The sequence below is a fragment of the Rhinatrema bivittatum genome, chromosome 16 (genome assembly GCF_901001135.1).
Source record: "Rhinatrema bivittatum chromosome 16, aRhiBiv1.1, whole genome shotgun sequence".
Classification (NCBI taxonomy): domain Eukaryota; kingdom Metazoa; phylum Chordata; class Amphibia; order Gymnophiona; family Rhinatrematidae; genus Rhinatrema; species Rhinatrema bivittatum.
In genome coordinates, this window is record NC_042630.1 from 33,018,656 (window position 1) to 33,300,354 (window position 281,699).

General features: G+C 48.4%; 9 protein-coding genes, 1 long non-coding RNA gene and 1 pseudogene across 16 annotated transcripts; 4 read left to right on the forward strand and 7 right to left on the reverse strand.

Moving 5' to 3' along the window:
* The window catches only part of LOC115077487, a 4,631-nt pseudogene extending 3,904 nt beyond the window's left edge, over positions 1 to 727 (reverse strand).
* Positions 728 to 8,761: 8,034 nt separating this feature from the next.
* MEX3A (mex-3 RNA binding family member A) lies at positions 8,762 to 19,689 on the forward strand. Its single transcript, XM_029580454.1, is given in 3 exon segments — positions 8,762 to 9,136; positions 18,614 to 18,786; positions 18,788 to 19,689. Coding segments are annotated over 3 exon segments (1,422 nt in total). The 5' UTR covers positions 8,762 to 8,766; the 3' UTR covers positions 19,667 to 19,689.
* Positions 19,531 to 62,308, reverse strand: LOC115077968 (ras-related protein Rab-11A-like). Of its 2 annotated transcripts, XM_029580453.1 has the most exons (6): positions 62,106 to 62,308; positions 53,680 to 53,875; positions 53,049 to 53,242; positions 51,800 to 51,880; positions 42,705 to 42,869; positions 19,531 to 19,662 (listed from the first exon to the last, which is right to left on the reverse strand). In XM_029580453.1, exons 1-5 carry the CDS (start codon positions 62,143 to 62,145, stop codon positions 42,730 to 42,732), a joined length of 651 nt encoding a protein of 216 aa, XP_029436313.1. In that variant the 5' UTR covers positions 62,146 to 62,308; the 3' UTR covers positions 19,531 to 19,662; positions 42,705 to 42,729. The 2 variants fall into 2 exon arrangements, with proteins under 2 accessions (XP_029436313.1, XP_029436312.1); XM_029580452.1 differs by lacking the exon at positions 19,531 to 19,662 and having other exon boundaries at positions 41,099 to 42,869; positions 62,106 to 62,306.
* An 11,883-nt stretch (positions 62,309 to 74,191) lies between these two features.
* Positions 74,192 to 92,379, reverse strand: RAB25 (RAB25, member RAS oncogene family). Its single transcript, XM_029580881.1, has 5 exons — positions 92,189 to 92,379; positions 83,346 to 83,541; positions 80,785 to 80,981; positions 77,896 to 77,976; positions 74,192 to 76,154 (listed from the first exon to the last, which is right to left on the reverse strand). Exons 1-5 carry the CDS (start codon positions 92,226 to 92,228, stop codon positions 76,018 to 76,020), a joined length of 651 nt encoding a protein of 216 aa, XP_029436741.1. The 5' UTR covers positions 92,229 to 92,379; the 3' UTR covers positions 74,192 to 76,017.
* Positions 92,380 to 101,703: 9,324 nt separating this feature from the next.
* On the reverse strand, positions 101,704 to 104,390 carry LAMTOR2 (late endosomal/lysosomal adaptor, MAPK and MTOR activator 2). The gene is made up of 4 exons (XM_029581964.1): positions 104,215 to 104,390; positions 103,583 to 103,745; positions 102,756 to 102,845; positions 101,704 to 102,015 (listed from the first exon to the last, which is right to left on the reverse strand). The coding sequence occupies exons 1-4, from the start codon at positions 104,280 to 104,282 to the stop codon at positions 101,959 to 101,961; spliced, it is 378 nt and encodes a 125-aa protein (XP_029437824.1). The 5' UTR covers positions 104,283 to 104,390; the 3' UTR covers positions 101,704 to 101,958.
* Positions 104,391 to 104,929: 539 nt separating this feature from the next.
* UBQLN4 (ubiquilin 4) lies at positions 104,930 to 127,265 on the forward strand. Of its 2 annotated transcripts, none has more exons than XM_029581962.1 (11): positions 104,930 to 105,034; positions 105,922 to 106,073; positions 107,048 to 107,295; positions 109,166 to 109,428; positions 110,303 to 110,461; positions 120,043 to 120,271; positions 121,432 to 121,571; positions 122,624 to 122,707; positions 122,887 to 123,002; positions 125,259 to 125,433; positions 126,161 to 127,265. In XM_029581962.1, exons 1-11 carry the CDS (start codon positions 104,930 to 104,932, stop codon positions 126,311 to 126,313), a joined length of 1,824 nt encoding a protein of 607 aa, XP_029437822.1. In that variant the 3' UTR covers positions 126,314 to 127,265. The 2 variants fall into 2 exon arrangements, with proteins under 2 accessions (XP_029437822.1, XP_029437823.1); XM_029581963.1 differs by lacking the exon at positions 104,930 to 105,034 and adding an exon at positions 105,124 to 105,519 and having other exon boundaries at positions 126,161 to 126,313.
* Positions 127,266 to 132,919: 5,654 nt separating this feature from the next.
* LOC115078894 lies at positions 132,920 to 154,814 on the reverse strand. The gene is made up of 2 exons (XR_003853164.1): positions 154,644 to 154,814; positions 132,920 to 133,017 (listed from the first exon to the last, which is right to left on the reverse strand). It is a non-coding gene; the product is annotated as an uncharacterized LOC115078894 (long non-coding RNA).
* A 34,357-nt stretch (positions 154,815 to 189,171) lies between these two features.
* GPATCH4 (G-patch domain containing 4) lies at positions 189,172 to 200,469 on the forward strand. Of its 3 annotated transcripts, none has more exons than XM_029580909.1 (8): positions 189,172 to 189,324; positions 190,066 to 190,228; positions 190,861 to 190,934; positions 191,646 to 191,738; positions 191,998 to 192,105; positions 193,413 to 193,516; positions 194,197 to 194,247; positions 199,065 to 200,469. In XM_029580909.1, the coding sequence occupies exons 2-8, from the start codon at positions 190,150 to 190,152 to the stop codon at positions 199,492 to 199,494; spliced, it is 939 nt and encodes a 312-aa protein (XP_029436769.1). In that variant the 5' UTR covers positions 189,172 to 189,324; positions 190,066 to 190,149; the 3' UTR covers positions 199,495 to 200,469. The 3 variants fall into 3 exon arrangements, with proteins under 3 accessions (XP_029436769.1, XP_029436770.1, XP_029436771.1); XM_029580910.1 differs by lacking the exon at positions 189,172 to 189,324 and adding an exon at positions 189,496 to 189,817; XM_029580911.1 differs by lacking the exons at positions 189,172 to 189,324; positions 190,861 to 190,934 and having other exon boundaries at positions 190,082 to 190,228.
* Positions 200,470 to 203,114: 2,645 nt separating this feature from the next.
* NAXE (NAD(P)HX epimerase) lies at positions 203,115 to 208,403 on the reverse strand. The gene is made up of 6 exons (XM_029581378.1): positions 208,011 to 208,403; positions 206,541 to 206,649; positions 206,059 to 206,169; positions 205,128 to 205,241; positions 204,497 to 204,644; positions 203,115 to 204,308 (listed from the first exon to the last, which is right to left on the reverse strand). The coding sequence occupies exons 1-6, from the start codon at positions 208,241 to 208,243 to the stop codon at positions 204,106 to 204,108; spliced, it is 918 nt and encodes a 305-aa protein (XP_029437238.1). The 5' UTR covers positions 208,244 to 208,403; the 3' UTR covers positions 203,115 to 204,105.
* A 1,542-nt stretch (positions 208,404 to 209,945) lies between these two features.
* TTC24 (tetratricopeptide repeat domain 24) lies at positions 209,946 to 224,330 on the reverse strand. Of its 3 annotated transcripts, none has more exons than XM_029581572.1 (12): positions 224,045 to 224,329; positions 221,795 to 222,588; positions 221,031 to 221,246; positions 218,270 to 218,398; positions 217,368 to 217,489; positions 215,757 to 215,876; positions 214,879 to 214,967; positions 214,094 to 214,266; positions 213,234 to 213,369; positions 212,651 to 212,733; positions 211,658 to 211,706; positions 209,946 to 210,994 (listed from the first exon to the last, which is right to left on the reverse strand). In XM_029581572.1, the coding sequence occupies exons 2-12, from the start codon at positions 222,555 to 222,557 to the stop codon at positions 210,904 to 210,906; spliced, it is 1,971 nt and encodes a 656-aa protein (XP_029437432.1). In that variant the 5' UTR covers positions 222,558 to 222,588; positions 224,045 to 224,329; the 3' UTR covers positions 209,946 to 210,903. The 3 variants fall into 3 exon arrangements, with proteins under 3 accessions (XP_029437432.1, XP_029437434.1, XP_029437433.1); XM_029581574.1 differs by having other exon boundaries at positions 224,054 to 224,186; XM_029581573.1 differs by lacking the exon at positions 218,270 to 218,398 and having other exon boundaries at positions 224,054 to 224,330.
* Positions 224,331 to 227,055: 2,725 nt separating this feature from the next.
* IQGAP3 (IQ motif containing GTPase activating protein 3) lies at positions 227,056 to 269,757 on the forward strand. Its single transcript, XM_029581205.1, is given in 39 exon segments — positions 227,056 to 227,517; positions 227,750 to 227,837; positions 228,085 to 228,241; positions 228,379 to 228,456; positions 229,289 to 229,365; positions 230,633 to 230,700; positions 231,414 to 231,527; positions 236,613 to 236,791; positions 237,579 to 237,666; positions 237,763 to 237,926; positions 238,141 to 238,228; positions 238,445 to 238,608; positions 239,099 to 239,259; positions 239,841 to 239,965; positions 244,198 to 244,361; positions 245,450 to 245,540; positions 246,289 to 246,456; positions 247,032 to 247,174; positions 247,764 to 247,934; positions 248,389 to 248,472; positions 249,328 to 249,372; positions 249,374 to 249,400; positions 250,063 to 250,132; positions 250,770 to 250,978; positions 251,315 to 251,467; positions 255,582 to 255,745; positions 256,262 to 256,486; positions 257,228 to 257,368; positions 258,227 to 258,311; positions 258,500 to 258,732; positions 262,955 to 263,087; positions 263,447 to 263,549; positions 264,294 to 264,441; positions 264,818 to 264,905; positions 265,627 to 265,839; positions 266,626 to 266,792; positions 267,129 to 267,230; positions 267,664 to 267,772; positions 268,315 to 269,757. Coding segments are annotated over 39 exon segments (4,947 nt in total). The 5' UTR covers positions 227,056 to 227,471; the 3' UTR covers positions 268,429 to 269,757.
* The last annotated feature ends 11,942 nt before the right edge of the window (positions 269,758 to 281,699 follow it).

A 281,699-nucleotide genomic window follows, 5' to 3' on the forward strand; every position in this document is an offset into this window, starting at 1 on the left:
GCAGGAAGTCAGGCTCTCCGGCCAGACATTTAGGAAAAGGTTCTGTTTTGGGAACCCAAAATAATTGAAGATAAAGTAAATTGTCAGCATTTGTCACACATGTTCTACACATATTTTATGATTCTTCATAAGTTTAGGAATTTATTGTCAAATTCTGTCTCACCAAGTGCCGTTCACTGTGAATGTCTTTAGATCTCTGCAGCTACAGGAAACATCATAATTATTATTATATGATTTGGCTTTAGAACCAACTCACTAGAAAATCTTTACAGCCCTCAAGAAACTGGACAGAATATACTCTCTGCAATAAATGTGTTTCCTGAAACCTCTTATTTGTCTTGTCTGTGTGCCTTGACTAGCTTGTAAGCTCCTCTGAGCAGGGTCCTCCCCTTCTGTGTATCAGTACAAGGCTGAGTACCTCTAGTAGTGCTACAGAAGTGATGAGGGAACACCACGTTAATGTTCTTGAAGCCAAAGGTCGGAGGCTCTTACTGATCCTGACACACAGGCCGATACAGTAAAAATCACGGGAGAGCAGGCACTCGCCCGCTGTCCCAGCACGCGCACAGGTCACTCTCCTGTGAGCGCAATTCAGAAAAAGAAATTATTCAAATTAGGGCCCGCGGTAAAAAGAGGCGCCAGGGACACTAGCGCGTCCCTAGCGCCTCTTTTTGGACAGGAGCGGCGGCTGTCAGCGGGTTTGACAGCTGACGCTCAATTTTGCCGGCGTCGGTTCTCAAACCCGCTGACAGCCACGGGTTCGGAAACCGGACGCCGGATAAATTGAGCGTCCGGTTTTCAACCCGCGAGCTGCAGGACGATTTTACATTTATTTTTTTTTAAATTATTTTTAACTTTCGGGACCTCCGACTTAATATCGCCATGATATTAAGTCGGAGGGTGCACAGAAAAGCAGTTTTTACTGCTTTTCTGTGCACTTTCCTGGTACGGGCAGAAATTAACGCCTACCTTTGGGTGGGCGCTAATTTCTGAAAGTAAAATGTGCGGCTTGGCTGCACATTTTGCTTTCTGTATCGCACGGGAATGACTAATAGGGCCATCATCATGCATTTGCATGTTGCGGACTCTATTAGTTTCGGGGGGGTTGGACGCGCATTTTGGACGCGCTATTATCCCTTACTGAATAAGGGGTAAAGCTAGCGCGTCGAAAACGCACATCCAAACGCAGGTTAACAGTGCGCTCCACTGGAGCGCACTCTACTGTATCGGCCTGATTGCTTGGCTTCTTGTGCTGGCTTTACTATCCAATCTTCTGTTTGGTAATTGATGATTGGGGACTGGTCCCAATGAGAGAAGTGCAGAAGCTTTAGAGAATTAAAACGAGGAAGAGGTGTCACTTAACGGAGAAAAGTGAAAAAAAGATCCAGTAAGTTCTCCTCGGTGGTGTGCAGACAGAGCTGCCTGGGTTGGAGTTGACCAGGTTCTCTGCAGCCTCTCATTCATTCTGGCTAGACTGTCAGCTCCAGGGCGCAGGGACTGGCCCTTATGGGTGTCTGTACAACCCTGTGTGTGAATAGCACAGAAAAACATGAAAGATCATCCACATCTCCCACTCAGCTTCACCGTTGCTTCCTGCCCCTCAGAGATCCTCTGACCTTATCACACGAAGGTTGATGTGATCCTCGTCACCACCACCTCCACAGGAAGGCTGTTCTCTGCATCCATCAACTTTTCTGTGAAGAAATATTTCCTTAAATTGTCCCCTTTTTCCCCTCATCCCATGACTCCTTATTCCAGAGCCTCCTTTCTTTTGAAGAAGGCCTACCTCCTGTGCATTTATTCCTTTCTTCCCTATCTCTCTTTTTCTCTCCAGGGTGTACATGTTTAGATCTTTATGTCTGTCCCTATATGAGTTATAATGAAGACCACTGGCATTTTAGGAGTCACCCTCTGGACCAACTCAATCTGATTTATATCTTTTTGAATGTGAGATCTCTCACCAGAGACTTAAACGAGACCATATCACCTTTTTTTTTTTTTCCCTGCTGGCTAATTCCTCTCCCTATGCACCCAAGCATCCTTCTGGCTTTTTACCATCATCTTGTCTATCCGTCTGACCACCTTAAGTTCACCTCCGGATCCTGCTCTTGTTCTGTGCACAGAACACCTTCACCGCATTAATACCTTCACCGTTCCCTTGGGTTTTTGCAACACAAATCCATGACCGTGCATTTTTTTTTATTTTTTTTTAGCATTCGCTTTTAGCTCCCAAATTCTAGACCCGTCCTCTCGCTTCACTATATCCTTCCTCGTGTTTCCACGCTTTCCAGGGAGTCTACGTTGCTGCAGGTTTTTGGTATCATCCACAGAAAGCTAAACCTTTCCTGATAGTCCTCCTGCCATATCACTGACGAAAATGCTGAACAGATCCAGTCCGAGGACCGATCCCCGCAGCCTACCAGTGGCAACTCCCCCCTTTCCCTCAGAGTGAACTCCGTTAACCCCCACACTTTGTCATCTCCCAGTCAGCCAGATCCTAACCCAATCAGTCACCTTAGGGCCCGTAGCAAGGGCACTCGGTTTGTTTATAAGTAGGGACCATAGTTTTCCCATTTTTATTTCATTTTTCCCAGGAATCTCTCAGTATTTATCATAACGTTCAAAAAAATGGGGGAAAGTCATTGGGAAAAGGGCAACTCATTTTTTCCACTGATTTACTCCCTTTTTTTTTTTTTTTGGTTCATTCTCATAAATACTGAGAATTTCCTGGGAGAAATAAAATCAAATCTGAAAATGAAGGCCACTATTTATAAGTCACTAGGAAATGTGCAGAGGACAAATAATTTGTTTCATTTGTTTTTTTTAAATAATTATCTCTTTATTCGATTTTCCAAATTTAAACATAATACACAAAAAATATGTTATTTCACATAATATAAGAAAATACATGAGAGACTCATAATCCAATAACCCAATAAAAAACTAAACATACTCAATCATATTTCTCTCATATGAACCAATAGTGTGGGGGGTCCTATTTACCTAGGAAATAAAGCGAAAGTAAAAACTAATCCTGAGAAGGAGCGGTTTCTAATTGACTAGCCTTGATGCCCGTTAAAACGGGCGAGATTTGCAGTGCTCCGGCCGTCCCAACTCTCTCCCCCCTTCCCCGGCAGCGGCGGAGGGACGGGCTCAGGCTTTGTCAGGCTGACCTCCCCCCCCCCCCCCCCCCCAGCACCACGAAGGGGCCGGAGGCGGCGGTGGGTGGTGGCGGCAGGAGCTGCAGTGGCGACCGAGGGGGATCTCGCGAGGCGTCTCACGGCCGTCCCAGTTCCCTCCCCCCTTCCCCAGTGTCGGAGGGACGATCCCGTGCATGCGCCGGCCGTCCCAGCTCCCTCCCCCCTTCCCCGGCGTCAGAGGGACGATCCCGTGCATGCGCCGGCCGTCCCAGCTCCATCCCCCCTTCCCCGGCATCGGAGGGACGATCCCGTGCATGCGCCGGCCGTCCCAGCTCCCTCCCCCCTTCCCCGGCGTCGGAGGGACGATCCCGTGCATGTGCTGGCCGTCCCAGCTCCCTCCCCCCTTCCCCGGCGGGACGATCCCGTGCATGCGCCGGCGGTCCCAACTCCCTCCCCCTTCCCCGGCGGGACGATCCCGTGCATGCGCCGGCCGTCCCAGCTCCCTCCCCCCTTCCCCGGCGTCGGAGGGACGATCCCGTGCATGCGCCGGCCGTCCCAGCTCCCTCCCCCTTCCCTGGCATCGGAGGGACGATCCCGTGCATACGCCGGCCGTCCCAGCTCTCTCCCCCCCTTCCCCGGCGTCGGAGGGACGATCCCGTGCATGCGCCGGCCGTCCCAGCTCCCTCCCCCCTTCCCCGGCGGGACGATCCCGTGCATGCGCCGGCCGTCCCAGCTCCCTCCCCCCTTCCCCGGCGGGACGATCCCGTGCATGCGCTGGCCGTCCCAGCTCCCTCCCCCCTTCCCCGGCGTCGGAGGGACGATCCCGTGCATGCGCCGGCCGTCCCAGCTCCCTCCCCCCTTCCCCAGCGGGACGATCCCGTGCATGCGCCGGCCATCCCAGCTCCCTCCCCCCTTCCCCGGCGGGACGATCCCGTGCATGCGCCGGCCGTCCCAGCTCCCTCCCCCCTTCCCCGGCATCAGAGGGACGATCGCTCTGCCTTGGGGCGTCAAATCAGCACGTCCATCGGAGCTATCTCTTCCACGCATGCGCAGCCCATCGGACCCAGCCGCTCTCTACTGCGCATTCGCGGCACATCGGTCCGGGCTCCCTTATAGGTATGATTCTCTATGACCATTACTTCTGGTGATTTTTGATTCATTCTTAGACTAGTTTTATCCCTTAAGAAATTCTCCAGGTGAGATGGCTCATTAAAAGAGAACTTTTTACCCTGGTAACTGACAAAACATTTTGAAGGAAATTTTAAATAAAATGTGGCTCCAATTTCCAGGATTTTGTTCTTTAACATAAGGAATTGTCTCCTACGGATTTGCGTAGGTCTAGACACATCCGGAAACACATACATTTTTTTTGGCCACAGAATTGCAAATCCTTGTTCTTAAAGAATTTTCCCAATACAATATCCTTATCCTTCGCCAAAGAGAAGGATACAAATAATGTTGCCCTTCTATTGATAATATCCATAGATTCTTCTAGGAAGGTTGATATCCCTAAACTTTTCTCCTCCAGCTGCCCAGTGTTGTTAATAGGGCGAGCTGGGAAATAATACATTTTAGATACAAGTGGTATATCCTTATCTTCATATGCTAAATTTTCTTTTAAAAATTTTACAAACATTTCACTTGGTGATAGCAATCTAGTGATTGGAAAGTTGACAAATCTTACATTTGTAATTCTCAATACGTTTTCCAGGTTTTCTATTTCAGCATGTAAAGAATTACTATCTAGGATATTCATACTCGCTCTCTCTTGAAAATTCTGGATTTTCACTGCTACTGTTTTTAGAGTTGATTCTACTTCATTCAATCTTTTCCCTTGTTCCAATATAGACGACCTATTAACATTAACTAACGAGGATAAAAAGGTATTAATTTGTACTAAGTTGGAATCTAATTTCATCAAAACCCTCCACAAGTCCCCCAAAGTCACATTGGCCGGATCAACAGAAGCAATCTGTGATTGGTCCATGGTAATTATCACATTACCATCCTCTGCTTCTAAGGGATGTGCTACAGAGGAGGAAGCTGACTCTACTACAGTCAATGGAGATTGCATTTCTTGTGCACTCACATTTCCTGTCGTGGTCTCAACTTGAAGATCTTTATCCATGTTTCCTGGTGGTTGTGGAGGGGTCGGTCGGTTGCCTGGACTTAATGAGGCATCAGAGATGTCTCGAGTAGAGTCCATACGCGGCATTTCCTACCGATTAATATGAGCGTCCATGGGACCTGTTTTTACAGTGGATGGAGGCTAGGTAACAAAGCGTGCTTTCCTTTTCCGACCCATAGATTTGAAACAATAAGGTGTAAAGAGACTTCCTTAGAGTCTTTTCCAGCCAGCCGCGGTCAAAGCCGGTCTAAGCCGCGCACACCCCTTTGGCGCGCGCGGCTTAGGCAGCGCACCGGCGGTACTGCGTGCCGACGCTCCTTGGGTTTTAAGGACCCGGTCCCTAGATGATGATGTCAGGAATGCTGAATCAGCTGGTTCTATTCAGGCTCACCTCTGCTCTCACCACTCTCTCGGAGGGAGCTCAGCTGGCTCTTTCCCACAGTCTCAGCGTTCCGCACCAGGACGGCTTTCTCTCACTCCTTCTCGTTCTCTCACAGGGCTCCATGTTTTGTTTTGTTTTTAACAAACATGTTTGCATTTTTATTCATTTAAAAAAAAAAGTATTTTCTATTTGCAAATGGCACATATTATTTGAAACAAACCGAAAAATTGGCTCATTTGACCCATTCATTTTAAATGAATACACATCCCTGTAAGACACCTATGCATAACTGTGTCAAAGGCCTTGCTGGAATCCAATTATACTACATCTAGCACTCTCCCCTGTCTAATTCTCTGGTCACCCAGTCAAAGAAATTGATTAGATTCGTCTGACAAGGCCTCAGATCTTTTAATCCACTGGATTCCAGAAACTACAGTATCCTCTGTTTTAGCAACTCTGCCATTATCTAATTGGCCCTATAACTTCCCAGCTGCCTCCTTACTTCCACTTTTGTGAAGAGCAACTAGGTCTGCCCGTCTCCAGTCCTCTGGAACTACTCTTGACACTATACAGAACTTCTCTAAATTACTTTAAAAACTTTTACTTTTATCCGTCCAGCCCCATCGCTTTATCTTCTTTTGGTTTTGCTAGCCCCTCAGGAACACAGTCTTCTGAAAACTGATTGAGGTTTACCTCGCTTCCATTCCTATTTGTAGCAGTTTCCTGTGGTCCTATTCTAAACCCTTTCTCAGTAAACACTGATCAGAAAATATTTTAAGTAATTCCACTTGCTTCTTGTTAGCTTCTATATATTCCCTTCTTTCACCTTAGAACCTTACAATCCCACTCGTGCACTTCTTCCTGTTACTATGCATCTAAAAACAGTCTTCTCCTCCTGTTTTACTGCATTTGCTGTTTTTTCTTCCATTTGTATCTTTGCTCTCCTGTCCACTTTCCCAGCTCCTCTTAGCTTTTCCAGATATTGTCGTCTGCTTTCCTCTTTCTGCGACCTCTTGCAGTTCATGAACACTAAACCTTTTTTTTTTTTTTTGCCTTACTTTTTCGGCTACTCTTTTTTTTTTTTTAGAAGACCACAGTGATCTCTTTTCATCTTATCTTGATTTACTTTCCTAACAAAAAGGTTTGTTATCATTACAATATCTCCTTTCAGTTTTGTCCACTGCTCTTCTACTTCCCTTAGCTTATCCAGTTAATGACCCCTTGAGGTGCTCCTCCATCCTAACGACGTTAGTTTTCCTGACATCTAGGCCCCTCACCTTTGAGTGAACCTCCACTGCCTGGGCTCTGATACTGAACCGCACCATCTCCTGATCGCTAGGATCCCAGGAGATCCTTTCCGTGACATCCGAAACACTCTCCCCCCCCATTTGTAAGCCCGAGGTCCGGTGTGGTCCGCTCGTGTTTTGCTTTTTGTCAGTAGTTGTCGGAACAGTTCCTCCTGCAGGCAGTCCAGGATCTCCCTGCTTTCTAGAAGTCCATCACAGCCGGAATGTCCCAGTCAACATCCTGCAGATTGAAATCACCTGGCAAGCTTGTGAAAGTCTTCAATTAAAATCTCTATCCATTTCTTCTGCCTGCGAAGAAGGTTTATACAGCAATATAAAGAGATGTTCCCTCTTTCTCGAGTAACCACAGTTTCTTGCCTTGTAAGCCCTGCACTTCTGTTGTTTTAATATTATTCTTTATGTATAGCGCCACTCCTCCCTTGCTTCCTATCCTCCTTCCTGAATAGATTGTAGCCCAATATAACTGTATCCCAGCCATGGGTCTCTGTGACCACCAGTATATCCAAATCAGCTTCTTCCATGACCGCCTTTGGATCTGGGACGTTATTTCCCATACTATGAGCTTTCCATATATTGCCCTTTTATTCTATTTCTCTATAAATGTTCAAAGGTTTACTTACCTGAGTAATTTTACTTACCTTAGGGCTTCCTCCACCCATCCCCGACAATCCTAGCTTGCTTAAAGCCCTCCTCGGTAGGTTTTTTTCAGTTCGTTTTGGAAGATGCTGCTCCCTTTCCTTCCACAGATGAACTCCATCTCTGCTTACCAGTCCGTGAAACATCATCCCGTAGTCCAGGAAGCCGAAACGCTCTCATCAACACCATCGGTGCATCCATTCAGCCGATGTCCGGAACGCGAGCTTCCCTGCCTGGGCCTTTATCGTTGACTGGGAGGACGAGGGGGTGAGAATCCCACCTGCCCCACCTCTCTGCCTCACCCTCTCTCCCGGAGCCATGAAGCCCCTCTAGGTGCAATCTGTGCGGTACCGTGTGCAGTGCCGGGGCCAACGCAGACGAGCAGCAGCGGGCAGCAGTCCGTGGGCTTTAATGATTCTCGGCAATCTCTCCGTAATGTCTCGGATCTTGGCACCTGGCAGACAGCGCGCGCTTCCCCGGGACAACATGTCTGGTCGGCAGATGGATCTCTCCAAGCCCCTCGGAAAGCAGTCACACCATCCGCTACTATCCTCAGCTTCCTGGCTGCAGTGCTTGTAGCAGCTACAGAAAGAATAAGAAGGGAGAGCAAATGTGCTGTGTGTGTGTGTGTTTGGAGAGGACCCCTATCTTAAAGAGAACCCCTCGAAGAAGATCAGCCTCGCCACCCCCACCACCGTCCTGGGATCTCAGATGGGTTTCTATTTCCATTCATTTCCTTACATTTTTTGTTGTTGCTGTCGCGCGCACATGATCCCCGATCGCTTTCTCTGCCGGGGAGAAGGAGGAGAGAAAGGGAAAGGAAAAAAAAAAAGAAAAACTACAATTCCCAGAAGCCCTGAGGTCAGCTTGCATGCAGCAGCCAGGGAATTTAAAACAAAAGAGTTGGCTGCGGGCTGCCTGGGCTCCAGATCCAGGCGTGGTTAGAGCAGGCTGGGGGTGGTGGGGGGCTGGTGGAGAGGAGGTTGTGCGGTGGTGCTGGGGGGGAGGAAAAAAGGATGCTTTATTTGTCACCCCCCTGCAAATGATCTGGAAGTGGCAGGCTCGGGTTACAGAAGCAGAGGGGGCTGGCCAGTAGAGGGAGGTGGGCGGAGGGTCCCTCTCTCTCCCTGGCTTCTTTCGTTTCGCTCTTTGTTCCCCGAGTCTTTGTTAGCCATGCCTAGCCTGGTGCTCTCAGAGATGATGGAAAGGAACGGGGTCTTTGGCGATCTGGGCACGGGTTTGGCCAAGGACCGGGTGCTGGAGGACGATCGCGCCCTGCAGCTCGCCCTGGACCAGCTCTGCCTGCTGGGGCTGGGGGGGGAGGCGGCCGAGGACGGCGGCGGCGGCAACAACACCACCAGCAACAGCGGCAGCAGCAACAGCGGCAGCAGCAACAGCGGCAAGAGCGCCGGCCCGAAGGTGCAGGAGGGCAAGCTGTGCGCCCTGTACAAGGAGGCAGAGCTGAGGCTGAAGAGCTCCAACACCACCGAGTGCGTGCCGGTGCCCAGCTCGGAGCACGTGGCCGAGATAGTGGGCAGACAAGGTAAGCCCCTGCCTTTGTCTCTGCCCCTCCACTCCCCCCCCCCCCCCCTTCACCATCCCTGCCCTCCCTCTGCACCCACTTTGATTTACAACTCTGCCCGCTTCTCTCTCCCCCTCCTCTATGGAACAAGGGATGGGCTGTGTGTATGGGGGGGGGGGGAGGACAAGAGCAACCCCCCCCCCCCGCAAAGTGGTAAACTTTTCATGCCTTGGACCACTCCTTCCACCCTCACCCCCTCCTCTCCACTTCCTCTCCCTCCCCAGGCCTGGCTCCTGCTGCTGGATTTGTTTGGGTTTGTTTGTTTGTTTTTATTTCTGGGACGAGTCATCACCTTAAGGTGAAAGAACAGATATTTCTTTCAATACATTTATTACCCCCCCCCCTGCGGTTAATAAATAAATAGATAAATATTATTAATAAATACATTAATTAAAAAGACAAGTGAAGGGAATCAGCCCAGAAACAATAGATTAGGTGGAAGTGAAAGAGGGGAATTTGAATTTTGGGGCTGAGATTTATTGGAAACAGGGATGCGATATTCCTCCCTCTATTTTATTTTATTTTCTGGTTTCCTTCTATTTTATTTATTTATTTATTTATTTTTACAAGACTCTGCAATGTAATTCCCCCCCCCCCAAAAAAAATAAATAAAGAACCAGAGCCACATTAAAATCCCAAATGCTTACTTTCCGGCTGTGTAGGCATTGTTTTCACTGAATAAAGGAGGCGAAGCTGGGATATCCCCCTCCCCCCCCCCTCCCCAAATACCCTTCCTTCCATCTTTGTTGGGCTTCGTTTTTCTTTCCAGCAGTGGGGTTAGGAGGTGGGTAAAATCCTAGGGAGACCCTTCAAATCGCAGATTCCCGAAAGTTGCATGGCCTCCTGCAGATCCTGGGACCCCCCAGAGATGGGAGGTCCCAGGAATTCCTGGAGCCCCGGGTCCGCATTGGCAGCGCTGTCCAGCACTTTCCCCCACCGATGCTTTTGTCCCTTTCTCTGGGAGGTAGAAATGATTAAGAGGGAAGGAGGGAGGGGACGAGAGAGAGAGAGGAGAGGGGGAGGGGGAGAGGGGTTGAAGCAAGACACCACACCCACCAGCTTCCCTGGGCTCTCCGATCCTTTCTGGAGGAGAAGCAGCATGGGTGGGAGGGAGGGAGGGAGCCGCCGGGGGGGCTTTCCCCCTTCTGGAATCTCAGGACTGATCCGAAGTTTGGGGTGGGGGGCAGGGAATTCCTGAAAGTGCTCTGTGGAAGGAAGAAGTCATTTGTTGCCCTTTTGGTAGTGAGGTCTTCGGATGAGCCCTCTCCGGGAGGCGGGAGGCAGGACTCAGAACCGGAGCAGATGGGACTTTGCTTGACACGGGGGGGGGGGGGGGGGGGGGGGGGGGGGGTGTCTACGGTGGCGGGGAGACGAGATGCAGAAGATGAAGGGTCCCAGGGTTGGTACATATGATCTGAACAATAGACCCGTTAGAAGAGAGGGGGGTGTGTGGGTGTGTGTGTGTGACAGTGTGTGTGTGTGTGTGTGTGACAGTGTGTGTGTGTGTGAGACTGTGTGTGTGTGTGTGTGTGTGAGACTGTGTGTGTGTCAGTGTGTGTGTGTGCACTTCCTTTGGATGTTGCTGGGGAAGAGGGGGGGGGGTCCTGGAGGGATTCCAGGATAGTAAGGGAAATATGAATGTGTGTGTGTGCTGGTATAGGGGAAATGTCAGGCTAGCTTGCAACACCCCTTCTCTTCCCCCCATTCCCCACCCCCACTCTCTTGTCATTCCTGCACTTGAGGTAAAGGAGCCAGCCAGGGAGAGGCCGTATGCGCTGAAGTGAGCAGACATGAGGTGGGACATCTCTGCTGGCCGCTCTGGCACATCTCATGCATTCAGCTGGAAGGGATTTTTTTTTCCACCCCCCCCCCCCCCCCCCCCCCCCCGGTTGAAGTGTGTTTTATTTTGTTACAAGTTTCTGTCCCTGTAAAGAAACCAAGCTGAATGAAAGATGTGGCTTTCTGGGTCTTGGAGAGCTGTCTGGGTGGCTTGAAGCCACATCCTGGAAGGGCACTGCAGGTGCTGGGTCCAGCCTGCTTTGTGGAAGGCTTGGGTCCTGTCCAGAGCAGTTCCTCTTACAAGGAACCGTTTTTAGCTTCGCTAATTTACCCTAAATAGAGAAGTTTTGCTCCACGTCTAGAAAAGGCCCCTTGTGGGGGAATTGGTTTCTAGGCAGAAGAAGGTGTGAAGGCGGTAGAGGGGATTGGAACTCCTCTCCCTGGAGCTTAATCAGGTGTAGATCTCTTGTTTGGATCCCCCAAAGTATTTCTCTGAAAGTGCCCAAATTCCTGCTATGGGGACATCTTTAATGTGTTGCTTTATCTCCCTAGGCCTCCCCTGTACCTGGGAACTCAGACCAAATTGGTCGCGGGCCTTTCCACCCTGGAGGTGGCCGCACGCCTGCTTTTGAAACTGTACAGTTGGTCTCTTCGCTGGGCTCTCCGGTGGATGAAAGGAGACAGATAACTGCAAATTATTATTATTCTGTGAACATCTTTTTCAGAGTCCCACTATGTTTGCCTTGTAGCCTGTCATAAGGCGGCTTGTGTCTAAAAAAAACATCTGTTTTGTTGCCCAGAAAAAAACAAACAACCAACCCACAAGTAAAACTCGACCTCAGTGAAACCAGAAACAGCCAAAAAAACTGAGGAAGAATATCATGTGTGCACTCTTACAGTACCCGTACAATGCATGGAAGGTTTATGGGAGCCATGGCTAGTTAGCTGACTTCCAAAAATTGTCAGGTTAAAAAAAAAAAAAATTGTCTCCAAGGTGTCCAAGATGGCCCTGGAGTTGTTGTATTGAACCTGCTGGTTCAGGTTCTCTGTGGCAGGAGCTGGGAAAGGACCTCCAGCCTCTGCTGCTCCTGCTTTTTTTTTTTTTTTTGCACCCAAAGACTTCCTGGTGGAATCTGAGTCGCAGACAGATCTGTCCCCTTTTTTCCCGAATTGCCCAGCCAAGCTCTGGAAGTCCTTGCAGGTGTCTTCTTAATAGTACTGTTACTTTTCAACTCCAGCTTTGAGGGGCTGGTGTGGGTGAACAGCTGCTGTCTGGCCTCCTTGGAGGAGCTGCTCCTAAAAGGAGGAATCAGCTGTCTGACGTGGGCCCTGCCCATCAGGCCGGTGTAGAGTTCCTTCTGCAGCTGCCACTGGCCCAGTCTATTACCTCCCACCCCCTGCCCGAGTGACTGGGGGGGGGGGGGGGGAGGGACTGGCCCACCTATACGATGGGTTAGCTCTGCCCGTTCCCAGTTTAGGGATTGAGGTGGAGAGGTCAAAGCTCCGCCTGGTCCATACTTGTGTACAGATACTGTCACGCCCCGTCCCCCCAGGGTATCCGTGTGCAGTTCAGCATCTTCACGGGCCTTCCGTGGCCAGAACCAATCCCTGGTAAGGGACGTGAGCTTCGGCTTAATTCTGGTGAGGGCTTTAATTGGCCAGGAATGGGGGAATTTCTTTCTGATTGCCCAGAAAGTGGGCTGGAGCAGTTTGGCTTGGATTGTTCTTGCAAGTGGAGGTGCTTATAACCTCATTAACCAACGCAGCCAAAGCCGGGAGGGGGTGGGGGTGGGTGGGATCTGTGCAGACTGAGGAAATGTGTGCATGAGGTGAGGCGAGAGCCTGTGTGTGTGTGTGTGTGTGTGTGTGTGGTGGTGGTGGTGAGGGGGATTTGGAGAGGACGAAGAGAGAAGGCCCAGACAAAAGAAATTCGACAGGGAACAGGTTTCTGGCCTGGGCACGCTGCTCGACCATCCCCCCCAGCCTGGGACGTACAAACCTTCTGGCAGAGAAAAATACGTGACTTGCGGAGACCACCCAAGGGGGGGCCCTGCCATGCTTGATCCTGTCTCACTGGGTTCCTTTGTTTCCATTCCCGTCCCTTCCCTCCCCTCTCCTGTCCCCAAGGTGCCCAAACCTCTCTCCTCTGATACTCCTCTCGCAGATCCTGTATCATCTGGCTGTTTTTTGTAATATGGTGAAGCCAGGTGCTGCCAGCCTCCCTGGCACTGCAGGTGCTCTGCCCTCCACTCCTAGGACTAACACATTTCATTTTCTCTTCCCAGCACCTTTTTTATTATGGCCTTGCCCTCTGATCTTTTTTTTATTTTTTATTTTTTTTTAGAACTCTTTTTCCCAAGTGCCCTCAACTGCCCACGCCGTATTCAGGCTTTTATGTGTATCAGTGTAACGTCTGCATTGGGTTATGATGATCTGCTCTTCAGTTATCTATGCTGTATTCACGCTTCACGTGTATCGGGGCCACGCCTGCCCAGAGCTGTGATGAAAATCCTCTCTTCAGCTGTTCATTTTGTTTTCATTCTTTACGTATATGTGTGTGCAACACCTGCATGGGGCTGCGATGAAGGTCCACTCTTCAGCTATCCATGCTGTGTTCATACTTTTATGTGCATCCATCTGATGCTCTGCTGCTGATCCACCCTTCAGCTATCCATCCTGTGTTCATACTTTACGTGTATCCGTGTGACACCTGATGAAGATCTGCTCCTTAACTGTCTGTGCTGTATTCATGCGTTACAAGTATCAGCATGAGGCTTGTCAGAGGAATAGGGGTTCTGATGACAATCAGTACAGCACCTCCCACCCATTTAATCAGATTCCTTTAAGGGGGATCAGCTGCCTAGAAAAATGTTTCAAAGATTGTATACACTAATTAATAGCTCCACAGGATTTTGCTACAAAGGAGAGAGTTTGAAAGAAGCAAAAATGGAGACAATAGTCTGTGAATTAAAAGTCCACTTGGTCTGAAATATTTCTGGATATCACACCACTGGCTGCTCTTTGACCCCCTCTCTTGGATAGCCTATCAGGGAGCTGCTTCAGGATCATGCTGATAGGGAGGATGGGAATCTTCTCTGGGCACGCTCCCCCCCATCTCAGAAAATCATTTTTCATTTTAAAGTAACTTTATCTCTGACTCATATAGTGCTGCACTGAAGCACTATACACCCTCGGCAAGCCTTCCGTTTTTTCTTCTTAGGCCACAATGTATTCCAGTTTATATTCTGCTGTGTCAATTATTCAAAGCAGATTACATATTTTACATACATAATAACATGACTGCACAGTTGATAAAATACCATTAAAAATAATTCAGAATAAAGTAAAACTGTTTTTAGCAAATAGTGCTTGACATACAATGTCCTTAACTGCAACACTGAATATATATATATTTTTTTTAATTCCTAGAGGTGTTCATTATAACATTACTTCTGGAAAATAGATAACAATTAATTGGCTACCTGTTTTTCTGGTACCTGTTTTTTGGATATCAAATTAATTTTAAAAAGGTGTAAACATTTTAAGCATCTTTTAAAATTTGTACCCTCTGTATGTGTGTGTGAGTGGTGGGGAATGGATATTTTATAAATAAAGAAACCTTTGTCCAGCTCTGTTAAGTTTGATTTGCTGTTTACTGATGACTCGGGGAACGATGATTATTGTTGTGGGGGGGGCTGAATTCCCCCTCCCCCCAGTTCTCCCCTGGGATTTTCAGGTTTGGTGCCTTGGTAGATCGTGGAATAGTAAAATGAGTCTTGCTGCTTTCATTTAACCCAGATTTAATTGTTTGCTACCTTAAAGGCTTATTTTTTTGCTGAGGGACATCTGCAATACTGGTAAAATGTAATTTAAAAAAAAAAATCTGTAATTTTAGGAAAGCTTTTTGGTTTATAAATGCTGCATTTATTTGAAGGGAAAAAAATTGATTACACCCCTCTCTCTCTTCCATATCCACCACTGGAACATAGTTAGGTTGAAACGTGACCCCCACAGACTTAAAACTTATCAACTTGCTTCATTCTGACTCACGCAGGCCCTTGGTCTTCTTCCTGGCTCTCTTATCCTTTTTACATTTGCCTTTGCTTTCCTGCATTTGTTTGAGAGAAAAGGCACGCATCTTTGATTGCGGCCGGGCCCCCTAACTATTCTCTTCCCGCCGAGGTCAGGGAAGGTTGCAAACTTTGGAGGGCATATTTTCCTGATGACAATCAGCACAGCAGCACCTCCATTTGCTTCCATTCCCCCAAGCTGTGCAAAAAAGGCTACGGCGGCAGCATCTGAAATTTCCCGCGGATTTCTTCCGAGAAATAAAACCTCAGGCAGGTGAGAGCTGGCCAGTCCTCACCCCCCCTCCCTCCCTTTTCCTCCAAGCCCACTTGCTGATTTCACAGGTGTGATCGGTCAGGACCCTGCTGCTCTTCCCTTTTTTGCATCCAGCAAAAGGGTCCTTTCTGTGCTTCCTTTGAATCCCCTGCAAGCCCCACTTCAGCAGAGTGAAAAACTTTCATTCTGGGAATCGCTTCGGAGCGGGCAGACACATCCGAACACCTGCGGGGAATCGACATATATTTTTCTCCTGCTTAAAAATAAAAAATGTTTATGCAGGCTGGTTCAGATTTGGAGGGGGGGTGGGTGCCTCGCTCTGTCCTACAGAGATTTGCCACTGTGCATCGTTTTTTTTGCTTCGCCTCTACCTAATTTTGCAGAATAGAGGCCCTGGTGTTACTTACACGCCTGCGCTATTGGAGCCCGAGAGCAGGTTTTATTTGCGGGGGGGGGGGGGGGGGGTAGAGTGAGGGGCATCCCTTGCGGTGACGGTGACGATAAAATGATTTTGACTTTTTGGACCCCTGAGGGAGACTCCTTCTAGGGTAGAAACATATTTGGGGATGTGAGGACTTTGATAGGAGCATTATAATTCAGCCGCCCGGTTTGCGGCCTGGATTTCCGTGAACCCAGGCTTTGGCTGGCTAGCGAGGGCCTCTCAGAGAGGCAATGAACTTGTGAGGGACCTGGCGCTGATCCTCAATCAAAGTTAAGACTCTAGGGCACAACCGAGGAGCGGATTCAAGGAAATTCGTTGTCATTTTTACTAAGAAGTGCGCATCTCGAATTGAACGTTTATGCGTCAGGATCCAAACATGAGGGCACTTCAGAGGCTTGACCTTACAAGTGGTCATATGCAGTTAATTAATAAAAAAAACAAAACCCTGGCTCAGTGGTCTTTATTCATTTATATTTAGTTCCGGCATTTTCACTGGTGGTTCAAGGTGATTTGCATTCAGATACTGAGGGTATTTCCCTGTCCCCAATCTACGTTTCTGCCTGAGGCAATAGAGGGTAAGATGATTTTCCCAAAGTTGCAAGGAGTATTACTGGGATTTGAACCCCTGGCTCTTAGCCTCTGCTCTAACCACTAGGCTACTCCTCCACTTTGCTTTGTTGGATGTCCAGCCTCTACTGGGTGGCATGAGCCTTCATTCACAACCTCCTCAGCACTCCCCCAATTTTTTAACTTGCTTCTGCTACCCACTAGCCCAATGACAGTCCTCAGCCAGGGACCTCAGGCCATAGCTCCCTTCAGGACCCAGTGCCACACACCCTGAGTCTAGTCATTGGGCATCACCATTGTGCGACATCCAGGGCTCCGCCTACCTAAGCCCATTTGACTTGAACTCTACCGCCGCAAAACCCCCAACGCTGACCGGTCCCCAGGAGCAAAAGCCAAGCCGAAAATTGCTCACAGTTTGTGTATGTACCATCACCTAACATAATACATTCTGTCACCGTCCTGAATACACAGGTACAATAATGCTTCCTGGAATTAGTGTTCCATATTTCCCTCTGGCAGGGACATTCCGCCACACTGCGTACTGCTGCCAGTGCAAGTCTAGCCTCACTGGTTTCTTTGGAAGTGCTGATTTTTTTTTATGTCTAACTGATCAGAGCCTCAGGTGCAGCAGCACCCAGACAGACTGGAAGTGCAGCAGCACCCAGACATGCTGATTTTATAGAGAACATCCCAGCACAGTTATATAAAAGGGGAGACAGATATCGCAAAATAGAAAGACAGTCAGGCAAAGACTGGGAACTAACCCCCCCCCCCCCCCCAGGATTCATAATCTCAATAGAGAACACCAGACGGTGCTAGGATGGGTAACTAAAAGGAAGAAAATCCCAAGCATTTAGCAGTAGAAATGTTGCTTTTCTCCTATCACCCTAAAAGACTGTTTTCCTGAGAGAGGCTTTGAGCATTATATCAGAGTTTGCAGAGCATGAACAGCCTGTGGGGCTGGTTAATTGGTGGAGCAGATCCCAGGGAACTGGGCAGAGGGGGGCAGGGGGCAGGGAGCCGAAGGCTGCCCCACGATACGATGGCAGGAGTGTGTGTTCAGACAGGATCCGGTCATGCCGACTATCCCCTTCCCTTGCTGCATAATCCGTCTGCTGGTGCAGTTCACACGGGGACACGGCCGAGAGCCGGCTGTCGCAGCGTCCCATTAGCTTCCCTGAGAAGTTGCTGTTGCCTGGAGAGCACCGCTTAACTTGTAAGGGGAAAATCCTCTATGGCGGGTTTTTTTTTTTTTTTTTTAATGGGTTCCTGCAGTTATACGTGGGAGCAATAATACGCCGTTGGAACAAAGAGCACATCATGGGAAGCTTTATCGCCCCATCACCTGAGGTTTCACCTGGTGTCTCTGTTGCACCTGGCCGGGATTGTAACCCCCCCCCCCAAGAGCTCCCCAGCCCACATCGCAGGCAAGCAGGAGGCTTGCTGCGAGCATTGTGCAGGTGTGTGTGTGTGTTCGTGTGTGAGCGTCAGATGTGTGGATGCGGATGTGAACTCTTAAACACGTGTCACGCGTGTGTTGTCCCCCCCCCCCCCCCCGCAGCGGTCTGTGAAGAGGCGTCACGTGTTGGTATGTCGACCGTGGTGCTGATAGCTGGCGAGTTTCTGCAAAAAATGAATTGGGCGAGCGAAGGTTCAGCCTTCTTCCGGAACTATGGCATTTTGCCCATGGCTTTGTTTTCCCGGGGATGCCTTTTCCAGGTGTACTGGTCACGTGTCCTTCAGAAAGTCTAGCCACTCCTCATTCATTCACTTTCTGTAAGAATGATAAAAAACACAAACACTCCTTGAATCCTGCTTTTTTTTTTTTTTGGGCGGACATTTATTTGTATTTATTGCCCGGCCATGATTTAGTGGGAGTTCTTCGGTTAGTAATCTGCCTGACACTATAATTCTAATAAGTAAACTTGTTGGGGGTCACTTCCACAGGGGAGGAGAGAAGCTGGAACAAAGTTGAGAAAGGGACTGTCCCCACGAGATCACACCCAGTCAGCCGCAGAGCCCAGATTGGGCCTGAGGCATGGGATAAAGTGACTTGTCTAAGGTTATACACACAGTGAGATGGGGCAGAGCTAGGATTAGAACTGAGGAACAGGGAATAACATGATTTCTTCGGGGGTCCCATGCAGGGAGTCAGTGGCAGAACCGGGGATTAGAACTGAAGCACGGGGAGATACAAGTGAAACCCATTCGGGCCCTGAAACTTAAAGACCTTTGTGCCGGCATCAGTGTCCGATGCTTTACTAAAGTCTTGTTTCTTTGTTTCTTTGTTTTTCCTTTTCTCAAAGGCTGCAAAATCAAAGCCCTCCGAGCGAAGACGAACACGTACATCAAGACCCCCGTGCGCGGCGAGGAGCCGGTCTTCATGGTGACGGGCCGGCGGGAGGACGTGGCCATGGCCAGGCGGGAGATCATCTCTGCCGCCGAGCACTTCTCCATGATCCGGGCGTCCCGAAACAAGGCGGCGGGGGGCGGGGGCGGGGTTCAGCAGCGCCCCGACCCTCCCAGGCCAGGTCACCATCCGGGTCCGGGTGCCCTACCGCGTGGTGGGGCTGGTGGTGGGGCCCAAGGGTGCCACGGTGAAACGGATCCAGCAGCAGACCAGCACCTACATCCTGACCCCCAGCCGGGACCGGGACCCCGTCTTCGAGATCACCGGCGCCCCGGGCAACGTGGAGCGGGCCCGGGAGGAGATCGAGACGCACATCGCGGTGCGCACCGGGAAGATCCTGGAGTACGGCAACGAGAACGAACTCCTGCCGGCTGGCAGTAGTAGCCCCGAGCCCGGCTACCCGGCGGACGGCTGGAGGAGCCAGCCTGCCTCGGGCTGCAAGCCGCTGTCCACCTTCCGCCAGAACAGTCTCGGGGAGCCGGGCTACGAAACACCGCGGTTGGGCGACCAGGCTGAATTTGGCTACGGCTACCTGTTCCCGGGCTACAGCACAGGCAAACAGGACGGCGGGTACTACGGGGCGCAGGAAGCAGGATCCCCCGCCGTCTGGGCAGGACAGGAGAACAGCAGCCCCGGCTCTGTGTTTTTCTGTAAGCAGCAGCAGCAGCGGTCAGGCTGTCAGCGCTCGGCCTCCAGCCAGGACTCGTTGCCCCGGCGCTGCCCCGGAGAGGCGCTGGCCGGCTTCTCCAAGCTGGCAGGCACCAGGGGTTCGGTGTCCGGCAGCCGGGAGTGCATGGTGTGCTTCGAGAGCGAAGTGACAGCCGCCCTGGTGCCCTGCGGGCACAACCTCTTCTGCATGGAGTGCGCCGTCCGGATCTGCGAGCGGAACGAACCCGAGTGCCCCGTCTGCCACTCCTCAGCCACCCAAGCCATCCGAATATTTTCCTAATTAAAAAAAAAAAAAAAAAAAAAGGAACACTGTGAAAGTGATGCCCAAACCGTAATAAAGAAAGGGGAAAAGATCAAAAAAACAACAAAACCATGCAGCTTTTTTTTTTTTTTTTTATGAGCGAATTTTGTTTTCAGAAAGGACTCGCTGGGGCCTGCCCCCCCTCCCCCGTATGCATCGGGGCCCGATAGGGAACGGTTTGATGGATCCTGAGAGGAGAGACGGGACCTCCCCCCTCCCCCCCCCCCCACCTCGGCTCATCCATCAGGGTGAGGAGAAACGTGTGGGGGAGGGGGCGGAAGTGGATCCAACTTTACATTCTGGAATTGATTATTATTATTATTTTTATTTTTTAAAGCCTTGTACGTTCAACAGTTTTAAGTAGCAGCACAGAGCTCGGGCCCCTTCACTCTGGGAATCCTGATTTCTACGAGGAAACCAATCTATTACCTCAACTTGAACAGCGGCAGCATTTGGGTTTGGTTAAGAATTGTAATATTAAAACCATCGCGTCAGGTCGAACTGAAGAAGCAGTTGGGAGAACGGTGTTTGCTGACATGGAATTTGTTTCTATGCTTATATATATATATATTTATATGTATATATATATATAAATTCCTCTTTTGTGTTTTGTGGTCTGCAGAGAAGCAGAGATCTGGCAAGAGGTTATTCAGGGCTTTTATTTAAGTATTGTTATTATTTTTTTTTAAGCACACACATAGCATTAAGAGAGAACGTCTGAAAAGAAAACCCAAATGACAGTCCTGATTCGGTCAGCGCCTTCTCCTCCCTGTCTTTTTTTTTGGGTTTTTAAAGGGCTGTGCCGACCAGCGACAGATGCGAAATCCGGGCGTTGGAGGGGGTGGGGGGATGGGCATCCTTCTCCTGTCACGTCGGATGCTGGTAGCCACCCGGACTCCTTGAGCTCACCCCCCCACTTCTGACACTCCCCATCTGTTGCCCCCCCCCCCCCCCCCACAACAGCCAGAAAGGAAAATGGTAAAACTAATAACACAAAAAGAATCCCCCAGAAACATTTTTTAAAAAAAAAACAAACTCCTGTTTTTATGAAATGACTGGACCAAACCAACTTTTCCAATATATATATATATATTTTTTTTTTTGCTCATTTCCTGAAAGTCAAACCCTCAGCTGGATCAAATACTTGCATTCTTACATTTGACATCTGAAAGATTTCCGGTTGGGGGGGGGGGGGACACCACATTGCCTGCTTGTGTCATTTCAAGACTAGAGGATTTTGCAGGAGAGGCTGAGGGGCTGGGTGGTGATGGGGAGGAGATCTCAACGTGCATAGAGATATATAAAGCATCTTCCAAGAATAGACCGAGACATACCAGCTTCTTGAAGCCCTACCCCAGCCATGCTCAGATGTCCAATGCCTACCGTTACCTTCAAACGGTGGGACCACTCAACTCCAGGCACCTTTGGCCAAAAGGAAGACTCCATTTCTTCCCATTTTCCCTGATGCCATTCCATCATTGGTGCTTTCCATTAAAGACCCCTTCTACCCCCCCCCCCCTCTCCCTAGGCTTTGCTTCTTTGAATGCCAACTTTCTTGGCAAAATAAGGAAGACCACTTGTCATCTGGCCATGAGTGTAGCTTGCCCTTCTGGCCTGAGGAGAAGTTTTAGGCCTGAGTGGTTCTCGGTGACTCTCTTAATTTGAAGTGGCGGGTTCCCTCTTTCTGCCGAGAGCGGCCATTTTTATTTTTTGTGACACTGGCTCATCCCCGGTGGGGGGAGACATCATGGAGACAGGCCGACATCACTGACTGCTGCTGCTGCTGGCATGAAATGGATGCCCCCCCCAGAAGAACTGCTTGCGTCTAAAATATATTGACTGAGCAATTGTGAACCTTCCTTCGTCTTGCCCATGAAGGTTGCTTTTTTTTTTTTTTTTGGATATCTGAGCGTTCCCCCCTCCCCCCATGCCTCCAAATCATCCCATTGCCACCCGGTGCTGCAGGAAAAGATGTGGGCCTGCCTGAGATGGTGTTCCACTCGTAGTCTTTTTTTTATATGAGACGTGTAGCGCTATAACCTCTCGCGCCTATTGCTGGATGGGAGTGGGAAGAGCTGCATTCAATCCCATTCCAGGAAACGGTGTTGATATGTATTCTGTTTTTCAACCTTGAAAGCGTTTTGCCATAGGGCAAGGGGAGCCCACGTTTTCTCTGGCCCAGCTCTCAGAGGCACAGAGGTTGTCTAAAAAAACAACGTATGACCTTGTTGGGGGTTGGTAGGAGCGGAGGGAGTTTGCTATGACCAGCACTTGTCTTAATAATGTTGCAAGGGCCATCCTGCATCTTGGTGCCCCGATTGGGGCATATGCTGTATGTGTTTGGGGGTGGGGGAAGGGGACCGGTTTCTGCTCTTCCCGGGGAGAGTGGAATTAGGATGCGCTTAACTGAGGGGCATTTGAACCGAGAACCTTGATTTTCCTGGTCAGTCTATTTCCCCCGCAGGCCTTGGGATGCGTTGGGGGGGGGGGTGGGGGGTATTGCTGATGGTCAGTGGCATCTTACGTCACCGGATTGTTCAGCCTTTCTGGGGCATTTATGGGGAGAGGGGCAACGACGTGCCAATGTTAGCAGCTGCAATAAAGGACTCTGAGAGATGGGGGCAGGGGGAGGTCAAGCATTTTCAGGGGAGAAGCCAAGCAGCTACCAACCCTGCCCCCCCCTCCCCCCAGCATGTCCCATCTGTGCCCCCCGCCCTTCGGCTTTTCTCCTGCATACATCCCACTTCTCTAAAACAAAAGGATTCTGAACAGAGCCTTAGCCTGGTCAACGAAACCTGCACAATCGCAGGCCCACAACCTGCAACACAGATAACACAACACATCGGAGATAAAAGAGCCGTGCAAGTGGGGAGGTGACGGCCGGGCAGCACCCGGGCTGACCGTGCACCTCCTTCGCCATGCTGTCCATTTTTTTAAAATAGGTGTTTTCTGGTGGTCTTTTAAAAAAAAAAAAAAAGCCAATGTAGCAGTTTAAAGCTGATTTAGCAGTATTTCTACCCTGTTTTTGTTTCTAATGTAGCATTTTTTATTTTTTTTTTTTGTACAAAAAAAAAAAGAAAAATAGCAGAAAAAATTTCATACGTAGACAATAATAAGAGCTAGGACAGGCTGAAGAGCTTCATGCCGGGCTTCTAGTGGCATGAAATATTGGGGGGGGGGGTTTCACCCTGGGACTGGCATACGTTTGCTGTTCCCCCCCCCCCCCCCCCCCCCGGGCCCTGTTGCTTTTCCAGTGGTAATGAGTGCGATTCTGGGAGTAACCCCGCAGAACAGCTGTATACAGAGGTTGCACTGTAGTTCAGCGAGGCCTAGCACATAAAATGTGAAATAAAGGTTTCTGTGTTTTGGTTTCCCTTTTCAAATGGCTTAAAGGAGACCAGTCCGGTGACTGGAAGGCGTAAAAATAAAACTGCCCCAAGTCTAAAGGAGCTGAGATCGGTCAAGCCCCCTTTCTTGCCCTAACCTGTATTTAATTATGGAGGGGACATTACCGTTTGACATGCTCAGTGTTCTTCCATTGGGGTTGCTGCTCTGTTGTTCATTATCGGAGCCCTCCCTCCACCCCCGAGGAGGGTGGGAAAGGAGATTTTTTTTTTTTTTTAAATCAGTGAATGCGGCCATCAAAAAAAAAAAAATGCCCATCTTAAATTTCCAAATTAAAAGCTTACAGGGTACAGAAAAAAGTAACCGTAACATACTATTGTATATTTTTCAAAAGCCCGTATATACCTGCGTAGGGAGGATAGCTTTAAAAGCTGCGCGCGCTCCTATACGCCCGAATAGGGACGCAGCAAATTTACTCCTGTGTTCTGTAACCTGCACGAATATGATCTGCACGGGTTGTAAGATACACACGAAAATAGGCGCTCAAAACATCTGTGCCGCATAAGTTCAGGGTTATCTGGATAAGTAGTGGAAAAGTTGCTTCATATCCAGATAAGTCAGAAAAGTGCCACTTGTCCAGCTATTTACTGCATTTCAGACTTACCTGGTAAGATAGCCAGATGAGTCTGAAATGTGACACTTAAGCTGGACAAGTCTTAAAATGCAACTTTATCTGGCTAAGGGGGTCATTTTCTATGCGGATCGCGCGCTATAAGGGACGTTTTGCACGCGAAAAGTCCCTTATCGCGTGCGATCCCAAGATCAGGGGCGGAGTCAGCCCCGGAAGAGGAGGAGTCGGGGCGGCACCGGGGGCTGACGCCGCGAAGACTTCGCCGACAGCGAAAGGTACGCTTCTTTTTCGCTGCCAGTTTCACGACGAATAACTACACCTTTTTATGGTGTAGTTATTTGGCGCGACGCCAGCAGCGATTGCACCCCCACGGAGGTGCGATCGCTGCCGGCTATCACAGGTCCGCCCCGCCCCCCGTTACCGCCGAATTCGCTATGCCTTGCGGCATTAGAAAATCCAGCCCTAAGTCAGATAGCCAGATAAGTAGCGTTTTAAGGCTTATGCATTTACTTAGCACTTTTTCAGACTTATCTGGCTATCGTACTTGACTGGATAATTATAAAATGCGCTAATCGGATAGACAAGCAGTGCTTTTCTGATTTAGACAGATAAGTAGTGCCTTTGCCACTTCTTAGCCAGAATGCACACAGATAAATGCTGCTACTTATCTAGCTAACTCCAAATTTGTCTGGGTAAATGGCACCAAGGTGCTACTTAGCTGGATAAATCAGATTTTAACTGGAGAAGTGTGCACAAATGATGCACCAGTGCATTTGATGGGTGAATACATTTTATGCACATAACTTAGCCGCATTTACCCCCCTGTAAGTTGGCTATTACACACTTAAGTCAGAAGATTTTCTTAACGTGTACCCAGCAATCAAACGACCGGCTTTATCAGTTAGTTTACCCAGTTCATCTGCAGGCCATCGAGACCCTCTTGGCTCTCCGGCCTGAAGTTTCCCTCAGATTCACCACCCAGTCATTTTTTTTTTCACTTTTAAGATGTTTATGATCATCTACCCCAGATATTGAGCAGGAGTAAATATACGTGAATAAGCTGCCAAATTTTGATGCGTAAATTGCTTAGAAAATAGCAACGTACTTATGTAAATGTTGGCCCCCTCCCCAGAATGCCCCAGCCTGCCCCTTTTTTACACGGACCCTGATTAACACGTGTATGGTGAGAGTTCTAAAATAGCATATACTCGCATATATGCCATCTTACATGCATACGTGCTGATTTTTTATATGCACTAATTTGCAAATATCACCTTTTAAGTGCACTTAATGTGGGTAAAACATTAATTCAGTAGCATATATTGTAGCAATTTTCAAAGACTTTGAACATTGTTACAATATGTCCTACTGAATTGTCAATAGGAGTTACTTGTGTCAAGTGTACTTAATATGGGTAAAAGGGCTTTTGAAAAGTGCTGCAATGGTATGTTACATTTATATTTTCCTTTGAAAATGACCCTATATGCAAAAAACCAGAAATTCATTAGAATCAAAGATAAAGGAGATCTCGGAATAAGAACAAAAGAGGAAGCCAGCAAGCCAAGAAGCAGACCAGTGGATAAATCTAAAGACCCTAACTAGTAGGGTCTCATGCCTGCAATCATTAATGATCTGTTTTGTGGCAGCAATGGGAAGGCTCCTGGCCCTGATGGATTTCACATTATCAGCTTAAAGTACTATCATAAAAGGAAGGGACAACTTGCTTTTTTCTTCCAAAAAAGTGGTATGTTTTTTAAGCCATTTTAGAGGGGGAATACAAAAGACAAGCTCAGGGGATGGTGTGGGAGACTAATAAGAAGGGAAAACATTATCACAGAACAAGTCAGATATAATGGGGGAAAAAAATTAAATTACTGTGATTTCATCATCTTTAAAATTATATAAATAATAGTGTACTATAAGGCGTTAAAACCAAATTTAATTTATATTTAATAAAACACTATATCAAGACTTCCTTTCTCCCAATACATAAAAAAACAAGAATAGTGTATTTTTAAGGCTGCAAAAGGGGTTTGCATTTTTTTAAATGTAATATTCATTAAATATTTCTGTAAAGACAAAGATAGGTAGCAAATAAAAAAAATCGTCTTGTGTTTTTTTCCATATGTTTACAAATTTTAAAATAGAGAACAAAAGGTTAGATAAAGATGGTTAAAAAGAAAAAAAATCATTTCTTTATAAGTTAATATTCTATTTTAATAAATGCATTTATTACCTGGAAATGTAGCATCAAGCTGGGGCAGCTGAAATACTTTTTATTAGGTAATTTATTAAAAGAAAGGATATTTTATTTTATAATAAAGTGATCCTTAAGCTTTAGGGAATTTTAGAGTATATGGCTAGGGTGGGTTGGGGGAGGTGGGGGGGTTTGAGGGTGGGAAACAGAGCCACCATGTTTGTTACCAGAAAAAAAATAATGAACAAAGTATGTTAATATATATGTATATATATTTCTTTGTTTAGAAGCTGAAAGGGTCATTGTGAATTGCTTCCATAGACTGCCCTCTCTGGTGAATTCTACCTGAGAGATTTCAGTGGTGGGGTAGATGTACAGTCATTGTATCTCGAAAAGAAGCAGAGTTTAAGCCCCACCACCTGCTTATTTCTAAAGGGATATTTTGTTCTTGTTCACGACTTTAATTCTGTCTTTCTGCGCCAACGTTTAAAGGGTAACGTGTAAGCCTTGTTTGGCGAGGCGTTTTCTGTCCGCTCTGTGCCTCAGGCAGAAATCTAAACACCCTTTTATAGGAAAAAAAAAGTTTTATTATACATCCCTAAACGATGTATACGTGCGTAAGGGAGTGAAAAAAAAATACCAAATAGATTGTAGCCTTCTGCCTTTTTGTGGTTTTTTTCCTCCTTGTCCTTTTGAATCCAGCCATTTTCACGTTGCTGGATGGTTTTTATCCATGTTTTCGTAGTGTAGGTCATGGAGGGTGTCGGCCTCGGCTCTCTCCCACCCTAAGACCCTCTTATTTTGAGAAGAGAGGTTTGTGCCCACACTGGTGGGCGTGCCATTGGGCGGGACGAGGAGGAGCTGAGAATGTACATATTTTTAAACCGTTTACAGTGGTGCCTCTGGCCGTGCCCTTCGGATCTGAACTGGCTGTGCGACCCTAACCCAAATGAGGGGTGTGTGTGTGAAGTCCTTAAGCGCGGTGGTTGGGCAGCAGGGTTTGACTTGGGTTGTGCACAAGATGGGTGCCAGATGGGCGTTTCCCTGACTGCCTTCAAGCCTTTTCTGGCAGATCCGAATGGAATTTGTGATTTATTTTTTTTTACAAAATGTCTTTTCTCTTTTGACATGATGTGCAAGGCTCCTGCGCTCTCCAAGCTTAAAGTGCCCCCCCCCCTCTCTTGCGACCTTAACGCGAGATAAATTCATCAAGATGGCTGAGACCCGATAAGAGGGTCAGTGGCTTCTCGCTGGGCAGCCGGCAGTCAGCTGGAAGGAAGAGCTCCCTCACCTGGCGGGTAGCTGCTTCTGCGTCCCTTAGCAGTTGGAAAGGGGCCCCTGAGTGAGCAGCAACAGCAGCCAATCGGGGCACTGCAGACTGAGTTGAATCTGTATTTCTGCCCCCCCCGTCATCTCCAGGGACAACCATCTCCACCCAAACTTTTAACCTGGAAGCCCCTCTGCCCACATCCACAGGCTTCCGTGGTACCAGCTCCCTTTTCAGTATCACAGTCACGTTCATTTGACCTGCAGCATTTTAGCCCATCTTTCTTTTTCCCCTCCTGCAGCTTCCCGAAAATCTTCTTGGTGCTTCCTTAGAAAACAAGGCTTACCCCCTTTTCGGTTCCGCACTAGCAATGATCCTGGGAAATGATTCGGGACCCTTCTCCTCACAGAATGCATGAAGAGAAAAAAAATTTTTTTTTGTTTCAAGAAAAACTAAAAAAAAAAAAAAGTATACAAAAGGCATAGGAAAAGCTAAAAGTTTATTTCATATAATCTTTAAAAGAAAAATGTAGTTTAAATAGTAAGTATTTAAAACAGCTGATCCCAGCCAGACTAGAATATATATATAATGTTTTGCTTAAGCCAGCAATGCTAATTACCTGAAATCAGCTTCCTTCTTTGAGTCCTGGGGTGTTAGTTTGGGCATGGGCTCTAGGGAATCCTTAATTAGTCACTATTTTGGGGCCTTAAATAAACTCCAGTTGTACCTCAGTCCCCATCCTGCCAACAAGCTCCATGTCATAAGGGAGAAGGTGAGCCAGTCCTGATTTTACTTGCATTGTATCTACGGATTTGTAGTTCTGGTCTTTCCTTCCCCCCCCCCCGAGTCCCTTAGGCTGAAGCCTGTGTAGCTGTCCGATAAGAAACAATACAGCAGCACCAGATGTTAAACCAGCTGTGAGGCTTGGGAATTTTGCAGAATTGTCGCTGTGGGGGAAGGGCTATTGCCCTCCGTGGGCATTGCACTGTACATTAATAAATCAGCTGGGCCTCCACTATGCCAAATTTCCAGAGCTGCATAAATGACCAAGTATCTGGAAATACTCGGGCCCTGTTGCATTTTTCTCCTCATGCTGATCTGCCTTGCAGACGTTATTCTCCTGCACATAATTGTTATGCACGCCTCTGAATTTCACTGAGAAAGCCACCCCAATAAGTTACGAAGTCTTTTCCTCAGGCAGGTTCCAAGCATTCCTGGCCAGCATCGAAAAGCCCTTAGTAAAGAAATATTTTAAATCTCCTTTGCGCTCCCCCCTCAAAAAACAAAAAAGTTAGTTTCAAGCAGGCCACCTTTATTATGTCCTAGTCACGGGTCTGTCCCCTGTCCCGAAAGAAAGGATCAGCAAATTATAGGATGAGTTGGCGTTAAGAAGTGGGATTGCAGCTGGCCCTGCAGGCTTCACAGCTTCTGCTTTCATCACCGGGTAGCTTTGCGGTTGAAGCTTGCTTTAAGTGTATAACGAATTATATTACTTTTTAAAAACTAAGGTCTCTTGTGTTGCTGCTTTAACATAAGTGAAACAGAATCGCGGGCAAATGCACTCGCCCAAGAGCTGGACACCTCTATTGATCAGACACACTTGATTTCGAGAAGAGAAAAAAAGTGAGTAACTGTTTTTGAGAGGGGGATGTAGAATTGGGATCATCCACAGATACATTTAGAAGTCAAACTCCTAGCCCTCCACATGACCTTTGATCTCCACGGCCAAGGGTTGGAGACCCAGAAACTGTAGAAAACTTCCAAGGGGCAAGGTGAGAAACGGAGATAATCTAAGTCCCCTGGCCTGGAGCTCAAGTAGACCATAATTGGAATGAATGGTTATCTTCCAAAGGGCTTGAATGCACGATTGTAAAATCTTCCCACAGGCAGAAGGCAGGAAGGACGGCTGCCCTACGAATAGAGCAAATAGCTGGGCGCCGGAAGGAAGGACATGGAGTAAAGTGGGTAACCAAAGATGAAGGTCTTCCCTTAGGGTTCCTTCGGTCTAGTAATGGCCTGCAGGCTGGTCTGATGGTAGAAAGACCCTGTTGCATATTGTATCCCGTCTTATACCTCTTGACCCCTTTAGGAGGTGTCAACAACGTGCTACATAGCACTAATATTATGCAGAGTGAAACTTGTCTGTTGTAAGACCGCCTTGGGGTGGGGACGAAGTGGTTTACTAGGACCAGAACTCATCTGTGCTCTTGGAAATACACTTGCTATGGTCGATCCCACTTCCAGGCAATTTTTTTGAAGCAGCTGGAAATGTTTGCTCGCCCCAGTCTTCGTATCTGATTGTTTAGCGGTGTGGTTTGGAATATTCACAATATCTTGATGTTCTGTAATATCCGATTTAATAACTTGCCATATGAGGTAGCTTTCAACATGCTTTACCGGTTGGCTTTTAAGTTTTTGGAGAGTGGCAACCAAGTCGGCTTCTCAGGATATCCACAATGGGTATGGATGAGATAATATTTCTCGCGGCACATCTGCTTACAGTTCCTGCTTTTCTGACGAGAAAATGGAGCTACAGGTCCAGAGATGCAAGAGGGAGGCCAGAATCAGGACCAACTCATCCTGTCCCTGATGATCCAAAGCCATCTGGTTTCTTTGCTCTCCTTGCTTTAATCTGTGACAAGCATGGAAACTTAACCCCATGGAGTACGTGTACATTCTTAACTTTGTAATTATTCTCTCCACTGTTCTCAGCTGGTTGCTTTCCAAGTTGACAAGTGGTCTTAGGCACAGATTTCACTATTGAGTACTGAGGACATTGCTATTTGAGTGTTTCCAGTTGAATCAGCCAGTGATCCTTGTAACTAGTCTTTGTCGCTCCAGGCTCTTTGGAGGGGACCAATGTTGGGTTGTTTTTCTAATGCAGTTGGCCTGAACAAAATTCTACGAATTCCAGTACAGAGTTTGATTTAAGATGAAATCCCAACACTGGAGCGCTGAAATGTTTTTTATTTTTTAGCTATGTTTCTGAATTTGAGTCTCCTGGGCTTGACAAAGGAGAAGTCAGGTCAATCAGTACTCAGTGGGACTCATTCTAGACTTGGAGATCCAGATGTGGTCACGTTTGCTCTAACCTCATTTGGGACTATTTTACTTCCCCCCAAAACAACTTTAAGATGTGGGGGTCTTATTATTTTGATTCATAAGAACACAAGAATACTTCCAAACTTGGATACACACAGACTTTTGTTTTTTTTGACTCGCAAAATGTATACTTGTAACTGGGCACCTGGTCTCATCTTTACAGCCAAATTTGCACAAGGGTTGTCTTTTATTAGAAAACCTGACTTGCTGAATATTTTCAATGAGGACTTGAAGCTGGTGGAGGGAAGAAGGAGTTGGTCGGGATGCTAGGGGAGGGTCCTAGATCTCATATCGCCACATCTTGTTCTGTTTCCCATAGCGTTTGTTCCAGTCCATACAATTCATGGTCAGTTTTGAATGTACCTCTGCAACCTTCAGATGGGCCTTGTTTTCTCTTAGACGCTTGCATCCTGGTATTTTTTTTTTTTGTGGGGGGAGGGAGGGAGTGGAGCACAATATTTATTTGAAACTAAGGCCCAGACCAGGCTTTTTTTTTTGTTTTGATGCGTTGCATTTTTTGAATGTTCATGCCATTGAGTCAGAGGGCTTCCCTTTGCATCGTCTGCAGTGTATCTGAGGAAAGCACAACATCGAGATAAAATGGGCTCCTTCCAGTGAGCACCAGGAAGGTTTTTCACCTTTAGCTTCTGAAATTTCTTCAACAAAAGAGGATAGGAAAGGAGGAGGCCCCCAGGCCGGGCCTTATCCTAACGAACCCTAGGGGTCAGAGGCCGGGGAGAGGTCATTCTATGGATGCATTGGGGCACAGGGTAACGAGGGAGTCACACCCAGGTCACCAAAGGAGGGAGGGGGTTGTGTGGCTTTGGGAGGTGGGGAGGGGAAGCTGATTAACATGGGAGGTTTTTAAATGTTGAGAGAAAAATACGGTAACTGGAATTTAAAAAATTGTGAGAACTGTACCAGCCTCATAGTTCTGGCAGCTCTAGCTTAAAAATATTTAAGGAATTTAAAAGTAATGCACTGAAAACAGGAATAATGTCATTTTAATGTTGCTCGTTGATCAATTTTAAAGGTCGTGTCGCTTTAAATATATCCCTAAATAGGTATAAAGCAAGAAAGATAGAAAAGAGCCTTTTAAAACAGTGAAAGTACTATTTAATAGCTGGTTGTAGTTATGACTGTGAAGCGTGCACCCCCCACAGCCATTTGGTGCTTCTTCTGTGCCTAGGGAAGGCTGTGGCGGGTTGGATTTCTTTCTTTTAGGGTTAGGGCTTGTGTACCTTGCCTCGTTCTCATGAACGTGGAAGAATTTAGTGGCAGAAAAAGTCGCTTTGTCGTCCCCACCCAGCTGAAAATTTTTTAAAAATATTTTTATTTTGGTCACCCTTGAGTCCACAGATAACTTGGAGGTGGTAGGAATAGATTTTGGGATAGGCCTCACTTTGAATTTGCCATTGGGTATTAAAAATGTCCCATAATTCTTTTGATGGTGAATATAATTGCATAGGCAGAGGGCTTACAGTGCCCCAGGGGGGTCCTACTGAGAGAGTTGATATAATGATGGGAGTCCACACAAAAATGTTATTTAAGGGAGGGGGGAAAATTAGAGATTTCATCTCAGAAGTGTGGCTCCTGCCCAGGCCCCAGGCAGGCATGGGCTGCTCCGCATGCTGGGCACTTCTGTATGCGGATGAGGCAATGGAGCTCGTCATTTTGCCTTCTTTGACCCTATGGATCCCAAACCTGTTCCTGGAGACCCTCAGTCCAATCTGGTTTTTCGGGATGGCCTGCAATGAATGCTCATGAGAAATATTTGGTATAGGGGGCCAGGCCGAGAGGTAGATTTTGCTTGCTCTGACGTCCGGGCTCTGGTCCAGATCTTAGTTTGCAAGGCACTGGTTCCCAGTCAGCAGCAGAGGTACAAACCAAGATTCGTACCCATCTATCACCAAGCAGAAAAACCCAGTCTGTTTGAAAAATATTTGGTGGAATCCTTGTACTAAGGATGGTAAAATGGTTGTTTGATTTTGGCCTAGTATAAATGGGATAAGTGTAATTTATAAAGCATGGGATACCTGTTCATAAAAAAAAGTATCCTAAACTCAATTGGCATACCACAAGTAAATCCAATCCAATGTATTTATGTTCCACCTTTCAAACCCTGCTAAGCAGATTACATTCAGGTACCGTATATAAAGAGCCAAAAAAAAGGGGCGTTCTTTAATTTGTAGCACCTAGGGCAGTGGTTCCCAAACCTGTCCTGGAGGACCCCCTGCCAGTCAGGTTTTCAGGATATCCACAATGAATATGCATGAGATAGAATTTGCATGCACTGCCTCCACAGCATGCAAATTCTATCTCATGCATATTCATTGTGGATATCCTGAGAACCTGACTGGCTGGGGGGGTCTTCCAGGACAGGTTTGAGAACATTTAAAGATGGTTCAGCTGGTAAATGAAAAAACAAAACAAAAAAAAAACCCCAAGAAATTGTTCCATGCAGGCTTGAGAATTGCCAAGAGGCCTAGACTGCTGTCAGTCATTGCAGCAGGCCCACCCACCTTGCTGAATTATCTGCCCACTTCCTCATGCAGACAGGAAGTCTTAAGTGCCAGCCATTGAAATGGGCAACTGTATTGAATTATTTGCATTTATTAATCCAAAGCAGCTGAAATATCTGTAAATATAACCTTTACCCTTATATTGTACTAAAATGGAAGCCATGCTGAATTTTCTTTCTTTGGATATGAGTTGGGTCTCATGTATGCAGATTCCACCCTACTCAAAATGAGTGCTAACTAGCTCCAGGTCATCAGGGTCAAGCTGGGCCGGTCCCGCTTTTACCCTGATTGCATCTATAGATTTGTAATTGCAATTTCCCTAAGAAAATCAGAAATCCATAGATTAGGGATTCCCAGACCTGCCCTATTGACCCCACAAAACAGTCTGATTTTCAAAATACCCGTCATGAAGATGCCGGTGATAGCTTTGCATATATTGTGTCACCACTATACGCAAATCTATCCCCAGCATCTTCACGGTGGGTATCCTGAAAACCCAATTGGTTTGGGGGATCGCTAAGACTGGTTTTTGGAAGGTCCTCCCTAAACTCTTCCAAAGTTGATCAAGAAAGGCAAAATTTGATAAAAATTTAGTGTTAAAATTCTACAGAAGGTTTAACTTAAAGGATAATGTCTAGAAACATAGACACAGATATTGTATTTCTGTATTGTACGAGAGCATCCAATTTATTTCCAAAAAATATTATAATGAAAAAAAAATATTTTAAGAAGAGCCTTTAATAGTCTTATAAACAATTGATTATTTAAAAAAATCTCTATATATATATCACGGTTTCTAAAACTTTAGTGAGCTTTTACCCCCTGGGGTTCCTACCAGTACCTGAAAGCGGTGAGCAAAGCATTTTTTTTATTTTTGTTTATTATTTTATTTTATTGTATTGTGTTTTGTTTTATTTTTTTTAGCTTCTGTTTTCAACCTGAACAAATACTAAGTGCTTGAGAGTTCTAGCGATGCGCAGACTGGGAGAAAATAAAACGTAATAGAAAAACAAACAAGCAAACCCTTTTTAGATGCACTTTATCTGAAGATTCAAGAAGGGAAACTTTTCAAAGACTCTGCTAGGGCTGGAGAGGAGCAAGAGGGAGAATTCTGGAGATTGTCTTGACCTTGTTTCCTTGACTGAGCAATTCTTCAAATGTGTTTTTATTTTCCAGTGTTCGTAGAGATTGGAAAGTCAAGTCAGAATTTCTGGGATCTTCTGCCGTCGACATTTTTGCTTTTTAAAGAGTTTGAGCGGCAGCAGAGAATCTCTCTGGCCATAGGTCTGTGCATGCGTGCGTAGAACCCGATCCTGGATCCTTTTGCGTCTTCAGTGCCTTATAGGATCATGTCTAAAAGGTGCTAGGAACGCCCCTCTTTAGGTCCTGGCCTTGCTTCAGGTATGGACTGTTTCACCATTTTTATCCTCTCTTCCCCCCCCCCCCCAGTCCGCTTTCCTCCCATATGGCCTAGGAAGGGGGCATCGTGGATGGATTTAGGGGGCTTCTGCTCCTCGCTCCCTGGCCTCTTTCCTTTGAAGGTGGCAGGAGGAGGATGAATATTTCCTAACCCGTATCTCAGTCCCTTCGCCCGCCTCACTTTTTACTGTTTAACCTTGAGCAAGTCACTTAAACCTCTCTCTGTGGTCGAAATGTTGGGCCTGGCTGCTTGTAAGTCAGAGTCCTGTGACTGTCTCATATAGCGCTGTGTACACTAATTGCACTAATTAAATAGTAAATGGATTATTTGTGGGGGGGGGGGGGGGGGGGGGGGAGGATGTCTTGGTGATATGAAAAGAGGGAGAATAAGGATTGCTGAGGAAAGGGCTGGGAAAGGGCCATGCAGTGTCCTATGGACCAAGCTTTCTTCCCTATGGACAAAAAAAAAAAAATGGAGAGAATCTTTTATTACACAGGCCCTGTGTTTGGGGGGGGGGGGGGGGGGGGGCGGATGGGAGCGGTAGGCGGAAGCGATTAAATATCAAACGTAGAATGTCGGAGTAACGAAGTTACCCGAGGGAGAATGAACGGAAGAGGGTGGTTAAAAAAAAAAAACCCAAACAAACCCTGAAAAATCTATATTTTCAGTTGGCCGAACAGAACGTGAAACTCTTTGACTTTTTATCAGGGTCTCCCAGGCCCCTGTCCCCCAGATAATTCAGCGCGGTTCCCGCGAAACCGATGAGCCCGATTCCGTGCCAGAATCGAAAAGGGGGTCATGTTCCCAAGGAGTTTGCACGTGCAAACGGAACATTCCATCCTCGCAATGCTAAAAGGCCGTTTACGTGCGGGAAAACACGCGCTCGCACGCGAACGGTCCTACGGGGAATTCGATGGCAGATATCGTGGCAATCAGTCAGAAGCCCACGCCCACAGGTGAAGCGCATTTAACGAGTGTAAAGCCCAATTTTCAAAGCCTGCAAACGCTTTTCAAAATCAGGCCCAAAGAGCGGGCGGGAGGAACAGTTAGGTCCCGAGAATCTGCCGCACCTCCCACGTCACCGCCGTGCAAGGAGCGGGGGGGGGGGGGGGGGAAGGGTAGGTCCAGGAGAACCCTGCCCGCTCTCATAGGCATCGCACTGATGCCCTTACAGTGGGAATACAGCACAGATGGCCGAAGAATGGACTGGAGGAAGGCGTTTTATGTTTGTTTGTTTCTTTAAGCAGTGCGATAGGGTGAAAGGTTCACACATTTTATTTAAAAATAAAAAAAAGGCTAGATAGGTAAGAATTGGGACCAAAAGAGTCAGGATTTAAGAAAAATTTAGCTAGCACTGCTGCTTTACCAAGCACAGGATCAATTAAGCACTGATTAAAAAAAAAATCTATTTATCTACGTGTGAGTGTGTGTATATATATATATATACATACATACACACACATGCATAGACATAAATATATATAAGTATATATATTCCTGGGTTTTTTGCTATGTGGACTGTCACTCAGAGCATCAAGAGTGCTTCCTGCAGTTCCAAAGCAAAATGGACTCTTCTCTGTTCTCCGAGTCCATGACTATAGCAAAAAAACAAAAAAAAAAAAAAAGAGAGACAGCTTTTGTTTCTTTCTGCGAGTGCTCTGTTACTAGCCAGTCTGGACAAACCCATCAGCCATCCATGTAAACTCCTTAAGGCTGGCCTCCATTTTTTTTTTCTTACCATGGAGGCCTCTGGTGATTCAAAGGCAAAAACAAAACCTGTAGTGAGGATGCTGTCATTTTTCATCTGATAGAATCCCACCAGGTATTTTAATCTCTCTGGGATCCGGAGAGAGATAACTGTATGCAGGAAGTAGACTAGGCTTGTTGGCTTAAGTTTTGAAGCATCTAGTTACAAAAAAAAAAAAAAAGCATTATGAAGTTGCACAAACCTTGTAGGAATTGGAAACAAAAAAAAAAGGGAAAGGATTAATGTATTAAATGTGCTAAATTACATTCAGAACTTAATTTTATTAAAGTATTATTACGTAAGATGTCTGACTTCTGTCTTGCATTGTCTGTTGGTGGGACCATGGGAGTGGGTAGCCAGGTTGTTGGAGACCAGTCTCAGTCGGGGGCCTAGTTTTACCTCATTTCATGCAGGGAAATGGAGTTCCTACCTTCCCAAGAGAAATGAGGGTAAAACTAGACTGGGCTCAGTCTGCCTCCCATGCCACGGAGCTTGCTGGGGGTGCCTAGCAGATGGCCACGGAAAAGCTCTGTGCTGCACTGGGAATGACGTCATGCAGAAGGTGACTCCATTATTCGCTGGCCAGGAGATGACCTCTCGGCCTCTGAAGGTTGTCTGGATCGGGAGTCGGTCGCCGATGGGCCTCGCGGGTGCTGATGCCATTTCATCAGGAGCTGGGGGAGGGTGTCTGTGAGTTTAAGGGTGATCAGGGAGCATAATTAAAGAGACAGCCGAGCTGGTTTATTAGAAGTAGACAAGTGCCACCAGCAGAAGTGGGGAGAAACGATTACGGTGACAGAATGTAAGCGCGCTTGGGACAGATACAGAAGGCAAGGGCAAGTAGGAGAGCAGCAGGTAAAAGAGAAAGGGAGGAGGCTGTATGTCAGGCTAGTTCTGGAAACCTTCGTGCTCGATCCTGTGGAACATTAGAGGACCAAAGGGGAGAAGACAAAGCCAGTATGCACAGAATGGGGGCAGAGTGGCGTCAAGCTCCCGAGGAGGGGGTGAGCTCAGCTGACATAAAAATGCAGCCACTTTCTTACATGTTCTTTGATGTAATCAGGGGGGGGCGGCTTGTTTCTCGGCATGAATTGCAGGCTGACTTAGCTGCACTCCTCAGCCGGGGAGAAGAACAACGATGCTGCAGGTGCTCAAGCATGTACTGTTGACGGCTGGGAGATATTCTTAGCTGAAGCAACATAACCAGGGGCCCCCAGGTGGGCCAAAATGGTCTTTATCTTTTGACATCTACTATACAACTATGCTAAAATAGTTTTATTAAAGAGGAGTCTTGGCCATTATCCAAATGTGATTTTTTTTTTTCCTTTGTTTAATATACCAGGCAGAGCTTCCTCCTGCTCCTGTGGGCATTCCCTTCAGTCAGAACCAGGGCTGGGATCCGGTCCCATGAGCCTTTGTAACTATCCAGGCATTTTTCTGCTTATTTTACAGCCCCTCCCAACTTTCTTTACCCCAGTCACTGCAGGGATGGTCCTTGGCCGGGCGCCATGGCCCCAGAGCTCCTTCTGGAGCCCTGCAACCACGAGCCATGAATCCACCCACTAGGTGGCACCAGTGAGCCATGACTATGACGCCCTCCCTCCCCCTTAGGGTTTATAAGTGCTGCTTCCACTGGATGTCCGGCCCTGGCCGACCTAGGGAGGGGAAGACCTGAGCCAACCATGTTACATCAATTTGCATCTCAGTGCTGCTGCACCAGGCATGTAAAGTGTCAGCAAATCATTCATTCCAGGGCCACAAGCCAGGCTGGTTCACAGGGTAACCCAGCTACATAAACGAACCTTTTTTTTTTTAGAGCAAGTCAGCCTGGTTTATGTCCCTCACAGCCTGCATTTGCCCACCCTGCACCAACATGGCCATTCTAATCTCAGCAAGCCCTGAAAGTGCTGGGCAGAGCCTATGGCCCCATTGGCTTATTAAGAAAAGCAGGACTAGGAATCCCAGAATTCTTTGGGGTGGGAATGAAAGCACACGAATAGGAGCTGTATCGTTACCTGCCATCCATACTAGGCCTAAGGCTGCCATGGCGTCTGAACAGGCTCATCCTGTCCCTGCTGCAGGCATGGGGTTGTGGTTCTGATCTCCCTAGCAGTAGGGAACTACATCTCTCTGCATGCATATAGTCTGACCGGCTGCAGAACAGGGAGCGATCCATCTCCCCAAGGCATTAAAAGTGAGGACGGTGTGAACAAGCAGCAGCGGAAAGTGAGAACAAAAGAAAAGAAAATACAATTGCAGAGGGCCACTACCTCACCCCCCCCCCCCCCTCCCAGCCCAGGGTCTCTGCTGCTGGGACAAGCCCCAGCCTGCCCCAGAGCACAAACCCAGGGAGCTGTTCTTGCCGAGGTGCAGGAAAGGGTAGATCCCTCAGGGTTTGGCAGAGGAGACTGGCCCAGTCATGCAAGAGCGGGAGGCCTCTGGGCCCTGGAGAGGCCGCTGCATGCCTGCCTTCCTGTCTCACAGTCTGGATTGCTCCAAACCCGCAGAGGGCCCGACTGATATCACCCTATAAATATAGTCAGTGATGCGATCTCCTCTGCCTCACCGGGGAGATTTACTGGATTCAGAGCTATTGCTCACCCCTGAGCTCCGGTCACTGTGACAAATGCGGGCCTGCAGCTCCTGCTGCACCACTAGCAGCCCTTTCTAGAAACAGGACTATTTTAAATAAATAAATCGGAGCATTTAGAACATAAGAATTGTTAAACTGGGTCAACCCAAAGGAATGTCTGGTTCCAGGGACCTACGACGGACAGCGGCAAGCAGCTGGTGACTTCCTCTTCATCCGCAATTGACTTTTTTTTCCTAAAACGGGAATGATTATTAAGAGCAGAAGGGGAGTGCAACCCGGGGCCCAAGGAAGGCTATGTTTTTACACAGTCTGTATTGGCCTCCCACCTGAACCCTGTGTGACTGGGAAAGCTCGCCCACAGCTTTGTCTTTGAATAATTCTCAGATTGGTCCAAAGCATCACAGCCACACAAAGAATCCTGGATGAAAACCCGTGCTGCTGGCGCCACCTGCTGGTAATGTAAGAGAACTGCAGAGCTGGGGATTCCCCCCATACAATCTCGGGATTGATTTCCACACCAGAAACGTTTATACATCTCGGGATAAAGAAGTTCGCTCTCACATTTTAAAGGCTAATCAAACATGCTAGTTTAATGGCTGAGCTTTAGTAAGACTCCTTCCTGTGAGATTAAAAATCTATAGATGCTTGTGAGGTTTTGTTCCTCCTGGACATCCAGCAACTTGGCACTCTGTTTTTTTTGGGTTTTTTTTATAAAAATGCTGGAACTGCCTAGAAACCAATCCAAGTTTCTTTCCACAACAACTTTCAAACTGCAGAGGAGGATGAGGTGTAGTGGGGTACGGAGGGATGTTCTCATTTGGCCATGCAGCTATAGGTGGGCAAAAACCATACTCCACAGGGCTCGGATTCAGCTTCAGCAGCGACGAGGATGGTTAAAGTGGGTGAAGCACTCGCTTTGACTTGAGATTCTGCTGGATTTTTACAGAGATTCAGACATGCATCATTGATGGTCACAGGCTTCAGCCACATACAAAATACAGAGGCTGCAGACATGGGAGATCCTGGCCGAATGCAAGGTCTGGGTATGCAGAAGACCCCAGCAGCATGCAGGGTCTGAAGAGGCGGGAGACCCCACCAGAACACAGGCTCTGGCTATATGGGAGATCCCTGCAGAATTCAGGGTCTGAAGAGGTGGGAGACCCCATCACAATGCAGGCTCTGGATGTATGGGAGATCCCTGCAGAATTCAGGGTTTGGAGAGGTGGCAGACCCAAGCAAAACACAGGGTCTGGAGATACAGGAGACCCCCCCAGTCAAATGCAGGGGCAGGAGGGGAGACCCCAGCAGACCACAGGGGCTGGAGATACAGGAGACCCCAGCAGAGTGCAGGGTTAGTAGAGCGCCTGCAAAATGCGGAGAGCTTCATATCTCCTGGCGTGGAAGTGGAAGTAGCAGTGGCGAGTAAATCTCATTGCACAGTTCTCAATCAGAAATATCCTTGGTCTTCAAATGGACCTCCACGCATACATTAGTAGGGAAAAACACTTCCCCTTAAATTTCTGACTTCATTAGAACCACTGCAAGTTTCAGTCTGCTTTGTAGGGGCTAACTCTGCCATGTGGAAACGAGCATTATGAAGTAACGAGCCTGCTAACGGAGCTGGAGTTTCAATTTTCCCTTCTGCTTCCTTCAGATTATGCCCACCAAGGTTATGCAAACTTTGTGGTTAATATGCACCAATTAGCTATAAATGGTTTCCTAGTACCCAAGGAATTAAGCAGTGGCTATATTTTCTATTTTGTTAGCAGTAACACTTGTAAAGCTTTTATTCGCCCACAGTTTTTTTTTTATTTTCTTCTGCTGTGGAAAAAGGGGGGAGAGGGAGGGAGAGCTCCACACTGATGGATAGAAAGTGACTGTATTGCATTTTTTTCTAGAAGGGGATTCCCAGATTATTGGCCTAACATAAAATACTTCCTATAGCTTAATCCAGGTTATGGCAGGACTCAAGTGCAGCTGAGCCCTGGCTGCTCTGCCCTGGTATTGGCATTCACGAGCGACCCCCACATTATGATCCCTGCACAGACAAAGACAGCACGAAGGCCAGGGAGGAGAGGAGGGAGGGAGATTGAGAGATGCAGGAGGAAGGAAAGAGAAAAAGGGGAAGGTGGGAGGGCAAGGTCTCAGAGAGATGGGACAGGTGAGAAAGGGCACGACAGAGCCCACCCCCTGCGTCTTCCAGCCTTAGAGCTGATGGGGGCGGATCTTCATCCTTCTGCCTTTCCCCTTAACTCTCCAGGCCCAGGAGTGACAGGTTCTGTATCCCTGCTGCCATCCAAAACTCTTTAAAAAACAGACACATCCTAGGAGTTTTCAAAGGAGTTCTGTAAATGTAACATACTATCGCAGCAATTTTCTAAAGCTCGTTTACCTGCACTTAACACAGGTTAAAACATATGGACAATTCAGTAGCGTATATTGCAGCTATTTTCACAAGCCCACTTCTATGGGTGAAGTGCATTTACACAGGTAAGACCCACTTTTAAGCCTGTAAAATCCTTTTTTGAAGATTACCTCCTCTCTGAAACTGTGCGACACCCTGGCCAAAGACGCAACAGATCCAGCGTTAGCTTCTAGATATGTTTATTGAAACTTTTACTTAGCTTTTTAAAAATAGAATATATTTGCTTCTCATTATAGCAGATCTTTCCTGTTGGGCAGAGTAATAGGGAACTGCAGCACTATCCCAGGCTATTTGCACAGGTATTACATGAGCTATTTACAAAAAAATAAATCGGCAGTCACTGGCCAAACAGGAAGAAAACAGTTTCTGAGCTTCAGGCTAATTTCTCACTGCAGTAACTGAGCCCCAGAAAGGAAGAGAGAGAAAAAATGTCCTGTACATCTCAATATGTAATCCAAAATATTTCTTCAAACAACTATTAAATACATTTCCAGTGAGAGAGAGAGAGACCTACATAAGAAAATTACATTCCTTTGTACTATTAAATCAGATTTTAAAATGCAACAATCCATGCTACATTTTTGTACTGGGGGGGGGGGGGGGGGGAAATAGTGTCTCCTCTGACCACAGTTCCTGCTTGGGTTTCCCCTCTTTCTCCTTTCATGGTGCAATCAGGCCTCACGTTAAAGGGAGATCCACCCCAGACCACAGTGCAATCCCTTTCTCTGTCTCCTCTCCTGCCACACTGGGGAACAGGTCTGGAGGTGGGACAGGCTGCTGGGGGGGGGTGGGGGGGAATGGTTAAAGTTAGGGATGCAGTCACAGCACCTTTCCATCTTTTCAGGCATGCAAGCACGGGATTAGAGCACACCAGGTCAGGCGAGGGCTGGGGGGGGGGGGGGGGGCACCTTTGTGAAGCAAGAGCTACGCCCACCCGCCTCATCCACCATCAGCAGGGGGGGGCCCCCTCGGGGTTAGCTTCAGGCTCCAGGCCTCAAGACAGCTGAGTATCAAACAGATTGCAATTGAAATCATTTACAGTAGGGATACAATTTACAGATGGAATAGCACTGGGCTAACTACTTTCAACGCCTTAGTTTGGCCGGGTGGCTCTTGCTTTTAACAATCCCCCCCCCCCCCCCCCCGACACGTTGTTTGGTCTATGGACAAAATGGGGTAAGCCCAGGAGTGACTCCACCGGGCCCAAGGTTAAAATCAGGGGACATCTGCGAATCCTGCCTTCCGGGAGGGTGGGGGGCAGCTGCATTTTCGCCAAATCTGATCTTGTTTCCCCAAAGTTTCCGCCTGGTTGTATATTAAGAGTTTCTGTACAGCAGTGCATGGACCAAAACAACAAAACACACGAGCAGCTAGGCATCTCCTACTGGATTAGGTTGCGGAGGATGAAAAGGAGGTTCTCTTCTAAATCCCAGCCCAAAAAAAAAATAATAATAATAATTCTGCAGTCTAATTTGAAAAAAAAGAAGGTCTTCCTGTGCTATCAACAAAGTCTTGTAATCGCTACTGGAACTGCAAACCAACTCCTAAACTGGTGGGAATCCTCGTTTTGCATTTAATAAGCAGCAATCTGATTGGTTGACACATCATGAGAGTTAAAGGAAAAATGTAAAAAAAAAAAGAAGAGAAAAAGATATAAGGTGCAGTGCTGAGGGGGACCTAATGGGGTTAAGGAAGACGTTCCCAATGCAGACCAAACAGTGGTCGGGTCCTCGGGTCTGCAGGTGACCACCCAGCGCCCCTGCCACACCTGCATCCTGCAGCTCCCCCTCCACTCAGATGTTCTGGCAGCACTGGATCTGTTTGGGCTCCTGGTGAGTGGGCAGCACCTTGATCGGTTCGATGCTGGAGCTGGGTCCGAACTCGCGATCCTGCTGCCCTGCCATCTGCCTCTGAGACACAAGCCGGTAGATTTCTGAGAAAAGAAAAAAGCAAAACCCACTAAGAACATGCCATACTGGGTCAGACCAAGTGTCCATCAAGCCCAGCATCCTGTTTCCAACAGTGGCCAATCCAGGCCATAAGAACCTGGCAAGTACCCCAAAACTAAGTCTATTCCATGTTACTGTTGCTAGTAATAGCGGTGATTATTATCCAAGTCAACTTGATTAATAGCAGGTAATGGACTTCTCCAAGAACTTATCCAAACCTTTTTTGAACCCAGCTACACTAACTGCACTAACCACATCCTCTGGCAACAAATTCCAGAGCTTTATTGTGCATTGAAAGAAAAATAATTTTCTCTGATTAGTCTTAAATGTGCTACTTGCTAACTTCATGGAGTGCCCCCTAGTCCTTCTATTATTCGAAAGTGTAAATAACCGATTCACATCTACTCGTTCAAGACCTCTCATGATTTTAAACACCTCTATCATATCCCCCCTCAGCCGTCTCTTCTTCAAGCTGAAAAGTCCTAACCTCTTTAGTCTTTCCTCATAGGGGAGCTGTTCCATCCCCTTTATCATTTTGGTTGCCCTTCTCTGTACCTTCTCCATTGCAATTATATCTTTTTTGAGATGCGGCGACCAGAACTGTACACAGTATTCAAGGTGCGGTCTCACCATGGAGCAATACATTCAGGAGGATCAAAAAAAAAAAAAAAGGCATCTTCGTCCCCAGCCATCTCACCCCTAAAAGGTCAGAACCTTTCTGCTGCTGGGGAACGTCTCTAGTGACAGTGGCTCAGCCTGATGAGACAGCAGATCATCCCTCAACGTCGTCCATTCTCCCCCAGCCCCCACCCACCTGAAGTCGGAAGTCAAGGGATGAGCTGAGAGCAATGCCTACCCTAGTGGGGGGTGGGGAAGTGGGATCTCGGCCATCAACTTTACAGTGCTGCCCAGGAGCCAAAACTCAGGGCCCACATTAGCTGGGTTCCAGAAGGAGCTGCAGTTTGCGGCCCTCCTGCCGAGGGACTGTCACTGCCACAGCTTGGGTCGATGGGTGGGGGAATATTAAAATAGGGAGAAAAAATATAAATTTGAATTAGCTAGAGAGAGAGAGTCGGTATCCGATTTAATATTCTAGTGATGGTTAACTAATAGGCCTGGTTAAAAAAACCATACTTTCAGAATTTTTTTTTCCTGAAGGTAAGATAGATGGGTTCACGATGCAGGGTTAGTTTTATTTGGTGTAACAGCTGAAGGCTTGAAGTGCAGAGGCCGGAGGATCAGAGGTATTCCGGGACCTGTTTGTTCTTGCATCTGAAGATGAAGCAGACTTGTTTTGAACTTTAATCCTACTTTTAGCTGGAAGCCAGTGTCGTCGATCTAGTATAGGTTTTATGAAGTCTGCAGCTCTGACTCCTATCAGAATTCTCATGGCTGTTTTGTGTAGGAGCTGGAGGCATTTCATACTGAATTATGAAATGCCGTTGAACAGAGAGCTGCAGTCGTCTATTCCAGTGGTTCTCAACCTTTTTCTGGCCGGGACACACTGAACATATGACCATCACGGGGCTAAATGTAAAAAACATGCAATCTCCTCAACCCCCAGCAATGAGTGCAGAGCAGATCTAGGGTATTACCCTGTACAACTCGCCATACAAAAATGATATTCTGGTTCTGATGACATCCCAGTAAAAGCAAAACAAACTCCCTTTACTACCAGGCAAAATAGCCTTCCTTATGAAAAGACAGTAATTTACCACTAATGCATGTCCTATTGAGAAAACACAAATAAGATTGATACAAATGCCTACACGCTAGTTAAATACCTAACCTCGGTCACACACCCTTCACCAAGTACAGAAAAACCACAAATTATAAATATGGAGACAGAAACTGGAATGGAAAACCAAAAAAGCCACTCTGCATGCAGTGCGAACCTGGAGAAATGGAAAGAGAAATATAGCACCTAACAGTCCCAGGATCTGCAATAATGCACACAAACTAACCCGCACAAAAGTTACACCTGTATTATGGAACACACTCAAACAGTAACAACCCTATATAAGAAACACAACTATTAAACCAGGCCCTAAACACTAATACATTTCCTATTGGGAAAACAGAATAAGCCAAGCTGCTACAGAGCCCCACACAGAAATAATTGTAAAGTTATACCAAAAATGTTACACCAAAAATGCTGAACAGAATAATATTCAATTAAAAACTCATAAAAATTATTAAAACATGTCCAAATATCAATAAAATATTTCAAAACAGCAGACATTGCATAATACCCAATAATTAAAATGGCAGTCAATCAAGAAAAATACATTTATAAAAGCCACCTTTACTTACCCTCTCCAGCAACTCTCCTACTCCTATCCCTTGCAGGCCAATAGCACTCACCAGAAGCAGCAAGGGCTGCTGAAGCTCTGTCCTCACAGTCCTCTTCCTTAGCGCCCACAACCAGTCTCTCTCTTTCACACAAACACATCACCCCCCTTATCAGTCTCTCTCTCAATCACACTCATGCTCTCTTCTATACAAGATCTCTCACCTATTCACACCAGCTCTCAACCAGGCACCCATTCACACCAGCTCTCGCCAAAAATGTATTCTTCTTTCACTGCAGGGATGGACTCCAGTTCCGCCAAGGCTTTACTCCGGCAGGCCTTTTTGCGCCACCACGGGAATGGGCTCCCATGGTGGCCTCGGGTTTCCTCTTCGCCACCACAGGCTGTGGTGGCCTTGCTTGGTCGGGTTTTCCTCTTTACTGCCATGGGAATAGGCTCCCATGATGGCCTTGCTTAGTCGGGGTCGAGTTTCCTCTTTGCCGCCATGGTCCCGTGGCGGCCTTGCTTTGGAGTTCAACATTCCTCCCACCCCACCCCCGGGCATTCTGATGCCTGCCTCACTGGCCAATCAAAGGCTTCCTCCCTTCTTTCTACTCCCACTGGCAGGTAGAAGGGAGGAGGTTTCCGATTGGCCTGCGGGGGGCAGGCAGAATGAAGGAGGCTTCCCATTGGCAATGGGGGTAGGAAGAAAGGAGGCTTCCAATTGGCCCGCGGGGGGCTGGAAAAAGGGAGAAGGAAAGTACAACGGGGCAGCGGGACACCGGGAGATGTGACACACCAGTTGAGAAGCGCTGGTCTATTCCACTGGTGATTAATGAATGAATCGCGGTGGCCAGATTGCGTTTATCAATGTAGTTTCATATTTGGCGGATCTGATGCAGATGCATGAATGAGGTTCTTACCAACATGGTGATGGGTGGGGTATCCATGCTGAGGTTCTGATCAAGTTGAACCTCCTGAGATTTGTACTGATTCCTTGGGATGTAATGGATACCTAGCAGGTAGGTGGCAATTGTAAGAGACCATCTTGATGGTTGATCCAGAGGAGTTCAGGTTTGGAAGGGATCAATTTAAGTTTCTGGTCATTGAGCCATTGAGCTACTGCTGCAAGACTATTATTGAGATTTGCAATGGAGGAAATTTGGTGGGACCCAGTTTTGACACAGAGTTGAATGACATCCACAAAAAGGTGGCACTCAGTGTTGAACACTTGAATGAGGTCCCAGATCAGGTGGATGTAAATTCTGAAAAGGATCAGGGAGAACACTCAACCTTAGCACATTCCACACATGAAAACTTTGGGTTTGAGGGTTTGTTGGGACCAAGTAACAGATTGTGTTCTGTTCAACAGCAAAGATTCAAATCAATTAAAGGGTAGTATCTTTGATACAAATAGCTCTTAAGCACCATATCAGAAGTTGGCGATCGACCGCAGAAAGATCTTACAAGATGAGGAGGGTGTCATCACCTAGATCAGTGATGGCAAACTCCAGTCCTTGAGTGCTACAAACTGGCCAGGTTTTCAGGACACCCACAATGGATATGCATGAGATTAGATTTACATATAGCCTATCTCATGCATATCCATTGTGGGTGTCCTGAAAACCTGGCCAGTTTGTAGCACTCAAGGACTGGAGTTTGCCAACATTGGCCTAGATCAACATGTAATTGGATACTATTGGCGATAGTCAGTAGGATGGATTTAGTTCCATTACCTTTTCTGAAGCCAGATTGGTGACAGTGTAAGATGTTACATTTCTCAAGATAAGTCAAGGAGTTGAAGGTGAACTACTTTTTCCTATTAGCTTGGACATAAAGGGGAGGCTGGACACTGAGTGTTACACTAGTTGTCACTTATTTTTTGGTCCAACCCATGCTTCTTCAGGATAGGTTTGATAACTGTTTTTTGGGTTTTTTTTTTGAATGAGTGGGGAAGGGTACCTTGAATTAGGATGGCATTTATAATGGGCTAGATGGTGCTTCAGGCAACAGATTAGTCTGGGGGGGGGGGGGGGGGGATAGGATCTAGTGGGTTCATGGACCAATTGAAGAATCTTCTCCACCTCTTGTAGGGTTACTGTTTTGAAGACAGATAGTAGGATGCTATCTGGAGAGAGTTGAGTTTGTTTGTCCAAAGTTTGGATGGGAATAGGGTCTTTGTTGGAGTAATCAGGGGCTGTGGTGAGGTGGAGTGGAGAAGGGCATTTAAGAAAGATCTAAGTCTGGATTTTTTTCCATGAAGAATTTGGTGAAGTCTTCTGCCGTGTGATCTTCTTTAGTAGTAAAAAAGATGATTGGGGTTCAGGTTTGGAGACTTTCTGTACTTTTTTTTTTGGAGTGTTCTTTGCAGAGATGAAGGTTGGCATCTGTTTTTGCCAAGCCTGTTCGAGTTGCTAGAATTGTTTGAGGGTCGAAGACCTTCATGGAACCAAGGCGAGTTTCTGAAGGGTCTGGTGGGGTCAGGTTTGAGAGGTTGCTAGGGTCTCAATGGCTGGAGAGAATCCCTAAATTTTCATCACTAAATTAGGAGATTGGGCTGGTCTGAAGCTCAAAGCTGTTGGTATGTTGAGGAATTCACTTACGTTTGCACTGGTAACTGTGGCTAAGTTTGTGAAGGAAGGTTTGGGTGCTCGGGTACGAAGAGAGTTTGACTAGGAATTGGTATGGTGGCCTGGATTCAATTATGGTCTGACCAGGAGATGGGGACCACTGATATTGTGGTGGGATCCAACTCAATGTTTGAAGAATGAAAAATGAGTTCAAGAGAGAGTTCCCAGGTGGGAGTGGAAACTTTGAACAGTTGGGCGAGACCACAGTCCTCAATGTGGCGCTGGAAGGTTGCAGCGTAGCCTTTTTTTTTTGGGGGGGGGGGGGGGGGGGCCTCTGCATGGTAACTGAAGTTTCCTAGAACCAATAAGTTGGGAGAGGTGGTAGCAATGTCACATGGAATTCGGATAATTTGAGGAAGGAGTCAGGGGGATTCTCTGGAGAGCAATAGGTGAGAAAGAGTTATGGACCTTTGCTGTCTTGAAATTTAAATTGTGAAGCAGTCAGATTTGTTTGTTTGGGAGAGAGTTTGGTAGTGACCCAATCAAGAGCCAGTGCAGGAAACCGCAGGGTAAACAAAACTTAAATATAAGAAAAAAAAAAACCCCAACCAATTTCTAGCTATTGTGAAAGTTTCTCGTTACTCAAAGTAACGAGGTGGGACTCACTCACAGGAAAGGTGTGAGCCCTTTTAAAAACAGTTCTATAAACAGGAATGCAGGATGCCAGCTCCTCTCCAAGTTGGTTTTAGCACTGAAGAGCAGTCTACAAAAGGAAGGGCCCAACCCTCCAAGGTGATTGGAGGAACCAGGCACCATGTTCTGCACCCCCACTTCCTGCAGGATTAACTCTTTTTTTTTTTTTTGGTAAAATAAAAGCAAAGGCAGACAAGGCGCACTGGCAAGGAGTGGCCTCATGGGGGTGCCCTCTCATTGCAGGTTGGATAGCTTTCCAAGTGATAATTTGAGCTTTTTTGGTATCAGCAGGAGGAAAGGGACTGCCGTGCGTGGAACGAGGAGGCTCAGGACTTGGGCCAGTGGGTCATGTCCTGATATTCTGCACTGCAGAGCTTTAATTTCTCACTAAATATTTCCTGGAGCTCCCCCTCCCCAAGCTCTCCCCTTACACATCTGGATGCCATGGATTTATCAAAACTTTGCTTATGCCCAGCTTGATCTTCTCTCCTCTTTTTCCCTCCCCAGCACCATCCTTTTGCCCTTCCCTTCTCTCCCCACCAGCTCTTCCGCTGCTTCATTTAAAATTACAAGCACCAAATGTCTCAGCCGCTGCCCATGGTGCCAGCAGTGGAAGGTGGCTGTGTCCAGAGAGGAAGCTTCTCTCCCGTGACACCAGACTGCGGACTCTAATGGCAGCCTCTCTCTCGGTCTGGAGGTGTCATGGCAGCCTCAGCCTCTGTCTTGTCAGGCTGGGGAGTCGGGCTTAGGCTGAAAAGGGACTTGTGGCAATCTCTCTCCAGCTGGAGAGCTCCTGGCTGTCTCTCTCAGGCTGTTTGCCTGCCTTCCTCTCTGTCAGAATATAGGGCAGAAGAGAGCTTTGAGTTTACTTTTTCTCTCTTTAAAACACAGCACCAAGACAGGGTAGTGCCACTCCTGCCCACACTGGCAACCCTCTGCTGCCCCAGGAACTGGAAGCATGGGTGACTCTGAAGGGCAGGGCAACCCAGACAAATGGCGAGTCAAGGCACTCGGCTGCCGCTGAACTTAAACTTTGATATATTTCCTCATTTTTACCCAATCCATCCCAGTGTGGGCACTGGGAAGGATGGCACACTTAAGTGCTCTCATTCGTTATGACTTGTGAAGTCTCATCTGCTTTACTGAATATTTATGTAGCTCAATTAGCCAAGCAGATTGAGATATTTGGACTCCACTGCTGTACGTCTGCGGATCATGCTCAGCTCCTGACCTAGGTCAGTCAAAATCAATTTGTAGATATTTCCAATTTAATCAACTGCCTTGGGGGTCTAAAGCTGAACCCGGAAAAGGTTTACATTCCTCTGGATATCCAGGAAAAAAAGTTAACCCTCAAGAACGGTGCTACCACATGTTTCTGGTACTGGGCTGAAACCGGCATCATTAGGGACCGGTTTAGGAGTCAAACTGATAGAGAATTAGTGATCCCCTCTTCATTGGTTCATTTGGGGGTGTTTTGGGGGGGGGGGGGTTTTTGTCATTTACGACTGAATCGTCCGCTGCACCCAAGTTTGGTTCAGACTGGATTGGTCTACGATTCTTCCATGACAAATAAACTGGACTGCGGCAACTCCTTCTACCAGGGGTTTGCCCAAGACTAGCATTAAGCATGTATTTTATTTTACAACTATTACAAAACACAGCTGCCAGGTTGCTTTTGGGCAGAAAGAAATACGATCATGTCACCCCAATTTCACGGAACCTGCACTGGATCCCAGTAGAAAATGTTTGAGGGGGAACGCCAACATGTGTGTCAGATTGACTGCTTAGGTGTGAGCCAGGCGGAGCGTTTAGATCTTCACAACCAGGGACTCCTGAGGCTGCCATCTCTGGCACCTGTACACTTGATGCCTACCTGTCGCCAGGTGTATGCCTTTGTGGCACAAGCATCTAGATTCTAGAATTTGATGCCCAAGGAGTTTGAGGAAGAGCTAAATTATTCAGGGACAAAAGATCAAAGTTTGACTTTTTAAAGACTTTTTTTTTTTTTTTTGCCAATTAGGGATCTGGTAATTGGGAGTCCTGGTGCTAGTGAGAGGTCCGCGAAGAATGGTTCTCATGTAATTACTCTGTTTTACATGCTTTATATGTAATTATTACATCGTTTTACTGTGACCTTCTTCTATGCAAAAAGCAAAAGCTGGGAGATCAAATGAGTTGAAATAAACGTAAGCAAGTGGGATACTATCCAGGCTGGGGCTATGGTTTTTTCTGGCTGATTTTCTCCTTCCATCCTCCCCACATCTGTAAGAAGATCATTTTAGGTAGCTTAGCTAGATCTCTGGAAGACTTTGTGATGGATCAGAACAGGCTCTAATGATTGCATATCAGTTGAGTACAGGGATTGTATAAAGGCAGGACATTCAGGGCTGGTGCAAGGGGATTAGGCACCTTCTGTCTTGCACCGCCCACCGCAACACACCCCCTGCCCCTGCAGACACATCCTCCACCCTCCCTCTCCCCCCGACTCCTTCCTCTTTGTTTTTTGGGTTGCTCCTCTTTGCTACTGCCACTTGCGGCCCCACATGGCTTGGGCCTCCTAATGGTCGGCGCCCTAGCTCGCCTAGTGCTTCCGCCAGCCCTGATGACACTATCACATCATTCCCTGGACATCCTGGCAATGGGAGAGCTGGGATGGCCCCAGGGAACATCTGGTGGCTCTAGGGAGATCAAAGACTAAAGACATCTGGTGTCTCTTAACACTTGGAAAGATCAAATGCTAAAGACTAGTACTGGTACCAATGAGCTGAGCATGAGTTAAGGCACTTGGTGTCTTTTATCAAATGGAGTACTGAAATACCTTCCTGGATATAGTGCAAACTGAAACACCTAACTTGCAGAGGGATATACAAGGCATTGCATTTGCTTATTTTAGTTGGATGAGCTGAAAGGAACAAAGATCGAATCAGGTGGTTCTTTTTAGGGTCCCCGAGCTCGTATTCTTCCAGGTTTCCAAGAACACTGGCTTATGTAGAGGGAAGACGTCTAAGGGAGATGTCCTTTCATTAGTATTCTATCTGTATTTGTCTGCTTCCTGCTTACCTGTATTGATTTATGTACAACTTACTGTGATACTGTATTCAGTTTTGATATTGCTCATCTTTGCTGATTTATTATCCATATATTTACAACATTTAGTAAACTAAGTTTTGCTTTACCAGATTGTGTGTAGAGCGTTCTAGGACATAATATAAAATATACCACCCGTGTGGCCACCACGCACAACACCCAAACTGAACTCTGATAAATCATGCAAAGGTTTGGACCACCACCGAGAAAATCTGGTCACTCCCTAACAGAGCGTGCGGACCTAGAGCCTCTCCCATGGATTCAGTTCCGTACCTGCAAGGATGTTGTGGAAAGCTGTCTCGACGTTAGTGGAGTCCAGCGCTGAGGTTTCCATGAAGGACAAGCCATGTTTTTCTGCAAATACAAGGCAGTTTCCATGATTACGTGTGTGTGTGGGGGGTGGGGGTCCTCCCTTTCTACCATATCCTGATTCTCTTTCTCTAGCCAGATCTCAGGATCTGAAATTAGCTGGAGCAGGGACGGGGACGAGAGCGTCTCATCCTCAAGGGTCATGAACAGACCTGGTTTTCAGAATAACCCAACTCTGGAAATTAACCGCGAACTAGAATACACTTTATTGGCTTAAAAATCAATATGCTGGCAGGGAGCTGCAGCAACCCCCCTCGTTTAATTTTAATGATATTAAAGTGTCCCACAGCAAGTGGAGCAGAACTGGAAGGGAACTCCCACCAATAAAAAAAAACCAAAAAAAAAACAAACTGGGTGCACATCACTGGTCATGGATATTCACTATAGAAAGATTGTGGAAAAACTAGGCTTGTTGGTGGCCCTCGAGGACCCAAGGTTAATCCCCCTCCTCCCACTATGGCCCCAAACAAAGGACTAAGCAGGCTAATCCAGACCTGGTTATGCCCTACTGCATGCAGGGATTTGGAGTTTATTGATTTCCTAAAGAAGTTCAGAACTACAAACCCCTCCATGGAATGGGTCAAATCCAGGAATAGATCAGTAATATGTAAGTTTCCACTAAAATAAAAAAATAATAATAAACCCCCCCCCCACACACACACACAAAACAACTGATTGTGGTAGGAGAAAACAGAAAAAGAGGAACAGAGACAAAAAAAATCCAAATTACATCTCCTTCCCTACAAAGGGCAGAGGGAGGTTTAAAACCAGAACCAGATCAACCTGTTCTGGGGAAAAAAAAACAAAACAAAAAAAAAACAGAAGTCAGCTGGTAACGCTGATGAAAAGCTGCATGACAGCACCACCCTAAGCTGGTGTAGGGGTTTGTTAGTGTGGTAGAGGACAGACTGCTGTGCAAAGGTTGCAACTCCCTCCCCCTACCTTCCCCAGGTGTTATGAGTGCCACCTCTGCAGCATCCCCAAACCGCCCCCCCCCGGTGTATGGAAACAGAAATGTTTTAAGAAGGCATCAGCTCGCCATGCAATTCCCATCTCCAAGATACTAAATGGAAGCAGTGGTGAGCAGCAGCGGCATTGGCCTCATCAGCGGGTGCCAGTCGCATGCACCTACCCAAGGTCACTCTGTGCCTACCTGCAAAGCTTTTGGCCTCGTCCGTGGGAACGGCCCGCAGGTGCCGGAGGTCGCTCTTGTTGCCCACCAGCATGATGACAATGTTCCCGTCAGCGTGGTCCTGCAGCTCCTTCAGCCAGCGCTCGGCATTCTCATAGGTCAAGTACTTTGCAATGTCATAGACGAGAAGAGCACCGACTGCACCCCGATAGTACCTATAGGGAGGGGTGAAGTATCAGCATTAGGGCTGTTTTGCAGTCTTCCGGCATGCACGTACGTGTTTTGGATACATGTTTATGTACCACAGGACAGTTCAGAAAGCGCTAATGGGATCGCTTGCATCTACTTCCATGAGTACCGGTACCTGGAAGTGGACGACACATTAAATGGAAAAGTCAAGGCAAGCCAGGGCCAATTCGAGGGGGTCTCCAGCAAAAAAAATAAGCCAGTGAGATTTTAGCAATCACAGTTCCATCCATGCTCTGGAACCACAATCCTGCAGCCCTCACCGCCGCTTTCCCAGAAACTCAGCCCCAGGTGGCATTTGGTGACTACCACCCATTCAGCTGCTATTAGCTCTGCACCCTGCGGATATGCGACAACAGCTTTTCTCCATTGCCAGCTTTATTAGGAGTCTCCTGTCGCAACTTACGCAGAGGTGATGGCACGGTAGCGCTCCTGCCCAGCGGTGTCCCAGATCTGTGCCTTCACTGTCTTATTCTCCACACGGATGCTCCTGGTGGCAAACTCCACGCCAATGGTGCTCTTACTCTCCAGGTTAAACTCGTTCCGGGTAAATCGGGATAAGAGGTTACTTTTGCCGACACCAGAGTCTCCGATCAACACAACTAATTTTAAAGAAAAACAAAACAGAAGGTATCATTTTTGTTCTTGTTTTAAATGTGCTACTTGCTAACTTCATGGAGTACCCCCTATTTATTCTAGTATCAGAAAGAATAAATAACCGATTCAAGTCCCTTCATGATTTTAAAGACTTCTATCATATCCCCCCTCAGCAGTCTCTTCTCCAAGCTGAAAAGCCCTAACCTCTTTAGTCTTTCCTCATAGGGGAGCTGTTCCATCCCCTTTATCATTTTGGTTGCCTTTCTCTGTACCTTCTCCATCGCAACTATATCTTTTTTGAGATGCGGCAACCAGAATTACACATGATATTCAAGATGCGGCTTCACCATGGAGTGATACAGAGGCATTATGACATCCACTATTTTATTTGCCATTCCCTTCCTAATAAAAACGCGGGAGAGCGGACGAATGGCCACTCGCCGGTGCGCGCGATTCAGTATGTAAATGAGGTGGTGCGGTAGAAACGGGCAAAAGGAGGTGCTAGGGACACTAGCGCATCCCTAGCGCCTCCTTTTGACCCGGAGCGGAGGCTGTCAGCAGGTTTGACAGCCGACGCTCAATTTTGCCAGCGTCAGTTCTCAAGCCCACTGACAGCCACGGGCTCGGAAACCGGACGCCTGCAAAATTGAGCGTCCAGTTTTCGGCCCGACAGCCGCTGGCCCAATTTACATTTTTTTTTTTTTTTTTTTTTTAACTTTTTACACCCTTCGGGACCTCAGACTTAATATCGCTATGATATTAAGTCGGAGGGTGCACAGAAAAGTAGTTTTACTGCTTTTCTGTGCACTTTCCCAGTGCTGGCAGAAACTAGCGCCTACCCAAAGGTAGGCGCTAGTTTCTGAAAGTAAAATGTGCGGCTTGGCTGCACATTTTACTTACTGTATCCCACTCGCATACCTAATAGGGCCATCAACATGCATTTGCATGTTGAGGGCACTATTAGGTGCCGCGGGTTGGACGCGCATTTTCCGTCCCTTACTGAATAAGGGGGTAAGGGAAAACGAGCAACCAAGAGCAGGCTAACCATGCGCTCGGTCGGAGCGCACTGTACTGTATCGGCCTGATTGTTTGCTTTTTTTTTTTTTTTTTTTTTTTAAAGCCATAGAAGGCCCATCTGAGCCAATGATTTCAATGTGTTATCCACTATGATGCCTAGATCTTTTTCCTGGGTGGTAGCTCCTAATATGGAACCTGACATCATGTAACTACAGCAAGGGTTATTTTTCCCTATATGCAACACCTTGCACTTGTCCTCATTAAATTTCATCTACCATTTGGAAACCCAGTCTTCCAGTCTTGCAAGGTCCTCCTGCAATTCATCACAATCTGCTTGTGATTTAACTACTCTGCATAATTTGTGTCAACTGCAAATTTGATCACCTCACTCGTCGTACCCCTTTCCAGATCATTTATATTAAAAAGCACCGGTCCAAGTACAGATCCCTGAGGCACTCCACTGTTTACCCTTTTCCACTTAGAAAATTGACCATTTAATCCTACTCTCTGTTTCCTGTCTTTTAACCAGTTTGTAATCCACGAAAGGACATCGCCTTCTATCCCATGACTTTTTAGTTTTCTTAGAAGCCTCTCATGAGGGACTTTCTCAAACATCTTCTCAAAATCCAAATACACTACATCTACCAGTTCACTTTTATACAAGTGTTTATTAACCCTTTCAAAAAAATGTAGCAGATTTCTGAAAAATCTATGCCGGCGGTATCCCATTAGACCATGCCTATCTATATGCTCTATGATTTTGATCTTTAGAATAGTTTCCACAATTTTTTCAGGCATTGAAGTCAGGCTCACTGGTCTATAGTTTTCCAGATCACCCCTGGATCCCTTTTTAAATATCAGGATTACATTGGCCACTCTCCAGTCCTCAGGTACAATGCATGATTTTAAGGATAGGGTACCAATTACTAGAAAGAGATCTGAAATTTCATTTATTTCTTTCAGAACCCTGGGACGTATACCATCTGGTCCAGGTGATTTGCTACACTTCAGTTTTTCAATCTGGCCCAAAACCCAATATCATGCATAATCCAAACCAGTGATTTATTTTCTAAGCCACAGGAGGCAAATCAGCTGGAAATGCATAGGAAGGCAATTTGAATCAAAATTCTGCTGTAGTTGTTTCCCTATTGAGAATATTTACATCGGTGAAAATATTTGCTAAATATATCCATCACACTATGTGTGTCAAACCCAAGCATAGTGACACAGGAAATTGAAGGACAGAGTTCCAGGAACAAAGTAGCAATCATTAAGATGCTTTTTTACACAGACAGTCCAGAAGACATAAATAAATAAAATAGTTCATCTTTAGCCTGAGGTAAAACCAATTGACTTCCGAGTAGGGGCACAGCAGCTTCCTGGTGTTTTCAGAACAGGATTCACACCTGGACCCCATTACCTCCTGCCAGCCCCATGCCCTGCAGTGCTATTTCAGCTGTAGCTAGAGTAGATGGGCCTTGTGCTTCATGACAGTTAATGGAGACGCATCGGACAGAGCTGTGATTACTTGACTGTGACTCAGAACGACTCCTCTGCACCGGCACAAGGAGTGCATGCTGGGCCCTAGATGCAGCCAGCCAGGGCTGGTGCAAGAGTATATGGCCACCTAGGTGAACCTTTGGTCATACGTCCTCTCCCCCAGCTCACATATTGGCGGCAGCTCCAGCACAGCACTCCCTCCTATCGGCAGCGGTGCACCTCACGCTGGCACTCTAGGTGACCACCTAGTTTGCCTAATGGAAGCAACAGCTCTGCTGGCAGCAAAGGGCACCAGCGAATGTTACTACTACTGCTTAGTGATGGATTAAGGGCAGGGGAGGCAGAAGGAGCCCAGGCCTAGAGTGGGGGGGTCCATACAGGATCGTATTAAGGAAAGGATCTACTGCCGCAGGATGTGGGAGGGAGCCTGGCCCCCTTAATTTGTCACTGCTACTACTCATTTCTTGTACACAGCACTGCAAACATCATCATCACTTTGTGATTAGCCCAAACGAACAGGCTTCTGACTCCAGAGAACTACATGCACCGAAGCCGTAAAAAGGAAGGAGACGTAAATACGGACAGCAAGAAAGATCTGCTCCATGGGCCCTGCTGGGGGTGTTTCTTGCCCTCTCTCTCTCTTAGCTCCACAGGAAAGGGTGCATTTTCTTGGAAATTCAACCCATTGCAGAGGAGAGAGCAGTGTATACGGGCAGATTTCTTGATAAAAGGATGTGGGATAACATTATCTCTCTCAATTAAAAAAAAAAAAAAAGAATTTATCAGTGTGTGCATTAGATTATATTTCAGTAGCTACAGTACAGCCTGTTTGCTAAAGACTGGATTGCCCAGGATCTATTTCCTGAAAGATCTCTAAAAGCACAGCGGCCGTCAGCAGTCCAGGATCTCCTGACCTAGCCAGTCTGCCTACCAGTTGCTCCTTTCCAGCTGCGTCAGGGCAGACCCCGCTGGATCTCCGCTCACTTCTTACCACCACCCCCCTGCTTGCCCTCCCCAAGGGGGATCCTGTCTCCTCCGCTGCTGGCGATTCCTGATACTCAGTACCCAGCAAAGAAGAATGCCCTCACATACCCCGCTCTCCTAAGCACCTCCCCCCCCCCCCCCGCGCTCTCCCAGCTCTAATGAAAGCTCAGTGCAATTCGTAGCCCACTCCCCTGCTCCCCATGGGATACAGGGGCCCAGAAACCTCCACACGAGGTTTTCCTGTTGTCTTGTTGACATTTTCCTATCCCTTTTAATAAATCGCCAGTCTTTTCTCCTTCTGTTATCATGCCTCTGTTGGGTTTGAGTTTAAATCTTTCAGCAGACTCACGGAGGGAGTGGGGGAAAGATACCCCTCATCATTATCATGACTTGGGAGACTGTCTGTGGGGGGGCCAGGGGTACCCCCTCTCTGCCCTGATGGAACAAGCCGATAATCACGGCCAGACAGCAGCCTTCAATGGCAAAGACGGAAGCTGCCATTCTAAACCCCAAAGCTTAGATGTACCAAGTCATTGCTGGAAGGGGGAAGCCATACCAAAAAAAACCCCAAAAAACCCCCACAAAATAAAGCAGGAAGTGAACAGCCATAGCTCAGAAAAGCAGCCCCCATTGGACACCTGCCCGGAAGCCGTGTTCCCTGTCCACATTAGGCCCTTAGCATGGTTCTCCCTCGTCTCCCACGAACCCAATCCAGATAATCCGGTATCACAGGCAGGTGGGTGGGAGTTTATAAAATTATCTGCGGCATGGAGCAGGATGTACGTGCATGATCAAGCAGTGCTAGGAGGGACTCCCTGAAACTCACCGTTTTAAAACACATTTAAGACGTCAATGCACGATTAAGCTGTGGAAGCCGTCGCCAGAAGACGTGGTTAAGGCTAGTCATGTAAGGGAGTTTAAAAAAAAAAAGGTTGGGACACATTTCTGCAGAACGGGTCCATAAATAATTGTAGTGGCCAGACTGACTTTGGATTCTCCGCCTCATAATTATTGGGGAAGGAGGACGTGGAACAGATGCTTTCATACTGGGATTTTGCCGGGTACTTCCCAGTGAACCGGACAGGCCACCGTGGGAAGACAGGAAGCTGGGGCTAGATGGACTGTTGCTCTGAGCCAGCTTCTCTTAGGCAGTGTTTTATGCTCTCGGCAGCAGGATCATGCAGGTGGCCTTAGGACCTCCTCGATATAATGTGCTCCTTTGGGCCGGGAGTGAGGCCAGTAGCGACGGGCAGCAGAGAGGTGCCGGGATCTCGGGGACCGCCGGGCAGAGGAGAGCGTGGCAGGGACGGGCTGGAGTGGGGAGAGAATGGCGCTGGTGAGCTGGGGGTGAGAGAGTCATGGACACAGATTGAAGGGCATAGACTGCTTGGGATGGGTTGGAGATGGGGAGAGAGTGGAGGGAGGGAGAGAGAGGAGAACGGTGGAAACGCATGTCCAAATATTTGGATGGTCTCAGCTAGTAGTGCAAATATATTGATAAGCAAGCGGGCTAAAGAAGTTAAAGGGAAGCGTTCTGACAGCTCCAGCGCGTAGTCCGGGGAAAAACATGGTCAAGAAATCCTGAAGTTTCACCCTTTTTTGTCCATTCAGGGCAATAAAGATTTCCCGGCAGGAGACCAGGTTAAGACTTTTTTTTTTTAGTTGGGCCAAATTGGGGATTACACAAATGCAACACCTGTTAGGACCCCCCCCACCGAGGATGGGATTTTGACATTTCAGCAATTAAAGGACAGTTACGCTTTCCCTCAGATTGACTACTTTGCTTATCTGCCACTAAGACATTACATAGGAACCTTAAAGAGGTCTCAATTCCATCCCAGTCTCTTCTGGAAATCTGAGCAGTTATTATTAGTCGAGGAGACGGGTGGGGGTCTCCGTTTCAAAACTTCCCAAAGCTTTTCAGACACATCTAATTCTTGTAGCGATTTGGCGGGAACCTGGAACAGGGAATTGCCATTCATCCTGCCGGCAGATGCCTTATCGAACTGTTTTAAAAAAACCAAAAACAGAGTAAGAGGCCTTACAGAAAATGCGTACCTGAGAGCGGTGTTCTTTAAATTCTTGTGTAGGGCTTGCATTTCTCCTATTAGGGCTTACAAGGACTGCCGAACACTCACAGACACCTGCCGAAAATATACGAAAGCTCTGGGATCTTCCCTACATGTGCGTTTGGGATCGTCCTGGCATAAAATCATTTTGGAATCCTGTGGGGGTCTTTTTTTAAGTCAGGTTGCTGGTAATAAAAGTGCCCTGTGGTATTAATCTTGTCCTCTCTGATGACGCTTTATCACAATTACAGTTTTCTGCTAAGGAAGAATAACTCTTTTTGAGGAAAGCCCTTTTATTAGGCAAAAAAGACGATTCTGTTGGTTTGGAAAGGCTCAGATAGACCTTCCTTCTGGCATTCACCTTTTGATGCAGATGGAAATCACAGCTAGTCGTAGGTAATACGTTTGTGAGACAAGGGACATTTCTACATGTGTCCAGGGTTTTGAATGTCTGAGTTCCTGAGTTTGTTAAGTGTGGAGTCGATAATGGTTGATGTGGGAAGGGTGAGAAGGATATCATTGTCGTCATGGAGGTGTAAGAAACAAATGCCCTCTGTGACATTCTGATCAAAAATTGGGACTCGTATAAAGGCTTTGTCAGCTGATACGGTAGGAGGGGGGATGAGAAGAGAGGGGAGGGTCACAATGAGGGACAGAACCATAAAAGATGGAAAAACAGAGTTTCATAGTTCGGTTGTCACAATACAATTGCCAAATGTGAACAATCTGCTGAACTTGTTTTATAATCTGTTATGGTTTAATAAAGATGGTGAAGGATGAGAGACCTTCAGCTTAGCTAAGTAAAAAAAATAAATAAATAAACTGCTATTTATTTATTACCCATTGATCAAAAGAGCAGATTTTTTTTTTTCCAGATACGGTGTAAAACTGAAGAACATCAGTCTCTCGCCCCACTCTGCTGTCTACTCCTGTCTGTACCATTTCCTAATTTTATTATTAGGAATTTGAGTTACATTCCCCATTTCCTAAACTTGCCACTCGTTTTGTCCGACAGAGAAATCTTGTTCTTTTATCCACTTCTGCTGAATAATATCATTTGTTTATCCCTCGCCCTATCCTTGGGACACTGAATTAGGAGATCATTAAACTGGTCCAGGCTGGGGACGGGCAGGCCAGATTCCTGACTCACTTGTGTGCTGGGCTGGTGGTTTCATGGGCCCTGTCCTTTGGGAGACAGTCCAGGAGGCGCCCTCCACCTCCACAGATTACAAGGCCTCACACAGATCCGGTTTGGGGGAAAACCTCCTGAATAGCAAAGAAATCTTAGGACTAACCTGAAATTCAATTTTAAGTTTGTCACCTTCCTTATTGAAAGCAGTAATGGGGGGGGGGGGGGGGGGGAATTAGAAAGGTTTGTGATCTCTTGCATTGACCGGAATATAAACGTATCCAAACATGCTATACAGAAGGTGCCATCTTCAGATCTCCTTTACAAAAGTATCCAAGCCTGCAAAGGATCCAGATTATTACCAGGACCAAAGTGTGACACCGCTCTTACAGAACAAGGGTGGGATTTAAAAAGGAGGAGGAAAAAAATGCAATCCCTGCTCCCACCAGTGGGATTTTATCATGGCATCCATTACTGCAGCACACTCAAGGCGACAGAGCCTTGACTACCCCCCCCCCCAACAATCTGCTCCTTTGCCAGGCCCTGTCTAGGAGCCTAGCTCTGGGGAACGTGGGCCAGCAGGAGGTGCCCTGCCCTCCACTGGTGCCCACAAACATCTCTTGTTATTTTGAATCGGAAAAAAAAAAGTGACTATTAAATGCTCTCTTTGGCAATTCTTCAGCAGCCATGAGCACAGCAGTAATGGGAACTAGAGAAAAATGAAAGAGAACCCTCGCTAGAGATGGGAAAGAACTTTGCTGAGTCTGGTTCTTCCCCCTCCCCAGTGCATGTCGGGAGGTGTAGTTACCATTCCCTTGAGAAAAGTAGGAACTACACCCCAAGCCTGCTGTGGGGATAAAAACCAGGACTGGCTCAGCCCTTCCGAAGATGATTTTGGTTGGGTTTTTGGTTTTTGTCGCCATATGCACGTACTGAAGTGACACCCACCCCATTGCCTCTCCAAACCTGTAGCTCCAGCTTCTCAAAAACAATAAACAACAAGATTATACAGTCCGTAGCAAGGACCAGCCGCAGGGTAAAGAAGCGAGTCCCAATGCCACCCAGACATCAAATAGGAATGTAACAGCAGGGGCCCGATCAGGAAGTAGCGCTATGTACAGGGCTAGAGCCCCGCTACAGAGTGCGGTCTCTCTCTGCCCAGGAAGGGGTCGGGGCTGCCACATCCCTGGAGGTCGAGGTCGGCGGCGGAGGAATGGAGAGGCAGGGAGGGACGGACGGTGGGGGGGAAGGGGAGGTCAGTGACCGGGGTATGACCGGACACTCACTCTTGAAAAGGTGCTTTGGGGTCCGTGGTGGGGGGTGGAGCAGGAGGGGTACATCGGGGTCTGGCGAAAGTGGAGGAGGGTAGATCGGGGTCCGGAGGAAGGATAGAAAGATAGTGCGTGGCTCTAGGGAAGGGGTGAGGTGGGAGGAGGAGTCACTCACTTTTGGTAATCGTGCTCCTTGTTACCCATGGACTGGGGCAGGAGGGTGAGGTAGGGGCAGATAGAAAGAGCCGGGAGGGCGGTCACTCACTTTTGAAGAGGTAATCGTACTCGTCCTCCTTGCTGCCCATGGCTGCGGCTCCCCGGCCCCCCTCCGCGCTGAGCTCAGCCTTCAGGTATTTCCTGCTGCCGACGCCCCGCCCACTTCACCTGCCCAGCACCCGCCCCGCCGCCGCTGATTGGCCGGCGAGCTCTGGCTGGGTTCCGCACTGGGGCGGGGCTGGCGAGGACTGGATCACCTGGACTGGAACCTCAGGTAAGGCGAAAGCTGCTCTTAAAGGGGCCGCAGGCTCCCTGGAAAAGGCGGAACAGGATCCCCCGGTGACCTTGGGAAAGGGGCAAGCCAGGCACGTCTCTAATCTCTAGTATTCAGGAAAGAGGGGGCTAGTGCTAGACTAAGGGATGAAAAACCATTTCAACTCCTGCCTTCCAGTGACTTGTTTACCCAGGAGTGTGACCTTGGGTAAGTCCCTGGATGTCCCACCGTGTCTGGATTCATCCAGCTGTAATTTATTTGTCCCTGTCCACAAAACCTTACCAGCTATATGTGGGTACCGGAGGAGATGGGCAGTAAAATCAGGAGGAGGTGGTAGCGTGAGGAGTTGGATTTGAATCCAGGGCTTCAGAATAAATATACAACACATACTGTAGGTCTGGTCTTCCTGGGTCACATACAGGTCTGGTTGGCCAGGTGACCAAGCTGGACGTACTCATCTCCTTTTCAAACCACCCTGGTGCCAGATATGCCTGCTGGGAAAATTCATTGTGGGCACCCTGAAAATCAAGTCCGTCTGCGACCCTCGAGGACCAGGGCTTTGAAACAGAGGCCCAGGAGGGCAGACAAACCTGAGTAACAACAATAGTGTGGTGCAACCCCAGTGACGGCAAAAAATGGAGGCAGGCCATCCACACCAGTAGTGGCTGCACGTAATGGTTTTAAAGTTCTTTTTTAGTCCTGTGCAGTGGAAGGGCCTACTTATAAAATAAATGATTAGTACCAGGGTCCTCTTAATGGAAACCAGGCTGTATCAGCTACCTTGGCATAAATGGCTCCCTTACAGTTAAAGAAAGTAAGGAAGGATAGGAATGGGGTGATTTACTGATCAGCTGGGTAAGTTAAAAAGAAAGGAGCCAGCTTTCAAGCAAAGATGGGTTAAGAAGAAGGGTGGCATTATGAGGAAAATGTGGCAAGCTACGGCTAATTGTTATTATAAGGAAGTAGTCAAGGCTAGAAAACAGTATTATGGTGGGGTGATTGCCAAAGCAGAAAATGGAGATGTTTGGAATCATGAGGAAGTTATCGGGGGAGGGTGTTGTAAAGAATAAAGTGGCTTCAGGTATGCCAGATTGTGAATCATTGGCTAAGTATTTTTTTGTGGATGCGAGTGGATTTACAAGCAAACAGATTGGGTCTGGATATTTAGTGGGGATTGGGAAGATGGTTGATGAATGATAGGGATTTAGGTGAAAATGTCTATCTGAATTGTTTTAGAATTCTTTTTTTTTTTTCCAATTTAGAAATCTTGTAGGCTATGGTAAGGCCTAAGTTTTGTGGTTTGGAACTCTGTCCGGCAAAACAGGTGAAGGGTTTGTCTGGGATATTTTATAATTTCTTCTGAGTGTTTTTTTGTGAAGGAAGAGTACCATTGCTGTTGAGGTCTTTTATTAGCAATCCAATTTTGAAAAAGCCTTCTATGGATGTTTTGTATTCTGCTAATTATAGGCCAGTTGCCAATATTCCTTTTGTGGCTATATTATCAGAAAATGCAGTGACTGTGCAGTAAACTAATTTTTTTAAAGAGATGGCAGAGTTGCATCCATTTTAGTCAGGATTCCAGTCTTATCATAGTATGGAGACAGTTTTACTTTTGCTTAATGATGATATTTTGAGGTGGATAAACAAAGGGAGGTAGTATTATTATTAGATTTATCTGCAGTGTTGCGCTTGGGGGTGGACCCTTGTCCTGGAGCAGTGGAGAACGGCTCCCTGGTAGGGACCAGGAAGCACCTGCCCCCAGGGGGCGGAGCACTGGAGGACACAGAGGCTAGGATGAGCTTCACCACTGGAAGCCTGCGGTCCCCCTGCAGTAGGTGGGCCAGTAAGGACCTGGGCCGCTTGGACTTAGGTGGGCCTCACAGGGTCTCCAGGAGAGATGGTAGACAGGCGTGCCCACAGACAGGAGAGGAGCATGATCGGGTTTGATTCTGGAGGTCAGATGGAGCAAGGAAGACCAGAACAGCATAGGCAATGACATGGCAAGGGACAGAGCCAGAATCAGGAGACTTAGTCAAACAGACAGAGGTCAGAATCCAGGGATCAGTCCGAGGAGTGGTCAACAATGCAGAGGTCAGGTTCCGGAGGTCAGTCGAGGTCACAGGCAGGCTAAGGTCAGAAGGCAGGCAGCAGGCAGAGGGGTCAAGGATCAGGCCGAGGCCAGTACCAGAGAGACAGTCCAAAGGTACTATCTGGGGAGACGACAGACAAACACAGGAACAGAAGGACACTGGAACAGGAGGATGCAGGAACAAGACTGGAACAAAGCTTAGCACAAGTGACAATCTAGCAACAAAGCCGACCCGATTGCCAAGGCAAGGAAGAGCAGGCAGGAACTTCCTTAAGTAGTTCCTTCAATTAGGGCGCCGCGGAGCTAGGACCCATCCCTGGCCCTATAAGAGGCCGGGCGGTCCGCGTACGCATGCATAGGGGTATGGCCAATGCCACGGAGGACGCCAAACTCTGGCATGAGGCCTGGTGCGCAGTGGAAGGCCCGGTGACCGCTGCCGCGAGACTCCGAGGCCTGGAAGCGCTTGCAGCTGCCGCTAAGGAGGCCGACCCGGGACCTGCAGAGGAGCCAGAGAGGTGAGCGGGCCCGTGCACATACGGGGCGCGCAACATGCAGCATTTGATTTGGTAGATCATCAGATCCCGTTATGATGTTGTGCGGAGTTAGGGATTGTTGGAATGCCTTTACAGTGCATTCATTTTTTTTTTATCTATTAAACAGGTCAGCTAAGGTGTTAATGGGGAATTGTCATTTGCCATTAATTTAGATTCTGGGTACCTTTATTATTTAATATTTTTTTATGTACCTTGGGGAAGTTGTTAGATGAATTAGGACTGAAGGGATATTTATATGCAGATGACATGCAAATTGTGGTGCCAATGGGTAGGAATAGGGTGGAGGCTGTGTTGGATTTGTATATAGCCTTGGCCAAGATTTCTGACGAGTTTATGGAGAGTAAATTGATATTGAATTCCAAAAAAAGATAGAGTGGTTTATGGTAGGTGGAGTGATGTCTGAGTTCTGCCTGTCCCTGCAACCTCTGAGGTTGTAAAGATGGTAGGAGTGGTGCAGGATTTAAGAATGTTTTTAGTTTGATTGACAATTTTTATTGGTCTTCACATGTAAAATATACAAACAGTCAGACACTAGACAACCAACAAGTTATCAATGCAAGATTAACCCCCCCCCCCCGACTGAGAGTACTGCAATCAAGAATATATAAACTGGAGTACATATAATACAGTCTTATTCTTAGAAGAATAAGAATGTTTTTAGATGCTCATTTTAGTTTGCAATATCATATCTCCCAAGTGGTTCATACAGCATCTTGGAAATATAAGCTGGTCAAGAAGTCACATCCATATTGAAGAACAAAGATTTTAGGACTGTTATCCATATTATGGTCACATCCCACCTGGACTGCTGCAATAGTCCCTGCTTGGGCCTTCCTGAGAGACTCACACTTAGACTGCACGTGGTCCAGGATGTGGCAGCTTAGGGAGGTTTCTGGATGCTGGAGGAGAACTTCCATTTCTCCAGCACTTTGAATTTTGCATTGGTTACTAGTGAGGGCATGAATTGAATTTAAGATACTGAGGTTTGTTTTTCATGCGGTAAGGAGGCAGGGACCCAAGTATTTGAAAGATAAACCGAGTTGGTATGTGCCAGGCTAACAACTGAGAGAGAGCCAAGGTCAATAGTTGATAATCCCATCATTTCGAGAAGTAGGCAAAGTTTGATTGCATATGAGAACCTTCTCTGTGGTGGCTCCTACCCTTTGGAATTTACTATCTTTGGAAATCAGAGTGGAGAAGAATTATTTAGCATTCTGCAAGAAGGTGGCATCTTGCCTGCTTACTAGAGACTGACCAGATTTGTATTTTTGAGGGGCACAGTAGGCTGTGTTAGGTGGTTTATGGGCCACGTTGGCTGCAGTGTCAACACGCCTGCAATTTTGGGGACATGGTGTTGATGATAATAAGGCTGGTGGACCGATGGCTTTAAGCAGTTGAGGTATCAAGGTTAGGCTGATGCAATTTTTATTGTTTGTATGTTTTAAGTTGATTGCTTACGATTTATTTCACTGTGTTTGTTTATTCTGTAAATCGCACTGGGCAACCCTGTTGGGTCGGGAATTGCAATGAATAAGAGTTTGTAATAAAATAAATACATCAAATACTAAGGCTTCATTGCTTAGGAAAACATTTTACAAGGTAGAAAAGGATGGGGAACTTGTGAGTTAACTGTTAGGGTAAGAAGGTGCTAACATCAGTGTTTTCTTTTTCTAAATAATAATTAAACAATGTTTTAGGAGAAGGGGTTGTGGATGAAGCACAATGGAAGGTTCCACTGATGGGCAAGATCCTATTTTTTTTGTATAGTAAATAACTTTAGAGACACCTTTGCAAATTTTTTTTTTCAGCAGTCGGCCGCACATGCCTCTGGTTTTATTAGGGCTCCTACGGTAGTTTCTACCTTACAAGCAAAAGCAACAGCACTAGTGAAAAGCAAATTAAAATAAGATGATGACAGTTTAGACAAATGAAATGTTTATTTCCTTGCGCTCTCTCTGTTTTTGGGGTTTGTTTGTTTTTTTGTTAGATTTGTATTGAAATTCAGAAGAAGGTGTACGGTTTTAAAAGTCCCTCTCACATGGCCACGCCCATCATTGGGATAAGAGCACAAGAACATAACAAGTGCCCTGCTGGTCAGATCAAGGTCCATGGAGTCCAGCATTCTGTCTCTGACAGCAGCCACGTCGGGTCACAAATACCCGGCAGATCCCCAATACTTGATCTGTTTTCTGTATTTCACTCCCAAGGGATAAGCGCTGGCTTGCCAATGTGAATGCAAGAAATAAATGCATAAGCAAACTGTTCAGGGACTTATCCTTCAGGAACTAGTGCAGGAGTAAATGCTGGGTGCCGCCTCTGCTGATCATCATCAGAAGCTCCCTGTAGGCATCAGGATGATTCATTCAGTTTCTAAAAGCAACACAAGAGTGAACTCAGGAAAAGGGGTTACAAATCAAACACATGGGGGGTGAGGAGGGGGTATAACTATAGTACAGGGTGTGTCCTTCATGCTCAAAAAGGTGGAAATATATCAGAAATAAAATATATTGGGGTGAATTTCCAAAGACCTGGGCGGGGGTTGTGCATGTAAAATCGGCGTATACTTGTGCGAATAGCTTTGTGCAGGGTAAATGAATTTTCATCACGTACTGTTGCTGCCGGGCGTAAAGCATGCACCTAGGAAGAGGGTGAGGGCGTACGTGCACATTTTACATATTTTATACACGGGGTACGTGTACACGTCCTCCAACATGCGTGCAGGCTTTTTACATCCTCTAATCGAGTCGTGGAAATTGCACATGACTTTTTTTTTCTATCCGCAGTTTTTGGGTGTGGGACGGTGCAGGTGAACTGGTGGAAGGTCTGGGTCGTGTGTGCGCTGAGTTAGGAGTTCCTCAGATTTTCCCTCATTGAGAGAATGAAAAATGAACGACTCTTCCGCAGAAGAGGGGACAGGCAAGTTCATCATTTTGAGCAATCCAGATGTCGTCATTGTAAGGGGGGGTGAGGGTGGGGACACCCAAGCTTCCAGCTGACCTCTGCGATCCTTCGCTCATGAGAACTGCAGCCTTTAGCACGTAGCAAGCAGGGTTTAACGCGCTAAGGTGGTGGTCGTTCAGTCCATCAATCCGCCTGTCTGTCTGAGGGAGAAAAATGCACTGATTAGGCCCAAATGGGCCTGGCACTGACACTATATAAAGTGACCCCCGATCAAAAGGGTCAAAACTGAGAGGCATTTGAGGGCCTCGCCTGTCATGGCGCTCACCTCCGCTCTTGCTTTGATCATTTGCGTGGCTGCCTTGGGGGATCCCACTATTTCTCGTAAGGAAAGCCGGTTATTTTTAGGAGGGTGCCATGGCAGCACCTGTGGAGCGCTGCCCGGGTCCTGCCTCAGTGAACAGCACTGAAATGTTTCTCTTCCCGCTGGCTGAGCAGTTCTTTGACTTCCCCCCCCATGGTTTACGATGGGGGCCAGGCCTAACAGAGTCGCAGGGCTGTGCGCCTGCACGGAGCTGCTGGAGCGCCCCCCAGGCCACCAGCAATGGGATGCGTTGGAAGAAAGACGGTGGTGCCGACGCTGCTGTTCATAAGCACGGAAGCGAGCGGCGGCATCGGCGACACGACGACAGCTGCACACCGGGTGCCGCGACCATTGGGTGAACCTCCCTCCAGCTCAACCGCTCTGCAGCCTGGCAACGCTCCACCGGATGCTCTTCCGAATTTTTAGTAATTAGCCACTGTGCTGGACCCGTGACATGGTGGCCCGGCAGCGTAAAGGCCTGCGCCGCGTTTCCCCACATCTAAACCTGGCCGGCATTTTCTGGCCTTCACCGAGGAGAGCGGCGCTGCTCCTGTGGCGGGAAAACATTTTGGCCTTACGCAGGACAGACGCCGGAGAAAGACGGCCCCAAGCGTTGCTTTTGCTGCCCGCGCTTCCCTTTCCCTTCTGGGCTCACCGTCTCACAGACTTATTCGAAAGGGCATAGTGCTGGCCCCCTCCCCCAGCTTGGCACCTGCTTGCCTAACTCATAGGCAGCCCCTTAAATTTGCTGCAGTGAGAGGGGAAGGACCCCCCCCTTCGCTGCTGCCATTACGTGCAATCTTGTACTGGGTCTTCTCTTTTTTTTTTTGGGGGGGGGGGGGAGGAGCGTATTTTTCAACCAACATTTAGATCAGTAGCTCCTTGTGTTTCCAGCGCGGTGGGGCCGACCAGGAAAGCAGTTTGCTGGCTCTCTTGCAACACTTGGTGGCCCAGCCTTTTGGCAGTTTTCCATTTCATAACTCGTTCTGGACCGGCTTCTGTCTTATTCGTTGCGGGTGTGATGCAAGGCTGCTCCCCTCCCACAGAATCAGAGGCTATGGGAAGCTTGCCTCATCCACCCATGTGTTGTAACCTCAAGGCTCTGAAACTTGTCGAAGGCAATGCTCAAACCTGCTAGCCCTCCTTGGACCACAAGAATGCTCTCTGGGCTGTGGGAATATTCGGAAGAGACGGCCACCGCTCTGAAAAGGGCCCCTTTGGATTGTGGGTTTACCAGATGAACGCTCACCACCAAGGAAGGCTGAGCCCGGCCTGGTTTCTTTACCCCCACAGTATCCCGGGAGGTGTCGTGCTGGGTAAAAGCAGGAACTACAGCTCCCTGCATGCAACGGGGCAAAAGCAGGACTGGATCCCACCTGTCCTGGGTGACACGGAACTTTCTGGTAACCTTGTCTCCAGTGCTAAAATGAAACCTTGATCAGCGCTCACTGACGCTCACTTTCCTTTCCAAGTGAAATGTGTGCAGTCACTGTTTTAGAATCCTTTAAGCACCTTCCCTGCAAATCCCCATAAACCCCTGCAAACTTCCATTTCCAGAGCTGTGTCACGCGTGACCTCACACGGAATGAGATCGAATTGGTTCATGCAGTAAGAACATAAGAAATTGCCATGCTGGGTCAGACCAAGGGTCCATCAAGCCCAGCATCCTGTTTCCAACAGAGGCCAAACCAGGCCACAAGAACCTGGCAATTACCCAAACACCAAGAAGATCCCATGCTACTGATGAAATTAATAGCAGTGGCTATTCCCTAAGTAAACTTGATTAATAGCCGTTAATGGACTTCTCCTCCAAGAACTTATCCAAACCTTTTTTGAACCCAGCTACACCAACTGCACTAACCACATCCTCTGGCAACAAATTCCAGAGCTTTATTGTGCATTGAAAGAAAAATAATTTTCTCTGATTAGTCTTAAATGTGCTACTTGCTAACTTCATGGAGTGCCCCCTAGTCCTTCTATTATTCGAAAGTGTAAATAACCGATTCACATCTACTCGTTCAAGACCTCTCATGATTTTAAACACCTCTATCATATCCCCCCTCAGCCGTCTCTTCTCCAAGCTGAACAGCCCTAACCTCTTTAGCCTTTCCTCATAGGGGAGCTGTTCCATCCCCTTTATCATTTTGGTAGCCCTTCTCTGTACCTTCTCCATCGCAACTATATCTTTTTTGAGATGCGGCGACCAGAATTGTACACAGTATTCAAGGTGTGGTCTCACCATGGAGCGATACAGAGGCATTATGACATTTTCCGTTTTATTAACCATTTGTGACTTCATAGCCTGGGTCTTGCATTTGATAAATCACTTTTCTATAAACAGAATCAAGGTAATCCTTCCTTGTTGATTTATTTAATGTTTATTAGGACTCAATCAGTGTGGTCTGGGCAGGGTGAGTCTTCCTTCCCTTTATGGCTGGGGACCCTCCGGGGGGGGGGGAGGGCTAGTTGAATATTTCTATCAGTCTGGGTTTAGATATTATTAAATCTTATGGTTTTAAAGTCCAGCGCTACACTGATGACCTGTGCCCTGCGTCCCTGTCTGGCTGATGTCTGTCGCAGAGGTCTGGCTGACTTCTCCTTACGGATGGAAATAAATACATAAAAGAAAAGGCAACTTGCATTAATAACACCGAGTTAGACTGAAGTGGGAATCAGATTCTTTCAGAGGGGATACAAGATTATTTTAGACTCAACTTTCTTACGTTTGTACCTTGGATTTTGTTTTTCACTCCAGTGCATGTGGTTCATCCTTTTTTATTTTTTGTTTGGTTTTTTTTTAATATATCTGAGGCTCAGCCTAAGACAGTGATGCAGCGATCAGGATTTTCTTGGAAGGATTGTTGTAATTCGCTCTGTACGGGGTTGTCCGTTAAAATCCCTGCATCGGTCTGATTTGAAGAATATTTGTCCGACTCCCGACACTGGTCCTCTCTAGTTGGTAAAGAGGGACTGGGAACCGTGGGCCAGCACAAGGCTTGTGTTCCAGCGATGGTCGTGAGTTCTGCAGTGCCGTGTTAAAATCAGGAGGCCTTCCGGCAGTTGCACGGTCCCTGCATTATGGAATTTGCTCACTTAAGAATAATTACCTTCCATTTAGACGTCTTTTGAATATCTACTTATTTAAACAGGCTTTTTGCTGATCCATTGCTTTCAGTCATCTCTGGGAGAATTGCAGAGTATTATTATACATTCATTCTTTTTATGGTTAATGTATTAGGCTTGTTTCTATGGTATGCCTCTTGTGCTTGTAGTTTTAAGCTTTTACTGCTGGGGGTGGCTCAGGGTTCCAGATGGGAGATTAAGAAAATGTGATTGAAGAATTGAATGTGGACCAGTCTGGTAGCTGTGAGGTCATGCATGGCTCTTTCGCTAAGGTGTCTGGGAAGCAGGGGAGCTGCGAGGAGCCAGCTACAGAAATTTTGCTCTGGGCCTAATGGTTTCCTCTTGTTTCTTGGGAATCGGGCCCCTGCTAAGCAGGAGCCCTCGATCACAACCACCGGGGGGGGGGGGGGAGTTTCTCCTCTATTTTACATCCCCTAACCTGCCCCGCCATTGTACTGATGGTTCGTGTCCGGTAGCCTCAGAGCATGATTCCTGGGCACACGCTGCGTTTGGTCACTGTTGGGCAAAGGTTGCCAGGGTCAGCTTGAAGCCCGTGTGTGGCTACGCAGCATGCTACCAACTTCCAGGGGTATGGGGGACCGTTAGGGCTAAGGCTGACCCCGATGGTTTGCATTTTCTTCTGTTCCCTGTCTCCCCCACCCTATGGGGCATGAGTTCTACCTCCACATTATCCCCAACCCTGGCCGGGTCAGGGAATCACGTCCATGTCCTTCCACATGGCAGCACCACCGAGGCACCACCAGGCCAGTTAATGAAATAAAAAAAAAAAGAGAATCTTAATACGTATGCATCTTATAGTGGGGGAGTATTACTGCTTGCCGTGTGTCCTCTTGGACTACTGCAGAAGATACAGAAAGGGCCACCGTCTTATAAACTCAGTGAAGCTGTGAGACCTGTCTGCCTCTAATGGGGGGGCATCCATTAGAGGCAAGGACAGAACGGTGGTGATGTCATCACACCCCACCCTGAGAAGAAGGGGGACCCGCTGACATCACAGACCCATGTGCTTCCAGCAGCAGAGAGCACGAAAAGACTCCCAGTCTTTTTCATAACTTATTATTCATGTCATCTGTATACAGTGCTGTACAGACGAGACAGTCTCTGCTCCCTGGAGCTTAAGATCTAGTTAAGATACAAATACGAGGCGGAGAGACAAAAAAAAGGTAAAAGGCTCAGAATTAAAACAACGAGGGCCAGATCGGGAAGAAAAAAGTCAAGTGGGGTTAATTGGGAATGGGTAACTTTAATTGTGTACAGATACAAGGAACGAGGCCTCTTAAGCCCATATATATATATAAAAAAAAAAAAAACCAGCCAATGTGGGGGGGGGACGGACACACTTAAGTCCTTTCCAAAACTTTGACACATTAAACGGTCTGATTAGCGTTTCTGTTCACCACAGCACAGGGAGCAGGGGGGGGGGCGATGCCCCCAGAGCTGGGGTTCCTAAACCTGCCCTGGGAGACCCTCAGCCTGTATCAGATTTTCAGGATATTCGCCATGAATAAGCGTGAGATATATTTTGCATAACATGGAGGCTGTGCATGCAAATTTATCTTATGCTTATTCATGGCGGATATCCTGAAAACCTGACTGGCTGGGGGGGGGGGGTCCCCTCAGGACAGGTTTGAGAACCGCTGCCCTAGATCATCGGGTTTGATCCTGGCTTGGCTCCAGTCATGAAGGTCCTTCATGACTGGAGCTCTTCCACCTTCGCCCACACGTCTCGCCGTGCCTGCCCCTGTCAGACCCTCGGTGTTGCTCTGTAATAAAGCCGGTTCCTGCACCTGGCTTCTGATCCTCGCTCCCGCTTCCAGCCCAGAGGCTGAGGTGTGCCCTGGATTACAGCCGGGGCTGGTGTAGGAGGGGGAACGCCGTACAGTGGTTTTCAAAAGCCAGAAGTGACACAGGGGTGAATTAGTGGGCCAGCAGCTGGCTCTTTTGTTTTCTCACTCCAACAGGCTGATCCGGTTCTGGTGCTGCTTGACTGGACATGTGCGGAGCGGAAGTTCTCTGCGCCCTCAGAAAGGCAGGAAGCGCAGCTCCCGGGGCGGCAACTAAGGAGTGGGTCTCTCCACCCCCACCTTGCTCCCCCTCACCACCTCAGTCAGGTCCTCTCTCCCTCAACCCCCATCTTGATCTCAGGTCCTTGCCCTCCCCAGTCCCAGCTCATCGCTGCTCCCCCCCCTCCAACCCTTCCTCAATCCCCCCCCCCCACACACACCCCCACCTTGCTCCCCCTCACCACCTCAGTCAGGTCCTCTCTCCCTCAACCCCCATCTTGATCTCAGGTCCTTGCCCTCCCCAGTCCCAGCTCATCGCTGCTCCCTCCCCCCCCCCCCAAACCCTTCCTCAATCCTGGGTCCTCTCTCTCCGCCACTTCTCTCTCTCCCCCCCTACCCTACCATCTCACCCCCCCCCCCCCCCACACTTTCCTCCCCCAGTGGCCCTGTCCTGCAGCCCTCCCCCCAGAGCCCTGGTAACCCTCTCACCCTGGCAGAATGAAAAGCAGCACTTATGTGAGGTGAGAAGTGTAAAGGTTTGGGGAAAGGAGATGGCGCCTGATCATCCCGACGGCCTGAGCTGCTTTAGTAACATCCAGGGCAGGCCTGGGCTAGTCCTGGATTTAAAAGTAGTTTTCTTGTTGTCCCCCAGACCGAAAGTGTCAGACTCGGTCACGACTTCTGCACCAGACTGAGATCAGCCTGGACGGCCGGGCAGTCGGATCACTGGACTTCCTGTTAGGACTTCAGAGGACCGCGGACCAGAATAAACCTGCCCTGATCTGTTACAAATGATTATCAGTCAGTAAACGTACACTTTCCAAATTAACAATTATTGTACAAAGCACCCCAGACGTCTTGTTCTTAGTCTGTTTTATTGGTGGAAGCAGCAGGCCAGGAATAGATGAACGGTTTTCCCCTGTTACATTTCACCAAGCCCCATTTTAGTTCTTTTTCACATCTTGTCAAGTTCAGGGGTCCCCGAAGTAGCTTCTGACCTCTGCAGGGCTCCCTAGAAGAGGAGGAGGCAGGGGTGAAGCTGCCTGGAGAAGGGAATGCTTTAGGACTCCCATTCCATAGCAGTTGGGAGCCAGTCCTGCTTTTTCCTCTGAGCTCCATTAAGCGAGAAGCCACCCTGGAGGCTTTCGGCTCTCGTGTCCATGGCTGGGGCTCCATGGAAGAGCCGAGGCGCCTCCGGCAGCCGTGGAATCAGAGTCTGAAGGAATCCCCTGCCTGCTGCGATAAGCGAAGCCCCTTTACCTCTAGCAGGGTCCTACAGGGGAAGGACCACCCGTCGGAAAGTTGCAGATTCCCAGGGATCTTAGTTTTCTGCAATTTCTGGTTGTTGCAGCCTTTTGGGGGGGGGGGGGGTTTCCTGGAAGCTGTGTACTGGATCAGTCTCCAGCCCTGTGGCTGCTCTCATGCCACCCCCCCCCATACTGAAAAATGAGGGAAACAAAGGACACCCCCAGTCCCCCGTCCCCCCCACTGCCATTGCTGGTTGCCTGGTAGGAGACAATTGTAGCACTACAGACCCGGAGCACAGGGAATGTCTTCTGCACCTTTGGAGGAGCAGGCTACGAACCAGGGGGGGGATCAGGGCTCGACTCCCACTGCCACTCCTTGTCACCTTGGGCAAGTGGCTTCCATCCTCCGTTGCTCCAGGGCCTGATTTAGCAAAGCTTTTCTCCCGTTCTGTCTCTAGGGGGGAAAATGCTTCATAAACGAGGCCCTGAGAACGTGAGCCCTCCGGGCACAGAGAAATTCCCACAGCACCCGAATGTGATCGGCTTTGAAGTACCGAAAGGCAGAATACAAATACAAAAATTGTCATCATCATCATCATCGGAGATGAGCTCCAGGAAGTTCCAGGCAGGATCTGTGTCTTTGGGGAGGACTAGAGGGTCAGACAGCAGGATTCATCCACTTCTCAAGAGGTCAGGAGGTGGCATTTGTAACTCTTGGCAGTCAAAAAGCAGGTTCTGTATGCCTGACAAGGTCACAAAGTGGGATCTGTAACTCTTGGGGCTCGGTAGGTCAGGGGTCAGAATCTATATCTCAGAGATCAAGGGCGGGACCTCTGAGGTTTACAGATCCCACCCCCCTGACTTCCCAATATCACAGCTCTAGGGAGGTCAGATGGTGGGATCTGCAACTCTCAGAGGTCAGGGCTCCCTCCTCACCCAGTCTTGCAGGAACTCGGAAGCAGTGGATGTGTGGAAAAATGAATTCCCAGAAACAAAACAATCGCAAACTGGAAATTATGCCTAAGCGAAAATTTGGTCGTTTCCCGAGGGCAAAACGCACAACGTGCTACGTAGTAGCAAGACACTCTCTTAGCTGTTAATGTCACCACGGGCAGGATCATGGAAAAACCCAGGACCTGGTCCGACGTGAACGGCTGCTGCGAAAGGAACCTTGCATCCCGCTCCGGGATCTGAACCCAGTCCACGCCAGGGACGACCCCCAGCCCTCTTCAGGTGTATGTGTGGGGAGGGGGTGTGTGTGTGTGTGTGTAGAAGCTACACCGTAAAAAAGCTGGAACAGCTAATGCCATGGAGCCCTCTATCCATCCCCGTGCATTTGGGGGTTGAGTGGCTGTGGTTTTTCTCGCTTTGAACTTTCTCCGGCTCACTCAGATGTTTCGGCAGCAGCTCTTCCTCTCGTCAGGATTCGGGGAGGCAGACAGAGCGGAGGCGTTCTCCTGGCCGAGGGATACCGTGTTGGCTCCGGACTGGCTCGGTTTATTCTTAGACACTTTCTTGAAAATTTCTGACAAAAAAAAAACAACAAAATCTGAATAAACGATAACATCATTTGGAAGGCAAAAGATGCGGGTTTGTAGGTTCAAATGAATAAAATGAGAGTCATCAGGGAGCTCCATCTCACCTAGGTCCTGCTTTTATTCCTAACCCCCTGCCCTTGGGTGCCCCCCCTCCCCCCCCCCCCAGTGCACCCAGGGATTTTGAGTTCAAATCCCAGGAGGCAGTGGGGCTAAAACCAGGACTGGATCAGCCTGGTCACCTTAGAACAGGGAGAATAAATTCAGTAAGATCCCCTTTGTGCCCAAATGGTGAGGATATTGTATTTTTAAGCTGGGGGGGGGGGGGGGAGTCCAACATGGCTGTTCCTGGCCCACAGTGCAGAGCCCAATACTCGACATAGAAAGATTTAATGCGCTTTTAATTGTCTCTCCCCGGGTGTCATATTTAGACACAGAAACGCACACTGTGAAGGCAGGTAATTCCCACGCGGCCCATCCCATTCAGTCTGCCGGTTCCCCTTCACAACGCCAAACAGAAAGTCACGTCAAAGCTGCACGCAGATGCCGGAAGATTATCCCCCCCCTCCGAACGTGATGCCTTCCGCAGTGAAAGCACAACTGTTCTCAGAGACGTCATCCCATTGCATGATGGGATATACAGAAGTTTGACGTTCCCCCACCAATGACATCACAGGCGACATCTGTCAGTTACCCGAAATACGTTCTCGTGTAAACTGGAAGTGTGCAAGGCCGATGCGGGGGGGGCTTGGTTGGCAAGTGCTGTGTACTGCCACGTGGAGGGAGCTGGGGTTCTTTTCCAGGCCCGTCTTTTGCTTCCCAGGGTCAGCCGGGGGTGCCGCAGGCAGGAGGAGGGGAGGGTGGTTCTGGCCGTTCTTCAATGCTGGCACCACGTGCCCAGACTTAGGGTCCATTTTAACCCGGCTCCGCGGGGAGCTGGGATTTGTGGTAGGCATGTGCGTTGGATTGCTTACGTTTCATCGGTTTATGTAAGTAAGCACACGTTTACGTGTGTAAGAAAAAGGCATCGACACGCATAAAGTACCAAAACGAAATTAAAAAAAAAAAAAGAGCCCAGAATGGAAAAAAGGGGAACGAGTAAACTGTTTTCCATGCACATCCTTGGTCCTGGCTCCTGGCCAAGGACAGTCACTGGGATAACTGGATGAGTTGAAAGGGGATATGAAAAAATGGGAAAACTCCCCAGGTAGTTGTGTTTGAAAGCTCAAGGCATCGATGCCCAACAAAGAGCCATTCTGATTGAGCTGGAAGCCCCACATGAGAAGGAAAATTGCTGTTCCCCCCCCCTCCAAAAAAAACAAAAGTGGACATATTTTAGAATTATTTACAATTATGTCAGAATACTCAAAATAAATCAGACAACTTTTGGTGTTGCTGAAACGTCTACAATTGCTGTGGGAACCATGTCCAACAATAGTCCGTCTCTGTCTTTTATTGTCTAGTGTTGTGTACTGTTCCTTACGGATGGATGGTTATATTGTGTGCCACTTAGGACCTTGGATAAAGCGGCCTATCCATATTTAAAATAAATCAGAGTATTATTCCTACACACACACACAGCTTCTGTCTGCCTCCTGCTGCCGATTTTAATGGAATCTTCCTGGAGCTCCTTCGGAACCTCCAAGGGCTTCCCATGCCGGTAGGGGCTTCCGCTCTCTGGCTCGGCTGGTGCGGAGAGGATGCCAGGAGGGGCCTGGCGTGCCCACTTACCTGCCAGGACGGTTTCGAAAGCCAGCTCGACGTTGGTGGAGTCCAGCGCCGATGTTTCGATGAACAGCAGCCCGTTGTTCTCTATGATGAGAAAAAAAGTGACAACTCTACTAGGGAAGCTAGTTTTAAAGGTCCCCTAACTGCTTTCTTAGGTCCTGCCCAGATTACCCCCTCAAGCCTCTTTCTATCTGGTTTTGGATGTTCTGTACTGGCGAGCAGTAGCTAAACCTAGTTGGAGGGGGGAGGGGGGTGGGGAAAAGTTGCCAAAAAGGGGCTATGACTTGACAATGCAAGGCAAGGCTCGGAAAAGGCCAGAAACATCTGCAACTTTCTTAAAAAGTAACCATCATCAATTTCTTCCCTCAAATCCATCCTCACCCCCCCCCCCCCCCCCCCCCTTCAGCAGTTACGCCTCCAGCTTGCTCTGTGCCTGCATCTCTAAAGCCCCCTGAGCTCCAACACTTTCACATTAGTCTTATGTCATCCCAACAAAAAAGTATTGCAGCCTGCAGTGAACCGAGTCACCCCCACCCCCCTACCTCCCCCAGCGACTTGGTTCATGGAGCAGTGACTTCCAACCCAGTGTGTTGTGGGATTTGTAGTCCCTGCCGCGCCCATTTAAAATTCACTACAGGTCTCAGAATGCACCCTGAAGACCGGACAGGCCAACATCTCTAAAATCCCTCTCCACGAGCTTAGCTGCCTCCATCACCCATGGGTATTTAATTAGAAGTAATTAATCGCAACCATCCTGCTTTCTAGAGCACATAATGCAGTTTGCCATGTTTTCTCAGTATCTCAGTTATTATATTGGTAGCTAATTAACGCTAGAATCCCAAAGCACAAATTGCTCTCAATCTGTTCTCTCTTAAAATATCAACCAAGATGTAACTAAGAATCGCGGGCGTACAATGATCCTTTCTCAGCAAAAACTTCTATTAAGCCGCGATGCTGGAGGAAGACCAGACCCACCAGTATCAGGTGGCTAACATACCATTTTATTGAGATTGGGACTTTCCTTCAAGGAAGTGAATGTCTGCAAGCTCCCGCCACCAGTTACTGGCTCTGTAGGAACTAGGGCAGTGCTCCTTCAACTGTCTTCCAAACCTGGATCTCGCTCCAGCCTGGGGCTGCCATCTGGCGCCATTATCACAAGAGGCAAGCTAAGCCTGACCTGGTTTTCCCCTACTGCAAAACAGAAGGTTAGGAGCGGTGCACAGAATGCATAAAAACAGTGGAATACAAACATATCTTTCGGTGTAACCATTGATGTTAAACACCCGACATGCTAAAAGTCTGCATCAGGGGAAGGGAAGACAGCACATTCTCTTGTCCTCTAGCAGAGAGGAGAAGCCAGCATCAACCTATTCACATCTCCCATATGGTGCTACCACACCCACATTAAAAATGGGTAATTGGGATTAGCGAGTGTAGCAACACATCTATCAACGGAAGAATTGCTTTTTCTCCTCCAGTTGACTGGAAGTAGTAAATCCACTATCTGTATTACATCCATCCAAAACAGCTTGCCAACAAGCCAGAAGGCTAATTGCAAATGCTTAAAACATCAGTCTTTATATTGAATTATATGTTTGTATTCCATTGCTACTATTCCTAATATTTATTGATGTATATCCTAGGACAATATTAAAAAAAAAGCTTCTTCAGATCTGTGAGTTATATTTATTTATTTTCATTAAGGTTTTTGTGTATTCTGTGTACTGCTTTTCCGTTGTGGGGCACCTGCCTCTCTCTGTGGTTGGGTTTATCCTATTGCATGCAGGGACCTGTAGTTCCGACTGTCCCTGGTCAAGCAATGGGCCAATTAGAACAACAATATGCAATAGAATAAAACTAGGCCTCGGTTAACCTGTGTTTTATGACATGGAGCCAGATAGCAGCCCTATTCCAGGGGGATACACAACAAGACCCCCTTAGCACCGGGGGAAGGGACGGTACAACAAAAATAATAGCATGGCCTCTGCCCCAAGAACAAGGACCACGTCAAAAGTCCTCAGGCTCTTCAATGTGACAGCTGGAATGGAGCAGCACTGAGGCCTGTGGTTAGGGCATGGAAACTGAACCCTACAGGGGGAGGGGGATGGGCAGAGGAGGGAGCACACGATGAAAACTATCAGATGGCAAAGTTTATAAGCCACAGGATGTGGTGGAGGCAAATAATTTATCTGGGTTAGCCACATTTACATTTATGGAAGACAGGACACTCGTACTGGAGCTGGATCTCCCCATTAAGATCTTCCAGGTATTTCCTAGTGACTTGGACTGGCCACTGTTGGCGACAGGATGCTGGGCTCAATGACCAATGGTCTGACTCAGCATGGCACGTCTTGTGTTCTTATAATGGCAAGAGGGTTTCACGCCAGGCTCGGTGCCTCCCTAATCCACGACTGCTGGAAGCCTGACATGGGTGACAGGTCATGGCTCTGCCCTATCCTGGCTGTCTTGTCTCCCCTTGTGCTATGCTATGTCTTTACCTAAGAACTTCAGAACTACAACTACCTTCATCCAGTGGGGCAATACCAGGACTGGAACAGCTCATCCGGCTGACCTGGGGTGAAGTGGCCACCCTTAATGAAGAGAGAGGACTTAGTTTGGCCAGTGGAATGTCTTAAAGTCTCACCTCAGGTATGGACTCTGTGTGACCCTGGGACAAGTCACTTCACTTCCCTGTGCCTCGGTTTATCCTGCTGTAGAAGCCCCCCTCCCACCTGTTGTCTTTGAAGGCTTCCATGTACAGCCGAGGTGGCTGCACGTATGTCTGCGAGGTATTAATGGCAATGCACGGTGGGATCCCATTAGGGAGCAAAGCAGCATTGATGCTCCACATTGATAAGACGGTTGCGTGGAGGCTGGACAGTTGGCCAGTACCTGCATATCTCCTGGCTTCCTCAGAGGGCACTTCGCGGGCCTGGTCACCTAGATCCTTCTTGTTTCCGACCAGCATAACGACGATGTTAGCATCTGCGTGGTCATACAGCTCCTTCAGCCAGCGGTCCACACTGTTATACGTCTGGTGCTTCGTGAGGTCAAAGACCAAAAGCGCGCCAACTGCTCCCCTGTAATAACTGGTGAGAGAGGCGGGGGAAGAAACAGTAAGACCACCATCCACCTCAGTGCTCCGCCCAATGAACTCAGGAAACCATCCCAACATTAACATGCACCATCATCATGACGCCAACCCAACATGGACCATAGCCCATTTTCATTATGAGAGGCGAGTTCAGTCTTGCCTCCTTCCCCCTCCTGACCTCCATCTCCCGTTCTTAACGCAGTCTGGAGCTTGTCATCTGGCAGAAGGCATTGGGATGGAAGTTGGAAAAACAGGACCCAGATTATAATGTCAAGATGACCTGGAGGTAAATTTGCACCATTTTTCATACACAAAATTAAAGGCAAAGAAAACCAGCCGAGGGGAGGCAAGAACTTTAGGAGGCTAACAAATGAAGGAAGCTTTGGAGAGAGCAGGGATCTCAGACATTGCCTTGAGAATGGGACCTCAGCGGCATCAAAAGTTGCATTGTTAAAGATTGGATGGCCTTAGAAGTCTCTGCTCTGTTCAATGGCTTTCTGGGTTGCCTTTCATTTAACTTTATAACTTTAATGGGGTTCAGCAGAACTTGGTATTTGATCTTTACCTGGTGTAGCCTTCATCCCCTGGTGATAGGACCCTGACCCCCACCCCCTGTCCTCTCTCACAATCATATATTAAGAGTAATGCCTTCAGCTAAGATATTGTATTTAATGTTGATCTTTATTGACTCTTTAGTACTGAATTTGATGCACAGCAAAAGCCTAATGGCTCCCCTTTCATCTGCCTCTCCCACTGCTCCTATCCCTCCCCACCTGTGAGTCAAGCAATCTTAGGCCCAATTACTAGAGAGACTTTTGGAGGTGGTGTTTGTGAATTAAAAGGGGACACTCCTCCCTCTGGCCCTGTACTGACCCAGTGTCCCAGCCTGGCACTAGAGGACACTCTTCCCTCTGACCCAGTGTCCCAGCATGGTGTTAGGGACACTCCTCCCTCTGATCCAGTACTGACCCAGTGTCCCAGCATGGTGTTAGGGACACTCCTCCCTCTGAACCAGTACTGACCCAGTGTCCCAGCATGGTGTATGGGGACACTCCTCCCTCTGATCCAGTACTGACCCAGTGTCCCAGCATGGTGTTAGGGGACACTCCTCCCTCTGATCCAGTACTGACCCAGTGTCCCAGCATGGTGTTAGGGGACACTCCTCCCTCTGATCCAGTACTGACCCAGTGTTCCAGCATGGTGTTAGGGGACACTCCTCCCTCTGATCCAGCACTGACCCAGTGTCCCAGCATGGTGTTAGGGGACACTCCTCCCTCTGATCCAGCACTGACCCAGTGTCCCAGCATGGTGTTAGGGGACGCTCCTCCCTCTGATCCAGTACTGATCCAGTGTCCCAGCATGGTGTTAGGGGACACTTCTCCCTCTGATCCAGCACTGACCCAGTGTCCCAGCATGGTGTTAGGGGACACTCCTCCCTCTGATCCAGTACTGACCCAGTGTCCCAGCATGGTGTTAGGGGACACTCCTCCCTCTGATCCAGTACTGACCCAGTGTCCCAGCATGGTGTTAGGGGCACTCTTCCCTCTGAACCAGTACTGACCCAGTGTCCCGGCCTGGCGCTAGAGGACACTCTTCCCTCTAACCCGGTGTCCCGGCCTGGCGCTAGAGGACACTCTTCCCTCTGACCCGGTGTCCCGGCCTGGCGCTAGAGGACACTCTTCCCTCTGACCCGGTGTCCCAGCCTGGCGCTAGAGGACACTCTTCCCTCTGACCCGGTGTCCCGGCCTGGTGCTAGAGGACACTCTTTCCTCTGACCCAGTGTCCCGGCCTGGTGCTAGAGGACACTCTTCCCTCTGACCCAGTGTCCCGGCCTGGTGCTAGAGGACACTCTTCCCTCTGACCCGGTGTCCCGGCATGGTGCTAGAGGACACTCTTCCCTCTGACCCGGTGTCCCGGCATGGCACTAGAGGACATTCTTCCCTCTGACCCGGTGTCCCAGCATGGTGTTAGGGTCTCTCTCCTCTCTTAGATAGCACTGCACCAGGGGCCTTGTATGATGTGAGAAGACGCATGTCCCTCTAAGGCAGTATTACACCAATGCCCCAGAGTGGCGTTATGAAAACTAACTCTTCTGAAGGTGACATCCCATGGAACAGACGTCAACCCTTTCCTGTCGTCATTTCAGAGCCCCCCCCCCCCCCGGGCAGTTTCCGCTAGAGCAGGGGATGTTCTAAGCAGGGCCTGGCTCCTACTGGAATTCCCTAGAAGAAAGGACGCAGAAGGCTACGTACGCCCCCTGTATTCTGGGGAATGCATCAGTTAAGTTAGAAGCGCTGCACGGGGGGGGGTGGGGGGTGTGTGTGTGTCTGCACGGCCAGTCTAACGGCACCGTCCTTACGCGGATGTGATGGCGCGGTAGCGCTCCAGCCCCGCCGTGTCCCAGATCTGTGCCTTCACCATCAAGCCCTCCAGCGTGACGGTGCGCGTGGAGAACTCCACCCCGATGGTGGTGCGGCTGTCGTGGTTGAACTCGTTCCGCGTGAAGCGGGAGAGGAGGTTAGTCTTCCCCACGCCAGATTCCCCGATCAGAACCACTGTGGGAGCAGAGAAAAAACAAACAAACGAAGAAAAAAAATTAGCACAGCAAACTGTGAGTCTGAGAGGCAAGGTCAACATCCTGGCCAATACATGACTTGGTTATGTGGAGATTTCTGATGCGGGGGGGGGGGGGTCAGCTGAGCCACAGGGCCACCTTGGGGCCTAGCAACTGATCTGGCAGGAATGTGAATTTCGATGAAGGCGAATTGAAGGGTGGGTCTGGCTTCCGAGGACGAAGTTAGTGGGGGAAGGGCTGTCAGCTGTGGATGCCGTCCGGTCAAGAGCCACATTGATGGGTTGCACCTCGAAAAGCAGCTATCCTGCTGGACCAGCTGGGAGAGGATGACAGCAGAATTGCCAATTCTACCTCTTGCGATGTCAGAGACACCGAATTCATGATTTGTCATGGGGGGGGGAGGGGAGAGGTAATTTAACAACTTCTGCTTTCAGTCTTGATGTTACCTTAACACCCTAACAACTCCAGCACCTAAGCTCTCACCCGAGTTACATTAACTGGTGGAGCTATAAACGCTTCTTTCCTTCAGCCTGGCTGTTGCATCTGAAGAAGGGAACCTGTGCGCTCTCCACAGCGCCATTCCTGCCGGTTTCAATAAAAGAAATCACAGCCCGCAATGGCTCCAGGACCAATGCAGCCACTAAAATGCTGCATGTCTTATTAAGGGAGAAGCCAACTTATTGGGCTTCAGTACAGATCATACCCTCTCCTTCAAAGGATCCCTGATTCCCACTGCATTGTACTGGGAGGTGGAGAGTTCTCCCCTGAATTTTCCACTTCACAAGTCTTCCAATGTTGGTGCAAAGAGAAAAAGCTGGAAACCGTCCACTCGCATCTCCCCCCCGCCACCAAAGGAACTGGCCGCAAATCGTAGTCAACAGACAGCCAGGTGGCTGCAAGACCTCAAAGGATCACCATGGTCACTCTCAGGGCAACATCTCAAGGCAAGAGCTATCGACCCCTGAGCTGGGCTTCCTATAAACGTGATTCCGCGTGGAGGTCCCAGGCATGCGCAGCTTCCGCTTCCTTCATGTGAAATAAAACCAAATCAGGTAAAAGGATTGAGCAATCCAAAAACAACGACTTCATCATGTCTATGCAAGCCAACAAACGGGCCGATACAGTACAGTGCGCTCCGACAGAGCACACTGTTAGCCGGCATTTGGACGCGCTAGCTTTACCCCTTATTCAGTAAGGGGTAATCGCGCGTCCAACCCCCCTGAACCTAATAGCGCCCGCAACATGCAAATGCATGTTGATGGCCCTATTAGGTATTCCCGCTCGATTCAGAAAGTAAAATGTGCAGCCAAGCCGCACATTTTACTTTCAGAAATTAGCGCCTACCCAAAGGCAGGCGCTAATTTCTCCGGGCACCGGGAAAGTGCACAGAAAAGCAGTAAAAACTGCTTTTCTGTGCACCCTCCGACTTAATATCATGGCGATATTAAGTCGGAGGTCCTGAAAGTTACAAAAAGTAAAAAATAAACAAAACAAAACTGGACTATTGCAATTCTCTACTAATTGGCTTACCTAAATCATCCCTAAGACCCTTACAACTTCTTCAGAATGCTGCTGCCAGAGTTCTGACGGGTAAAAGAAAATTTGATCATATCACACCCGTATTCAAGCAATTACAATGGCTCACAATTGAACAAAGAATCGAATTTAAGATCCTCTCAACTTTACAGAAAGCAATATACAAAGCAGACTACACCGCACTTGATGACATCATTCATATCCAGTATTCTCCACGCACAACAAGATCAACTAGTAAAATACAGCTAGTGATTCCATCACTCCCTTTTGCTAAACTCTCGTCCACCAGAAACAGAGCCATTTCTATCATCGGCCCAAAACTATGGAACTCTTTACCTCAGTTCCTCGCCTCTCAAGAAAACCCAAAATCTTTTAAGAAAGAACTAAAAGCCTGGCTACTCTGCCAATCTCATACTGACAGCCTGCTCAACAATCTCAAAACTTAATCCCACAGCTTCCCATATTTTGTCATTTACTCCCCCTCTGTCTAATCATCCAGTTTCCTACAGATATCTAAGACTATCTTATCATTATACTTGATCTCTGTCTACTCAATGTACCTTTCCTTTGGTACACCTTTATCTAGTTTATTTTCAATATGCCTATCCTTTGGGATAGCTTGCCTTGTCCATATGTTTTACATGACTGTTCTCAGATTGTTAAATGCTGTTGTTTTTTTTCAATGTCTTCAATAGTTTTATGTATCAGGTTGTTATAATTGTAAACCGGAGTGAAGGCTACTCTGCTCTACCTCGGTATATAAAAAATGCTAAATAAATAAATAAATAAAAATAAAAAATTTAAAATGGGCCCACAGCTCGCGGACCGAAAATCGGACGCTCAATTTTGCCAGTGTCCGGTTTCCGAACCTGTAGCTGTCAGCGGGCTCGAGAACCGACGCCGGCAAAATTGAGCGTCGGCTGTCAAACCCGCTGACAGCCGCCACTCCTGTCAAAAAAGAGGCGCTAGGGACGCGCTAGTGTCCCTAGCGCCTCTTTTTACCGCCGACCCTAATTAAAATAAATTATAATACTGGATTGCGCGCACAGGAAAGTGGCCTATGCGCCTGCTCTCCCGCGTTTTTACTGTATCGGCCCGAAACTTAAGCCTCCTCACTGGAAAACAGGGGTCAGAACCAGGGGCGGATTGTGGGAAAATAGTGGCCCGGAGGATTTTTTTCCATACTGGCCCATGGGTACCCAATTACATATACAATATAATTTACATATATATGTACACACCCCTATATTTCGGCATGGTCCTCCCGTATCAACACAGTACTATTTGCCAACACTCAAAGAATAACAACCCCACCTATGAAAAAGAATACCACAAATATTACACCAGAATCTAAAATATCAAGACACCTCCTATCTGGAAAACAGAACAGGCCAAGCTACTACAGATCCCTACAGAGAAACCACATGCTAAAAGAATGCTTCCTCTCAGTCTTTGCATGCAGAACACAAACTCTCACCAAATACAGAATAAAGCCACATAAAGTATAAATAGAAATGTGCAGACAAAAACTAAACTGTAAAACGTATCACACCAGACTCTATACAGTGCAACAATGGAAAAACAAAAATGTCACCATTCCTCATGAAACAATCAATAAAATCAAGATATATAAATCATGAATCATAATTATAAAATCATACTAATAAAATAATTTCAAAACAGCTGATGAATAGAATATCCAGTAATTAAAGACTCAAGCAAATTTTGAAACCTTTACCAAACACCAATAAAATATTTCAAACAGCAGACACATCACATACTACCCAATAATTAAAATGGTGGTCAAATCAAGAAAAATGAACTTAAAAAGCCACCTTTACTTACCCTCTCCAGCAGTTCTCCTACTCCTTTCCCTTGCAGGCCACACCAGAAGCAGCAGTAGCTGCTGAAGCTGTCCTCACGGTCCTCTTCCTTAGGGACCACAACCAGTTTCTTCTCTCTCTCTCACACACACACACCAGTCATACCCTCAAGACCAGTTTCTGTCTCTCTCACACGCACACACACGCACACACATACCAGTCATCTCCCTGATCAGTCTCACACATAAACATGTCACCTCTCTGGCCAGTCTCTCTCATTCACACAATGCTCTCGCTCCCTCTTACACACAAGCTCTCAATCACACACATGTTCTATCTCACTTACAAACAGGCTCAATCACACACAGGCCCTCTCTCTCACAGCCACAAACATGCTCCATCTCTCTTTCGCACACACACATTGACTCACACAAGCACCCTCCGTGACTCACATATATACCACACATACAAAAGCACCCTCCCTGCCTCACACACAGAAGCACCATTCCTTTCTCACACACACACACGCACGCACCATTTCTTTCTCACATACATACACACACACGCACCATTTCTTTCTCACATACACACACACACACACAGAAGCACCCTTCCGATCTAAGGCCCCCAGCTGAACAGCTGGTCTCCGGCGGCGGTTAACAGCACCGGTGTTCACTTCTTTGGCCCCCGCCGGCCTCGATTTTAATTTCTTCGGCCCCGGCCGGCTGGGGCTGGCTGGGTGGTGCTGAGGCTGGGCTGAGGAAGATACTGCAGTGCAGGCTGCAAGAGACCATTAGCCACGCGGTCGAGACTACATGACCAGCTAGACCGGCCCACCAGGGGAAGCCTGATCCCCCGAAAGGCCAATCCGCCCCAGGTCAGGACACAGGGGAAGACACTGCCCGATTGATCAGGTTGCTGAATCCCCACCCCCTTCCCTTGACAGAGAAGGGAGGAGGAGAAATGCTTGATAAGCTGAGCCCTCGTCAGCCTCCAGGTGTCTTTCTGAGTTTGTTGTTAAATATTGCCTCGTTCTTGATTTTATCTTGCGGGTTTTGTTTACAGCCTCAGGTGAATTCCAGACCTTGTTTTCCAGGTAAGGGCCAGCTTGGCAGGAGCCACCATGAAAACAAAACCATAAAAAAAAAGAAACACACACACCACAAAGTAACCTTTCCTTGAGCTCGCAGTCTCTCACCAAAAGAACCTCCTTGTAGGGAGAGCCTGCAGATGTGCAGAAGTGCGGTGCCAAAGTGGGATGCAGATCCTAGAGGGGACAGGCTCTGTATCCCTGCTCCCATCCCCTGAGCCCTACAGTCCTAGAGGTGACAGGCTCTGTATCCCTGTGCCCATCCCCTGAGCCCTCCAGTCCTAGAGGTGACAGGCTCTGTATCCCTGCTCCCATCCCCTGAGCCCTCCAGTTCTAGAGGTGACAGGCTCTGTATCCCTGCTCCCATCCCCTGAGCCCTACAGTCCTAGAGGTGACAGGCTCTGTATCCCTGTTCCCATCCCCTGAGCCCTACAGTCCTAGAGGTGACAGGCTCTGTATCCCTGTGCCCATCCCCTGAGCCCTCCAGTCCTAGAGGTGACAGGCTCTGTATCCCTGCTCCCATCCCCTGAGCCCTCCAGTTCTAGAGGTGACAGGCTCTGTATCCCTGCTCCCATCCCCTGAGCCCTCCAGTCCTAGAGGTGACAGGCTCTGTATCCCTGCTCCCATCCCCTGAGCCCTACAGTCCTAGAGGTGACAGGCTCTGTATCCCTGTTCCCATCCCCTGAGCCCTCCAGTCCTAGAGGTGACAGGCTCTGTATCCCTGCTCCCATCCCCTGAGCCCTCCAGTCCTAGAGGTGACAGGCTCTGTATCCCTGCACCCATCCCCTGAGCCCTCCAGTCCTAGAGGTGACAGGCTCTGTATCCCTGCACCCATCCCCTGAGCCCTCCAGTGCTAGAGGTGACAGGCTCTGTATCCCTGCTCCCATCCCCTGAGCCCTCCAGTGCTAGAGGTGACAGGCTCTGTATCCCTGCTCCCATCCCCTGAGCCCTCCAGTGCTAGAGGTGACAGGCTCTGTATCCCTGCGCCCATCCCCTGAGCCCTTCAGTCCTAGAGGTGACAGGCTCTGTATCCCTGTGCCCATCCCCTGAGCCCTCCAGTCCTAGAGGTGACAGGCTCTGTATCCCTGTGCCCATCCCCTGAGCCCTCCAGTCCTAGAGGTGACAGGCTCTGTATCCCTGCACCCATCCCCTGAGCCCTCCTCCAGTCCTAGAGGTGCCAGGCTCTGTGTCCCTGCCCCATCCCCTGAGCCCTCCAGTCCTAGAGGTGACAGGCTCTGTATCCCTGCTCCCAACCCCTGAGCCCTCCTCCAGTCCTAGAGGTGACAGGCTCTGTGTCCCTGCCACATCCCCTGAGCCCTCCAGTCCTAGAGGTGACAGGCTCTGTATCCCTGCTCCCATCCCCTGAGCCCTCCAGTCCCAGAGGTGACAGACTCTGTATCCCTGCTCCCATCCCCTGAGCCCTCCAGTCCTAGAGGTGACAGGCTCTGTATCCCTGCTCCCATCCCCTGAGCCTTCCAGTCCTAGAGGTGACAGGCTCTGTATCCCTGCACCCATCCCCTGAGCCCTCCAGTCCTAGAGGTGACAGGCTCTGTATCCCTGCACCCAACCCCTGAGCCCTGCAGTCCTAGAGGTGACAGGCTCTGTATCCCTGCGCCCATCCCCTGAGCCCTCCAGTCCTAGAGGTGACAGGCTCTGTATCCCTGCACCCAACCCCTGAGCCCTCCAGTCCTAGAGGTGACAGGTTCTGTATCCCTGCTCCCATCCCCAGAGCTCTCCAGTCCTAGAGGTGACAGGCTCTGTATCCCTGCTCCCATCCCCTGAGCCCTCCAGTCCTAGAGGTGACAGGCTCTGTATCCCTGCTCCCATCCCCTGATCCCTCCAGTCCTAGAGGTGACAGGCTCTGTATCCCTGCACCCATCCCCTGAGCCCTCCAGTCCTAGAGGTGACAGGCTCTGTATCCCTGCTCCCATCCCCTGAGCCCTCCAGTCCTAGAGGTGACAGGCTCTGTATCCCTGCATTCATCTCCTGAGCCCTCCAGTCCTAGAGGTGACAGGCTCTGTATCCCTGCGCCCATCCCCTGAGCCCTCCAGTCCTTGAGGTGACAGGCTCTGTATCCCTGCACCCATCCCCTGAGCCCTCCAGTCCTAGAGTTGACAGGCTCTGTATCCCTGCACCCATCCCCTGAGCCCTCCAGTCCTAGAGGTTACAGGCTCTGTATCCCTGCTCCCATCCCCTGACCCTACAGTTCGACAGAGCATTCATATGACTGGGAGACTGAAAACCTGGCGTGGATGAGACCCGTGCCATGGTTTGCAGATAGATAACACTATATGAAATCTTAAACATGCCACACTGAAGCCAGATCACCGGAAAGTAAGAGTATGGGCCTAGAATTAAAAAAGCAGGGCTAGCTCAGAATCACAGGTGTAAGCTGATACCTATGCAGTTTCTTTGTAAACAGGAGCTGATAAGGGCTAGGGAAGGGCAGCAAACAGAGAAACAGAGAGGTCAGGGATGGAAGTGTGGGGGGAGTATTTGTTCTTGCAAATATTTGCTCTTGCAAGAAGAGGGAGGAGAGTGTGTTTCAGGTGAAAAGATCCTGTGTCTTCAGAATCAGGTAAAGAGGGCACGGTCTGAAGGCCGAAGGGCGAGCCCTTACCAACTGACACCAAGTGACCTAGGCCCGGCTCATCCTGGCCTCTTTTTACCTCATTTTCTGCAGGGAGATGTGGTTCCGAGAAAAAGCAGGAACCTTGCCTCCGTACAGGCTACCGAGTGGGTAACTCCAGGACCAGCCTGACAACATGGGAGTCATCGACTGATCCCCTCCAATTCTTTTCGTTTTATCAGCGAGGCCCAGCAGTTTCCTCCTGCTCATTCAGACTTTCCGCTCAGTCCGGATTTGGCACCAGGAGCCTTCGGGTGCAACTGCCTGGCTTTTTTTTTTTTTTTTTTTAATCTCCTCCCAACTCAGTCCTAGTCATTGCAGCCTCGGTCCTCGGACAGGGGGACCACGCACCAGGGCTCCCTCCGGAGCCCTACAATCCCGATTCCTAAATCCAGCCACCAGGTGTCGCCATGGCACGATGAGTCCTACTCCCCCACTCCCAACGCTGTGAGTGTTGCCTCCCCCGCCGACCTCGGGTGTTAGAGCCGTCCATAGGCACTGCCATAAAGCCACCGGCCTGATCCCCCTCAAAATCAAAGGACGGCTGCCCCGACTTGACATGAGGAAACCTCTTCTATCAGTACAGAGAGGATGGGGAAAGGAAGAGACCAAATCCCTCCAGGACAGAAGGGACAAGCTGAACCATTGCTTGTTTTATCCCCCCTCAGTTCATCAATGGATTTGGACTTGCTCCGTCTTGTACTGAAATTGGATCAGCAGGAGGTAACACCAGGACCAGCTCAACCTCTCCCCGCTGGCCCGGAGGCAGCCGATCACCTCACTTTGATTTTTTTTTTTTTCTTCTCCTACCAGAAAGATGCAAGTTGCACTCTTTTCCTTCTGACTCCCTGCAGCAGCTGAGCAGAACACCTGTAACCACAGGCACAGCCAGAGGTGCAAACACATCTGGAAGAGAGGGGCGGCCAGAATCTCGGAAGACTATCACACGGGCACCTGCCAGCTCTTTCCCGGCGATGCTGGAACCAGGACTTTGGGTTCATGTGTCACCGTTGCGACGGCGGCAAAGCCAACTTCCAGTGCCACCGCTGACCTTCGCCGCCATCACTGCAGCGCCGCGGATCTGCAGTGACGTCCAGAGGCCAACCTGTCCCAGCACTGCACGGGAACCGAGCCGGCATGGGGGGGGGGCGCCGTTTCTAGACTCCGGGGCCCTCATGGGGGGGGGGGGGGGGCGGAACTGCGTTGTTTAATTTATGGTGCAAAATTTAAAAAAAACACAGCCTGCTCTTCCTCTTCCACTCTCCCCATGCAGTGATCAAAAAAATTCACTGTAAAGAGCTAGCAAAATGTGAAAAACACCTGGCAGCGAGAAAGCACACGGGGAGAAGAGAGGGATCCTAAAACTTTCACAGCCACCGATATCTTTCAAATACATTTTATTTTTCCAGGAAGCAAGTTTGCAGCAGAGGCTCAACCGTTCTTTAAAGAGGTGGAACTCCAGGGCAGGCTGGCTCAGCTGAAGTAAGCGAATTCGACTTTCTCTTAACGATGAATGAAAAAGCAGCAGAAGAAAGCCAGGCAGACGTACCTTTGAACACAAAGTTGTAGTCCTCTTCCTCGGTCCCCATGCTCTCAATGCCGCTTTCACCACCAACTTCCTTTTATCTCCCAGGAGCAGCAGTGTGCCCGGTTCCAGCCAGCAGGGGGAAAAACAATTAAAGAAAGAAAGAAAAAAAAACAAAAAACCTATCAAACTATCAATGCCTTCTTGCTTCCTCTACACACAGACACAAAAACAATAAAAAAAAAAAAAAAAAAAGAGAACCCAACATGACAAACTTTCTTCAGACAAGAAACGACTTGGGTCAGGCCCAGTCTCTGAGACTGGAGGGGGTGGGAGACCAGCGGGCTGGGAATGGGAGAGCCCCAGCAGGTGAAAGGTGCGGTGAGTCAGTGGGTGGATCCCCGGGGCTGACTCTCTGGATGGGTGTCACCCTACAGGTTGAACAGGTAAGGACTGTCTCTCTCAAGTTAATTAGTACCTCAGTGTGTGTGTGTGTCTGTGTTTGTTTGGTACCCACCCTGCTGCCTTGGAAGAGCGAGCCCAAGCCAAGTTTTCACCAAGACTGGAGAGATGCGGGGGGGGTGGTTAGGAGGGCGAAAGCCATCTGCTGCAGTCTGAGATGCTGGGGAGGCCCATTAGAATTAAGGAGACCACTTGGCTTCCTTCCCAGGCTGATCTAAGTCCTGATTTTGCTCCCCCCCCACCGGGCATCTGTGGCAGGGATGGCCAACGTCAAGGCATTGAGAGCCACAAACAAGTCAGGTGGTTCAGGAGATCCACGATGAATATGTATGAGGTAGGTTTGCATTCAACGGAGGCAGTGCATGCAGATCTCTTTCATGCATATTCATCGTGGATCTCCTGAAAACCTGGCCTGTTTGGGGCCCTCCAGGACCAGAGCTGGGCTTGTGGTTCCCGTTTTCTCCAAGGCAACTCTCTGGAGATAAAATCAGGCTCAGCCCTTCCTGTGTATGATGAGGAGCTATCTGGTTACCTTGATTTTACAGAGGCAAACCAACTCCTCGTCACCAGGAGATGGAGTTCCACTCCTGGTTTTCCGCACCGCCCCCCCCTCCCCCTCAGATGCTTCTGAATTTCCTATTGATTTTATTAAGAAAATCAAAACTCCAGCTCCCTATAAGCAATGGGCAAAACCAGCCAAATCATGAGACTCCAGACCCAAGGCAGAAGAGCCCTGATGAAAGGCAGAATCGTGACGGGAGGTCCCTAATGAAAGATGGTGGGACCCAAAGGGACTGAGTGTCCTGACTTTAAAGTGATATTTCTAACTAACAGACCGAGGAAGTTAGAGAATGAAATGTTTTGGTGAAGGTGTGTAGCGCCATGTAGCACTATGTGTTCTGGACAGATACATAATTTTATTTTTTGGTAAAAAAAAGTTATTCCCTTTGTATTTGTTGGATATGCCAGGGGCTCCCTCTTTCCAGACTCCCATGCAGACATCGCTCTGACACCCATACAAACAGGAAAATAGCAAGGACAGCCGAAAGCAGATTATGAAAAGGAGGTTGTTAATAAAATTGAAAAAAAAAAAAAAAAAAGGGAGGTAAGGTCTTACCTTAAGTCCCCCCCACCCCCCGCCCCGGTTTTCAGGATATCCCTAATGACTATGCAGTGTATGCAAATAAACCTCATGCGTATTCATTAGGGATATCCTGAAAACCGGACTAGCTGGCCAGGTGGGGTGTCAAGGACTAGTGTGATTACCCAGAAAACCAAGGATAAAAATGAAAAAAGGAAGTCACAAAGTCCAAAAACCAAGCAAATCAATCTTTTGAATGCTCTAGCTCAGGGCTTACCAAACCTGTCCTGGGGACCTCCCCCTCCCCAAGATATGCGGTAAATCTGCATACATTACGTATTCGTTGTCGGTGGGATACCCAGGACAGGTTTGGAAAGCCTCATGTTCTGTCTATACATTCGTGCTGGCACCGAACGCGGCGAACAAGGACAAGATGGCGACAGCACCGACGGATACAGCGCTTGGGATTTTTTTTTTTTTCCCTTTTGGCCTGCAGTCAGTTCCGACAACCGAACGTTTCCTGCGGTGTCTTACGGGGTCCTTGGGACTTCGCACCGAACAGCTTCTCCTCTCATCCTATCACCCCTGAACATTTCATAACCCCCTCCACTTGCACGTTCTGGCCCCACTGTCTCTATCAGTTCCCCACGGTGGGCTGAGCTCATTTCTATTCCTAGGCTTCCACGGTCCTTCTGTAGTTTATACCAGAATCTGTAGTCTCCCTCTCCCCCTGAGCTGTGGCTACTGGGGGGAAGAGCGCTTGAGGCCTTACGAACCCCTGTTCTGCCATTTTTCATGTTTCCGCTGGTTTTGGTTGCTGGAAGAACTCCCCGTGCTGGGGCTCCAGCCTTCTTCGCTCATCGGGTACTCCAGGAGAGTGACAGGGGTCGGGGAGCGCACCCCTACGCATCACGCAAATGCTGTGGCGGCCCAGCAGTTGCCGGCAGCCTGCCGCCCCCCCCCCCCCCCCTACCCCTTCCAACTTTCCAGGGCTAAAAACATTTAGAATGGGGCTAGTCTTGAGCCATTAGTACAAAAATATTTTTTTTAAAAAGGACTCTTAAAAGGTAAGAACTTTTGAAAGTTTTCTTTAACTCCATGTGATGCTGTAGGGTACAGAATAGGTCACAATTTTGCTTTTTTGTTTTTTAAACTCTTATTTGTCTGAAGTAGTTTTCATCCAATTATTTTGTTAAACCTATGCAGACAGAGCTGATTATTTCCCCGAGTCCAGTGTTTATAATTTGCAGGAGAGAATAAAGGGCGTGGGCTATCTCCCACTATTCAACCATTGCACGACTTGTGAATTTTGCCAAGGAGGCAGTATTGTGCCTGCTCCCCAGGCAGCGTGGGGGTTCTACTATTTATGAGGATTTATCCTCCATTTTAAGCCTTGTGTGGTTCAAACACATGAGCACCAGCACAATGAAGACTCAGAACCACTGCTCAACGAAGTAAGATGCTCAGGTGAGACCTTTGTGCTTTGGGATTGTTCCGGACGCAGGAAGGAAACTGACTGCTCTCTTGAGACCCTGTTCATGAATTCTAGATGCCCGTTGTGCAAGGATCGTGTTCATTACTGTGCAGCATTTCTTATTTATTTATTTATTTAAAGGTATTTATATACCGTTTTTTAAAATAAAATTTTATCAAAACGGTTTACAACATGTTAAAAATAAAATAAAAATAAAATATAACTAAAATAAACTTAAATACATAAATTTGACTAAATAGCTAGATGATAACTGGCTAAAAACAAATTATTAATTAAAATTAAAATAAAATAAAGGTAGCGTGCCTTGAGCAAGGAGGGCAGGGAGGGTAAAAAGGGGAACGAGAGGGGACGAATCGTAATATCCTTAAAGAACACTGATGGGAAGATAGGGGAAGGGAGAAGTTAAAGTGACATGTAACTGATGAGAGAAATTTGGGAGATGAAGTTTCATTTATGATCAGGGGGTTGCTTAGTGGAAGTATTAAATGCTTGTTGAAAGAGGAATGTTTTTAGAGCTTTTTTGAAATGATGAGGATTTGATATTAAGCGAAGAGGGTTGGGTAGTGAGTTCCAGAGTGATGGTCCTGCTACTGAAAAAGCTCTTTTCCTGGTGATGTCTAATCTGGCCTGTCGTGGTGATGGAATGTCTAAGAGATTTTGTCATTTCTAGTGAACATGAAAGCCTTTGAATGGAAAAACTGGTTCTAACCTACTAATTTTCTTTTCTGGAGTCCTAGCAAACTAGTCCAGACAGATGGGTTTTGCTCTCCTGCTAGCAGATGGAGACAGAGAACAAAGACCTTATGAGGCTGGAAAATTGGGCATCAAAATGGCAGATGAAATTTAATGTGGACAAGTGCAAGGTGATGCATATAGGGAAAAATAATCCATGATGTAGTTACACGATGTTAGCTTCCATATTAGGAGCTACCCACCCAGGAAAAAGATCTAGGTGTCATAGTGGATAACACATTGAAATCGTCGGTTCAGTGTGCTGCGGCAGTCAAAAAAGAAAACAGCATGTTGGGAATTATTAGAAAGGGAATGGTGAATAAAACGGAAAATGTCATAATGCCTCTGTATCGCTCCATGGTGAGACCGCACCTTGAATACTGTGTACAATTCTGGTCGCCGCATCTCAAAAAAGACATAATTGCGATGGAGAAGGTACAGAGAAGGGCTACCAAAATGATAAGGGGAATGGAACAGCTCCCCTATGAGGAAAGACTAAAGAGGTTAGGACTTTTCAGCTTGGAGAAGAGATGGCTGAGGAGGGATATGATAGAGGTATTTAAAATCATGAGAGGTCTAGAATGGGTAGATGTGAATTGGTTATTTACGCTTTCAGTTAATAGACTAGGGGACATTCCATGAAGTTAGCATGTTGCACATTTAAAACTAATCGGAGAAAGTTCTTTTTCACTCAGCGCACAATTAAACTCTGGAATTTGTTGCCAGAGGGTATGGTTAGTGCAGTTAGTATATCTGTGTTTAAAAAAGGATTGGATAAGTTCTTGGAGGAGAAGTCCATTACCTGCTATTAATTAAGTTGACTTATAAATTAGCCACTGCTATTACTAGCAACGGTAACATGGAATAGACTTAGTTTTTGGGTACTTGCCAGGTTCTTATGGCCTGGATTGGCCACTGTTGGAAACAGGATGCTGGGCTTGATGGACCCTTGGTCTGACCCAGTATGGCATGTTCTTATAACAGGGCATCACTACCACAGTACCTTAAAAGAATTCAAGATGAATCCTTACCGAAACAGAAGCCTGAATTGGAGATTCCCCCATCCCCCAACACCAGGTTTCGAAAACCTTCCAGATGATAACATATGCCAAGGAAGTTGAAAGCTTTCCTAGCTTGCAACAAGGACATAATCATTTCCTCTGAATATCCTTTTAACTCTTAACTTTCTCCTCTCAAAATACAAGCTTTGAGAAAATGGTCATCTGCCTGTTCCAAAAAATAGGTCCCTGCCGCGGTAGACCAATAATATGGCTGAGCTGCAAGGGTCCCTCCATCTTCAGATCTATCAAATCTGCGAACCGTGAACATCTGGGCTACTCCGTAGCCACTAAAACTACCAGCTCTTGATGCCCCTTATGACTTGTCCTATGAGAGGCCAAGGAGGAAACAAGAAAAGCAGGAACCCTGGAGGCCATGGCTGAGTCAGGACATCCAAAACTTCTGATCCTGCCTCCAGCCTCAGAGTGAAAAATTACAGTTCTTAGGCATGCTGATTGGCCACCATCAAATCCAATGGCAGATTTCCCCAAACGCACCTGAGGAGCAAGAATGCTGACTCGGCTAACGCTCATTCCCTGGGATCCAGCCTCTGCCTAAGCAAACAATCTGCCTGTGCATTCTCCAACCCAATGTTGCGAGAAGTCAACCAAGTTTTTAAATGCCATTCCACCCACCCAATGGAGCAACCTTCCCTAGTTCAAGGGAAACCTGGACTTATGGCTTCTCCTTGCTTATTTGTGTAAACTGCAGCTGCCAAAGTCCAATAGTATCCACATTGTTCCGTTCTTGACCAGTGGCAAAAAAGGACAGCAAGGCATTCCTGACCACCCTGGCCTATAGACGACTAAAGGTCCAGGAAGCTTCTGTCACTGTCCACTGACCTTGTGCCGCCCTCCCTTTGCAGATGGCTCCCCGGTCGCTCAGACTGCCATCTGTATTAACTGTTACTCAATCTGGGATCTCCAACTCCCTTCTTTTCAACAAATTTTCTTGTGAGAACCACCAGGATAGAGTCAATGTGGCCTCCCCCCAAAGAGGTAAGATGCTCTTGAAATTCTGCAACCGAGGATTCCATCGGGAGAGAAGAGCCCTCTGCAAAGGCTTCATGTGCACCATCACCCAAGGAACCAGGTCTAGCGTAGGCGCCATAGAGCCCTGTACCCGCAGAAAATCCCAAACCCTGGAAATCTTCGTCTGCAGCAACCAACAGATTTGGTTCTGCAGTTTCAAACACTTTCCCCCTTTTGTATATGCTTTTTTTTGAAGAGAGAGCACTCAGGTACTTCCGGTTTTGAGAAGGAACCAGTTTACTTTTGGCGAAACTGATCATGTAGACTAGGCTCTGCAACAGGAAAACCACTAAACAAACTGAGCGGAGACAATCCTCTTCTGATTTTGCTGACTTAGCCAATCGCCCAAGAATGGATATACCATAATTCCTTCCCTGCACAAAGCCACCGCCACAACTACCATAACTCTGGAGAATGTGTGAGGAGCTGTTGCTAGCCCAAAAGGAAATGCTTGCAACTGGAAATATACCCCTAGCATGGCAAACCTGAGAAACTTCTGAAGGTGTCCTCAAATCCTTCTGATCTCTGCAACCACAGAGTCTCCATAAGAAAATGAGGCACTCAGGAGCAGCATTCACCTTCATTAGATCCAAAACGGGCCGAAATACTCCCTTCTCTTTTGGAACCACAAATGATGTAATGACCCAGATCTCTTGTCTCCTCCAGAACCGGACTACAGCAGCCAGGAGAAGAGGATGACCTTGGGTGGACTGCACCACGTCCCTCTTTAATTGGAGAGGCCATGAAAGTGACAGCAACTGGGTGAGCAAAATCTAAGGTGTAACCGTCCCTTACAAGGGAAAGAACCCACTGGTTTGACGAAATCTTGGTTCACTCCTTGTAAAATAGGGACAACTGATCCCCTATATGGACGACAGCAGAGTGGACTGACAGTTTCATTGGGAGACCTTAAGCTCACTTGAGCTGGACCTTGCACTCTCCGGAGAATTCCTTTGGACCCTCCACAAAGACAGAATTTACAGGATACTGTTATTGTCTATGGAAAAATGTTCTTTGCAACAACACCTAACCTTGCGATACTTCTGCCTACTGGGAAAAGACTTATCCACTAGCAACTTGGAATCCTTAGATTCCCTCAGGCACTTCACCAGTTTCTCTAGCTCTTCCCCAAAGAGTAATTTACCTCTGCAGGAGAAGTTACCCAACTAGGATTTGGATCATATATCCACTGCAAAAATGCACAACCATAGAAGGCGCCTAGCTGATACCACAGACACCATTACGCAGCAAAACATGCAAGGCATTGGCACTAAAAGCTACACCAGCCTTCAGATGATCAGCTTCCTTCTCTGAGACAGCTTCTTCAGGTCCAGCCATTAATACTGCAGGACCCAGCATGTACACGCTCGGGCTGTAAGACTGCTACACATAGATGTCCAAAGGGCTGAAGCCAAAATCTAAAAAAACCCAAACCCCCCCCCAAAAACAAACAAAACAAAAAACAAACAAACCACATTCGAGTTGAATTCCAACTTCCTATCCTGAGAGTCTTTAAAAACAAATGTCAAGTCCTCACCTTGGGCACCTTCAATAATTCCAAAGCACCTTCCAGAAGGGGATGCAGCTCAACCATGGCCTCACAAGCCTTTCCACAAAGACTAAAGCTTTAACAGTGTGATGAAACAGCAAGGCCCCTCAGCCCCTCCATGATAGGATCCACTCATTCCATACTCAGGCTTCCTTAATGATTAATTCTGCAAGTCTACATCAACATGGCGAGCAATTTGTCTCTTTAGATCATCACCTTCAGCGATGGGGATCTCTCCCTCAGCCAGAGTATCCCTATCCCCATCACCCGTCCTCTTGAAGATCTGCAGGGAGACCTTCCCTTAGAGACCACCACTTCAAAAAAGCTGAGTCTTTTTTGGAAGGGATGGAGGTACAGATCTCTCCGAAACAGCCTCTGTAGGACCCATTGGAGCCAGCACCTTTATTCTTTAAGAATGCTTCATGCATAAAAGGCACAAATCCAAGGCAAAAAGGATCTGCAGCATCCTTTTCCCCAAAATCCTGCATAGCAGAGGCCCCTCCTACATGAGTACATTGACTGAGGGCCAGCATTAGCCTCCCCCACATCTCCCTGAACTGTGTGAGAAGTGGTCCAAGATGGCCGCCATTCCCGCTCTGCTCATTTCCCCCCACAGAGCCCAAGTTAGAAACAAGCAGCTGCTGCTTTTTTTTTTTTTGCACCTGCTCTTTAAATCGCTGCGGCTTCAAAAGACACACCCGAGCAGCCCTCCTCTCCACCCAAACCGAATCCTGTACAGGCCCGAGAGAAAGGCTGTGGCCTTAGTGTCTCCACGTGCTGAACATAACTTCACACGCCATGCGGGAGTGGCCATGACGGGATTGCTGCACGGCCAAATCAGTACACACTTGCCTGCCAACGCTTCCCCCCTCTTCTCGGCAAAAGAAACAGATTTTGGAGCAGCCTGCACTGCCCATGTGCCAGCTTCCCTGCCTGTCCGATTCACAGAAAGACCTCTGCCGCTTGACCCATTTCCTGTTTTGTTTTGTTTTTTTAACGTCTTAAAGGGACCCAACTTCTATCCCCCCAAAGTAACATAGCCATAAAAGAAAAGTAACATTTTCCTATTGAAGACTTCTTTCAGAGGACAGGAGGGATCAAGGACATAGAGGACAAAGAGATCAGGGAACCAGCACCACTGGCTATCAAACCCTCCTCAATATCAGATATGAGACAAACAAGGGTCACCAACCTCCCTGTTCGACCCTGCTCTACCAGAGGGATTCCCCCTCCAGGGAGAAAATTCTTCCAACACAGTCTGACTGCAGGATGGCCACCCCTACCATCTACTGGAGACAGAGAATACTTAGGGACTCAAGTGTTACAGTAAGACTTTGTTCTCTGTCTCCATCTGCTGGTAGGGAAGAAAAACCATCCTTCTGCACTGGTCTGAGGGAAGATAGGGAGGGAAGGGTGTCTGTATCCCTCGAGTCCCTTCCTGTGAGGTTTAAACCTATCCACAAAACCAGTAAATTCCTGATTCATCAATTTATTTTTTTTTTTTAAAGCATATGGCCAGCAGCTCTGGTGAGTAGCCAGAACTTGATCACCAGGAAATTCTACCTTTTAAATTACATGCACACACTTCCTAGCAGAGCTTCACAAATCAGTGTGTGAAAGATCCCCCCCCCCCACACACAAACCTTTTACTTAGGATTTTACCATTACAATCACTGCAGATCTGCACAATTTATGCGCATCCCTGAGGCCAAAACCTATTTGATGGTCCCTTAATAAAGGGTTTGCTTGAGGAAGCTCATTATTTCCCTCATAAGTACTGCCAACAGAGGTGGGCGACTCTCCTGACATAAAATGTTCATTCCTTCCATGCATCTTTAATTTATTTCATGTTCTGGTGCACGGATGGGGTCATGTTTATTGAACGTCAAGGTGTTTTCGCTCAGGTATCCAAGCCCACACTGCACCAGCTGCACATTGCTCAGGTGCCACACACATATGGGTCTGTGAAGGTGGGCATGCTACTGTATCACTTGTGTGTGTGTGTGTGTGGGGGGGGGGGGGGGGGCGGGGAAGGCTGTATAGATGACCATTTTTCACATCTAAAATAGCCATGGAAAGTTTTTAGCAAGGTCTACCTTTTACTTTAAAAACACACGAACCGAGCCTGTGCATAGCTGAGCTTGGGATTTTATTATACATAAATATACAACTTGGTTGAGAAAACACTTCTGAGCAGCAACTAATTTTCTCCATCGCTCTGGAAGGGCTCCAGATGGGGGCTCTTATCTGTCTGCATGCACGAGGTCCTTCCGGCTGCAGCCGCTTTCCTTTCAGAGCCTTGGATCTGCAGGCCTTCCCCACCCCTGAGTCTCTCTTTCATTTCACAACAACTGCCTGCAACTTCCCCCAATTTCAGCTCACCGCCTAAGAAGCCGCCACCTGCGTGAGTGGTTCATCCAGGTAATGGACCAGAGCTTTTGCCTGTTAACACAGAAAAATAATTGGTAACCTCTTCAAACAGAACAACATGGCTTACAGTTCAATCCTTGGAAGCCACCCCCTCAATACATCAGTTTCAGGCCAAAATTGATTTATTTAACAGTCGGTTTAGTGGAAAGGAAGTTCTAGAACAAAAGGCTTATGATGGGGAGGCTCGAAAGGGGAAGACCCAAGGGCAACACAAGGAAGAGTTCAATGCACTGAACAGCTCTCCAGTGGAGGTGGTGAGGGCTAAAATGTTACTGGGATTTATGAACGTCTGGGACAAGCACAGGGGATCTTTATCAGCAGGAAAGCGAGGCAATAAGCCAGAGATTGAAGAGAGTCTACAGTAGAAAGGGAAGATGGGCAAAAATTGGAGGGGCCCGATGATTTCTCTCTGCTGTTGGAAGTTTAAGTCTCTTGTCATTGGCTTGTATACTCCTGAGGCTAATGTGCATTTGAAGAGCAGTTCTGGAAACCTGACTTGTATCAGAAGCACAGCAACCTGAGCCACCCTCAGCTCTCAGCATGAGATTAATCAGATGCAGCAGGGATTCTAACCCACACTACTAGGGCAGAGGTCCCCTTCTATGAAACTGGGAAGCAGCTTCCAGGCTGTTGCCATTGTCCTCTGGACTTTATTACTTTTAAGCTAATTTTTTTTTTGTATTTCTCCTTGGTTTTCTCTTGGCCATCCTTACAATACTCTAGTGAGTGCTGGAATTTTAGCCACTGATTACCTTTGCCTTCAGCATGCCAAATCCCACAGTCTCCTTTGCATACATGCACAGCAAGAGATTGGCCACTCTTGTAATTGCCACACGGCCCTCCTGCAAGCCAACAGCAAATAAAAATCAGAAACAAGGAGAGGAGAAAGTGGATTTTTGTTTCCATAACGCTGACCCCATGTACTTCATGTGCAGCTGGAATTGTGTCTCTCCAGCACATAGAACAGCCCCAGGGATCAACAGCATCTTTCATCATACTGGCATAGTTGGCATAAGACAATTGCGTTACTTATTCAGGTGCGAGGATATGCTCCTTGCATGACACTGGTAACACCTAGGGATATTCTATGCACACACTGGAAACCTTTATTTATGCAGAGAAATTAACCTGCATTCAGGGAGAGATTACGAACCACCACAGATTTTTGTGCCTACACAGGGACAAGTGAGCACACAACTACATGCAATGTTGCTGGAGTCCTGCCTTGAACAAGAACCATGGTGCAACATCTGCTAGCTACACAGAAATCATTATTCAAGGAAAATTTTCAGTGCCCCCTTGTACATTTTTAACCACATGTAACTATTTGTGTACAGCCTTCCCCATTCTTAGATGCCCAGCTATGAAATCAGTCATCCAGTTTAAGAAACCAGACCATTTGAGGTCTGTTCACAATAAGAAGGCTGACATGGGGACATAATAGTTCTAAAAGCTTCACATCTTCACTTTAAAATATTCATAAAGGCAGCATCTCTAACATATGAACCCCCCCCCCACTTTAAAATATTCATAAAGGCAGCATCTCTAACATATAACCCCCCCCCCGGTTCTCACCCACCATGCAGTCCATGAGGATGAATTTAAGATTGTCCTCGTTGAATGCCTGGTGCCCGTTCTTATCGTAGGCCGCCCAGATGTTGCTGGCAATGGCTGCCGTGACCCTGGCATCTGTGTCCCCATAGCCTGAATATGCAAGAAGAGAGCCTTCGTTGTTGAGGAGCCTGGAAATCACAAACAAAAAATTTAAGCTATGAACCTAGAGCTGAAAAGGCATCTCCTGAGGGTCGCCACGCCATCCAGGTCCAACCTAGGGGAGGTTGATCCAGTTCTGGTTTTGCCCCAACTGTGTACATAGAGATGGAATTCCTCCTGTGTTAGAGATATCAGAACTGGAATTCCAAGCAACTAGGGGGACAGGACCAGAATTATTCAGAATGACCTGAGAGTGAGATTGGCAACTCGAAGAAATGATCTCTGAGAGTATGCAACGCACGGTCACCCCCTGACCCAGGTCAATCTGGATAGACTGATCCGGTCCCGATTTTATCCCGTTACAGCTTCTCTAGGAAAGGCAGAGATGCAACGAGGGCAACTCCAGAACCGGATTAGCCTGTGAAGGATAAACTGCTGGTCAGGTGATGGCTGCAGCAGCTCTTATCCCAAAACAGAGCGTCTCACTGCCGTACTCACAAAGTACTCTGCACGCCGCCTGTGTTGGCTTGGCTCAGCACCTGGGTCAGGGCCTTGGGGCGCAGCATGATTCACTGGGAGAGGTGGGCGAAGAAATATCTCCAAAGGAAGCGAAAGACGGAGGGAAAAATCATATAAAAATGAGTTTGACAAAAAAAAAAAAAAAGCCAGCGTTCTTCCGGGACTCTACAGTCACCTGCCACTTCCGGAAAATTCCGCCCGCCAGAAGTAATTCAGCACAGAATGCTGGGAATTGTAGTCCCATACTACAAGACTTACAGCCGGGCAATTAAAAAAAACGGGACAGACCAATGAATTCTGTGAGTGTGTGTGTCTTTGGTGGGAGAGGGGGAAGCAATAGAGAAAGCGTCAAATGTATTTCCTCGGTTTTCACAATAATGAAGGCACTGGGGAGACACAGGAGATGACTTAACAAAACAACACGTCCTGAAGCTGTTCGGCGGCCATCTTTGACAAGGGAAAGCAGGGACACCTTTCATCCCCACTCCCCAAATATAATTGGCCCTTACCCGCCACCAAGATGGCCGCGGCGCAGCGCGTGTCTGAGACGTGTTGACGTAGGGCGACGCAGCGCACCTCGCTCCCCGGGGCCTGGCGGCGGCGCTGTGACGGGAGCTGCGGGGCCGGGTGTCGCCGGGGCCCGGCCTGGCCTGGTTTTCTCTCTCTCCTCTCCCTCTCGCTGGTGGCTGCAGTAATGGCGGAGAGTGGCGGGGACGGCGTGGGTCTTATCCACGTCGCCGTAAAGACGCCCAAGGATAAGGAGGAAATCGTTATCAGCGGGGTGGCCTCCGTGCGGGAGGTGAGGGCGGAGGGGGGGGTTTCAGCGATAACATCGACACCCTCCCCCCCGGGTATAGTGTTACAGGAATCTCCCCCCCCCCCCGATCCCTCGGCATGGCTCTAAAGCAGTGCTGAGTTTAGGGCATGTCTTGGGGAATGAAGCGGTACTTCATTCCCCCACGAGGAAGGTTTCATATTAATAAAATACTCATAATTGTGTTATCCAAGGTTTGGTTTTCTTTTTGGTATTAACTTTGGTAAAAGACCGCCCCCCCCCCCCCACCCCCACTCAACAGGGCAGGAGGGGGTCTGAACTCCTTACCCCCTTTTCTGGGCAGAGGTTGGAGCCCATCACTACTTCCTTTCAACTCCCATCTCCATCCAACACCCCTCGGAGGGAGGACAGTGAATGTAATTCTCAAAAGCCGTCTACCTTGTAGATGGGTGGGTGGCGATGAGGGTTGGAGGGAGACCTAGAAGCTTGCTTGGACAGAGAGAATGGTGGTGAGTGAAGTCCTTGCCTGCCAACAACCAGGATATTACTCTTTTAGAGCACTCCAACTCTTGAGCAGAGGGAGTGCTGGGGAGAAAGGATCAATAGTAAGATACTTTTGGGGCAAGGAGTCTGTGACAGATTTCAGTGAGCTGCTTGTAAAGGGGGCTTGGGAGTCACTGGATGGGAGGTTCTGGGATTGGACAGTTTGAGGACTTGGATCATTGGGGATACCAGATTTTTGGCTGAAAGGGGACAGTCTTGGGAGTTGGAGAGATACTGTGACATTTAGGGCACATTTTGGAGGAGGGTGGCACAGAGCTTGTTAGAAATAGTGGACTTGGATTGTACTGTATTTTTCAAAACCATAATAATTTGCTTTCCCCCTGAAAACTGTGTTTTGCATCTTTTAGTTTAAGGAAGAAATTTCAAGACGATTCAAAGCAAACCAGGATCAGCTGGTTCTGATCTTTGCTGGAAAGATCCTGAAGGACGGAGACACTTTGAACCAACACGGGATTAAAGATGGACTGACAGTGCATCTGGTCATCAAAACCCCTCAAAAGTATGAATGGTCTCCGCGACTGTGTGGTAAACTGTGTAGGATGTGCAGCTGCTGTTTAGTGTATGTGTGGGATAGTCTTTGGTTTTTGCTGTAGTTATAGCATCTGTTGAAACAAGCAAGAAAATGCAGCTTTGTCTTAGTTGGTTTTACAGTAGCGAAGGGTAACAAGGATTTTATACAGCTGATAAACCTGGGATCCAGAGTTCACGACCTAGTTATGACAGCAGGGATTTTGGTGTAAGTTAGTTTCAGTAACCTTTTGCTGTTTAGAAAATGACACAAATTGTCCGCTGTATGTGCTGAATATTTTATACAGACTGGGGCTGGAAAAGGTGTGTAACAAGGCAACACTTGGTCCCTATTGGAGAGTGGGGAGCAGCAGAAGCTGCTGGGCCCAAAAGAGCATTGGCTACTGGGGTAGGAAGAAACAGTGGTGGCCCCCTTGCCAGGAAGGAGGAACAAGACAGAAGAAAAAAAAATAGCATTGGTGGGCATGGAGGAGCAAAGGTGGCCACGAGGGCTGGAAAGAAAAGTGAAAGCCCTGGGCTGGGAATGAACTGAAAAAGAGAAGAGATGGGGTGGGGGAGAGGAGGGAGAATGATTAGATAAGAAAAAGAAAAGCAAAAAGCAGCTTGCCTGATGTAAAAGTTTTGTATGAAATTACTCTGATGGATCCTTACAGATTACAATGTTTTACTCGGTGGATGCTTTAGGGAGCAGTTATTGCTTTCAGATCTGCTTTACCACTGTGGACACAGATTCCGTGATAATTTTATTTATTTAAAATATTTTTCAATTGCACACTCCCAACAGTTCGTGCTGACTGGCAAAATTGAAAACACACTCTATCCTACTCAAGAGACCTTAGGATGGTTGTATCTCAGCTGATCCGCCTAAACAGTGACGGCTTGTTTTGTGTGCCTATGTTTTTATTTTATTTTTTTTTTTAAATTTTAGTTTTTGCAAACTTCTAGGACTCCAGATCCATCAGCTTCTCCTTCATCTGCTGCTGCCACCGATGATGCTACTGCTGACACTGGTGCTGCCGCTACTACCGATACCCCCGTGTCTCCCAGTGCCACGGTTCAGCCTTCCACCTCTGGCAGTGCCCCATCAGACGGTGGCGGTGATGGTGCTAACAGTGACAGCAGTAGGAGGAACAGTGGGACTGGGGTGACTGCAGGCTCTGGTGGAGGACCAACCAGCGATCCTTCCATCCTCTGTGAGTAGCGTCTTAGTACAATAAAGCACTGTTCCAGGGCTTTTATGGAGCCAATCTACGAATGCATGCTTGAAAAGGAAGAACTGTCAAAGCTTTAGTCTACAAATATAATTAGTGGAATAATTGCTAGAACACTTTTTATTCAGTTCTGATTCTTATCTCATTCCTGAGCAGAAAAGGCATTTTGACATTTGTGAAGGTTCCACACTTGCAGTGCACCCCACATTTTTAAGGCCAATGTTTTCCAACTGGGGATCTCTGGATTTTTACTTGCGTACTTCCATCTTCCAACCAGGGGCACTCACTGAGGTGGTAGAAGAAACCTATCTGTGTTAGCCAAGTAGTACATATCCATCCCCTTATTTATTCCTCTCTGTCGCAATGTTCTTGAAACTCCTATTAACAGGGAAACAGAATTTGATACTATCCAGTCTCTGCCAGATTTACATCCTGTGGCCGTGTCAGAGCCCTCAGTATTTCTCTGTCTTCAGCAGATGGTAGAGGTGCAAACCTGCAGTCTGGAGTTTTTGGAAAAGTTAGGAAAAAAAATAAATTAAGGAAAAGGAGATTTGGCTCCCTAAGGTGCTGGGTTCCTTTGTGGACCATCCCGACCCTTTGTTCTCTGTTTGCTGTGGAGGGGGAAGTTGATTTGAGTTTTGAGAGTTCTTAGTATATCTTGGCTTGGGTACAGGTTAATACTGAGGGATTGCAGGTGGCACTCTCGATTATGTAGCAGTGCCTGGAAAGTTTTTATTCTCTGCCTCCATCTGCTGGTAGGGATGCAAAACCCCCTTGTCTGGACTGATCTGTGATATTCCAGGAATGAAAATTAGCAGATAAGACCCAATTTTCCTTTTCTGTCTGTCTCTCATGGGCCTATAAAACTGTGGCACTCGCACCTTGAGTTGCTGATGGGGGAAGGTGCATGTGCCTTGCCACAGTGTTGGCTACAGACATTCCCAGGGAACATGGGGGGCAGTCTGTGAAGAGCAGTGGCAACTCCTCGCGCTTCTGGCAGCGCTGCTTCTCTTCTCGCTTGTCACATCTCTCCACCAAGCTGCAGGAATGCTGTGGCTTTGGCTCGGTGTAGTGGTCGGCCAGCCTCAAGATATTGGTTCTTTGATAGCGAATCACCAGGTTGGCAGTAGAGTTAATGCAGGATCTGTGGACGAGTGTTTGATCAAATGCATGTGTGTTTGTGTATATATATATATATATATTGACACACACACAAGGCATCTCCCATCTGGATATTTTGGCTTGTATTAAATCATTTTAGCTGCTTTTAGAACTGGATAGTGCAACTTTAGGAAACCAGCCATGCCAACCGCTGAGATGGGCATGAACCAGGGGTCAGCCATAATTCAATTTTAATTATACAGGTGTAGAATGCTGGGTTTTTGGGGTTTTTTTAAACTCATTTTTACCACTGAACACTTTACAGCACTTGTCATTGGCTGCTTACATTGTTATTTAAGATTTAATAAAGTTTGTTTAAAATAAAAAGAAAGTATAGCAAAGATTACTGATGTGTTACAATTAAGTCGTCCATGGAAGACATGGGCTATTTAAACTCTTGAGTCGGGGGAACTATTTGGGTTTTGTAATCAAATTTATATTTGACCTTGCCTGCCATCATATTCTGTGTTTAATCTCTGCCGTGCTACCTCCTTTTATGCAGTCTTGTGCAATATACTCTGTCCTGCTATTCTTTTCATTTTCCAGACTGAATAGGTGCATTCCTCTTGCTGCTGTCATACAGATCAGGTAGTCAGCAGCTGTATAAACGTTTTCAGCATAAAACACAGAGCCGAACAAAGTCTGTTTCTGGAATCTCTGACCAACTCTTGCCTTTTCCGTATGACTGTAGCTGGTTTCGGTGGCCTTGCCGGACTAGGCAACCTTGGCATGGGCTCTGCCAACTTCATGGAGCTACAGCAGCAGATGCAGCGGCAGCTGATGTCTAATCCCGAGATGCTATCGCAGATCATGGAGAACCCGCTGGTGCAGAGCATGATGTCCAGTCCAGACCTGATGCGGCAAATGATCATGGCGAACCCCCAGATGCAGCAGCTGATGGAGAGGAACCCTGAGATCAGTCATATGCTGAACAACCCCGAGCTCATGAGGCAGGTGTGTGGGGAGATGTGGGTAACATCCTCGTTTCAAAGATGGGGAGCTGTGTGTAGGTATTCAGCTAGGCCATGGGATCCCTAAACTCTGACACCGAGGTCCCTATCCAGGGCTGGTTTTTACAAACTCAGAATATGCACATTGATCCAATTCCTAGACCAAATAGGCAAGTACCTCGTGAACATTAATTGCAGTTATCCTGAAAATCAGATCAAGTGGCCCTCTAGGAGCAGAATTAAGAACCCTTAGGCTAGGCCAATGAGGAATCCATAGGGTCATCAACCGGCTCCGTCTTTTCAGGACAGGCTGATCCAGTCCTAGTTTTATCAGTAACCCTAGGAAGCTATACCAGTGGTGTCCTTATTAGAAAAAGTAGAAAGGCAAATAATACTCTTAAAATTAGCTTTAACAAATAGAAAAGGGTGGAGGGCATTTTGGTCTCCGGAGGGGTGTTCTGGAGATGTCGGCAGCTCAAGACCTGTGTGTGGGCAGATTCTGGCAGACCATAGGTCACTGTGAGCTCTGGGATAGCAATTGGGCTTCTCCCAGTGGCTCTTCTGTTACTGTTAGTAGCTAGGGTAGGGGGACCCTGAAGCAGGTTTTTCTGCTGCTACTGTTTAGCAGTGTTGAGGAAACTTGAGGCTTTCTCAAAAAAAAAAAAAAAAAGTTGAAATCCAAGAACCATCTGCAGAATTTTGGGATTTTTATTTCATTTAAAAAAAACTTTTGTGCAGTGTGTGATTCCATTAGCTGCGTGCCTTGTAGGCAGGACTCTCTCGCGTTTGGGATGAAAGCCACAAGAATCCCCAGTTCTGTGGAGCCTTTCCTACATCCCCTCCCCCACTTTTGCTGCCTTTTTTTTTTTTTTTTCCAGACCATGGAGTTGGCCCGGAACCCTGCCATGATGCAGGAGATGATGAGGAACCAAGACCGAGCCCTGAGTAACCTGGAGAGCATCCCGGGTGGATACAATGCCCTGCGGCGGATGTACACTGACATTCAGGAGCCCATGTTCAGTGCAGCAAGAGAACAGGTACGTGGCGGGGAGCATATCGTGGCACCTGCCAGTAGGGGAGAGTGCATGAATATAATTATCTGGGCTACATACCCAGGAGGCTGTGTATTGAACCAGCTTAAAAATTATACAGCGAGGAGGATGGGAATTTTGGAGACCACATGGATTCTTCCTTCCGATATGATCTTTGTTAAAAGAGGGGCTTCCCCTCTATCTAATTACAGAATGAATACCAGCTTCAGACGGTAATAAAGAAAGGGGTTTATTAATACAGATAATTAAGTAGAGGAAGGCGGAGAATTCCTCTAGGAGCAGAAAAATACAGAGAAAAAGATAGTACAAGCAAAGGTGTACAAAGTCTGTTTAAAATCTGCTCAGAGCTTCAAGATGTGTGCTTCAGCTTATAAAGGGTCTGGGGTCTGCTATTATCAGTCATCTGCATAATCCACACCCTTTACCTTTAATAACCAATCAATATATATGTTAACATGTGTACAGCAGCTTGCTCTTACTATAGGCCACAGGCCTCTTCTTATCAGTTAGAATAACAAACTTAGTTCCATCCTTCCAGGAATGATGTCATCCGTGCTGGATGATTTTCTGGCAAGTTCAATGATCCTAGTGCTTCACAGTGCTATAACTACATATGTGCAGGATATATGCAGTGCACTATTCTACATCTTGAAAGGTCATGTACAGTCTCAGGTTTGCATGCTCCTTTTCTTGGAATACCTTTCAGGCATTGCTACATAACTGAGAGTGCCACCTGCAGTCCCTCAGTATTTCTCTGTCTCCAGCAGATGGTTGAGGTGCAAACCCGCATTTCTGAATGAGACTACTTTTGGAGGCTTAAGGAGCAGTGATTTGCTCCCCGAGGTGCTAGGTTCCTTAGTGTGCCATCCCTCAGGTTGAGCTGGGCGACTGTGGGCTTGGATACCCGTGCCTGCTGGTCCCAGAGTCCTTGATAGCCATGGGACTGGCTTCCTCTGGGACTCAGAGGTCCCCTTCTGACAGTCGCTGCCTCCAGTTCAGGGAAGTACCCCGTCTCTTACTTTAGGACTGTTTGTTTAAAAAAAAAAAAAGTACAATGGAAGAGGCAGCCGGGGCTGCTGGGACAGGAGGGAAGTGCGAGGAAGTTGAGCCATGCTTTCCCAGGTGGGGAAATTTATAGTCTGAGGCGCCTTTATTTTGCTGACGTGCCGCAGACCAGTGTACTTTCCCACGTGCTGCTTGAGCAAGTGCGCCGCGTGTCCCATTGAGAGTTTTTCACCCGCCGCTTGTGGCTGTTCAGCAGCGTGGCACCAGAGGCAGCCACGTGGCGTGGCCTAGTCGGGCCAGCGGCGGTTTCACTCCCATGTGGCGCATGGCGGCTTGCAAGGCCTGTGCCTCGGGGGAGGAGGGTTCCTCTGTGGGAGGCTCCAGGACCAGGAAGACCTCTCTTTCTTTGAAGGTCACGGCTGTGGCTCAAGGGGAGGTCTCCGGTGCAGCATAGTCATGGTACGTTCGGACGAGAGTCCGCTGATTCTCCTCCCCCCAAGCTCCCCTGCGATGTAGGGGATGGGAAGGCTTCAGGAGGAGGGAACAGACTTGGCGGACAGACTCCTCGCGCAAGGAACCGGGGGCCCAGAGGAGTTTTAGCTGGAGTTTGTTTTGATTATGCACAGAGCCTTCCTGGCTGGGAAGGGGGCAGGCGTCCGGAGATCGTGGGCCCAGCATCCAGGACTGTCCAAGAGGACAAGGACAGCAGGTGGTTCTGCAGATCCCCTCAAGTGCCTGGAGTTGTGTCGTCGGTCAGTCAACTCCCAGGACTTGGATGATTCATACGACATGCAGGAGGATCCGGTGTCTCTGCAGGGGGTGGACATGGGCATGGATCCTGTTGGGGGACAGGATACTGACCCTGATGCCAGTAAGGATGATATGGATGAAGGACCTCTGACAGAGGGAGATGATCCTCGTGTGGTCTGCCTGTTCAAGAAGGAGGAGTTATGCTCTCTCATTCCCCAGGAGTTGGAAGAATTGGGGATTAAGTTGACTCAGGAAGAGACTGACAATGAGGGCGTGAATCCAGTTTTGGATGGTCTTTGGGGTATTCCTAGCGCTTTTGCCATGCCAAAGAAGATCCAGAAGCTGATTAGCTGACAGTGGGACTCCGAGGCAGGCTTGAAGGTTGACAGGGCTATGGCGAAGCTTTATCCCTTGTTGGAGGTCCATTTGGATCAGCTGAAGACTCCAAGGGTGGATGCATTGGTTTCGGTGGTGACCAAAAAGACTACGATCCTGGTGGTGGGGTCGGCTGCCCTGAAGAATGTTCAGGACCGCAAGTTGGAAATCCAATTGAAGTGGATGTTCAAAGTGTGTGCCAGCTTGATGTAGTGGACCTGCTTATGCTGTGTTCAGAAGGCACATGATCCAGCTTCTACTGGGGCCCTTAGTTACGTCCTGGCAGCGCATTTGGAGGCCGGTGTTGCCTATATGGCAGATGCGCTATATGATTTGTTGCGTACGTCTGCTAGGAGTATGGTCTCAGCGGTGGCAGCACGACAACTGTGGTGGCTGCGCAATTGGTCGGCGGACATGTGGTCCAAGACCCAACTGTGTAATCTCCCTTTCAAGGGTAAGCTGCTCTTTGGGGAGGATCTCAATCAGCTGATGAAGTCCTTAGGAGAGGTCAAAGGGAACAAGTTGCCGGAAGATAGTTTTTTGCCCCAACCCCGTTTTCAGGACCCCAGGAGGTTTTGTTCCAGTAGAAGAGCTCAGCTTTGGGGACAAGAGAGTCATCGGGATGTCAGTAGTCCTTTCGAGGTTCCCAAAGATCCTCCAGGGACAATGCTGGTCAAGGAACTGGAGGAGGAAAGTCCGCACAATTGAAGCCATGAGCGCCCACTCCTCAGTGGAAGCGGTAGGGGGCAGGTTGTCCCTGCTTTACGAGGAGTGGGTCAAGATAACCTCGGACTGGTGGGGTCTGGAGGTAATAAAAGACGGCTATGCCTTAGAATTTTATCCTCCATTAAGCAAAGCCTTTCTGTTCGTCATGAAAGAAACGGGACACAGTAGAGGGGACTCTACAGAGGTTGCTAAGCCTGGAAGCCACAGCTCCAGTCCCGCTGCAAGAGCTAGGATGGGGAAGGTATTCTGTTTATTTCGTGGTTCCCATTCTGGATTTGCAAAAGGTAAATGTAGCCTTGAGGGTACCGTGCTTCCAGATGGAGATGCATACTGTGGTAGTGGCGGTCCGCAGGGGAGAGCTCCTGGTGTCCCTAGATCTGAACGTAGCTAACCTCCATATCTCTATTCGAGAAGAGCATCAGAAGTTTCTGCGGTTCAAGATACTGGGTCAGCACTTCCAGTTTCTTGCTCTGCCTTTCAGGTTGGCCACGGCTTCACGCATGTTCATGAAGGTGGTAGTGGTGGCAGCAGCCTTGCGGCGATAGGGGATTTAGGTCCATCCATATCTGGACGATTGGCTGATTCGAACAAAGTCGGAAGAGGAGTGCCTTCGGTGAATGCAGTGGGTGAGGGACACCCTGATTTCTCTGGGTTGGGTGATCAATGTGGCTCAATCATTTGGAGTATCTGGGAGCCCGTTTCAATAGCCAGAAAGGCAAGGTGTTTCTGACTGCGGACAGGTTGGCGAAGTTGCAGACGCAAGTGACGCGGTTGCTAGAATTGTCAGTACCAAGGGTCTGGGACTACTTACAGGTGCTCGACATTGGGCCTTTGCTCACACGCGCTCCTTGCAGAGAGCTCTTTTGTCCAGATGGAATCCGTTGTTGGAGGAGTATCATCTGCTGTTAACTCTTCTAGAAAAGTCCAGATCCAGTCTCTTGTGTGTATCGTGGAGCAACCTAGAAAAGGATATGGATCTGGAGGCCCTGGACTTGGGTGGTGGTGACTACGGATGCCAGCCTCAAAGGCTGGGATGCAGTATGCCTGGGAGATCTACCCCCAGGGTCTTTGGTCACCGGCGGAGAAGATCTGGTCTATCAGTCGTCTGGAGACGAGGGTGGTACGCAGGGCCCTGGATTTGTTTCTACCCTGGCTCAAGGGATGGATGCTGCGCGTGTTCTCAGAGAGTGCGACTATGGTCACTTACATTGTTCACCAGAGGGAACGAAGAGTCTCGCGGTAGCTTGGGAGACTCAGCTGCTTTTGTATGGGCATAGCACCACCTCGAGGGAATTGCGGCTTCTCACGTCGTGGGCATGGACAATGTGCAGTTGGATTTCCTCAGCAGGCAGCAATTGGATCCCGGATAGTGGGAGTTAACTCTGGAAGCCTGGAATCATATCTGTGCCAGGTGGGGTGTTCCTCAGCTGGATCTCATGGCAACATGAACCAGTGTCAAGACGACAAGGTTTTTCAGTCATCGAAGAGAGCCGGGCTCGGTGGGTCTAGACACTCTCAAGTGCCCATGGCCAATGGGAATCCTCCTGTGCGTGTTTCCACTGTTACAGCATATAGAGATTTATCCAGAGACAGTGGTGCTAGTGGCACCGGAATGGCCACATCGGCCTTGGTTCGCAGATCTGGAGTATCTGGCAGTAGGGCCTCTTCGGTTATCTCATTTAATGAGGTTGCTGAGACAAGGTCCCATATTTTCGGATTGGGAGGATCACTTTTGTCTCGAGGCTTGGCTTTTGAGAGGCGGCGGAGAGGGAAGGTCTTTGGCCTCCCATCCTGATGTAGTTCATTTCCTTAAGGAGTTAAGCATTTGTGCCCTCTGGTTTGGGAGGTATGCCAAATTGGAACCTCAATGTGGTTTTACAGCTTCCTCGTGGAGCGCCTTTTGAGCCATTGAGACAGGCTACTTTGGAAGGACCTTACATTGAAGGTGGCTTTTTGGGTAGCTATTTGTTCAGCCAGGAGAATTTCCGAGCTTCAGGCTCTTTCTTGTCAAGACCCTTTTTTGCTTATCGAGGATGACAAGGTGTCATTGCGGACGGTTCCCTCCTTTTTTGCTGAAAGTGGTTTTGGTTTTCTACGTGAATCAGACAGTGGAGTTATTGAGATCACCCACAGAATAGAGATCTTCATCTTTTGGATGTGCCTCACTCTCTGCTACGTTATTTGAAGGTCACCAATGATTTTAGGAGGTCTGATCATCTGTTTGTGCTGTTTGATGATAGGAGGAAAGGAGAGAGAGCCTTAAAGGCAACCTTGTCCCATTGGCTGAAAGAGGCTATTTGTTCGGCCTATATTTGCCTGGGCTGTGCAATTTCAACAGGTTTCAGGGCGCATTCAACAAGAGTGTCAGTGTCGCCCCAGGAGATTTGTAGGGCTGCAGTTTGGTCCTCGCTCCATACTTTCACTAGTCATTATTGTTTGGATGTTCGGTCACAGGAAGAGGTGACTTTTGGTGAAAGTTTGATAAGAGCAGGTCTTTCGGGTTCCCACCCGGTGTAGGGCCGCTTGGCTGCATCCCACTTGTTTGGACTGATCTGGGTTTGTTCAGGAAAGGACAATTGGTTCTTACCTGCTAATTTTCATTCCTGTAATACCACAGATCAGCCCAGGAGCTCCTCCACTTCCTCACAAAGACAAGCGGGAAGGCAGGCATCTTTTTGAGGAGCACGTAGGCCTTCTCGAGAGAGTTCCGGACAAGGACCGAGTAGGTAAAGCCTCTCAGTGAAGTCAGGCTGGCCCACTCCCCTTGTTTTAACCTTGTTTTATGAGGAGTGGGCCAGGATCACCATAGAGGAATGGGTGCTGGAGGTGATAAGAGGCAGCTAAGCCTTAGAATGTTAATGTCTGGTCAGAGAGGCGTACATAATGACCCATTGCGCAACCCGTGTCAGGTGGTGTGAGAAACGATGCAGTGATATGTGAAGCCTCGATGCCATAGTACCAGATCCCCCGCAGGAGCGGGGCCTCGGAAGGTGCTCGGTCTATTTCGTTGTTCAGAAGAAAGAGTGTACATTCTGGTTCTGAAGAAGGTCAATGCGATGCACAGGCCGCATTTTCACATGTAAACATTGCGAGTGGTCACAGAAGCTGTTCACAGAGCGGAATATCTGGCATCATTAGACTTGACGGAAGCCTACCTGCACATCCCCATATGTCTAAATCATCAGAAGTTTCTGCGGTTTATGGTGTTGGGAGAACATTATATTTCGAGTTATGTCCTTCATCTTGGCGACGGTGTTGCAGACTTTCATGAAGGTGATGGTAGTGGTTGCCGCGGTGCTCAGGAGGGGAAGGGATTCTGCTTCATATGTACTTGGACGATTGGCTCATTTGGGCAGGAGTTGGAGCTGGAGTGTCATGACTCTGTTGAAGTCTCTCGGCTGGGTAGTGAACCTGACGAAGAGCAATTTGGTCCTGTCCCAGTTGCTGGAATATCTCTAGGAGCATTGTTCAGTACTCGAGTGTCGAATCTCCAGTCGCAGGTGCAGTGGCTATTATGGCTTCCGGTGCCTAGAGTTTGAGATTATTTGCAAGTCCTGGGGTCTCTGGCTTCTGTGCTTGAGTTAGTGCTGTAGGCATTTGCTCACATGCAGCCTCTGCAAAGGGTGCTTTTGTCCTGTTGGTGTCCATTGTCGGGAGTTTCAGCTTCTTTTGCCACTTCAGGGGGGGGGGGGTGCCAGGTCCGGTCTCTCTTGGTGGCTTTTGCGTCGCAATAAGGAGAATATGGGATGAGTTGGAGATCTGGGCTGAATGGTAGTGACCACGGATGCCAGCCTCAAGGGTTGGGGAGCAGTTTGCCAAGGTGGAATGGCTGAAGGCCGATGGTCAGTAAGGGAAGCATCCTGGTCTGTCAATCGGTTGGAAGCGAAAGCAGTCCACAGGGCGCTGCTTTTGTTTCTTCCGCAGGTATGGGATCGAATAGTGAGTTTTCTCCAACAATGCGACAGTGGTGGCATATATCAACCATCAGGGTGGGACAAGGCATCCCAGAGTGGCTCAGGAACTGTTTGCCTGGGTGGAGCGATACCTGGCGGGGATAGCAGCGTCGCATGTGGCCAGAGTGGACAATGTGCAGGCAGATTTTCTCTGCAGGCAGTGTTTAGATCCAGGGGAATGAAGTTGTCCGCAGAGGCTATGGATCTTGTTCAGACTGTGGGACACAATCCCCAGTTGGATCTGATGGCTTCACGAGTCAATGCCAAGGTGAGTCAGTTCTTCAGCCGGTGGAGCGAGATTGGTTCCGAAGGGATCAACTTATTAGTTCCCCTGTGGCCAATATTCTCCTATATGTGTTTCCTCCATGGCCCTAGTGGGGCGAATCTTGAGACTTATAAAGCGTCATCTGGGAAGGGTGGTGCTGGTAGCACCTGTGTGGCCGCAGTGCCCATAGTTTGCCGATCCCTCAGACTAGGTTATCTGCAAGGGTTGCTGCGTAATGGGCCCATCTTCTTGGATCAGGCAGATCATGTCTGTCTTGCATCTTGGCTTATGAGAGGCGACAGTTGCGCCTGAAAGGGTACTTTAAAGTGGCTATTGCTACGTTGCTTTCTACTTCCCTGACTTGTGTCCGGGTTTGGAGGGTGTGTGAGTTGTGGTGTATGGAGGAAGGTCTCGATTCTTTGCATGTGAAGGTATCACAGATCTTAGCCTTTTTGCGGGCAGGTTTGTCAAAAGGGCTGGCCTACAATTCGCTTTGGGTACAGGTAGCAGCTTTGGGGTGTCTTCGAGGGGAAACTTCAGGGGAGACCGCTCGCATCGCATCCAGATGTGATTCATTTTCTAAAGGGGGTGAAGTATTTGCGTCCTCCGATCCTTCTGATGTGTTTGCCTTGGGACCATAATTTGGTCCTAAGGGTTCTTTGTGGTCCAGCCTTTGAGGCACGCCTCTATGAAGGGTCTGACTCTGAAGACGGTGTTCTTGGTGGCGATCTGTTCGGCCAGGCAAATCTCAGAACTGCAGTTGCTGTCGTGCAGGGATCCCTTCCTGCGTATTTCGAACGATGGAGTCTCGTTACATACGGTACCCTCCTTTTTGCTGAAGGCGGTTCCTCTTTTCCTCTTAACCAGACGATGGAGCTTCCCGTGTTTCGTCATTTGATGGCATAGGTGCCGTTTGTGAGGGAACTACATTTATTGGATGTTTGTCGGACTCTGTTGTGATATCTTAAAGTCACTAATAGGTTTCAGAGATTGGATCATCTGTTTGTCTTGCTTAGTGGGGCAAAGAAAGGCTTTAAGGCCTTTAAGGCTTTGGTGTCTAAATGGCAGAAGGAGGCAATCTCTTTGGTGTGTATTTGTAAGGGGTGCATGGTTCCGGAAGGGTTCCATGCCTACTCTACCAGGACACAGGCTGCGTCCTGGGTGGAATGTCATGTGGCATTTTCACAAGAGAGCTGTCTGTCATTGACGTGGTCTTCGCTTCGCGCTTTTACCAAGCATTACAGATTGTATGTGAGAGCCCCGAAGAAGGCTTACTTTGGGGGAAAGTGTGTTGTGAGCTGGTCTTTCGGATTCCCGCCCAGTATAGTCCCACTTGACTGGACTAATCTGGGCTATGATCAGGAAAGGAAAATTGCGTCTTACCTGCTAATTTTCATTCCTGGAATACCACAGATCAGTCCAGAAGCCCAGCCTCATACTTGCAAAAGACTCTGAGTATCTGTAAATAGTGCAGATGTGTGGTTCACTTTGGTTGAAGGTTTTCAGTTTCTTGTTTGGATGTAACGGCTCCAGATTAGGGAGTCCAACCTGGTTTCTGTTTGCCTTGGAAAGGGGAGTTCTTTACTGTTGCCGGGTCTCCATCTTGGCTTGGGTACAGCTCAATACTGAGGGCCTGCAGGTGGCGCGCTCGGTTAAGTAGCAGTGTCAGAAAAGTTTTTTTATTCTCTGCCTCCATTTGCTGGTAGGGATGCAACACCCACTTGTCTGGATGATCTGTGGTATTCCAGGAATGAAAATTAGCAGGTAAGATGCAATTTTCCTATGTCTGTAGGAAAAGCATTGGCAGTGATCCTGGTAGAAACTGTCAAGTTCTTCAGGATGCTGAGAGAATTACAGGAGGCAGGAGGAGGGGCAGCTTCAAACTTTGGCATTTTCATAGACTTGAGAATCCGCAGGTGTGAGAGCAGGAACAATTTGGCTTGTTACGAGTGGTGGAGCAGAGGAAGCTTCAGTATTTTGGACACGTTGGCCATAATTGGTCTGATTGGTCTCCTGCGTTGTCAGACAGCAGTGAACTTGGTGAGTTTCATTGTGTGGACCGGAAGGGAGGAGCTGACTGATGGATCTACCTGAAGAAGCCTTGTGCTGGGGGTGATCTGTAAATGAATGGACAGGTGACGGGATAACCCATCGGAGTTAGTGCTTTACGTTTGCCATGGCCAGTGCCGAAACAAGCAGGGTCTGATTTACTTAAAGCTGCAAAATTAAATTCTACAGTCTGTCTAGAACTGTGGCTAGGCGTTTCACAAAAGGAAATATGCATGCTTGGGGGCGTTGCTGCATGTTGGTATCGTTTCCATGGGGTCTTTAGCAAGATGTCACTCTGTCCATAACGAGAGTGACTGCATATTGCTCCCTTTTCCAATGAACTGAGTGAAATGGAAACTTAACAGGATGAACTTTCCAGTGACTTCCAACCTTTTCGTATTTAATTATCTTTATTCCCTTCTTTGTATTTCTGTAATTTTCAGTTTGGCAGTAACCCTTTCTCCTCCCTGCCTGGGAACACGGACGGCTCGGCGTCCCAGCCCTTACGCACAGAGAACCGAGAGCCTTTGCCAAACCCCTGGGGTCCCTCGTCTCCCACCTCCCAAGGCCAGGCGCCCAGCACAGAAGGGAGCACCGCGGCGGCAGTTCCGAACCCTCCTGCACCTTCTATATCAAACCCACTTGGAGTCAGCGCCGGCAGCCTGGGCTCCGGTAGGTATCCGAAACCGTAGATTCTTATGACCAAAGTTTGACTTTCGCCAGGCCAGGAACTGACAATGCATCATGACTGAAGCAAGAAAAAAGGTGCAGGGAGATACGGTGACTTCCCTTAAGTCACACACAGAGCGCCAGGAGCAGAGGGGGGGAATTTTTTAACTTGTATCATGGGATGTCTCCTGAATCATAGCCGAGTGCTGTGACTGCTGGACCAGCGAGCCTGGGCTGGCAGTAAAATCTCTCAAGATGAAAATGTGACTCCTTATTGTCTGATTTGCTGCCTATTGAAATAATCTAATTATATGACACAATACTGTGTGCACTTTTCTTATGCCCCCAAGTGGCACAGACCTTTAGGTGCTTATACAGATCTGTAAACCCCTAAAGAACTTCTGAATATGTTATTTTTCCTTATGCTACAGAAGAGATATAGGGGATGGCTAGGATTATACATCTATGACAGCTGTCATAGATGTATAATCCCTCTGCATTAATTTTTTGTTTGTGCGGTTTCAAATTTCACAAGCCAGAGTCCCATCCCAGATCTCCTCGGCTTTCCTGGGTCATGAGAGATCACAGAAGAGTTAAGGATGAGGCTCTCGTATCACATTGGACAGATTGTAGTATTAAACCAGTTTCATGTGAGGGAAGGAGCAGATCTCATGACATGGGAGAGTCACCCTGCTATCCATTGTCCAGTGAATATGAAACGTAGAAAATATTCCAGCTGAAAAAAAACATAGCCACCCATTAACAATGTCTCAAGTTTTCTCCTGATGTGAAGAAGACAGATTGGTGAAATTTGGAAAGGTGGAGGCAATTCAGAGGAGAGCCAGCAGAGTGGTGCATGGCCTGCACTTTAAGCCATGCATATGGGAGCTAAAGTTATACTCTACAAGAGAGAGATGATACGAACAGCCAGATATCTCTAGCAGGCTCCAAAAAGGTACCAGAAGGAAGCAGGGAGGCTCAAAAGGGGAAGGTACTGAAAGGAAGACATCTAGCACGCAGATACAAAAAGGGACTGTAGTGAAAGAGGGCGTGAGAAGATCATAAATTAAGTAAGACCCGCGACAGCACAAATGGGCAGGCTGTGTGGGCCAAGCTGTCCTTTCCTACCAACATCATCTGTGTGTTTTTTTTTTCTCTCTCAGGGATGTTTAACAGCCCAGAAATGCAGGGCTTGCTGCAGCAGATCTCGGAAAACCCGCAGCTCATGCAGAACATGATATCTGCCCCGTACATGCGCAGCATGATGCAGACTCTGGCTCAGAATCCGGATTTTGCGGCACAGGTTCGGTTCGGGCGCACGAATAGTGCAGCCTTGGGTACTCTGGGATGTCTGGTTTTCTTCCTCTCCCTCCCACCCACCCCGGCCCACAGTGAACTGTGTCGTACAGAGGAAGAGGACCCAGGATAAACGCTAAATCTGGAACCTTCTCATGAAATGCCCAACTATGTCATCAGTTTGGGGGGCGGGAGAGGGGAGGTATTGGGGTTTGGTGGTGCTGATATGTTTCAGACTTAAAATTGTATTTGTTTATTTTGGCAGGTGCTTCCTCCCTTTTTTGATTGTAATCCCTCTCCCCTAGACCATGGTCACACCCTAAGATGATTTTATTTATAAAATTTGGATACCACCTATCGGGGTTTCTAGGTGATTTATAGTAAAACAATCACAGATTATTAAACATAAAATATCAATTGTAAAATAGCCATAAAACACACCCAATAGACAATACTTAATCAATTCTGTCTCTTCCAATGCTCACAATAGCACCATACAAACACTACATAATAAAATAGAATAAAATAATAAAAACAAAATAGTAATCTTATAAAACCTATCTATCACGATGACCTCAACCTTAACAAATGACCCCCAAAAACAGATGATAAAATAAAACTTGCCTCATCACAGCAGCATAAAACTGTTTTCAGATTGTACTAAAACCCCAGTAAGCGAAAGTCTGAGATACGTCTCCTACACAGCAGTTTTAAAAACTAGTAATGGAATAAGAAATATATGTTGGGGAAAAGTGAGGGTATCAATCTCCTGAACTCTTTGTAGGGACTATAAATGGGAGGGGACCTCAGAAAGTGCAAGGCATGTCCCTCGGACGATGCGATGTTACTAGCCGTTCCATAACGGTGACAGTTTGCCTTTAATATGTAAATATGCATGTGGGGGGACTGTGCACTGCACCAGGCTCCGTGTGAGCGACCTTTGCCCACGGAATATGCACGCGGCCCAATCTGGTCCACACCACGGCTCCGTTTTTTTTGCATGCCGAGGGGAGTCTTCCCACTTCCTGATAACTTCTGTATGTTCCATCTTGCCCGCAGATGATCGGGAACAATCCCCTGTTTTCCGGAAACACTCAGCTCCAGGAGCAGCTGCGGCTTCAGTTACCAGCCTTCCTGCAGCAGGTAGGAAAGAACTGGCCCTGAGGCTTGTCCGGACTCTCAACTCCCCAGGATGGGAGGTGGCCGGCAGGGTTAGGGCCCGAGCCACCACGCTGGCTTCCTCATGCTTACCCTCACCGCTCTGTTGGTGCTGGGAGGGTGAGGCTGGCCTGGTCTCTTACTATCTTCTCCTCCCCCCTCAGATGCAGAACCCGGAGTCGCTCTCTATCATGACCAATCCCCGAGCCATGCAGGCTCTGCTACAGATCCAGCAGGGACTTCAGACGCTGCAGACTGAGGCACCGGGGCTGGTTCCCAGGTAAATACAAGAGGCCCTCTCTCTCATCCCCAATAAAAAGTCGTCATTTGATGTTTGATAAGTTCTCCTGTGTTGCAGACTCTGCATTAGCAGAATATCCAGTGTCTGGTGGAACAATTTCCACATTGCCGCAGAGCCCATCGGTCCTTTTTATTCACTTTGGAAATTGCTGTTGCAGCAAAGTGCCCATGGGCGTTTGCCCCTGCTTTTCCTGTGGGTACTCTTTTTACAACAAATAACACACAGATTTGGAAATGCCATAATGCCATCTAGGTGCGGTATTTTTCTAGCCCAGGAACATGCATTCTAAACTAAAACTGCAGCAGTTGAACCCTGGGCATGCTTTTAGCTGGGTGCTGGGTACCCCAGGCAAGTCCGTACTCACCCTAGTAATGTATTTGAGTATATGCTGTGTACAGCCCAGGATGATTCTGTGATTAAAGACAGGGAACAGAACAAGGTTTTAAATAAAGGTGATGACTGAGCAACTGAAATAAAGGTCAAGGGAACCTGGAAGATAAAATAGGGCAAATAGACAGCATAAAGCATAGCAAATCACCTGGACCAGGTGGTATGCCTCTTAGAGTGCTGAAAGAACCGAAAAATGAAATTACAGACCTGCTATTGGAAATCTGTAAACTATCGTTAAAATTCTGTGATACCTGAAGTCTGGAGGATTGCCAATATAGAAACATAGAAATGACAGAGAAAAGGACCAAACGGTCCATCCAATCTGCCCAGCACACTTATGGTAGCACCAGCTGTGTCATTTAGGTCTCCCCCATAGTGGTAGCATCTGCCACACAATACAAGTCACCCCCATACTTAATTTCTCAAACCGTGAAAGTCAGGACCCTTGTAGGTTGCTGTCTGAATCCATTTCCCTGTTACCTCTTGCCGTTGAAGCAGAGAGCAATGTTGGAGTTGCATCATCTCCATGCTTATTTGTTTTCCCAGACTGTGCAATTCATTGTCCTTGTTGGTTGCTGTCTGAATCTAATTCCCCTTTTTCTCTTTTTTTTTTTCCCTGCCATTGAAGCAGAGAGCAATGTTGGAGTTGCAACAACAGTTTGAAGGCTTACTGGTTAAGGGTAGTAACCGCTACTCCAGCAAGCTAATCCCATGCACTCTTTTCCTCATTTCCATCCTCTGGCCTTTAGGGATCCACAGTGTTTATCCCATGCCCCTTTCAAATCCTGCACCGTTTTTATCTTCATCACCTCCTCCGGAAGGGCATTCCAGGCATTCACCACCCTCTCTGTGAAGAAATATTTCCTGACATTGTCCTGAGTTCTCCCTGGAGTTTCAATTTGTGACCCCTAATTTTTCTGATTTCTTTCCAATGGAACACATTTGTCAATTGTGCATCATTAAAACCTTTCAGGTATCTGAAGGTCTGCATCATATCTCCCCTGCACCTCTACAATTTTTTTAAAAGGGATCAAGGGGTGATCCAGGAAACTACAGAGCAGTGAGTCTGACATCTGTGCCAGGCAAAATGGTAGAAACTATCATAAAGAACCAAATTGCTGAACATATAGACAAGCATAGTTTAGTGGGACAAAGCCAACATGGATTTAGCCAGGGGAAGTGTTGCCTCACACATTTGCTACATTTTTTTGAGGATGTAACTGGATACAAAGAGAGAGCGTCACACGCCCAAGATTCTCACGGACACATTCAGGGGAAGAGCTTCGTTTCCGAGTCTCAGAACCATGGTGGTCCTGTTTGAGCCCACCTCTTCCAAAGAGGGCTTACTTTCCTTAATGTAAAGGTTTCTCAGAGCATCAGTACCTAAAAAAAACCAAAACAGAGAGCAGCTGCTGTCATTCTTCAATACATTTTAAAGTGCTTTGAAGGAAAGCACCGTGCAGGATTGGGAAATGCAAGGGAGGAGCAGGCTGGGATTGGGGGGGGAGGGGGGTGCCTGTGACATCTTTCTCTGGTGCATTGAGTGATTCTTGTAGCGTGATCATAGTGGCAGGTCAGCCTGGAATGAGACAACTCTTTGATCTGGTCAAGCCCTGAAAGTGTCCAGAATGGCTTTTGTACTTTGGCCTTGTACATTTGTAGCCTATCTTTGCAGTACTGGGATCGTTACCTCAGCAGCGGTGGCTTGTGGACGACATTGAAAACCGCCCGCTTTCTTTCATTAAGTGTGGGCTAGGGATCAATTTAGCAGATCTGGTAAAAGTTTGGCTGCGTGCGTGTGTGTGGGTGTTAATCTCGCCGCCTTGTGGCTTTTTCCCCTTTCAGCCTCAGTACGTTTGGGTTGCCTGGAATGCCCCCCTCCACGGGTGGAAGCGCAAACGCCGAGGTACCGCCATCTTCCACCTCCGTGCCTGCCGGCACTTCCCCAGCAGGGGGCAGCACCTCCCAGCAGCAGCTCATGCAGCAGATCATCCAGATGCTGGCTGGTAGCGGTTCTCAGGTACAAAAGCCCACCGGTGCCTCACTCGTACTGTGAAACGGAGAGGGGGGGTGGGTTAATTAGGAAGAGGCGTATTTCTGGGTGCATTGCCGCTCCAAATCATACCTCCGGCTGCCGCTTCCCAACAAAACACAAGTCTGATCTGCTTTCTGTGCCTGCTCACTTTTGGGAAGTAGTGATGCGTGCTGGAAGTATTGTCTGTGAAAGTGCCCTCATCTTTCAATACGGGCTTTCTTGGAGCAGGGTGGGGCTGCATACGTGCATAGCGCTCGCACTCCTTTGTGTCACTGCGGGCGAGTTTTCTGGCTCTTCTGTATATTGCTCTTTCACTATATCACAAGTCAGTGAGCAGGTGTGCAGCAGAATTCATAGGGCTCTGATGAGCCGTGATGTGAACACTTCTGCTGTGGCCTTGGAACTGCTTGCGACCACCACCATCCCTCGTCTCACATAGGATTTGAACTAGTGGCGAAAGGCTCTTTAAAACTGCGGTGATTCCCCTGACTTGTCCTGTAGCAGCAAACAAATTCCCACGTCCTCCCCCCCCCCCCCCCCCCCCAGCGGCAGTATTCACAGCAGGGGCTACCAGGAGAATAGAGACCCCTGGAGAGAAGGGGAGGTGTGGGGTAAGCAGGGGACAGTAAGATCAGCAAATATACCTAGAAGGGGAAAAAAACCTTCAGGCTGTGAGGGCTCACGGCTGTTTTCCTCCCTTTTTTGTCTGCAGGTGCAGAGCCCGGAGGTGCGTTTCCAACAGCAGCTGGAGCAGCTGAACGCCATGGGCTTCATCAACCAGGAGGCCAACTTGCAGGCCCTGATAGCCACCGGCGGGGACATCAACGCAGCCATCGAGAGACTGCTGGGTTCCCAGCCTTCCTAAAGCCAGACTCTGCCTCACCAAACACGCACACAAAAGGATCCCCGTTCCCGAGAACCACGTCAGTCCGTCTGTCCGCAGCCGGTGATCATGCGAGTCTGTCTTCACCCCTCCCCGACATAACTCTTAAGTTAAGACTGCAGGCTGAAGCCCTCGCTAACTTGCATCTGAGCCTGGACTCCCAGCAAGTGGTCAGCACAGATGCAGATTTTCCCCTTTTTACGCAACCTCCCTTTCATCCCCCCCCTTCTCCATGGCTCCTCTTCCTCTGTAGATACCCTGCTCCTAACCTCAGCCGTCATGTTTTGCAATCATTTTGATTTAAAATGTATAAATGATAAACCTTTTTGTTTAATTTAATTTTGGTTTTGTTTTCTTGGCACGTGTTTCAAGAGCCTCCCATCCTTTATTTGTTGTTCCTGGCAGGTACCAGTAGCTGACAAAGCAGAGAGATAGAACGTTTCATGTGGAACATAACCACAGCATCCACAAAAACGTCATTCCCTGTACGTACCCAGATCAGTCCAGACTCCTGGGGTTTGCCTCCCTTTCAGTAGATGGAGATAAAGTGTTTTAGGCACCGCCTTATAACCCGGTGTGCCACCTGCAGCTCCTCAGTATTTCTCTGTCTCCAGCAGATGGAGGTGATGCGAAACCTGCAGTTCTGAACCAGAGTAAAAAAAAGAAAAAGGGGAATTGGCAAAAAAGTGGATTTTATTCTCCTAGGGGATTGGCAGATCCTGATGGACCCCCCCACCCCCGGTAGTAGGTTGAGGATGAACTGGAACCCCAAGTTTGCTCTTTCTGGGTGCCGTGGGTGACAGCTGGTGGGCCAGCTCCCTCCCCTCCAGCGAGGATTCTGAGCAGCCTCTGCCACCTTTCCTTCAGGAAAGGGTTCCTTTTTATTGCTTTTTAATAAAGTTAAAAAAAAAAAAAAGGTTAAAGGAGAAAGGAAGTTGACGCGCTGGTTGTGGTGCTGGTCGCGGGAGAGCGGCAGAAGGCAGTGAGTTCAGGATCATTTTGGTTTTTCTTTGATTGTGGCGCTGAGCTCCCATTTCACGCTGCTTGCCGGCGCCGGCTGTGTGGTCTTGGTCGCACCACACTATGTCTCATATGAGCCGCTGCTCGCTCTGTGGAGAGAGGCTTTCTCTTCTCACCAAGGCAAACCAATGCTCCCGCTGCCTCCCTGTTGGGAAGGGCTCTTCGTGGGAGACCGCAATGGCATCAATGAAGCAGTGCGGCCCTGGACGGTTGCCAGCTGCTCCAAGAGGATGAGGCTGACCTGTTCCCTCTAAGCACGAGAACGGTAGCCATTTTGAGGACGTTTAAGGTTGCTGAAGAAACGGGGAGGGGATCTCCCGCCAGCGCTGTTGCCAGCTGATTTGAGCCCTGATGAGGTCCAGGAGGCCTTGGGAGACCAGTTGGGGGAGGATCCTGATCCCCTGGAAAGGGGACTTTTGTGCTTTTATTACCGCAGGCGTATTTGGCCAGTAAACACAAGAAGAGGGCTTCTACCAAGCATATGTTTTTTGAAGGGCTACCCAAGAAAGTACCCAGGTGCTCAGAGATGCCGTGGGTCACGAGGGTCCGGAAAGTTCAGGGTTCAGTGGTATGGCATATCATGGATGACCTTTCCTTGGAGGAGTCTGACCAGGGATGTCGGCAGGGGATGGTCCTCATGGCTTCCCCCCTCTTAGAGGTAGTCCATATCAAGAGGAAGAGCCTGGGAAGATTCCTTCCGTGGAAGGGGACGATCCGAAAGTGGTTCGCTTATTCTAGCAAGAAGAGCTGGTTCCTTTGATCCCGCATATCCTAGCGGAGTTAGGAATAGAGGAGCCGAACCAGGACACAGTGGATCCAGTCATGGCTGGCTTGTGGGGTCCGCCCAGAACTTTCCCTTTCGATAGCATGGTTAAGCAGCTGATAGGGAGTGGGGTTCACTTGACCCAGGGCTTAAAGTCAGTAGAGCGATGGACAAGCTTTATCCCTTGCCTGAGGCAACTCTGGAGCTTTTGAGGGTACTTGAGGTTGATGTGTCTGTATCGGCGGTCACTAAAAGAACCACTATGTAGCTTCAGCAGGTTCAGGACATTCAGCTGCAGTCAGGCAAGGAGGCTCAGAAGGCTGAGTGCTTGGAGGCGGCAGTGGCATACAGAGCAGATGCTCTTTATGACTTGGTCAGAACATCATCTAGGTTTATGATGTCTGCGGTATCGGCCAGAAGGTTGTTATGGTTGCGTAACTGGTTAGCGGATGTGAGGTCTAAATATCAGTTGGGGGTCTCTGCCTTTTAAAGGGAAGTTCTTGTTTGACGAGGACCTAGAACAGCTAATGAACCATCCTGGAGAAACCATGGTGCACACGTTGCCAGAGGATAAGCCTAAGTGCAAGAGATTCTTTCAGGCTCAATCCCGTTTTCGGGATAATAGGAGGTCTCGCCCGACGAGAGGAGCTTCAGGTCCACAGAAGCAGTTCTCTCTCAGGGGCCAATCCTGGGGTCAGTCCTTTTGAGGGGGCTGAAGGCCTTTCTGGGACACCACAGGGGGAAGCACAGCTAGGGCTAAATCCTCACAACGAGGCGAGGTTGGTCCACTCAATCGTTCCAGTCGTAGGAGGTCGCTTGGCACGATTTTACAGGGAATGGACCAAAACTACCATGGACCAATGGGTTCTTAGTGTAGTAAGAGACGGCTATTCTCTAGAATTTGCTCATCTTGTTTGAAATTGATTCCTAACATCCCCCTGCAGTCCCCTCGACAAGCAGCTAGTAGTTCGGGAAACGCTGGACTAGTTGCAGAGACTAGGTACTGTAATTCCAGTTCCCCACAAAAAACAAGGCACAGGAAGGTATTCTATTTACTATGTCGTACCAAAGAAGGAAGGCACCTTTCGGCCAATTCTCTTAGAGAGTGAATGCAGCTCTGAAGATTCTGCATTTCCGAATGGAGACCCTGAGGTCAGTTATAGTGGCTGTGCGCAAGGACGAGTTTCTGACTTCTCTAAATTTGACAAAAGCATATCTGCACATAGCCATTCGCCCAGAGCATCATTGGTTTCTGCAGTTCATGTTCAGGGTCAGCATTTTCAGTTTCAGACTCTCCCATTTATTCTGGCAATGACGCCACGCACTTTCACCAAGGTTATGGTGGTGGAAGATTTACGTTGGGAAGAAGTTCTGGCTCATCAGGGCAAAATCGAAGGCCCTCTGTCATCAATCGAGTCTCTCAGCTGAGTGGCAAAGAGCCACCTGGTTTCCTCACAATCCCTGGAGTATCTGGGGGCTGGATTCGCCACACGGAGTGGCAGAGTGTTTCTCATGGAGGAGAGAGGGCAGAAGCTGCAGGGGGCAGGTTCGTCGGTTGTTGGGGCCTGGCAGTGCCCAAGGTCTGGGATTATTTGCAGGTCCTGGGCTCGATGGCTTCAACCTTTTTTGGTGCCGTGGACGTTTGCACATATGCGGCCTCTGCAGAGGGCTTTTCTCTCCTGTTGGAATCTGCTCTCAGCAGAGTTTCATCTTCCCCTGCTACTGAAGGAAGTGAGCAGGGACAGTCTGTCTTGGTGGCACCTTCATTCCAACCTGGACCATGGTATGGAGCTGGAGTTCTAGGTTTGGTGATTATTACTACCAATGCCAGTCTGTCTGGTTTTGGGGGGGAGCGGTCTGTTTGTCAGTGACAGTCAATGCAGGGCTGGTAGTCCAAGAAAGAGGCTTCTTAGTCTGTCAGTCAGTTAGAGACCAGAGTGGTGCGTTTTGCTTTGCTTGCTTTTCTGCCATTGGTGAGAGGTCGGTTGGTGAGGGTCCTGTCGGGTAATGCAATAATGGTGGCCTACAGGTAGCAGGGAGGCGCCAAGAGTCGGGCAGTAGCCCAGGAGGCTTAGGAGTTGATTCTTTGGATGGAGCAATACTTGAGGAGGATAGCGGCATCACACATTGCAGGGGTCGACAACGTCCAAGTGGATTTTCTGAGTCGCAGAGTGGTAGACCCAGGAGAATGGAAGCTGACATAGATGGCAGTGAAGCTCATCTGCGAGAAGTGGGATTGTCCTCCGATCTAATGGTGACTCATCAAAATTCCAAGGCATTTCAGTTTTTCAGTCAGCAGAGAGCACGGAGCAGAGGGTGTCAATGCTTTGGTTGTCCCTTGGCCTCGGGAGATTCCACTTTGTTTTTCTTCCTTGGCCTCTAGTAGGCAAGGTGTTGCGATGGATAGAGAAACATCTAGGTGATGTAATTTTGGTGGCGCCGGAGTGGCCCCATCGGCCTTGGTTCGTGGATCTAATCAACTTGTCCTTGGACAGACAGTTACACTTCGGCCATCTAGCGGATCATCTTTTGTCAGGGCCCCATATTTTTGGACCAGGCAGCACACTTTTGTCTAGCGTCCTGGCTTTTGAGAGGCGGTGCTTGAGTTGGGGGGGGGGGTACCCTGAAGCAGTTATTACTACTTTGTTACAGGCTAGGTGAAAGACTACATATTTCATATGTGCGGGTCTGGAAGGTTTTTGACACCTGGTGTATCGCTAATGGGGTACAAGCTCTCAAAGCTACAGTGTCTTATATTTTGTCTTTTCTTCAGGAGGGTTTGGTTAAGGGTTTGGCCTTTAACTCTCGCAGGGTCCAGGTGTCTGTTCTAGTTTGTCTTCGAGGTAAGGTAGAGGGGTTTCCCCTGTCCACTCATCCTGGTGTAATTCGGTTTCTTGGGGGGGAGGGGGCACAAAGAATTTACGCCCTCTGCTAAGGAGAGTTTGTCTGTCTTGGAACCTTAATCTTTTCCTCAGGGGTTTGTGTGGGGCTGCCTTCGAAATGCTCAGGAGAGCAACTCTTGATCCTTACGGTAATTTTCCTTGTGGCCATATTTCAGCTAGATGAATTTCAGAGCTACAGCCTTTGTCTTGCTAGGATCCCTTCTTGCAGAATTCAGACTCAGGGATGTCGTTGCATATGGTACCTTCTTTTTTTTGCCTAAGATGGTCTCGACCTTTCATGTGAATCAGACAGTGGAGCTTCCAGCTTTTCCTGAGACTGACTCTTCTGTACCTCTTGCAAGGGAGCTTAGGCTGTTGGACGTGCAGAGAGCCTTGTTGAGGTATCTGACTAATGATGTTAGGAGGTTGGATCACTTGTTTATTTTGTGGAGTGGTTCAAAAAGAGGTTGTCAAGCACCTAAGGTCACTATTGTGCGTTGGCTTAAGGAAGCCATTGGTTCAACGTATGTAGCTAAGGGTCGACTGGTTCCTGATGGTTTGCGTACCCATTCAACACATTCTCAGGCAGCCTCGTGGGCAGAGTCTCAACAGGTTTCTCTGCAAGAGATTTGCAGGGCAGCGACGTGGAGGTCGCTGCACACTTTCAAAAAGCAATATCGATTGGATGTTGTGGGTCTGGCGTCCAAGATCTTTGGTGAGTGTCTTGCAAGCCATCTCTCCAGGTCCCACCCTAGTTAAGGAGCTTAGGTCATCCCACAAGTCAGGACTGATCTGGGTACGTACAGGGAAAGGAAAATTGGTTCTTACCTGCTAACCTTCGTTCCTGTAGTACCACAGATCAGTCCAGAACCTACTCAATCTGTGAAGGAGGAGAGTTGTCCACTCATTCTTTTTCTTGGTATGGAATAGACTTGTTTGTTGGGTTCATACTTTTGGTTTTTGTATGTTACGCTTCCAAAGAGGTCACCGTCCTCCGGTTCTTGGGAGAAAAGTTAGGAATTCATTATCAGATTGTCTTAAGTTTTGGTATACAGTCTTTATGCTTGGATACAGGTCAATACTGAGGAACTACAGGTAGCACTCAGTCAGTGCAACTTTCTCTGTCTCTATCTGCTGGCAGGAATGCAAAACCCAGGAGTCTGGATCGAACTGTGGTACTACATGAACGAAAATTAGCAGGTAAGAACCAATTTTCTTTCGTGGTGTCTTATTTTTTTTTCCTTAACACTGCATGAAATGTCTGAAACATTACAGGGGAACTGGCGTTCCTCTCCAGCATCTGGTCCTCCCCTCTCTCTCTGATGTCATATTGCATCTCTGTCGATTTTCTTCTCTTGCCTTTTCCTGTCTGAGCTGCCACTTTTGCATAGTGCTGGGCAGGAGGGAGAGGAAGGCTACAGATGCCATCTATGAAATGCCACAGGGGGGGGGGGGGGGAAGAAGCTGCTGTGGTGGTCCTGGAGTTTGACCACAAACAATTCTGTCCAGGTGACTTGAGGCTTTGTGAGGTTCCTAGTCTATAGGGCTACCGCCATCTGTGCCTTGCAGAAGCAGAGTAAAGTTTCCCTATCAGTAAGGTGAACAGAAAGCTCCGTGATTAGGAAGACCAACTGAGCCAGCCCCCATTGCCTGTAGAGAGATGCAGTTCTGCTTGTGGAAGCCAGGGAGATCAGAACTACATCTCCCTGCACGCACTAAAACTAAGCCAGTGCTGGTATTAGCTATCACCATGAACATGGAGCTATATGGTCACCCTGCTGTTCATGGCAAGAAAACCAAATAAAAAGGGTTTCAGATTTTATGACAACCCCCCCCCCCCCCCCCCCTTCCTCCCTTTGACATTTCAGTTGTGTTTAATTTTGGCTTTTTAGTTTTTTGTATGTCTTACCTTTTTGTTTTTTGTTTTTTTTAACCCAGCCTGTCCCAGTTCGCAGCAGTTCCTAAGTGGCTTCAGTTGGAACATGGAAGCTGCTAGGGGGTCTTTTTGGATTATCCAAGCTCTGTTTTAAAAAAAATAAATAAATAAAATGAGACCAGGATTCTGAGGACTATTGTTGACTTAATGGAGTAAGTTCCAGTATATCAAAACTTTCTCAGACCTTGTGCTGCCATTTATCAGCTAGGTCTGGTGTCATAACAGCACCCCCCTCTCTCCCCGTCTGAGCCAGTGCTTGGCCCTGGTGGTCCTCGGAGGATCTCTGAAACCCAAACTTCGTGGTGAATTTTTCTCCCCTTTCTCTTATGACCCTTGAGGACTGATGACTTTCTGGTGCTCCCAGGAAGCAGGGCAGGTTGAGTTGCCTTAAATCGGCCCAGATTTGGCCTTGGAGGGAAGGAGTCCCTTTGGCCAGACCTGGTGGGTCCTATATGCTTTGTGCTACTAGGCTGGTCAGAGAGCAGCATCGGAGGTAGTTCTGGGAGGTGCTATGAGCAGGGAAACGGCGGGGAAATTACTGCAGGCCTCGCTACTGCCTGATGGGTAGCTGAGATACTGCCCAAGGTGAGAAAGGAAAGTAAAATGCACTGCCTTGGAGCATGAGCTTGCCTTCAAGCTGCTGTGTCTGAGCTGGGCCTCGAGGTAGAGAGCACACCTGCTGCCTTTGTACTCAATCTAGGGGACCTGCCACATTTTAGCTCCTGACCTCCAGGTGAGGAAGGAAGTTATCACTGCAGTCCATTTTGTTCTCTTGCAAGAAGTTCCAGAAACTCGTGCAGATAAACTGCAGCCCTCCCAAAGCCTATCTGCAGAAAAAAAAATGGAGCTAGGACAAGACGGCATGCGGTTTTCAATCAGCTGCTTTTTTCCTGCTCTTTTGGGCTTTGTTCTTAATCGGCGCCTGTTCCATTTGGACCAAGTCATCATGGGTCTTTATCTGTAGCTACTCTGAGGGGTTACACATCCTCCACCCTCCTTCCCTCCAGCTCAGTCATCGCAGTGAAAATCTGGGTAGGAGGCACAGACTGCGGTGCACTCTGCCACAAATCAACCAAGCAGGTGCTGCTGTGCTATGGTGGTTGGGACTGTTCCCCTCCAATGGGGTCTCTGAATGCAGCTTTTTGTGAGTATTGTGCAACCAGACTGCTACAAAGTGGCATTTTTTAAAAGACTGCTCTGCCCTGTGAATTTGATGACTTTCAGATTGGGTCATACGCTGACAAAGACCATGTGCAAGGCTGGATTTAGCTCTGATGCACTCCTAGGCACGGACATAGTGAGGAGATGGTGGGGGGAGTCTTCTCTGATCTTTGCAGGAGCTGGGAGGTGGGCTCCTCAGAGCTTGTGGCATTGGAGTGAGAGGTGTGGATCCTCTCCGAAGATGTAGGGTGATCAATGGGCACCGCCCCCTTTCCCCAGGTGGCCATCTCACCATGGACCTTCCCCTTTAATGGTTCACATTGTCCTTCAAATATGAGGCACTTCTTACAAGCTCTTACTCTGCCTAATGGAAAATCCGACCTTGCATATGTGCTGTTCTGAAAGATGTTTTATGCTCATGTCTGTGATGTCCTGGGTGCGCACAGGTCCAAGTGATTGGCTCATGCAGTGTATTCTGTTGTTTGGGACCACCTCATGTCTTGATGTCAAACCTAACACACCACCATTGTTGGACAGTTACAAAACAGTTGCTTGTTCAAATAGAAGCTGAACCCATATCTGGTTTTATAGATGGTGGAATCTTAGGGGATGGTTTGGTGGAACATGCGCATTCGCGGTTGCTGAGGCAGGACTGGCCTGCCTTCTCAAACAGGTCCTAGCGAGCCTCTCCTTCAGCCCTTCTCCACTCCCAGTTGCTTAATGCCGCTGCTACCGCTTTGGCCCTCCCCTTCTCACCCCACAGCACCAGCAGGATCTTGTGAGATGGCTTTGGTCATGGTTGCATCTGCTGCCTAACGATGGTCCAGGATGGCCTCGCTGCTGGTGGACCCTGCCTCTAGGAGGGGTGCTTTGCCGCTGGCTAGAGGCGGACGTTAGGAGGCTGGCAGGATGGAGACCCAACAGAAGCTTGTGGTCTGCTCCTCTGTCAGGCATGCACATCTTGCTCAGAGAAGCAGTGGCTGCAGGGGACCAGGAACACAACCCCTCCCTCGTCTTCTGAGGACCGTGATAACATCTGTGGCCATGACTTGGAGCTCTGCACTGACCTGCCAGAAACTGCCAGTGCAATAGTCCAACTCTGGACTGAGGTCTTGTGTGGGTCTGCAAAGCTTTTTGTTTGCTGTGTGCACCTTTACTATTCAGTCCCCAGTAGCTGGTTTAATTCAACACCACCTTCATGCATCTTGGTCAACAGCACCTGTCCAAACATGGCATCTACACACAAAAATGAGTTTCCTATTGTGCAGATTGCACTGTAGGGGTGAGAAAACAGGCCAAGTGATCTTTATTTGTGAGCAATCCCTATTATTTCTAGGAACCTTTTTTTTTTTTTTTTTTTTAGTATTTTATTGACAAAGACGGTGGGGGCCATGGTGTCGTTCTGTTTGGAATTGTACTAAATTCCTATTTCCTAGCGTGTAGTAGATGGACTCAGGACCAATAGGGAGTGAGTGATTCAAGGATAAGCCATGCTTTCCTTTATCTAGGACACTCATCCTACCGGGTGTCGACGTTTCTCGGTTGAGGGCACTGGCAGTCTCCAGCTGTAGCCAATTCAACCAGTTCAAATTAATCAAGTTATCCAAGTTATAAAGTTATTCAAATTATTCAGTCACACATATATCCACATTGCTTTTCGAGGAGAATACTGAGGAGCTGCACTTCCTGCAGGGGTATATGTACTAGGGCTGACGTCAGATTGAAATCTGATCCGTCTCCAACTGCTATCAGGAGCACACTATACCCATTGGTCCTGAGTCCATCTGCCTACACTAAGGAAAACAAAATTATCAGGTACGTAATTTCTCCATTATGGGAGCACCAGCTCTGCAGGGTTATGAGTCCGCACAGCGATCATGGGGCCCGGGGCTTGAAAGACTTCAAGCCCCGCTCTTCCTTTAGTTCAGGGGTGGCTAACATTGAATGGGTCTGATTTTCAGGACATCCACATTGGATGGGCATGAGGCAAGTTTGTATGCACCGCCTCTATTCTAAACCACTAAATCTATGTTTTTATTATGGATGTCTTGAAAACCAGACCTATTTTGTGGCTCTTGAGAACCTGCTTTAGCTAAAATTCGGAGAAATAGGGCCAGAGGCCGTGCAAAAGCCAGCTTCTCAAAAAAGGATGGGCTGGGGTTCGTTCTTATTCGGTTTAGTTGACAACAATCATGAGCAAAGGGCACCTGGTAAGGGAAGAGGCGCACACACAGAGAAGGCTAATAATGGAAGAGAAGTGGAGTCCAGTCTCTTGGTTACACTGGGAAATAGGAGGTAGGAGCACTGCTAGTTAAAATCCTGCTCTCCCCACACAGCATGCTACATTGGGCAAGCTTTTTAGTCTTTGCTACTGACTGGGGCAAAATTTGCCGTATTCCCCTGTGCTTCAGTTCTAAGCTCTGCCACTGAATCTGAATCTGGGGTGAGTCATTTTATTACACCCCACACACTCACACTCTGTGCCTTAGTTCTAATCCTGGCTCTGACACTGACTCTGTGTGTGACTTTAGGCACTTTCCAAAGGTTTCAGTTCTATTCCCGGTTCTGCCTTTGCCTGTGATCTGAGCCGGTGCTCCTTTCCAAGCAGCTCTGCCAGTGCGACTGGGTGTGACCGCCGTCAAATCACTTTGGGGTCTGTTGTTGGGAATCCGCCTAAATGCAAAGCTCTCTGCATAATTTCAAAATACCCATCCCAGTTTCCAAACCATGTTCACTCTCCGGAGTTTGCATCTTGTCCTGTTATGCAGCTCAATATGTCACTTTCACAGAGTATATTGTTCTGTGTGTTGCTGCCATATGCATGAATTATGTGTGTAATCCCATAATGCGCTTGGGCCACATTTATTTTTTATAAAGTCTCATTTACTGTATGCATGTTATGAACTGGGTCTAGTTCTAGGTGCCTGAAAAGCCAGGAAGTGCATGTATCCAAATGTCTTGTGCAACTTGTTTTTGGGTTACACTCCTAGTTAGTCCTCAGTTTTACAAAGAAGAAAACATAAAGCTCTGTAAAACAGGCCTGGTACCAAAAGATAATAGGAACAAAAATAAGGGAGGCCAAGAAACATTCAGATAACAAATTGTTTGCATCACCTACATTTATGAGGTTGAGTCATAGTCATTTATTCTAAAGAGAAAAAAAAATCAAAATAGCCAGGAAAAGGCATCATCTAATCTCATAGTAATACGTTTATCCATGAAGAAGAGAGGAATCCACAAGGGGAGGAGTGGCCAAATGCAGCAGTGAATGTTGCAGAACGCTGGTCCTTCAGAAATTCAACCAAATGCTCAGGATTATAAAAGAAGGCAGGAGTTTTAAGACAGATTATTCTTCTCTGGGCATTACAGGAGCTGTGACAAGGCCCATATCTCAAGCGGGTTGACCAATTTCATAACAGTTTGGGTGCGTGAGTGGGCGGGAGGGTTAAAAAGCTGCAAAGAACAATTTCATTTGTCCATACTCAAAATTTATTTTGTGACCTATTTCTCCGATAAAAAAATACCCTCCGAGGTCCATATTCCGTGGTCTAAGCGAGTGGCTAACAGCCGAATAGCGGGATAAGTTTGCGGAATATACTTGGAAAGGTGATCTGGATAAACGTATCTGGATAACTTTAAACTTAACTGGCTATCTTCAACACGTACCCTCCCCCCCCCCACAGTAACTTAAATAATGTTAAGGCAAAGCATCCAATCCCTGCCCCCCCCCCCCCCCCCAAAAAAAAAGAATAAACCACCCAAAATGAAAACTAAAACTTTTTCAGTCAGTGTGTGGGAGGGAGATATTTAGTCTTCAGATTTATCTGGTTAAACCCCAGATTTAGCTGGACAAATCCTTTTGAACACGGACCTCTGATTACAGAAATATAGAAGTGTCCTGCATGAATAATTTTGCATTCAGCCAAATAGAGTAGAGAGAAATCCACTTCTGTTTTCAGAGCCTGTCGTCTAAACGACATAAAATCTGACAGCAGATAAGGACCGTGAGAGCCATCCAGTGTCGGTCCCAGAGTGGCGCCACAACCCGGGATCCTCTGGGCCTATCCTGGGCTTTCTTGAATTCCATTACTGGTTTTGTCTCAGACTCCCGCCGGGAGATTTTTTTTGTGCATCCACCGGTGCTCCAGGTGGAGAGGTTGCTTTTAGTACTCCCTCCCTTTTCAGGCTTGCGTATTTGCAGACTGACTCAAAAGGGTGTTGTGGTGCCCTGGGCAGACATCCTTTTTGTCTGGCCTTTGCGACAGCCCTGACGTCCACCATCCTCTCTGTAAAGAAACATTTCTCTGGTTGCTCCCAAGTCTACCATCCCCTGGAACTTCATGTCATGACCTCTTGTATTCTGTCCCCTGAAAAAGGCTTGCTTCTTCTGCATCGTTTATACCTTTGAGTTATTTGAAAGTCTCTCACAACTCACCGTCTCACCTTTCCTCTGGGGGTCTGCATATCTAGGGCCTTGCATCTCCTTTCATACGACTTTTGGTGCAGATTCCGCAGCATTTCGGTTGCCTTTCTGAGTTGTAGGCAATGCCGCTATCTCTTGGCTTACGTTTGCCCAAGCAACTTCAGGGCAGATCCCGATCTTATGGCCAAGAAAAGGGGTATCTTTTCTAAGGGCAACCGCCATCCCCACCCGCAACTCCTCAAAGATGTGCTCCCATCTGAGTCCAAAGCAAAAGTAATGAAGAGTTTTGCGTGTTGAAATAGCATTCAAATTATGTTCTGCTTTTAGTTTTGGGGACATGTTCAAAAGACTACATGAGTACAGTATGGAAGAATTAGTTTGTCCAGTAATTACAATGGCCTAGCCAGTATCACTTTTCCCTTCTATTCCTGACATAGATACATTTTCAAGAAGATGTTCCTTTTCTGGCACATAATATCTTTCGCTAGTAGACAGGAAGGCCTCCTTGGGCACTTCCTGTTATTTCCACCATTTTTATTTTTTTTTTTTTACCATTTCCACTGGTGAAATCTTGTCAATTTGGGGGGAGTTTACACAGGTAAATGTCTAAACTTGGATAGGCTTTTCCAAATTGTCACGCTTACTTCTTAATGTCACATTATCTCATGCCAAGACGTCTGTATTAGCTAGTGCAGAAATAAGAGCTTCTTCTCCAGAGCATCCATTCTCTTGATGTGTTTAAGTATGTTGTTGGGTTTTTTTCTTCCTGGAGTTTGCATCTGTTTTGTAATCCAGAAACATCCATCCCTTTGAACCTTCTCTTCCATCGAGACTCTGATATGATCGGTGGCGGTGGAAACCGGTAAATGTCGTTCCGTTTTGTTCAGTTGATTGCAGCCTTTGAGATAGGAGCTGCTGCAATGGCCATCACTTGCTGCTCTGGTCCCACCCCAGGCAGAGGCGACTTGGCTGCAAGCAGAAGCTGTCCTTCCGTTATTTCAGCGGCACTGAAAAAGAGGCCCCGGGCAGTGAAAATCAGACAAGGGAGAAAGGTCCGTTGACCGCGTAGGATCCAAGGTTTTGCAGCCTTTGCCAGTTGCTGTAGGGTGGGCATCTGAGAGGGAGCGGGAGAAGATGCCCCCAGCTGAGCTTTTAGATGCAAATCCCAGCGGTTCAGTCTGAGAGTCGAAAGATACCTTCAGCCTGGTGCAAGATATTTTACCTCTATTAATAAAGGAACCAAATGACTGGGACGTAAAAAAAAAAATACCCAGGGGAGATAGCTCCCCCCACCCTAACTCACTAAGTCCTGACTAAGCTTTTATTTCCAAGTCTTCCTCTGCCATAGGTGTCACCTTGAGTCTTTTTGAATGGGGCGAAAGCTAAATAGAAATAAATAAATAAATGCAAATTGTATTTATTTATAATTTATGATATCACTAAATCCAGGGCGAGCCCAGAGTGATTCACAAATGCCAATAATATCCATAAAGTGCCATCATAAATACCTTACCCTCCGCAATCCACCCTCCATATAAAACAGGGCACGTTTTAATATAAATTCATAAAAATCTCAGTAACCCCATCCTAAAAATATCCCTAATTTAAACATCCTTAGCCGTGCACTTGCTGAAACAGCCACGTCTTCCCAGCGTTTTTGTGCATAATCAATTTGAAAATGAGTCACTGCAGGCAAACCTTTTCCACAATACTAGTGCTACGGCAGAAAAAGGCTCGGCACCAAGTAACTCTGTAATCAAATAGCGCATCTGATGGAGAGAACCAGCAGCTTATTTTGAGAAGGCTGTAGGTTGCTTTGAGATATGTAGAGAGCTATCTTCTCCCTCAGACATCTGGGTCCTAGGCCTTGAAACATAATCCCGGCCCTGTCACTGACTCTGGTCTGTGTGACCCTGGAGCGAGTCACTTTATCTTCCCTCTGCCTCAGTTCTAATCCTGGCTCTGTCCCTGACACTCGCTGTGCGGCCTCAGCTCTGCCACGGCGTGCAGTCCTGGGGCGAATCACTTTATCTCTCTGTGCCTCACTTCTAATCCCCGGTTCTGTGACCCTGGAGTGAGTCACTTTGGAGGTGATTGTCACGTTGGCTCTAATGCGTGCATGCCCACGGGTACTTAGAATTCAGAGCCAGTTAGCATCACGGGTGCTTCTGCAGATGCAAAGTCCATGCTACAAATCACGTGCAGGGATTTCCTCCAAATGCAATTCCTATGTGTTGACTGCTGACGCCATCCTTCCCCGGGTACCTGCAGAGGTGGCAGACAATTTTCAGCTGAGGATTTTACCTGGGTAACTGCTTCATTACCCAGGTATAATTGTAACCCCTCTAGTGGCACCACAGGCTATGGGAGCAGACAATTTGGGTAATCTACATGGAGCTACAGTGGTATGTATGACTGCTTATGATATTTTGAAGCTTGGTTTGCAATGTTTCCTTTTTGTGTGTGTGTGATGTATATACACTATTGTATCTTTTGATTTTATGTTTTAAGAGCTTTCGATGTGGTTACAAGGAGCAGGAAGGAGGGGAATCTAGGTACTGGATAAGATTACAAGGCCTGAAATGGCCTACCAGTGGTGGAGACCACATTAACAGACTCTGGGCATGTTTGTGGTTGATATGGAGGGCAGTGATAGGAAAAGAGTTGAAGGTACAGGCAAAATACATGGGGATGGAGTGAAGACATTGGTATTGGTTACTTATGAGTATTGTATGCTTATCTATCGAACGTGGAAGACACTCAACTGGACAGACCGGCTGGAGCAACGTGGTCTTTGTCATCAAGGCTCCTTGTCATCAAGGCCAGGTTAAACCGGTCTTGGTTTGTCCTCATTGCGTTTATGGACTCCAGTTTTACTACCAGTTTTCAGATGCCCTGGAAGTATAAACAGAGTCTGGCTTCTGTCCCTGATGCCTTGGAGGCCTCTGGTAATACTAAGCTTGTAGTGCACATGCATGGCGCGGCGCGGCACTGCACCGCCGATTAGATTTTCCTCTTCGTGCATGGCAATCATTCTTTGATCCTGTTGTGGGATGTTTTGCTCTTCCTCTGAAAGTCACGCAAAGGCTGGGTGACTTACAAATAATGCGCCATATGTATATAACTCAATACTGAAATAATTTTGTGGGACCAATACCAACCGAGCCTGTATGTCAATCAGACCCAACATGGGAAGGTCACATTACTTTATTATTATAGCCTCAAATATTTCTTAGAATTTTTTGATATTTTTAGTAAAAACAATAAATATTGCCACGGGAAAGTGAAGTGTCTCAATAGAGAATTCTCTGAAAGCTTAATTTGTGCAAACATCAGCAGCTCTTAGCTCCTAGTAAAGTCCCAATAAGATCACATGAAAATCAGCATCGCTGTAATACTTAGCTCAAAATGGAGTCACAGTGAAGTCCTGACGTGATCACGTTTCGGACCACCCGGTCCTGCTTCAGGGGTCAAATCCTCTTAATCCTCCAGAGAGGAGCAACATTCAAATCCACAAATCTTCCCAAACTGGCAACTGAAAAGGCGTCTTGCAAAATCCTTTGTCGGCGGTCTGATTTCATTGTTATCACTCCCAACATCTTCATTGTGTCTGATTTCAGACCCGCCCCGGGCCAGCATGGCGCTGGCCCGGGGGCGTGGTCAAGGCCTCCGGACCAGCCCCCTGGTTGGGTGATGGCGCAGGTAGGGGGGGGTTTGGATAGGGCCGGAGGGGGTGGGTTAGGTAGGGGAAGGTGGGGGGAGGGCGAAGGAAAGTTCCCTCCGAGGCCGCTCCAATTTCGGAGCGACCTTGGCGCGCGCAGGTTGCACAAATGTGCACCCCCTTGCGCGCGCCAACCCCAGATTTTATAAAATACACGCAGCTACGCGCATATCTTATAAAATCCAGCGTACTTTTGTTTGCGCCTGGTGCGCGAACAAAAGTACGCCCTCGCACAAATTTATAAAATCTACCCCCAATTGTTTACATATTCTGTATTTGTACTTAAGGTTTCTGGAGTACTAGGTTGGGCCGATTTTGTTGTGACTTACAAATAAGCCAGCGTTCTGTTTAAAAATTATTCAGATAAGAAATGCTAAAAAGGAGAGAGTGGTTGTTTCACCGGTCTGATTTATCTCCTCTTCTATTCCATGGCTGAAATTGAAGCAGCTTCCTCATGTGTTTTGGCATTGCAGACAGGTTCTGGGGCTGTGTGGAGACTGGGACTTGTTGTTTGTTTCCATAACATCAAAAACAACAAAATCACTAGTCTTCCACACTGTTCCAGAAAAAAAAACCCACAGCTCCTGAAGAGACCTGGTAGGACAGTGGCTAATTACTGTTATGGTTGCCGACACTGGCATCATGATTAGTGATCAAGACTATCATATCTACCTCCATCGTCACCGCTACCAGCACCATCCCTCATTGCGTTCTCTTACAACCATGATCGCCAACAACACCCTCGCCCTGTCTTTCAACCATCAATGTCACCACTCCCAACATCTTCATTGTGTCGTCTTACATCCATCATTGCCAGTACCATCCTCACCACGTCTTTATAACCATCTTCACCAACACCATCCTCGCTGTATCTTTACAACCATCTTCAACACCATCCTCACTGCGTCTTTACAACCCTCTTCACCAGCACCATTATCTTACTGCCATTATTGTCAACACTGTGCTATCTTTCAACAATAGTAGTTATTGCTGCCAACACCATCCTCATTGCATCATTTTACAATCATCATCCTACTATTGCCCACACCATATTCTCTACAAGCAAGGCAACTGGAAAATGTGGCTTGGATTTGATATTACTTGGAAGCTTTCTAGATCCATCTGCATACATCAGCATGATTTATGAGAAGAACATAAACCACAGTGACCTAATTTTGTTACCCAGCCCTGTGTCCTTAGGTAAAAGATGTGTTTCTATCTGAAAACCGTTGACACTGGGTCACAAGTACTAAAAGGTTTTCCCCATTTTGTGTCTTCTATGTGTGTTCCCACAATCTTTAAAAAAAACAAAACAGGACGACCTTCATGTCTTTTTTTTTGTCAGTACCCAATATGAAGAATTTCTCTGCATTTGAAGGAAATGTTAAATTACAAAAAGATGAGATGAATATCAGTTGTCAAAGATGATAAAGGAAGCCGAAGGAGAGAAGGCAGCAATGAGCACCTTCCTGAAAAAATAAAATAAAATAAAACAGCCACCCAACCCCTTATGAATGCGAACACGGCATGTATTCTTTCTTTCTTTTCCTTGTGCCTGGATGCGCGCATGAAGCCTTCACTGCGGTTTTTAATAAGGCCTTGACCTGCCCCGTTGCCAGGCAACCATCACGCTTGCGAGGAGGGCGGCCATTTTGTTCGGGAAGGGCCCCTGCGCTCTTTTGGCCGGGGGCTCCTTTCTGCTGAGGTAATGCAAGCGAGGTGCTTGGGATTCATGGCAGCAGGAGAGGATCCCTCCCTTTTTACAGTTTTGCCTCAAGTTGATCTGGACAGAAAGAAATGAAAGGAAGTTAGGCTTTGTATAAGAGAAAGGGGAAAAAAAACCCCACACAAAGAAGGGGGAGGGGCTTGGTCATTTCTTTCCAGTCAAGCCCCTCTGCCTGGTTTCCAAAGCCACTTGACCACACAAAAGTACTTACTATTATTATTATTATTATTTCTAATGCCTTTTCATTTACAAGACAATGAGGCGGACATCAGAAAGGGACAGGAAAATTAAGGCCCTTTTATGAACATACTGCTAATGAACTTTTATTCACTAATGAGGTTAAAAAAAAATAAATCATTTTACCATTAGAAAGCTGTCTGCCTCTAATTCAGTGCCGTTTCCATGCCTAAATTCCCCATTTAGGAGGTGACAACTTGCTCTCTGCTAGGTTTTGAGGTACAGCATCTTCTGCACTCCTCTCCCTCCCCCCAAAAAACAAACAAACTACGATTGTCCCTTGCCGATAACGGGCACCTACTTCAAATAAATTCCTCACATTAGCGCATCATCATTAACCTATTTTCAATTGGCTGTTGAGTGGACTTTGCACCTCAGTAGCCGCTTGCTGAGACAGACGATCAAACCTGGTGCATCAGTCTGCTCAGTCCACTTCTCCAGCAGCAGCCACCAGGAGCATGGCTAAAATAGGTAGCCTGATGGCACACGTCTCAAACGAGAGGGGTAATAAGGACTAGTCACTACCCTTGCACGCTGCTTCTTACCGGCGTGGTTAACACGGATTATCAGTTCCATAGCGCTCCCTGCTTACTGGCATACGGGCCGATACAGTACAGTGCGCGCCAGCGGAGCGCACTGTTAGCCCAGGTTTGGACGCATGTTTTTGACGCGCTAGCTTTAGGGGTAAAGCTAGTGCGTCGAAAATGCACGGCCAACCCCCCACCCCCCCCCGAACCTAATAGCGCCCGCAACATGCAAATGCACGTTGATGGGCCTATTAGACATTCCCGCGCGATACAGAAAGCAAAATGTGCAGCGAAGCCACACATTTTACTCTCAGAAATTAATCCTGCCAAAGGTAGGCGCTAATTTCGGCCGGCACCGGGGAAATGTACAGAAAAGCAGAAAAAACTGCTTTTTTTTTGTACACCCTCCGACTTAATATCATAGCGATATTAAGTCGGAGGCCTCAAAAATAAAAAAACAATTTAAAATGTGCCCGCGACCCGGAAGACGGACGCTCAATTATTCCGGCGTCCGTTTACCGAACCCGTGGCTGTCAGCGGGTTTGACAGCCGATGCTCAATTTTGCCGGCATTGGTTCTCGAGCCCGCTGACAGCCACGGGCTCAGAAACCAGAAGCTGGCAAAATTGAGCGTCCGGTTTTTGGCCAGACAGCCGCCGGCCCATTTAAAAATTTTTTTTCTTTTACTTTTTTTTACCCTTCGGGACCTCCGACTTAATATCGCCATGATATTAAGTCGGAGGGTGCACAGAAAAGCAGTTTTTACTGCTTTTCTGTGCACTTTCCCGGTGCTGGCAGAAACTAGCGCCTACCTTTGGGTAGGCGCTAGTTTCTGAAAGTAAAATGTGTGGCTTGGCTGCACATTTTACTTACTGAATCGCGTGGGAATAACTAATAGGGCCCTCCACATGCATTTGCATGTTGAGGGCCCTATTAGGTGCCGCGGGTTGGACAAGCGTTTTCCGCCCCTTACTGAATAAGGGGTAAGGGAAAACGCGCGGCCTGATTGTTAGCACGGATTATCACTTCCATAGCTCTCTCTGCTTCTTACGGGCCTGGTTAGCACGGATTATCACTTCCATAGCTCTCTCTGTTCTTACGGGCCTGGTTAGCAATGATTATCACTTCCATAGTGCTCTCTCCTTAGTGGCAATTACAGCTGTAAGCACAGATAGCTTTGGGGTAACCTGAACAAAGCTGTTTGAGTATTACCGTAGCTTTCTGAGCATTACCACAAGAAGGATCAGGAGGGTGGGGGCTTGAGGGAGCCAGCACGAATGCATTGGCCCCTGGGGTGCTGCAGACCCTTTGTAAGCCTCTGCAGTGCACCCTGCTACTTGTGGCCAGCCCGCTGGGCTGTGCGCCCCCGGTAAGCCCCCTGATTTCCAAAGGGCCTTGGAGGAGGAGGCTCTCTGTCTGTGCCGCTCCACTGTTCTTTCTGCTGTGACCATGCAAGTTCTCCCGTGGCAGGATTAAACCTTCAAAGGCCTGTACTGCAGCGAGGCGTCTGAAGCTGCAATTGCAGAGCTCAGAAAAAGGGAGCGTTTAGGTATCCACTACATTTTAAAAGAAAGAAGTCAAGCTTCTAAGTAGTCACAGGGCCAAGCGCAGAGAGGGTCACAATGGTTAGTGGTGTTTATATAATTTATTTAGAGGTACAGTCTCGCGTTTGGGGACTTTCTCCGCTCCTTTGGATTTCCAGCTCAGTGGGACTGTCCTTAGCAGGGGCCATGGGCCTTATCATTCGTAATTACCCAGGGATTATTCCCCTTTGTTTTTTTACCCCTCTCCTTCCTCCTGCCTAAGCTAGCCATTACAGCGACCGTCCCTGGCCAGGAGCCATGGGCCACGGCTCCCTCTCTGTAAACCAGCGTGCGTCCTGGAGTCTGGCCGCTGGGTGTCGCTGTTGAGCAATGGCCGAGACTCCCTTCCCCTCCCCAACCCTGGAAAGCTGTGAGCTCTGCCTCCCCCGCCCCCAGCCAGACTGGGGAGCTTGTCCAAGCTTAGGAATCATGCAGCTCATTTTGAATATCTTAGACCTGTAAATTTCCTGCGTTACTCCACCAAGTATTTAGATGTCTGATCCTTGACTCGGATGGTGTTATAGGATCTGATTCGGATTGAAATTCGGTCCCGTATTCCACTTGCGCAAAACTTGTGCACCTAAAAATCCCTAAATGTGGCCTACGGAACAGAGGTTTGTATGGGTGTGTGCACGTCGAGGAGGAGGGATGGGGGAAGGCGGGGGGTGTCCTCTGTGCACTCGGAAATGACTCGCGTTGCCAAGGGAACCACTTCCCTGCCTGTGATGAATGTGTTTGAAGACCTGTTCTGAGCAGGAAGGAGGAAGCCGGGTGGAGGATCCGTGAGAGAGAGCGGCTCCCCTTGTACCTCCAGGATGGGAAGTGTTTCCTCTCCTTCGCTGTGGCTGAACGCCCGCGCTTTAGGCCTGGTTTCAGGGCGATGCTGGTCGTGACGCCATTTAAAGGACCCACTCAAAAGACGCTGTGGTTAAGTGAGGCCTGTGAGAGCTCCCCAAACTTACTAACCCCTCTTATGAAGATGTATCCAGCCATGCATCTTAGAGTAGTCATTTATTTACAGTTTATAATTAGGACTGGGTGGTCTCGGGCATTTCCTTAATATTATTATTATTATTATTATTTCTTGAGGGAAAGAAAGAGATGTTGAACATTTCTCTGAAATAGGGAAGCTTATTTTTGTTTTCTCTTTTTAATGTTCAGGTAGGACGTTAAGTGGTGAGTGAAGCCTCTCCCGTGCCAGCTAACCAGGGAACTTCTATTTCTTCAATTAAATCACTGTGGTATGAGGGCCTAAACCAAGGCCCCAGCCATCTGAGGGGCCAACGCAGCGTCCTCCTATGAGGACACCTCCAGGGCTTATCTGCTCGGAAAAGCCGGCGGAGAGCAGCTTGTGGCTTCATTTGAAAGTCCGGCAGGGGCCCTCGGATGCCCGCCAGGTTATGGTAGAGGGCGCTGGGAGTCTCCCTCAGTGCCCGGGCTGAGTTACAGGGTTAAATTGTTAAGGAGAACAGAGGGAGTGAAGGAATAACCGGAATGCATTCCAGCATGGACAGGATGCTATTGTACATATATAGATATTTTTTTAATACGTTATCTGTTTCGCTCCTCTGAGGCAACCTTCGCGGCGCTGAGAGTAGGCCTGGATGATGAGCGAGGAGCTATGTCCCCCGAGAAAGCGTGCACCAGGGTTATCAGGCCCGCACGGGGAGGTGCACTGGCTGTAGCTGTCCGGGCTAGCGGGGGAGCTCCGGAGGCTGTACGGCAGGGCAGCCTCGCTCCCTTCCCTCTCTTCACAGCCTTTTCGTCTGGGAAGCAGCTAATGTGTACCGCTGATGCATCTCTTATCACACGAGGGGGAGTCAGTAAATATGGTGAATTTAAATTGTTTTCATGCTATACTTAAACTTGCCTTATTTAATGACTCCCTCCTCCTCATAAAAGGGCATCGGCATGAGCACATCTGGCACAAGACCAGCTCTGGTGAACCAGACGTGCATAGGGACACTCTTATGTAATAAGAGCCATCACTAAAATCATAGGGGTAGATTTTAAAAGGAGAGCGCGCAGCGTACATGTGCGCGCACTACCCGGCGCGCGCACATGTACACCCAATTTTATAACATACGCACGCAGGTGCGCACATGTTATAAAATTGGGGGTTGGCGCGCGCAAGGGGGTGCACAATTGTGCACCCTACGCACGCTGAGCCCGCTGTCTTCCCCCGTTCCCTACCCCCATCCAACCTTCCCTTCCCCCTACCTCCCCCGCCCTTCCCCTTTTTCTTTTTTTTATCTCGAAACTTACTTCAGCCCTGGGGCTGAAGTAAGTTGCGTGCGCCGGCCAACTGCCGGCACGCGATCCCTGGCACAGCGGCAAATATGGCCGCTGTGCCAGGAGCCTGCCGCCGCCCACGCCCCGCCCCTTTTTTGCAAGCCCCGGGACTCACACGCCTCCCGGGGCTTTACGCTCGTTGCCGGGCCTTTTTAAAGTAGGCCCGGCACGTGTAACCTTTTGAAAATCCGACCCTTATTGCGGATCTGTATGCCCTCGTATCAGATTGCACTTAACAAAAAAAAAAAAATGACACCGTGTCTCAAGGGTGCTTTCAGTAATCTTCTAATATTTCTTCTTATCACACAATCATCAGTCGCAGGACACTGAACAAGGTGAATTGCACGGTTACAAAGGTCTCTGCCCCAAGGAGCGTCTGGCATTTGAAGGTTTAAGTGGCTTCCTGACCCTTGCCCAGATTCACGGTTTGGGTTTACTCCACAGATGCCCCATTAGAAGAGGAATTACCTAAGGCTTGGGCTGCCTCCGACAGTGCTTGCCAGATTGGGTGTAAGGTCTGAGTAACTCAGTAATCCAGCAGGAATGTGGAGACACTGTATAATGAAACCCAGAAGCGTGCTCTTCAGACACGCCAAGGTGCCCAAATACCAGACGACCGGTGTTTCCTGTAATCATTACAAAAGGGTTCGACCTCCGGAAACATGCACAGGTGCCAGTGTGATGGCAGGGCAAATTTTGCTTGTGGGGAGGGTAGGAAGGGAGAGCACTGGAAAATCCATTTGAATTTGACCCTCCGTGTGTGTAATCATCGGTCGCCTACACCCTGCTGGTATCCAGCGCAAAAGGGGAAGGAAATCTCTAGTGGGCAGGATCCTGCACATGCAACAATGGGAAAAGATGGGAAGATGCAAACAGGAGAAGGGGAAATCCAGTACTTAGCTACTTAAGATTGGATGGGTGGGTTCAGGAGGACAGCTGCCTGTGCCTTGAACTGGGATGAGAATTAGGAAGCACATCACCCAGTCCTGTGTGACTTACACTTGCCTCCCTGTGGAGGCCAGAATTATTCATAAATTACTGGATGATGTTGACTTTTCATGGATTTGCGGACTTACTGAGAATCTACAAGCCCTTTTCACAATCCCGGTTGTTTGTTGTGCCTTCTATCAGATTGGCAAAGTTGGAGGAAACCTGTGAAAGGACGTTCTGAGTTGCAGGTCCAGTTTATTGGAATCATCTCCCGGAGAGTTTGCAATTAACATCTTGCAATGAGTCATTTATGAAATTGTTAAAAACTTATCTCTTCCAATTAGCTTTTGATTTGGCTCCTTAATTTGGCTCTGTTTATTTTGTTATGATTTTATCTGCTGATTCTTATGTTTTATTTGTTTAATTTTTATGATTTATTGTGGTTTATATGTTTTTTACATTTAGTATGATGTTTATATGGTTTTTTATTTTATGTCTGTAAGGGTCTAAATTGTTTTGAATGAAGTCTAAACAGTGTATATAAATTGTTTTAAATAAGTAAACATAATGAACAGGTTAAACAGCAGATGCTAGCATCAAAGGTCATGTAGCCTGGAAGGTTATTTCTTACTTTATTTTGTAATTGTTTGTTGAATAATATGCAGCTTTGTTTTAGAATTGCTCAGAAAGCAATTCACCTTTAAGTCAGCTCCGATCATCTCAGCAAGTTTTCCTTGCCTTGACTGGTTGGGCTGAACTGACGTTATCGGTAACCGGGCAGAGAGCGTTCAGTTACTTCGTTCCCTGTCTCCAGAACTTGTTGTTATTTATTTCCTGCTTTTCAGCACTTCAGAGAGGCCGAGTGTGTACTGAACTGAACGACCTGGCCTTTTGGAATAAAAAACAGAAATCGTGCCTTTGGTGGGCGAGACTGCTTGATGTTCGGAAGTGGTGGATCTGTTGGGTTGGGTGCTTACTGTGTCACTGTAATTTTATTTTTTATTATTATTGAAAAGAGCACTTTCTGGTGGTTATGGGCTGTTAGGATGGGAGGAGGTGTCAAATGGAAGTAAATAAATAATCAAGCAGGTTGTACTGCAGACATGGCCTACATGGCTTATGGGGCTGCTTCTTTGCCAGTTCTGCAGTTGTATTTACTCCTGGGTCCAGCGGGCTGGGTTCTTTATGTTGTGCTGTGTTGCATCTTGTAATTGTTGGCTGGCTACCACTAAGCCAGTTATCTTACTGTAGTGAATCTGTATAGTCGCTGTTTGGTATTGGACTCATCAGAATCCATTTTGAGCGTTTGCCCAGAAAATTGAATTCATGATCTGAAACTAAGGTTTGGATTTCTGGCACGGGATGGGTGCTCTGGATTTGGCACGCTATGATGAGGTAATTGCCATTGGTGGCCATGCAGCTCCTTAATGGGTGTTGACCCTGGAGGCACATAAAGTAGCCAGATGGCTTCAGGTCATAAGGGACAAGCTGAGCCAGGCCAGGTTTTACCCCACTGCATGCTGGGATTTGTAGTTCCAGTATCTCATAAGAAAAAAACGGGAACTTCAAGTGCTCAGACACAATGCAAGCAAAATCAGGACTGGCTCAGCCTGTCCTTTGTGACACAGAGCTCACCTGGTCCCCTTAGTACAAAGAAACCTGAATGGCCACAGGAAACTCTCTGTGCACTGGCATAGAAAAGAGCAGCTGCTCTCTGGCATCCTCTGCCGCCAATTTGGGTAGAGCCGAGAGCTAAGAACTAATGAAGCCAGCGTTCAAATCCTACCGCTGCTCCCTGTGACCTTGGGAAAGCCACTTCACCCTCCATTGCCTCAGGTACAAGCTCAGCTCGTGAGCCCTCAGGGGGACAGAGAAATACCTTCTGCACCTCAGGCTACCAATGAAAAGGCGTGAACTAAATAATAAATACAAAAAAATCTATCCTGCAAGGGGGCCAATATGGCAGCGCTGCCCGTGCAGGGGGGAGGAATCATGCCGGGCTTGCCTTTACGTCCTTCCCGGCTCCTTCTCTCTGAGGCTTGCTCTGTCTCTAAGAGCAGCTGATAACAGCAGAATCTGCTGAAGTGAAGGACGCGAGCATGCATGGGAGGCTGGGGCTTGTGGGACTCCAGGAAAGATAAGTCGCCTTGACTTTCACCCTCGAGATAACCGGCCAGAAATTTCTAATTATTCCCATGCTGAGGAGGGGGAGAGAGGGGTCTGGGGGCCATGAGAGATACGTTAAAAAAGTATCCAAAGCAAGGGTCTGGGACTCACCTACCCAGGCAGGATTTGAGTTTTCTCTGCTCCTTTGCTTTTCCCGTTCCATCAGAAATGGCCTCTGCTAGGGGGCTATTGCACCCTGAGCCCCATTTTTAACCTCCCCTCTTGACCAGCCCGGCCATGGCAGAGACAGCCCTGAACCAAAGGGGGGGGCCACAGACGGTGAACCCCCCAGTACCTGTGGACATGCTGCGTCCGGCCACTGGGTGTCACTGTTGCGCCCTGCCCAATGGAGGGTTTGATGGTTGCATTTGAATAACCGGTGCAGGGCCAGAGCACGTGCTTTTATCCATTTGGGTTTTGGAAGGCATGCAGGGGAAACAGAAGGGCCTGTGCCAAACACGGTTATCTCAGCCAGGCCCCCTATCTCTCCTTTTTCAAGGAATGGTTTCCTCGGACATACACAGACTAACCCTTTCATCTTAGATCAAATAAGACATGGGCTCTATTCCTGCCTTCCAGTCAATATTTTCCCAGTATTATTTTCAGTGGCAGTCCATATTCCCAGCTAGTGTGTGTTTGCTGCTCAGAGGCAAGAGTCACAGCGGGAAAGCGGAAAATCAGATAGTACAAGTAGCCATGGTGGCTTTTTCAGCTGGACATCTCCCTTCTCCAGGGGAGCCACATGCGGGCTGTGGATCTCCAAGCCGGTGCCATCACCTAAAAGCCTTTTTACGGTGGAAATAAGACACACGTTTTCAGGAGGCAAGACGAGGAGCGTTTCTTTTCGGGATTTGAAGCCCTTATTCTGGTGTTGGGACATTAGAGATTCGAACAGACCATCCCCGACTGATGTCCCAAAGCCAGCTGCTATCGCAGCAATTGAAGGCATCACAAAGGCAGTCCGATGGTTACGGTCAAGCCAGCCCAACCCTAAGCAACTGTGGGAGTTTCTGATAAATCAGTTGGGAAAGGCAGAGTTTGTTCATTGTCAGTATATCAAGCAGAAGTAATATGTTAATCAACAGTAATGTCGTTTCTTTGCCCATTCAGAGCTGGTTGCATCACATTAAGAACATAAGAAGTGCCATGTTGGATCAGGCCAAAGTCCATTGAGCCTGGCATTCTGTCTCCAGCGGGTGGCCAGTTCAGGTCATTAGAAGGTACCTGGTAGATTTCAAAGAGAAGATTTCTTGTTGATTACTTCCAGGGATAAGCAGTGGCTTACCCAAGTCCACCTGGCTAATAAGGGTTTATGGATGGTTTTTTTTCTACAGGAAGTTGTCCAAACCCCTTTTAAACCCAGCTATGACAAATGCCTTGACCACATCCTCTGGCAACAAATTCCACAGCTCGGTTAGGCACTGAGTGAGAAAAAAAAGCAAACCCCACTTTCTCCAATTAGTTTTAAATCCCCCCCCCCCCCGAAGGGTTTCAGCTCAGAGCTGCTTCTCTGTGGTGTGCTGCCTGGTCCAGGACCCAGGGCACAATGCCAAGGGAACATCTGCACCACAGACTTGCACGGCATTTCCTTATGCCTTGAACTGGCGCGACGTCCTGCACTTCTCTCGGGCACCGCTGGGCACCGCAGGAACATGTGGGCATCTCAGCTGCCTTCGCGTCGGAACAGCTTTTACCCACACTAAACCCCCCCCCCCCCCCCAATTCCCAGTCTGCACATCTGTGCAATCATTCACTTTGAGGAAGCTCCTGGCAAAATCTGCTCCTTCGGGTGGAAGGGCCCCCTGGGAATGAGCCAAAGACCCAAGTGAAAACTGCAGGGGGCTTGAGCAGAAGCTCGCCGGCGTGGCCGCCCAGCCTGCAGAAGAACAGAAGAGGTGCCATGCTAGGGCCTGACCAGTGGTCCGTGGAGCCCAGCATCCTGCCTCGCACAGTGGCCAGTCTGCAAGCAACCCCACCCATCCCTATAGGGGAGTCAGTTCCGCACCGCTCCCTCCCTCTGGGGGATCAGGGTTCATGGTCCTGTGCTCCCTTACACTACCAGCCTGGACTGCAGTCTCTGGCAACAAAATTCCACAGATTAATTGTGCGTTGACCGCAAAAAAAAAATAAAGTTTGTTTTAAATCTGCCACCAGTTAGTTTCATGGAGGGTCCCCCGATCCCAGTACTGTTTGATACGGTAGATAAGCGTTCCCTGTAAACATGCCCCACAGCACATAAGCTACAGCCTAAGGAACTGCAGGGCAGCAGCTAGAAATTAAGATCTGGAAGGGATATAGGCCACGCCACGCTTTACGACTTCCTGTAAGTGGCCCTGCTGCAACCCAGCTGGCTTGTCTGGTCTTTCTTTGGTGATATACGACTGCTAGGTCTCGTCTCGCTGTACGGACCTCCTAAGCGGGGGGGCATGGCACCCCGATGGGCGTTTTATTTCCCGGAACCGGTGGAATAAAAAGCCTGCAGCCCGGGACTGCTCGGCACCATGGCCCGAGTCCGGTTCTTCTTGCTTCCCTGGGAAAGCCCCCGCTCGAGAGCTGAGATGCCACCTTCTGCCTGCGCTCTCCTGGCACCGATTTAATGCTGGAAAGGCTGGAAAGCTAAAGCTCCCCTTAACATTGGATTTAAAATGTGAAATAAACCCAACCCTGTTGAAGAAGTCCATGACCCACTGCTGAGGTCCCTCTTTACCAGCACAGAAACCCCCTCCCCATCTGTACCGAGAGTGCCGCATTCCTTTGATTTAAAACCAAAAGTACAAATCTGTGAACGTTCCCTGGAGTCTTTCTTCTCAAAACCAGCAATTCACCCTGGCTGCCTCAGAAGTCGATTACCTTGAAAGGCTGCTTCATGCATTTAGGGTATGTAAACCGCCTAGAATGGTTTATAATTTTATGTCTATATAAAAACTTATTTGGAATATCCCTTACCTGGGCTTTTCAGGCTCAGCGGGAGTGCAGGAAATTCGGAAGGTCCGCGTACATTTTACACTCGGGTGGTTACTGCGTTGCTCCCTCTGCCCTGTGGCTTCGGAGCCCTCTGCTGGGGGGGGGGGGGGGAAGAGGGGGAGGGCAACTCTTAGAATGATCCTCAGGGCCCCTCCAGGGAGGGAGACAGGGCAGCTGGCAGCCCAGCTCCTGGAATAAGATGAAAAATAGCAAAGCGAATGCCTTAAACAGCGAGATCTACTTTTTTTTCTTCTTTACATTTCCTAAGTAAATAGTGCCGTAAAAATGTGCTACCCTATCGGCGTACAGAAGCGTTTCTTCCGAGTCAGCTGTGCAGAGAAATAAAGGTGAGCAAATAAAAAAAAAATGTAGGTGAGACCTTTGTTTTGGGCTAACAATGCATTTCCCGTGGCGGAGGTGAAAGCGGAGCTGCCGTTTGCCTGGAGCTCTGGGCTCTCCCCCCCCCCGATTCTCTGCCTGTGGCAAAAGCCTCTTGTACGCCCAGTCCCGTTACACTGGGTACCCAGAAGCAGGCGATGTTTCAGTGTTTGGTTCTTGTGATGCGGTAATAGAACAGCCGCCCCCCTCACTTTGCACCATAAGCTCTTCGGGACAGGGAGCTCTCGTACTTAAAGGCGCCTTACGTGGCTTCGGGGGCGAGAGAAGGATGCAAGGAGCAGCCTCCGCGTCTCCGTTCACCGGTATGGACCCTGTGTACGGTCTCGGCGCGCCACAGGCATCGAAATCAGGTCGTGTGAGCCCTGACTGTGTGGGTGAAGGTCCCGACAGGCACATCCTTCATTCTCTGGGCTTGCAGCCCCATCGTCCGGGGGGGGGGAAGTTACCCCCCCCCCCCGTTCTGACTCCATTCGCCTCTCCAAATATGCAAATAAAAGCAGCCAACGGGTTAAAAGGTTTACAGGTTGAAGTGGCTGCACCTCACAGTCCTAGCTGCTGTTGTAGAGCCGGCAATAATTACTTGAAATGAACATTAAAAATCTGGAAGAAGAAGAATTGCCCCCTCTCCACGCCCCCAAATAAAAAATAACTGAGAGAGGTTCCCTTTACTTTTTCTCTTGTTCTTGAATCTGAACTTGAAATCAGAGAGCGTCCGAATGTGAGCCCAGCCTTCCCTTGGTTTTATGTATTTTTTGTGTAAAAGAAATCAGCGTGATAAAGGGGGGGGGGGGGGACACGACAAACCCTGCTCCCCAGCCGCAGCCTTGCTTCCTCCCCCACCCCCTTTCTAAGCCCTCAGCTTGCCCTCTCACCCCGCCACAGGTTTGCAAGCCCTAACTCTCCCCTCTCAGCCTCCCAACCCAGCAGTTACAGAGTCAAAAACACAAGAAGCCACGCCGCAAAGGCTATAAATGAAGAAATAGAGAAAAATCTGGACCAGCAGAGATAGTCCCCTTACCTGCCATGCCGAGCGGGAGCACCTCCCCCCCTCTCCTGCTGCCGTGGTGGCTCTCTGCTTCCCGCAGATCCGGGGAGGTGCGGAGGGGAGAGGCAGCTGCTCCTCAGACGGAAGCACCCACCAGGCTGAGGCGCTGGACCACCTACAACAAAAAGAAAGAAAGATGCCATTTGAAGCCCTTCCCTATTGTTTCCAGCCAACACCCAGGTGCAGAGCAGAATAAGAGTTTGGAAGGTTGTGTGTGTGTCTTTGTGTGTACAGAAGCATCTGTGTGTGTGTGTGTGTGTGTGAGTGAGTGTCTCTCTCTCTCTGTGTCTGTGCCCCGGGGAATGGAGAAGACCCTCCCGGCGAGGCTACTCTCACAATAGCCAGGCCTCGGGGGCAGCCTGGTGAAAGACAGCCCTGTCTTAATCAGCACCCAGGGACAGAAGTGTCCGTCATCCACGTGTGTACCACTGATGTCACGGCTGGAATGGCTGGCACTTTCAGAATAAAAGCCTCCGTCGCTCCCTGTCATGCGGACCTATGTGTGTGTATGTGTGTATGTGTGCGTGTGTCTGCCCGCCTCTCTCTCTCTGCCTGTGTGTGTGCGTCTGTCTGCCCGCCTCTCTCTGCCTGTGTCCCTCTGTCTGTGCTGAGTGAAGAGGTGGGGAGGGGTAGCCCCTCAGCCCAGCAGGACTTGGAGGCTGAGATAATGAGGACTGGGCTCGTTATCTCAGGCATAATACAATTTCCTCTCTGGGTGGCTCTCCTGTTTTGGAAAACAATTTCAGATGCTCTGTTTTTCTCCCAGCTGCAGCTGCCAACCTGCAGCCCAACATACAGCTGTATTCCGTATGCTCAGCTGTGGTCGATGAACTGCTGCTTTGTTTGGCCCTGAAATGTGTACATATAATTTGTATTAAATGATCGTTATGTTTCCTCTACTACTTATTATTCTGTAGTACTACTAGACCTGCGGAGCACTATACAGATAAACACGAGTCCCTCCTCCGTAGAGCTTAGAGTCTAGTCAAGGCAGATCATTTTGCACTAGACTGTCCCACATTGGTTCTGACAAGGCCTTAAATAACTTCATTATCTCAGGAGATGTCTTCCCAATTGCTCCCTAAAATATTTCAGAGATCTCATATAGGAATAGTTCCTTTTTTTTTTTTTTTACTTATGTTTGTCCTGCTCTGTTATGATGTAATTAGGGGTGGGAGGAATGAGAGCTTGGGCATATTTACACTTTAAAAGACATCACTTTCTTATCACTATAATTCCTCTCTCACCCTTTGTAAAAACGTTTGCGAATGAATCCTGATCAGCATTGGCCAGTGTAATCCCAATGTATAAAAAGGGCTCTAGAGGTGATCTGGGAAACCATAGACCAGTGAGCCTGACTTCAGTGCGGGGAAAAATCATGGAAATTATTATAAAGAATAAAATCACAGAATATATAGAACGACCTGGTTTAATGGAACAAAGTCAGCATGGCTTTACCCAAGGCAAGTCTTGCCTCACAAATCTGCTTCACTTTTTTGAAGGGGTTAATAAACATGTGGATGAAGGTGAACCAGTAGATGTAGTGTATTTGGATTTTCAGAAGGCGTTTGACAAAGTCCCTCATGAGAGGCTTCTAGGAAAAGTAAAAAGTCATGGGATAGGAGGCGATGTCCTTTCGTGGATTACAAACTGGCTAAAAGACAGAAAACAGAGAGTAGGATTAAATAGTCAATTTTCTCAGTGGAAAAGGGTAAACAGTTGAGTGCCTCAGGGATCTGTACTTGGCCCGGTGCTTTTCAATATATTTATAAATGATCTGGAAAGGAATACGACGAGTGAGAAAATCAAATTTGTGGATGATACAAAATTATTCAGAGTAGTTAAATCACAAGCGGATTGTGATACATTACAGGAGGACCTTGCAAGACTGGAAGATTGGGCAGTCCATATGGCAGATGAAATTTAATGTGGACAAGTGCAAGGTGATGCATATAGGGAAAAATAACCCTTGCAGTAGTTACACAATGTTAGGTTCCACATTAGGAACTACCACCCAGGAAAAAGATCTAGGCGTCATAGTTGATATTACATTTAAGTCATTGGTTCAGTGTGCTGTGGCAGTCAAAAAAGCAAATAGAATGTTAGGAATTGTTAGGAAGGGAATGGTGAATAAAACGGAAAATGTCATAATGCCTCTGTATCGCTCCATGGTGAGACCCCACCTTGAATACTGTGTACAATTCTGGTTGCCACATTTCCAAAAAAATATAGTTGCACTGGAGAAAGTACAGAGAAGGGCGACCAAAATGATAAAGGGGATGGACCAGCTCCCCTATGAGGAAAGGCTGAAGAGGTTAGGGCTGTTCAGCTTGGAGAAGAGAAGACTGAGGGGGATATGATAGAGGTCTATAAAATCATGAAAGAACTTGAACAGGTAAATGTGGATCCATTATTTACTTTTTCAGATAATACAAGGAGTAGGATCACTCCAGGAAGTTAGCAAGTAACACATTTAAAATAAATTTAAAAAAAAAATCTTTCACTCAATGCACAATTAAGCTCTGGAATTCACTGCCAGAGGATGTGGTTAAGGCAGTTAGTGTAGCTGGGTTTAAAAAAGGTTTGGATAAGTTCCTGGAGGAGAAGTCCATAAACTGCTATTCATCAATAGGGAATAGCCACTGCTTGTTGCTGGCATTAGTAGCATGGGATGTATTTTATGTTTGGGTACTTGCCAGGTACTTGTGACTTGGATTGGCCACTGTTGAAGACAAGATGCTGGGCTTGATGGACTCTTGGTCTGACCCAGTATGGCATTTCTTATGTTCTCAATCAAAGGATGCATCTCCAGTGTTTTCCTAAAGACATCAAACCTCTTTTACGTATCCTCAGTGATCGTACAATTAGCGCTGAATATGACTTAAAAAACAAATCCATTCTCGGTCCAGTTTTTAGATACTGGTGTTTAATTCTGTATCTTGAAGTTTCTTTTCCCATTTCAAAACAAAAAACATAGAGTTGTTAGCAAAATGTAGACACCCCTAGTCAAATTGTATGTTTCAACAACTAAATGCCCAGAAGCTGATGCAATCTCTATAAAGTTAAATATAAAAATAAGAGGATGTGTGAATTATTAATCTTCGATAGTAATTCTTTTAAAGATTCATGGCAACAAGCCTTCTTATTTTAAAATAAGGATATGTGAATCTTTATAAGAATTATTTTTGAAAAATTGATTCACACAGCCGCTAATAAATACTCGTATTTATATTACTATATTGTGAGGATTCTATTGCCTTTTCATATTTGTTATTTTGCAGAGTTAAACATAATATCTTTCTGCAGTGTTTAATGCAAAATTGCTATTTGTTGATTTTTTTAACAGATTGAAAATAATAAACAGTGAATGTGGCTTGTGCAAAAGTTTGGACACCCTTCTAGTTGATGCATTGCTATTTTTTTTAAGTTGCCCAAAACGTTGATTGACTCCTTAAGCCTTCAGTTAGTCAGGTGAATACAATTCCATGTTGAACAAATACTCTTAACTCTTCTGACCTCTCAGGTTGCAATTGTTCTAGACTACTTTCAACCTTGGGCTCCTCATAGCAGCAGCAGCTGTCTTAGTATTTGAAAATGAAGGCAATTCATTCTTACAAAGCAGGCTGTAAAAAAGCTCTCTATATGCTTTCAGCTAGCAATTTCAATGGTCAGAAACATTATTAAAAAATTGAAATTACACGGAACTGTTGAGGTCAGGGCAAGATCGGGAAGACCAAGAAAAATCCCTGATAGAACTACCCCAAAACTGGTCAGACCTGCAAAACAGACCCCCCCCACAGATTACTGAAAATGACTTGCTGAAAGGTTTGGTGTCACTGGAGTAGTTGTTCTCAAAGGTCCACAGCTCAGCATTACTTACACAATAATGATCTGCATGTGAGAGTCATCCGAAGGGAAACTTTTCTACAGTCCCATCCCAAAAGTCATCTTCTAATGCCAAGCAAAATCTTGATAAGCCTGAAACTTTTTTTTGTAACAAAGTGCTTTGAACTGATAAAAAGAAAATTGAACTCTTCAGCTACAACCACACAAGATACTTTTGGAGAAAAAAGGATGAAGCATTTTAAGAAGAGAACACCTTACCAACTACTTGGCACAAGAGTGGATCTATTATGCTTTGGGGTTGTGTGGTAGCCTGTGGCACAGGAAATATTGTGTGGGTGGAAAGAAGAAAGAATTCAACTAAATATCGACATATCCTAGAAATTAATGTCCCACGGTTAGTGAAGAAACTGAAGCAGAAAAGAGGTTGGATATTTCAGCATGACAACGATCTCCACCATCCCTCAACATCAATCAATCAAGTACTTAGTTAGAGGAAAGAAAGATTAAGGTTTTGGAATGGCATTGACGGTCCCCAGACTTGAATATACATTGAAAATCTCTGGGGAGATCTCAGTCATGCGGTGCATGCAAGAAGACCGAAGAATATTTCTCAGCTAGGAGAGTTTTGCAAGGAAAAGTGGGGAAAAAAAAATCCCAAAAGCAAGAACAGAAAGACTCTTAGCTGGCTACAGGAAACTTTAGACCGCTGTTCTGTCTGCCAAAGGAGGTGTTACAGACTGAAAGGGTGCACAGACTTTGCAAGTGCCACATTCACTGTTGTCTTACTTTGAATTTGTAAAAAAAAAAAAAAAATCAAACCTGCTAATAAATAGTAATTATGCATTAAAAATTGCAGAGAGATGACGTGATAACTTTGTACCATACAAGAGAAGATAACATAAAAACATAAGATTTATTTTTATTTATTTATTTATTTAAGGTTTTTCTATACCGGCATTCATGAAAGCGTTCACATCATGCCGGTTTACATGAAACAGGGGTGTGAAGAACAAACCAATTTTGGAGTGACCCAGATTTGCCATACTGGGTCACTCCAAGGGTCCATCAAGCCCAGGATCCCGTTTCCAACAGTGGCCAATCCAAGTGCAAGTACCTGGCAAGTACCCAATCATTAGATAGATCACAAGCTACTATTGCTTATTAATTACCGGAAAAGCAGTTTATGGATGTATCCTCTAGGATGTATCCAAACCCAGTTACACCAACTGCCGTAACCACATCCTCTGGCAATGAATTCCAGATCTTAACTATGCGCTGAGTGAAAAATAATTTTCTTGGATTTGTTTTAAATGAGCTACTTGCTAACTTCATGGAGTGCTCCCTGGTCCTACTATTATCTGAGAGAGTAAATAAATGATTTGCATTAACTTGTTCAAGTCCTTTCATGATTTTGTAGACCTCTATCATATCCCCCCTCAGCCGTCTCTTCTCCAAACTGAACAGCCCTAACTTCTTTAGCCTTTCCTCATGGGGGCAGCTGTGTCTGCTTCTCTTCACTTAGAGATTCTTTGAAACAGAGAGCTTGTGCTCTTGGTAACTCATGGCTGCTGGTCTGTGGGCAAAGCTACTCTTGTCCTCCCTTTTCACTGCATCCACCTTTTTATCTCACGTCCCCTGGAGAGAGAAGGGTGGTGAGGGAGAGAGGACAGCAGGTGGAGGAGTGGGGAGATAAGGGGCAGGGAGGAAGTGAAAAGGATGGAGAGAGGAGAGGCAGGCAGGGGAGGTGGGCCTCACAGTGTTTGGAGGGGGGGGGGATCGGTCCCCACAAGAGTTTCCCTTTGAAAATGGGTTGGCGGTCGCAGCGAGGCCCAGTCCTTGCATGTGTACTTTGTGTGCCGGGAAAGTATGAGCAGGGCTTTCCCGCCATGACCAAACCCCCACGCAGTCTCCCTCCCTCTCTCTCCCCTCCACCTTGATGGGGACCCTGGATCCCTGGTCCAGCTTGTGACTTCTTCTCCAGGCCTCCCCAGCCTCAGCTGGGTCCATCCCTAGGGAGGTGGAATCACTGAGGGAAAAGCTCAGAGAGCGGCAGATTCCTCTCCAAATTGCTTTGAAAATTCTCTTTTAAAATGTTTTCTAAAACTCTTTAGAAAGCTAAAAGGTATTCTCTTCCCCTTTCTTAGAACAATTGAGCCCACGATGGCTCAGCAGATAATGGCTTTAGAACTTTGGAAAACATGACAGAACAATTGATGCGAATCTCCTCTGAAAGAAAAGAATGGCTGAATAGTTATCCTGTCATTATCTTTTAAGAAGGAGTAGTTTGTGTGAAAAGCTGAGGATCTGTATTGAAACACCTAAATTCCTATCGCTAAATATGAATATATTTATAATAATAGGTGAGGGACGCAGGCCTGGAAGAACAGCACCTCCAGCAGTGCAGCCCCTCCCCTAGCACTGCCCTGTGGTGTCAGCACTGGAAGTCGGTGCCTCCAGCTATGCAGCCTCCAACAGTGCAGCCTCCACCCCTAGCACTGCCCCGCAGTGTCAACACTGAAAGGATGCTGCCTCCAGCTGTGCAGCTCCTCTTCTAGCACTGCCCTGCAGTGTCAGTTCTGGAAGGACAGTGCCTCTAGTAGTGCAGTGCAGCCCCTTCCCTAACACTGCCTGCAGTGTCAGCACTGTAAGGATGGTGCCTCCAGCAGTGCAGCCCCTCCCCTAGCACTGCCCTGTGGTGTTAGCACTGGAAGGACAGTGCCCCCAGCAGTGCAGTGCAGACCCTCTCTCAGCACTGCCCTATAGTGTAGCACTGGAAATATAGAGCCTCCAGCATTGAATCCCCTCCCTAGTAATGCCCTACAATGTCAGCACTGGAAGGATAGCACCCTCAGCAGTGCAGCCCCTTCCCTAGCACTGCCCTGTGGTGTCAGCACTGGAAGAACGGCACCTCCAGCAGTGCATTCCCTCCCCTAGTTTTGCCCTGCAGTGTCAGCACTGTAAGGATGGTGCCTCCAGCAGTGCAGCCCTTCCCTAGCACTGCCCTGAAGTGTAGCACTGGAAGGATGCCCCCCCACCCCGTGCAGCCCCTCCCCTAGCACTGGAAGAACGGCACCTCCAGCAGTGCATTCCCTCCCCTAGTTTTGCCCTGCAGTGTCAGCACTGTAAGGATGGTGCCTCCAGCAGTGCAGCCCTTCCCTAGCACTGCCCTGAAGTGTAGCACTGGAAGGATGCCCCCCCACCCCGTGCAGCCCCTCCCCTAGCACTGCCCTGTGGTGTCAGCACTGGAAGAACGGCACCTCCAGCAGTGCATTCCCTCCCCTAGTTTTGCCCTGCAGTGTCAGCACTGTAAGGATGGTGCCTCCAGCAGTGCAGCCCTTCCCTAGCACTGCCCTGAAGTGTAGCACTGGAAGGATGCCCCCCCCCCCCCCAGCCCCTCCCCTAGCACTGCCCTGTGGAGGTCAGCAGTGAAAGGACAGTGCCTCTGTCGAAACCCATCCTCCTTCAATCCATCAGAGTCTTCTCCTAGTTCCAAACTGACCCCCATTGCTAGCTTTGTTTAATGCTGCTTTTGATAGATTCTCTGACCAGCACTCACTGACCCCCATCTCTCACTGCTCACCTTCCCTCCCTCCCCAGGTAATGGTCATAAAACAACTGCACGATTAGATCTTTCTCTCACCTGTGATGCTCAGGTAGAAAGATTAGAAGGAAACAGCCTCCCAGCCAGGTGCTGCACCTGACCTGGTTATTACCTGGAGCTGTGCCTGCCGTGTGAGGCGCAGAGTAAGGTGATACAGGGGACCGTGAATCAGGTAATCCCCAAGCTCGTGTTACGAGGAACCTGAGCAGCAGAAGTACAGCCTGGCCACTAACTGAATAACCAGGAGACGCAGTGCAGGAGCTTCAGGGTTAGAGAGGCAAAGGGAAGACAGAGAGGGAGAGGCCTAGGACCTGGAAACTCACAGGGGCTCAGCACATTGTGGTCTGCCCCTGGTGAGGGTCCCAGGCTGTGCCCTTAACCCTCTGGTGGCAGCTGTCCGAGTTTTCAGGGTTATTCAAGAAGAACCTCCAACCCCCATGGATGCTTTTTCAGGTTCCCACCTTCACCAAACCTACTGAGTGCTAAATCACTAGCTCCCCCAGGTCAGCTCAGAGGCTGCTCCAGACCTGGTTTTGTCCCCAGGGCCTGCATGGGAAATGCAGCTTCCTCCTTTTCTTAGGGGGGGGGGGAACCAAAACTAAAGCTCCCAGGACCGGCTCAGCCTCTCCAGGTTGACCTGGGGTGAGGCCTCAGCCCCACACAAATCCTTCAGAAAGCAAGAACAAAACCAGAGGTCACTGCCACCTGTCTGTCACGCAAGGCTGGTCTAAGCGTGTGAAAGAAGCAGACGCCCATGCATGCACACGCACACGCACACACCGCCAGGGCCGAGCACATCGGCATCTGATGCCTGGCACATACCCGGACCTGCACGGCAAAGACAAGGCAGAGATGCCTTACCTGGGTGTACCAGGCAGAAAGAGCGGGGCTGGAAAGCGGAGCGGTTTGGGGGATTAACAAAAACAAAAAAAACACAACAGAGACATGGACCTGCCACGTGGCCCTGGCTCCTGAAGGAAGACTTTTGGCCAGTCCTGGGTCTTTGAATTAATCTGCCCCAATGCACTGTGGGATTTGTAGTTCTGCATCATCTATGGGAAAAAAACCCAAACAAACAAAAAAACAGCCACTGCACAGGAACCAGAAGGCAACAGCAGCAGTTGGGATGTAAAAAAGAAAAAAAAAAAACCCCCACTGGCTTATAGCTTAGGTGGCTGGTCGGGTTAGAGAGCAAATTACTAGGGTTGACATCGGGGCCAGGCTGAGCAAGTCCAGGTTTAACGCCCCCTCCCCCAGTGCATTTAGGGACAGGTAGTTCATGTTGTTCTTAGATAAACTACAAGTTCATAGATATAACAGGGGACTGGCTCAGCCTTTCCAATAGCCCGAGCAGGTAGATAGCCCTATGGCCTAGTGAACGTGAACGGACCCATGCGTCTGTGAACCATGAGGATGTGCCCATCACAGCCAAGGAAGCCTTAAGCCCTACAGAACCACTTTTCTCCTCTCCTCCCCAGCTCAGGGATCCTTCCGAGTCAAGGCTTCAGGAGTTCATGCCTGGGAAATTGCCAGTGTGGCCATCCAGGCCCTGACTGGCGGGGCTGCCAGCTTAATGCGCATCAGTCTCTCCCGAGCGCGAGGGCCCAGCAACATCTTCCATGCCTGTCACTGAGCAAGGGCTGCCCTCAATTCCAGGTCGTAAAGATCTTCCTCCAGGTCTACACAGGCACACAGTGTGACCTTGAACAAGTCACTTAACCTCCCTGTACTCCCAACTCACAGGCCGAAAGCGAAATTCCTATAGGGCAGCAGTTTTACCACTGCCCGATGTTAGTACTTATCCAGCTAACTAGCAGCAGCAAACTGCAGCCACATAGATGGATAAGTACGCTCCTCTGTATCAAACACTTCACTCACCCCCTTCCCGGGTTAAATGTGCCAAATGCACTTTTTAAGGTCGGCATGTGTTTTGTAAACTCCCGATGCATTAGCATGTCATTAGCTTGCTGCACCGGGAGTTAAAAGAAAATGTTAATCTGAGCATTAAACCCATGCACTGAAATCTAGTGCCCAGATTTCTGCATGCGTGAACTCAAGGAGAGAGAGAGGCGCTGATGGTGAATTCAATGTACGCTGTGGTACGCTGACGATTCACTGTAGATAATAATACAGGTGAATCTGTAAGAGCTGCCATTTCCCAGTGAGCAGAGCTGCCAAGTTATCCAGTTCCAGGAGGGGAGACCTTTTGAACTTCACATCTGAGGGCAGGCTGGCATTTGCAGTCCTTGGATGTTATTCATGCACAGCAGCAGCGCAGGTGCCAGAATGCAGCAGGAGAAGGGTGGTCAGAAATCCAGGACTGACCTAACTTGGCAGCTCTGGCTGACCCGCCATGGAGATTCAAGTCAAGATGTAAAGAAGCCTTGACTTTTTTATTTTTTCGTGGGGGGGAGCCAGTTCGCTGAAGATCTTGCGCCAGTTGATCTCTGATGTTGGTGCCCTCCATCTCCTCGGCGCAGAAGGTGTTTTGGATTGAATCAGAATAATCAGAATGAATAGTCTGCAAAAAAACTGCCTCTTTTCTTTGTGCAGCAGATATGGAAGGGGCCAAGGGAGCTTGCAGTGGTTCGATTTTTAATTAAGCATTTCTTTAACGACTCCCTGGAGTCTGCAAATTGCCTTTCAACAAATGCAGAAATATGTGTCCGGTTTCTGTCCTTTAACCACCAGTGGGTGTGAATGAGATCATCTGGAATTCCTTCCTTAAGAAAGCTCAATTAACCTTTTTTTCTTATCTGCTAAAATTTATAGTTTGGTTTCTCACTCCCCTGTGTTAAGAATTTTATGGGGTTAAGAGAGTGTACGAGGATCGATCGGCTCCCCAGCCTCCTATTAATTTCTTGACAGAGCTCTTAGAATAAACAGGAGTTATTTCACTGTTACAAGCTGCTTGTGTTGTTTCAGAGTATTTCTGGAAGCTTTCAGTTTATTGCGCCATTGCATTAGTGGGTGGTAAAATACATTGAAGCATTTAAGAAAATTAAGTTTGCAACTGGTTGAGTCACACAGATTGGCACAGAGATACACCTACAGGACTGAATGGCTGAGGAGATGGTCACAGGAATACAGGTCAGCTCAGGGGATGGGTGCAGGGATACAGAGCCTGTCACCTCTAGGACTGGAGGGCTCAGGGGATGGGAGCAGGGATACAGAGCCTGTCATCTCTAGGACTGGAGGGCTCAGGGGATGGGAGCAGGGATACGGAGCCTGTCACCTCTAGGACTGGAGGGCTCAGGGGATGGGAGCAGGGATACGGAGCCTGTCACCTCTAGGACTGGAGGGCTCAGGGGATGGGAGCAGGGATACGGAGCCTGTCACCTCTAGGACTGGAGGGCTCAGGGGATGGGTGCAGGGATACGGAGCCTGTCACCTCTAGGACTGGAGGGCTCAGGGGATGGGTGCAGGGATACAGAGCCTGTCACCTCTAGGACTGGAGGGCTCAGGGGATGGGGGCAGGGATACAGAGCCTGTCACCTCTAGGACTGGAGGAGGGCTCAGGGGATGGGAGCAGGGATACAGAGCCTGTCACCTCTAGGATAGGAGGGCTCAGGGGATGGGCACAGGGATACAGAGCCTGTCACCTCTAGGACTGGAAGGCTCAGGGGATGGGTGCAGGGATACAGAGCCTGTCACCTCTAGGACTGGAGGGCTCAGGGGATGGGAGCAGGGATACGGAGCCTGTCACCTCTAGGACTGGAGGGCTCAGGGGATGGGTGCAGGGATACAGAGCCTGTCACCTCTAGGACTGGAGGGCTCAGGGGATGGGAGCAGGGATACGGAGCCTGTCACCTCTAGGACTGGAGGGCTCAGGGGATGGGTGCAGGGATACGGAGCCTGTCACCTCTAGGACTGGAGGGCTCAGGGGATGGGTGCAGGGATACAGAGCCTGTCACCTCTAGGACTGGAGGGCTCAGGGGATGGGGGCAGGGATACAGAGCCTGTCACCTCTAGGACTGGAGGAGGGCTCAGGGGATGGGAGCAGGGATACAGAGCCTGTCACCTCTAGGATAGGAGGGCTCAGGGGATGGGCACAGGGATACAGAGCCTGTCACCTCTAGGACTGGAGGGCTCAGGGGATGGGAGCAGGGATACAGAGCCTGTCACCTCTAGGACTGGAGGGCTCAGGGGATGGGAGCAGGGATACAGAGCCTGTCACCTCTAGGACTGGAGGGCTCAGGGGATGGGAGCAGGGATACAGAGCCTGTCACCTCTAGGACTGGAGGGCTCAGGGGATGGGAGCAGGGATACAGAGCCTGTCACCTCTAGGACTGAAGGGCACAGGGATACAGAGCCTGTCACCTCTAGGACTGGAGGGCTCAGGGGATGGGAGCAGGGATACAGAGCCTGTCACCTCTAGGACTGGAGGGCTCAGGGGATGGGTGCAGGGATACAGAGCCTGTCACCTCTAGGACTGGAGGGATCAGGGGATGGGAGCAGGGATACAGAGCCTGTCACCTCTAGGACTGGAGGGCTCAGGGGATGGGAGCAGGGATACAGAGCCTGTCACCTCTAGGACTGGAGGGCTCAGGGGATGGGAGCAGGGATACAGAGCCTGTCACCTCTAGGACTGGAGGACTCAGGGGATGGGAGCAGGGATACAGAGCCTGTCACCTCTAGGACTGGAGGGCTCAGGGGATGGGAGCAGGGATACAGAGCCTGTCACCTCTAGGACTGGAGGACTCAGGGGATGGGTGCAGGGATACAGAGCCTGTCACCTCTAGGACTGGAGGACTCAGGGGATGGGGGCAGGGATACAGAGCCTGTCACCTCTAGGACTGGAGGAGGGCTCAGGGGATGGGAGCAGGGATACAGAGCCTGTCACCTCTAGGACTGAGGGCTCAGGGGATGGGTGCAGGGATACAGAGCCTGTCACCTCTAGGACTGGAGGAGGGCTCAGGGGATGGATGCAGGGATACAGAATCTTCATATCCTTGTCTAAATCTGGTCTGCATCTCTAGAGATCAGAATCTTTTGCCAGCCGAAAGACGTTCAGCGGCTCTGTAAAATGAATTGCTTGCCCCGTTCCCTGTCCATTGACTCCTGTGCGTAATCTGCTAAGCTGCCCAGAAGTCTATATGCCATAAACTTTCCTCGGGTAACAGGTTAAGCTGCTGTCACTCCTGACGTTCATGCCTGGGCCGACCCAGACTGACTGCGGCCTGCTCTTGCCCAGGGAAGGAGAAGAAAAGACATGCCCCAGGCATAGGGGGAGGGCTGCTGATGATCTGCCTTCATTTTGGAGGGTCTGGGTTTGAATCCTGCCGTCTAAAAATACTTTTATCTTTCTTTATCATATCTGCGGTGGTCAGAGGCACAGATAGCGAATAATGTCTAGCAGGGATAGGCAACCTTTCACAGTAAAAGCCCACCCTGCAAGAAGGGCTCGGCGGAGGAAGGGAGCCAGCCAGCCTCATTTTCCGAGGCCGTCCTCCCCTCCCAGGGGGTAGCGGTGCACGCTCGCCACACCGGTTCTCCGGCCGCCTCCAGACGGGAACCCCTTCATGATATTTTGTAGGTCAACCGTGAGAGTTAGCCCGGATGCTCTTCCACCCTGGTGAACCCTGCAGGTGGCATCTGTGAGCGCCGGGGGGGGGGGGTTAGGGAAACGGACACTCGTAAAACTGAGCCTCCGTTCTCCTAACCTGACCGCCAAGGCTTTTGTTTTGGTTTTTTTTCATGTTGCTGCTTTCTGTGGTTCCAAATTTGCGAGGATATTTACGTGGGAGGAGCCACTGAAAAGCAGTGTTTTCTGCTTGTCTGCGCAGGTTTTGGGTGTCTCGAGACCTAACACCGGCTCCTGGGCTGGGCGTTAATTTTTGAGGGTCAAAGTTGTGCGCTTTGTGTGCATGGTTTATTTATTTATTTATTTTTATCTCGGAGGTAATAGCTAATAAATAAAATAAATAATAAATAAAATAATAAATAAAAGGCTAATAGCCTCATCAACATAACATTTACATGTGATAAGTGCTGTCAGCTATGCGCTGGTTTGGATGCACGTTTTGGAAGCGTTGATTTTCCCTTATTGCATCGGGGTTATGGACGCGCGACCAGCCAGGGGTTAACCTGTGCGCTCGGCCTGTTAGTGTACAATCGAAATTCAAAGGCAGTAACTTTTCAGGCGCTTCAGGGGCTATTTTGTGTCAGGAGAATATCCCGATTCTCACTTTTTTTTTTTCCCCGTTGGCTTCGGCGTGATCTGGGGGGGGGGGGGGGGTGAAGAGATCTGAAGCAGATGTTGCACAGACTTTCCTTGGTGGCTGCAGGGTCCACCCCCCCCCCCCCATCTACACTGACTGTCCTCAGGAAGAGGCCACAGACTGTGCATCCTATCCCACCCCTCACTGTAGGGGCTGTGAACGCTGCCCTCCCCCACCCCACAGCATCCCAATAGTAAAAAAAAAAAAAGCACAAAGCAAAACAAGAAAATCCAAATTGTCATTTCATTTGAAGTATCCTCTACCCGGCAGCTTCTAACTCCACCAGGTCCTCGTGTCGTAGTGGCACGTGGCTGGAAGGAAAGGTTTAACAATTTAGATAAGACACAAGCCTGGCCATGTGTCAGAAAGATGGTTTCATGTTAAAGCCCAGTGACAGAGCAGCAGCCTCCTGCTGGCTGGGCCGGAATGATTCAAACTTAATTACTCCAGCAAGGCTCTCAGTGGGTGCTGCCTCCTGCGTTTCCAGCCAGGCCTGTAAGGGAGCCCATTGCTAACCTCTTCTGCACCCGGCGCCTAGAAAGCCCTACCCAAGTACTCAGGCAGAGGTTACAGGCCGATCCGGTCCTGCTTCTAGCCCCAGGGACCTGTCCTTCACCTTTCCCTAAGACGAGCAGGGACTGGGGCTGAAAGCAGGACGTAAACGTTATGGAAAGGCTCCTGTCCCTGCCCCGGACGCATGGCCCAGTCTCTCTGCCTTTATGTCTGTTGGTGGGACCCACGGATAAGATTCTTTGATTATTGCTTTTCTCAGCCATCGCTTTCCTCTGAAAGTCCTACAGATTGTTATTTAGGAGGATAAGCAGTGGTAAACAGGGGGGGCCGGACTGATTTCTTCGTAGGAGCTATGTTAAACCATCACGCTGTACCCGTGATGACCCATGCTCCTGTGTTAGGCCTTTTTCCTGAATAGCTATTGCAGGTTGATTATATAATTCAACAGAGGTTTTTATTTTAATTTAAAAAAATAAACAGAGGGTGGAGATGGGGCCTGGGATGGCTGTCCAGGGAAGGTGGATTGGTGGGCTGGGCTGGGCTGGGGGACCACTAAATCAGTAAGAAAGCCCGGGACAAGCACAGAGGATTAAAGCAGTGAAGCCTGGCGATCGAGCCCGGTCTGTTCTCTGCAGTACCGGGAGCAGGAGAGGAGAAGGAACCAAGGCTAGAACCGGTCCAGTGGGTATCACATTCTCTGCGCTCTCTCCCCTATGATCTCCATCTCGCAAATATTAGTCCGTCGGCTAAGATTTCATTTCTCTCTGCGGGGGCATCGATGCAGGCAGCCTCGGGGCATCCCCCACTGTCTCTGGCAGGCCAGCAATGCCCCCAAACCCCCACCAGCAGAACCCCTTGGGGACAAAGCCCGCAATCATAAAATCAACCCATGTGTCCTCCAGCTAAATCAACTGCATTAATAAACTCTGAGCTCCGGTTCTCAAAGGGTTTAACCAAGCGTCCAGTCTCTTATCAGCTCATTAGCTATTCTCCCTGGTGTCCAAGGAACCTGTCACCATGACAGCAAAGAGGACTGAATATTCATTGACAGTTTAAATGAATCAAGTGAAATAATCCTAATGATGCGCTCCTCTTCAGTCAGTGACACCCTTGATTAGGGCTAAGAGATTTTCATTACCTGCTTGTAGGTTTTCACGGAGAGCAGCACAATGTTCTGAAAACCATGGGGGAGTGGGGGGAACAAGGACAGTTGGTTGTAAGCCAAGTTGGCTGAAGAGGTTAGGGCTTTTCAGCTTGGAGAAGAGACGGCTGAGGGGGGATATGATAGAGGTCTTTAAGATCAAGAGAGGTCTTGAATGAGTAGATGTGAATCGGTTATTTACTCTTTCAGATAATAGAAGGACTAGGGGGCATTCCATGAAGTTAGCATGGGGCACATTTAAAACTAATCGGAGAAAGTTCTTTTTCACTCAACGCACAATTAAACTCTGGAATTTGTTGCCAGAGGATGTGGTTAGTGCAGTTGGTGTAGCTGGGTTTAAAAAAGGTTTGGATAAGTTCTTGGAGGAGAAGTCCATTAACGGCTATTAATCAATTTTACTTAGGGAATAGCCACTGCTATTAACTGCATCAGTAGCATGGGATCTTCTTAGTGTTTGGGTACTTGTCAGGTTCTTATGGCCTGGATTGGCCACTGTTGGAAACAGGATGCTGGGCTTGATGGACCCTTGGTCTGACCCAGCAAGGCAATTTCTTATGTTCTTATGTTTAAGGATAGGGCAACCATCCCCCCCCACCTAAAGGCCAAAAAGCCTGCAATTTTGAAGGAAAGCATCTTTTCCCCCAAATGATTTAAACTCCTGCAACTTCTGGAGGAGGAGGAGGGGGAAGAGGGAGGAGAAAAGTTCTGCTGAAAAAAATCTCTGTGAGCAATAATTTGTGCAAAAAAAAACATGGCGGGGCTTTTGCCCCCATCCTTAAATGTATCCCACGGGGGCAACAGTCCTGCTGAGATCCAGCGTGGCCACGCTGCTGCCTCTGTTTCTCCTCCGTGCTCCCATTATGCACCCCAAACCCTGTCCCTCTTCCCTGCTGCTTCGCCAATCGGATCTCGAGGGTGGCTTTCGAGAAACGCGAAATCCTTGGTGTCGTTGTCATCAAGCTCTCGGCATCCGAGTTCGGCAGTCATCGCATGCTGCTTTGGTAGGTCTACGGCACGGCGAAGGGACTGCCAGCTAGTCCCTATGATCCAGACGCTTAAGGAAAACCACCGCGTCTCTGCTGAGCCTGGAGGAGAACGCGGAGGCTGGAGCCTGCAGCGGTAGGTTCACCACGAGGAAGGGTTTCGGCACTGCCCCTTCCTTTAAATCGACTCGAACGACCAACTCATCTATCCCAACGCACGCCGCCTTATGTACGCCGATGACCTGACAATAGTGATGCAGGCAGGAGACCTCGCCCAGATCGCGCGCACGGTGACAGCCGCACCGGCCAGACCGACTTACTGTACCAGTCATCAACTTTTTGGCCTCTCCCGTTTGCGCATCTGGAGTGTAAGGAAAGATCCAAGCCCCGACGGGAATGGCGCACGTCCGATACACTGCGCAAATCCAGCACAACTCAAGAGTGACCCTGGACCACAAGTTCCCTTCAACAGGAAAAGGATGAGAAGGAAGGTCAGAGCCCAGAACATCATCTGGAAGCTTGGGGAATGCTTTATTTTCTATATTACACCTTTTCTGTGGTCACTTTGTGCCCGTGTGAGGCAAAAAAAAACCCAATCAGCTGGTGCTGAATGCCAGCTGCCAAATTATCACAGGATGCTCTCATCCAGTTTGCATATCCTTGCGGCTACAAGGCTGCCAGTCTCAATAGAGAGTTGTGGCCAGTGAAGCAAAGAAAAAGCAGAAAACAGAGGACACCAGAAACCTTCTGTGCAGTCACACCATGGCAAAAAAACCCCAAACCAAAACAACCCACCACTCGAGACTGTGCAGGAGCTTCCTCATGGCAACAGAGATAACAAAGACACTGACTGCCCATGAGCTGATGTGGCAGGCATGCCTTGGAGATCTTGCTGCTGGGGATAGAGGGACTGAGAAGCTCCCTGCAGGGATAGAAGAGGAATGGACACTTCCCTACCCTTGCTGTGGCAGGTCAAGAGCTAACATGGCAAAATGGGGATCCTCGAACAGACTTGAGCCCTGAGGTTTTGGGACGAAGCCAACCAAACAATGCCTTTTTGGTCTGCCCATTACTCGAGGGTGGCCTCTGCCTGGTACGGGATCTCGCCGAGGCCAATCCATGAGCCTTGAAAGGTGCTTGTCAGTGTGAAGGAACATTGTCTTTGGTGGATGAACACAAAAAGAAGCCAATAGCAACTCATTTTCAACAGGGCTGGGGCTTCCATTAGGCAAACTGGGCAGCTGCCTAGAGTGGAAACATTTTAGGGGTGGCAGAATGCAGCCACTATGAGACACCCCAATAACCAATACCGCCATAGAAGGCAGCACCGTGCTGGGCTGTAGCTGCAGCCAGTAGGGAAGATGGGAACGAGAGGTGTACGACTGAAAGTTTACCTAGGGCACAGGCTTTGATCTTCAATAAGGCAGCAGGGGAGGTGGGGCAGGGCTCCAGAATCGGGGAATTGCTTCGGGGACTGGATCCAGAAAAACTGATTTACATTTTCTACAGATTGCAGGAAGACTGGAAGAGACAGAATTGGCCTTGATTTCCTTAACCATATGGGGAGAAGATTGCTGTCTGCTTCACTGCTTCTGCTCTCAGATACCCTGGAGGTGTTTATTACAGGGGGAAAGCTTCAGAAAATGAGTGAATATCCAAAGGATCACGGCTCAAAATTGAAAGACAGGGTACAAACACTTGAAAATCTTGTAATTGGAATTGGAAACATTTTGCCCGAGTGTCTTAAAAGCCTTTCCTCTCTACTCCTCCACCCCCACCCCATCTCGTCACACTGCAGAACTCATCATACACAGTGCCAGAGCTAGCCAGGGCAGAAAGGGCACCATAATGTGGCCCCGCATCACCAGCTGCTGTATGCAGTTTACCCCAGGTGCAGGAGGAGGAGCATCTGCTCACGGCTGGTCTGCCCAACAAGTTCCTTATGGTAGCAACTGCCGCTCTGTGCAGGTTACCCCCAAGCCTTCTGTTTACTACTCCATGCAGGTTACCCCCATGTTTCTGTTAAGGGTAGGAACTGCCGTTCCGTGCAGGTTACCTCCATGTTTCTGTTAAGGGAAGTAACTGCCGCTCCGTGCAGGTTATCCCCATGTTTCTGTTAAGGGTAGGAACTGCTGCTCTGTTCAGGTCACCCCCATGTTTCTGTTAAGGGTAGTAACTGCCGTTCCGTGCAGGTTACCTCCATGTTTCTGTTAAGGGTAGTAACTGCCGTTCCGTACAGGTTACCCCCATGTTATTGTTAAGGGTAGTAACTGCCGCGCCGTGCAGGTTACCCCCAAGCCTTCTGTTTAAGGTAGTAACTACTACTCCATGCAGGTTACCCCCATGTTTCTGTTAAGGGTAGGAACTGCCGTTCCGTGCAGGTTACCCCCTTGTTTCTGTTAAGGGTAGGAATTGCCGCTCCGTGCAGGTTACCCCCATGTTACTGTTAAGGGTAGGAACTGCCGTTCCGTGCAGGTTACCTCCATGTTTCTGTTAAGGGTAGGAATTGCCGCTCTGTGCAGGTTACCCCCATGTTTCTATTAAGGGTAGAAACTGCTGCTCCGTGCAGGTTACCCCCATTCACCCTTTACTTCATTATCATCCTCAAGCCTTTAGAGATCCAAAGGGGCAGATTTCAAAGGGTTACGCGCGTAAGATACGCGCGTAACCCCCGAAAAGCTGCCCCTTCCACCCCCTGCGCGCGCCCTGGGACACGTGTAAGTCCCGGGGCTTTCCTGGGGGGGCGTGTTGGGGGGCTTGTTGTGGCCAGCGCGTTATCGTGGGATCGTTCCGGGGGCGGGCCGCGGTTCCGGCCCAGGGGTATTCCGGGGGCATGGCCACAGCCTCCGAACCAGCCCCCGGACCGGAACATGGCGCACCGGCAGCTGGCTGGTGCGCGCAAGTCACGCCTGCCTCGGGCAGGCGTGACTTGTAAAATAAAGGTAGGGGGGGTAATTAGTTAGGGTTGGGGGGGTGGGTTAGGTAGGGGAAGGGAGAGGAAGGTGGGGGGGGGGGGCCGGAAGGAAAGTTCCCTCCGAGGCCGCTCTGATTTCGCATGTTAGGAATCGGAGCGCATGTTAGAAATCGGGAGTAGATTTGTTCGCGCCGGGTTGCGTGAACAAATCTACTCCCGAGCGCACCTTTTAAAATCTACCGCACAGTGTTTATCCCATGCCCTTTTTAATTTGTTTACTCACCACCTCTAAGTGAATGGAAGCTGACACAACCTCTGCATGGTACAAAGTCAAGCACCACATCTGCAAAATTGCTTTAGGTGCTGATTTTAACAGATTGAAAATAATAGGAGCGCTCACGGCACCAATAACACTGAAAAGGTGCCGGTTTACCACAGGAACGCAGCGTCTGGGGGCGGGAGAAGGACTTTTGTCAGGGTTCAGGGGTTTGGTTGTTTTTTCTTTAGGGCTTCTGGGCCCCTGATGATAGATCCCGCAAACAGTTCCTGGCTCTTGTGTGCTTTTAACTGGAAGGGAGAATGGCGGCCGGCCGCAAATGTACCATTGTTAATGGCTCCGTGTCCTTTACAGCTTGCGGCTTCGACTTTGGAGTACAAACATCTTCTATATTTATGATTTAAAAAACAAAAAAAAAAAAAAAAGTTTCAAAATATGTTGTTTGTGTGGATTTCCAAGAAGCCCCTAGCAGCTCAGGTTGCCCTGGGGCCGGCACGTAACGGTTGCCAGAGAGACAGAAAGCCTTCCCGGTATCTGTCTTTTAGAGGTGTACTCGGAGTAATCACGCGCGCACAACACACACACACACAAACTCTACCTTTCTTCCATAATGACAGGGCTTTTATTGAATCTGAAAGCTGGCCCTTGTTTTATTGGCGACAGAGAATGGAAGCTCTCTCCATTAGCTCTCCCGAGTCTTGTGCAGTTACAGCTGCGCTGCGTCTGGATGGAAGGACAGATAAGTACCACAGTAGATGACAGCAGAAGAAAAAAAAAAAAAGACCGACCGGCATGTGTTGCCTGTAAAGTTTGTTCCTCCTCTAATCATGCGTTACCTGTAAAACCTGTTGCTAATTTTGTTCTTTGTAAACCGATGAGATGTTCCCAACGTTCGTGGGTATATAAAAGCCGTTAAATAATAATAATAATATCCAGTCTGCTCAATTATTCCTGTCCACGCTGCCAGCCGTGGGGGGTGTGACACCCCCCCCCCCCCCCCGCAGGATATCACTTTTTTTTTTTCTATCGGCTTCTTCTGTTGTGCTCCGCCCTCTCAGCTCGCCGAGCACGCCAGATCCCTTATTCGGTTTACCACCAGCAGCCCCTCCCCTCCCGTTTCCAACCAGAAGCTCCCACGATAATCTAAGCAGCCTCCGTTCCTAGCGCGGCCGTTACGTGAAAAATCCAGCCTGTAAGGTCCCCGTGGCCTTTCTGGGTGGCTCCCCGCCGCCGCCACCGCGCTACTGCCCTGACCTAGTCAACACGAGGAGCGCGTGGCCCGTGTGAAGGGTGGCAGGGGCGTGAGCCCTCTGTGCTGCGGCATGGTTGACGCAGCCTCGTAGGCGAGCCTACGAGGCCCACGCCGGCAGCCGGCGAACGCGCCCTGTAGCAGGACAGACTGAAGCTTCGCCTGTACCCAGCCGCCTCCTCCGCAGGGGTGAGCCCTAGGGTTCTGGGGGCCGGCAGGGTTAAGGAGGTCCCTAGGGCATTGGCTAGAGCAAGAGTCCAACGATTTGCCGGGATCGGGGCAGGCAGCAGATTAACGGAGTCGGGAGACAGGTCGGGGCAGGGGGCAGAGGGCAGGTAAGGGTGGTCGGGTCCAGGCAAGGGACGGGTCCAGGCAGCAGGCAATCGTGGTTCAAGTCCAGAGAAACGGTCAGATCCGGCTGGACGAGGCGGGCAATACGAGGCGAGGCTTGACAATCAAGGCTAGAGAGGCAAGGCCGGAGAAAGAACTGGAAATGCGGGGAACGGGAGCCGGGAACTCAAGAGGCAGCAGGCACTGCTAAGGCAGGAGACCCGTTGCCAAGGTAGTGCCGAGAGGCCCTTTCTTAAGTAGGCCCTGATGTCATTAGAGGGCGCCATTCAGGGTTTCCTCCTGCGGAGCCCATCTAATGTACGCATCTGAGGGCCGGCGGCAGGAGTGGCGACCGGCAGCATCTCGGGCGGCGTTTGGAGCGGGAGGCTGCGTGCTGATCGCGGGGACGGGTGCAGCCGCGTCGGGGGGGGGGGGAGGGCGCGAGCGAGGCAGCTCGTGGGGCCCTCCCGCGAGATCCAAATGTAACAGCCTGCCAGGCAGACCCTGGCTAGGAGAGCGCTTGTATCCTGCCCCTGGTCTCCATAATGAATACGCGCGCGATACGCTTTGCACACGACGGAGGTCGGCGCTTTACAAACCCACCTCAGGGAATATTCGCTGCGGATATCTTCCACGCCGGGCGGGACCCCCGAGGGACCGGGCTGAGAACCGCTGGGGTCTCTAGGGCGCGTGAGTGGAGGTCAGGAGAGATGATTTAAGGCCAGGGCTGGATTCATGTACAGTGACGGGAGTGGGGAAAGGGGGAGGGGGCCCTGTCTGAAGCTGCTGGAGTGGACTGTCCCCCCCCCCCCCTCCCGTGGAAGCTGCGACATTGGAGCGAGGGGAGGGCAGGGTCCACTCCAAAGACGAGCGGCGATCAGTGCGCACCTCCTCCTCGTGGGCCCCCATCTCCCTTATCGGCACCCTTCCAATACAAGCCCCTACCCCGCCTCAGCCCCCAACCACGGCCGGCGCCTTCCACGACATCACAGCACTCCCGACTTCGCTAACGGGTGGCAGGGGATCTGATGAGCAGCAGAGGTGGAAAGAGACCGAGAGTTGTTCTCCTCTCCTTTCCCCATCACTGAATGTTTCCTTCGCTTCCAGCTCATCAGATGCAGCCATGGAAACACAGAAACGTGACAGGCGGTGACAGCGAGGCCCATCCAGGCTTCCCCGTCGCTTTCCGTACCTGATCTCTGGCTTTAGCCCTTGCTTCCCCATCTTTACGGATCCCTTTTGGCCCCCCCTCCCCCAGACCTTTTTTGAATTTTGTTATGTGAAGAATGAATTGTCCTTGTTTCACTCCTGAGCCTCCCTCCTTCCAGTCTCCTATCATGACCCCCTTGGTTGTACGTGGAACAATATTTTTTTCCCCCTCCTCGAAGTGCCTGCCCCTTCTCTGTTTCTTTACAGCTTCCGGGAAAGGAGGGGGGGGGGGGGTGTCCTGGAAACTGATTATTGCAAAGTGGCTCCAATTTATGTGGCAGGAAGAAGGCCCAGCCTGACGGGAGACGCGCTGCTAGGAGGAGGCATCGGCAAACAACACGATTCTTTGCTGCACCCTAGGAAGTTCATTTTCAAGCGCAGACGTTGAGAGGGGGGGCTGGTGGGGGGGAGAGTAGCCAGAGGTGAAAGTTCATCCCCCCCCCCCCCCCGGAGTCCTTCACATGCGCTGCAAAGAAAGGAGCTTCCAGATCTGCTGGAGCCGACCGCGCTCAGAAAATCCCAGATAAGCGCCCAAGGCCTTGCCGTTCCCCATGAGGGTCACCAAGCCAAGGCTGGACGTAAGATTATGGCTCCCATAGGCAAAGGACCTGGAAAATAAGAGATTAGCAGGGGAAGGGGGGGTGTCCCCTATTTTTGGGTGCTCTCAGAATTTGGTACCCTAGGCACGCACCTAAATCCTTGCCCCGCACCCAGTGCTCTCCCTATTAAACACAGCTGGAGGGAGCCTGTGCTGTATGGAATAGAAAAGAGAAAGGGAAGGTGAGAAGATAAGAGAGAGCTTTATTTATTTATTTATTTTTTTAAGAGGCTGAATAGGAGCTGATTAATTGGCCGCACATTCCTCGGGTCAGGCCCCCATTACATGATAACTCATTCCATGGATACAGGATGTTTCCGAGGGCCGCACAGTGCAGGCTCCTCCTGTCCAGCTCCCCTTCCAGCTGTTACACGGTGGGGAGGACTCTGGTTTCAGAACGCATAATGAACCTCATTAAATGAAGTGTGCAGGTTAACGGAGGGAGGGAGAGAGAGAGAGACTTGCCTAGTGTTCGAGAGCACAGAACTGAGGAAAAATGTGAACACGCCAGAGTGGAAATTAAGAAGCAGACTGATTGCCTATTACTCATTCTGTTGGAGTAGAGATGATTTAACACCTTTGCAGAAGGAGACCAGCGCAAAGGCTCGGAGGGGGAAGGAAACGGGCCATTGGATGACTGAGCCATCAGGGCATGCCCCTGACAAGTCACCTGTGGACTGAGAGCCCCTAGGAAGGAAAGGGGAATCAGTCACTGGTCACACGGCGACACCTACTGGCCAACCCAAGCCTGGACCTCAGGGGCTCTGAAAGTGCAGGGCCCTCCCTTCCCCTGTCAACTTTTTGGGGTGAAATCTGAGTCACTCAAGCAGTAATCCCTTACAGCACCCCACCCCAGCTAAGGGATCTAACCCATTCGTTCACAGCGGTGTTTCTCCGGATTCGTTCATGACCCAAGGGCTAGGGTCTGGAAACAGCCTCGCCAGAGCACGACAGGTGCTGGTTGTATCTTCTGCCTAGCCAGCCCCTTCCCCCGCAGGTTGAGCCCTTGGGTTCTGGTGGCCAGTAGAGCTTAACTGGACAGGCTGGATAAGCTGGTCAAAGCAGGGCAGACACAGGCTGGAAGTTTGTGGGAAGAGACAGCAGGGGTCTGGGTATAGATACAGGCAAGGAACCGAGGCTGATGACTGGAACAAGCAAGGAACTGTGGACTGGATATTGGGCCAGACAAGGTGCTCAGAACTAGATACTGGAGCAGGAGTGATAGTGATAGGGGTATACTACCGTCCACCTGGCCAAGATGGTGAGACGAACAGTGAAATGCTAAGAGAAATTAGAGAAGCTAATCAAATTGGTAGTGCGGTAATAATGGGAGATTTCAATTACCACCCAATATTGGCTGGGTAAATGTAACATCAGGGCATGCTAGAGAGAGGAAGTTCCTGGATGGAATAAAAGACAGTTTTATGGAGCAATTGGTTCAGGAACCGATGAGAGAGGGAGCAATTTTAGATCTAATTCTCAGTGGAGGACAGGATTTGGTGAGAGAGGTAACGGTGGTGGGACCGCTTGGCAATAGTGATCATAATATGATCAAATTTGAATTAATGATTGGAAGGGGGTCAGTAAGTAAATCCACAGCTCTAGTGCTAAACTTTTAAAAGGGAAACTTTGATAAATTGAGAAAAATAGTTGAAAAAAAAAATTAAAAGGTGCAGCTACAAAGGTAAAAAGTGTGCAACAGGCATGGACATTGTTAAAAAATACAATCCTAGAAGCACAGTCCATATGTATTTCTCGCATTAAGAAAGATGGAAGAAAGGTCAAGCGATTGCCAGCATGGTTTAAAGGTGAGGTGAAAGAGGCTATTTTAGCCAAAAGATCTTCATTCAAAAATTGGAAGAAGGATCCAACAGAAGAAAATAGGATAAATCATAAGCATTGGCAAGTTAAACGTAAGACATTGATAAGACAAGCTAAGAGAGAATTTGAAAAGAAATTGGCTGTAGAGACAAAAACTCACAGTAAAAACTTTAAAAAATATATCCGAAGCAGAAAGCCTGCGAGGGAGTCAGTTGGACCATTACATGATCGAGGGATTAAAGGGGCACTTAGGGAAGATAAGGCCATCGCGGAAAGATTAAACGATTTCTTCGATGTTTACTGAAGAGGATGTTGGGGAGATTCCCGTTCCGGAGAAGGTTTTCAAGTGTGGTGATTCAGGTAAATTGAACCAAATCACAGTGAACCTGGAAGAAGTGGTAGGCCAGATTGACAAACTGAAGAGTAGTAAATCACCTGGGCCAGATGGCATGCCCCCCAGGGTTGTGAAAAAAAAACCAAAACTGAAATTTCAGACCTATTTCAATTAATTTGTAAACTATCATTAAAATCATCCATTGTACTTGAAGATCAGAAAATGGCCAATGTAACCCCTACATATAAAAAGGGATCCAGGGGTGATCCGGGAATCTATAGACCAGTGAGTCTGACGTCAGTGCCAGGAAAAATAGTGGAAACTGTTATGAAGAATAAAATCACAAAACATTTAGATAGACATGGTTTGATGGGACACAGCCAGCATGGATTTACTCAAGGGAAGTCTTGCCTCATAAATCTCCTACATATTTTTTGAAGGGGTGAATAAACATGTGGACAAAGATGAACCAGTAGATGTAGTGTATTTGGATTTTCAGAAGGTGTTCCACAAAGTCCTGCATGAGAGGCTTCTAAGAAAACTAAAAAGTCATGGGATAGGAGGCGATGTCCTTTCGTGGATAACAAACTGGTTAAAAGACAGGAAACAGAGAGTCGGATTAAATGGTCTGTTTTCTCAGTGGAAAAGGGTAAACAGTGGAGTGCCTCAGGGATCTGTACTTGGACCAATGCTTTTCAATATATATATAAATGATCTGGAATGGAATACGAGTGAGGAGATCCAGTTTGTGGATGACACAAAATTATGCACAGTAGTTAAATCTCAAGTGGATTGTGATAAATTGCAGGAGGACCTTGTGAGACTGGAAGATTGGACTTCCAAATGGCAGATGAAATTTAATGTGGATAAGTGCAAGGTGATGCATATAGGGAAAAATAACCCTTGCTGTAGTTACACGATGTTAGGTTCCATATTAGGAGCTACCACCCAGGAAAAAGATCTAGGCATCATAGTGGATAATACTTTAAAATCGTCAGCTCAGTGTGCTGCAGCAGTCAAAAAAGCAAACAGAATGTTAGGAATTATTAGGAAGGGAATGGCAAATAAAACAGAGAATGTCATAATGCCTCTGTATCGCTCCATGGTGAGACCACATATTGAATACTGTGTACAATTCTGGTCGCCACATCTCAGAAAAAATATAGTGGCTTGGAACGGCTCTCCTATGAGGTAAGGCTAAGGAAGTTAGTGCTGTTCAATTTGGAGAAGAGACGACTGAGGGGGGACATGATAGACATCTACAAAATCATGAAAGGACTTGAACAAGTTAATGTAAATCAGTTATTTACTCTCTCAGATAATAGAAGGACTAGGGGGAGCTCCATGAAGTTAGCAAGTAGCTCATTTAAAATGAATCAAACAAAATTCCTTTTCACTCAGCGCATAGTTAAGCTCTGGAATTCATTGCCAGAGGATGAGGTTACAGCAGTTAGTGTAACTGGGTTTAAAAAAAGGTTTGGATAAGTTCCTAGAGGATAAATCCATAAACTGCTATTAATCAATAAGCAATAGTAGCCTGAGATTTATTTAATGTTTGGGTAATTGCCAGGTTCTTATGACCTAGATTGGCCACTGTTGGAAACAGGATGCTGGGCTTGATGGACCCTTGGTCTGACCCAATATGGCAATTTTTATGTTCAGATAAGGATTCTGAGCAGGAATTGGGCTGGATACAAAGGTTTGTGAAAGGCAAAGCAGGGAATGGATACAGGGGGCTGGGAAGGGCAGGGCAGGCCACGACCAGAAAAGGACAGGACTAAATAAGGCAGACTAGGATATGAGCAGACGAGGACAACACAGAATAAATAACTCTACAGAAGGCCCATAGGCCCTATGAATAAGTCCCGGAGGCCACAAGGCAAGATAAGGCCTAGATAAGCCACAGAGCAGGGTAAGGTAACAGGTGGCCCAATGGCCACAAGGCAAGGTAGGGCCTAGATAGGCCGCAATGCAAGCAGCAAGATACAAGAAGGCCTGGAGGCTACAAAGTATAAAACAATGTAAGCAAGGCCAGATCAGAGAGCTAAGGGTGACTCCATGAAATGGCAAGGTGGCTCTGGCAAGGCAGGGTTAAATGGGGCTGGAGCTGTATGGTGCAAGCAGCAAGGCAGAGCTTGGCAAGGCTGGAGGTGAAGCTCGCTGAGGACCCCTGGTGGAGAGGAGGCTGTTCCATAGGCTGAGTCAGGAGGCCAGTGAGGAGATGGCTCAGGTAACTCGGAACCGAGCTCACTGGAGGCCTCTGCTGGTGGGGAGGTGTCACAGCGAGCTAGATCAGGGCACAGTGAGGTTGCATGGCAGGCAAACCCGTGACCATGGATACTTTAAACAAATCTTTTTTTTTTTTTTTTTAGGACACAATTTTAAAAGACAATGACTCCTTATATAGGAACAATCCGCTGACATTAGAACATCTTGTTAAACTGCCAGCCTGCTCAATTGTGGAAAACGGAATATGTTTGAGAAAATTGTCACATTAACACCCACCATTTTTTAAATGTATTCTTGGTTAAATTCTGTAGGGCAAGAAACCAAAAGAAATACAATTCTCATTTGAACAATGGAATTTGGATCTTCATCTGAATCTTAATGCGGAGGATGGGGGGGGGGGGGGGGGGGGGGGGGGGGGGGGGGGGGGGGGGGGGGAATATGGAATTCCATCCTGGAGGTTTGTGTGTGTAATAAAATTCAAGAGAGAAGGGTCGAATGACTTCACGGTAGCCAGAGCCACCCAGCTTCCTTTGCCCAGTGTAGTAATTCTAGTCCTACCTGGTGGAGGGGTTGTGGGACCGTGGATACGTATGTGATAGTTTTGCAAAGAAGTCAAAACTCTGTGGTCAGAGGTACAGAAGGAAATTTGTTGAATTCTCCAATAAGATTTAAGTTTTACCCCTCAATTTTGTCTCTTGTGATTGAGGTGGGCCCAGACAACCCAAAAAGATGTCAAACAATTGGTTTATTCATTTATTGTACGCTACACTTGATTGGAAGACCTCTCCCTAAATGGTATCCTGGAAGAACGGATTTGCAGAGATTGTAATAATGGAACATGTTCCTTTTGCATCGAAGGGGCATCATGCCACGTGCAATAAAGTGCAGGATCTATATTGGCAATGGTGTAAACCAAATGAGAGAGAGGTGAAATCATGGCACTGGGTTAATTGTACTTGGTTCCGTATTTTGTGATGTCATGCCTGCAACTGGCCTTGGTCTGTTAATCATATCGTGGTCTGTGAATTTATTTATTTAAAATCTTTTCTATACCGTCATTAAGTTATTTACCATCATAACGGTTTACAGGCTGGCACAAATAGGCAAAATAAATGTTAGTACTTTAACAGAGGTGCCAGTAGATAACCGGTAACATATAATTTCATACAATATCTATTTGAATCATGTCCTGTAGTGTCCGTTGAATACATGTCTCGTAGTTAGCTTACATGTGATTCGTTCTTGTACTTTCAGGTTAAATCTACTTTTATCAGTGAGAATTTAAAAATAGTTGCCAGTGGCAAGTGTAACTAGTCATTTGGTGCTGATTTGTAATGCCAGCTTTTCCTTACTTACTTTCTCTGTGTAAATAATGTTTTCATCCCTTTGTGTGGCAAATAGAAAGTGTTAACAAATCCTGCCGGCCTGCTTCTTCCTATGGGAGTAATTCCTGTTGTGAGACAATTTTGCATCCAAAAACCTCTTTTCCCCACCTTGCATGCACTTTTCTGGAAGTGACTCCTTCTATAAGAACATTTCATTGGAAAGGACTTTGGCATTAAGGGTCCTGAAGACGAGGGTTTAAATTCATCTTAATCTGGAGGTCTTTCCGCATGAAAACACGGGCCAAAAACCCCTTGAAATAGCACAGTAGAAATAGCTGACCTGTAAACTCACAAAGTTCTGCTCTGTTCCTTATGATATTCCAATGCGTCAGTAAGGGGACACCTGAACTTTGATCTTCAAAGTGTAGCACTAGACAGGGATGTGCAGGGAAGAAAATGTTTTGGTTTTTTTGTTTCGTTTCGTGTGTGCTAAATGTTTTTGGTATGCCCTAAACGAAACAAACAAAAAAGCACATCCCTTTTTCTCACAATGATGCCTTGTAAAGTGATAATTGGCAGTGGTTGGGGAGTGGTCGAGGAGGATACAGCCGGGGGCACGGTGCCCAGTGAACCGTGGAAAGCCTGGTTGTTATTTTAAACCTAAGTACCTCTAATAAGCATTTTGTCATTGACAATTTCTAAACAAATTGTATTTTCCCATGTTGGGAGAAGCTGTTCCATTCCCAGTAACGCAATTGACTGGAGTTCTCCCCTCTCAAGACCTTCCAAATGAGAGTTTTTAACTTCGCTTTTCTTAAATAAAAAAAAAAAAAAGAAAACATGGAATTTAAAATTTTTCAAGAGAAAATGTTACATTTTCTGAGGGTAATGACCTTGAAAACCGTAGAGGTCAATGGTGTGGGGAAGAAAAGGCCTTTTTTAATTGCATGGAGGGGATCATACTTAAGATAAAGGGAGTTTGGGGCTCCCCCAAAATTCTTTAATTGGGAGGTGTCATGGGACCCCTGCCTTCACCACTCCTCCCTCCCGCTTGAGAGCTCAGGTTCATTCGTAAGCCTCAACGACAAACAGCCACCATTACCTTAGGTAATGCGAAAAAGTCCATGATGACAAAAGTCCGGAATGGAGATGGAGTGAGCCATATCGAAAAAAAGAGAGGATTTATGTGCTGAGACAATAAAGAGTTATTTTATCTTTGAGGGACTGTAGAATAATGACTTGCTCTTAATTTCAAGGGTGCCACGGAAAGTACATTTCCTGCCCGCCATCTACAGATTGCCCACTTAACAAATCCTCTATTAACTGTTAGATGGCTGAGTTCCTGGCTCATTCGGTTCACCATCACACTTCCCTTAAGTGAAAAATGAGCCATAATCCAATATAATTAAGGCCTGACAATAGTACAGCTGCTGATTGGCACTGACAGTAAAGCATTATGCAAGGATTTCTCTACTACATTCTACAACTGGCGATTTACAATGGTAATTCTCCACAAGACTCAGTGAAATGCTATTAATATACTGCACAATGGGATTCAAATTCTGAGCGTCAGCTCTGTATTACATGGCAATTGTCATTAATCGAAACCTATCATGCTTTTTCCTCCAAAAGAAAGGCTTTTGTGTGATAACTCCCTCCTGTTCCCCCACCCTTTGCCTGGGAAATCATATTTTAATCTTGAATTTAGTAATATTCCTCCCAGTCTTTGTATGCAATGAGCATAAAGCCACAACTTCATTAGACTGCCACAGATGTCTGCCGATTAAGCATAAGAACATAAGATTTACCATACTGGGTCAAACCAAAGCACCATTTGATTCACCTAACCTGCAAGTTATCTCCTGCTTATACTGCTCCAGTCATCTCCCAGTTGTCCTCGGTACGAGCTTCACCACCTGCAAGAGACCGCTGCTTCTCATTAAATTTTGATATCTTGCTCTCTTCAGAGGATTGTTCATAACGGTTTACACCGATACATACACAATATGCAATAACAGATTACAACAACCATTACATTAAAATAAATATTAATACAGCATAGAATTGATTCTGCCATCTATACAATCTGGTAATAGTAGGATTTTCCTCTGTGGTGCTGGCGTTCTAACCTGAGTTATAAGGCCTTGTTCAATATCGAATGCCTTCTTAAATAGATGCATTTTAAAATTACATTTTAATTCTTTTAAATCTGTGCAGATACGTAAGGTATTGGGCAAGGCATTCCAGAGAGTAGGGCCTGCAATTTTTACTGTAGGACTATCTGAAAGGATTTTTCCTAGGGAACGTAACTGGAAGGTTTGTAAAGTTGTAATGAAGTGCAGGTCCAGATTAGTGAGTTTTCATGAATTAATTTGAATATTGCTGACAATACTTTATATTGAATGTGGAAAGGTATTGGTAGCCAATGAAGTGAGGCCAGAGTAGGAGCTAAAGGATCCCAATACCTAGCATCAGTTAGGATATGGGCAGCTGAATTCTGAAGCAGCTATAGTGGATGGGTTGCATATGCAGGTAATCATAAATATAGGGCATTACAGTAGTCAGATTTGTTAAATATCATAAGAACATAAGAAACTGCCATTCTGGGTCAGACCAGGCCACAAGAACCTGGCAATTACCCAAACACCAAGAAGATCCCATGCTACTGATGCAATTAATAGCAGTGGCTATTCCCTAAGTAAACTTGATTAATAGCAGTTAATGGACTTCTCCTCCAAGAACTTATCCAAGCCTTTTTGAACCCAGCTACACTAACTGCACTAACCACATCCTCTGGCAACAAATTTGAACTTTATTACACGTTGAGTGAAAAAGAATTTTCTCCGAAGAACCATTCTAAAGTCACAGGTGTTCAGTAATGGTTTTAGATGTTTAAGTAGGTGTAGTTTGTGAAATGAAGATTTTACTGTCTCAGATATATGGAGTTGCATTGATACGTTAGTGTCTGCAATTATACCAAGATTTCAAGCTTTTTTTGAAATTGGGATACTATTATTAATGAATTTGGCAAAACATGTGTAGGATTGCTTATTGTGGATAGAAACAAGAGTTCCGGGTTTTTTTTCCATACTCAGTTTTAGTCTATCATGTGATAAACAAGTTTTTACAGTATTTATGTAGTGTCAGAAGGGCTGGGGTGTCATTCCAAGATGTATTGTAAAGGATAAAAACTGAATGTTACTATAGATTTTGAAGTTCACACTGAGCCTGGACAAAAGATGGCACAATAGTATGAGGTATATATTAAAGCCCAAAGGGCTGATCCTTGTGGGACTCCAGAGGGGATCTCATACTAGTTGGCTTTAAAAGATCATCGGGCCGATACAGTAAAGCGCGGCCACAGTTACCCCGTTTCTAACCTGCTGTTTACTCACAATTTGGCCGTGTAAGTCCAACCCGCGATTCACTATCCCTTTTAACCCATCCTTGCCGCTTCTTTAAATCAACGGGTAACCCTTTCTGCCCGTGGCATGTATATGTGATGTAAACGATCAGATTAGCTATTCCCTCCCATTCAGTAACGTGCGCCCCAACTATCGTCTTTTTAACCTGCAGTTTAGCCGCGTCTTTAACCTGCTAAGTTACCGCCTACCCTTACCCCCGGGAGGCAGGGGAGCCGCGATGCGTGCCTCCGGAGGAGGAGGGCAGAGAGGACTGTAAGAAAAAGTAAGTTAACTTTTGTTACACTTTATTTACAATATTTTAATAGCATGTCGAGTCGCTTTTCGCCCTGCGCCTTGCTCACCTTAGGTTTTCTTTTGATTAAAGTTGGGATCCACTTCCTGGTACCTGTCATTTCAAATGTCATTTGAAATGACAGGTACCAGCGCACCCAGGATTCTGTATAGGCGCTGTATAGCGCCTATACAGTAAAATGGATTGCGCTTCATGGATGCGGGTTGGACGCGGCTTGCATTTGCATGCCATTTAAATACAGTATCGAGCGGTAGGTGATCCGAACTGTGCTTGCGGCAAACGTGGGTGCGTCGGGCACTAATGCACCTCTTTCTACCGCACCTTACTGTATCGGCCCGCAAATGCGCTTACTTCTGCTAGCCGTGAGCGATTCTCAGGCCTCTGCCACTTTCTGAGTAAAGTATTTCCTCATGTTTCGTCCTTCACCCTTTCTCTTCAAATTATATGTGTAATGGAAAAAGCTACCTTCTTGTACTTTATTGAAGCCTAAGTATTTGCATGTTTTATCATATCCCCCCCCCCCCCCCACACACACACACACACACACTATTTATCCTGCAAATATATTTTGAATGTCTTAACCCCCTCCCCTTTGTAGGATCAGCAAAATCGAAGTAAATTGGCACTTTTGACAGTTTCCAACCATCTTGCCAGTGCCAATAAAGTTTCATGAATCTGCAAATCTTTATTGGCACTGACAAGTTAAACGTGCTGCGTGTGCCCCACGCCGGCCTCCCTATAGCTGCCGCTCTGCCCTGCACGGTTTCCTTTCCATGGTTGTTAAAGGTGAGGGGGCGGGGGTGAAAGGTTTCAAGATGGCGGTCTCTACCGAGTTCTGCACGCTTCCGGGAGAGAAGGGTTTAAAGTAACCGCTTCCTTTCTATTTAACGGTAAGTGCCTCTGTCTGTTCATAGATTTGTTTATTTTTTTTTTGTGCTAGGTTGGGAATCACCCAGTAGTTTACTTAGGTTCTATTTTCTAATCAAACTTTCAAAAAATTAAAGCAAAAAAAAAAAAAAAAAATCACGTTGTACTAACTTGGAAGCGCTGGCTGTATTCTTTGGAAATCAAAATTCTAGCATCTAAAGAATTACGTAGCGTTCTGAAAACAGAAAGTTCCCGTCTCTGCCTTTTGGCCTTTCAAGAATCTTACCGAAGAGGGTTTTCAGGGGTGGGACATTTCTACACTGCATGTTCCACTAACCTAGAATCGACCCACCTGGCTCCATTTTTTTTTCCTGGAATGGACGATCGTGGTTCTGTTTGGGGTTATTTTTGTCACCCCCTTTTTCACCCCAACCATTGCCTTTTCTAGTTGTTTTTCTTCAGAAAATTGGAGGTATAGATCCATGCATGCAGTAAGGTTAAAAAAAAAAACACAGGGTAAGGATCAACTGCTATCCCTAGCATTTAGATTGCAGGTATGGAACTTTAGTCAACTGCAGAAAGGCTGAAAATAGCAATGATTTGGAAATATTTACTATGAATTGATATGAGACTTATTTTCAGAAAAATGATTGAAGGCCTAGAAATCTGAGCACCATAATTTTGGCAAGTGCTGTTTTACTTTGTAAATATGGGGAAAGGGATTTGGGGATTGCAGCTAATTTTTCCATCTTCTTTCATTTAAGATCAATATGAAGCCTTCCCGATAATCCTCCTAGAGAACACCTCTCTGGATTCAGGCCTCTCTCCAGGTGCAGTCTCCCTCTATCATGAGCACCTCTTCTGGGTCCAGGACCAGGGGAATAAAGTTTGCAGAGAGGCAGTTACAGAGACATGGCTGGAAGCAGGGTAAGGCACTTTCCTCTTTTCCTTATTCCAGCTGTGCAAAGTTCTAGAAATGTCTGGTCCCAGGAGAAAACTGGATTTTAGCTGGTCCTGGTAACCTTTTCTGAATGTATCTGAAAAATTATCCAAAGATAATACAGAGATTTGTGAGATCATGGGTGGGGAGGGGCACTCCTTCTTTGTCACATTTGTGGTTAAATGCACCTCCTTATCTGGTTCACTTTTTAATTTTGCTCCAAAAGAAGGTTCATCAGAGCTTGCAAATAATCCACTTATTTGAGTAATTGTTGAAGATCCTGGCTGGGTTTTATTAATGCATTGTCTTTAGCTGCCTTTTCTGATTCCCTGGATGGTTTCTGTTTTGTGCTGGTAAAAACGGAAACATTTCTAGGATGTACCTCCAAGAGACCTGGACTGCCTGAGATAGGATGATAGGCTCATTGGATCATGGGTCTGATCAGCATGGCCCTACTTGTGCAAAATCTTTTTTTTTTCTAGGAGTAAGAAAAAAGTGTTTCTGCAATTGAAAGAAAGTTATTTAAGAGATCTGTTTTTTTTAAATTTATATATATATATATATATATATATATATTTATTTTTTTTTTTTTTACTTTTGCTTTCTGTACTTTCTTTAGGCCAGGGCCTGGGAAGACGTGAGAATGGCATTTCAGAAGCCATCAAGGTGAAAGTGAAATGTGACAAAGCCGGGGTAAGGAGTGGTCTTGTCCATTAGCACGTGGGTTAATAAGTGGTATCCCATGCTGCCACTGGCTTGTCCGTTCTTGGATCATTTTTGTCTTTTCTTTCCTAGTGTCCCTTCCCCCCCCCCCCCCTCTAAATCTGACCACGAGGTTAAGTGGCTTGTACAAGGTCTCACGGTGAAGTGATGGATAGGGGCATCCTAAGAGTCGTAGCTCAGTGTTGGGCTGTTATCCCCTGGTCCAATGAGAGAGAACATACACGTGGTGCAAAGTTGTTATATGAGAGAGGGAATATAAATAGTTCTGAAAAGGAATCTTGCAAATGAATTTGCCACAGTCTCATTTCCTCTGAGCACACACCTCTTCAAGGTGGGATCAGTCCAGATCTGTCCTGAACAATAATTTGGAGACGAACTATTATATTTAGTTAACATTTTTATATGGATATGAGTCCAAACCAGCATGTTTTTGTCTCCTTGTATTGCTCTAATGAAAAATTAATTGCCCAGTTGTAATTGATCTTTTATCTTATCTGTCTGGGAAGGCTACAAAGTTCAGCCAGCCATACTGGAATTTGATTGTGAGAATCACTGGGTTACAAGGAGGCATAATTATCCCTGACCTGGGAATCCAGCACTATTGCTATGTGACAAGGACCATTCTTGTTATCAATACATGGGCTTAATCTGTTTTGTTTTTGTTGTATTATTAAAATGCAGGTGGGTCACAATTCCGCAGAGCAGTTCACGTTCCACTGGTGGGATCACATCTTCAACAAGACCGCTTCAAACATCACTGTTGAGACAGGCGAGGTAAATGGAGGGGGGTACTTAGTGGGGCGGGAGTGTGCTTACGATGTTTCTGTAAAAAAAAATGTTGGTTAATGAGTCCACCACTACTCATTTTTGTCCTGCTACGCTTGAAAAAGTGTTTGTGTCTGAAACCTCATCTGGGAGTACTGAGGGCCAAGGTCCTCCCCTCCTGTGGTAGTCAGCATGTTGTGATATTATCTTCAGTGGAAGGGTTGGAGGTTTGTTTTGGTTTTTTTAATTGATTTTGAAATATTTCTAGGATGGCGTTCAGATGAAACGGGTCACGGAGGATGGTGCTCAGATTTCCAACAAAAAGCCCCGGAAAGGAGCCAATGCCCGCACCATGTTGTATGGTCGATTTGTTAAGGTAAAGAGCTGCATGTTGCAGTTTTAAAAGGGCGCTAGATGACAGTGTGGATCAGAATCTCAAAGGGAATTTTTTTTTTTTTTTTTTTTAATTATGAAAATAAGATCCAGACAGGTCAAAGGACTTGAGCCGGACAAGAGTTTGAGAGCGGCTAATGCCAGGCCTCCTTGCTGGAAGCCTCTACTCTGATGGGCAGTAATAGTGGTCACTGATGTTGACCTGCTCCCCAGACCCCCTAACCTCCATGATTTTCCTGGTCGGGTCTTGCTGCTGCTCTGATGTGGCAGGACCCGGGTACATCGGAAAGCTGCATCTGATTTCGCAGGCACAGAACCTGCTCTGGGCCTTGGGCCTTCGTCTTTGAGGCTGAGCTATAAATTCTTTTTATTCTTTTTTTTTGCTGTGGCTGCTATCCTAACCCCAGCATTTCCTAGTGCTTGGAGGGGTCCTTGGTATGTTAAATTTCCATACTTGGTTCTCCGCAGGATTTCTTTGTAAGGTTCTCCAGTGGTTTGGACACCCCTTTTTGGCTGTCTTCGCACAGATTGGCAAAACGTGGGTAACGTGGTAGATAACAGCAGCTGAGAACCAATTGGGCCCATTCAGTCTGCCCAGCTGCCTTCCTCTTTGCAGTGTCAGTATTTATTTATTTAAAATCTTTTCTATACCGTCGTTTAGTATTGCACCATCACAACTGTTTACAGGGCGGCAGTAGTGGGAACCAAGCTTTAGAATACTTTACCAACAGAATTGAGATTAATATCAGATGAGAAAAAATTCAAGGCAGACCTTAGAACCTGGCCTTTTAAACGCGTGCACACAGGCAGATGTCTAATTGTGTAATGTTTATTTCTGTTTGTCTACGTTTTTATTATCTACTGGCTCATTTTATTCTTATACATTTTTAATAAGATGAAGCTGTTCCTCAAGATATTAAGTTTTTAAACTTTTATCCTTTTTAAGAGCTAAACCTTCTATTATCGTGCTTTTAAATTTTTAGCTGTTATCACTTATTTTATTGTATTTAAACTGTAAACCGTTGTGAAGGCTACGGCTAATGTGGCGGTATATATAAAAAATAAACTATAAACTCTTTGGTTTTCTACCACTTTGGGTAGATGATTATATGAATTCCAACACCAGCTACTTCTACCCGATCTCCCAGCCCTGTTCCCACCTCTGTATCTGCTTCAAGCCTGCTCATTGATTTTGGGGTTACCCCCAGCCTACCTGTAGTGCCAGTTTCCCCAGCCCATTCCAGTTAGTAAGGAGGGATGTTTCCTTTTGTGTCTCCCCCGACTACAAAGGCAGCAACTCTGATGTCAGGAGGAGAGATGCCAGCGGAGAGGTCTGAGTCATCGCAGAGCAGCGAGGATGAAGAGGAGAAACTAGACTTGTCTTCAGCCAACAAGTGAGGACAAATCGCAGCAGGACTGCTGCAAGCCAGGCTCTTGTGTATGTAAAAGGGAGAGCTGCAAACTCCATTAACAAATCGCCAAAGCTTGCTCCTGTTGGTGGATGAACTTTCTCTAAACCCCTGCCAAAAGTGAGCAAGTCTTTTCCTGTCTTCATGGGGATCGAGACTGATTTCTTTCTCTGTGTCAAATCCAAGCGGAAAGCTCCTCTCTTCTGGCCTTTGATTCGTTTGATTGTGTTGCCAGCTTGGTATTCTGTTTCTCATATTAGAAGGTAGTTGCTAGAGCACTTTATTTACTGCATTTTTCACAGAGCATTTAAAGAGAGATGGGTCTGAGCAGGGGCCTATCTCTTACCTATATAAAACACTTAACTTTGGCTGATGTCTGTTGTGGCTCGGATCGTTTGTAGTAAAACGCAGGTAATTTGCAAAGCGTGCATGCTAGCATGCTCCCAAGCCACAGGAGGCAGAGGGACAGGTAAAAGGGGAAACGCAATGGATCAGGGCAGATTGCAGAGGAAGACTTGGCCAACATACTTGGGGAGGGATGGGAGTAACGGGGCATAGGGGCACGGGTTTGAGTATGATAGCTTCAGGCTAGGGAAGAAATATTCTTTGGTGCATGTTCACCGGGTAACAGCTAGTGTGTGAAATAAAATTGTATGTTTCAACAGGCTGACTGATGAAGAACTGATGAGAGCCTGTGGAGGTCGCACTGCACATAAGTAAGGTCTTTAGTTTCTGAAATGTAAAGGAGCTAGGATTGGCACTGCGAGGGACCTTCCGGGGGGGGGGCTCCCCCCAACTTTCCATTTTGGTGGCTACAAGTGTGGGTTACTCGCCTAACCACTGGCCCAGTAGTTCTCAACTGGGTCCATAAGTATCCTCTAGCGCAGGGATAGGCCGCTCTGGTGCTTGAGTACTGCAAACCAGATGGGTTTTCAAGAAACTACTACTAAATATTCATGAGCTGTAAATACATATTTAGCAGGGATAAACTGAAAAACCTGTCTGGCTTGTAGCACAGGAAGACTGCAGTTGCCTACCCTTGCCCATTCTGGTTTGCAGGATGGTCGCAGTGAATATACTTGTGAGATCTGCATGCACGGTCTCCCTTGGGTGCAGATATTCTCACTTGTCCATATTCAGTGTGGCTATCCTACAAACCAAACTGAATAGGGAGTAGCACAAGAGCTGACAGCAGGAACCATTTGAGAAATCCATCCAGGCATTCCTGTTCACTGTCAAGGAACTATCCCGGCAGCCAGCCATGGAGTGTGACCTTTCATAGGATATCATTCCTTACCCTTGCCAGTATGTACTGTCTTCCTCATTTGTAGTCTCTCTCTCTCTCTCTCTCTTTGTGTAAAGAAGCAGGTGAGATCCTCCCAGCACCCCCTCCCTTACTCCAACCACCGCAGTACAAATATGTGGCTTTCTACAGTGACTGCTAGCATTACCAAGCCGTTGTTTGCTGGTGGCAGACTGAATGCAGTGGAACCCCCCTGTACCTCTTCTGCCTGTCCTATCCCTTTCTTGTATTTTGCTACGGTGTATTAGATTTTCCAGTACAAAGGATGAAAGTTTAAACGTGATGCAGAGTTGCTTACCTGTAACAGGTGTCCTCCCATATGAGTGACATCATCAGCTGGAACTTTGATCTCGAATCTAGAACTTTCAAACATGCCCTACTGAGCATGTGCAGCTATAATCACCACCCTACCCCCTAGCCAGAGTCCCTCAGTCCATAATATAGCTAATCCAGGAAGGGGGAGGCAGGTGAGTTTTTTGTGAGGACTAATATCCTGCTGTCCTAGGAAAACACCTGTTACAGGTAAGCAAGTCTGCTTTCTCCCAGGACAAGCCTCACACATGGGTGAATCTCTAGCTATAGGCTATTGAGCAGGACAAAAAAGGGAAATCGCACAGTGCAGAAGCACTACCTGTCTCCTTTTTGCCTGTGAGGCAGCCGACCCATCAGGGGTCCAGGTGGCAGAAGAGTTTGGGTTCTGCAAAAAAAAAACCATAGAAATGACAGAGACACACAACCCTCATGCATAGCAGAGGTGCCTAAGGCAAAGGAGTAATGCAAGTACAAGCAGAAGCATCAAGGAAAACGTTACAAGGAGGGTTTCGGATCAATAACCCTGACAAAGAAGTAGGCCTAGAACCTCCTTCCCATGAGATCCATCTGGGGAACGCCCCACCTGGTGCAGATATGATCCCAAGCTTCCAGGTACAGCGCCCATTCCCTCTGATCCAGTTGCTGTCTGAGGAAATCTTCTTGCACGTTGTCTACACCTGTGATGTGAGAAGCCGCTATTCCCTTGAAGTGGTGTGTGTCCCGTCCCCCCCCCCCCCAACAAACTGTCGAGCTTCTAGAGCCATGATGTGACTCTTCATCCCTCCTTGATGATTGATTTATGCTACAGCCATTGTATTGTCCAAGAACATGTGCAACATCTGACCTTTGATCTGAGGAAGGCAGGCAGGCTTCCAAGGCCAGGTGGACTACCCTTGTTTCCATATGATTGATGGACCAGGACGTCTCTGCTGTGGACCAAAGACCTTGGCCAGCATGCCCAACCCTTGAGACTGGCATCCGTGGTCACACCACCTAGTCTGGGGGCTCCAGATCCATTCCCTTTTCCAGATTGCGACATGAAAACCACCATGAGAGACTGGACCTGATTCTGTAGGAGAGGCAAAGGCAGATGATAGTCCAACAATGGATTCCACCTGGACAACAGCGCCTTCTGTAATGGTCTCATGTGTTTAAAGGGCCATGGAACCAAATCCAACATGGAAACCATGGAACCTAGCACCCGCAAATAATCCCAAACTGTTGGCACTGACAGAGGAAGCAGATGTGTCACCTGTACCTGTAACTTCAACAACCTGTCTGAGGTTAGGGACACCCTGCCCTTCTGGGTATCAAAGTGTCCCCAGTAACTCTAGTGCCTGGGTCAGCATCAGGTGACTCTTCACCACATTTATTACCCAACCCACTGACCATAAGATATCCATAGCAGTGTGGTGTAGCAGTCTCTCACCACCTCTAGAACCCAATTGCCTGAGGTAATCTTGGGCCATTCCTCGTAAAAGCTGGACAACTTGCCCCCTACTGCTTCTATGGCGGTGTGTGTTGACTTTCCACCACCGGCCCGCTGACAGGCAATGTCACTGGAAGATCCACGGGGGGGGCGCCTCAAAAGGACTGTCTCCCTACTGACTGCTTCGCTCCCGTGCCGGAGGAGGTCTTGCCTGAATGGAACCTATGGGAAAACCTTGTTGCTTCTTTTATCCTCAGGTAGCCTGTTCCCTTTGGACTCCCCCACAGTCTTCATCAGCTGATCCAAATCCTCCCCAAAATGGATCTTCCCTTTAAAGGGAAGATTACACAACTGGGCCTTAGACCACAGGTCAGCCAACCAATTTCGCAACCACAAAAGCCTGCAGGCCGCTATGGCAGAGACCATGCTCTGGCCAAAGTGTGCACCAAGTCATATAGTGCATCCGTGAAATAAGCCACTGCAGACTACTGACGTTCCCAGATGAGACTTGCTCTTGTGCTTTCTGTGCCCAGCACAAACAGGCCCTCTGCATCATACTCCAAGGCAGAAACTTCGAATATCCACTTCGATTGAATCTCCACTTTTGTGGACCTGAATATCCTTTAGAGTGGCAGCACTCACCACCGGGATGGTCGTCTTCTTGGTGACCACAGAAACTGCAGCATCCGCCTTACGCACCCACAGGAGCCTCAAGGTCTCTTCCATCAGGGGGTAAAGTTTAGTCATAGCCCTGCCAACCTTCAGGCCCACCCCCGCAAAGTCCCGTTCCCAATTTATCAACTTCTAATTCTTCTTAAGCAAGGGAAAAAGCACTAGGACCACCAAGCAGTCCATCCAGGACCAGATTCACGCTCTCATTATGAAGACTCCTCCTGAGCCACTTTAACTCCCAGTTCCTGCAACTCTTCCTTCTTAAACAGGCGGACCAGCAGAGAGTTATCCCCCTGAGACACCGGAAACTCATCCAGACCAGGTTCATCTTTAATATCGGGATCCGCAGTCTGAGCTGTATCTACATCAACATTCAGATCCGCCCCGTGCTGGATCAGCAGAATCATTGGGATCAGCCTCCGAACCTGTGCGACCCAGACATCGGAGCAGATCCCCGGAACCCACCACAGTTGCTTAGACGAGCAATGAAGTGGCCTGTCTCTCTGATGTCCCCCCCCCCCCCCCCCTTCCTAGCCAGGAAGGCCTTATGCAGGAGAAGAACAAACTCTGGAGAAAAGTCTTCTGGATCCTTTGTCCCTGGTGCGAGCAGGCTCTCGTCAGCCTCTTCTCCCCCTCCGTGGAACCCTTTACCACAGGCAAAAGAAGAGGAGGGGAGTCCTTGGAGAGAAAGGACCCCTGCCTGTGATCCCCCGTGGGCAGCCATGGCCCCCGGCAATCAAGAGGACCCTTTCTACCAAAGGCAGTCCTGCTGAGGTACCTTTTCCCCCCGATGTGCAACCAGCGCACAGGGAATGTGCATTAAGCGGTGCAGACCACGACAGCACGCCCTGCATGCTGCCATAATGTACGCGGCTGCTAGGAAAACACAGCATCAGTGTGCTGCAAAGAACAAGCAGGCCCCACACTGCCATGCTGGCCAGAGCAGCACCCAGGAAAGCTCGAGGCTGGCCCTGCGACTGAATCACTGCACCACCAACCCCAACCCCCCCGGGTCACCAGGCTCCACCTAAGGAATGGTGCACGAAGGAGCCTAACACCTCAGGGAGTGTCTGACTCCAACACTTCTCTTTTTTTTTTGTTTTTGTCAGGCGGCAAGTTTGCACCTCTACCATCTGCTAGAGACAGATAAATATTGAGGGACTGCAGGTGGTGCTCTCGTTATGTAGCAGGGTCCAACGTTTTTGTTCTCTGCCTCCATCTGCTGGTAGGGATGCAAAACCCACTTGTCTGGACTGATCTGGGTATAAACAGGAAATTAAAAAAAAAAAAAAGAGAAAATATATATATTTAATAGGGGATAGGAATAGACAGCCAGACTGCACAGTGACTAAGACCTGGCAAGCAGCTGGTAGACAGAGAAAAAAGAGAGAGAAACTACCATAAGGTAAAGGAAAGAAAACAGCTGCAGCTCTAGAAAAAGTCACTGAGGAAGAGAGCAAAGCTGAATGGCTCCTGTGACCAAACAGCTCCGTGGTGGTGGGACAGGATGATGACTACAGCTGCACATGCTCAGTAGGGCATGTTTGAAAGTTCTAGAATCTTTGAGATCAAAGTTCCAGAGCGGGGGCTCCCATCTGATGATGTCACCCATGTATGAGGACTACCCTCCTACTTGTCCGTGGAGAAAGTTGCTTCTGAGTGGGTACGGAGTATGGGGAAAGGCCGTGAGCTGTGCTGCGACTAGCGAGACCACCCTCCTGCCTCGTTTTCAGCTTACTTTTGTAAAACCTTGGCTGCGGCTGAGCTGACATCTTTTTTTCCCTTCTGTATACCAATAAAATAATCTTGTGTTTCAGGGGAGCACGCCACGGCTTATGCATGAGTGCTAAACTTGCTCGGCTAGAGGAGCAGGAGAGAGCATTCCTAGCCAAGTATGGAAAGACACGGCAGACGGGAGAAGATAGCGGAAAGCAGGAGGAAGAGCGCTGTGGTGCAGAGGAGAAGAGTGGTAAGAAGAGGAAAGGGAAGAAATCCAAAAGGCAGGCTGACCATGCCCTGGAGAGCGCTGAAGAGAGGGAATACCGAAGGCATAAGAAGCAGAGGAAAGAGGTGGCAGCCCAAAGGAGAAACGAGGCTGAAGGCCACGAGGGCCAGAGCAAGGCTGCCTGCAGGGAGGGGGTGGAGGAGAAAAAAGGCCCAGAGCTGCCAGAAGAGCAGGAACGGAGCAAGCCAGAAAGGGGCAGCAGGTCCAAAAAGAAGAAGAAGAAAAAGCAGTACCAGGAATGAAGTGGCAAAGCGGTAGAAAGCGACAGCTCACGCTGCATGGAATCCGCACTACCTTTGCCCCTTGGCTTCAGCTTATTCAGTGACGCTGGCCCTCTCCACTTCTAGGGCAATAGGTTTTCCTCAGATCACAAGAAATGTATAGTTGGGGGGGGGGGGTTTAGAGACGAGAGAGGTTTCCTTCTACTCTCATGGACAATGTGGACATTTTATAAGCCTTGGCCTGAGGCTACAAACTGCAGCTCAGAGGGCAAACAGAGCTGAAAAAGCTTCTCCCTGCTGCTCTTTAAGTGAATTATGCTCAGCTCTCAGTCTCAGGTGCTACTTCTGTTTTCCAAGTGGGTTACAGACTTTTACATGGTTTTGTGTTTGTTTTTTTCAAAATACTGTTCTTTTCTTTCTGCAAATGAACAGTACCATAAACTGAGTATTACACTTTTAGCACAATAAAGACCCACCCCTTCTAAAGTGAAGAACAAGAGTCTGGAGCCAACAAGAACATGCTGCATTTTCTCAGGCCAATGATTAAGAGATTTCTGGCCATGATGCTGAAAAGTAGGCTGCAGCTACCAAAATCTAACTTCTGTGACCTCCTCTCCTTTAGAGCTGAACATGACGCCTGCTCTGGGGGTAGCTATGGCTGATAATCCTTTGCACTGTACTTCCTAATACCAGTTGTTGCCTCCTTGCTCTAATAGGCAGGAGCAGTATTTTCCCTCACTGCGGGGGTGGATTCATCTTACTTTGAACCAATCACCCACTCTCAAAAGAAATGGAGGTGCTGCTGCTCCAGGAGAACCTGTTGCAGAGAGACGACGCTCTCTGCCGTGCAAGGGTCAGTATCAATATCCTCCTCCCCTTAGCAGAAGGCTGGCTGGGCAGCATGGACTTTTCTGATCTTTATCTGCCTTCACCATGTGACTTTGTAATTCAGCTTACAGGTGCTGTCAGGATGAATAAAATGTGACCTTTCTTGGATCTCGTCTTTTTTTTTTTCCTCCCCCCGAAGGCTCATGTGAACACATCATCAGTAACGTTGATGGCGATGTGCGCCATTTTATAACACGCGCATATGCACGCATGGTATAAAATAGGGGGCATGTGCGTATATGCACACACATATTGCCTCTAGGACCTAAGTGGGGGGGGGGGGGGGGGGGGGGATTTTAGTAAACGTGTGCTGATGCAATTACCAGTTTCCCCAGGTAAAGGATAGGACTTCCTAATGCCCCTAGTTAATTAGCATATTAGCCCCTACCCTTAAAATCCCACTGACTAGCGTAGTTTTTTTTTTTTTTTGTATTGGGAGTTACACATCATCCATAGGAAAAAGGAACATTTTCCTTTCCCTGTACAGACCCAGATCAATCCTGACTCCTGGGATGTACCCGAGTTCCCTAAACTGGCTGGGACCTGGAGGGTCCCACTTGCAAAACACTCTCGCCAAAGAAGTGGGACCCTACCTCGCCCACCTCCAGCCAATAATGTCTTGCAAAGGTCTGCAGTGACTTCCATAGCACGGCCCTGCATATTTCTGGGGGAGAAACAAGCTGCACCTCTGTCTAAGAGGCTGCCTGAGCTTGCGTAGAATGAGCCCGTAAGCCCTCACTCAGGAACCGGGCGACACTTACATACGTGAGCCAACCCAATGGCCTCCTTAAGCCACCGGGCAATTGTAGCAGACGCTTGAAGGCCCCCCCCCCCCCTTTGGACCATTTCACAGGACAAACTAGAGTCATTCGTAACCTTGAGGTATCTTAACAGTGCCCTGTGCACATCTAAAAATGTGTTCTCTCACGTGAGGAATGGCAGCACCCACCTCTGGCAAAGCCGGAAGCTCTACAGACTGATGCGTGTGAAAAGCCGACACTAAGAACAGTTTGCAAGGTCAGCCCTGCATGGGAAATCTGAAGGAAGGGATCGCCGCACGACAAAGCCTGCGACTCGGATACGCTCCTAGCCAAACAGATTGCCACCACGCAAACCACCTTAAGCCTCAAGTCCTTAATCAAAGGGAAGCTCACACAAGCCCTTGAGAACAGGATTAAGATTCCAGGACTTATAAACTTCCCGCACTGGCAGTTGCAAGTTCCTAGCGCCCCGGAGAGAAAACACAACATCTGGATGTAAAGGAGGGGGGGGGGGGACCTTCCACCGTGCCTCTAAGACAGCCTAAAGCAGCCCACTTGGACCTTTAGGGAATTGAAAGCCAAACCTTCTTGTAAAAAAGATAAGATATCCGCCACCGAAGCCTCCAGCGGCCCGACTCCATGCACCAAGCTTCGAAACCTTCCAGACTCTGACATAAGACAGACAAGTCGACTTACATCTCAATCACCTCCTCTCACAAGCCATGCCGCTAGCCAGAAGTGAGCAGCCTGGTCTGAAAATATGGGCCCTTAGTGAAGAAGGCCCGACCGATGGCCGAATCGTATCGGCCTGGCCATGGCCAGATTCGCAAACCAGGCGCACTGTGGCCACTCCAGAGCCACTAATAACTACCTCGCCCTGATGTCTCTCTATCCACTGCAACTTAGATTGTAAGCCCTCTGGGGACAGGGAAATACCTACAGTACCTGAATAGAATCAGCTTTGAAGTGCCTGGGGAAAAAAAACCCTGTGAAAAGCAGAATATAAAAATCTAAACAAACAAACCATCAGCAAGTCCTGCACATGGCTGTTACTGCTTTTTTTGTTTTTTTAAACTTTATGAAGCCTGTAGCCCCAAAATTAAAAAGTGAGACTTAGCTTCCAAAAAGGGAATCAACCCCAGAGCCTGCAGTCACCTAAGCGGCCTTGTGGAAGGGAGGGATCTGGACCACCAGATTTTCACCCCACGCGTGCATGGACTGAACCTACTAAAGAGTCACCAGCCGCCTCAACCAGAGAGGGAAGGGCTCACTAGGGCCCAAAAAACTGCTGGGAGGGAAGGCTCCAAAATTTTAAAAAATGCCAACTACAAAACAGAACTGTAGGTTTGTACCCTCTCATCTGCTGGAGACAGAGAAATACGGATAAATACTGAGGAACTGCAGGTTACATAGGGGCTTATGTGGCAACTTCAGTTTGAACTTTCTCTGTCGCCATCTGCTGGCAGGGAGGCAAAACCAGGAGTCTGGACTGATCTAGGTACGTACAGGGTAGGGGACTGCCCCTGTGCACATCAGTATTTACATTCTGGTTTCACTCAAATCCTGGACTGCCCACATCCTACCCCTTTTTTTGGAAAAGGCAGGCGCTTTTAAAAAAAAACCTTGCAGCGTACACTGGCCCAGCTTCTGTGTGTACCTCCCTCCTTTGGCATGTGCTGGGCTTCGAAAATTCACCCCAATGTGTCTAAAAGCTGGTTTACAAATGTACATAAAATATTTTATACAATTCACCTAAGGAAAGCTGCCTGACTTCACTGAACACTGCTTTCCAGCAATATTTTCTGAAATGTTTCTAGAAAAGCCTCTCGTTGTCAGAGCCCTTCCAAAAAGCTCTTACTACCTGATCCAGTCACTACCATGAAGGACAGAAAAATACCTAAACATTACCTCAATGGCAGACTATAAATCAAATAAAAAAAAACAAAAAACAGATGAAGACAGGGCAGGCAAATAAATAAATCAGGGCCCATCAGATGCTAGAACTGCAGCTTTTTATTCTATGCAAACAGAATGGAACCTTGCCCCTAGTCAAAATTAACACGGAGGGAAAAAGAAAAAGGCAGAGAAGCAATTATGTGATTTGTACACCACTCCTAAATTGTGAAAGCACCTTCAAGCATTACAGGAACATTTCATAAAGCAAGTAATTCGAATTATCCCTCTAATCTTCTGTATACACTACTTTGGAGAGGTGAAATCCCCTGTCTCATGCTCTATATTTATGTCAAAAGCATTCAAATCATAATTGGGGGAAAAAGAAAAAAAAGTGCTCTCTTCACCCTTTTGCTTTACCCTACTCGCCTCTTCTCCAGTTTGCGGTGAAGGGGATTTTCTCTCACCCCCATCACCGCAAGGCGACCTGCTTCAGGAGCTGGAGCGGGCACATCTGTGTGCAACGTCAGCCAACAGAAAGAAAAGCCCAGCTCGGCCTCCCACGCGCGCCCAGCCTTTTGTACAGCAGAACGGCGCCCACTGAACTACAGACTTTCCGATTGTGACATTTGTAGGACTTGTCTTAGACCTCTTCATTTTGGTCTATGTTTATGACTTAAAGGGTCACACGGTGCTTGGAAAGTCTGCTTCCCCTCTTTCACACACCCCTATGCCGCCCTGCTCTTTGCTGCAGCAGAGGCCAAGCTGGGAGAAGAAAAGCTTTTCAGGAGTTGGAACGAGGTTAATTCCAGCTACTGCTGGGCACAGAAGATGGATTCAAAGCCGGTTCTCATTCCTTCACAAACTCAAAGCCCATGTAATATCGGATGGCACCAACTGCTGCCAGTACAAAAATTGATAGATTTAGTCCACGCGTGCATCTTTCTAAAGTGCACAGTTCATTAGAAGCTGGGGGGGGGGGGGGGGGGGGGGGGGCCCATCAGGTTGCTCTCTGTCTTCACGGGTTCTCCACCGTCGTGTCCTGGCAGCTGGTGGTCCTTTCCGGAGCCCCTCTTCCCCGCCAGCGAGATCAGGGTAACCGCATGACGCAATCCGTCTCTGGGTACAGCGGCAGGTTCAGCTTGTACTTCTTCTCCAGTGCCGGGGGCACAAACCGCCCCCCCAAGTAGTGGTAACGCCCTGAGAAGTGCTGGGCAGACTGTTTGGGAGCTGTTAGAGAAATCAGCATATCTGGCTGGATGCCGTCTGGGTTTCCCTTCTCAACATCCCAGCCTGTAAAAAACACAGATTTATTTGAAAAAGCATTTAAGTATGTTCCAAATAACAAAAGAAGATTCTTAAATGGTCTAATTAAATACACAAATGCCACTGCCAAGCTTGAGGTGGGAGATTTGTTTTAGATGTGAGCCTACAGCGCCCTATCTTCAGCAGAGGTTAGGCAGCACATTACTGTTACATACCCGATGGGATATCCACGCTGGCAATAGGTACAGTAACCTGCTTCAGGGTGCGGAGGATGTTTCCAAAAGGCTCCCGCACAGGCCCCTTGAAGCTGAAGCCGAAAAGCGCATCTACCACCAGACCGTACGCCTCATCGATCGTTGCAGCCTGAATTAAAGTAGATTAAAAGTGATGAGGAACTTTTGACAACATGATCAGAAGGAACCAGGTTCAATGTACTGCCTCATGCAATAGATGGGTGTTGTTATGCACTCAAGGCAGCATCTCCACAAACACTTGTAGGGGGTGCAGCAATGTCCTTAAAGTAATTTTTCTGTCCCATGTACTGCATGTTAGTATGGGTCTAGTTTATGGGGATTTATAGCATTACTAACTCAATAAATAGTGAAGAGATTACAAGGTGTGCAACAGTATAAGGTAACCCCACAGGAAAGCAGTCCAATATACTCATTAAATTTGGTTTTACTGAATTGTAAATATGGCCAAGACCACAAGCATGTTGGGTCTCTACCCAGCACCACTCTCTAACCTGTGTGACCAGAATCCAGTTTGCCGTGAGGACCGAGCTCTGCTGAGGGAGCCCAGGACTCAAACAGGAGGAAGCAGAGAAGTATTACACATACAACATACCTCTGAAGGGAACTCCTTCAGAAAGGGGATCTCCATTTTCTGGCACTGAGTGGTTAAGTTTTCAAACAGCGTCTTACTGGTTCGCTTGGGGTAAAAGATGGCCGGCTCATACCCCTGCCAGAAATTACAAGAAGGCAGAATTCAGTGAGCGAATAAAACTTCCTAATATGTAATTCAAAGCAGGGCTTGAATGATCAGTACACCACCCCTTGTGGGGGTGTGGAAGCCTTACAGTAGGGTGACAAAGCAAGCAGGATAGGGGTCCTCCCTGATCTGGAAGGCACTGATGGAGGATCAACTTTAAAACAGTCAGCTGGGGGTTACCATCTTAAAAGCTCCATCAGAAGACTCAGGAGTAACGTTACTCTCTACAGAGAGGATGGTGGATATGTGGAACAGCCTCCCACTCCAGGGGGTGGAGACAAACAGTATCTGAATTCAAAAAAGCATGGGCTAAAAGCAGGGGATTTCTGAGGAAGTGATGCTAAATTAATTGGATGGATGGGCCATATGGTCTCTCTCTGCCGTGATGTTTCTGGAGACAGTCAAGCAGCAACAGAAAGGATGTAAAATGCCTTAGTCCTTCTGCCTCCCAACTGCTTTCCTCCTCTTCCCTGCCAGTTTATCACAAAATAATTTCAGGATGAAAACTGATCAACAAGAGCTGGGCCATCACAAGTGAAAAGACTTTGTCTCTGTTATTTTTTGCTAGTTGTAATGTAAACCGAAGTGGTAATTAACTCTGTTGATTGAACTCCGGTATATAAAAGTTATAAATAAAAGATCTTTCTCCCACTCCCCCATTTACTCTTTTCATAGCCAAAAGTTCTTGATAATGGATTTCAACAAGTTAAAAACTGATTTGGTGACCTCCCCAGAAGGTAAGTTACTCGTCAGTATTAAAACAGGTTAAAGGATGAAAACTACTCACAAACAGCTTCAAGTGCCGTGCACACACCAGGCCATCACCTCCATTGTTCCCAGGCCCACACAGGACCAGGACAGCGGGTACATTGCTCATAAAAGAGCTAGTGGGATAGGCCTTTTCAGAGAAAAGAATAAAAATGTATTAATACCACCAACCTGCTTCCTCTGCGGCCCTCCCTCTTGGGAAAAAAAAAAAACAAAAAACCCTGATGATTCTAGTGCTGATGGAACATCAGAAGGAATGTCTAGTTGGACAGTATCAGAAATATAGTTTAAGATCTTTAAATCAAGCCATCCAATTAGCCAGTTTTGTCCTTCAGCCCGCGTCAGTAGCCCATATTGTTGGTCAGTGCCCACAGCGATTGCAGCACCCTTCTTCCAGACTAGCCTTTAACAAAGGTATGTGGTCAATCAAGCTAAGTGGAATGAGGGGGCCCTCACCATGTAGGTTAGGCTAACGAAAACCAAGTTAAATCAAGCACATACCTTGGCAATGGCTGTAGCACAACTGAGGCCTGCCAGCTCCATCAGCTGATCCACGCTGAATTTGTACGCAGTGAAAAGTTCCTCATCCACAGCTTGGGCCTCTTCCTGACTGATGGAGAAATCATAATAGTACTTTGGTTTTTTTCCTCTCTCTCATGCACAGTACTTCAAAATCATGAATGCACACAAGTCCCAAGGTGGCTGGAAGCGAGGCAAATTGGCAATGAGAATAAGGGTTATGATAAGTTTACCAGCAGGTTAATTCAATGAAACAAAAAAAAAACAAAAAAAAACACAAACACAAAACACTGGCAGCTCTGCAAAAATTGTCTCTAGACTAAGGAAATATGGAAAAAAAATCCCAGCCTTAGACTGAAAGGAATACATTTTTTCAAGGCAGGAAAGATGTAAGGGAAAAGGGAGATAAATGAAATGCTTGCTTGCAAGAGATAACAGAATGATTATCTAATAATAAATTGAAGTTTATCAGCTCCAAGACAAAGATACTTAAGAATGGTTTTCTGCCCCACTCTCCAGGTAGATTTTTCCCTTGTAATAGTTGAAGGGTGCTAGTGTTTTTCCTCTGAATCAATATCAAACAGTTAAGGAGACAAGCCTTTGGTAAGCTTTCTCTAATTGGGCAGCTATGCCCTGCTTTCATATAGGTCATGGTTTCCTTGGTTTTGATAGTGCTGGATTACAGTAATACATTTTTCTTAGGGCTACCAGCTAAACCAACTTATAGGCTGCAAAGGATCCAAAATGTGGCGAGGGTCGTGGGTAGAACCAGAAGATCCGGAGCATTCCCATTGGCTACAAATGTTGCATTGGTTAAAAGGCAAAAACCTTTTATAAGTACATAGGACATCTTGAACAGATATTGTCCCAGCTGGAATCTTTGTTCCTCCCAAGATTGTCTTCTGCAAATTCCTACAGGTAAATCAACCCAATATGCTAAAATTAGGAAAAATGGCCTTTCCATGTCGTGGAACAAATGATTAAAAGAAACTAGAGCAGAGTTCGGTTCCTAATATTTAGAAGAAAACTAAAAACAGATGCATCCGACTGAGTGACAACAGAACTGTAACTGCCTACGCTTAAGGCTGTTGAGATGAAAAAAAAAGAAACAAACCAAATAACAGGGCAAGCTGCATAAATAGGTTAGTTTATTTTCAACAAATATTAAAAGCAATAAAACAAAATTAAACCAAAATAATATCAAAGTTGAGAACCAAATCGATTATAGATGTAATAATAAGTATATGTTAAAAGTTTGCATAGTCGGGAAAAAATTTCAGCACTACAACTCCCTACATGCATTGGGGCAAAACCGAGACTGGCTTGATCTCCAAATCCCAGGTGTAAGGTAGACTTGGCAAGGTATATCGCACCCGCAGTCACTAATAAAGGTTGAGCCGGGTGGCGGCAACGATTTATTATTATTTTAATTGGCGGTGTGCTGTCAGTTACCTCAAGTACCTGGGACCCTCCATGGCGGCGGAAGCACCCCGCCTACAGATCGGGCTCCACTCCTTCCTCCGCGCAGGCGCGGTGACGGCAGATCCCCAGGTCGAGGCGGCGCGTGGGTTGACGCAAAGGGCCGCCGCCGTACGCTTCTCTGTGCCGCGCGCCCCAGGCGCGAGAACGGGCAACAACAAAGGCAAGAAAACGGAACGCGAGCCCAGACTCAGCAGCGCTCGCATTCCGCCCCGACGGCCTCGGCTGTGGGCTCGAGGTGGTGCTGGTGAAAGGGCTGGTCGCGAGCCGGGGGGAACTCAACGATCGCAAGGCCACGCCCTTCTATAGCCAAGCCTTTCAGAAAGGCGTGACGTAGAGTCAGGACCCTATCACTTTCTTTCCCCCCCGTTCTCTGCCAAAGAGAACAGCGAGCATGCGCAGCGCGCGCTTTGGGCTTTTAAGTACATGCTGGTTGCTTGTTTACGCCTTTAATATAGGGAATATACTTAATCACCCTCTGCTGAAAAAAATAAATAAATATTGGCCGTATTTCCCTTTCGTGCTTTTGGGTTGGCCTTCGGATGATCTCTTAAAAAGGCATCTGCGTTTGTATTACAGTCATATAAAGAGGCCAACGCAAATCAGTGTGCTCTGTCTAGTGCACAGCTTGCATGAGGTTGGACACGCTACAGTAACTCACCTGCAATAGTGGGATTAGCGCATCCAAATCAACACGTAGCTAATAGTGCTCTTCACATGTAAATACCATGTAGATGAGATTATTAGCTAGTACCCCTGATGCAAAAAATCACCGTGTGCCTGATGCACACGTTTTAACATGCAAAATGTAACACCAACCCAGAGCAGACGTTAAGTCTTCATGCATGCCTAGCCACTACAAAAAATCCCAAACTACTGCTTTTCTGTGGAGGAACTGCAGGAGACAGCGCTCAGGTTAGGAAAACGGAGTATTTACGAGTATCCATTTTCCTAACCTGTGGCTGTGCGGGGGTTAGGAAAGTGGGTGCTTGCTGATTGAGTGTCGGTTTTTCTAATCTTACAGCCACATCGCCTGGGCGCCTGATGCCATGGACATGCTACGGACGCACAATTTATCCCTAGCGTATCCTTTTTAGCCTGGCAGCTAAATTGCGTACTGCCATCGAGCACCCAGGAAAGGGGGATATGCAGACGCTGAAAAAACGTGCACCCAATTTGGATGCCCGTTTTTTCGCGTTTGGTATTTCCTTGGCCTGAAAGTGTTTGGAGAATTTATGCAACCAGGCTTGCCACTTAACTCCAGGTCAAGTGAACAGGCTGATTCAGTCCTGGTTTTGCCCCAGTGCATGCATGGAGTTGTACTTCTGATGTTCTTAGGAAAAAAAAAATTGGAAGATCAATACCACAACTCCTTGCATGCAGTAGGGCCAAACCTGGACTGGATCATGCTGTTCGTTTGACTTGGGGATGAGATGGCAACCCTGCATGCCACAACTGATCCAGTCCTAGTTTTACACCCATCTTAAAAGGCAGGACTATAAATCTATGCAGTGAGAGTGAAACTAGGAGTGGCTGGGTAGCTCAGCCTGATTCTTAATGCATGGACCAGATCTGTTAGAGAATCCAGAGCACCCTGTAAGGATATCATAGCTTCAGACCTGCAACATTCTCAAACCATATAACATCAAGATATTTTTACTTTGTTCTATTTTTTTCTCTTGCTATAATCTGTGTATATATTTTTTTTAGACTGGCATAGAGCAGGAATGGGACATTCCTGGTCATACTCTTAAGTTTGACAATGTACTCCTCTAAAAAGGAGAAAATAACTAAAAAAAAAAAAAGATTTAACAGTTATTCAGCTAAATATGTTCTGTAACAGACAAGCCACTGACAAAAAATATCCTAATAATGCAATTTTGTTCCAGTGTGAGTATGTGACTTTTAACCTGAGGAAAGGATTGTTCAATACACTGCCAAGTACCACAAAATATATTTTAATGGCATTTTACAGCAAGAAATATAAACAATTTGATGGAAGAAAAATATTTGTTAAATTTTGTAGATAGGAAAAAAAGTAATTTTAACACCAATGTAAAAAAAAAACCAAAAACCTGCCCAGTATATCTATTTACTTTTTCTCTTTCTGTGCTAGATGCATTCACTTTACTCTCCCCCAACTCTTCCTCTGTCCTCTACAATGTCATTTGCAATATCATGGCCAGTATGAAACAGACCATTCTAGTGTGTGATGTCATTTGTGACATTGCCAGCATGGACCAATCCGATCCATCATGTGAATGTGATGTCATTTCTGACTATCTGTTCTATATCAATGTATCATCTGAGGAGGCACAATGCTGGCATCTGGGGGTTACTTAGGGTATTACATGTGTTCATTACCTCTGCATTTCAATTTTTCTTTCTATTTCGTGGTCAAGGCAGTTTTTGACCCAGGAGGCCTTGGCTAGGGCTGCCAGAGGCTCGTTTTAACATTTTTTATTAATTAGTTTGGGCTTTTTTTTATTGTTTAAATTTTTTCAGTTTGGCAAATGAACTGAACCAAAAAAAAATACATTAAACAAACCAAATAAAAACAACCCCCTCCCAAAACAAAAAAATGAACCAAAACTTTTGGGGCTGCACATCCCTACGGCAAATGCCCTTTTTCTGCTGTGGAACAGACAAATTGAAGAGTCTTTCCTCATGACTCCTCCTCCTGCCAATGGTTTTAAATGGCTGGTGATCTTAACCTGAGACCGCCTCTCCAGTTATTAAAAATAAATTCCAAAGGACACACACTAACATTAAAAGACAGCTTCTGAGCATTAAAGATTAGCCTAGTTCGTAGCATAAGGTGCCTGCATGCAGATCTCGTTAATACATTTAGCACATATGGCCAAAATCACATGACCGCGCATACTCGGGAATCTAGTAGCCTCTTCTTCGGCTGGATGCAGGGCTTCAGTTTGCTTCCCTGCAATTCACCGTTTCCTCTGAAAATAAGCCATTAAAAAAAAAAAAGAAAGCCAAAGTTAACTGCTAAACATTGGTGGCAGTGCCCACAGGACTGCACGAGGGGAGGGAGACAGAGCAGACAGGGCTGTGCAAACAGAACTAAGTTACACCATGAGCACAAGCAGCAAAGTGGTGCAGCAGGTTCCTGCCCCAAAGAGCTTACGATTTACGTGAAGGATTGCAAGGAATTCTACCATTCAAAACCCGGGCACGTCAGAAAGTCGATTCTCCCCCTATAGTGCTTCAGCCCGGGCTAAGGGGGTAGTCTTAGAGGGTTCTTTTGCCCATACATTTTGGATTGTTCATAGGCCATGCAGTAGGCAAGACGGGACATTTCCAGACTGGGTCACTGAGAGAGAGGAGCTGATGTTACCATGTTGGGGGCTCATGGAACAGGACTTCCTGCTGCTAGAAGATGCAGAGAGTGAGGCTACGTAGTACAAGATTAAGGAACCGATGCAGAAAAGGGAGGAGAGGTAGGGGAGCTGGTTAAAGGGAAGAACACAAAAGGAGTCCTATTATAAAAAAGAAAAAATGCCATCGCCCCAGCTGGGAAGATGTATTAAGGGTGCACAGGAAAGCTCGTGCACTGATTTATTCAAATCTGCCAGCTTTCTGCTTCCTGCACCGGTGAATCTTACCGCTCCATGGCCAGGGTTTGCAGTCTCAAGGTTTCGTAGTCGTGATTACCTGTAACGGGTAACGAAACAGAAAAGAAGAAAAGTGTATGGCCAAGTTATCTTTCTCACACCTAACGTAATATTTACAAGAGAGGGCATTTGTTCAGTCCCCTTTGTCCTCTATTTCAGTTCCAATTGTCGCTCATCAATAATTTGGATTTTTAGCCTTCCTTTCCAAATAATGCTCAAGGCAGCTTACAGCATTATCGGTAATTCAGGTGCAATAAGTCCCCGCCCCAAAGAGCTACTGTGCTCTCTCATCTCCTCCTCATCACATTCTCACGCCAGCATCACGGTGAGGCTCTGATCAGGACACAGGCCTACAAACGGCCACCAGGACCAGCGCGGCGGTGGCATCTTCCTCCTGACACGGGTGAGATCAGCTTCCTTGGAAGTTCGACTCATCACCGAAGAGGTGAACGAAATCCGGGTGCGAAGCACTGGCGGGAGAATAACTTGTGCCAACTGCATTTTTTTCTATAAAATTGGGGCTCTCTTATGTGATTAAATGATCTCATGCACAGGGAGGAGGGGGGAAGGTCGCTGAAAAAACCCCTCCGCCAGCCATCGCTTGAGTGATTATGCGTGCCAGAATAAAAGATAGCGGCCTGGTGGTTAAGAACCAGGGCAACCTGAGTTCAGATCCCCACCGACACTCTTGGCGATCTTGGGCAAGTCACTTTTATCTCCCCTTGCCTCAGGTCCCCACAAAGATTGTAAGCTCTATAGGGCAGGGAATTATTACCCGAATACTAATAACGCTGCAAGCTGTTTCGAGCATGCTTTGGAAAAGGGGGTGGGATTAAAAAAAAAATCTCAATTATTTAAACCCACCTTGCTGCCCGTGCTGCTTTGGATGCCTCTTCTCTCGTTCAGAGCCCCGCCGCCGAACTTAAAAAACCGGTGTCAGTTTATAAGAGTACCCGGTAATATAATAATACTCGTGGCACTTACTGAGCTGCGTGTTCTGTGCCATTCCAGTCTGGAGGTAATTCTGGTAGAATGGATCCGGATGAAGATAGGTGTTGTTGAAATTACTATTAAAAGAAAGAAAATGCAATAGGTTTTTTTTTTCCATTGTCTTTTAACATCGGCAGAAGTAACCTGAATGCGAAATTACTCAAGGGGAAGGCAGCGCCATCTGACTCAGCGGGTCGGGAAAAATCAGTGAACAAGGCATCCACCCCAGGATTTCTCGGCTGACGCGCTGGGAAGGATTTTGTGGTGGCAGCTGCAGCGTTGGCCATCTAAAGTTACCATCTAGTTCCATATCAGACTGGCTGGCCTGGTCGTGCTTTCACCACCCATTGCATCTGTGGTCTTGTCGTTTCCGTGGTTCTTGGAGAAAGTGGAACTACAAGTCGCTGAATGCACTGGGGATAAATCCCGGACAGGATCGGCCTGTCCAGTCGGCCTGGAGCTGGTTGGTAACCCTAAGGCCTTCGTGAGGTGGATCCGTAAGCGAACGTTGATGACCCTTCTGAGGAGAGCCTGAGTTTGTCTGAACGAGTGTCTCCCCCCGGCCCTGGTCACCCACCTGTTGGCTTGCGGCCGGTCACCATAGATGGAACCCATGTCAGGCCAGTTGCCTCCTGCCGAGTAGTTGCTGGTTACCACAGCGAGCCTCTCAGAGTCTCCCTCGTCTCTCGCTGGCTCGGCTCCATTTTCTGAATCTGTAAGAAGGGCAGGAATGGCGGAGAAGGATGGGGGGGGGGGGGTTTCTGCTTACTATGGTGCAATCCAGGCATGGGGGAAGGGGAAGGCGCTATCCCTGATCCCCACGAGTCTATGTGAGAAAGAAGCACACGAATGACCCTGAAAAACGCAAAAACTAGCACTGCAACCCTCCCCAACGGGAAAAGAACAGAGCTGACACTGGTGCCCTGGATGCCTTCTGTGAAAGTCTTGACCCCATCAAAACGAGCAGAGCCCTTGAAAGAAGGTCAAAAACATTGAAAGGTCTCAGCTTACAGCGTCGTTGCTGACTCTTCCTTCTCTGACAGGAGGATCTTTTCCCCTCCAGCTGGTTCTCCCTAAAGTGGCACCCGCTCCCTCGCAAGCACTGAGCACGAGTGAACTTCCTGGCCGTCCACCGACGGCACTAGCGTTTCCCCAGACTTAGCGACATCAGGGGGAAAGCTAAGTGGGTTCTCCTAATCCCAGCCCAGGGCTCCACCACCACTGCAGGGCGGTCACCGGATGAAACGGTGCTGCTTGCGGGCACCCTTCCCCTTTTGGGCCTGTGCACTCGCGGACGACTCACAGCCTGACCCAGAGGGGCGAGGTGGAATCCCCTTCCGCCTCCCCGCCGTGCCACGTAGGGCGGCCGCTCTCTAGGGGAGCGACGTGGGGACAGCCAGCGTAGGCATCCCGTCCGGACGCACCGTCATCGCTTACCTGAGGTTCGGGCGCCCGGCCTCAGCCCGGGCTGTCCGTCGGTCCACTGGGAGCCTCCTGCCACCGCCGCCGCCCTGTGCGACATGGAAGGCGCCCGGTCCAGTAGCGCGGGCCGCCCTGGCAGGTACTGGTCTTCAGGGGCCTGCAGCGGAAGGGCTCGCCTCATGGACCACCTGTTCATCGCAACGCAGCCAGTCAGATGGGTTGTGTCCTTGCCCGTCGAGAATCCTTAAGGGGGGTGCAGAGAGATGGGGGAAACTCCCGTGCTTCGACAGAATGGGGGCGGTGGGTGGGTTTCCCTGATATCAATGCTCCTAAGAATTCTGGTTTACTTCAAGTGTCGCTCCTTACCCCTGTCCTGGTCCCACACACCCCATGCAGCAGAGCAGGGCCGCAGCTCCAGGCTCGCTCCGGAGCCGCCCGCGTATTCCCTGGACGCCGGCCCCATCCGCTGGGAGTATGAGGCTGAGATATCACCCACGCATGAAGAGGTCCATCCCCTCCCCCGACCCCCTTTTAGCTTGCTTTCCTTGTGGTGGTCGATGAGGTTTAATCAGCTTGAACTGATTCTCAGCGATATCGCACTGAATTCATGAGCGGCCGCGGATAGTTTGAATAAATATAGAAGCAGCGCTCTTAGCGTGTCATAGTTATGAAAGGATGGGACTGGGAGGTGCCTAACCATAACCCGGGTCTTGGCTTCAGCGGCTTATTGGGGTGAAAGCGATGGGGGTGGGGGGGGGGTGAACGGAAGGATTTGGTTATTTTCCATCCTTGTTACTTACGCACTGTTATCGTGTTGGGGGGCCCCGCGGGTTATGGCGTTCCCTGATCGAGCCGGAGTCGTGCTCTGCTGCTTCCTGGGAAGCTGCTTCTGCAATAAAAGAATAAAAGAATGTGGAAATGGTGGGGAGGGTGAGAGGGGTGTGCACGTGCATTTGTGTTTCTGTGCATGTGTGTGTGTGTGTGTGCATGTGCATGCATGTTTCTGTGCATGTGTGTGTGCATGTGTTTCTGTGCATGTGTGTGCATGTGCATGCGTGTTTCTGTGCATGTGTGTGTGCACGTGCATTTGTGTTTCTGTGCATGTGTGTGTGCACGTGCGTGTGTGTATGCACGTGCGTTCGTGTTTCTGTGCATGTGTGTGTGCACGTGCGTGCGTGTTTCTGTGCATGTGTGTGTGCACGTGCGTGTGTGTGTGCACGTGCGTTTGTGTTTCTGTGCATGTGTGTGTGCACGTGCGTGCGTGTTTCTGTGCATGTGTGTGTGCACGTGCATTTGTGTTTTCTGTGCGTGTGTGTGTACGTGCAGGTGTGTGCATGTGCGCGCAGGTGATGAGCCCCTCAGATAACTCCCAGTGTAGACCCCAGTGAGAGCCCCAGTGCGGGCTGAACCCTGAAGGGAGGGGGGGGTGCCTTTTCCCTCCCCCCTCCCACACATGCCTAGTTTGGAAAATTAAGGATCACCTTTCTCACAAGCCCAGCTCCCGCCTGGGAGCGGGGATGAGGCGGCAGGGGACCCTTGGGTCTGTTCTGGCATTAACAGAGACCCCTGAACGTTGAGTGATCCCAGGAGCCAGATGACGTCAGCTCCTGCCAGATCCCCCATCCCCACCCTTCTCGCTGACTCTGCCCCACCGGAGCGACCGCCGTGCCCGACTTACGAGGGAAGCGGTGGGCGCCATCCCGGCCCCGCGGGAGAAGCGACTCTTCGTGGACAACTGGCGCTGGATGGCGTCCGTCAGCTTGTTCACGATGCGCTCCTGCACCTTGTCGGAGACGTCCTGGGATGGAGAGAAAAGGGACACGGTTAGTCCTCGGGGCACGGGGCAGCGGAAGGGTGACGAGCCTGGCACGTGGCGTACAGGCAGCAAAGGCACTGGGTTGAAACGATCCCATCATTAAGTTGCTGAATTTTTCAGGTCCCTTCCTGAGGTGATGTCCTGCCAATGCAATTAAAGCTCCTTGTAGAGGGGAGAAAAGTGCAGATTCTGAATACAGGCTGTGTTTATTTTATTTACATGCTGTAAAAGTATTTAAGAAACGGTTTCTTTCTAGTTTGCACAGATTGTACGCCTAGGTCAAGGAGATGTAACAGCTGATGACAGCGGATAACGATCCAGGTTTGGGTGGTTGTCGTCCTCTCTGGTTTTCACAGACTGAAAACAACACGTTCTTCCCCCCCCCCCCCCCCCCATGTCTTGTACACAACTCCACCCTGTCCTTACCACCATCCTGCGAGCATCTGCGCCAGGCAGAGCGCTGGCTACCACCTCGTCCACTGGTCAGCTCTCCCGGGCCTTGCCATCTGCCTCTTCGGTTCCTACAAGCCCCAGGACTTAATCCGGCCCCCAGGCCCCCCCCACTCTCGTGTCCCATCGCCAAGCTTTGTAATAATTTGCATGGCCAGCAAAACCAGTGAGGCCGTTGGCCAAAACATCCAACCACCCTGTGCTCATCCATGTTAGGGTTGCAACCACGGGCATCTTTGTTCTTTCTTGGGAAAAAAAAAAAAATCCGGGAAAAATCGCTGATCCATCGGAGCACAAATATAGGGTTTCTCAATCACAGGAATTTATCCTTCACCTGACATTGCAATGTTTCGGAGAAGATTGTCCTGCAGGGGTGTCTAAAAAAACACTATATTCCCGGATTTTTTTTTTTTTTTCCAAGATAAGTACATTTTTGTTCTGGTTGCAAAAGCAAATGTTTTAAATGCACAAATAAATACGTTGACAAACTGGACTCTTTCTCTAATACAGAGACTCGCTCAGTGGTTCAGTGACCGAGGATTATAATGTGTTAGCACAAGAAATTTGGCTTAAAAACACCCAAGTTATCGTCTCGCTCCGGTGCTATATGAAGGCCACTGAAATTTAAATTCCACTGATGAGTGAGTGGTTCTGATTTCCATGTTTCATTACTAGTGAGATATACGCACTGCGGGCACTGGGGAGCTGGCCAGATCTTGTGCTCAGCTGATTCTCTCAGGCCTCACGGTCCCAGATTGGTCACAGAGGAAAGTGGATTCCTTGCAGGCCGCCCCTGATGCAGCCGGCCCAACATGAAAACACATAGGTGCGCTTCTGAACGTGCGTGATCATGACCACGTAGGCGCACAGTGCCTGAAGAAGGGACTATATGATTTCAGAAGGACACGAAAGCTGAGCAGATGTGGATTGCAGACTAGACGGGCCTTTCGGTCTTTATCTGCTGTCTTGTTCTATGTGTCTGTGGGTTTTTTTGTTTTGTTTTTTTTTAGCAAAAGAACTGACCTGGCATTTGGCGAGCAAGGACAAGGCCTGTTTGTAATACTGGACGGCCTTTTCAGGATCTCCCACGCGAAACCTGGCAGCTCCGAGCCCCTCGCAGGCCTGCCACTGACCGTGGCTGTCCCCTGTAAGAAATAAATGGGGGACGCAGAATTATTCCCTCGCCTGGACGATGGAAGGTTTTTGGTAACTCCTGAATTCTGCTACTTTGAGGTGGCCGACTTTAACAGGCTTATTGTAAAGCAGGCGGCTGGGAAGAAGGCGGAGGCCGATTGTAATCCAGTCCCGCTCGTGGCGTTTGCGAATCGGCTACAGCAGCAACATTCGTAGGCGTTTTCGGATAAGTTAATAGGAGGTGGGTTTTTAGGGTTATGAGAACTCTGCCTCCCTCACGACTGAGATCGCGCCCTCTGGCGTGATGCGTTTTGCTGCATGGTGACCCGCCGTGGCCTGGTTGGCTCCAAGGCTCTCCCCGGTGAACTCGGGACGCCCTGCGTGCTGGGGGAGCTCTACCAAGAAAACAAAGACCGGCTCTGCCAGCAGAGGAAAACGCACGAGGAAGCCAAATCTGTGCCAGCGATGGCTGCCATGTAAAATGAAGTTTTAATTCAATACAAGAAAACAACCCAGGTCTCTCGGAGTAGGTTAATGAGGTCACGGTGGATCCTGGAGAGAGAGCAGAAGAGGACTTGGCCATTGTTTATCTGTGGCCCTGCCCTCCCCGGGATTTAAGGGTCTTTAGGGTTTCACAGACCCTTAAAAAGGTGATGGGAGGCAGGGTGGCGCACAGCAGTCCAGGCTGTTATCGGTTCGATCGGGCCACAGTGCCCACTGAAAGGAGGCAGCAAGGCGTGGAAGTTTAGCCGCTTTTGGGTCTGGGTTCAGTTTACGGTCAGCCCCGTTACCTGAGTCCTTGAAGGCCTGGAACGCGTGCAGGTAGTGTTTGCCAGCCGCCTCGTGCTCCCCCAGCTGGCTGTGGGCATAAGCCAGGTTACCAAAACACTGGCCCTGAGCCTGCCGATTCCCCAGCGTGCCTGCAAAATACAGTGGCATCTCCCCTTCAGAACAGCCGGCAGCTACGAGATGGGTTTCTCTTTTCAAAGTGGGGGCGGAATTGTTAGATGGACTCTGGCAACTGAAATCCTGCATTCATCTACAGAACCAGAACAGCACAGGCAGCAGCAGCAGTGCAAGCTCCCCTCACAGGCGCACACACACACACACACACACCCAGCACAGGGACAGCACAGAGAGCAGCAGTACAAGCTTCCCTCACAGGCGCACACACACACACACCCCCCCAGCACAGGGACAGCACAGACAGCAGCAGTACAAGCTTCCCTCACAGGCATACCCCCCCCCCCCCCAGCTCAGGGACAGCACAGACAGCAGCAGTGCAAGCTTCCCTCACAGGCACGTATACACACCCAGCACAGGGACAGCACAGACAGGGACAGCACAGACAGCAGCAGTACAAGCTTCCCTCACAGGCATACCCCCCCCCCCAGCACAGGGACAGCACAGACAGCAGCAGTGCAAGCTTCCCTCACAGGCATACCCCCCCCCCCCCAGCACAGGGACAGCACAGACAGCAGCAGTACAAGCTTCCCTCACAGGCATACCCCCCCCCAGCACAGGGACAGCACAGACAGCAGCAGTGCAAGCTTCCCTCACAGGCACGTATACACACCCAGCACAGGGACAGCACAGACAGGGACAGCACAGACAGCAGCAGTACAAGCTTCCCTCACAGGCATTACCCCCCCCCCAGCACAGGGACAGCACAGACAGCAGCAGTGCAAGCTTCCCTCACAGGCGCACACACACACCCAGCACAGGGACAGCACAGACAGCAGCAGTGCAAGCTTCCCTCACAGGCGCACACACGCACACACACACACACACACACACACACCCAGCACAGACAGCAGCAGTGCAAGCTTCCCTCACAGGCACACACACACACCCAGCACAGGGACAGCAAAGGCAGCAGCAGTGCAAGCTTCCCTCACAGGCGCACATATCCCCTCAGTACAGGGACAGCACAGCAGTACTGCAAGCTTCCCTCACAGGCGCACACCCCCCCCCCCCCCCAGCACAGGGACAGCACAGACAGCAGCAGTGCAAGCTTCCCTCACAGGCGCACACACACACCCAGCACAGACAGCAGTACTGCAAGCTTCCCTCACAGGCGCACACATCCCCTCAGTACAGGGACAGCACAGACAGCAGCAGTGCAAGCTTCCCTCACAGGCGCACACACACTCACCCAGCACAGGGACAGCACAGACAGCAGCAGTGCAAGCTTCCCTCACAGGCGCATACACACACCCAGCACAGACAGCAGCAGTGCAAGCTTCCCTCACAGGCGCACACCCCCCCCCCCCCCAGCACAGGGACAGCACAGACAGCAGTACTGCAAGCTTCCCACATGCACACGCATATACACACGTACACACCACAAGGGCAGCACAGATAGCAGCAGTGCAAGCTTCCCTCACAGGCGCATACACACACCCAGCACAGACAGCAGCAGTGCAAGCTTCCCTCATGTATGCACGCACACATATACACACCCCCACTACCCCACCAGAGCACAGGATCAGCGCAGGCGGCACCCACTATAGCTACTGGGTGCAACAGACAGGAGGGAGGACCTCAGCGTGATGGCATTAGAAGATATCAAGGTGGTGAAACAGTGTGATAAGAAGATGGTGCAGAGCCAGAAGGATGATAGGGGGCATAAGGAAAGGCATAACCAATAGAAAAAAACAGGAGGTGATAATGTCTTAGTACAGATTGTTGGTGAGAATACTGTGTCCAGTCCCAGGGGAAGAATGCGCTAGCATAAGAGGTCATGATATGGAGTAAGGTCAGAGTTTGAGCTTCATTTCAGAGTTGTGCCACCTAAAGGATAGGGGAATAGACTTAAAGATATAAACATGTACCCCTAGAGGAAAGGCGAGATATGATAGAGACATTCAAATATCTCAAAGGTTTGCATGCACAGGATGTGAGCCTCTTTCAATGGAAAGGAGGTTCTAGAACGAGGGGTTATGGGATGAGGGTGAAAGGGGGTAGACTCAGGAGTAATCTTAGGAAATATTTCTCTATAGAGAGGGTGTTGCATGCATGGAACGGCCTCCCAGTGGAAGTGGTGGAGATAAAATTAGTATCTGAACCAAGAAAGCATGGGATAAATACAGGGGATGTCTACGGAAGTGATGGGAATTATAATATATTAATTGAACAGATGGGCAGACTGGATGGGCCATACGGGCTTTTTCTTCCGTCATGTTTCTAGGAGATATTTCTGCATGGAAAGAGTGGTGGGTGTATGGAGTGGCCTCCCAGTGGAAAACCAGACAAAAAACATTAACAGAATTCAGGAAAGCCTGGGATCCCTAGTTGTGAAGCAATGAGGGACGAGCCAGAGATCAACTGGAGTCTATTCAGCTGGCAATGACTTCCAGGCACTGCCTAGGATTTCAAGCCTAGGACCCTGAAATCCTGGGCTTTCCCTACTGTGAGTTCCAGTCACAGGGTACCCTGCCTTTTCTTGGAGAATTAGCAAGCCTGCTGCCCGAGCCACAAGAGTGCCAGCGGGCAGCTGACCTGCAGGGATCGTACGCAGCATACGGTGTATGACGCTCTATAGACACGTACTGTGTAGGGCAGCTGCCTTCCTGTGGCACGCCAGGGCTGTGCCGAACCGCTCCAGGGTGTTATAGGCCGCACCCAGGTTCTGCAGGACCACCGCCTCTTTCCGTCTGTCCGTCTTGTCGGCCTGGCAGAAGGGGAGGGCCTTCTCGAAGCACTCGGCTGCCAGGGAGAAGATCTTCAGCTGGGAGTAGCTGAGGCCTAAGTCATTGTACAGCTTCCCTGTGGAGAACAAGAGACGTCGATCTCTGCGCAGAGCCCCCCCTCCCCAACGTGGCAGGGGAAAGGAGAACATCATGGCCCAAGCCAGGACTGGGCCCTCCATCTCCCACCTGAGGCAACACTTAAATGATAAGAGGCACTCTGAGAACCATACTAAGCTGTAATATGAGCTCTGTGTAGTTACTGCAACTCTGACTTACCCAGTATTTCTAAACTAAATCCCAAAAGTTCCCTTTAGAAAAGGAGAAAAAGAGGGCCTATGGCAAACAAAAAAAAGAAAATTCTAATATTCAAAGAAGACTACTCTTATATGTCACAAAAAGGATGCTCTTTGTGACAGTACATTTCTGGCTACTCACCATACGCTTTTAAAATTCGGTTTTAGTATTTGGAAACAGTAAGACAGCCTGTGGCCTTCACCCCGTCAGGAGCTGATGATGTCACAACCCGCAAGAGTATGCAAGAACTGCCCACCCCCACTCCCAAGGCAGGAAAACTAAGCCTGACGTCATCGGTGAGAGCCGTGAAAGCAAAGATCTGGCCTTTACCCAAGATGCCATCGCCTGGGATCTTCTCGCACAGCACATGGCACTCGTGCAGCGTGTTGAGAACCTCCCCCGTGCCGAACTGCCGGCTCTGCAGCATGAGGCTCCCAGCTTCAGTCAAAGCCACCGCCGCAGCTTCCGGTCTCCCGGCTGCCACGTAGGACTCTCCCGCCTCCCGGAAGCACTGGGCGGCCCGAGAGGAGTCCTTCATCCCCAGGTAACAGCGGCCCATTTTCGTGTGCACGTCGGCCGCGCTCCCCACCTCCGACGGCTGGTAGTGGCCGGCCGCCTTGCGGAAATACTCCAGAGCCCGGGGGAAGTCCCGCAGGCCCTCATATGCGGCTCCTAGGTTGAAGCAGAGGTCGCCCGTGTGGCTTCCCTCCTCCTCGTGCTTGGGTCGCGACTTAAGTAGGAACTCGAGGCCCTTCTCGGGCTTCCCGGTCTCCACGTAGGCCGCCCCCAAGTTGAAAGCACAGGCCTTCTGGATTTTCTTGGTGGGGGTTCCCAGAGAGAGAAGGAAAGCCTTTTTGAAGCAGGCCACAGCCTCCTGGGAGTCACCGGTCACGAGGGCCTGATGCCCTGTGGTAGTGAGGGCCTCGATTTTGGCCTGAATCCTCAGGGGGTCACCATGTTGCGTTGCTGCTTCCTCTGGCTCCTCGGGGGGCTTTGCCTTCTCCTTCCATTTCTTTTTCTTCTTCTTGGGGACGAGAGGCCCAGAGGCCATCGACCGTGTAGATACTGGTTCCAGGGAGAACTCGGAAGCCATCAGGAGGATTTCAGGAAGCCGGACACCCAGCCTAGAAAATAATCAGAGAGGCAATGATTGTGACCATTGGGGATGTATTGAGAGGGCTTGTCCTGTCTTTTACAAAGTAACATAATAAATAACGGCAGATAAAGACCAAGTGGTCCAACCAGACTGCCCAGCAAGGTGTTTAGGGTTGTAACTGCCACTCCGTGCTGGTTACCCCCTCGCTTTCTGTTTAGGGTTGTATCTGCCATTCTGGGAAAGTTACTCTCAAGCTTTCTGTTTAGGGTTGTAACTGCTGTTCCGTGCTGGTTACCCCCTCGCTTTCTGTTTAGGGTTGTAACTGCCACTCCGTGCTGGTTACCCCCTCGCTGTTTAGGGTTGTAACTGCCATTCCGTGCTGGTTACCCCCTCGCTTTCAGTTTAGGGTTGTAACTGCCACTCCGTGCTGGTTACCCCCTTGCTTTATGTTTAGGGTTGTAACTGCCACTCCGTGCTGGTTACCCCCTTGCTTTATGTTTAGGGTTGTATCTGCCATTCTGGGAAAGTTACTCTCATGCCTTCTGTTTTGGGTTGAAACCTGCTCGCTGCATCATCGCCAGCTAAGTACCCCAGTCTGCCACAGAAATGACCTCCTTAGTGAACCGTGAAACAGACTATTTTTTTTTTGCGTTAATCTTAAAATTGCATCTTAGCACAGCAGAGAGTATGTTATTTATTCATCCATATTTGATTACTCGCCATATCAGAATATCCATTATAGTGAGATACTATAAAAAAAGTTTCACAATATACAAAATAAAACAATACCATATAAATATAATAAAGCCAGATAAAATATCATTCTGCACGTGCAAATCCAGCTCATATTAGAAAAGATGACCAGAAAAAAAAAAGCTGCCTCAGTCTCACCAAAAAATGCGACCCAGCTGCAAGCAAGTCCATGTCCATTCAGTCGTTTGACCCAACGCGAGCCTGTCTGACCGCACGCAATTATTTCCTTGCCAAACTGATGAGCTCTAAAAAACTCGGTTGCAGGCACTGAGGTGTAAATCAGGCCTCTGGGGATGCGAGTTCAACTCTACCTCTGACTGCATGTGTGACCCTGAGCTGGACCTTTATCGCCCTTTGCCTCAGTTTGTCTTGACTGTAGTTTTGTAATATAGTAATAACAATAATAATTGCATTTGCCTGCCACTCTCACCCATTTTGAAGTGATGCTATAGGTCAGGCACCAAAATCATCAAAGCAGGCTTTCCAGTTTGGATTGTAAGCTGTCATCTCAATGATTTGGGACAGCACTGGGTACACTGATGCTGCAACTGAAGCAATCACTAGCGTAATACCGTCTACGACTCCGTCCTAGGAGGAGAGAGCGTGGCTACCGACTGGGGAAAAAATAAAATCCCCGGAGAAAAATCAACGTAAACTGCACATGAAACATTTACTGGCCCTGGCACCTTGAAGGTCTGCAAAGCGTGATCTCGTTATATCTTCAAACAAACCTGGCTCACCGTTCACCAAGGAAGGAGGGACCCAGGCCGGACCCTGTCAGAACTTCCCTGGGATGCGGGGGTCCTTGGTCCCCTCCACAAGCACCTGGCGTGTGATTTTTGGGCTCCTTAACGCCCCCGAGGGTGGCCACATTCTATCTGGGGCAGACGCCGCTCTGTGATGGCCCTTGGGTGTTTGGTTTCTCTCCAGCCTGCTCCGTTGCTTTCCACTGTGCCAAGAGGGCACCATGGCAACTGGCCCCAACAATGCACAGGCCAGCCTTCCTCTGATGGATGGGCAAGCTCGCCTACCAAAACCCAGCCTGGAAAGGACTCTTCAAGACAGAGCTTTTGTTAACTGCTTATCTGCTGTACAGGTCAACCACATTTATAGCCAGGGAAAATCTCTCTGCTGATTCTGAATTTTGTATTATTGATATTAGAATTTGTATTTTATGTAGTGAGTCCTGCTTGAATCTGGGGCTGCCATGCATTTTTTTCTCTCCTGCTGAAGATTTATTTATTTACTCCAGTGTGGCACATGTTTTTCCAAAGTATGCCTAAGGCATGTTATAACAATTCAAAAGTTAGAAAACAAATCTAATAAACATTAAAAAATATATAGCAATAATTACTTAAGAAATACATAAAGTAGGACAAATAAGCTAAATAATTAAGTGCATAAACTGAAAATTAAAAATATTTATAAAGCATGTATTTTTATTGATTTATTGTTCTGTTCTGATATTTTATTATGGTATTCTGTTGGAAACCAAGGGAAAGAAAATAACTGGATTGCATAGCCAGCTAAAATTCTTAAAAAGTGCCAGAGTTGGGTGCTTTGACACGCTTTTATGGATATTTAGTGACATATGTCTTTTTATTTATTTAATTCTGATTTGGGGTGGAACTGTGTTAAAGGAAGACAGTATACAATCTAGTCTTACAAGCCGTTAAGCCCGTTAAAACGGGCTACATCCCTCTGTCTCTCACCTCCCCCTCATTCTCTCACCCCTCACTCTCCCCCACCCACTCCTCTCCACCCTCCCTCTCCTCTCACTCAGTCCCTCCCTCTCTCCCCCCTCTCCCTCACTCCCCCCTCTCCCTCACTCCCTCCCACTCAGTCCCCCCTCTCCCTCCCTCCCACTCCCCCCTCTCCCTCCCTCCCACTCACTCAGTCCCCCCTCTCCCTCCCTCCCACTCCCCCCTCTCCCTCCCTCCCACTCACTCAGTCCCCCCTCTCCCTCCCTCCCTCCCACTCAGTCCCTCCCTTCACCCGCCTCCATTTCCTTCCGACGCCGTACTCGCGACTCCTCGCAGCCCCCACCCACCTCCATTTCCTCCCGGCGCCGTAAGCGCGACTTCCCGCAACCCTCACCCCGGCTCCATTAACTCCTCCCGCTCCTGCCGGCAGATCTCGGGGGGGGGGGGTGTCACTCTCGCGCGCGCGGCAGTGCCCCCCCCGAGATCTGCCGGCAGATCTGGGGAGGAGAAGTAGCGGCACCGCGCGTGCGCGGCGCCGCTGCTTCTCCTCCCGCTCCTGCGGCCCCACCGCCATTTTTTTTTCTGACCGACGTCCTTGCCCGCACATGCGCAGTAGAGCTGCGCTCTACTGCGCATTTGCGGGCCGTCGGTCACAGGCCATTTATAAGGTAGATAATTAGCAACTGTTTATTTAATCTACATTAGGCACTGTATCTTTTACTTATGCCTACATTAGGCAATGTATCTTTTACTTGTTAACCCCATATATACTTATCCAAGTTATATCGACCTGTTCATTGTAAGACATTTACTTGTCAATGTTATTGTTCTGTTAAATGTAAACCGAATTGATCAGTAATTCTGTTATTGGAACGTCGGTATATAAAAATGCTAAATAAATAAATAAATAAATAAATATATAAATATAACAGTATTAAACCAGACAGGATACAGAAATGAGAAAAAATATTGACCTCGCTTAGACTGAATCTAAAAATCTTGTCACAAGTAAAGTGTTTTTATGTCGGCTACAATTCTTAAGAACTTTTAACTAAGAAATACACCAGCACAAGTTCAGCACTGTGAGAAAATAGTCTGTGTTTCACTACAAAGGCATGAGAGAGAGAAAGACTCTATAAGGCTCTTATATTAGTCAACTATAACACTGTAGGAGGGACATCTAATAACTCAAGGTGAGGTTTTGGTGGTGGTCTAGGGTTTGGGGGCCAGTTTTACATGCATGTTCAGAGTACAATGAACAGCACAGTACACATCAGTGAAGATTTGATACAATTTGAAATGAAGAAAGGTGCACAAAGATGAAATTTGGACATTGTGCTCTTCCCCTAGCTTGATAGCACCCAAATAGAGAATGCATCAAGCAAGGGCAAGAGTATATTGTCCAAATCTCATCTTTGTGTACTTTGTCTCATTCCAAATCACATCAAATCTTCACTGATGTGTACTGTGTTCGTACCTCTGACTGTGCATGTAAAACTGGCCCCCAAACCTGAGACCACCACCAAAACCTCACCTCAAGTTACTACTTCACCCTCTTACAGTGGTATAAATAGATGACAAATATGTGTGCCATGAAAAATAATGCCCTAATGCATTTTGATGAATGACTGGGTTAGTTTGTCTTCTTGGAGGATCAATAGTCATTCACATTTCAAGAACGGTAAGTTCACTGGGAATCACTGCTTTAAATATTCCTTTTATACATCAGCTTTTTAAACGTGTCTAATAATATTAGTTACCATGATAGCTTGTAAAGAATTAATATGCTCTTTTCAATGTTTCCAGACTCAGTAACTCAACATTAAATACAAGAATGCAATAGCAAGGAGATGCCAAAATGCAGCTTTCCATCCTTCCAATTAATTATTCTCACTTTCTTAGAAATCTCCTGTATTTATCCCATACTTTCTGGAGTTCAGATACTGATTTGTCCCCACCGCCTCCTTTGGGAGGCTGTGCCATGCATTCCACCATCCTCTCTAAAGAAATATTTCCGAAGATTACTCCTGAGCCTACCCCTCCCCCCCTTCACCCTTATCTCATGAACACCCCTCGTTCTAGAACCTCCTATCGGTTGAAAGAGGTTCATGGAAACCTTTGAGATGTTTGAATGGATATTGTGTTTCTCAACCTTTTATTGCTAAAGCAGGTTGGGATGCAGAGCTCAGATGATCTGTTGACCTTGCCCGCCATAGACAAAGGTCGCCTCCCCTCGGGCCAGTGCCTTCTAGTACTACCATCCCACGGTAACAAACTATAGCTCCCGGGATCCTTTGTGTCCAGCGCGCTCTGATTGCGTCACTGGGCGCGGCGCGGTCCGGCGGGTGACAGTTGATTCCGGAAGTTGCCGACGCTGGCGGGAGTTTCAAATTGTTCGGCGGAGAGTGAGGGCAGCGAGCAGACGAAGGGAAACTTTAAGGACCGGAAGCGAGACATGGAGGCCTGGGGACAGTCGCCGGCGCCGCCTACGGGCTCGGGATGTAAGTGTCTGGGGGGGGGAGATTGCCCACCTCCCGGACTGGATGCAAGAGCCCATGGAGGGGAGAGGAGAACTGCAGGGAAAAGAGAGGGCTGCAGGGGTCCAGTCGAAGGGAGGGGTGAGCTGGGGAAGCCTGGTAAGCGAAGGGGCGAGTTGCTGTTAGCTTGCAATGGTTTGACTCGCTGATTTCGGGAAGTAGCTGAGTTGAACACTTCTTTATGCATTGTTCTCAGATGAGCGGCTTACTGGCGATGAGATGGACGCGCAGAGGAGGCAGAATGTTGCCTATCAGTATCTCTGCCACCTGGAGGAAGCGAAACGGTGAGATGTAGGGGCTCACCATACTTTGTTTCAATGTACTACATGCTACTGTAGCCATAACTTGTAGCAAGTTAAAGCAAAACCACAAAATATAATCAGGAAAATAGGTTCAGTTAATCTGTGTGTGGCACCTTTTTTTTTTGTTTTGTTTTTTAAATCCTGTAAACCAAAGGTGTCTTGCTGGATTGCTCTAGTACCATCGCCTGCACTGATGTCTTAAGGTTGCTTTCTGGTTTCTTGGGGACAGATGGCTGGAGGCCTGCTTGAATGAGGAGTTGCCCCCTCCCACGGAGCTGGAGGAGAGCTTACGGAACGGTGTTACCCTGGCCAAGATGGGACACTATTTTGCCCCTGATGTTGTCCCGCTCAGAAAGATTTACGACTCTGAGCAGTTGCGCTACAAGGTTCGTAAGGTGGGCTCAACTGGAGCCCGTGTTCCGGTAGTAGATATCCTTGCTGAAGCCCTGCAGTTTTACAGCAGTGATTCCTGCAGAGGAATTTGTCTCGTTTTTCTCTGAATGTTGTGTTTTGCTTTCTTCAGGCGGCTGGGCTTCATTTTCGCCATACAGATAACATCAACCATTGGCGCAATGCGATGGCCCATGTGGGCCTTCCTCCGGTAAGACACCAGCATCAAACGTGGAGTTGGACTAAGTTACAATATGTATTAGTTACAACAAGAAACCATTTATCGCATAGCTTAAGCTACAGAGAGATTATGAAAATCTCAATCATAATTTCTAAAACAAAGGAGAGTGAAATAGCTTGATTACATTAAAACAGTGGTCAGTCACTTTTGGAGAGAAGTTTTCTGTGTGTTTGTTTTATTGTGGTGTTCCTAAGATATAAACATGGATACAGATGCAGGGAGAGAGAATACAGGATTCCTGCTCCCAAAGTCTTCTGCAGGCAGACCTGGAGGATGTTGCTATTTTGGTAAACTCCTCCTGATTCCACTAGTCCAGCTAATAAAATGAGTTTCTATGGACAATGACTTCCTTTGATTTTGCCAATAACTGCCCTCTGGGAAGGTGGAGGGGGGGGGGAAGTACACACCCGAGGATGGATGTCTAGAATTAAATATGCTTTTCTAAAGGGAGCCAAGACTAGCAAGCAAGGGATCTTGGGGACACCCCAAGCTTTGCATTATAGAGAGAATTTGAAACGGTTACTTTTCCCATCCTGCAAAAGTGTGCGTAGTGCTGTGTTTTTTAGCATGGGATACCTTTTGGGGTTGGGGGAGGAGGAATTATTGTGCACTCGCTGTAGTCCTGCTTTTTAAACTTGCTCATCTCTCTTATCCCTCACTCCATAGCTGAGCGTGTGAAGGCAGGCACAAGGCACAATTAACTCTTTGCCTGCCATGTGCTGGTTCATGAAGCCCAGAGCCCTGCCCCTCTCCAAAGTTGCCGGACATGTTAGGACACATTTGTTTGTTTTGTTTCTACCAGATCTTTCATCCTGAGACGACAGATATCTATGACAGGAAGAATATGCCGCGAGTTGTATACTGCATTCATGCCCTGAGGTGAGATGTAACCTGGGATATGTTATAAGAGAGGTCTGCTATCCTATGGCTTCAGCAGGGGCTTTCTTGATGAGATAACGGCCTTCAAAGGCTAATTTGGGGAGGGTAGTGAGGGGGTGGGGATTGAGAGGTGTTGGCAGCAGGGTCCAGATCCTGTTCCCAAGTTGATGGTATCCTAATTCCGTTCACAGCTGCCAGCACATTTTATCAGGTAATGTGGACTGAGTGGAGGGCTCCAGTCCAGCTCTTCTATGGGCATGTGGCCACCACCACAATAGCTACCTGTGGAGATTCTTCTCAAGAAAGACACAAACTTGCTAGGCATGCAGACTTCCAGCTTCCTATTGGCTTTAGGGGTGGCTCCTTTTAAAGGAAAGATGAAGCAAATTCCTGGGGCCATGCCAGACCTGATCTGTGCCTGATGGATTTATTTAGATTCTGTACTTGATAATCAAGGTAAAGGCTCCTAGTGTTTGGAACACCATAACTTGGGATAGTTCACCAGCATGGAGGAGTTACCCTAGTGATCGGAGCAGAAGAGCGGAGAACCAGGGTTCAAATCCCACTGCTGCTCTTTGTGACCTTCACTTCACCTTCCATTTCCTCAGGTGCAAGCTTCGGGCCCTATTTCTCATAGACCCAAAAGAGAGAAAATATTTAGTAAATGACCTCCTTGGATTGTAAATTGCCTGGGTCGAGGAACTACATACTTTTTCCGAGAGTAACTTGCCTTGAGCTCGGGCTATTGGAAAGGCAAGTAACCAAATTTACAATCCAGAAATCCAAATAGCGATTATACCATCCAGCATCTGAATGCATTCAGTTTTGTTTTAAACTTCAGTTGCGTAATGTTCTAGTGGCTCTCACTCCTGTAGCCTTTGCGACCTTTGTAAAGGATCATCTAAAAAGATCATGCAGCATATGAGCTATCAAGACCTCCCAAACCTTTTTTTGGCTATGTCTGAACTGCTCTTATGTTCAGTGGCTTGTAGTGCTACATCTGGAAAAAAAACTGCAGAATATGTTAATATGGAAGAGCGTTGAAGAAATATATAGGACTGGGGTGGAGGTCATTTAGAGGCATTGCCTAAGCAGAGCATTTGGTGTCTGTGCTGCATTTAAATCTGATGTCAAGGCCTTGGTTGTAGGTAATGCGTCTTTGTCATCCCCAAGCAATCCCTTGCTTTTCCCTTAAGTCACATTCAAGAAAATCCTGACTTTTTTTTTTTTTTTTTTTCCCCCTCCTCTGAACCTTATCTCGTTTTAGTTTGTATCTGTTTAAGCTTGGCTTGGCTCCGCAGATCCAGGATTTGTACGGAAAGGTAAATTTTACAGGTAAGACGGTGGGGAAGTATGTGCCACATCAGTCCATCTGCTCAGAACACTTCTATCTGTTTGATGCGTAATGAGAATTATCTTGTTTCTTTGACCAAATGGGGAATCTCTGTGCTGAATTCCAGGATTTCCTGAACTCGGGTGCTCTCTTTGTTTCTACCAGCTTTGCTGGAGGCTGCTTTATGTTTATATCAAGAAATTCAAGATAAGAGTATTTTTCCAAATTGATGCGTTCTTTTGCATCGGGAATATTTTTGTAGCCACAGGACTGCTCTTTAAAGTTTTTGCTGTATTTGAACCCTAAAATCTCTTTAATTCACCTTTTTTTTTTTTTTTTTTTTGCTTCATGGGTAAGGTCTGTCTTTTTTGCTCAAGTCTTGTTTTCATTTAAAATAATTTTGAGTCATTTTATTTTTTATTTTTTTGATAAAGATCACTTTTTTCTTTTTCATATGCTGAAATTCTTAGCTAAATCCATGTTTTCAATCTGGCATCCCTGCCCTCTCAGCTAACATCACCAGCTTGACCCTTTGTTAGGACAAGGCAGATCCAGTCTTGGTTACCTCCCATTGCATGCTGGAACTTGTAGTTCTGAGTGGATGTAGAGCCAAGACTGGATCAGCCTGTCCTGGAAAGAAGAAGAAAATTCCATCCGGTAGGTGAACCTTACTCTAGGATCTCAATTTTTTTTTTTTTTTTTTTTTTAATTCCAGAGGAGGAAATCAATAACATGAAGTCTGAACTGGAGAAATATGGACTCCAGATGCCCGCCTTCAGCAAGATCGGGGGCATCCTGGCTAACGAGCTGTCGGTGGATGAGGCAGCAGGTAGAGACCATTCCCTCCAGCAGATGGTAGAGGTGGGAAAAAAAAGATTCCTTTCAGGATCCGTTCTCCCAGGGGGTTGCTAGGTGCCTGGTGGGGGCCATCTTTCCTGGTTGAGGTGGACGAGCAGAGGGGTTGGTGACACTTAAGTGGAGGCTTGTGCCCGGTCACCATTTTGGGGGGGGGAGTTTGAAAATTTGGTGTTCTAGTTCCCTCGTTCTCCCGGGGAACCCTTTGAGTCCAGCAGTCCGCTCTGCGGCATTGAGGAAAGGACTTTGAATTTTTTTATTGGTGCGTTAAAGAAAACACCCCAAGAAACCTAAAACTAACAGAAGCAGCTGAGGGGGGGTGGAATCTGGGCTGTGGCTGCTCCTGTGAGTGATTGGGAATCATACTAAAGACGGAGAGGGCCCTGGCGATAGGTGGGTGGTTCCGGCATTGAAGAGACTGCGGCGAGTAACAAGGCAGCAAGCTCGCTGCCGCATCCTCTCCCTTACGTCGGCGCAGGTGCGGGCAGAATGGCTCCTGTTTGCATGTGTGGTGGGGCTGCCCTTATATCCATGGTTTATGGATGAGAACGGGGCAAATAACTGTGCAAATAGTAAAATGCCGCTTGTTCTTGATGCCTGGGTTCTGTCTTTTGGGATTATGGGGCCACCGGTTACGTGGCAAGTTTCAGAAAGCGATGCAGCAGCCGTTGCATGCTGTGCGCTTGCCCGTAGCTCTGAATTGGAAATCTGTACCTACTTTGGAAAACTGGCAGACTCGGGGGGCCCTTCGGTGGCTTTAATTGAAAAGCTAACTTTATATGTTAAAAGATAAAATGGTAATATTCAACAAGATCTGGGACCCTTACTGGAAATGTTGTCATTCTATGTAACGGGAGGAGGGCAAAACCACTGTTTAATCATCGGCGACTTGTGTAATGTAAGGAGGCCTTGCTCGTATTCTGGCGCTTGCTTAAATAGTTAACAAGAAGGTAGCATGTGTAGGAATGTGTAGGGCGCGCCAGCTAAGGATTGCGGCAAGAGCTGCCGCTCATGTGGAGAACCGGGTGCATGGCTCACTCGGGCAGAATTGTGAGTGTGCCGAGTCTCCTGGGAGAGGGTAGCACTAGTGGGACAGGCTCCGTGGTGGGGGTGGAAGAGAACATTAATATCGGGGGGGGAGGGTGTCCTGCCACAGATGCCTTTCCTGTAAGCGCGGGAACGGCAGCCATCTTGGCTGCAGTTGCAGTGACGAGAGAGAGTTTCCCAGGAAGGTGAGGATTTCCCTCCTCCCTTTATCTCTGGCCATGTAGAGTCCCACGGAGTAGCAGGGAGGTCTCTGGAGGATTCTCGCACCTCTTCTTCAGATTTTGTGTTGCTTCTCCATAGAGCATATCTTGCCAGAAAGGCGCCCACGTCCCCAGGGTGAGCCTTAAGGTTGCCTGTGGCTTGGAAAAAGGCCTATGGTGACCGAGAAGAAGGGATCTGTGAGCATCCGGAGAGTACTCAGCTTAGCTGGACAGCCGAGTGGTCCAAGGGAGGAGTCTGAGGACACAGATGGTCCGGCGGATGGGTCTCGGACAGTGGAGTTCGCTCAGGATATTTCGGATCTGGAGGAGGTGCTGGAGGTTGAAGGGACTGTGTCACAAGGAAGAATTGTGGCCCTTGATTCCACATGCACTTAAAGATCTAGGCATCAAACCTCCACAGGAAGAGTCCAACCAGGAAGGGGTGGACCTCGTCACAGATGGCTTGAGGGGGTCTGGCAAAGGCTTTTCCTTTCCTCAAGTCCGTAAAGAAGTTGGGGAGTGGGACACCCCTGAGTCTGGTCTGAAGGTAGGAAGAGCCGTTGCTGGAAAAGATGATCAAGCTGTAGATGCTTTGGTCTTGGCGGTGACCAAGAAAACCACCATTCTGGTGGCAGGATCTGCCGCGCTGAAAGATGTGCAGGACTGAAAATTGGACGTTCACCTCCAGGATTTCTGAGGTTTCAGCTTTGGGCATCCTGGCTGCGGTATGCAACAGTTTTATGCAGAGAGCATGTTTGCGCTGGGATCAGCAGTTGCAGGCAAAGGAGGCTGCTTTATCGTCCTCCACTAAGCAAATGGGATGCTTGGAGGCGGCAATAGCCTATGTGCCGGACGCATTGTACGACTCGATTAGAACCATAGCAGCTATGGTTAAGAAATTGCTCTGCGGATACTTGGTCAAAGACTAAGGGTCCTACCATTCAAGGGCAAGTTCTTGTTAGGGAGGATTTTCAGCATCTGGGAGAGTCCAAGGGGCAGAAATCAAGAGAGGAATATCTGAAGGGGTAAAAGGTCCTTTCCAGCCCATTCACGTTTTAGAGACAATAGAAGATATCGGCAGCACAGAGACAAAGCTTGGGCAGGGCGTAGCCCTTTTGGAATGGGTGGAAATCTACCTGAGAGAAGCCTCATCGGGGGAGCTAAGTCTTCACAATGAAGAGAGGACGGTCCACTTTTCTCTTCCGGCTATCGGGGTCGATTAGCTCTCTTTTACGAAGAGTTGACCAGTGAGACCTAGAAGTGATAAAAGACAGTTAAGTGTTAGCATTTGCTCAACCGGTGTGGGAAGTTTATTTAGTCTCCCCTTGTGCTTCCTGCGTCAAACAAATAGCGGTTTGCCACACTGTGTCTAGGGGCTATAGTGCTGGCTCTCTGGGAGGAACAGGGAAAAGGAAGGTGTTATATTTATTTCATAGAAGGAACGCTAGGACTGATTTTGGATTCAAAGAAGGTACATGTGGCCCTCAGTGTGCCATGGTTTTGTTCGGCGACAACGAGTTCGGTCTTAGCGATAGTTTGCAAAGGAGACTTCCTGGCATCACTAGACCTTGCAGAGCCGTATCTGCATAGCCCTAGCAGGCCGCAGCACCAGAAGTTCCTGAGGTTTATGATTCTGGGGGGACCATTTTCATTTTTTGCATCTTTCCTTTTGGGTTAGCGACGGTGCTGCATATGTTCTCCAAAGTGGTGATGGTGGCTGCGGCCCTTGGAAGGAAGGAGTGCTGGGATATCCAGATGACTGGCTCATTTGAGAAAAGTTGGCAGACCTCTGTGACCTGGCAGTACACTGGGTCCTGGAGAGGTTGAGGACTCTGGGCTGGGTGATGAACCTAGCAAAAAGCCATCTAATCCCATACAATCCCTGGAGTATCTCTGGGCTCGTTTTGACACCGGGATTGGCAAGGTGTTTCTTATGGAGGGAGAGGGTGATGAAACTGCAGAGTCAAATTCACTGCCTGTTGCGGCTCTCGGTGCCTAGAGTTTGAGATTATTTGTAGGTCCAGGGTTCTATGGCATCTACGCTAGAACTAGCTCCCTGGGCATTCGCTCATATGCAGCCTCTTCCGAGGGCGCTCCTCTCCTATTGAAACCCATTATCGGAGTTTCAAATTGCACTTCCCCTCAGGGGGGAGTCCAGGTCCCGTCTTTTATGGTAGCTTGGTCGGTTCAATCTGGAACGAGAGATGGAGTTGGAAATCCTGGGTTGGATGTTAGTGACCACAGATGCCAGAATATTCAGTTGGGGACTGGTGTGTCAAAGAGACATTGCAAGGTTGATGGAGGAGTTGTCATGGTCTATCAATCAGAGATGAGAGCGGGTGTGTTTAGTATTGCTTTCCTTTCTATCATGGTTACAAGGTCATGCAGTGCAAGTTCTATCGGACAATGCAATGATGGTGGCTTATATCAACCGGTAGAGAGGGACCAAAAAGTTGGATGGTTTCATAAGTGTTTCAAGAGTTGGTTCACTGTCGGTTCTGGTGGTGTCTCACATAGCCGGCGTGGAGAATGTGTAGGCAAACTTTCTCAGTAGGCAAAAGCTAGACCCCGGAGAATAGGAGCTGCCAGAGGAAGCAATGCTCCTCATTCAGGCAAGGTGGGGGATGCCCTAAATAGGTTTGATGGTGTCAAGATGTAACACCAAGGCGTTTCAATTTTACAGTTGCAGGTGAGATCATGGAGCAGAAAGAATCGATGCTCTGGTTCTACCGTGGCCACTGGGGATTCTTCTTTGTTTTTCCCCCAGGGCCATTGGTGGGCAAGGTGCTATGGTGCATAGAGAGACACCTGGATGAAGTGATTCTAGTGGCTCCGGAGTGGCCAGAAGACCGTCCACATCCTTGACCTAGGTTAGGGTGTGGAGGATTTTCGAGACTTGGTGTGTCGAACAAGGCGTGCAGCTTACTTGGGCTTCAGTTTCCCATATCTTGACACTTCTAGTGAAGGGTCTGGCCTTTAATTCCTTCAGGTGCAGGTGGCAGCTTTAGGCTGTCTTTGGGGTAGGATGATTGGTTTTCTTCGAGGAGCAATGCATTTGTGACCTCCGGTGCAGAAGATGTCCCTCATGGAATCTTAATTTGGTTCTGAGGGTTTTGTGAGAGGCTCCATTTGAACCATCGAAGAGGACGACTCTAAAGGATTTAACCCTGTAGGTGGTTTCTTTTGGTGGCAATCTCTTCAGCCAGAAGAGTTTCAGAGCTTCAGGCGTTGTCTTGTAGAGATCCCTTTTTACAGATTACAGAGACTGGCGTGTCATTGTATTCAGTGCCCTCTTTTCTGCCCAAGGTTTTTTTTTTTCTGCCTTTTTATTTTAGTCAAACAGTGGAACTTCCCATTTTTCTGAATTTGGTTTCCCCCGTGCCACACGCGAGGGATCTTTGTGTGTTGAACGTGCGGAGGGCATTGTTGAGGTATCTCAAGGTGACTCACATTTTCCAGAAATTGGATCATCTTTCTACTTTGGAATGGGCCAAGGAAGGGGGTGCAAGGTGTGTTGGAGTGGGGTTCCGATTGAGGCTTTGCCTTTCTCCTGTTCGGGGGGGGGGGGGGTTCAGGGTCTCATCTTGACTTGGGTGCAGGTCATACTGAGGGACTGCAGGTGGCACTCTAGATTAGATTAAGTAGCAGTGTCAGTGAAACTTTGTCTCCATCTGCTGGCAGGGAGGCAAAACCCAGGAATCTGGACTGATCTGAGGTATTCCAGGAACGAAAATCAGCAGGTGAGAACCAATTTTCCCTTTTTTTTTTCTTTACTTTACGTTGCCTTTTCTGTTTCTGCCCTGATTCTTCAGTTCATGCTGCTGTAATTGCTATTAACGAAGCCGTGGAGAGAGGGGTTGTGGAGGAGACCATGATGGCCCTGCAGAACCCCAATGCCATGCTGAGCAACCTCAGGGGGACTCTGGCAGCCGTGTACCAGGAGATCCTGTGCCAGGCCAAGATGCAAAAGGCTGCCAATGCTAGAAATCGGGTAAGGGCAAGAGTGGAGCTGAAATAAGCACCCTGGCTTCTTTTTTTTTTTTTTTTTCCCCCACATTTTCTCTGCTTTACTTTTGCCTGGGCCAGAGTCCCGATCATCCGTGTCGCCTGTGAAGAGTCCCAGCATATGCAGAGCAGCGTCTCCGTAACGGGGTTTTAAAATCCCCTTTGTATTGAGGCCACAGTTATATCACAGACATGGAATCAAATTCCATTTAAAATAAAGGCCAACCCAAAGCCTGCTGGGATGTGTAGTCATTTCTGCAAAGCCCAGAATGAGTTGGAATGGGATTAAAAATGTTTCCGTACTGTGAATGCAGCCAACAGTTCATCCCCTTGAATTCTTGGGGGAACAATATAATAAAAAGGCCTGGATGTGTTTACATATTTTTTCCAGTTTTCTTTAAGGAGTCACCAGCCACAGCTTCTGGCATTTATTCTCTGTGGATGTTGACGTGCTGCTTTTCACTGGAATCAAGATTAAAATACAGTGACTTTTATTGCACATGGCAACATCTGCCCCAGATTTCAGGAGCACGTGTGGTCCTTCTCGGCTTGTGCTGTCGTACTTATAAGCCACAGCATTTTAAAAACTGAGGGAAAACTCTGCTACATCTCTTGCTTTTAAACTTCCAAATAAATTCTATTTAACTTGGCCCCTGTTGGCCTTGGCATGCTGAGCGGGTAAAGTTGGGTGCCATTCACAGCCTGTTTTCCTCTGGGAGGTGACCCTCCATGGTGCCAGCATTTCTCATAGTGCACGGGTCTTTCTCTTCTAGTACGTACCAGATGCACCAGAAAGTCAGGAGATCTATGACCGGTGTCTGACTCAAGCGGAGATACAGGGCAATATCAACAAAGTGAACGGTAACTGTCAGGCAATCAGAAGGAAGATTTGGGCTTTGATCTCTAAGAAATGGGATCTGCCATGCATTTACAAGGGCCTTCTTTTTTTTTTTCTAGTGCATGAGGCCCTGGAGTATGTAGATGACGCTTTGGAAAGGCGCGATGCGCGTGCTTTGCACTCTGCTCTGCAGGATCCGGTTCTCGGACTGCGCAGACTACAGCGGGAAAATGCCGAGTGCTACCTGGAGCAGCTCATTGTGGACAGAGAACAGAAAGCCCTGGTGAGGACCAGGCGGGGCATCCTTTTGCCGAGTGTCTGCTGTCGTAGCTTCGGGATTTGCCGAGAATGGGCACCTCTTGACTATAAACCCCATCGTTGCAAGAAATTGCAGCCACGGAGGTTGTAAAAAGAGAAGGGATCACGGCGGGATATCACACCGGGGCTGTGGGGGAGGGGGTCTCTGATGGTGATTTCTCTCTTCTTGTACTGTTCAGGAGCTGGGCTGCGTGGATCTGCTGGAGAAGGAGGAGATCCAGGCAGGAGTGGATGCAGCCAATGAGACAGCAAAGCAGGAACATGCCAGTAAGTCACTTTCTGTATACTATTTTTTTTTTTCCAAGACTAGTTTTGTTGAGCATTCCCTTTGAAAATGTAAAAATATTATAAAAATCCTAAACTCTTATGAGGCTTTTATTAAACGCAGCGCTAATTTGGTTTCTCGTACACGTAGTTGGTGTTTTACTGCTGTTTTTTCCTGCTTCGGGTGTGTCAATAACCTTTCGCCTTGGCATCCCGCAGTGGAAGAGGCCGTTGTGCGTATTAATGCCGCCATCCGAAGGGGTGCTGCTGCCAAGACGGCGAAGGAGCTGGCGGATCCCGAGGCCCAGCTGCCCGACGTGTATCCGTTCGCTGCGGAGCTGTACCAGCGTGAGCTGGCGGTGCTGCAGCTGCAGAAAGCGGAGGTGAGGGACGCTGAGGTGACGGGCGGAGAAGGTTCAGGTGAGGTAACGGGGAGAGGGGGCTACGGCTGGTGCCCAGGAAGCACGTGCTGGTCATTGGGTACTTGGCAATGATCGTACAATCTCAGCTTTCCTGTGGCGTGCTCTGCAGATCTGCATCTATCCCATCTGCAACTACAGGTTTTACCGATTTTTGCAGCCCTCTGGGCTCCTGTCATGCTACATTTTTGGGCATTTCTGTGGCCTCTGTCAGGAAGTTTCCAATAAGAGGCGCACTCTCGATCTGTAAGGTGCTGACGTGGTCCGCTCTGGGCGTCTGTCACCAGTCAGCCACCCCCTCCCCGCCGCGAGGCTGTGGTTGACGCTCTTCATCGCTCTGCCTGCGCTTCTGCCCGCTTACCCCTGACTGCCTCTGCATTTGCGTTTCCCCTGAACTCTTCTTCAGAGGCTTGCTGGGGGGGAGCGAGCTAACCGGTGCTTCTCTGGCCTGCAGGGAGAACTGGCGCAGGAGGAGCTGTTTGTGGCGGTGGAGATGCTCTCGGCCGTAGCCCTCATCAATCGGGCTCTTGAAGCCGGGGATCGGAACGCGTGTTGGAGTCACCTGATCAGCCCTGCCACGGGCCTGGCGGACATCGAAGACGAGAATGCCCAGCGGTACGCCTGGGGTGCTCGCTGGCCTTCTGAGTAATAAAAGATTTAGGGTGCAAATTCTTTCTTAAGGAAAAAAATTAAATGAAGTCCTTTGCAAAAGGAGCACAGAGTGCACCTTCTCTGTGCAGGGACTGTGTGTGTACAGCGGCACAGTAGTTACGAGCTGGAAGTGACTGCAGCCATATGTAGAAACTACCTCAGGCTTTCCTTTTTATACAGTGTCACAAGATAAAAAAAAAAAATGTCTAAGGCACAGGTAAAAAAAAAGCTAGTTTTGTCCCACAAACTAAGCAGCCTATCAGATTTTCAAAACAAAAAAAAACTGATTTTTGATTGTTAGAGTACTGTTAAGCCTCGTAAGTGCTGTTGCGCCCTTGTTTCGAGCAGATCCGCAGCAGAAACGCAGTCAAGCCTTTACTAACAGCAAAATAATAATCAACAGTGTTTCTGGAGTTAGGACTGAGAAGATCCTGTGGGAGACCCGGCAGCTGCAACCTTCGCCTGCCTGGTACTGGATACCATTGCTTCTGTCCAGTAACGAGCTCTTGTTGTTCCTGCTTTCCCCACCCCCAATCCCTCTTCAGCTATTTTGATAAGCTGCTGAAACTGAAGCATCAGTCCCAGAAGGCGGGAATGCCGTTTCTGTGCTGGAACCAGCTGCAGGCTTGCGTGAGCGACGTTAACGCCTCCATCCAGGAGGAGCACGACAGTAAGTGGATTCCTTTTGAGGGGGAGGGGGGGGGGGGAGAGGGGCTGGTGCTGACGGATTGAGAGAAGTCTGTACGTACCCAGATCGGTCCAGGTTCCTGAGATTATGCCTCCCCTCCAGCAGATGGAGACAGAGAGAGTTTTATTGCCACTTAACCCGAGGTGCCACCTGCAGTCCCTCAGTATTTCTCTGTCTCCAGCAGATGGTGGAGATGCAAAGCCTGCAGTCTTGAGTTAAGACAATAAATAAATACAATCTACATAGGGCCTCCCAGGGGGTTGGTAGATCCTGGAGGGGTCATTTCCCCCCCCCCCCCCCCGGTTCTTGAGGTGGCCGAGCAGGGGGTCAGGGACCCTCTATTGCTCAGTCCTTTCTTCGCTGGACAGGGCTGAAAACAGGGGGTCCTAGTTCATCACCCTAAAGAACAGCCGGAGCCTGCAGCCATTCTTCTACAGGGAAGTGCTTCTTGTTTCTTAAAGTTTTGTTTAAAAAAAAAAAAAGTCCAGAAGAAGAAGTGGGCGGGGAATTGCCATGGGATGGCACAACTTTCCCCGGCTCTGCTGTTTTATCTTTCGGGCAGCTCTGTTCTTATTCCCCCCCACCCTTTCTCTGGAGGTTTTCTGCGCTGCTCCCGCTGTCCGGCGCCAGTCAGCATGCCGCGTGGTTCAGCTTGTGCAGTATGTGGGGACGTGCGCATGCATGTTTGCGTCTTCTCTCCCACGACGGAAAATGCTCCCAGAGCCTCTCCAGTGGGGAGGGCTCTTCAGGGAGTGCGGCGCAAGCTAAACTGGCGAGGCACTGTGAATCTGGGAGGCTCTCACCGGCGTGGGAGCCCCTCGGTGATCCCTTCCCACTGAGCGAGGGAATGGCTGCCATCTTGGCTAGCTGCAGAGGGGGGGGGAGGGGGATTTTCCCTTCTTTGTTGTCTCCAGTGGCAGGGCCCCCTTTTGGGGAGTGAAGAGGATCCCCAGGGGGATTCTGATGCATCTTCTACTTTTTCTTCAGAATTTGTTCTTCTTTTGCACAAAGCCAGGAAATCTATACAGCGCAGGGCAGATCAGGGGGCATCAGTGAGGCCTACGTGAAGAGGCTCAAGCCCTCAGGGGCTACGGGAACCACGAGGGTCAGGTGTGTCCCAGGGCCTCTGGCTCAGACGCCCACTGCGGAGGGTTCTTCCGAAGATTCAGGAGTGGATGAGGTGCGAGCACAAGATCCTCCGGGCTCTGATCCGGGTTTGGCGGATCAGGAGTTGTCGAAGGTCTCAGCTGTCGGTGGTGGTGATTCCAAGGTAGTATGGTTTTTCCATAAGGAGGAGTTCGCACCCCTTATTCCCCGCTGTTCTGTAGGAATTGGGTATAGAGGTCCCACAAGAGGATTTGGAATTGGGGGTAGTGGTTGGCCTTCGGGATCAGACAAGGTCCTTTCTGTTTCACAAGTCAGTCCAGTGCCTTGTTTAGGGAATGGGATACTCCCGAGACAGGCCTAAAGATCAGTAGGGCCTTGGATAAGTTATATCCTTTGCCAGAGGATGTGCTTGAGCTTTTGAAGGTCCCAAAAGTGGATGCATATGTTTCGGCGTTTACTAAGAAGTTGACCATCCCAGTGGCTGGTTCTATGGCTTTGAAGGACCTTCAGGATAGAAAGCTGGAGGTGCACCTCAAAAATATTTTTGAGGTGTCTGCCCTTGGTGTTCGAGCTGCTATGTGTAGCAGTTTTATGTTGAGGGCCAACTTACGCTGGGTGCAACAGTTACAGGCGGACAGGTCCTTATCTGAATCTGAGACGAGACAAGCAGAATGTCTAGAGGCCGTTGTGGCGTATAGTGCGGATGCCTTATTTGATCTCATCAGGACCTCCTTCTCCAGGACTATGATTTCAGCAGTTTCGGCTCTGAGGCTCCTCTGGTTGAGGAACTGGTCGGCCGATGTTTCATCCAAGTCCCAGCTTTGCTCTTTGGTAAAAACTTGAAGGAGATTAAGTTTCTTGGTGAGAATAACGTCCATAAATTGCCAGAAGATAAGCCGAAAGTGAAAGGCGCTCTTCCTCCCTGTTCCTGCTTCAGAGGCAATTGGTGGTTTCGGCTGCTCAGAGTGTCAGAGTTCTCAGAGACAGCTGTCATGGATCCAGTCCTTCCATGGACGTAGGTCAAGCAGAGATGACTCTTCCCTTGCTGGAGGGGGAGCCAAATCTGCACAATGAGGAGAGGCTGGTCCACTCTTCAGTTCCGGTAATAGGGGGGCTGGCTGGCTCTGTTCTACGAGGAGTGGACCAAGATCACGTCCGACCAGTGGGTCCTAAGCGTGATAAGTCAAGGCTACGCTTTTTAGAATTTGCTCAGCTGTTAAGAGATCGATTCTTCGTCTCCCCGTGCACTTATTGAGAAAAGAGGCTGACGGTGCGCGAAACTGTTGGTGTCTTCACAAGCTCGAGGCCATAGTTCCTGACTCCCTGGGAGAGTGGGGGATGGGCCTCTATTCCATTTATTTCATAGTTCCCAAGAAGGAGGGCACGTTCCATCCAATCCTAGATTTTAAAAAGGTGAACGCAGCTCTAAAGGTTCCTCTGTTTTGGATGGAAAACCTGCGTTCGGTGATTGCCTCTGTGCACAAAGGGGAGTTCCTGGCATCTCTGGATTTGACAGAGGCATACTTGCACATCGGAATCTGGCCCGATCATCAACGATAACTTGAGATTCATAATTCTGGGGAAGCATTTTCAGTTTTGTGCCCTCCCTTTCGGTCTGGTGACGGCACCCAGGAATTTTCATCAAGGTGATGGTCGTGGTGGCTACAGCTCTCAGGAGGGACGGGTCCTGGTTCACCCTTATCTGGATGACTGGCTGATTTAGGCAAAGTCTGATATCCTTTGTCGGAAGGCAGTGGATGTAGTTCTTGACCGATTGCACTCTTTGGGTTGGATAATTAAGCTGACCAAGAGTCATTTTGTTCCTTCCCAGGATTTGAAATTCTTGGGGGCGCATTTCAATACCAAGATGGGGAAGGGTGTACCTCACCGAATACCGGATTTCAAAGTTGCAAGCGCAAGTTTGCGGATTATTACGGAAGCAAGTACCAAGGGTTTGGGATTACTTGCAAATTCTCAGGTCTATGGCTTCCACCTTGGAGTTGATTCCATGGGCATTTGCTCATATGAGGCCTCTATATTGTCTGCTTTACGCTTCCACTTATGGCGTTTGCTCGGTCCAGTCTCTTGGTGACTCCTGGACAAGTTAAGGCAGGGTGTGGACTTAGAAATCCCGACCTGGGCGATCTGTTGTGATTACTCTGAAGAATGGCACAGGTTTTTGTTAGTTCTTCACAGAGTTTGTATGGCACAGTTGGCATTCCTTGGTTTCCTCTTCCCACTGCTTGTTTGGGGAGATTAGTTAATGAAGGTGTTGCTTTTTTTTTTCATCTGGCTTGGGTACAATTCAATACTGAGGGACTGCAGGTGGCACCTTGTGTTAAGTGTCTGTAAAACTTTCTCTGTCTCCATCTGCTGGAGGGGAGGCAAAACCCAGGAGTCTGGACTGATCCATGGTACAGGAACGAAAATAAGCAGGTAAGAACCAAGTTTCCTTTATCTGGCAAATGCCAAGTTTTGAATATTTTGGGTGCATATCAGCTAAACTTTAGCAGAATAACTTGTTTTCCAGCCAAAATTTAGCCATATAACATGGGGGCATTCTGGAGGTGTTTCTGGGAGGAGTTAGGTTAGCCGAATTAGTTATCGAGCTAAGTGATAATTGAGTTAGCCTGATAACATATCCAGCTAACTCTGACTATGCTGTAGAGCTATCCTAAAGTTAACCATATTACCTTTAAAATGGCCATCTTAACTTCACCTTTGGCTGCATCACTGAATGTCCTTCCAAAGGTAGCTGGATAAATGTATGCACTGCCTCGTGACCTGGGGATAAGTCCCTTTTATTTCCCTATGTCTGTTCTAATGCTGGCTCTGCCCTTTGCTGTGTGACTCGGAGGATTGTCTCCCTTTGTCTCCAGTTATGTTTTCCTGGTCCACGAATTTAAGTTTATAAATCCAAGTGATTTATACTTTGTGTTCTGACCAATTTGGTTTGTTTTTTAAGTTTAAACTTGTGCTAACGTAGTCAGCAAGACCGTGTGGATTTTTGTTTGTTTTTTTTTTTTTTTTGGGGGGGGAGGGGTGTTTGGATTCTGGAGCTGCTCTTGGTTCAGTATCTCTCCCCTGTGCTTTCCCTTTCCTTACAGAAATCCTCGCCGTGAGGTTGATTAACGAGGCGCTGGAGCAGGCTGATCCGCAGAAGACACTGACTGCACTCCTGATGCCCGCTGCTGGGCTTGCCGACGTCGCTCTGCCGGTCGCGCAGCGCTATCACCATGTTCTGACTTGCACTCGCAGACACAAAGCACAGGTGCTGGATGATTCTGGGCATGCAGACTAGAGACCATTGAGGGAGGGTCATGACACGTCCTTCATTGTGTCTGAAAGCCCCTCCCACCAACTTGTACCCTCCTTTTGAGCCCAGATAGGGTTTCTGCGGCACCTGGGATGAAACCCAGGTCCTCCTGTACAGTAAAACTGGGCCATCAGGCGAGGGGTGGAGGACAGCTTAATTTATTTTGTCAGGGTTTCTTTCCCTGGCCCCTTATCTCTCCCACATACACACAAAAGAATAACCAGAACTGCTAACCAGCTCCAGCGTGCCTCCTGCAACTCTGGCCTTGACCTGTCCCAGCAAACCCCCTAACTGATGTGTCTGATGAGCCTGGGACCCTGTAACTAATGTTTTGGCAGGGAATTATAAAAGCACTGGGGACAACCCTTTATTCTTTGGATTTACCAATGGAGGGAAGGGGGGGGGGAGTAGGGGAGAAAATCACAGTTGTATTTCAGGATGTAATATTATGCTCTATAATGTTTTATTATGCCTTTCATCTTTGACGATGGTGTACCTTCTCCTTCTGTGGTGATACGTATGCTGATTTTGCTTTGACTGTACACCAGTTATCATGTTTGTTGGTTTGAGATTCTGCAGCTGTTTTATACTCAATAAACCTTTAAATGATAAAAAAAAAATAAAAGCACTGGGGGGAGAAGAGGAAATGCTCTCAGTGAATGCATTTACATGTCTGGGAGATGGTTTCCTTTGAAACTAATTTATAGACGACTGAACTGCCCATACATCTGTTTAGCCTCTGGCCTGGCATCCGGATAATGGCTTCCCGCTTTGGCTGTTCTCGGACGTGTGATGCAGCAGTTTCCCCTGCGGTGGCGGTATAGGCACTGGTGTGCCGGCTGCCGGCACCAGGATTCGAGGTTGCTGAAGAAACAAGTCAGCTGCTGGCTATAGCTCTTGACAACTGCTTCTAGAGCTGACCAGAAGAAGAGAAACCAAGAAATTAGACTGAATATTGAGCATTTTGGTGCTGTTGAATTAAATTCAGCATCCGTGGCTTAAGCATTTTTTTTTTTTTTTTTTTTTTCGTTCTTCTTTCCCAGGTCACAAAAGACTCGGGTGCAATGCTGTGGCTGAAGGAAATTCACCAAGGTGTCTTGAAGGCCAACCAGGATACTGAGACGGCCAAAAAGAGTAAGCAAGATCTCCTTTGCTTTTCTGCTACAGCAGATCAGAATGATTGGGTTTAGTCCTCTCATCCAGCTGATGGAGGCAAAGAGTAAGGGGATGGGCCCAAGTGCCTGCAGCATCCGGAGGCCACGAATATAGGATGCAATGACCTCGGGGCTACTTCCCGTGCTGTGTTTTAGGATGACCACTAGATGTCGCCATAAGACCAGTACTTGGCTCTGTCCTAGTTGAGCCTGTGAGTGCTCCATGCCTTGGTTTTCTGGGCCAGTTTGGGCTGGAGATGTTGCAGAGGGGCAGTGTTTAATGCCAAGGGGGGGGGGGGGGGGGGGGGGGGGAGTCCCAGCCCTCCCCTCCCCTCCCTCACGGGCGACAGCTGGTGGCCAGACTCCATGTTAGGAGGGTTTCGGAGGGAGATGCGGTTTGTGGCCACCTGGCTAAGGACGGACGCTGTGATGACAGAGTTGAGAGGGGATTACAAAAATTGAGGGGGGAAAAATCCCCAGGTAGCTATGAATTTGAAGGCTCTTGGAACTTTAACCCAATAAAGACAGGTTCCGATCGAGCTATGGGAATTTAAAAGAAGCAGAAGGAAAAATGCTGGGCCAGAAAAGAAACAAGTTTGCTGCTGATAAACATTTGAACCAGTTGCATAGTCCGAAGAATTGCATTTACAGCAGATAGACGTTTGGTCTGTGCTGATGTCTGTCCCTGCCAGGACTAACTTTTTTTTTTTTCTCTCTCTCTCTCTCAGTGGCTCTGGGCATAGCCGCCATCAATCAGGCAATCACGGAAGGGAACTGCTCGCAGACGGTGCGCGTGCTGCGCAACCCCGACGTGTCGCTGCTGAGTGTGGTGACGGACTGCGCTGCGGCGTACCAGTCCGAGCTTGCGCGCGCCATGAGAGCCAAGACCCAAACGGGTGAGCCACAGCGCTCTGATTGGGAGAGCTGCCTTCACGGGCCGGGGGAAGTTCTGCTGACTTGAATTTGCCCATGGCGTGCCCATGCCCCCTTATCAGGAGTGGAGTAATTATATAGGGAATGGGATTTGTGGTGGCTTTCTGCTGGGGATGTCACTCTTATCCTTGTGAGCTTTCGGCATGCTCCAGGCACGTGCTCAGCGTTGCTGATAGAGGAGGCGTAACGTCAAGGCACCTTAGGTTTTCTTCCCTTTAATCCCATCTAACTCCCTCCTCCTCCCTCAGAAGTGGCAGCAATTGAACTCTTAACCTTGATACGTGACCTGGGAATTTTTTTTTTTTTTTGTTAAGTTTAATTCTGATTCCCATTGATTCGGGCATCAGATGCTCGCTGTCAGCATTAACTTTATGGCGTTCCCATGGCGCCCCTGCCCAGCTGGGTATCCATTGACCTTCCTGGTACCCAATCTTTCTTTCTTCTGCACTGCCAGGGGCCACGCCTGTCGCTTGCAGGTCAGTTTCTTCTTTTCACATGTGTCTCTCTCTCTCTCTCTCTCTCTCTCTCTCATGTCCAGGTGATGTGAAGAACCTATGGGTGAGGCATCAACTGAAGGATGGGGGCAATTATTATTTTCACCTGCGCACCTTTGAAGGGACATGGGACCGGCCTCAGGGCTTTGCTGGTAACAGCAGCCACCTGTCCCGAGAGGAGATGCAGGTGGGTTTCCTCAGGAGCTCTGAAAGTCTGGCGCACTGTGTAATGTAGTGCCGGCAGACAGGCGATCTGAAGCTATAGAGCCTGTCTTTGGCATTAGGGAGGTTGAAACCGTCGTTTGCTGCGATTTGTATTATATTCCTTTCTTTGCTGTTCTGTGCCCTACAACTTTCTTCTCCTTTGCGCTTCTGGCTGGGGCCCCTGAGGTGTCATTCACAGCTATTTGGGGGGTTTTCTATGGTTGGTTTTTTAAGCCGTTCTTGGTTTGCTCCGCACTCTTGCAGTGACGATCCTCTGACACAAGCACGGATCCAGGCTCCTTCCTGAGCCTGGCACAAGCCAGCCAGCCAGGAGTCGCTGCGGTGGAAGGATGGGCTGGGAACACTGCCTCCATGGCAACCCCGGCCTGAGGAGCAAATGCTGGGCCCCCGAAAAATCAAACCAGCGGGCTGCCCCCCCCCCCCCCCTCCTGCCCTCTCCAAAACTCTCTCCTGTCCCAGCAGGAATAACTTTTTTCCTTCCGATCTTGGCTCTTGCATCATAAACCTGGGTACCGCAGTGTGTAATAAACGCATGTAACTGCCCTCTTCAGGCCATCATCACCCGGGTTACGGGAGCGTATGACCGAGAGCGCCAGTGGGAAGCCAGCGCCCAGCTGATCGTCCAGCTGCAGGCGCGGATGCGTGGCTACCTGGCCCGCAGGGAGTTCGCCCAGCGCAGTCTCATCTTAAGGAAGCAGCTGCCGGCGGTGCTTAGGATACAGGTACTGACTGCAGAGGGATGGTGACTTTTGGCATGAAATGCAGGGGCAGGAATGCTGCCGTTCTGGGTTAAGGAGGGGATGCTTCAGGGGTTCTTACTCTGGACAGTGTGGTTTTTTTCCCATGGGACGTTTTGCTGTAGAGAGTGTTTAAAGTGTCGCTTGGTCGAGTGGAATGAATCCTTGAATTTTAAGGTTAAAACCAAGATGCTGCTTCTGCCGTTTCAGCTCTGGCCTCTTCCTGGCTGGAGGTAATAGCTGAAATCAGATGATAATGGTCCTGATCTCCTTCCTACCCCCCCCCATTCAGCTTTTCTCTGTATAACTGATGGTGGTGAGAATGGGACCCCAGGCCTCCTCACCCTCCCTATGATGAACTGGCAGCCTGCATATAGATCTGTCCTTGAATAACCACAGTCGTGATTCATCTTGCGTGTCTCTTGCATCCCCCCCCCAGGCATGCTGGCGAGGCTACAGGCAGCGGAAAGCTTACTCGGAAAGGCTCTGGTACCTGCGCAGAAACACAGCTGCAGTGATAAAGGTGATGTTATCCCCTTTATGCCCTTTCTACCTTCAGTATCCTCCTCTAGTGAAGGCGAGGCTGATCAGCAGCTCTCCTGTGCAATAAGCACTGACCTGGAGCGTCCGGGATCCTCGGGCCTTACCCTAAGGGTGTTCTCGGGGGGGGGGGGGGGCAGAGTGCCCCGTGGCCCATCACTTCCTGTGTCAGCGAGGGGACGGTCAGACTGCCGCAGCCGCCTTGTTCTCCGTGCGCAGATTTGTGTCTCGGCTCTTTTAAAGCATCGTTCTGTTTATTTTTATAGCACTGTACACACTGAAAGTTTAAGTATTTCAGAGGGAGGGCAGGCCAGGTGGCTTCTGAGCTTTGGTTTGCCAGCAAGCTCCAGGTCATCAGAGCCAGGTTGAGCTGGTCCTGGTTTTCCTAGGCACTGCATCTCTGGACCTGTAATTCCAGTTTTGGTGAGAGACCAACGCTGTTAAGTCCATAGCTGCCATGGAGTAAAGCCAGGACAGGGCTCAAAGGATCGTGAAACCTCTGAGCCCTTGTTAGTCTCTTGAGTTAGACCCATCCTACCTCTGAAATAGGAAAGCAAATAACTTTTCACCTCCTAAAGATATTTAGTACTTTCACAGCCAGCTCACAAAAATGGGGAAACACTGGTTTTATGAATCTGGACTGGAGAATTATGGGATTTGTAGTCATTTTATTTCCCAAACAAACTACAAAACCCAGCATGGTTTGGTGTGTGGCAGGAGGGGAGGAATGTGAAGACCAGGACTAGATGAAGCTGTCTGGGCCTGTGCTATTCCCATTTAGCAGTGGATGGCAGAGAGGGAATTCTCTTCACAGTTTTCTCCTCTCCTCCTCCTGCAGCTCCAGTCCTGGCTGCGCATGTGGCGCGCCCGCCAGCGATACCGGGGAGCGGCTGCGCTTTTTCAGGAAAAACGTAAGTGCCAAATCTGTTAGACACTAAGGTTTGCAAAATACTCAACGCTAATATTTAGTGTGGAATCTTATAATTACATTTAGAGCATCTTTTATCCTGATTGGTCAGGACCGAGGCCATTCCAGATAATGGATTTTTCCTAAGCGTTCTGAGAATATCCGGTCAGTGGATCTTCAGAAAATCACGGCTCTGTCCCCAGAGCTTAGACTAATTGAGATGAACAGACAGTAGATGATAGACCCCTCTTTAAATTCAAATCACCGATGCATGTTGATTACCTCCAAATACCCGGTGCAGGCATATCAGCTGGCCTGTTTGGCAATGTTGTAATGTACTTAGCATAGAAGAACATGTTTAATAGGGTTATTACAGGAAGGGAGCATTGTCTTTGATCTAGAAGACGTCATAAGATTTTTCTGGTGTCCAGACCAGAGGGACCTAGGAAAGGGAACATTGGATATTGACCTATTGGGGAGTCTATGCCATGGCGTTTCATTGGCAGAGCTGGAATTAGAACAGAGGCACAGAGACAAAGGTCACATGGAGTCAGCGGGCCAGCAGGATTTCTCTTGGATTGCAATTTGTCTATGGAAGGGAACCGCCGCCAGTGAAAATCTTGTGACCCTCCCCTTCTGCAGATCAAACTGTAACTGTCTTTTCAGATTGACTCTGTCATCAAAATTCAGGCTTTTGTGAGAGCGAACCAGGCCAGGGGAGACTACAGGATGCTGGGTAAGCACCCAAACGTTGATACGGTAAGACTCTGGCATCCCGAGCCCTGCTTCCTGTCACGTGCAAGCGGGCGCTGTTGCCCCGGTCAGAATCCCGAGGGAATTCTAGAGCGGGTGGTCTCGTTCATATACTGTGCCTTCAAGAATTGATAGGGAACCAAGACAGCAGAGATGCGAGGCGAGGGATGTTCCCCGGGAAATATTCCGTGTCTTAAAAAAAAAAATCATGAACTTGGCGATTTTAAGCATTTGAATTTGTTTCAGTGTCACATTTAAACCACATTGTTTCTTTTTTTGGGGGGAGGGCTCCCCTCTCTCCCCCCAAAATAAATATGGTGCCAGATCAGAAATCTATCTAATGCAAATGTGAAAAAATTCTTGATTGAGAAAATTCTCCAGAAAAGAGTCGGAGCCTTGTCCCCATGACCAATCCATGTGCACTGGAAGCTTTGGTGCTTGGCCTTTAGTTTCTGGAGTCTTGAAAGACCTTTTTTGTTTTCCTGAGAGGGTTCTATTCGTTAGGCGTGTACATGTGGCGAAGCTTCATAAATTCCTCCCCCCCCCCCCCCCCTCCTATAACGTTGGGGTTTGCTTCTTGCACCGGGCCGGCATGTTTTGACTGAATCCCCTCCTTGCAGTGCACGCGAGGAACCCTCCGCTGAGCATCCTCAGGAAGTTCGCCCACCTGCTGGAGCAGAGCGAGCACGACTTCTGGGAGGAGCTGGAGGTGCTGAAGCTCCGCGAGGAGGTGGTGAAGACCATCCGCTCCAACCAGCAGCTGGAGAGTGGGCTGAACCTGATGGACATCAAGATCGGGCTGTTGGTGAAGAACAGAATCACCCTGCAGGTAAAAGTGGGAGCAGCCTCCTGCTGGTAACGGGAGAGGTGCACGTCTGTCCTCCTCCTGCATTTAAAGACTGGGGGGTGACATCCCCCCTGGGCTGGTAAGGAGAGAGGATTTTTCTGTGAGGGCTTGGCTGAGGGCCAACATTCATACCCCTACCAAGATCCTTACTTTTGAAGTCTTGTTAAAGAAGGAAGATGTTGAAAGGAGAGAGAATGGAAATTCTCTGAAATTCTAGAGTTGGGTTGAAAACCAGTACCGGTGAGGTCCTGGCTAGGAATGCTTGGGCCAAGCGAGTTCCCCCACGCCCTGAAGAGAATTTTTCTCTCTGTTTGTCAGGAAGTGGTCTCGCACTGCAAGAAGCTGACCAAGAAGAACAAGGATCAGCTGTCAGACCTGATGGTCATCGACAAGCAGAGAGGGTTAAAGGCGCTCAGCAAAGAGAAGCGGCAGAAGCTGGAAGCCTACCAGCATCTCTTCTACCTGCTGCAGGTGGGTCCAGCACTCGGGGGCAGGGGGTGGGGGCAGTGAACCATGGGGGAGTGGCACAGGAGGTGATCGGGTAGAGAGATTCCTTAGTTATGAGCCTCTACTTCTATTATGTGGCAAAAGCAACTCAAAGTGAGGCTGGGTATGAGGAATGACCAAATCCATTTCTGTTAAATGCAGTCCGTGAGAACCCCCAGCAGGTCCAGTTTTAAAGTTCCCTGTACATACCCAGATCAGTCCAGACTCCTGGGTTTTGCCTCCCTTCCAGCAGATGGAGACAGAGAGTCACTTAACCTATTGTGCCACCTGCAGTCCGTCCATATTTCTCTGACTCCAGCAGATGGAAGGATGCGGCAGTTTAAAAAAGGAAAGTAAGAACACAGCCATGCCGTGTGAAGAGACGCGCGCGCCTTTCTCTTGGCCGGCACTTGCTCCCGCTGCGTCTCCAAGAGAGAATGCAGCTTGGGCCAGCGCTAAGGGAGGCTCGGTCAGGCAGCCATCATCCACGGGGAGTGCAGGAGGAATCAAGTAGCCCAAAGATGTTTTCCTGATTTCGGCAGGAATGGCAGCCATTTTATCTTCTCTTGCTGCTGCGATTGACCGGGCTTGCAAGGAATGCTGCCCTGCTGCTGTCGCCGGCAGATCGAAGACCCTTAGAGCCCCGGGGGTCCTGGGATCCTCTGCTTGGGGGGGGGGGGGGGGTTGGAAGGAGGAGGAAGCCCTCCTGGAGCAGGATCCAGAAGACTCGGGATTTTTCCCCAGATTTTGTTCTGCTTATGCATAAGGCATTTTTGGCTAGAAGGGTGATTGGACATCTCCTCCTTCCCAAGTCAGTGGACCTGCAGGGAGCCAGTTCTGGCCAAGAGGCCTCGTTTAGCTCGATCTGGTGGGGTGACCAGAGTTTGGAGGCTGCTGGCACAACAGTTGCATTCAGGGAATGCTGATAGCTTGGAGAGCTCAGAGAATGGTGATCCTCTGGCTGGAGATCCATTGGGGATGTATCCTCGTTTGGACAGTGCGGACCCTGATAATGCTCAGGATCAAGCACCCTCTGTGGAGGGAGATCATCTGAAGATGGTCTCTCTTTTGCCGGGAGGAATTTTGGCCCTTAATACCATGTGTTCTAAATGAGCTGGGTATTAAAGAACCCCAGGCTGATTCGGACCACAAGGGTGTGGATCCAGTCATGGAGGGCTTAAGGGGGCCAGTGAAGACGTTTCCCTTCCACGAGTCAGTGAAGAAATTAGTGCTTCAGGAGTGGGAGACTCCGGACACAGGTTTGAAGGTTGGCAGAGCCATGGGAGAAGCTGTATCCATTGCCGGAAGACATTTTGGATCTTTTGTGAATGCCAAAGTTGGATACTTCAGTTTCCACAGTGACTAAGAAGACAATTCCGGTGGCAGAATCGATGGCGTTTAAGGATATGCAGGGAAGGAAGTTGGAGGTACACCTCAAGAAGATTTTTTAGGTGTCTGCGTTTTGGGCATTCGCGTTGCTGTTTGTAGCAATTTTATGCTCCAGGCCAGATTGTGCTGGTTACAGCAATTGCAATCCGATAGGTCATTATCCCTGGAGGACGCAAAGCAGGCTTGAGAGGCTGGAAGCCGAGGTGGTCTACGGTGTGGATGCTTTGTATGATCTCATAGGCACTTCCTCTGATCCATGATGTCCGCAGTCTCCTCTAGAAGGCTTCTATGGTTAAGGAACTGGTCTGTGGATGTTTGGTCCAAGTCTCAGCTGGGGATCGCTTCCATTTAAGGGGAAGCTGCTTTTTGGTGAGGACTTGGAGGAGCTTGTGAAGTTTCTCAGAGAGACCAAAGGGCACTTGCTGGCAGAGGTTTCCCTTTGGCAAGGGCTTGTTTCTGGTCGAGCTGATGTCCCCAGCAGTCTCGCCCCTTGGGAGGAGGTCAAAGACAAGGTGCCGGGAGGCAGCAGTTTTGGAATTAGTCCTTTCGAGGCCAGAGACGAACCAGAAATGGTACCGGTCAGGGGGTCTCCAGTTCCAAGTCCTCCCAATGAAGCTAGGCTGGCCCGCTCATCCATTCCAGGATTCGGAGGTTGGTTAACACGTTTTCTCAAGGAGCGGGCCAAGATCAAGTCGGATCAGTGGGTCCTAAGTGTGACAGAGCACAGTTAACGCTTTAGACATTGCACGCCGGTTAAAGGATTTGTTGATAAGGTTCTCTTGCACTTACGAGCAGAAAAGATGTGTGGTTCGAGAAACTGTCAGTCGTCTGGGGGCCGTGGTCCCATTGTCGGTGGAGGAGCAGGGAACAGAAAGGTATTCCATTTATTTTGTGGTCCCAAAAAGTCTGCACTATTTGTCCGATTCTGGATTTAAAGAAGGTGAATGTGGCGCTCAAGGTACCTCGTTTTCAGATGGAAATGTTGAGGTCTGTGATCACTGCATTATGCAAAGGGGAGTTTTTGGCTTCTCTGGATTTGATTGGGGCGTATCTCCTCATTCCAATTCACCAGGATCATGAAAGATTTCTTAGGTTCATGATCCTCGGGGATCATTTTCAGTTTTGTGCCCTGTCTTCTGGGTTGGCAACAGCACTGACCTATTTTTCAAAGGTTATGGTTGTAGTGGCAGCAGCTCTTCGGCAGGGGGCCATCCTGGTTCACCCGTATTTGGACGACTGGTTGATTCGAGCAAAGTCAGAGGACCTTTATCATCGGATGGCGACAGTAGTGCTGCAGGGCTTACGGGCCCTGGGCTGGGTTGTGAATCTTCCCAAGAGTCAGCCGGTGCTGTCTCAAGTTCTGGAATCCCTGGGAGCACGCTTCGACACCAGACTCGGAGTTTTTCTTACCGGGGAGTGGATTGTCAAGATCCAGGGACAGATTTGTAGATTTCTAAGCAGAGTGGGTCCCAGGGTCTGGATTTATCTGCAGGTTCTTGGGTCTATGGCTTCCACTTTGCAATTGGTCTCTTGGGCGTTCGCTCATATGTGGCTACTTCAGTCGGCCTTCCTCTCCAGGGGGAACCCGGTGTCGGAACAATTTCATCTACCGCTGCCTCTTCTGAAAAGCACCAGGTCGACTCTGGAGTGGTGGCTGTGTTGGGACAATTTGGGCTGCGGGATGGTCTTGGGGGTCCCGAGTTGGATAGTGCTCGCAACCGATGCCAGCCTCTTGAGCGGTGTGAAGAAAGGGCAGAAAGCTTCAAAAGCGACCCTAGCTCGATGGTTGAAGCAGGCCATAACTTCGGCATATGTTTGCATGGGGCGGTCTGTGCCTTGGTCTGAGAGCTCACTCGGTCGCAGGCGACAACATGGGCTGAATGTCAGTGTCGCCTGCAAGATTTGCAGGGTGGCTTCTTGGAAGTCATTGCACACTTTCTCCAGGCATTATAGTCTGGATGTCCAGGTGTCCGAGTCTAGGAACTTTTGGTAAAGGTGTTCTTCGAGCGGGACTCTCGCAGTCCCACCCAGTTTAGGGAAGCTTGGGTACATCCCAGGAGTCTGGACTGATCTGGGTATGTACAGGGAAAGGAAAATTGTTTCTTACCTGCTAATTTTTGTTCCTGTAGTACCACAGATCAGTCCAGAGTCCTACCCAGGTTTGGAAAGTTCGCTCGATTTTGTTGGGGTTTTTTTTGTATATAAGGTGAAAGATTTTCAACTTTTTTTTTTTTTTTTTTTTTTTCTGGCTCAGGTGATGGCTGTTCACTCTGACTTATATGATTATAAGGATCATTCAGATTGTGGCTCCATTTCCTCGTTCGGTGGGAGATGTTTGATAGATGCGTTGTGTTTTGGGATACATTTCCATCTTGGCTTGGGTACAGGTCAATACTGACTGACTGCAGGTGGCACACTGAGTTATATGGCAGTGGCAGTGAAACGTTCTCTGTCTCCACCTGCTGGAAGGGAGGCAAAATCCAGGAGTCTGGACTGATCTGAGGTACTACAGGAATGAAAATTAGCAGATAAGCAAGTATCCTATACCTACCCTGAATATTAATGACACATTTTGGATACCCTGAAAATACGATCTATTTCAGGATTCTTGGATTTTAAAATACTCTTCTTCAAAGCCCTTGTCATCCAAACCCCCTGCCGCCTTCCTGGGTCCAGCTCCCACCAATGAACCATCTCCCTGTCTCCACAGACCCAGCCGGTGTACCTGGCCAGGCTGATCTTCCAGATGCCCCAGAACAAGTCCACCAAGTTCATGGAGTCGGTGATTTTCACGCTGTACAACTATGCCTCAAACCAGAGAGAGGCCTGCCTGCTCCTGCAGCTCTTCAGGACCGCCCTGCAGGAGGAAATCAGGTGGCGCGCTCTGCACTTTGCGAAGGGAAACTCATCCTTGCTTTGCCAGTTCTGAAAATGTTGATTCCTTTGCCTGCTCTTAGAGAGGATTTTATTCTAGTTAGTGATGCGCAGGGTATGTTTGACATTGGTATAATAAAAATGTAAGTCTTAATTTTTTTGTAATAGTCAAGCAAATAAGTATCATAGCCTGAGATGTTACGCGCCTAATGTCTTTGAAATACTTAAAAGCGATGGCAGATGACCAGATAGCTCTGGCTCACTAGGGACAGGCTTAGCCATTTCTTTTTGTTTTTTTTTACCCTGTTGCATCTTGGGACTTGTATTTCCTGCTGTTAGAGAAATTGGAACTACAAGGCCATGGGGGGGGGGGGGGGGGGTAAAACCAAGCCTGGGCTCACCCTGTCCTTGGATTTTACCCCCTGCTTGTTCCGGTCATCTGAAACTGTTGGGGTAGGGGAGAAGGGGAGAGGAGAAGGGGGTCCCATTTACTGAGCTTGGATCCCCGTTTCCCAGGCTGAAAGTTGACAGAGTGCAGGAAGTGGTCACGGGGAACCCGACGGTCATACGCATGGTGGTCAGCTTTTACCGCAGTGCTCGTGGCCTGAATGCCCTGCGCGAGATCCTGGGCGACGTGGTGAGGGAGGTGCTGCAGGACAAAGTGCTGAACATCCGCACCGATCCCGTGGACATCTACAAGGGCTGGATCAATCAGATGGAGTCCCAGACGGGGCAGAGGAGGTGAGCTGCCATCCCATCTCCTCACCTGTCCTTATGGTTTAAGTATTTAATGTATGCATTCGTTACTTTCTGAATGCCCTTCCAGTGAGGCTTCACCTCACCCTCCTTCCAATCACCCACGGGTTCTCAGGAGACCAAAAAATAAGTCCGTCTTCTAAAATAAGTCACTTGGTATATGCAAACTCGCAGTACTGTGGAGATCTGGTCCTTCCGTCTTTTGGAAGAGCTTCCCTCTCTCCCATTCTGTAGATCTAACCTGTCTAAGGAAAATCAAACTTTTTTTTTTTTTTTGTCTTCTCTGCACATCATGGCAGAGAAAGAAATCCGGTTCTGCTGAGATGATTTACTGCCCGTGGTGGCTGGGGACGTAATATACAGTTTGATCTTCCACTGCTGGGTTAGCTCTGCAGTTGCTGGACCTGACACAACCTTGACAAGGGAAAGACAAGTGAACATCTTCACAAAACTGGAGCCTTGTTTCTGCAGAGAGAATTATTGTAATAGACACTTCAGACGTGTAAACTCGGCCAAATCGGCTGAGAGACGGTGTCTGTTCTGCAAAGTGGCATCGCTTAAAGGCCCATTGAAAATTTAGAGTCCCCTAAACCGTGACTTTACAATTACTGCATTGCTTTTGTGTGCTGAAAGCAAGAGGCTGCATTTTCTGCTGCGCTCTTTTTAACCTGAACGTCTCTCTGTCTGTTTTTTTTTTTGTTTTTTTTTTTTTGCCTCCGCCCGCAGCAAGCTCCCCTACAACGTGAGCCCTGAGCAGGCACTGAGCCACCCTGAAGTGCAGCGGCGCCTGGACATCTCCATCCGCCACCTGATCACCGTCGCGGACAGGTTCTTCACGACCATCGCCGCCAGCGTGGACAAGATTCCGTACGTGGCCTCCGGCCTGCTCACCTCCGAGCAAAATAGAATAACCAGAGCTGTAGGAGTGCCCGAGGAACTTACAACGCTGAATTAACCGACCTGCTGGAATATGAACCCTATCCAGATGTTTTCCCAAGCAATAGGATGTGTGCATTGCTCAAAAAGAGGGCAAGGGATTTGGTCACCTGGCCACGGAGCCAAGCAGCTAGATCCCTGCCCCCCACCCCCGTTTCGAAAGTAGCCCTGCCGCTGCGTGGCCCCATAGATTCACTGCGTAGCTCCAGTTTGCTCCCCCAGTTGCTCACGTTTAGGTGGCTAACGCCACGTTGGCGACTCGAATGTGTGTGCCCAGCTTTCCCCGCCTATCCCTGTTGGCAGAAATGGGCACACAGGACACGGATGCTTCTGTAACCGTGTAATGCGCAGCAAAATTTCCAAAGGGGAAACTGCGTAGCTGCTGTCCCTTTAAAACTTTGCTGAAGGTACGCGGGGCCTATTATCCTGTTATGTGGCTCGGTGAGCATTGCTCCCTTTTTCCTAACTAGTGGGTGGGGTGAATTAGGGGAAGTTTTTTTTTAGATTTCGCTGTTATCCATTCTTTACAATGGGGGAAAATTTACATTTTAAAATGTATTTATATTTTTTTACAATTTCCAAGATGTCCCGTCAGTGATATCCCTGGCTCTGTTTTGCGTTTCACTCCTTCCCTGTGCTTCAGGTGATCCAAGTCCTGCTACCATCCCCTAGCGACAGGCCAGGTGACTCTCTCCAGGGTTTCACCTCCTGTGTTAGGGACCATTTTTTTACATGTGAGCTGGTAGCTTGTCTCGGAGCCAGCCCTTTACCTCTGTTTTCTCCTCTTAGTTACGGAATGAGGTATGTCGCCAAAGTACTGAAGACTTCCTTGAGCGATAAATTTCCGGATGCCGCAGAAGAAGACATTGATAAGGTGTGTGTGTGTGTGGCTGCTGTCCTGGTGGCATTTTTCCTAGCACTCTCCTACCTGCGTGATAGCCTACGTGGCTTCTAATTGGCTACATTTGCTTGTCTGTCTTAACGTGTTCAGTTGGGTTGATACATTCACAAGTCTCTTGCTCGTGTTTTTTGTTTTGTTTTTTTTTTCCTCCACGACCACAGATTGTGGGTAACCTGCTCTACTACCGTTACATGAACCCGGCCGTGGTGGCGCCTGATGGCTTTGACATCGTTGACATCTCGGCGGGAGGGGCGGTGCACCCCGACCACCGCCGCAACCTGGGCTCCATCGCCAAGGTCCTGCAGCACGTGGCAGCCGGCAAGCTGTTTGAGGGGGAGCGGGCCCACCTGCGCCTCGTCAACGACTATCTAGCGGAGACGCACAGCAAGTTCAGGTCTCGGCCTTCCCTCCTCTTACCGGGCTCAGAGAGACCCAGCCTAGTGGATCCCCTAGCGAAAAGCGGGCCTTGCCCTCAGCACTTGTTGTTGGGAATTCATTGTCCAATCCTGGGTCATCTTCCCGTTGGGTCAGGGCAGGCAGCTTGATTTTGCTCCAAGAGCTGCCAAATTGACCCGGTTTTCTAGAGGAAGACATTTTGTTTCTGCCTACATTTTCCATCCCAGGGCATGCTGGCGTTTTGTAGCTCCTGGTTCTTCTCTTGGAAATCACTGCGAGTACCAGAATGGCGGGAGGGGTGGAGAAGGAAGTGGGCGAGGGGACGGTGATGTCCGCCCAGAACTGACCTGAAATCTCCCTCTAGACCCCTGGGACCAGTCGGTCAGCTCTGCAGTAACGTCTGAATGACCTCATGGCCCACCTGCTGGTTCATCCTAGTTTTGGGAGTCCCATGATAAGCCGTTCGGGGGAGCTGGCTCGGTTGGCAGTACTGTGCACTGCTGTATGAAGGAAGCTGGGTTTGATTTCCGCCTCGCGTTTGTTGCTCCCTGGGTTGGCCGTGGGGAGGGGGTGGTGGTGAGGGAGTGAGTCCTGGCCATGCAATGGTGACACCTAGTGGTCATGCTTGCATGGTTCAGGAAGGTTCCCTGCTATGTGGTCTCCACCCATGGGCTTTCACTTTAAGGGTATGAATTAGGCAGGGTGGGAATCCCTGGGTAGCAGTACATGAAGACTCCTGGTACTGTAGCCTGATAGGATCTGATTTTCATTGAACTGGAAGCCCAGGGGGCAGGAGGTAACTGCTGGGCCGAATATGGATGAGGGGTCTCAGCAGGACTTAGGGTTCACTTTGAGTGTACGAGAGACTCTGCGATCCAGGCTTACACTGCACCTCCCCCCAAAATCTTCCTCTGTCAGGATGCAAATATTTTACAATAACCGTGGAAAGAGTTTTGAGTTGAAGTGTGCAGTGAATTAAGAGCTGATTAGATTAAAGTGCATTTGGAGTAATTGCATTGGTACTTCCAGTATGTATCAGTGCAGAGTGACAAATTAGCCTCTAATTAAACCTTTTTAAGCAGCGGATTAATAATTGTGTTGGCGTCTCGGCCCTGCTCACAGGGGACAGATTAGGGAGCTTGGATAGCTGCGCAGCAGATTTGCCTTGGATGAAAAGGTGAATGAGAGGGCTCGGCTACCGCAATGCTGGCCACCTGCTCTTCTTAACCCCCACTGGCTGTGGAGGAAAGAGGGTTTTGGAAGTAGTAATTCTGTCGTGCATGGGGGGCCAGGGCCTCTTCTGGGCCTGGTCTGCTCCGTTTCCTATACAACAGCAAAGATGTGTTCCTGTTCGTACCCGGATCAGTCCATACAAGTGGGTTTATGCATCCCTAGCAGCAGATGGAGGCAGGCACCGCTACCTAACCGAGAGCGCCACCGGCAAGACCCTCGGTATTTCTCTGGCTCCGGCAGATGGTAGAGGGGCAAAGCCTGCAGTCTGGAGTCTTATTTAAAAAAAATAAATAAAAGGAAGGCAGAAGATTCCTGGAAGGCTCCCCGAGGTGTTAGGCTCCTACGTGGGCCATCCCTTGGGTGGAGAAGGGCGAGCATGGGGTTGGTGACCCTTGAGCAAGCTCAGCTTTTTATCGGTCAGGGGAGGCGAAAGCCAGGGGTCCTGGTTCCCTCACCCCCCCCCCCCCCCTCTGAGTCCTCACCTCCAGAATCTGCTCCCTCCGCATCCAGAAGCAGGGAAGTAGCCCTCTCCTTTGTGCTTTCCTTGTTTGCAGGTTATTTCCTTTATTCGGTGTCCATACCTTTTTAAAAATAAAAAGACACTAAAGGGAGCTGCTCAGGGCTGGGTAAGTGAGGGCAAAAACCTCCCGAACACCGGGCTGGGGGCTCACTCACATGTGCCCACTGCAGAGGGCGCTGTTATCCCATTGGAATCCGCTTTTGGGGGAATTTCAGCTTCATTTGCCGTTGCCGGGGGATTCCAGTTCTAGTTTTTTGTGGTGGCGCAATCTCGAGAGAGGGATGGATCAGGAAGTACCCGACTGGGTGGTGGGGACCACAGCTGCCAGCCTCTCTGGTTGGGGGGGGAGAAATCGGTCCAGGGTCAGTGGTTGTCAGAGGAGGCGACCCGGTCCATCAATCGGCTGGAAACCAGGGCAGTGCACAAAGCCTTACTGGAGTTTCTCCCCCCCCCCTCATTCAAGACAAGGCAGTGCGAGTGTTCTCGGACAGTTCTACGTCAATGGCGTATATCAATTGCCAGGGCAGAACGAAGAGGCCTCTAGTAGCGCTGGAGGCACTAGAGCTTTTTGTTGGGGGTGGAGAAACATCTGGCAAGAGTAGTGACTTTCCATGTAGGTGGACTTTCTCATCTGTATCTGGGGGAATGGGAGTTGTCGGTGGAATGGGAGTTGTTGGTGGAGTTATCGGTGGGCCTCAAGGCGACTTCAGGAAATGTGAAAACGGACTGGAGGGCTTCGACGCTCTCGTTCACCCGTGGCACACCTGTTGCTGTACGTGTTTCCATCGTGGCCTATCGTAGGTTGAGTGCGGTGGCGCGTCGACCTTCATCCGGGCAGGGTGATTCCGCTGGCTCCCGAGTGGCCTTGCCGGCCGTGGTTTGGGGACTTGCTTTGTCTTGTGGTGGCTCATCTGTCAGGGCTCCTGTGGCAGAGAGGATCACTTCTGTCTAGCGGTTTGGCTTTTGATAGGCGACGGCTCTGCTTGAAATGTTGTTCGGAGCCTGTGAATGTGACTTTGCTTCAGGCAAAGTGGCCTTCCACGATTTTGGCTTAGGTCCAAGTGTGGAGAGTCTGAATCCTGGTGTTTACAGAACAAGGTGCAGCCTTTGAACGTGGATGTTCCACAAATTCTAGTTGGGGGGGTTTTTGTTTTTTTTTTGCAAAGCAGTTTGACTTATGGTTTGGCCTATAATTCCCTTCGAGGTAGGATTTAGGGAAGATTGGCATAGCCCCCGGTTGTGGTTTGTTTCCCCAAAGGGGCAAAACGTTTGTGTCCTCCCGTTCAGAAGACTTTTCCAGCATGGAATCTCAACTTGTTTTTTTTGTTTGTTTGTTTTTCCTAGGGTGGTTTCCTCCTTTCACTTTAACCAGGTGATTGAGTTACCGGCCTTTCTGAATTTGTCTGCAGATGCTCCTATGGCGAGGGAGCTTCACTTGCTGGAATGGGTGCAGAAATCTTTTGCGATATCTCTTTCGGAGATCTGATCATCTCTTTATCCTGTGCAGAGGCGCTAAGAAGGGAAATACGGCATCTAAGGGCAGTACTGCATGATGGCCGAAAGAGAGGACAATTGGGCTTACATCTGTCAGGGCCGGTTGATGCCGGAGGGGTTGAGAGCGCATTCCACTCGGGCACTGGCAACCTCATGGGGCGGAGGGTCAACTGTTTTCTTCGCAGGAGATTTGTCGCGTGGCGACGTGGTCTTCGCCTCACACTTTTACCCAAACATTACCGCTTGGGTGTGCGGGCGCCGGAGGGAGGCGTCTTTTGCAGGAAGCGTGTTGTGTGCGGGTCTTTCGAGTTTCCGCCCAGAATAGAGGGCCTTGGGTACATCCTAATTGTCTGGGCTGATCCGGGGTATGAACAAGAGAGGAAAATTGATTCTTACCTGCTATAATTTTCATTCCTGAAGTCCCACAGATCAGTCTAGAGATCCAGCCCCAATTTTCGAAAGACTTCTTTTGCTTTTGGATGTTGCTGAGCTGATATGGGATATATTCAGAATAATGAGAAGTGTACATAGCTTCAGATGTGCATTCTGTCAGGTTAAGAGGGCCTAGTTTTTTCAGGAGCCTCCAACCTTTAAGTATCTGTTTGCCCCAGGTGTATTGGGGTTTGTTAAGGTAGTCATCTTGGCTTGGGTACAGATCAACACTGAGGGGACTGCAGGTGGCGCTCTCGGTTATGTAGCAGTGCCTGGAAAGTTTTATTCTCTACCTCCACCTGCTGGTTGGAATGCATAACCCCACTTGTCTGGACTCATCTGTGGTACTTCAGGAACTAAAATTGGCAGGTAAGAACCGATTTTCCTATCACGAGCCTTGCCCATAATATAGATTATCCGTGCCTCTGAACATGTCGTCATCGCAGAGGTTCTCTGCTGGAACCTCTTTTCTTTCTGGCGTGGGGCGCGGAAGTTGATCTCTTGGGCTCGCTGAAGTGCATTCCTCTGTCTCTCCTCCTAGGCGTTTCATCTCCGCTGCCTGCTCCGTTTCGGAGCCGGAAGATCGATTCAGCATTGACGAGTATTCGGAGATGGTGAATGTCATCAAGCCGGTCATCTATATCACAGCGGGGGAGCTGATTAACACCCACAAGGTGAGCACATGGGGGGGGGTGGGGGGCGCGCCGGGTGACCAGGCTTAGCTGGGACTGCCTTTGGTTACATGGAGCATCTACAGTTTTTTTTTTGGTGAGGCCACTGTGATGAGGCACTGTGGTTCGTGGCAAAATGGGATTTGGAAGTAGCTCCTGAAGGAGCTTTTGCTACCTCTACAGGAGAGCATTGCAGTAACTTGGGAAGATTTTGGAGAAGGAAGGTCGTCTTGCGGGCAAGGATAAGTGTTTTGACTTGGGGGTGAAAGATCATGAAGGAATGATAATTATTCATCTCTGGTTTTTTTTTTTTCATCCGCTGTGCTTGTGAAACTCATCCCATGCTCCCTTTTTGGTTTTAGCTGTTGCTGGAGCACCAGGATGCAATCTCCCCTAGTCACGGGGACCCGCTGCATGAGCTGCTGGAGGACCTGGGAGAGCTGCCCTCAATCCAGTCTCTGATAGGTGCGTTGGGGGCGAAAGTTCATAATGTGCCCAGGCTTGTGCCTAGGTTGGGGAAAGGTTCATGGACCTCCACAGGGATTGTGTCTGGTCTGTGTCTGTCAGATGGCTGGCGAATTCCCTCAATAAGTGACTAGATGTCGGTACAGTGCTCTGTACGGACACTGGCTTCCAGATTTTGGTTGTCAGGTGGAGCACAATGTTCCTTTTTCTGACTTGCAACTCAGGATGTTCTGCCACCACCACCACCTGCTTTTAAAAATAGATAGAAGCCCTCCCCTACAACAGCAGGATGAAATATATTTTTTTCTTATCGTTTATTAGTGGTAGCTTCCCCCTGGATGGGTATTTAAGTGATCTGGTTCCCTCTGCCCACTCTAAAAAGTAGTCTGCAGTATCCAGCATAGAAAAAGGAGCAACTTGTCTTCATGACACACCCTGCTGCTAAGGGGCCCAGTGCTTCAAGGGAACGGAATGAAGATTTAGCTTTCTTAATTTTAATCCTGGTTTGTTTGGTTTTTTCCCCCCACCTCCTTTCTCTTCCACGAGCCCGGGGAGCTTCTCTCTTTCTGCAGAGGTCTTCCTGCACCTCATCAGCTGGCGGCAGCCTTTCCTCTCCTAACACTTAACTCTTCTGTGTGCTTTGGCTGTCCGCTTTGATTCTGGGCCTCTGTCTGTCCGTCCCTGGGGGGCCCATTGAGCCCTCACGTAACCGGAAGGCTGTTTTTTGGTTTTTTTTTGCTGCAGGCGAGGGCACACCTGGCGCCAGCGACGGGACCGCTGAGCAGGCATGGACTCAGCTGAGTAAGCTGGAGCTCTCACTCACCCTCACCAACAAGTTGGAGATGGGTGAGGCGAGCAACGAGGAGATGGATGCCAAGAGCTTATTACTTAGGTGAGTCTCTGTGCCGCATGGGGGGCGTTAACGCTTTGCTGCTAGCAGTTGGTCTTATAATCATTAAGTCTGTACCTGGACTTCAGTTGATGGCGTGCAGTGTGAATTTGGCTTGCGGCCAGCTGGTGTGTGTGGTTTTTGCAACCTGTCCACAGTGTAAGTGTAATAGTCTCTATAGCTGTCTATAGAAGTGCATTCACAGTTCATCTCTCTATTCAGAAAAGGTCTCTGAAGTTTTGAATGTCAACCCTGATTTCTCTCTGCAAAGGGGTGGAGGTTCCTGTTCCCCCTACCAGGAACTGTTTGGAAAACGGGGGTGGGGGGGGGGGGGTGGTCTCTTCCTTCAGTCGCTGTTAACGTTCTCCGTTCACTGTAGAACAAAGCAAATGCTGGTGGACGTGATCCGGTCCCAGCCCGGGGATTCCCTACTGCAGGTCCTGCACGCGTCTGCGTCGGCAGAGCAGGTGCGTCTTTTTTTTTTTTGCATGCGTGCATAATAGGTAAAGGGGGAGCAAAGCTCGTAATCCATTTCGCTCTTCTCAGCACTTTGGATTTTTTATTGATCCACTGGTAAGTCTGATCTTCGGCTGTTCTAGCTGCCGAAATAGTGACGTCACCTTCCGGAGATCTTAACGTGTTTCTGACATCTGCCCTTCCCATAGAAAATCAGTGCTCTTGGTGAATATTTCAAAATATTTATTTTATAGCACTACTGGGTGTGCACTATGGAATGGTGATACCTATTCATATAGGTAAGCTCTTTGGGGCAGGCACTTATAACGGAGGTGGTACCTGAGACTAGGGGAGAGAGAGTGAATTGCCCAAGGTCACAAGGAGCATCTGTAGGGGGAAGTGACAATGAAAGCTTCCCTTGTTCACAGCCCATTGCTCTAACCTCTAGGCCACTCCTTCTACCACTAACTTTCCTAATTACAATCTCCACTCTAGACAGTCTCTTGAGGTGGGAGACCGTTCTTAGAAAGTTAAAAGGACTTTGCCGCACCTCATTTAATATAAAAGCTGAATGGCTGACTCCCTGAGTCGGTTGTGAGGTCATAGATTTGTGTGTAAAAGGCCTCTCTCTCGGAAAAGTGACGCTGGCTTGACTCTGCCTGACTTTTGGTAAGTGAAAGAGCGTGCATAGTCTCTGCTGCTTCAAAGTGACGCGCTCCTTGCTGCCTTCAGGAAATGGCCCATCACCGCCTGATGCACCAGAGAGCGGCGAGCCTGGCTCAGACCCCCGAGAGGATGAAACGCAGCCGCTCCTTGCTGGGGACCAGCCAGCTGTCCATGGACGAGAAAAAGAGGAAGGTCATCAGGAACCTGCGGAAGCTGGAGAGTCTGGGAGTGGTGACCTCTGCTGACCATTATCAAGACATCATTAACCAGATAGCCAAGGTACCGACCTAGATCACAATAGTGTTTCAGCAAAGACCCAATCCACTAGCAGGTTGTTATTAAGTAGGTGAACGTTGGGCTGGTCGGATGGTTTTGATTCCTGGACCTGGTTTAGAAGGGGATGGCGCACAGACAGCACTCGTTGCCACTGGCGGAGGAGGGAGAGCATCTATCATTGCACTGCAGTGGCCCCTAGTGGCCAGACTTGGGGTGTGCGCCTGTGGTGTTCCGGAGCTAGCTGTGCTCTCTGGCCCCCATGCTGAAGACTAGCGCTGTGATGGCTGGGCAAAGAGGGTGGGGGTTAAAAATGGGGAGAGGGAGGGGGAAATACGAGCCTGGGAAGCTGCAAATGAAAGCTCATGGCACTGTAGCCCAGCAGAGGGAGCGGGATCAAACATCCCACCCCCTCCAAATGAGCCATGATCCTAGCTGACTATGGGGTTTCATTAACTCCTGTTTCTCTGTGGGGGAGGGATATTGCACTCTTTCTGTGAGGCTTTACCCCTCCTGTTTATCTATTTAGCCAAATCATGGAACAGAAAGAGGGGCTGAGTAATTAGAAGGAAGGGCTGAAGAGAGCCTTACCAGTGTAGTGCCGTGGTCTGACTTGGCACCCCGCACAAGCTTTGCAAATGAGAGAACATTTTACGCTGTACCATAAGAGTTACCCCTTCTGGGCATGCATCAGCAGGCAGAATTTATAGGATCAAGATCACGATAGCAAGAACCACACACAGCAGGGATTAAGTGGTCCAGGTTCCCACGCGTAGCTTTCTGTTTCTGTAGGACATCCGCAACCAACGACGATACCGGCAGCACCGCAAAGCGGAGCTGGTGAAGCTCCAGCAAACCCTGCAGGGGCTGAACGCCAAAACGGTGTTTTACGAGGAGCAGATCGATTACTACGACCAGTACATCAAAACGTGCCTGGACAATCTGACGGCCAACGACAGGTAAGCAACGGAATTGGGCGAGTCCTTGCACATTCGTTCTCTCTTCAAAACGAATTGCCCAGTCTAGGCTGGGGGGGGGGGGGCGGAGCTTATTCAGAGGTTTACACGTTCAGTGCCTGTCATCCCCCTTCCCGTCCAGACCCAGCTAACCTCCTTTACCACTTTACCAAATCACCGAAGCCTTGAGGTAATGCTAATTCTACTAATCACCTTGATTAATGGAGTTGGAGCGTGCCTGTCACTTTCATGCTCGCTGCTGCACACCAAAAATCTGCTGATCAAGGTGTTGAGGTTGTAGCTTATACCAGCCTCCATCTTTCTGTGTTTATTTCCCAGGATTGCCAGTAAGAATAAGAAACGGCCGTCTCTGAGCTACACGGCCGCCAGGCTCTTTGAGAAAGGGGTGCTGCTGGAAATAGAGGATCTCCCAGTTAGCCAGTGAGTAGTGCAAAGCTTCCCTCCCTTTTTAAGTGTGCGTCTCGCGCGCTCTCTCATGGTAAATAGATTGTGATCCGTGTAGAATGAGAGGAAAATTCATTAGAAGACAGAACAAATTCTGTCCAGACTCAGAGGAGCAGCAATCGTGAAGCCCAAGGTACATCGCCCCCATGAAACTATAAACCCGGGACCTTTGCCGGCTTTAAAAACTCCCCCTCCCCCCTTCATCTTTTCTTGATTCAGCCTGAGAGAAGCAGGAGTCCCCAGGAGTTTAGTTTCCTGCCTGGAGGGGGGACTCCTGACATCTCGAACCCTCCCACCCCCAGCTTGTTGCCAGGCCAGGGAGGGTGGTTAGGGTTCTCCGGTGTCTGCCGCCTCCGTTCTCAGCAGCGCGCTCTGTTGGTGGTTTTTTTGTTTTGTTTTTTTTTTGCAGGTTTCGCAACGTGATTTTTGATATCCTTCCCTGCACCGAAGCCGGCAAGTTCCAGGTGAAGGCCAGATTTCTGGGAGTCGATATGGAGAAGTTCCAGCTTCACTATCAGGTACGGTTGGGGGGGGGGGGGGGGGGCTCCAGCCTTGCCCTGCCCTGCCCAAACCAATTCTCTCCTGTGCGCAGTGGCTTGCTGTACAGTGAGAACAGATTTCTGTCACTGCGTATCAAGGCAGGGAGGGGACTTAATAAGACGAGCAGTGGATAGGGCCTTCTGTATAGATTACCCCAAAGACCTTTGCAGAGTCTCAATGTCTATTACAGAAGCCGTTGTCCCAAAAGGTATGAAGAAATATTGGACAGCCAATGCTTTAAGGGCTTGTCTGTAGGATGCAAATCTCTAGAAAGAGCGCTAGGGCTGCGGTTGGCATGGAGTCGCCGGGCCTTCCTCTGTAAGCTAGCGCAGCTCCCTTCATGGACAGCCGTCTTCCTTTCCTCTGTCATGCTCTGGCCACGCTCGGCCTGCTGCTACTTTCTTACCTTCCCCCTACCCACTTCAACAGGCCTTCCTCTCTTGTGCCGGGGGACACGGGTGGCCCGCTGATTACATTTTTTTTTGTTTTGTTTTTTGTTCTCGGCGTCGTCCTCTTCCAGGACCTCCTGCAGCTCCAGTACGAGGGAGTTGCCGTCATGAAGATGTTTGACAAGGCCAAGGTGAACGTGAACCTCCTCATCTTCCTGCTCAACAAGAAAATGTTCAAGAAATAAGGAGGGGAGATTCCCCTGAAGACACCCACCTCCCCTTCCCCTCATCGGCCTCTATAAGGAGCGCGGTGCCAAGGAGACCTGCGTGGGATCCTGGGCAGGACTCCCTGAAGCAGCCGACGTGCCCTGTTCAGGTTCGCTGAGGTCCCCAGCCCTCCTGGGGGAGTGGGTGTGTCTGTCTTTCTGTGCAATGCATGAAGAACAGGGGCTTCTCTTATCCTAGGTGACTTTCTTCATTGCATGACTCTCTTTTATACTGTTCTGCACACACTACAAAAGACACTCGCACAGCTCGAGCTCCTTACTGCTCCTTGGATTTTAAAAGTTATTTATTATAATGAAGAACGGGAAACTTCTAAATCTCAAACAATCAGTGATAGTTCTTGGAGATGGACGCAAACGTTTGACGTACGCAAGTAACGTGACCTCACGATTTTGATTTTTTCCCCCTGCGTATAACCGCAAAGGACGCTTCTCCCCCCTCCTTTCCTTAGTGATTTTTGTGTGTTATACTTTTCAATCTGTGTTTTCCCGACACGAGCGAGACTTTTGTGGCCTTGTGGTTCCTCATCCCGGGAGAAAGTTGGAGATGAGGGCAAGCAACGTGTCGGGACAGATCCGCTGAAGAAACGGAGTCTTCCTTGTGATCCGCCTGCCGTACAAACCCTTGACGCTTCGCTGGTCAGATCCAAGCTAACACATGGACGTTGGGTTTTTTTTTTTCATCTACAATATTTTGCGTGACCTGCAGACGTAGAACTCGAGCTTCCCCCTGGCTTTACCTCTTATGGTTACGTTAGTATTGCATGGTTTATGGGTAAGGTGTGAGCACCCTGCAATCATTGTGCAGCCTCAAAATTATCATCGAGGAACGTTTACCTCCTATGAAACGGGCCGGGGGGGGTTCTCAGTCGCTGGTCCTAGATTCCTTTCTTGTGCCTGCAATCTCCCAAAAGTGCCAAACATCACCTCTCAGTAGAAACCCATGTGCTTTATTTATTATACGGTTTTATTTTGTAATATTTGGGTCCCAGCTGATTAGAAAGCACATGGAAGAGAGAGGGGGAGGGGGAATGGCAATTGAAAGGCAACATTTAAGGTTTGAAAGAGTGCAATATCCAAAGCATTGTCAAATGTTTAATACAATTTGTCTTGGCTGATTAGAGTGCTGGTAAATTGTGGTGATAAAACAGTTCATTGATGGATTTGAACCACAATTTGTTGCCAGAGGATGTGGTTAGTGTAACTGGGTTTAAAAAAGGTTTGGAGAAGTCCATTAACGGCTATTAATCAAATTTACTTAGGGAATAGCCACTGCTATTAATTGCATCAGTAGCATGGGATCTTCTTAGTGTTTGGATAATTGCCAGGTACTTGTGGCCTGGTTTGGCCTCTGTTAGAAACAGGATGCTGGGCTTGATGGACCTTGGTCTGACCCTGTATGGCAATTTCTTATGTTCTTAGGACATGCCATCACTAAAAGGTTACAGAGAAGGGAGACCAAAATGATAAAGGGGATGGAAAAGCTAAATAGATTAGGACTCTTCAGGATGGAGAAGAGAAGGCTGAGTAGAGAGATGAGAGGTCTATAAAATAATGAGGGGAATGGAACAAGTACATTTTAATCAATTATTTATGCTTTTGAAAAGTATGAAGACCAGGGGACACATAATGAACTTGCTACATTTACTTAATACATTTACAACTAATATGGGAAAATATTTTTGTATTCAATGCATAATTATGTTCTTAAGCTCTGGAATTTGTTGCCAGAGGATGTGGTAAAAGCTGTTAGTGTAACTATGTTTAAAAAAAGGTTTCTGCAAGTTCTGGAGGAAAAGTCCATAAACTGTTAAGGTAGAGTTGCAGAAATCCACTTCTTATCCATCTCCCCTTTAGGATCCTGGCAGGTACTTGTGACCTGGATTGGAAACAGGGTACTGGGTCTGATCCGATGTGTGTTTTTTGCAGGCTTCTGTTGGGTGGGTCTGGCACTGTGATAAGAAACTAAATCTCTGTAAAGGAAACTAGATAGATTAATAAAGTATCTTGGCTTAAGCTTAGGGTGATGGACCGGCTGCCGTCTGAGGTCATTGAGGTTGCAGGGTATAGTGAGAGATTGCAGATGCCATCGTTACTGCAGTCTCAGCAGTACATTTAAACTGTTCTGTCTCCATCTGCTGGTAAGAGAGAAAAATGCAAGCAGGTAAGAACTAATTTTTCCTTAAATCAATTTTCAGGTTTTCTCCACTGATTCTTTTCCCCCTAATAAGAGCTCTGAGCCCATGCCTAAAAAGCAGAATGCCTCTAGAGATTATCGGTGGGTGACACAGAATGCTGTGTGGATCGGTGGGGACCACCGGTACGAAGGTGATAGCGGCCGTGGCACCTCATATTGAAGCAGTAGGCGCGAGAACGGCCCATGTTGCCATTCTAGGATAAATAATCCTCCAACTTTCTGTGCAGGATTGCAGACACCGGCAGTACTGATTTTATCCCTAGGACCAGCCCCACGGCAGGATCCGTGCAGAGCTGTACAAGCCTGAGTGAAAGTTTTGTCGATTGAGCAGTTTTAGAAGCTAGGTCAGATCGGTGTCTTATTAGGTACAAGGCAAAAGAAAAGGCCTGTTCTAGCAGTAGCAAAGCAGTAACTTATTATTTTTTTTTTTTTATGAACTACAATTTTAGCTATTAATTATGAAGTAAATGCATTTGATAGAAAACCAACAGATGCTTGAGAAGAGGGAAAATGCCATTGGTGGATTAACACGTGATTAAAAATGTTGGTATCAATTGCTGTGTATCTGCTGCCATCTAGTGGCTATAAAAATCGCTTCACTCTGTTTTTAAAACTTTAACCTGCAGCTCTGAATGCTGTGCGCACAGTCGGGCGGAAGACCTGGGTTTGGTTTCCCCGGCCTGGTCAGGGCCTTGGGGATGCTGCATTTAGGGTGGGGGAGGGAGCCTCGTCTGTCACTCCTGGGTGGCTAGACCTAGATGCACATTAGCCGAGCTCAGGAGGGAGTCGTGCTCTGTAGGTGCCCCCCTCCCTCCCCCCAAGGTCTGTTATCGCAGTGACGGGGCTAGGTGGAGGGTTAAAAAAAAAAAGGGGGGGGGAGGGGGGAACTGTGACCTTGCAGCTCTGTGAAACACACGTAGGCGGCAGATATCAGAGTCTCACTTTCAAACATTTTATTATTGTATTACATTCTTTATTTGCAGTATTGTTTTAATAGTTTTGTTTTATTTTTTTGTTTGTAAACCGCTTAGCATGGTTTTTCTATTATAAGTGGTTTAGAAAATCTTCATAAATAATAAACATGCACAGCATTTTCTGAGTAAAATTGGCATTTTATTTGGGCCTGTTTGTTTTTTTTTCCCCTGCTCCTTGGGGTTTCCAACGCCGTCCGCCACTTCCCCAGAAGAGGCCACCTGAGCCTTCCTTTGCAACAACGTTGGAGGAGGGGAGGGGGGGGGAGGGTTCTCACTATTTTGACATCCCTCTCCCAACCCAGTTGAGCCAGCGCAGTGACGGGCTCGGCAGACCCAGGCTCCCTCTGGCCAAGTGGGGGGAGGTTGCTTACCAGTGCCACCTGAAGCTCTCCCCGGGGCAGCCCTGGCAACGGAAGCTGCGGCCAGGAGCTCAGCCATTCAACCAACCCAGCTCTGCAATGCTCGGCCATGGCCAGGAAACGTGTCACGACCCTTTCACGCCTGCTAGAGGTCAACAGTCTGGCTGCTCTTTTTCCCAGCCTTGAAAGGTGCTAATTGCCTTTTACATTGAATTTCCCCTCTGCAGGAAGTGCTCACAGAACTGTGTCCCAGCCCTACAAATGCATTTTCAATATCTCCTAACTCCCATTGGTGTGGTCAGGCCGCAGTTTTGCCAAAGCGGTAAGAAAGCATCCAAATAATATAAACCACCCCCATCCCCCAGCTCTGCCGCCTCCCCTGTCCTGCTTTGAAAGGTGACGCAGGTAGGTCCATGACTATTTGAAGCTCCGTTTTCCAGGCACCTTCTAGCCTCTGTTAAGGTGCTCAAATGGTCAGCAAGCAAGAGCTTACCAGAGTCGTGCGAGAATATTCCTCTTCAGCTATGGAACACACTCGGTCTCCTCCGCCTGCTACGGCCATGCTTTTGCCCTGGGTCCTCGAATGGGTGCCAGCTGGCCCCCCTTTATTTACCATCTCTCTAGTTAAGCATAATAAAGGTTGGACTGCATGAGCTCTTAGGATGAACAGTCCCTGTACACTGGCTCTTTAGAGCAGCTGTGGTACGGTAGCCGGTGAGAAGCTTGCTGCCTGCTAATAGGAGCCTTTCAGGCCAATACAGTAAGGGGTAATAGTGCAAGGAAAACACGTGTCCAACCGCCCAAAAACTAATAGCGCCCGCAACATGCAAATGCATGTTGATGGGCCTATTAGTTATTCCCACGCCATACAGAAAGTAAAATGTGCAGCCAAGCCGCACATTTTACTCTCAGAAATTAGCGCCTACCCAAAGGCAGTAGTTAATTTCGGCCGGCACCGGGAAAGTGTGCAGAAAAGCAGAAAAAAAACCTGCTTTTCTGTATACCCTCCGACTTAATATCATAGCCATCTTAAGTCGGAGGCCCCAAAAATAAAATAAAATAAATCATTAAAAAAAACCCCTAAAAAACAAATCTGTCCGCGGCTCACGGGTTGGAAGACGGATGCTCAATTTTGCCAGCGTCCGTTTTCCGAATCCGTGGCTGTCAGCGGGTTAGATAACAGACGCCGGTAAAATTAAGCGTCTGCTGTGAAACCTGCTGACGGCCGCCGTTTCTGCCAATAAGGAGGCACAAGGGACGCGCCTCCTTATTACCGCGGGCCCTCATTTGAATACAAAATTGCGCGCCCAGGAGAGTGGCCTGGGCGCTAGCCTCTGAGCACCGGCTCTCCCACGCATTTTACTGTATCGGCCCGGTTGTGGGGTGAGCAGAACCATACGAATACATCAGGATGCAGGGGGAGACTATTTTAGGACTCCCCCTTGCATAGCCGTGAGCCATCCCGGCTCTTCCTGCCAGCCTAATTGGCCACAGCTCTTCCCTCTGCCTTTTGCGTATAACAGGCCCCTGGCTAAGCTCGTAGTGGAAACAGGGATAGGACGAAACCCGTCTGTGCATCTTGAAGTGTCTCTTGGTGGCAGGCAGGCCCCTTCATATATCAAAGCTGAACTGCGCAATCCTTTCACAGCAGAATTTGTGAATCTTTACTTCTTGGGCCTTCAGTTTTGCCTCCCCTCGTGAGACCTGTTGACTGCTTTCTTTTTCCTGTGAATTCGTGATTTCTGTCTCATTTTTAAGAGCTCTTTTAAGCAAAAGTGAAAAATTCCACCAGCCTTTGACACTGGGGATTCTGGGAAGGAGCGAGTCTGTTCCCTGGGCAAAAGGGGATTGCTTTTTTTTTTTTAAATTCTTGTGGAATGGACCTGTGAACCAGGCTCCCTTTTTTTTTTCCTCGTGGCGAGTGCTTCCCTTTGTCCATCTCTTCCCCTCACATCACACCACGTAACGTCAGGAACAGCAGCCAAAGTGTTGTAGTCTTGGGATCCCTTGTGGATGAAAAGATGTTGCGCCTGTTTTAAAATTCCAGTTTTGCTTATCCTAAAGTTGGCTATTGCGTTTCGGACGAAGAAATGCACCGGTATTAATCCGAACTACTGGCCGAGCAGGAGCTCTTCCTTCTTTGTAATGAGCTGCATTTCAGACGCTGCTGTCTTTAAAACTTAAAAGTGGAGTTGTGGGAAGCTCTAATGAGGGCCCTGAGGAGTTGCTTGTCACTCCCCAACTTCACAGTGAGTTTTATCCTCCCTTCATTTTCAAATTCTCACTCAGCCAAGTCTAGCGCTTACTGGTTCTCCCCTCCGCCCTCCATGTTTTTAATTTGTAGATGTATTCCTTGTGTTTTTTGTTTTGTCTCTTGTCCTTTTAGCGACATGTATGGTGTTTTACCTTTTTTTTTTTTTTTTTATTTTGGCTTTCGCTGTCAGTTCTTTTGACAGGTGCGATACCCCTATCCAATTCTACTTAAAGCTGCCTTGGGTGTGAAATCCTACCAGTGGCACTGGTAATGGGCCTGTCACGCGGGCGTGTGCACATGCCCACAAATTTAGAGGGGACGAGGGCATGCTCTGCCTGCACAAAAAAAAAATCCCGATGTTTGTTAGTTGCAGAATAGCGGCTCGGAGCGCACAAATTTGAACTCTTGCTTCTAGAAACTTGCCCAAAAGATCATTTTTTGCACAGGTGGCTATTCAAAAAAATTAGAGGGCATGTTGCTGGCACGTTTCACCTCTGCTACCAGCATGGGCGCCACCCTCTTCCAGCCCTGTGCATCAAGAGGGCCCCAGAGCGCTGCCGAAGATTGGAACCAGCGGCAAACTTTCTAGACTGGTTCGACTCTCGGCCCTGGTTTCTGTTTCTCAGTCTGGGAGATGAGGATGCTGGGGAGGAGAGGGGATGAACCTCTCCTCCACCTAAAGGGGAAGGAATTCACGACTCGCTGGGTTTGAGGATGTTTTTGTACAGTGTCTGAAGGGGAACCGCAGTCCCTGGGGCCTCTCGGCCAGGACAGTCACTGCCAGCACCGGCGTAGACCAGGGAGGCAAAGAGGGGGGAAAAAAAACTTTGGGTGAAGGCTCCTGGGGTCAGTGCCCCAGCTGGAGCCAGTCCTAACTGAACTGGAAGCCTGGAGGAAACCCTGCTGCGCAAAGCAAAAGGACAAACTAATATTGTTTTAGCCCCTTTGGAAAGAAATATGAACATCATTTGCCTTAAGAGCATTGGTAGGAAAAGATAATGGGGGAGGGGGGGTGGTCTGGCCCTCCGTACTCTGTAAGGCCATGCGGTCAAGGTAACGAAGCTGGGCATTAATTTGAAAGCCCTTCGTACCAGTGCGACACACTCTGCAGTAGCTGGTTTTAATGGTGACTGCACTATCTCCCCACCCCCGCAGGGCTTTTGTGCATTGCCTATAATCGACCTCTGATCTTTTGCTACACGGTGATTCCTCAATGGTGCGTGATTAATAAGGCAATCGCCTGCCTGTCTGGGGCAAGCTCCTTCTAAAGAGAAGCTACAATAACCATGATTCAGGCAATTAGATTCACTGCCAGAGCTGGAATTAGCCAGCCAGCCGTGATTTCTCTGCAAACTTTTCTCTCCACCCCCTATTGGCGTTCAGTGCAAATTAAAGCCCAATTCAGTACCAACTTGGCTGTAGCTTGCTAACTTCATTTGGGGTACTTTGTTGAATTAGAGTACCAGCATCTGTTCCTTTTGTTCCAGAATATTCATGCTGCTCTGTACTAGGGAACTGTACAACCTGTGGGAGCTTAAAGTGACTGACTTGCTCAGGCTCACAAGGGGTGTTGGTGGGAGCGGTGGGATTTGAGCTCTGGTCTTCTGGCTCCCAGCTCAGTTCTCTCTCCCCCCCCTAGGCCTTTTTTTTTTTTTTTAATTCAGCTCTGTGTATCATAACCTAAGATATATAAGTGTGCTGTTTGCAGTTTAGTTGAATTTAAAAATCACACATCACATGCGAATTAGAGAAACGAAACAGAATTCAAACTCTTTCAAATGTGTTCTCATTTTTCTGCTTCCTGGGGATGGAGCTTGCACGGGTTAATGTCAAAGATAAATCTAGCACTAGAGGTGAGGATGTAAGTGGGGAGAGAAGTGTGTTAACGAGAACAAGATAATGTGACTTTTTCTGGCTGTGCTGTAGAATCTCTTCGGTGTAGCTTGGCTGAACGGATGGGGGTGGTGAATCTGGAATGATTGGGAGAGGAATGGCTGTGGTTTGGGCTTCCCTTTTTGAAAAGTGTTTCGGGGGGGGGGGGGGGGCTGCTGAAGATCCTTGTTTAGTGTGTCTTACTGGGTTTGGGGGGGGGGGGGGGGGGTGGCTTGCTGTGTGCTACTTCCCCGTCGCAGCTGCCTCTCTGGGTGTAGATAATCTCAGGAGAAGTGGGGGTAGAACATCTGGGCCCAGCCTGCAGCGCCTCAGGAGCATCCTACAGTCCGCTGGGAGAATGAATGAATGGCACAGGAAACAGCAGCGTAAGGAGCTGTTTTTCCAGCTTAGACTGGCCAGATGCACTTGAAATCTTGCCTGTTAGGTGGAGAAAAAGGTAAGTAATAGGGCAAGTTCTCCCTCTTGCTCTGGCCTTTCTGTTTCACACACTACTTACCAACACTCATTCTTTCATTAAAAGTACATAAGCAGAAGCATTAACCAGGCCCTGGTATTTCAGGTCCTGAAATTAGCTTGCCTGCCCTTGGCCAGCTGCCAGAAGCAGCACCGAGCCCTGCTGAGCTCTTGACCGGCCAGGATCCTCCTTTTTTTTTTTTTTTTTTTTTATGAAGATACAGCGCTACCAGACATACCCCTCCCCCCATCCACTCCAACACTGGCACCGGAGCGCTATAAATAGCTCTCAGAGCTATAAATAGTTGGCTCTAAACACGGTCTCTCTAATTCTCTGGTCAGGGCACCACGGGAGGGTAGAATCACCCAGGAGATCGTGGTAGAAATGACAAGTGATTTAAAAAAAAATCAAGCAAAAGCTATATTTAGGCCGCAAAGCAAATGTATTCATGTACCAGTGCTTTGCGCTGCTGCTGCTGAGTGTCTCTCGGATAACTTGTTAAAGAGCGGGCACACTGATGCCTGAGAGGGGATCGGGATTTCTTGAGGTCGAAGCGAGGGTCACTGGGGGTGACCTCTCTTAAGTCGCTGTGCAGCTGGGTTTGGCCTCTTTTTTTTTTTTTATGGTCCAGCTTCGACGCTCCGGGGGCCGTGATGCAGTCTCTTGTGATCTCTTCATGGGCTGCTGGGAGCGGGCGGAAGGTCACCGGGGCTGCTCCAGGCTTGGGCTGGAGCACGTGTGGCCCCCTTTTTCCACGTCGCTCTCGCCGTGCTGCACCCTGGGGTGCGTGGACCTCTCCCCCCCCCCCCCCCCCTCTCCTGATTCTGCCCTCCTCCTCCTCCTCCTCCTGGCTGAAGACTGAATGTTATCATCTTGGCCAAGTCCTGCCACCCACTCCCCCCAGGAACCTGCCAGGCACCCCCTTCTTAGCTCTGCCTTGCAACCGCTCCTGCAGAGCTGCGGCTGCGGCGTTGTTCTGACCGCTGCTGGCAGCTCAAAACCGTTTGAATATCAAAGTTTGAGAAGATAAACTTTTGAAAGTGATTACTAGCATCTATGCAAAAACTGTTTGGGGGGGGGGGGGCGGGGAGCTGCCTTAAAGCCCCTTTTCAGATGCATTGGAAGGAAGTAACATTTTCAAGGGACGAGGAAGGGGGGGGGTGTTGGGAAAGGAGTTTGACCAATGAGATTGCTTGCCTGGCACCCACCCTTTCATCATCTTCTCATGCACTGCTCAGGTCGTCTGGTGCTAAGGGGTAGTTGGGGGGGGGGGGGGGGGGAGGTGAGCTGAGGTCTTAAACAGGGACCTACCTAAAAAAAAAAAAAAGAGCAACTTTAAGAAACAGATGTTTGAAAAATCTCATACCTGTATTCGTTTTTAGGCATTTGTACATAGCGTGAGCCTCCTGGCAGGGAAGGACGGTGCGGCCGCGCAGGAAACGGGTGCATCCAATGGTATTGTCTGCGTTTTTTTACCGCAACCAGTAAAACCAGTACTGTTTTTGGAACCTGGCTGCAGAGCGGCTCATTTTACTGGCAAGGTGATTCTCATGTTCCCTAGGGAGGGGGAGGTGGCATCTCTTATCACTGGAAAGGGGGTTAAGAGCTGGATGGACGCGCGCCTGTCCGGTGCCGTGGATCGGCGCTCCTCGACTTAGGTCCTCTGACCCCGGCCGGTTGATCAGGTGCACGGGATATCCCCCAGAAAATACGCTCTGCCTCCAGTCGCGTGGAAATCCTAAGCCCCCGTGCATTTTGCTGGTGGCATTCCGACCCTGCATTCAGGCCTAGATTTAGGCGAGGGCAAACTGCCTAGGGTGCCAGATTCCTAAAAGCTCCAACTCCCCCAGGCCCAACAGAAGTCTGCTTCTGCCTTGCGGGTGAGGCCACGTGCTGGCACAGCTCCACAGGACTGCCATCATGGCACGTTGCCTGTGGGCACCCAAATCTTAACTCCGGCCTTGCCTGAATTGAAGACTTTTTTTTTTCAGAGAAAGATCATGTGCATCTACTTTTTTTTGTGCAGGTAGAATTTTTTTTTGCTGGAAACAGTCGCAGGTACTTTGCCTCCACTGACCCTCAGGAATGCCCCTTCTCAGTGCAGGGGGGGAAGGTACGTAATTTGTGGAGTGTGGAACGGACTCTTAACTGGACTGAGGGAGAGAAGTGTTACAGACGCAGGTAAAACACTTCTTTTTTTTTTGTAACCCATGCGAATCCCCTTGTATGTTACCCATCCTCAATCCATTTTTCTCAGCATAATTAGATTCCCAGTAACTCGCAGGCCCATGCAATAGAGTGCGCTCAGCCTAGCGCAGAGCTTGACGTGCGGTTGGATGTGCTAGAATAACTCCCGAGGCATAACTAATAGCGCCCATCACATGTAAAGGCCACATTGATGAAGCTATTAGTACCCCCGGTCAGTGTGCCCGACGTGCATGTTTTAACCCACAAAGCTTAATGCCAGCACGTGGAATTGACGTTAAGCAGCTTTTTTTGTTGACGGCTTGGGGCGCATCAAGACTTTTTTTTTTTTTTTTTTCCTGTGGTTCCTCCGACTTAATATCATTGCAGTACTAAGTAAGAGAAATTGCCAAAAACAAACAAACAAAAAAAAAGTCTTAATGGCAGTCAGGTTAGGAAAACGGACGTTCGGCTTTCCAGCGTCCATTTTCCTAACCTGTGGCTGTGCGCACAGCCACAGGATAGGAAAATGCTGGGGCCGCCCGATTTACCCCTCGTTAAACACTGCATGGGGTGCTCGGGAGAGGTGGATTGGGTATGCGTTAGGGAAAACGGCGCCCTCTTTCTACGCGCTTTTATTGCATCGGCCCCAAAGAGATTTTGGCAGGGGGCAATGTGAATTTAGCAGTGATTTCAAGTCCCCAGGGCACTTTAATGTCATCGGAAGAAGTAGGCCCTTAGTATAATGCCTCATGTAGTATTTTGAATATCCTTTTTTTCGTCAGGTTTGGGGGAGGGGTAGGCAGGGTAAGATCACGAGGGGTTATTGGTCCTCTGCTTTTGTAACTTGATTTAATCCATCCAAGGTACGTGAACATTTTAAGGAAGCGGTAACCAAAGCTTCATTTTTTTTTTTTGGGGATAACGGGGATGGACCCTGTCTATAAACAAACTGCTACGTGTCTGCTCCAAGGCCCTGTGCAGTGCACCTAAGGTTCTGTAGCGCGTGTGGGTGGGGAGGCAGAGCTTGCGGAAGGAAAGGCTCTGTTTATCCTGTACAGTAAATTGCCTCTCTTTTTTTGAGTGGGGAGGGGCCATCCCTCACACCCCCCCCCCCCCCCCCCCAGATGTGGTTTAAATCCCGCCTGCGGAGCAGCGGTTCGGGTTCCTGTCAGCCATGCGCGGCAGCTCTGGCTGTGCCCAGTTTCCCGTCCCCGCCTCTGGAGCCAGACGGCGCTGCTCTCTGAGGTCAGGACGGTTGGCTTTCCAGAGCTATTTTGAGATGCCGCTTTGGCATGTGCGGTGGGAAGGAGAGGAACAGGTTATAAAGCCCCATTCAGAGGCAGGGGATTGGAGACTTTTTTTTTCTTCTCCAGAAAGCCAGAAATAAGTTGTTTTATTAAAGCTGAGGAGCTGCCCTGGCGGACGCAGGGACGTTCTCTCTCTCTCTCTCTCCCCCCAGTGCAACATGGCTGCTGCTGTGGTCCATGCCAGTCGCACAATTTCTGGCTTTCCATCTCAGCTCCCCTTCTCTGCGGTTCAGCTGGGAGCCGGGTCTAGCTCTAGCTGGCGCTGCTTTAAATTTCCCTTCAGAATACTCGCAGACCAGCAGGGCCAGACTTAAAAGTAGGGGGCGCGAGGGTGTAATCATACCCCCCCCCCCCTCCCTAGAAACTTGCACGTGCTCTGGGGCCCTCGCCTCTGGGCCCCACCGGCGATTTCCTCTCTAGCCGGCTGCACCAAGACCTTAATGTGGGGCTCGCAAGCCCTGAGGTGCCCTGCCCCCTGGCACAGGTTTCCCTGGTAGTAGGAAGCCCGCGCTGTGGGGGAGGCCATGGCTGCCTCGAGGTTCAGCTCCCAGGCCCCCTGCGCGGAGTTCTTGGTGTGGCCAGCGGGCCGGGGGGGGGGGGGGGACGGCAGCAACAGTTGCTTTAAATCTGGGCCTGTACACCAGTGCTTCCCGGGCCTGAGGGCCCCCTGCTGCCCTAATAAATCTGCATGAGATAACGCAGCATAGCCTGGGTTTCTAATGTATGCAACTTAACCTCCTGCACGGTCGGTGGGGATATCCTGACCGGCCTGGGACTCGAGGTCTGCAGGAAAACATAAGAACATGCCATACTGGGTCAGACCAAGGGTCCATCAAGCCCAGCATCCTGTTTCCAACAGTGGCCAATCCAGGCCATAAGAACCTGGCAAGTACCCAAAAACTAAGTCTATTCCATGTAACCATTGCTAATGGCAGTGGCTATTCTCTAAGTGAATTTAATAGGTTTGGGAAGTACGGTAGAGCATAATGGACCTGGCTCCCCAGGTTTTCGTTTGTAATTTCAAGCCAACTGTGTCCTCGCTGACGGTTTGGTATAAGTAGGGAGTTTTGTTTTCGGCTTTCATTATTTTTTTTTTTTCCTGGGAATTTCAATGTTATAACAAAAAATAAATTAAAAAAAAAAAAAGATTGGTAACTCTCTGGCTAGCCTGCTTCTCAGGCACCGTGGCTGCTCGTGAGAACCCCTGGATGACATCCAGCCTTCCACGTTCCACGATCCCAGGAAGAGGTGCCACCCCTGGCAGTAATTTGTCCTTCGGCACGAAGGTCGAAGCTACCCCTCCTTGGGGGGGGGGGAATGTTTGATGCCACATGAACGGGCCTTGAGCGCAGGGCAAGGCGCAGTTTGTGCTGGGCCACCAGAAGAAAAGGGAGGATTCTGCTGTTTTGTGTTTTTTTTTAAGCGTCGCTCGCCTCCCGGAGGCTGGCTCCGGGTTTCATGTTCGAATGCCGGCGGCGGACTCTCCTGGCTAAGTCCTCCTCTGAATTTCTCCTTTTTCCCGGAACACGCGGGTCCGACAGCGGCCTCCCCGGGCCCTTCTGACAGGGCCACGCTGCCCTCCCAGGGCGGCAGCTTGCTTCTCTCTT

What these genes read in the sequence shown, in the direction of transcription:
- LAMTOR2 (XM_029581964.1), bottom strand. Translation starts at nt 104,282, where the DNA reads ATGCTGCGCCCCAAGGCCCTGACCCAGGTGCTGAGCCAAGCCAACACA. An exon ending in GGCGGCGTGCAGAGTACTTT is followed by an intron (nt 103,746 to 104,214) that starts GTGAGTACGGCA and finishes TGTGATTTCCAG; the next exon opens with GCTCCTCAACAACGAAGGCT. An exon ending in TTGGCATGCTGAAGGCAAAG is followed by an intron (nt 102,016 to 102,755) that starts GTAATCAGTGGC and finishes CTGTGTTAACAG; the next exon opens with GCAAAAGCTCTGGTCCATTA.
- NAXE (XM_029581378.1), bottom strand. Translation starts at nt 208,243, where the DNA reads ATGCGAGCGCTGCTGAGTCTGGGCTCGCGTTCCGTTTTCTTGCCTTTG. An exon ending in GAGGGTCCCAGGTACTTGAG is followed by an intron (nt 206,650 to 208,010) that starts GTAACTGACAGC and finishes TTTCTCCATCAG; the next exon opens with TCAGGAAGAGGCCCAAGCTG. An exon ending in TGAAGGAGTTCCCTTCAGAG is followed by an intron (nt 204,645 to 205,127) that starts GTATGTTGTATG and finishes ACTTTAATTCAG; the next exon opens with GCTGCAACGATCGATGAGGC.
- RAB25 (XM_029580881.1), bottom strand. Translation starts at nt 92,228, where the DNA reads ATGGGGACCGAGGAAGAGGACTACAACTTTGTGTTCAAAG. An exon ending in GGAAGCCAGGAGATATGCAG is followed by an intron (nt 77,977 to 80,784) that starts GTACTGGCCAAC and finishes TTCTCATCATAG; the next exon opens with AGAACAACGGGCTGCTGTTC. An exon ending in TTTCGAAACCGTCCTGGCAG is followed by an intron (nt 76,155 to 77,895) that starts GTAAGTGGGCAC and finishes TTTTTTTGTCAG; the next exon opens with AAATTTTCAAGAAAGTGTCT.
- TTC24 (XM_029581572.1), bottom strand. Translation starts at nt 222,557, where the DNA reads ATGGCTTCCGAGTTCTCCCTGGAACCAGTATCTACACGGTCGATGGCC. An exon ending in CCTTGCTCGCCAAATGCCAG is followed by an intron (nt 215,877 to 217,367) that starts GTCAGTTCTTTT and finishes TCTCCATCCCAG; the next exon opens with GACGTCTCCGACAAGGTGCA. An exon ending in CAAACCCTGGCCATGGAGCG is followed by an intron (nt 210,995 to 211,657) that starts GTAAGATTCACC and finishes GCTTATTTTCAG; the next exon opens with AGGAAACGGTGAATTGCAGG.
- LOC115077968 (XM_029580453.1), bottom strand. Translation starts at nt 62,145, where the DNA reads ATGGGCAGCAAGGAGGACGAGTACGATTACCTCTTCAAAA. An exon ending in TACCGTGCCATCACCTCTGC is followed by an intron (nt 53,243 to 53,679) that starts GTAAGTTGCGAC and finishes CCCTCCCTATAG; the next exon opens with GTACTATCGGGGTGCAGTCG. An exon ending in CGAGGCCAAAAGCTTTGCAG is followed by an intron (nt 51,881 to 53,048) that starts GTAGGCACAGAG and finishes TTGTATTTGCAG; the next exon opens with AAAAACATGGCTTGTCCTTC.
- GPATCH4 (XM_029580909.1), top strand. Translation starts at nt 190,150, where the DNA reads ATGAGCACCTCTTCTGGGTCCAGGACCAGGGGAATAAAGTTTGCAGAG. An exon ending in TGTATGGTCGATTTGTTAAG is followed by an intron (nt 192,106 to 193,412) that starts GTAAAGAGCTGC and finishes CCGACTACAAAG; the next exon opens with GCAGCAACTCTGATGTCAGG. An exon ending in GGAGGTCGCACTGCACATAA is followed by an intron (nt 194,248 to 199,064) that starts GTAAGGTCTTTA and finishes CTTGTGTTTCAG; the next exon opens with GGGAGCACGCCACGGCTTAT.
- UBQLN4 (XM_029581962.1), top strand. Translation starts at nt 104,930, where the DNA reads ATGGCGGAGAGTGGCGGGGACGGCGTGGGTCTTATCCACGTCGCCGTA. An exon ending in CAGCGATCCTTCCATCCTCT is followed by an intron (nt 107,296 to 109,165) that starts GTGAGTAGCGTC and finishes GTATGACTGTAG; the next exon opens with CTGGTTTCGGTGGCCTTGCC. An exon ending in CGCCGGCAGCCTGGGCTCCG is followed by an intron (nt 120,272 to 121,431) that starts GTAGGTATCCGA and finishes TTTCTCTCTCAG; the next exon opens with GGATGTTTAACAGCCCAGAA.